Source organism: Candoia aspera, chromosome 3 (assembly GCF_035149785.1).
Source record: "Candoia aspera isolate rCanAsp1 chromosome 3, rCanAsp1.hap2, whole genome shotgun sequence".
Classification (NCBI taxonomy): domain Eukaryota; kingdom Metazoa; phylum Chordata; class Lepidosauria; order Squamata; family Boidae; genus Candoia; species Candoia aspera.
In genome coordinates, this window is record NC_086155.1 from 80,120,223 (window position 1) to 80,339,480 (window position 219,258).

At 38.5% G+C, this 219,258-nt stretch overlaps 4 protein-coding genes across 6 annotated transcripts; 1 reads left to right on the forward strand and 3 right to left on the reverse strand.

Moving 5' to 3' along the window:
• Positions 1 to 19,788: 19,788 nt before the first annotated feature.
• Positions 19,789 to 23,935, reverse strand: C3H1orf52 (chromosome 3 C1orf52 homolog). The gene is made up of 3 exons (XM_063298206.1): positions 23,612 to 23,935; positions 21,506 to 21,713; positions 19,789 to 20,369 (listed from the first exon to the last, which is right to left on the reverse strand). The coding sequence occupies exons 1-3, from the start codon at positions 23,885 to 23,887 to the stop codon at positions 20,290 to 20,292; spliced, it is 564 nt and encodes a 187-aa protein (XP_063154276.1). The 5' UTR covers positions 23,888 to 23,935; the 3' UTR covers positions 19,789 to 20,289.
• Positions 23,936 to 29,088: 5,153 nt separating this feature from the next.
• BCL10 (BCL10 immune signaling adaptor) lies at positions 29,089 to 37,469 on the reverse strand. The gene is made up of 3 exons (XM_063298208.1): positions 37,227 to 37,469; positions 30,216 to 30,504; positions 29,089 to 29,829 (listed from the first exon to the last, which is right to left on the reverse strand). The coding sequence occupies exons 1-3, from the start codon at positions 37,296 to 37,298 to the stop codon at positions 29,474 to 29,476; spliced, it is 717 nt and encodes a 238-aa protein (XP_063154278.1). The 5' UTR covers positions 37,299 to 37,469; the 3' UTR covers positions 29,089 to 29,473.
• A 21,076-nt stretch (positions 37,470 to 58,545) lies between these two features.
• DDAH1 (dimethylarginine dimethylaminohydrolase 1) lies at positions 58,546 to 152,598 on the reverse strand. Of its 3 annotated transcripts, none has more exons than XM_063298211.1 (6): positions 152,539 to 152,598; positions 81,346 to 81,445; positions 79,610 to 79,683; positions 74,995 to 75,114; positions 61,322 to 61,465; positions 58,546 to 58,897 (listed from the first exon to the last, which is right to left on the reverse strand). In XM_063298211.1, exons 2-6 carry the CDS (start codon positions 81,434 to 81,436, stop codon positions 58,781 to 58,783), a joined length of 546 nt encoding a protein of 181 aa, XP_063154281.1. In that variant the 5' UTR covers positions 81,437 to 81,445; positions 152,539 to 152,598; the 3' UTR covers positions 58,546 to 58,780. The 3 variants fall into 3 exon arrangements, with proteins under 3 accessions (XP_063154281.1, XP_063154279.1, XP_063154280.1); XM_063298209.1 differs by lacking the exon at positions 152,539 to 152,598 and adding an exon at positions 124,685 to 125,116; XM_063298210.1 differs by lacking the exon at positions 152,539 to 152,598 and adding an exon at positions 124,366 to 124,778.
• Positions 152,599 to 207,492: 54,894 nt separating this feature from the next.
• Positions 207,493 to 210,461, forward strand: CCN1 (cellular communication network factor 1). Its single transcript, XM_063298212.1, has 5 exons — positions 207,493 to 207,827; positions 208,186 to 208,402; positions 208,762 to 209,103; positions 209,250 to 209,452; positions 209,556 to 210,461. Exons 1-5 carry the CDS (start codon positions 207,765 to 207,767, stop codon positions 209,853 to 209,855), a joined length of 1,125 nt encoding a protein of 374 aa, XP_063154282.1. The 5' UTR covers positions 207,493 to 207,764; the 3' UTR covers positions 209,856 to 210,461.
• Positions 210,462 to 219,258: the final 8,797 nt, after the last annotated feature.

The window sequence follows — 219,258 nt, forward strand, 5'->3', positions numbered from 1 at the left end:
TTACATTTGCTGAGCTCACTTCTATCCTTGCCCAAAACCTGAGAGAAGAGGCAGGTCTTCACAGCCCTCCAAAAGGCTGGGCAGGGGGGCTCTGAGCCTTAGGGGGAGAGGCTCTGCCAAAGGCTAGGGCAGCCACAGGAAAGGTGTGTCCCAAGCTTGTCCTCAAGGCTCTTCACATTGTCCTCATAGGACGTTTTGTGCTGGGAGAAGAAGAAAAACATTATTTCCAAACTGGAACAACTAAAAATGACTCTAGGCTGCCTCAAGTAAATGGAAACTTAGATTTTTTACATTGACAGAGTACAAGGAATCGCTGTCTGTAAAAAAGAAATTAAGAACACGATCCAGGTAAAGTTAAGTGTTTTCGCTTAATTCCAATGAGAAAGTTCAGCACATGTTTAAATTATCTCTAAGAGGTTTCCCTTGACATTAAGCCCAGTTGTGTCCGACTCTAGGGGGCAGTGCTCATCTCCGTTTCAAAGCTGAAGAGCCGGCGTTTGTCCATAGACACTTCCTCCGTGGTCATGTGGCCAGCATGACTACACGGAACGCCGTTACCTGCCCGCCAAAGCGGTACCTATTAATCTACTCACATTTGCATGTTTTCGAACTGCTATCCTCAAAGGCACACTGGGAAGAATGTTTGGATGCTGCACGATACTGCAGGAGCTCGGACTGAATTCATTCATACATTAACAGAGCAGTGCTAAAAATCTAAATGCATATTCAGTCACATATTTTTCTAATAAGTTGCAGATGGAGCTTTGCTAGATTCAACCAGATTCTCTGCTTGCATTTTTTGGGTGCCTCAGCTAATCAAGTGGGAATACTAATGACTGCCCATGGGCAAGAAATTCAAGACATGCGAGTGATAAAATTCTCTGGTAAGGCAAAACTCAGTGGTACAGGAACAACCCAAAACTGTGCATGCAAATTGTAGTCTGTAGTTTCAGCTCAATCACTTTGGAATGATTCTTTGGGATTACTCTACAGTAACCATTTTTTCAGGCCTGCAGCCAGTATTCAGTATCCTGAGAATATTAGCTGAAGGATTTCAATTAAGAGGAGGCAGTATTTGTGACAAACCAAAGGCAAAAGAATCAAAACCACCTGTATCAGCAAAAATTGAACTGATGTATGGAAAAAATTTAGTGGTTTGTTAAGAAAAACTGACAAATTACTCTAAATGACCTTGTTTCTACACCCAGGATCAGTTTGTGTCAGTATATCATTTTATGCCAATTGAGACAGTTCAGACTCGTATTTCTTGATGCACCAACATTTTAATTACATTGATTTTTTTAAAAAAAATATTGCTTAAATTTGCAATTGTGCTTTATTTAGCTTCCATCAGCCTATTACATTCACAAAAAAATCTATTCTCTCTCCACCACTGAAAGTTGTTAAATTGCAGCAAGATACATTCACTTAGGGACGCGGTGGCGCTGTGGGTTAAACCGCTGAGCTGTCGATCGGAAGGTCGGCGGTTCGAAACCGCGCGGCGGGGTGAGCTCCCGTTGCTAGTCCCAGCTCCTGCTCACCTAGCAGTTCGAAAACATGCAAATGTGAGTAGATCAATAGGTACCGCTTCGGCGGGAAGGTAACGGCGTTCCGTGTCGTCATGCTGGCCACATGACCCGGAAGTGTCTACGGACAACGCCAGCTCTAAGGCTTAGAAACGGAGATGAGCACTGCCCCCTAGAGTCGGACACGACTGGACTTTACGTCAAGGGAAACCTTTACCTTTACCTTTACTATACATTCACTTAAAAAAAAATCAATTTGGATTTGGAAATTTAGGTAGCAGCCTTACATTATGTCAGTCTTCTGGCTCACCTACAATAAATCTGTGTTGTCCATTTCATATGTGGGCAGACTTCAGTTTTGTAGAAAGCCTTTCATGAATTAGCACCAAGTTTCCAGTCTCAGATAGGAATCTGTACTGTACCAGTTTTCCAAAAAATGCCAAGGACTGAAAAGGTGACCTTTTTCAATGTACACATGTCCCATTGGGCTACTAATCCTGTAAAAGTCAAGTTGAACTTTAAAATCATTGTCTCAAAGAGGTGTGGTGGTGGTGGTGGTTGTAATCAGACTAACATTTCTTCCTGGGGTAGTGAGGAAGTGAAGGCTGGGGTAATTTACCCTACATTAAGATGCAGCAAAAGGAAAAAAATGCCTACACTAATCAAAGCGAATATTTGTAGCTCAGGGTTGAACTGTGGAGTCCTTGGTGCTCTCTGAGCCTTGCTGTTTTCTTGCAGACATTTCATTGCCAGACTAGGCAACATCTTCAGTGCGAAAAGGGAGTGGGCCTTGCTCTCAGTTTATATACCGTGGCTTGCCCTGCTTGCGCTGGTAGGGGTGTTGTTCTCTCCTTGGGAGTTCTTTGATTGGGCTGTTGTTTGCTGCTTGGTTGATTGCCTGAGTTAATAGTTGGCTGATGGCTCAACAGACACACAGAGGTAAACAACATTTACATACCATTCAAAAGAGACAATAGAAAAGCGAAAAAACCAGTATACTCCCTTGCCAGCAATCAACACCCAGATATGCAAAAATCAACACTAGGATTAACACCAGATGAACCATCAAACAGCACAATACACCCTAATCAAGGAACAATTAACTCAGGCAATCAACCAAGCAGCAAACAACAGCCCAATCAAAGAACTCCCAAGGAGAGAACAACACCCCCACCAACACAAGCAGGGCAAGCCACAGTATATAAACTGAGAGCAAGGCCCACTCCCTCTTTGCACTGAAGATGTTGCCTAGTCTGGCAATGAAACGTCTGCAAGAAATCAAGGCTCAGAGAGCACCAAGGACTCCACAGCCTACACTAATGTCTTAAGGGGTTCCTAATGACATGATCACTAGTATGTCTCCCATTCAAAAATTGTTGCACCTAACTCTTGAGCAGTCTCACAAATACAAAGGGCAATGCAACCACAACTGATGGCTGAAGTACAGACTGGGGAAAAACTTGACCATGGGCATTTCTGATTGCTTGCTTCCAATGTTAATATAGGCATCCACATGGGGGACAAGAGGGCAATTGACATGACATAATCTTGCAATAATTTCATGAAGGTTTGACATATGTGGCATCATCATGGCTTTTACGACATCTATGATTGATAATATGCTTTTTTTCTCATAATCTCTCTAGAGTTGGGCATTTCTACCATTCTGTGCCTTTTGCAGTCAGGAGGTATCTATATATAATTAGTGATATGAACTCCAAAGAAATGAATAAGACTAAACGAGGATTCCCTAGTGGAACATCAGAGAAATGCTCCACAATTGATTGCCCAAGATACATGGTAATGCCCTTGAACCTTGACTGACCAGCAAATGGGAGGACCAAATATTAGAACTCAGTACCCATGCAGCTATTTTACAGTTCCCAAAGCAGGGTCTCTACTGTTTTAGTGCTGATCAGTATCCTAACACATACTATCATCTGATTCAAACGGTAAAAATAAAATACGCTGCAGTCTAAGATAACTAAAGAATGGTTAGTCAGACTAATAGGCCTGTTTGGGATGAAAAAACAGAAGGAAAACAACCATACCCAGGGCTCACTTTTGAGACATGAAGCTTTTTAAATGCTACAGAACTGCCCAATTCTATTAAATTAAGTTTCATCTAAAAACAGAGCAAATTCTTCAATCCTGCAAACTATGTTTAAATTGCAGTTGAGCACTGTAAACATTCATTTAGAATGGAAGGTTGATAGTGTTACACACTACCAGCTACTCTAAGCAGTGAGAAATTTCAGGGGCGGCATGCACTGAGTTCAGTTTTTTAGAAGGACGGGTTACTAGTGATTTCCTTTATTTCTAGGCTTTTTGGTGTGGCATCATTTCCATTTCCTGGTTTCTGTAAGATATTTTAAAGCTGACTGTATAGTAAGCATCTTCATCCTGAAGCCTCAGGATGGAGGGGACAGGGAGGCAATGCCATTAGCCAGTCGGAGTTTCCTCTTTCGCTGTTTAATAGGTTAGTACAAAAAAGTCATTCAGTCAGTACTCCCTCCAAAGGCGCTGCAGGTCCTGGAAGCAACAAAAATCACACCCCCTCCCATGCAAAATAAATAATCAAACAAACAAACATATGGCACATTTCCAGAACGTATTGTGTGCATTTCTCTGACCTTTTGCAAAAAACAAACAAAAGCATTTGCTATAAAAGGGTAGCTACAAAGTCCACAAGCCACCATTTCTCTCTTGCATTTAAAAGCCAGAAAGCTACTGTTTTTCTGGGGGAGACAGTCCCGAAGCAATAAACATCCCTTCCTTCTTCCCTGCCACGCACACAAGAGACAAGGAAAAGATACTGCTAACCTTCCGGACTTCGCACAGTCACTGAACTAACCCAACCAGGAGCCTGCTGTTTTGCAGCCAGATGGCCACTGCAGAAAGGCCGCTGCAGACTTCTGACCAGTTTCACCCTAGCCCCTCTTGAGAATAGTTGCGGGAATCTGCACAGTGGAAACAAGCCAGATCAATCCCTATGGTATTTTGCAATGGAATTAACATGTGGAGGTATGCAAAAACTCCTCTAATTGATTGTTGGGGGGAGACAGTTGGGGGGGGGGGATGGACAGACCGTGAAGCTCTCAAAAGTTGGGAAGGCCATCTAAAGGCCTGGGAAGGGAATGCTTCAGAGGCAGAAGCCCAGGAAGCTTCCCACCAATGAGAACATGAAACAGACTAGGTACCCAAAGCCCTGCAGAGCTTCATTGCTGCAAAGGGAAAGGTTGATTTGGGAGGGATCCTGGATATAGTGGAGCAGAGCTAGAAATGAGCTGAGCTGCTGAAGAAAAAAGAGGTCCAGAACTGATTTTGGAGCACTGCAGGGCTTGTAGTGGTCTCTGTTGACCATAGAGATGGGTGCCTTCAGCTTTACACTCCAAGAAAGCAAATAGGCTGACTGGCAGCGGCTTTCCAGAGAGTTGCTTCTATGTCCTTGAATATTGATGCACAACATACACTTAACATACATCTACTTCACACATTGTGCTAACCAGTAGTTGGGTTAATGATGGCTGACTGAATCAGCTACAATTGGCTGGGTTCAACAAATCAAATTCTAAACTATGGCTGATAAAAAATAATGGCTGGATTCCTAAAGCATGCTGAGCCACAAGCCAAGATTGCACTGTGGTTTAATCCACTCTTGTTTCTTTTCTGCTGGGCCAAGATAGAGTGTTCAAGAATGACTGACTCTGCATGTCAATATGTAGGAGCCTGGAATTGGGAATTAAAACAAATTGCAGAATAATCCAGCTACAAACCTTTGACTATTTCTTAGGTTTGCTTAATTAACCAGAGCTTGTCTTACCCATAATTCCTGATGTAAGCCTGGCAATATCAAGACTGAATCCCAGTTAAGTATTTCTTCCATGCATGCAACTGTATTCATCATTGCAGAAACTCATCCACTCAGTGCTAAATTCTGGTTTAGCATTTCATGGCTTCTCTTCCGCCCTTGTGGCATACATCATCCTTAGGAATTTTGGGAGTGGGAGGTGAGCAGGAGAAGATATACCAAAGTAGCTCTCACCTTCTAGCAGTGCCCACTTCTCCTATTCTGTAGCTGAGTTTGCCCAACTCTACGCTAAATGTGATTGGCCCAATGTGTTGTATGAACCTGTCTCCTGTGGTCCCTTTGAGCCAGCTTATGTGTGAATACAGACAGCTGGATTAACTCAGCAAACCAGTTAGTCACATTTTAGCACTGCCATTGTAGGTTCTTTGTTTGTAATTTCTTTAACAAAAAGGTGTAGCTGACAACTTGATCTGCTGAACTTTGATGACTTTTACTGTTACTTATTTTAATCCCTCTTGTCCAAATCTTAAAACAGTTATTCAGCATTTTAGCATCATTACCAAGACAAAGGTTCTTCCGTGCTTACTGAGCGAGCCCATACATGTTCGGCCCAAATTCTCATTCAGTGGAATTCATTCCAGCACAGATGAGTTTAACAGTGTAGGTTCCATAATATGTAGTGATAGACCATTAAGGATTGCCACAAAATATTGCAGCATGGAGTACCCCCCCTTTTTTTTAGTGTGCCAGCCAAACAACCATGCCTTCTCTTGGATTCTGTTCCCCATGCCTAACAAGTGTTCAGTGTTCTGCAAGTACCAAGCATATTCAGCCCTAATTTGGGGGATTCCCTTCCTATTGTTTTGTTCTGTTGTTTTATTATTTTGTGTGCTGCCCAGGGTTGTTGTTATAATATGGGCAGCTATATACATCTTAAGTAAAATAAAATAAAAATACTGATCTTCTGGGGTTTTTTTCTTTTTTTATGTGGATGGTGGTATTCTTGGTATATAAAGATTAGCATCTGGGGAATGAGTTTGTTATTAGTAAATAAGGCAATAATTTTTGTTGGGGATCCTATGGGATATTGAACTCTGACCCTTTTCGCTGGAACTGAAAGTAATCCTAGAGTTCCCTAGACCATAAATGAATTGCAGAACAAACAAACAAGCAAAAAACAAATCTAATTTTAGTAGAAGAGGCCTAGAACAAAGATCTGGTCTAGAACAAAGATCTGGTCTAGTGTTGTAAATTTTCAGAAGGCAGGACCTTAATGTATTAATGCCTTAATCTGAGCTTGATCCAACAAAAGTGCTGCTGTTTGGGATATGAGAGAAACACTTTGTAAATGGCCCTTCAAAAGGCCTTATTCATAAAAACAAATCTCTGCTGTGGTTGAGAGGTGACATAGGTCAGGCACCTTGTTATGTTTAATATGTAATTGCCCTGGGAAGTCTTTGGGAACTGAAGCCAATTTAGGGATCAATGTGGTATTATAATAGCCTGCTCCTTTCTTTTCCTTCTCCCCACCCTTGTTTATGTTAAAAGTGGTCAGCTGGGACTTCTAAAATGGCCAACAGCTCGGATTAAGCTGACACCTGAAGCATCTAGTGCCTCTTTCACAATGTTTTTGTTTCTATATTTTACTATTTTTCTAAGTAGGGAATGTCTTCACTCAAGGCTGGTGCAGAGACAATTTCAGCAACCCACATGTAAGGACGGTAAACCAGACAGAGAAGTAAAAAGCCAAATAGCAAAGTCCAAACCTTCAACTTAGTCTGCCTGGAGGCATGTGGAATTCTAGGTCTGTTTACTCTGCTGTGCAATTAAACAAATGAAATATTTTACATGTGAGTCACCCCTAAGTTAGACACACACATGCAGTTTCTTTTTTTAAAAGACTATTCTTTCACCAAATCCAGGAGAAGATTTCATCCATTCCTTGAATTTAGGCATTGCTGCTTCTGTGTAAAAGCAAAGAACTGCAAAAAAAAAATTCTGGCCATTTACATACTGTATGATAATGTCAAATGTCTTCTGTGTGTTCCACAATGGACCTCTCAAGGGCAACTAGGATATGGCTAGAAGGTTAGTATTAAGAATGTGTGATGATGATGATGATGATCATCATCATCATCATCATCAAGCTAGGTGAGGTTAGTAGAATAATTAATTGGAGAGATCACCAGGAAATACTACTGCTGTAAGCTAGGCTGGGAAGACAAAAAGTATCCCAGAAGGGAATGGCAAATCACTTCCATCCTGTTCCCAACAAAATTGTATGGATGTCTTCTTGAAGTCATGAAAGTTTATTTTTTCCTCTGGGGGCTCAACCATAGTAATAGGGATTGAAACACAGCATATGAAAGACTCTTTCAGCTGTTCATTTCTACATAGACTGTGCAAGAAGGTTTCCAATTTATATTTTAATAAATGCAACAGAAAATTGTCCTTGAAATGAGCTCTTTTGTTACTTTGATTTACTTTTCCACATAATCACTACCTTTTGCTACACACTTCTGCCAATGATACATAAGCTTCTTAAAGCTGTCATGAAAGAACTCCACATTATGTCTGTTCAACCAAGTCCTGACAATCCTTCCCACCTTTTCATTTGAGTTACAAACAGATGCCCATGATTCTTTCAATTTTGGGAAGGTGCAAGTCACATGGCACCAAGTCTGTACTGTAAGGTGGATGGGGTAAGATCATGAGATTCAATTTTGCAGTTGCCTCCTGGATGGCTTGTAAGGTGCAAAGCTTAATTTCGTCATGTTGCAGCAAAATTTTCTTGTGGTTCTAAACTCTGCTTAATTGTTTTTTCAAAGTTTTCAAAGTTGCAATGTAGCACTCTGAACTGATAGTGGTGCCAGATTCAGGAAAAGACATTTGAACAACTCTACTTATGTCTCAGAAAATTAACCATGAGTTTTCCTCCTGAAGCCTGGGTTTTGAATTTTGTTTTGCAGGAAAAGCTTTGTGATAATATTCCATGGACTGACACTTCATTTCTGGGTCATAATGATGAGCCTGTGTTTCATTAGCTGTCACAATCCTTACCTTCATTTTCATAGCATGACAACAGTTACTGGCAAATTTCAACTTCTGAAGCTTTCATGTCTGCTGTCAGTTTGCAACAAACCAATCTTGCTCAAACCTTCCGATATGGAAGAACATCAGTGTAACCCACATGTTCCTGTGAGATCTCAAGCTTGATAGCAATTTCCCTTTGAATGATCCACTAATTGTCTTTAATCAATTCATCAACCTTCCTTGTGTGAAACTCATCGGTTGCTATCATAGACTGTCCATTTCATTCTTGATCACACAAATCAGCTCTGCCTAGTTCACCATCTTTATATTTTTTTGGCCCAATGACACACAGTACACATGCCAACAGCATCACCATAAATAACTTGCATTCTCTGGTAAATTTCAACTGGAAAGATTCCGACAGTCTAAAATTCAATCATGGCATGTTGCTTAAAGCATAGTGACATGTTATTGCAGGCTTCCATATCACAAACAATAGCAACACAATCTTTCCTCACAACAACTTCTCATGAACTCAAGTGAAAGAACAGATGCTAAAGAACGTGTCAGAGTTTTTAGCACATCACTGCTGCCATCTGTTGGCAATTTACAACATTTGAGGCATTACTTTTCATTCAGCCCTCACAAAATATTTACACAGGGAGAATGTCATTTGGATTATCATTATTTTAGCCCAAACATGTATTCACACACACAGAGGCATATATAGAAAATCAAGTGTGTGAAGAATTCCCTACTTGCCACCCCTTAGGATCGTCACAGTAAACCTGCTCTTTAGATGTGGATTCAGGTTTTAAAGGTCAAAGATATTCAAAATATTTTTATTTCCCCCTGATGGACAGAAACACTTTATTCTAAAGTTGTTTCTAGCAGAGTTTGATTTCACAGCCCACTTTCAGCATAGTCTTTCCTATTCATTCCTAAAGAAACTGCAGCACTTCAGTATAATTTTTTAAAAGGGGCTGTGCTGTGTAGGTGGGGCTATGTAGTGATTTGCTGTTTATAAACTAATGTGCCATTTTAAGGTTTATGGCTGCAATCCAAAAACCACTAACTACAAATAATCCAGATGGCCTCACTGGTGAATAGCTTGTTTCAAGCTTGCATATTTGTAGAACTGCTGTTAAGCCAAATAATTAAAACCTGTTTCATAAGTAAAATGCACAGAGATGTCTTGGAATGGCTCAGGAAATACTATACATTTGAAATGGGTTGAAATGGTTTACTAATATATCACAAATCTGACTTGAGCAACATACTGAGGGTTGCATTCCAATAAATGGGTGGGGCAAAGACAAAGAAATAGGTAGGGGTTGGTCAAAAACTTGATTTAATTTAATTTAAATTAAAGCAAAAAGGCCAATATGTGAATATAGTTAATATGATATATTCCTCATATATTTAATGTTTTTCCTTCTGTGGCATCAATAATACTTATTGATTATACAGCAACTTTTAGAGGTGGTTGGAAACCATACCCAAGGCTTTGGATGCCATATGTGATATGGGGTGTTGTTAGGGTGCGCATAATGAGTTACACACTTCTGACTTTTTTCAATTGACTCAGAATACAGGATTCTGTACAAAAGATTTATTATATGGCCATTTTGGGAGGGAAGGGGTTAAATAAAATGAACTGCTTATTTTAAAAACAAAGTGTAAAACCAAAGACATGGTAAAAAAGAGAATCAGAATTCAGAATAGAGGGTGTTCTCTAATTGAATATGGTGGGACTGTAGAAGCAAGGAGTCAAACACTCTACTCAAAGCAACAGCAAAACAGAAATAATTCTAATTCTACCCATTGGCCAAGAACGGGGCAGTTATAGGTTGCTTATTTCCCCTGACCTGTAAGAAAAAAAGTAACATCCAACTGCTAAAAAGTCCTGCCACTGCAGAGCTGAAAAAAACTTGGTCCCACAACATATTCATTTATTGTCTTGCATGGTATTCCTAGGATTCAGTCTGGTACCTTCTAGATTCCTTGGGATTCACCTCCCAGAAGTTCCCTTTCTTCTTTCTGTTTGAATAGTTATCTTCGTACAATCATCTGTATGTTTGCTATAAACAGACCTTGGGTGGGAAAGGATAGCAAGAATCGATTTCTAAATTTGATCATGGGACATGAACATGAGAAAGCTACTTTCCATAATGTGATTGGGAGGAAGGGCTATAGAAGGTAGTCTCAGCCAGAAAGATCTGTAGCAAGGGGGATCAATTATTTGCTTTGGAGGTTCATCCATAATCCCCCCTCCCAGGAACATCCAGCAACTTAGTTCTCCAGAAGGACTAACCTTACACATTTAAGCATGCAGGAGTAGGGTGGGCTCAAATGCGTACCTTAAATGCATGTCAAATATAACCAGTTTTCATCCAGGAGGGAAATTGGCTGGAGCTAGGATTTTTATTTACAGCCATATATACAGAGATCCATTAGACATCTTTAAAAAGAGGCTGGGCAGGCATCTGTTTCTGTTTGGTTTGGGTTTTTTTGCATTGTGCCAGAGGTTAGCCCAGAAAGCTACACAACCCTCACCCTCCATCTTTGCAGTTTGAAAGTAATTTGGCTTCAGGAACAGTTGACTTCAAGAACACAATCCCATGAAGGAAAGACCTTGATTGCACTCCAAGCATGCAGGTAGCATCCTCTTCAAAGCAACATGGCAGGTTTAAATGGATTACAAATAGCTTAAGAAGTGTGAGAATTCCCTGCCATCCAAAGACATGTAAGAAAACCATGCCTCTTACTGCTTCACCCTGGCTAGCCTTCATTCCATTCAGTTTCACACCTATGACGCTCTAGTCTACTTGTAGGCAAAACTATGTGATAAGGGACAAGCTCTGCATTGCAGTTTTTCTGATTTGATACGGTTGCATACCTATGTGACTGATGGGCCCCTGTTTGGGCACCTTTTAGCAGGTCAAAGCCTGCAGGTCTTGAAAGGAAGAATCCTGGAGACACACACACACACAAATGCGTACTCCGTCTTAGACAGCTTAAACCTGTTCAACCTGTTCTGTAGCTACTACTCACTGTTAAAGCAGGCAGGTAAAATTCCAAATGAGGAGTCAGGACTCTTCCATATACCCAGACATTTGATCGGCCAAGTCTAATTTCACAATTAAAATGCAGCAGAGATAGAATGGGCTCTTCTCTCCATTTTAACTATCAGGATGCAACAGACATTTCTGTAGTACACGCCTATAGTACTGGCTCAGCATCCAATCAGAATATGCCCTTCCTAGATGTCTCAGCCACTCAGTGCTCAGCGATAGAGAATAACTGAGTGTTTCACCTTACCTGTTTAGTTCGCGTATAAAAATAAATTCCTTCCCTCTCCACAATCAAGCAGGAAAGGAGTATAAATTGGAAGTAATGAAGGGGAAGTAGTGTTTCCTATATTTTTGACCCTTTATCCGGCCCTGCCAACCTGACATCATACTAAGAGAATATGAGCTGAGAGATGGGCCAGGCAAGTAGCCACACCCTTAGACATCTTGACTATCCTCTACAAATGATTGAAGTGAAATGCAGGCATTTCTATGGCTGCAAATTGGTTCCCCATTTAGCCCTGCAGGTAATGTTGCAGTAGAAGGGAGACAGCAATGGCATCCTCATGCTGGCTGGGGAATTCTGGGAGTTGAAATCTATATCTTATGGATTTCATAACATATCTTAACATTGTCAAGTTTGAGAAACACTGGATTAGAACTTCCAAGGGCAGCATAAAGGGGAAAGCTGTATTAGTTAAATCCCTACAATGTCTTTCTTAATAAAGCTTCATAAATAGGAGAAGGTATGCTAAGAATTCAATGGTTAAAATATTAACCATTCAGAATATTCAAATATGACATTTGTAAGATTCTGGGTGCATGCTTGGAAAAAACATACCCATCCACAAAATCACTGTGGAACACACACACACTCAGAAAACTTTCAGAGCAGCTTCACAAGCCTTTCAAAGGATATGGCTGCTTTAATGCTTTGGAGGAAGATGCCTCATACACACATACCTGCTTTGCAAAGCATTGCTTTCAGATGCTTTGCACAGTACTGAATTCAGTCTACAATTTCCATCTTGACCCTGATTTTGAACTGTCTCAGAAATCTAGCCCACTGTTTGGAATTTCTCACTTCCTACTGCTTCCCTGCTTTTTGTAACATTTTGATTGTTGAAAAATTCTTTGTGTGAACATCTGAATATTCTGGTAAGGCAGTTTTAGAACAAAGATATTTAATCAGCTAGGGATTATGGTTTGTTTGCATTGAACAAAATGACTAGTATCATTTTTAATTCATACAGATATCTACCCCAAATAATTCCTTTATGGAGTGAAACAATAACTTTATTCTGTGTCTTCTTCTAAGTAAGCCCACTTGTTCCAATGTGATTCATTTTTTTCTTAAGAATAGGCCTCCATGTTCCATGGTGTGACTTTCAAATCACCAAAGAGATTTTTTCCAACTCTGAAAAATGGATACTTACAAACTCTTGTCCTTAGGATGACTTAAGAAGCCAAAATGTATACCATGTTTTGTAGGTGTGTAATGGCTCCTGCAATGAATTACATCAAAGATAGAAATAGATTCCATTAATAGTTTCCATCAAATTATTTTGTTTATGACTCTTTATAGAATCTCTTAATCAGCTAAAATCAATTAAAATGCACTCATTACTTTTAAGGCTAAATTAGATGCATTATTATTCACATTTGTAATCATACTTTAAAAAAAAGCTGATGTGAAAAGGCTGAGACAGGCTGTAGTATGGATGGCTTAACACCCACATGCCCCAATCTCAATCAGGGGCCTTGTTATCTACAATGAGAAAAAAGCTCCCATTGGTGTTTAAATTCTACTGACTTCAATGTGAATCACTACAACTAATATAATTTGAATCCATCCCAACCATTTATTTATTCTGAGGTTTGCTTTAGGAGTTTAAGCCACATGACCTGTCATTATAGACTTAAGTTATGAATCTGTTGAAGAATTCATCACTGCAATTTTGCAGTAGTACCCTAGCACATCTCTTCCACACTCCCAGCTATAATTTCTGCTGAACATCTCTCCCAACTTGATGGTTCTATTCCCTCAAGAGGGATGATGCCACTGGGAAGTCTGTAACTACCTTCCTGCTTATTCTTGGGTTTTTCATAAAGACTCAGTTGGTCCTCCATTTAAGAGACAAGGCTCTAGAAGCCTCATCCCCTGCAAGCATTGCCAATATTCAAGGATGGTAAGAGTTCTAGTTCAACAGATCTGGAAGGCTACAGATTGTCCATACTTGGCAATGCTTAGAATACACAAAGAGCAACCAGAAGGAAGGAAATGAGACCTGCAGTGGGAGGGAAAGGGATCTCACATATACTAGAGACAGATGTTTGTACCATATTATGCTTATTGTGTTTCAATGGCTTGAGTCCCACATCTGCTGCTTCAGTTTGGAATATTAGTCAAGTGAAAGGAGTAGGAGTTGTCTCCTCCCATCATGTTCCAATTCTCTCCATTTTTTGGTTATTTTCCCACATTCCTTTCCTACAGATCTCCAACCAGAGAAGAGGGTTGAGCTGCTTGCTATGTTTACCTTGTTTCAAGGCTGCCCAAACAGCCAAATAGTGAATTCTTTGCAAGGACCATAAACATACATTCAACTGATAAACCAGAAGTTTTGCTCACATGTTCACCTGCAGAACAGATGTAAAAGGAACATAATTTGTTATCAAAGAAGTGTTTGACAGGGGCATTTAATATCAGCCTTCCAACCCCATAATATCCCTTCTCTTCTTTTGGGGAAAAGAATGAGGGTAGCACATAGCAGATGGATCAGATAAAGGTGGGAAATGCAGACCCAAGTAACTGCTAGAACTGGTTTAAGTGGACCAGTTTGGCCTACACTGAAATTTGGTTCATGTTTTATCTTACCACAGAAGAAAAGCCCAAAGTTCAGGAGGCAATTTTCCATGTCTTTTAGCATCTACCACCTGAAGCCATACCTTACTCTCTTTCCTGATACAGCTTCCCTCTTCTTGGATATCAGCATATTTTCCCAAATATGTGTGTATTTGCTGCTTATGTTACATTTAGCCTTGGCACTTTCCTCACTGAAGAAATTTCTCTCACACATGGAAGAAGAGTATTTTTCTCCAGGTTTTCTTAGGTTAAAAAAACCTCCAAAGGATTATGCTAAGTACATGGCCTACAAAACCAAAGAAAAAGCATATCCCCAGCAAATAAAGTTTGAATTAAATGCTTTGATGCCACAAAGAAAATGTAATTCAAAACCATTTGCAAATTTGACAGAGGTAGATGGTGTGTATCCTTCAAATAACTACATGTTCCAAGGTTTGGTGCTCTGTGAAGGAAAATGGTGCAGCATGGATCATTCTCACTTGTCATTTATGAATTCTTTTTTAAAATTAGTATTGGTTTTGTAAATGTTTGGTACTTGCCTTTTAAATTGTGACCAGATTATTTGATGGACTGTCTATACCCATATGAATACACTTGATTTCTTAATGGATAGATATTTCCTCTTCTGTGGTAGGATATGAAAGACAGGATGTTAAAGATCTGAACATTTGGATTTTTAATTTAAACCTACATTATACAAGTGTGTGTGTGTGCACACGCATGCACACGCTGAAACAAAAAGCTTATGCTTCCTTAGTTGATTACTTTTCTTCTATTTTATGCTTCCAACTTTATAGACTGCCTTGATAAGGTTTCTCCTTGGAAAGGGAGTATAAAAAGGTGTTGTATATATAAATGATAAAATGTAAATAAAGAACTAAGGTTTGAACAGACCTGAATCCCAAATACCCTTTTTACCTCCACAAATAACTGAAACCTAAAACTTAGATCACTATCTACACATATTTCTTCAGTTTAGAAATGCAAACATGGCTATTTGAAATACACAAAAGACATCTCAAATGTCTGGCTAGAACAAATAAAATAACATTAGTGAAGATTTTAAGCAGAAGCAAAAGTTCTGGGTCGTACTTGCATTCAAGACAACAGCAGAAGACTGTCCAGCAAAAGTAGTATACTGGCCTTATGAAGACTTTCTACCTAATGGAAAAGTACTAATACAGTAATCAGCACCCCCTGGTGGAATTTCAGAGCTCAGAATGAAATTTTCCTCCTATCCTGCTCCTAACAGTTTTGGCAGTAATATTTAATACATTTATTCATTTATCATCTTTAATTTGCTTATTCATTTATCATACTGTACTTTATGTAGTGATCCAGGCTGTTGCCTGCAACAGTACTCAAAGTGGCTATAGCTTCAGAAGCCAGGTGCAAGCTGCTGCTGAGCAAGGAAGAGGAATTTAAGACATGTTTTCTGCAAGGTTATGTAGTTGATAGCTTGTCTAGCTCAGCTGGTCATCTAACTCCAGGCTTTAAGATACAACTCTTTCCCAGCCCTACCTAGAGATGCAGAATATTGAACTTGACATTTTCTGCATGCAAAGATGTGGACTGATCAACTCCTAGCTCAACAATGTTATCCAGAGCTTAATTTTTGTGTTTTGTGAGGGGAGGGATGAGAAGTCCATTTTCCAAGATGAGTGGTAGATTCTCATTGATGCCTGAAAGAACACAACAGTCCAGGTTATTTACTACATTTATTGTTCTCTAAGAACACAGACTGTTCTAGGAGAACATCTGTCACTTACAAATGGACCAAATGCGAGCAGTTGGCATTTTTGTGTAAGCCAGGTTCCCAAAGTTGGAATGCTTTCATCTAGCTTCCTTTTAGCAAAGGCATATGCTACATGAATAAGCACTGCTTTTACAGACAGATTAGCATTTCTATTTACTCTTGTTTATCAGCTCCAGATGGAGAAGGAATTGGGCATTCATGCAGGAAGATGTGCTTGCAGCAGGAAAGAGAGAATTGTTGCTCAAACCCAGCACTGTAAAGTGATAGTATCACAGGTACAAATTTTAAGTGTATTTAGAATAGTTGCTGCAGTCTTTTTAAAAAGGCAAACGTGTGGCACATCTTCCCCACCTTCTATTTAAATCAATGCCACAAGAATATACCATGGGTGTGTTTAAAGGTTTCTTTTCCTCCCAGTAATTACATCTGTATATAGTCCCAGATATAGTAAACTCTGAAATAGCTACCTTAAACATTTCGTCCTTAAAATATGAATGAAGCAAAGTTAATAGCTAGCTAAGTGAAACATGTAGTTCAATCTTTGAGTTTTTAAAATAAACTTTAGAAAAATCTCATTCTTATTTTTGTACTGTAGTCCAACATAGAAATATCCTATTAAATACAATTTACCTTACCTTCCTCATTTTTAGATTGTAACTCAGAAAATACCCAGTTGTCTGTTAGAAATCTGGGTCATTTTTTAAACCATTAACACATTTAACTAGTTTGTTTTCAGTCAAATAACATTAGCAAGACAGGAATAGATTACCACTGGCAGAGGGAGGCAACAGATTTGGTGACTCCATTATAAGATAGCCACCTGTCCATAAAAAAAAATTACAAGTGTTTTCCCTTTAGTAGATCATCTGTCATCTGTCCTTCTGTCTCTCTATCTCTAATCTATCATCTACTGTACCTAGAGAGAGAGAGAGAGAGAGAGAGAGAAACATCAGAATGGAAGTGTTATTTGGACTTTATTCCTAACAGAGATTGTGTGGTATCATGCTAACAGAAATGAAAAGGCTCACATGCAACCACTAATTTTTGTCTACTACTGGTAGTGCTGTAACATGGGATTGTGAATCCATGGCTTGGTTCTCTTGGAAGAGTTCATAGAGTAAAGCCATGGTTCACTTTTAGTTTCATCAGCGACTTCATTTTTTGGTTTCTTTCAAAAAGATAAAACCCACATTAATAAATCACACTAAGCTTGTTTAACCAACTCATGGATGGCTTATTACTCATACCCACTTGTAAGCAGAATCAGAATTCACTAAGGCATTTTTATAATTCAGAATAAAATTTACTGAAAGTTGACTTTTTAGGATACAAATTAAAAAGCAGCAGAATATGTGAGAAAGCACGTGGGGTTATATGTGTATGAATATAGTTACATTTTTCTTTTTTCTTTTTAAATTAAGCACATTTAAGAACAGGAGAAAGAAGAAAAGGGAAAGAAGAAAGGACACACAATAAAGAAACTAAGAAAAAAAAGAAAAAGAAAACACAAAGTTGATAAACAGGGAATTTACAAGCAGCATTGAATTAGGTTAAAATTTTCACTATTTCATTAATTAAAGTAATTGAATCTACTTGTTGTTTTAAAAATTACCAAACATTATTAAATTACAAGTAATATATGAATATCAGCAACAATAATCAACACACTATCAATCATAACATGAGATTAAGAATGACAGTAATTTCTGTCCGAGCTATATAAAAACTTTATGTTAAGAGAAACCCAAATTTCAGATGTGGTACAAGCCCATGTATAGAGTTAGGGTTCAAAACATTTCCAAGCTGAGTTAAATTCAGATTTACTTTTGAAATACGGTATTATTTTAGACATCAAGGTGTACTCCCAGATCTTAGCCATTCTTCTGCAGTTACATTTTTTTATTTAAAAATACAAAACATCACTTTAAAACATCTATTATATTATCTGAAAGCACTTGTATTAACATTAACACTGAACACTGATTGCTGTCACTGCTCTTGTACACCATCTAGAATCCTTGAAATTGAGGCAGTTTACTGAATAAATGAACAAGCAAACTACAATCTCGTGTGAAGATCCATATAGATAATTTTAACTTATTTAAAAACAATTCAGTTCAGAAAGTATAGAGGTACAATATATATAAAAACACACACCAAAACTACAGAAAAATTAATCCCAATAATGCTATGTATCCGTGTACTTTTCTTTTATCAATCAACAATTACAGCAGCTTAATCCCACTTCTATATCTAATTCTATTTCATAAACCACCAAAATGGGAGCAAACTTTATTTTATATTGGTGTATAAAAAGGGAGAAAACTCAAAACATTTTTTTCTAATTATTTGAACTGTGCCCATAAACGTTGTTACTAATTGCTTAATTTGTCCTTAATATGGTTTAAACAGAAAAAAAAGCTTTTAAGACCTGTCATACTAAAAATAGAGTTGGAAATAAAACAAGATAAACTGTAACATCAAAATCAGAGCTTGGAAATATTTTGCAGAGCAAGTAAACTAAATATGAACTGGAAAAAAAAATCAGTACAAAGCCCTGAGTACATCATAGTATGTCCCATAGAATTAACTCATACTACAGGAATAGTCCTGAAATTACTGAAGTATAAATAAGTGGCAGTCACTTTTCTTTATACAGTAGATATACAAAGAAACACTATTTCAGCACTTTATCAAAATTGCCTAGACAATCTTGGGATTTTATTTGATAATACTTCATACCAAGTCAATTTGTAATATAAAACCAAAAGAACAGTATATAAAACAAATAGGTTCATAACAAGAAATTCTGTGTAAACATCAAAGATTTGATCCATGTTTGCTAGCCAAGTTAAGTCTCAAGGGAAAAAGCAAGTGCTGTAGAGGAAGCTCTAACTCAAATCCCCATCAACTTAGTATGAGAGTATTTTATATCTTCCTAAAATCATACTTTTATTTATACAGCTGCCAGACTGTTTCTAGATTAAGTGGGTTGAACTGAGTTCCCTTGAAAACTATGAAGTGAAGTATTTGTGATTTTGGTCTCAAAGTTACCAATAAATTCAACTTATACTAGACAAACCTGTGATCCGTTGGGTCATCCTTTCAAAGAAAGATAGTGTAGTCTGATGTGACCAGAATGAACATTAAATTTTAGGCTGACCATTTTTTAACCCCAATGCTGGACAGTCCCATCATTATGTAAGAAAGGTATTTATTATAAATAGAAAAATAATTGTAGTGGCAAATGAACTTCAATAATAAGTCAATATTTACTTAGCTAAACAGATAAACAGAATGACCACAGGTGGGCAAAAAAGCGGTGGGAGAGGGAGTGACTTCTGACTTCCTGCCGGCTTCCTCATTGACTTTGCTTGTTGGAAGCTGGCACGGAGCATTAGAAATCATGATCACATGAGCACAAAGACCCTGCAACGGACACAACTTTGCCAAATAAAACTGGTCTGAACATTGTGGAAATTTCAATTCCACAGGAATAATGGGTCCTGGATTTTTTACACATTCTTTAAGTTAGCAGATTTTAGGTAACTTGATTCAAAAATTTGTGCGGTATAATGCACTGTTTGGGCTAACTTGAGGGTACGAACAGACAAACAGATAAGCACTATGAGAGTTTTAGTCATATATAGACACTTGTTTGTCTAATACTACAGAGAAGTAAATACAGTTTTCAATTATTGGACTTCAGTGAAATGTGTAATAATGGAATCTTTGAAACATACAGCTTTATTTTAGTAAGCTACTTACAAACATTTCAAAACAATCTCATTTTGACCACAATGCAGTTAAATACTCTCCCTTCCCCCCCAAAATCGCATTTTATTAAGAAAAAAACTATCACAATAGTAGTTCAGTAAACAATTATTACATTTACGTTTCACATATCATCATTGTTCATATGTAATATTTTTCATAATACTTGCTTATTGCTCCAAAAATTAAACTCCTGTAGCATATTAAAGGCCAAAAAATTTATGCCACATGTTAAAGATTACAATGTCACAAGATTCTTTCTTAAGTGTGAAGAAGATATGAACTTACAAAGTCTATATGAGCACAAATATTTACCACAACATGTTTTAAAAGTTGTGTTGTAATTAAAAGGTTTCCACTAGAAACATTTGCATTAATAGGCTTGACATTTACAACAAACATCAATCAAATCAGAACTTCGACATTGATAAATTCATCAGTCTTTGTTCAATTCATCATTGCCTTTTCTTCTTTGTCTGCTCATCAGGATTTAATTTGCGTTTCTTAAATGAGCTGGGTTCATCTTTTTCACCATCTTCAAATAAAAGACAATGTTTGTAAGCTAAAGATTTCAAGAGCCACATGTAAAAAAATGGTCAATAGTATCAGCTTGTGATGACTACATGGACATGGATCTATCCATTCAGCCTTATTGGCATCAATGCAAAGGCAGTTTGAAGCTGCCATTTCCTGGACTTTTTTCCCCAAATCTAGACTATAGCCCTGGGATTTTATAATAATCAACCATCCAAATACTAATCAAGTCCAATCCTGCTTAGCCTCTTCATCACTGAATTGCTCCTATGGTTAAGAAGTAACAGGAAAGGAGATTAAGGGAAACTTCCTTAACCATAACAGCAGTCCAATGATGAATTCAGTGATTTAGGGCTTTCCATCACTGGTGATGTTTGAAAAGAGGCTATGTAGGTCCTTCTTGTGGATGCTCTAGCTCAGCTCTCTATAACCTGGCTTACTACCTGGTGCTTTCCAGATGTGTTAGACCAGTGTTTCTCAAACTCATCAACTTTAAGACATGTGGACTTCAGCTCCCAGAATTCCCCAGCTGGCTGGAGAATTCTGGGAGATGAGGTCCACATGTCTTAAAGTTGATGAGTTTGAGAAACACTGTTAGACTTTAACCACAGCCAGTGTTAACCATAGCCTTTGAGCTTCCTCCTTCTCTATGAATTTTGTTTAATTTGGTCTTTAAATACTGTTCCTGTTTATTAAAAGAATTGTTCAATTTCAAATCATTAGTCATCTTTAGACACAGGTAGAAAAGGCTATTCTTAGACATTAAGCCAGCATGACTCTGTGGCCAGCAAGAAATATTATTAGTTGTTAGTAAACATTCCACAGACATACAGGAATTTCATGTAGGTGTTGATGTATAAAGTTGAATGTATTAATCATGCTAATCAAAACATGCACGGTAAGAATATGCAAAGAAAGATTAGCACTTTAGAGTCATCTACATTTCATAGGAAACAACGAAAAGCTGCTCTCAAGTGTAGGATTAAGTTGTCTTTAATATTCTAATATAATGACTGGATTCAAAACTCTTCTGCATAGTTCAAGTAAGAAATGCCAATCTTCAAACAGAGAAATATTCCCACTCATACACACAAAAAGCAAACATTGTTTCTTTTGAATGAAATTGAATACTATTACCTGATTCAAGGTATTCTTGCTCTTCTTCTGGTAAGAACTGTACATTGTTTACATGCCGTGGAGCATCATCACCATTATCTTCATAGATATTTGACCATTTGATTGCCATATCACGCTCAGGAGGAGGCGGAGGCTTTTTTTCTTTGACAATGTAAGTCTCAGGGGGAGGCACAGCATTTGTGGTCCATGCCTTGAATTCCTTAGGAGGCTGTTGAAAGAAATATGAAAAGACCGGTACAGGGAATACAATATTTGAAAGGCAGGACTATAACAGATACAAATTACTCATATATCTGAAAATCTAGCCAAGTTGTAATAAACATTTAACATCAGTGCTATGGCCATTTAGGCATACAAACAGCTTAAACAAACTATTCGTTGTAAAAGGTAACAGTGAAAACAATAAGAAAAATTGATGTAAATAATAATAATAATAAATTCTGATCATGTAGCAGCTGACTAAGGCCAGCAGAATGGAAGGCTGATGGTGCCAAGCCTCATTTCCTAGAAGCCTGGTCCTGCCACATGCTTTGGAGCAGTGGTTTGGTAGTTCCTGTGTTGACCACCCTTCTTCCTGGGGGCACCTTACTTGACATCTACCTCCTATCCCTAGGGTTTGAGAGAGAGTGGCACAAAAAACACAGAAATGTGCTACTTTTCTAACAATTAAAGTGTCAACATGCAAAAAATGGAAATAATTTCAATAGCACCACATCCTCATTATGTCGCATGGAGGTTGGTAACTAAAGGGTTTTAGGCCTTCCTTTCCCCTTTGGGTGATAAATCACTCTCAAAAGAGATAAGCAAAATCAAACTTTATTTTAAAAAAGAAAAGATAATTTTTTTAAAAATCCTCTTAACTTTAAATATTAAAATGCAAACATGCAATGTCAAAATCGCAGAAATTAATATAATATAAATTAATATTAATATAAATTAATATAAATATAAATTAATATAAATATAAATTAATTAAATTAATATTAATATTAATTAATTAATATAATAAACAAATATAATAAATAAATAATATAATAGATATAAATTAATATGATATAATGTAATTAATTAATTAATCAATATAATCAATATAATAATTTTGTAACTTCTGGCCTATATTTGAGCTTGAATGTGCAGGAGTTCCCTGAGGCCTGAAAAATATTTCATTATTTCCTCAAAAGGTTGAGAAAGGCTGCTATATACAATCGGCAAGTTTCATGTCCAGAGTACAAACTTCAGCAGCAATACATTATGGAAGATACCTTCTTCTTCAATTACACACACACACACACAACGTCATACCCCTGGACCATTGTGTTTAGCAGGCTTTATAAAAACAAATGCTAACCATATCTCAGAAACTTAGTCTGTCTACTCTTGGCCCATATTCCACACAAGGTAATATTTGAATGGAAAAATCATTCCAAATTATTAAAACTTTGAACCATTTAAAAATTGTGTACTACAGGGACCCTTTTTTTTTAGCATGTGCTGGGCCTTCAAGAGAGAGCCAGTTTGGTGTAGTGGTTAAGGCATCAGGATAGAAACTGGGAGACCCTGAGTTCTAGTGCTGCCTTAGGTACAAAGCCTAAGTAGGCCAGTCATGCCAAGAAAACTGCAGGGACTTGGTGTACACGCACACACAGGTCCTTCAAGACAGAGACATGCTAAAATCAAACATTTAACCATCAGCTGCAATATTCAGGAGAGAGAGAGAGAGAGAGAAATCCATAACATAAATGGATTGAAAAGTCTAAACAACCTTTCAGGTCAAAAGTTCCAGTTCCTACATACACCATATAACCCAGAAAAGAAGGGTGTTGTGTGCAGAGGGCAGAGACAGAAATTAAGTCTGAGCAATATACACAATGGGCACAACATACTATGTGTTTCATGTATCCATTCAACGGAGTTGTATGAAAACCTATCCCATATTATACAGGTTAGCCTAGCGAATTAAGCCAAATCACCTTTGGCTTTTCTGCTGCAATTGACTAGAACGGGCACCCCTCTAAATCCTGCCCAATCTTCCTTAACCACGGGAGAGCCACACGCCTTCCCTGCCAGGAGAAATACGCCCAGAGGAATAGGAGAACTGTTGCTAACCTCTTCAGGAGCTCGCACGACCCGACTCTCCCAGTCTATCTCCTTATGCAGCGGGTTATAGAGGAAAGCCGGTCGATTGACGCTGCGGAAGAGCTCCTCGGGCCCGGGCAAGCGCAATTTCCCCTCGGGGACGCCATTCGGCGGCTGCTGTGAAGACGCCTTGGCCTCTCGGCTCGAGCCTTCCTCGTCCTCAGCATCCGAACCGGCACTCGAGCTGTTATCGCTAGCGTACGCCGCGAAGAAGCCTAGCGGGTCCTTCCCCTCCGCTGCTGCCATGGCAGGGACTCGTGCAACAGAAACACCCGTCCTCGGGAACCGGCGCACGGAAGACGAAAGTTCCGAGCTCGTGGTGTACGCGTGAAGTCTCTCTGGAGCCTTTCAGCTTGGAATAGGTGCCGGGAGGGGGAGCCCGGCCGGATGCGCGCCTCCGCTCGGAAGAATTCTCTTCTTCTCAGCGAGAATTCTTGCTGAGTTTAGTACGGGCTTAGTTTTATTAAACTCTGAGTTGCAGTTGCTCTTTCTAATCCATTTCTCTTTTAATTCTAAAGAAAGATAATGAGCAACATTTTATCTCCTTTCCTCAACCCTCAGTTCTTACGATTTGGAACGTGAGTTTACCAGTTCTAAACGTAATGCATTAAGACAGGGCTGCTGCATATAGGGGACAAAAATCCGGAGAACTAAAGGGAAGAAAAGAATTAAAGTTCCCCGTCACTCCTTGTGGTCGCAAGTATTTCTGCAGTCCAGATGACAGCCCTAATGACAGCCCTAAGTCAGTTACGTTTTTGTATACGTATCTGTAAACCGTGGAATAAAAAGTTCCTACTTTGTAGCCATTCGTTTGAATTGAGCTGGAGAAGTCTCTTTCACGCCCTTATTCCTTTACAGTGTTTACCAGTGCGATCCTTCCGTGCATGTTTACTCAGAAGTTGTGTTGTGATTAAATGCCTAAACTTAACTACCTTGCGTAGTTGTTAACGATAAAATACAGAGAGCACAGAAATATACAGTATTCGAGCTCCGTAACCTGATTAGAAGGCAGAATATAAATGTAATACTCTCAAGACTATCTATAGAATTACAATATAATATTGTTTTAATCTTACTGTGAAGCTGATGAAGAAATACAAAGGAATATAGAAGCAGCAGGGGATGGTAAATAATCCATCATTGTGGAAGATGAAATTGGACAGCAAGCTATAAGAAATGAAAACAGAATAAGTCTATGGTGTCGAATTTATTGCACTATGGAACAAGCAAGGAATAATCATTTGCCAGTTTATGTGGATATAGCAATAAGAAAAACTTCAGAAACTTTCAGAAAAGGTATAATCCTAGAACAAACTATTTTTTATTTTGTTGCTTGCTTGCCTGATTAAGTGCCATAAAGTCAGTGCCAACTCTTAGTGACCACAGCTTCACACAGTGATAATGTCATAGCCAGTGAGGTTTATCCAAGGCACAACTATTACTACAGTAATTGAAAACTTTCCTCAATACCTTACCTTAGCAACCACATTGTTTGATTTTCTCTAGGATGATCTGTCCCCAACTTGTTCCTTCAGATCTTCCAACAGTGCACCGACTGCTGCTGTAATTGAATTCATCTGCCTTGCTGCTGTTATCCTCTTCTCTTCCCTTCCATTTTTCCCTGCAATGATAGACTTCTCTAGAGCACTAGGTCTTTGCATATGTCCAAAGTATAATAATTTGAGCCTGGTCATTTGTTTCATACAGAACAAGTAGAAGAAGTCAAAAACACATAGAATTGAGTAAGGCATATATACATAAACCTGAACAGTTAAAAAAAAGTGATATGCAATAAGGCAATAGCTTATCTTAGAAAACTACCATCATAATCCCCTAAATGATAGCTGGCCAGTGCAGGATAGGATGAGTTGTCCATTGAGCAGAACCTTGTGGCTCACATAGACTTTTCTGTGGAAAATATCTGCTAGTAAAAACTATAGTGTTGAACATGGTCCCCTGCACCTAGCAAGGAATGGGTGTAGGAATATAGATTGCCAGTCCTGATATAGTGGGCAGTGCAATAGGACATGGGCTATTGTTTTGATGGTTGCATCTGGGCATAGGCAGTGATGATCTGTTGACCCATCCCCTCAGCAGGTTCAAGAGTAGAAAATGGAACCTAGTTAATATAAACACCTTTCTGAGATGGAAAGTATCTTTAAGATAGTTTAGACCAGGGTTTCTCAACAGGGTTCTGCGAAACATCACTAGGGGTTCCCTGGAAGATCACAATTTATTAAAAAAATATATTTCCAATTCAGGCAACTTCACATTAAAGAGGTTTTGTTCTTATTTTTAGTTTAAGAACACTGTTAATACATATATACAGGCCCACCCATGAAATGAATATGATAATTTTGTAACTTCTGGCCTATATTTGAGCCTGAATGTGCAGGGGTTCCCTGAGGGCTGAAAAATATTTCAAGAGTTCCTTCAGCGTCAAAAGGTTGAGAAAGGCTGGCTTAGAATAAGGGAGTGTCTTATAAATTATAGCCATAGTCTGGACATTTGGCAACATTTTAAAAAAAATCCATTCCTTTTACAGTACTTCCTTATCAGTATGCCTTTTTCTTATTCAGGTTTACCATTTCATTTTAGACTTGTGGGTTTCCTCCAACTGCCGCCTCCTGCCAATTTGGCTTTGCTGAAAAGGAACACAGCCTGCACAAAGCCATGTAACAAAAAGGAAAAAAATTGCAGCATCAGCATCAGCATTTATTATGGAAGGCTTACGAACTGGCTCAGTTATCTTATAGCCTCTTTTCTATTCAGTGCCTCTTGGTCATCATACAATAGATGCAGACTTTGACATCTCTGTATTTTCTGATATATTTTCTATCAGAAACTATAATACATTGATGATAAACTGGGAGGTGTTTCCCACACAATTTCCTACTATAGAAAGTTTTATTAACAATGACTTCTAGTTAGGACAAATCAGGGGTGCAAAATTTCATATTAACATCTGTTTTATAATACATTTAAAGTCAACATTGTACAGCTGGTTTTTGTTACTAACATTCTACTTTATTAGTGACTTAAACAAATCCTTAGATACTGTATCTTCATAGATGTTTGTAAATATGCAAGGCCATTTCTAAAATGAAGTTACCAGAAAATAATAATGATGGAAACCATTAAATGGAATCAAGGTATCCAGTTTTTGTTTTGTTTTTCCTAAGGGGAGGGAGAGTTTCTCATTTAGGCACTAAAATATACCTGTTTTATTGAATGATATCACATAGTTGAGTATCCTGTTTCCAACAAATAACCAACAAGATATTTTTCAAGACCCCTATAAAAGCAATAGAAGGCAATTCAATTTTGCGGGGTATGTTCCTAGCATATAATGAGTACACTGTATCTGACATAGAATTTAATTGTAATATAATGAGGTTTCCTGGGCTGCAGATCATTGTGTTTCAAATTACAAGGTACAACCTGTAACAGAGGACCTGTTCCGAATATATCCGTAAAGTACCGATTCTTGAGAAAACATCTGCTTCCTAATAGCATAAGTACACAACTATTAGTGAGGAGAAGCCAAGATAGGACATGAAATACACTGAGAAAACTATTTTTAAAAAATCAGTTAAGTTTATTATACAAATGAATTGGTTAAGTTTATTACACAAATGCTTCATAGATTGCCTATGGGAAATACTTGTAAAGCATTAAACAGTAAGCACATAGTTCCAAATACTTTTCAATTCAACATTGCTTTATACAAAAGCATCCTTTTTAAAAAGTATGATTTAAGGATACAATAATTTCCAAATGTGTTAATTTAATAGAGCAGTATTTGATATTTTTCTCTACTGTAGTACTTATCATAATCAAAATTGGCCTTTGTAACTGTATTACCTACAGTAATTCACACGGGTTTTGGCATATATGAAATGAAGCACAATGCAGAGAAAAATCCCTGATTTAATTTCAATACTAAGGAAGCTATAAAACTTTTTAAAGAAAATATGACAAGAGTAATAGGGATAATCAGTCCATGAGTATGCAAATACAGCATTTTCTTATAAATTTGGCAATATCTGTAGTTGGTAGCCAAACAAGGAAGTTCATGCTCTGTAAAACAACATCATGGAAGTTTAAGCTGAGGTAGCATTTGAGTCAAAAAGCTGTTAATAGAAATGGTCAGATTATCAGGAGACCCAAAAGCCAATTAGATTAGATTGAGGCTTGAGACTGTGTTCTGAAGCAGGGAACCAGCGCATTGTATAATACAACCTAGTACCAACTTGAGTTCATATAAAGTCTTCTTAAAATACTGGACTGTAATCTGATGCACGTCTATCTGGGAACAGGTTCTACCGAACTTATATTTCTGAATAACATGTGGAACACAAGGCCATTCATTTAATTAAACTAGGTAACTGGCTGCAGTTTAATTAAAGTGGGTAGCTGGCTTGCAGCATCCAAGAAGTTGTAAAAGAACAGTTATTTATAAACTTTTGTTATCTCAGAAGCCTCGCTGAAAATCATTTTGCTTTTGGCTAGATAAAATTTGAATTTAATCTAAATAATTGTTTCCTAATGGTCAAGAAACAAATATGGCAAAAGCTAAAGATGAAGACAAACATTTTATGCTACCCAGAAAATAAATATGCCCTTTAAATGCAGAAAATGAATCCCTCCTTTACACTGTTGCACCTTGATCAAGCCATGAGAAAAACTTTTGAGATATGAGATGATCTTACACTCCCTGAGATGGCATAGTAGAAATTATGTGTCCAACACAACGTTGTTTCACCTTGAGAAATAAGCACTGAACTGAGGGTGTTTTAGAAATATACCCAACATTGTAAAAGTGCAAACTTAACTACATCCACTCAGAAATAATAATAATAACGTGACTGTGGGACACTGCAATGGTTGGAAATCCGGGCCAACTGCTGAGCACCTGGATTGAGATCATGTGACTGTGGGGTATGTGACAACTGGAACTTCAAGGAACACTGTCACTGAACAAGTGTTTGCTGAATAAGTGGTCATTAAATGAGGACAACCTGTATAAGATGGGACTGATCAATCTTATACAGTATAAGATATATAGTCAATAGATACAGTCATAATACTGTAATTCAGAAGGTATTTTTCCCTCTTTGCTGAGGTCTTCATTACTTCTTGATTATACCGTTCAAGCAGAATTCAGTGTTTTCTGGATATTAACCAGAATTGCTCAGTTGAAAGTTTTATTCCAATGTAACAACTGTGAGAGATAATAACCCCAACCATAAATTTCCCCTGTGCCATAATTATCCTCGTGACTGTGGTTTGCATATTTAGATAAATCTTTTAGCACATTAGTTATCAGGAATCAATATATATGACATAATCCTAGAAAGTCCTAGTTGAAATAGTTGCCACTAAGAAGAAAATGAAGTTATGTCTGTCATTATGAACTGAACAAACATAGTACCCTTTTACAAAAATTTATAAATATTAAATCTTTTTAATTATTCATTTTCCTGTATTGTTTTTCAATAGAGCAAGATTTGTTTTAAATGCCTCTGTTCACTTACCTGTAAATCCCACTGAAATCAGTGGGGCTTACTTCTGAATATACAAGTACAGGACTGTATTATAATTTGCACAATTCAATACAAGCAGCTTGATGATTAGTGAAATATGAACATTTATGGAAAACACTTTCAGTTTTAAAAAGTAATGCAATCAGGAATAATAAGCAATTTTTAAAATGAATTACTCAGCATTCTCTTAGTAAACTGGCTACTTAGAAACATTTTTTTGCAAAACTACATAAGGCAACATCCAACATAATATTACCCTTTTAAAATTAATCAATAAAAACAACCACTATGGAAGAAGTGAGCGGGATCGTAATGGTAGAAAGGGATTGTCACTGGAAGTGGTAGATATTTCCTCTTGTTCATTCTGCAATTCTGTTGGAATAGGAGGCGCTCCAGGATCTCCAGGTCCCGGAAGAGTAGAGAAAACTGAATTTTCCATATTTCCAACCTCTGTAATAGGCAAATTCATTGAACAAAGAGAAGAGGCAGATACAAAAGCAGCTGTACTGTATTCTTCTGGATGAAGGTAGGTGTTTTCTCTGTCTCTTTGTTTTTCAGAGAGATTAGATTCGTTTGACTGCGACCTAGAGAGATTGTTTGGTTGCTCACATACTGAAGCCATGCAGTTGTTACAGCCTGTTCCTGTAAAAATACATATTATATTACTTACAGATAAGTTACTTGTAAAAGGTATATTAACTATTGCTAACTACTGCCATAACTTGGATCATTTTGCCACAATTTTATCTATTCAACTTCATTCTTTTTTGTGAAATCTTAAATTTATATGGAACTTTTATCCCAGAATTCAACTTAAGAAATACCCTGTATTGTTGTTTCTTGAAGAACAGAGATGGTTTGGAAAGAAAATGTCTAGAAACCCTAACTGTGATTCAGATTATCTATACAGAATTCATAGGAGCATACTCAAAAGTAAATATGCATAGGAGCAGGTTATGTAACTACATATTTTTATAAGCCCTTTTTTAATACACTAGCAGACATAATATACAGTTATTAAATAGTACCTTTAAGGCTTTCAAGTTTTTCATTTTTTGCTTTCAAGACAGCATCAGTTATTTTTTCTAACAGGAAGTTCTGTGTTTTTTCACATTTTATAGATTCTATCAATGCATCTAGTCCTTTTGGATGTTCTGCTAAATAATCCAGCAGTTTCCCGGCCTTTTTTCTACTTGAGGTTCGACAAGAGATTTCTTCAGTGTCCTCTCTACTCAGTATTTTCTTTGAACGTAGATAGTCAAAGTGTCTTTCTGCAATTATTTTGTCACACAGATACCGACGTAATCGTTCTAAAACCTAGCATAAAAATAAGACCATGTTAATAAAGGTTTAACTTTATCAATGTATAAATTATTTTATGTGCTACTATGAAGGAGCAATGAATCATAAATAATCCCTGACAAAGAAGTTTAAGTTAGAATTTGTTATCAAAAACAAGGAGTAGGTCTTGGATTCAAATTTCAACTCCTTTTCATGAGATAATCTTTTTCATAGCACTGATCTAAGGATTACTGAATTAGCAATCAAATCAAATGAAGTATTAAGCATTAGCTATAAGTATTTAATACCAGAATGGAATGGAATTTCACAATCTTTGGTAGAAGACTACTAAAATACTATATATTATACTTTAATATTGTCACAGTGATCTATCACTTCAGTTATAGGTGAAGGAGGAAGAAAAAATGAAGCAATAATAACTGTAATGCACAAGATATTACTTTATTAAACATGGAAAAGGGAGAGGATATTCAATTGGATGGCCCTGACTTTTCAGTTATACCTTCATGCAAACACTGTCCCTATGTACAATGACAGTAAAACAGCTTTAAAAATATGCCTTCTTTACCATGTGAATTTGCTAAAGAAAAAAATCAGAGAAGATATGCATAGGCTTATTTAAGTACATAGCTTAAATTTTATACTTCTGTAATATGACACATTTAGTTTGCTACTTTAAATATACAAAATGCAATCAAGTTGTGTTTATGATTTTTTTTTCCTGGTTTGGGTCCTGTCCAAGCATCTGACCAATCCTAAGTAGAGAATCTGACCAATCCTGAGTAGAGAAAACCATCCAATTACTGGCCAGAAAAGCAACAGCTAGTCATTCATCTGCAAGACTCAATCCTATTTGATAATAAATCATGGTTAAAAAAAAACATAGCTAAAAAAAAAATACTACCAGTGCATGAATGCTACCAATGAATGTTGCAGATTAGACTGATATTGTGCTATCAAGTTATTGTTGACTCTTAGCCACTACGTAGATAGATTTTCTCCATGAAGATCTGTTCCTAACCTGGTCTTTTGGGTTTTCTAATGTAACTGAGTTTATCCACCTTGCTGCTGGTCATCCTCTTCTCTTTTCTTCCACTTCCTCAGCATTAGAGCTTTCTCCAGAGAGCTAGGTCTTCCCATAATGTGTCCCAGCAGGATAATTTGAGCCTGCTCATTTCTGACTTGAGAGAGAACTCTGGGTTGATTTATTTGATAATCCATTTGTTTGTTTTCTTGGCTGTCCATTGTATTCTCAAGAACTTTCTCCAACACCAAAGTTCAAAAGCATCAATACTCTTCCAATCCTCCTTCAAAGTCCAACTTTTGCTTTCATAGAGTATCACAGGGAGTACCACCTCCCCCTTTTGGGGGGAGATGGGCGGTGATAGAAATCTGAATAAATAAATAAATAAATAAATAAACAAACCCATTGCTTGCACTATTCTGATCTTTGTACATATAGACAAATCATGGCATTTGAGTATCCTTTCCAAGGCCTTCACGGCTGGTCTGCCAAGTTCTAAACTGCAGCGTATTTCTTGACTGCTTGTTCCTTTTATGTCAACCTTACCAGGTAGACCTAACAAGAAACACAGCCAGATATGCTAATTCTACTTTATTGCAAAGCTACATTAACAGAATCTTGCAAGTCGGAAAGTGAATTCTCCCACCATCACCTTTACATCCCGATAATGTAGGAAGTGTCCCTCTTGAGCCTCTTGTTCCACCCACTGTGCAGCTCTGGGCTCTGTTCTTTCTTATCTGACCATTCCCTAGGCAGCATCTCTTTGCCTGGTCTCTCAAGGTCATTCCCACATACCATTACATCTTACTTCTGATGGTTGATCCTGAAAAGCAGAAGCTATCTATAACTTCAAATCTTCATTCTCAATTCTAAAGCTGGTTGTAGTAGTATCTGTTGTCATTATGTTCAATTTTAATCCCATTTTCCCACTATGCTCGACTTTTATTACTAGAGCTTGCAGATTCTTTGCATTTTCAACTATCAGAGTAGTGTCATCAACATAGTGCAGGTTACTGATGTTTCTTTTTTCAATTTTAAAACCACACTCTTTTCTTCCAGTCAAGTTTCCCTTTATATATATTCATATACACTGAATAAAAAGGGGGGGAGGATATAGTCTTGTCTCACACTTTTGCCAACTTGGAGCCAGTCTTTTCAACATGTTGTATCCATACTGTGGCTTCCTGACCTGTATATAGGTTTTGCATAAGGAGATGTGTATCAGCAATAATATCTCATGTTCCTCAGCCTTTTCTAAAGCCTACTTGAACATCCTTTCCACATAGGGCTCTAATCTGCATTGGATGATCCTAAGCATTATTTTGCTAGTGTGTGAAATTAAGAATATTGTACAATAATTTGCACACTCAGGTAAGTCTTCCTTTTTTAAGCTAAGTCTTCTTCATCCTCCAGATTTGCTGGCATAGTTTGGTTAGAACCTCTATTGATTCTTCTTCTGTTGTTGCCATACTTCCATAGGTATTCCATCAGTTCCTGTAGCAGGAAGGCTTCCTAGATGGTAATGACTGGTATGCTGCTCTAACTTCATCTTCTAGTACTAGAGGCTCTTGTAAGCATGAAAGCCAGCTGGGTGACCTTGGGCTGGTCACTCTCTCTCAGCCCAACTCACCTCACAGGTTTGTTGTTGGGAAAATAGGAGGAGGAAGGAGTATTAGGTATGTTCGCCACCTTGAGTTATTTATAAAAATAATAAAGGTTGGATAAAATTTAAAAAAATAAAAAAATAAAATATCTTCTAAGATATCTTGGATGTTGATATCTCTATTGTATAATATTTCAGTATACTTCCATATTTGTTTGATCTTGTTGTATCAGTTACTATCTGTCCATTGGCATCCTTTAGCATATCAATTCAATGTTGGAATCTCCTTCTGAGTTCAGAGATCCTTTGAAAGACTTCCCTTGTTTTTCCATGTCTGTTTCCAGCTTCAGTGTCTTTACAGAAGTTGTTGTAATACTGCTTCTTGTCTCTTCTAAAAGCTCTTTGAAGCTTCCATTAAATTCCTTCCTGACATTTTTGTCTTTCTTGGCTTTGACTTCTCTTTTCTTCTTGGAAATTTCCACAGTTTGCTTTGACATCCAGTTTGCTTTCTTCTGTTTCTTCATCTTTGGAGGTCTCTTTTCACATTAATCCTTAATTATTTCTTTAAGTTCATTCCACAGTTCCTCTGCTTCTCTGTCAATTAGGTTCAGGGCTTCAAAGCAATTCCTGAGGTTCTCTTTGAAAATAGGCATATGCTCAAGATCATATTGCAGAAACTGGTTGGTTTTCTTCTTTTTCTTCAGCTTAACTTACAACTTGCATACAGGCAGCTGGAGGGGCAGAAATTGTTAAGTCATTTTCCTGCTTCATTTCAATGTCCTAAGCCATGCAACCCAACTACATTTTCCTCCTTAATATTTCCAACTTTGGCATTCCAGTCTCCAGTCACAAGCAGCACATCTTGCTTGCATGTTCTGTCAATTTCAAACTGAACTTGATCATAAGACTCATCAATCTCTACTTCTTCTGCATTAGTGGTTGGAGCATAAATTTGGATGATGGATATTAAAGGTTGTCCACAAAGCCTAACTGACTGCATTGTAGCCATGTACTGTTCTTGCTATACCCTTCCTAACTATAAAAGCAACACTACAGGTAGACCTCCACTTACGACCACAATCCTTGCAGTCCTGGTTGTTGTCATTAACTAAATCCCATAGTTGTTAGGTGAGGCCCAAGGTCAGTGGGGAAGATGACAGGAAATCACAAATGCCAGGCTCACAAGCAGATAAGTGGCTGTTGCTGGGTGGGGGAGGGAGCAAGGGGGTGCAGCGGAGGGAGCAAGGGGATATGCGAGAGTCACCGTGCGGGTCAGGGAGGGTGCACAGGGGTGCAGCATGGGTGGGGTGCATGGGATTGTGTGAGTGGCCAGCACAAGTTAAGAGGAGCAGGGGAGGGTGTGCAGGTGGGGAAGACTTACCCCAGCGATTGTGACCTTCCCTGCCGGCTTCCCCACTGACTTTCACATGATCGCAGGGTGCTTGGCAACCGGTTGTAAGCATGAACACGTTGCCAAGCATCCAGATTATGATCACATGACCAGGGGTGCTGGGACAGCCAGAACTCAGAAGACCAGTCTTAACCACCGTTCATTCAGTGCCGTTGTAACTTGGAACAGTTGTCAAGGTCAACCTGTATTCCTTGTTTTTTATGTCCTGAGTAATAAACCGTGTGATCTTCTGACTGAAAGTGTCCAATCCCAGTCAACTCAATTTGCTGATGCCTAAGATGTCAATTTGTAGTCTTTTCATTTCATCTTATGCTGTGTTGAGCTTTCCTGTAATCATCCTTCTTACGTTCCATGTTCACACTGTGATTCTCTGCAGCTTCAACAGGTAGTCCTCAGGTAACAATGACAATTGGGCCTGGAATTTCCATCGCTAAGTGATGTGGTCATGAAGCATGATGTCACATTGCTTAACAATGGCAATCCTGGCACTCTCCACTGCCATTGTGAAGTGAGGATTGCGGGTCATTAACCGAGGACCTCCCCTCAACTTCCTGCCAGCTTCCAACAAGTAAAGTGAATAGGGAAGCCAGCAGGAAGTTGTTGTTGTTGTTATTATTATTCAAATTTTGCTACCACCCATCTCCCTGAAGAAGGGGACTCTGGGCGGTTTACAACAAAATCAAGCAGGCCAGCGGGGAGGTAAGTGGCTGCTGTGGGGTGGGGAGGGGTATGTGAGTGGCCAGCACTGTGTGAGTGAGGGTGTGCGGGTGGCTGGCATGCATGCAGCAGGGCCGGGGGTGGCTGCTGTGCGTGTGTGGGTGGCTGTTGAGATGCAGCGTGAGTGTGGCAGGGGTGGCTGCAGCCAAATGAGGGAGTGTGTGCAAAGGTGCATGCGGGCACCACGGTGTAGCGTGAGTGCAGCAGGGCCGGGGATGGCTGCTGCCAGATGGTGGAGGGTGCATGAGGGTGCATGGCTGGCTGCTGCTGGGTGCACAAGAGTGTGCAGATGGCTGTTGAAAGCAGCGCAAGTAGCTGCTGCTGGGTGTGCAAGGGCACGCGGGTGGCTGTCAAGGTGCGGTACAAGTGTGGCAGGGCCAGGGGTGGCTACTGCCAGGTAGGGAAGGGTGCACGGGTGGCTACCAGGGTGCAGCACAAGTGGCTGCTGCTGGGTGAGAGTGTGTTGGTGGCTGGCAAGGCTTGGCGCAAACACAGTGGGGGTGGCTACTGTTGGGGGGAGGGTGTGCTGGTGTTTAATGTATTATTTAATGCATTTAATGTTTATTTAAAGTTTAATGTATTATTCTTTGACTACTGCTCCAATATAAAATAATAAATACAATCTAAAAGATCACAAAGAGAAATTGACCTATGATCTTGAACAAAAAGTGACTACTCTGTATATTGTAGATGTATACTGTATAGCCGGAAAAACAGAAGAAAGGCAAAACCAACTTCCACTGACTCACTCATGTGTAGCATTCAGATATTAGGGAGGGGAATTCCTATAAACACTCCAGGAGAAACTGCTACAGAGAAAAGTGCAATTTGGTGCAGAATTCTATCTAGGAAGGGAAGGTGGGGAAAACAAAGCAGCGTGGAAGAACAAGGAGGATGAATGGAATATGGAAAGGAAAATTAGTATGGTGTAGCGGTTAAGATGTTAAATTAAGACTGAGGAGACCAACAGTCAAAATCATCCTCTGCCACAGAAGTTCCCTGGATGAGTTTGGACTAGTTGTTACCTCTTTACCCAACCATCTCAGGAGGACTCAATTGTTGGATGAAAAACTGAGGAGGAAGTGCTATAGGCACCACTTTGAACTTCTAGGGCAGGGTTTCCAGAACTGTGAGGTGTATCTCCCTTTTAGTTCTACATCGTTACAATAAATCCACCTTTCCCAAAATACTAGCCTCAAGTGAGTAACGCTGTGGTAGAGGAGGCACAATCTTTGCTTTTTTATGTCTTTATTAGAAACAAAGTTTCATTGTACTGGTTTTTATTGTTCATTTTGGTGTTTGGATTTTTATGGGAGATGTGTACATTTGGATTACACTAAAGGGAGTTGTGATGCCAAGAAGTTTGTGACCTCCTGAAACCCAACAAGTCCATCCAGCAACTCCTGGATGTTCTCTTTGGCTGTTAACTGATGCTTTTAATTAAAAGATGCTGGGAATTTAAACTGGAGGCTTTGGGCATCCAAAGCATGTGCTCTTGGCCCCTTGAGGAGGAAGGGGACAAAAAGCCTCCCTCCCCAAATTGTACAATTTTCACCCCTCCGCTGCTGGCAAATGGAGACAAAGCCAGCAGCCCACCACGCGATGCTTGAAACTTTCCAGCTGAGCAGAACGGAGGCTGCCTTAAGGGAGTCCCACGCAAGGCAGGATTGACGTCCCAGCGGCAGGAAAAGCCACACCTGGCGGAATTCCCCGCGGCGATGACTCTCGCACAGCGACCGCCAATCCGCCGCGACACGGAAACTTGACGCGCCGACGACACAGCAACCGCTGCTCTTCCACCCCCTCAATACCGACGTTTTAAGGACGCTCTTCGGACCCCCAAGTTTATACCGCCCCCTATCACCACGGGGAAGCGTCCCCTTTCTACCCAACACGAAGCTCCGGGACCCCGCGCCAAGCGCGCGCCCGCCCCACTCTCGCGCCCGCCGCCGTCACGGCAGCACCGCGCCTCGCTCTCTTACTTCCTTCTTCACCTCCGCCATTTCGTCTTCAGTGAGCGACCGCCCGGCCGCCGTCAGCTCAGCGTCCGCCATGGCGGAAACGGCAGCGCGCGGTCGCGCAGAAAAAGGCCACAGGGGAGAAGCGACCCTCCCGCGAAGCGAGAAATGCTTGGCCGGAAGCGGACTCTCTCGGGAGGAACTCCACTTCCTCTCCCGGAGGTGAGCGACGCCACGCCCCTATGAGCAGGCCGGCGCGGAGGAGGCGCGCCTATCATTGCGCATGCGCCTTGTTCGGGCAAAGTCTGCCTTATTTAGTCGAGCGGGTTGTTGTCTGTCCCGGTTTGACGTTCAGCACGGTTAAATGGGCTAAGTTTAAGATTAGGTTAGTAGTATTTCAGTGCTTAGTGTCAAAGTGGGCCTCTCTGTCGAGTCTCGGAGGCTGAGGACATGGAGGATTATTATTACCGTTGATAACTTTGGTGTTAGCTCATAGTTCGTTTTATAATATTTGAATAGCTTGGCTGGCATAGAATTGGTTTTAATTAACTACGTGTAAATTGTTTATTTGTTGTTTATTCGTTTAGTCGCTTCCGACTCTTCGTGACTTCATGGACCAGCCCACGCCAGAGCTTCCTGTCGGTCGTCAACACCCCCAGCTCCCCCAGGGACGAGTCCGTCACCTCTAGAATATCATCCATCCATCTTGCCCTTGGTCGGCCCCTCTTCCTTTTGCCTTCCACTCTCCCTAGCATCAGCATCTTCTCCAGGGTGTCCTGTCTTCTCATTATGTGGCCAAAGTATTTCAGTTTTGCCTTTAATATCATTCCCTCAAGTGAGCAGTCTGGCTTTATTTCCTGGAGGATGGACTGGTTGGATCTTCTTGCAGTCCAAGGCACTCTCAGAATTTTCCTCCAACACCACAGTTCAAAAGCATCGATCTTCCTTCGCTCAGCCTTCCTTATGGTCCAGCTCTCGCAGCCATATGTTACTACAGGGAACACCATTGCTTTAACTATGCGGGCCTTTGTTGTCAGTGTGATGTCTCTGCTCTTAACTATTTTATCAAGATTTGTCATTGCTCTTCTTCCAAGGATTAAGCGTCTTCTGATTTCCTGACTGCAGTCAGCATCTGCAGTAATCTTTGCACCTAGGAATACAAAGTCTTTCACTGCTTCTACATTTTCTCCCTCTATTTGCCAGTTATCAATCAAGCTGGTTGCCATAATCTTGGTTTTTTTGAGGTTTAGCTGCAAACCAGCTTTTGCACTTTCTTCTTTCACCTTCATCATAAGGCTCCTCAGTTCCTCTTCGCTTTCAGCCATCAAAGTGGTATCATCTGCATATCTGAGATTGTTAATGTTTCTTCCAGAGATTTTAACTCCAGCCTTGGATTCCTCAAGGCCAGCTTGTCACATGATGTGTTCTGCATACAAGTTGAATAGGTAGGGTGAGAGTATACAGCCCTGCCGTACTCCTTTCCCAATCTTAAACCAGTCTGTTGTTCCGTGGTCTGTTCTTACTGTTGCTACTTGGTCGTTATACAGATTCTTCAGGAGGCATACAAGATGACTTGGAATCCCCATACCACTAAGAACGTGCCACAATTTGTTATGGTCCACACAGTCAAAGGCTTTAGAATAGTCAATAAAACAGAAATAGATGTTTTTCTGAAACTCCCTGGCTTTTTCCATTATCCAGCGGATATTGGCAATTTGGTCTCTAGTTCCTCTGCCTTTTCTAAACCCAGCTTGTACATCTGGCAATTCTCGCTCCATGAACTGCTGAAGTCTACCTTGCAGGATCTTGAGCATTACTTTACTGGCATGTGAAATGAGTGCCACTGTTCGATAGTTTGAACATTCTTTAGTGTTTCCCTTTTTTGGTATGGGGATATAAGTTGATTTTTTCCAGTCTGATGGCCATTCTTGTGTTTTCCAAATTTGCTGGCATATAGCATGCATTACCTTGACAGCATCATCTTGCAAGATTTTGAACAGTTCAGCTGGGATGCCGTCGTCTCCTGTTGCCTTGTTATTAGCAATGCTTCTTAAGGCCCACTCAACCTCACTCTTCAGGACGTCTGGCTCTAGCTCACCGACCACACTGTCAAAGCTATCCCCAATATTGTTATCCTTCCTATACAGGTCTTCTGTATATTCTTGCCACCTTTTCTTGATCTCTTCTTCTTCTGTTAGGTCCTTGCCATCTTTGTTTTTGATCATACCCATTTTGGCCTGGAATTTACCTCCAATGTTTCTAATTTTCTGGAAGAGGTCTCTTGTCCTTCCTATTCTATTGTCTTCTTCCACTTCCACGCATTGCTTGTTTAAAAATAATTCCTTATCTCTTCTGGCTAACCTCTGGAATTTTGCATTTAATTGGGCATATCTCCCCCTATCACTGTTGCCTTTTGCTTTCCTTCTTTCTTGGGCTACTTCTAGTGTCTCAGCAGACAGCCATTTTGCCTTCTTGGTTTTCTCTTTCTTTGGGATGTATTTTGTTGCCGCCTCCTGAACAATGCTGCCAACTTCTGTCCAGAGTTCTTCCGGGACCCTATCTACTAAGTCCAGTCCCTTAAATCTATTCTTCACCTCCACTGCATATTCCTTAGGAATATTAGTGAGCTCATATCTAGCTGATCTGTGGGTCTTCCTTAATCTCTTTAGTCTGATCCTAAATTGTGCAAGAAGAAGTTCGTGATCTGAACTACAGTCAGCTCCAGGCCTTGTTTTTACCGACTGTACAGATGTCCGCCACCTTTGGCTGCAAAGGATGTAATCAATCTGATTTCGGTGTTGTCCATCTGGTGAAGTCCATGTATAAAGCCGTCTCTTAGGTTGTTGGAAGAGAGTGTTTGTTATGCAGAGTGAATTGTCTTGGCAAAATTCTATCAGCCTGTGTCCTGCTTCGTTTTGTTCTCCCAGGCCATACTTACCTGTAATTCGAGGTGTCATTTGACTGCCCACCTTAGCATTCCAGTCTCATGTGATGAAAATAACATCTCTTTTAGGCGTGTTGTCCAGTAGGTGCTGCAGATCCTCATAGAACTGCTCTACTTCAGCTTCTTCAGCATTTGTGGTTGGGGCGTATATTTGGATCACTGTGATGTTAGATGGCTTGCCCTGAATTCGAATTGAGATCATTCTGTCGTTTTTTGGGTTGTATCCAAGCACTGCTTTAGCCACTTTACTATTAATTATGAAGGCTACTCCATTTCTTCTGTGGTCCTCTTGTCCGCAGTAGTAGATCTGGTGGTCATTTGATGTGAAGTGGCCCATTCCAGTCCATTTCAGTTCACTGACGCCCAGAATGTCTATCTTTAATCTTGACATCTCACCAATAACCACATCCAATTTGCCCTGGCTCATAGATCTTACATTCCAGGTTCCAATGGTGTGTTGATCCTTAGAACATCGGATTCGCCGTTCACCACCAGCACCGTCGGCCGCTAGCCATCCTTTCGGCTTTGAGCTAGCTGCGTCATCACGTCTGGGGCTAGTTGAGCTCATCCTCTGTTCCTCCCCAGTAGCATTTTGACCATCTTCCAACCTGGGGGTCTCATTTCCGATGGTATACCGACATATCTCTGGTTGTACTGATCCATTTAGTTTTCATGGCAAGAATACTGAGGTGGGTTGCCATTACCTTCCCCAGGGATCGCATTTAGTCTGACCTCTCTGTCATGACCTTCCCGTCTTGGGTGGCCCTTCACGGTTTAGCTATAGCTTCTGCACAGTTTGCTTTAGTATCTATTTTTTGTCTCCTTTGTTCTGCAAAAAGATGACACCTTTGAATTGTATTTGGGGTGACTAGGTGGATGTATCCATCTAGTTGTCTCAGCAACAAGATTTATTTATTCATTTGTTAGATTTCTATGGCTGCCAATTAGAGACTCAAGGCAGTGTACATTTAAAAACAATCAAAATGCAAAAGGTATAAAAATTAAAGGATGCTGTGAAGAAGTACACAAAGAAAAGGTTTCAGCCATCCTTCTTCACTCATTAGCGTCAGAAAACACTTCATGGACTGTTTGAAAATGAAAAACAGTTCATGGCCTGTTTGAAAAGCTAAGTGTTGATGTCTTTCCACAGCAGAGAGGGATGAATCCAAATGGACCTCTGGGGAAATAATATTCCAGGAATGACAACAGAGAAGGCACATCTCTGGGATCCCACAAGGTAGCATTGTTTAACTGAAGGGACCCTGCCAGATCTTATAGGATGGGCAGAGACAATTGGAGAAAGGCAGTGTTGTAGATAACCAGACTCCAAACCATGTTGGACTTGCTGGATGACAACCACCAATTTGAATTGTACCTGGATCCTCACTTATAACCAGTGGACCCTGCAGAGCAGAGGTGTCACACAGATATACTGATGTGCACGCATAACTGCTTGCCTGGCCACATTCTGGAGGAGCTGTAATGCCTTATTATTCTGTTACTTTCACAAGATGAAAGTGGTTATTCATTGTCTTCTAGGTTGCTCTTTCAGCACCCTAATCGTGCTTAACTTCCAAACTGAGACGGGAGTTAACTGCTGCCAGCTGTTAAAACTTGTTTTGCAAGCCCACAATTGGGAATATTAGTTCCAAAAAAATAATTTAAAGCAGGGATAGGGAAACTGTACTCCCTGATAGTTCATTAGTGGCCATACTGGTTGTAGATATTGGCAGCCAACCTGTCTGGTGTCATAGGCTCCTCTTTCCAATGTAAAGGCCCTTAAACGAAATGTGTGTTTTAATTACTAACCCTACAGATATGGGCAATAAGAACAACCTAAGAAAATGATTATGGCTTATATATAAATCTTGGCTCAGCATTAGGTAGAATAAGTCTGATAAGGATTGGTCCCATGTGTTTGTCAGTTTATATATAGAGAAAGAGCCTTTAAAAGAATTAGAGTCTTTTGGCATAATAAAAACGTGTGAACAGATTGCTGTTCTTGGATTGCTTTGCCCTCAAGGCTTCCAAAAGCCCTTCCAAAAGTTGCCATTTAAATAAATAATTAGTTGGTTAGTTAGTTAGGTAAAGGTAAAGGTTTCCCTTGACATTAAGTCCAGTCGTGTCCGATTCTAGGGGGCGATGCTCATCTCCGTTTCAAAGCCAAAGAGCCAGCGTTTGTCCGTAGACACTTCTGTGGTCATGTGGCCGGCATGACTAAATGGAACGCTGTTACCTTAGTTAGTTAGTTACATTTATATCCTTACTTTTGTACAGGAGCTCAAGGCAGCATACACAATGCTTCCTCCTCCCATTTTTCTCCCACAACAAAAACTCTTTGAGGTAGGTTGAAAAAGAATGATGGGCTCAAAGTCACCTAGTGAGCAACCATGGCTGAGGGTGGACTCAAACCTGAGTCTCCCCTGTGCTTCTGGAATTTGTTTAAATACATGGGGAGTAATTCCTTTTGGTAAGCTGGCACTGGAAAATAGTAATTGTTTGGGAGGGAATAGTGAAAATGAAGGAAGATGGAGTTTTGTCACTGGTGGAATTTGGGAATGTTAAATTTAATACTGTATGCTCTTTTGGTGAAGAGTGGAGAAGTTGTTGCGAGGGAAAGCGGAAAAGGACAGAGGAAGAACAGAGAGTGTGCATTGGAGAAATGAATGGGAATGCCAGTAGGAGATGTCTGATCAGCAGATTTGAAGGTGTCCAATCAGCCGATTTGTAGAGTGAAAGAACAGTGGCTGTGAGAGAATTGGTGAGCTGGAAGGCTAGTTAAGAAAGCTTCAGATGCTTTTGGCAGTGTTGTGCCACAGTAGGACAGTATAGGCAGTGAGAGTGGGGTCACTTACATTAGACTGAGTTTTGCCACTTGAGTGAGCCTCATGGCTGCCATAGCTGCCATTTGATTGCCTGTGACTTTCCAGGAAGAAGGGTAGAGCAAGAAGATGGCCACTCTGGGATCTACTCTGGGAAAAAGTACTCCATCCAATTAAGGAGTGATATTGGAAGCATGGTGGAGAGTGCTCCAAGGACTGTTGATGGGAACTGAACTGTTTGAGAACAGTGGGAAGAAAAGTTGTGCTTTGGAGAAAACAGAAGAGCTGAAGTGGAGTTTTGAGAAGAATATACTTTGTGGTGATAAGGACGAAGAGTGACATCTCTCTCCAGGAAGAACAGAGTTCCTGGAGTGAGAGACCAGGAATGGTCCCCTAGTAGATCCAGGTGAGAGCGGGGTTTGGTGGAGCACTTTTGGGGCTATTTGGGAAGATGGCAGAGATATGCCTTGTGAGGTAATTGGAAGGAGTTTGAGCCTGTTGGCCATGAGAAAGTAAACAGGGTTCTTGCTGCTCTTCTCCTTTTGACATTATACCCCCTGAGTTCAAAATGGGCCCAATGAATCTGGGATTTCGGAAACATCCTTAAACCACAGATGTTCCATAGAACCTTTCTGGAATGAGATGAATCAGTCAGTTCTGGATAAGACTGTTGTTGGCTTACCTTAGTGCTTTTCTAAAATATCATTTTGCATAATTGTGTGTTAAAAGCTTCTAATTTTATCCTGCATCTTGGAATTGTAATGAAACCAAATTTAGTTTTTGTCCTGATTTCATCTACTTTTTGAATTGGGATCCCACATATGTCACTCAATGCTCCGGTGCTATCTTGTCCTCAGAAAGATTATACAGGTTCCTTGTCTTAAAGATTAACCCTTTTATTGGGGCATATGGTCTGGAGAAGGGCAAAATTAAAGTAACTAGTATTAAAATAATGAAATGGCAATGTTGTTTTGAAGTGCTGACAATTATACTAAGATATTAGAAGTATCTTTCTCTTTAAACCACTGCTAAATGTTGGCTTGCCACTAGAGGTCTCTGCAGTTGTGTATATGAAGATTTTTTTGCCCTGCAGTCCCTTTTTTCATGTTATTTCCTCAGCAGCAGGGCTGTGCAGTGGTCCAGATTAAAATAATGTTCATGCGCACACAAGTAACACCTACTGTATTAGCAGCTCTTTTTTAAAAAGCTGTTTTTTTTTCATGGGAAGGCACATTTGGTTTAAGGAGTTGCGAACAGGTGCTACGTGCACACTTAATTATGATAGCAATGAGTTCCTCTTCCTGTATTATACTAATTTTAGTTACTGAATTTTAGCATAAGGTTAAAATATTTGTGAGATACAAATAAGGGGGAACGTAAGGGAAAGAATTTGTGGGAAAGATGCTTTACTTAGGGTGTGTTTTGCATCTTAAAAGGTATATTCACCTTGACTCTTGGTACAGCCACACAGTTTTCTTGGCAGCAGGATGGAAGTGATTTCCTATTATCACCTTCTGGGATGATTATTGACCTCCCAACTAGCCAATAATCCTCATGTGCAAGTGATACTAGATACAAGAGGTGTAATAATTGAAACTATAGGTTGGGGATTTGCAGTGGTGTTTTATTTTTGGACAAAAGTAATATATGACAGGGTGAGCTCCCATTGCTAGTCCCAGCTCCTGCCAACCTAGCAGTTCGAAAACATGCAAATGTGAGTAGATTAATAGGTACCACTTTGGCGGGCAGGTAATGGCATTCCATTTAGTCATGCCGGCCACATGACCACGGAAGTGTCTATGGACAAACGCCGGCTCTTCGGCACCGCCCCCTAGGGTTGAACACAACTGGACTTAATGTCAAGGGAAACCTTTACCTTTAATATATAAATATATAAAAGTAATATATAAATGGTAGGAAGATTAGATATGCATGAAACTGCATTATTATTTGCCATAATATATTCTGTTCATTTAAGCATAGCCGCCTATGGTTTTAAACACTAGACTTTGGCCATTCTGTGCAGATTGGCAGCACCCTGCAGTGTTTACATAATGTTCTGCTCCTTGGGCAGCTGAGCTGAAGTGTTCATCTTCCCATTAAGGTGCTGCAAACCTCAAACAGGAGTGCTCCTGATTTTTAGTTTAAAAGAACAAACTCTGCTTTTTGCAGCCAACCAGTTTTTTTTTAATCCAATGAGGCATGAATGGGGGAGGGGAACATTGCAAAAATAATAAAAGGAAAAAATGGCCAAACACCCCCAATTTTAAATAATAATAATTAATAATTTAAATCAATGTATAAATTTAATTATTAAATTATCAAATAATTATGACAACAATATAGTATTAAGAAGAAGAGGAGGAAGAGTTGTGGAAAAAATAATCCAAAACAAAAGAAAAAGCTTATGAGAGATAGGAATATTTTAAATATCTATATTCAATATTTCTATGCAAAACAGATTTTTACATGAGAGAAATTCATTAGGAAAAATATTAATGTAGCTAATACGTTGTGTTCAAATTTGATGAAATCTGTCCCCTGTTGTAGCATTTTTAATACCAAATAGTTTTCTTATGCAGCAACAATTTGTATGCATTAGGACACAGACCCTACACCAATTTCAGGATTTGTTGTGAAAGATTGTGATATTTTTTTTGTCTCAACTTCTTCAAAAACTTTCAACCAAAGCTGCTGACCTAGTGGGCATTGCCACCAAAGACAGTCTCCAGTTTGTTTATATTCCCATTAACACAGTCTAGAGAGGTTGCCATTGATGGAGCACAATTTTAGCAGAAAGCTGATTTCTATACTCTCACAATGTTTTATTGGAGGGAATGCAGCTTGGCTGTGGCCATTCCCACAGTTGTTGGGACGAAGACAGTCAAGTGGCCATTTCATGGAAAGTTCAGAAGGTTTTGAGTTTGCCCATTGTATTTGAAGTCACTCCTTTGGGATTTTCACTTCTGGTTCCAACGTATACTTAGTCACCTTTGCTTACTAGTATTTGCTATCCAAGTGGAAATCCAAACACATGTCCAGATCAGGAATAGGTAAAAAAGCAGATTATGATCTATAATTTGTAGTAGGCTCATATCCCCATTAATCAACAACAGTTGGAACGAAATTACCTTTTTTATCTAAATTAGCCTAGCAAAATGAAGAATGTTTATGATAACCAAGAACAGACTTTTGTGTGAAAAGATTGTTAGGTAAGCTCTGCTACTGAAAACAAATTTTTAGATTCAGAGGTATCTTATTTCTTAATTTGTGGCACTGGTTGGTAGATTTGGGCATTCTTGGAGAAAAAATACCAAAGATCCAATAAGCGTTTTTCCCCACTTATGCCAGGAGTTCCCAACCTTTGGAGATTGGGTTGTACATTGAGAGTTTTGAGAACAGGTTGTAGGCACTCTGCAGTTTCTCAGAAGTCTTGGGGAGGGGGGTTGGCCATTCACAAAATACTGTGTGACACATAACCAGTTACAAAGCATTGATTTAACAGAATGCTACCTACTATCCCCTCTAGTCACCCTCCTGTAGGACATCTGTATTACCCTGTGAGCATGCTTCCAAGCAAAGCACTAGCTGTAGTCACTTACTGTTTTTGTTTTCTAAGAAAACTCATGGGGTGTGATCCAAAGGCATACTTGGAGGGTAAAATGATGTTGGAGACTGATGCATTGCTTTTCAGCATGCCAATTTTCCATTTTTACAACCAAACCCGTCAGTTTTTAAAGGAAGTCAAATGGAGCTGAAAGGATTTTATAAATGAAGCAATACATAATCCCCATTATGTATTGGTTCCTATAGGATGCAAAGACAGAATAATTATTTTTATAATAACAAATTAATACAATCCCACCACCTATGAGATGTTCGACATTTGTATCTCTCCCAAAGCTTCATCTGTGCACCCTCAAACACGATGCTTTTCAACAGTAATTGTTAATATACTTAAGAATAAGGAGCCAAAGACTTTTGCACTTGAAGAAAATATGTTGGACTACCCCAAACTCCAAGCAGTCAGTACATTGTCCACACAAGATGCCCTAGTAGTGTGTCTGGTTATAGCTATGATTCTGTGCAAATCACTTTCAAGGATGATGAGCCAAATTTTATTTAGGAGTACAATAAATTTTATTTAGGAGTATAAACCTGAGTTTCTTATTCATGGCACTTCTTCTGGTTTAACCTTTGTACATCACCAGAGTCACCTCAGTGAGATGGCTATATAAGTTGTTTAAATAAATAAATAAATAGTGTGTGTGCAAACACATTGGGACTCTTCTTCATTTTATAAGACCATGTAGTACCGCAGTGTCAGAGAAACTGGTTCTTCAGATGCTGAACTGTATCATTCAGCATCCTGCACAACTGGTTACTCTCAGAGTGCCTGAAGGAGTCCTGACTCTTCCCCACCCCTTGTTTAAACCTAAGTCCATGTTACTTTTCTTCTACAGGCCATTGCATGCCAAATAGTTTTCATTCCCAGAAGAATGGTTTTTATTTTCCACTAACACTAATGCTGAGAGTACCTCTTAAACTGAATTGTTCATCATGAGTATTATATACATGCCATATCCATGAACCACTCTTCACTGTAACTTTCTTCACATTTTCCCTGGCAGCTCAAGATTTATTACCACTCCATTGCATTACAGTAACTCGATTGCTTCCGGACAAGCTGTGCTTTCAGTTCATCATGTTGCTTTTGAATATAGGCAGGAGTTTTAAGGAAAATCACATCGTGCATGCAAATGTCTGTCTAAATATATGTCACATTTTTGACCTTTGACTGTTCTGCCAAAGATATTTTCTTGGAAATGTGGTAACAGTGGTAATAGCTTTCATCTCTGTGAATGTCATTTCTGCCACATTAAATTTGATTCTGCAACATAAATGAACCATCTGTTTTTTATTTCCTTTCTGATGCAAAACTCATATTTGTACAATATGACCAACTCAATAATATACCCTTTTACAGTCATGTATCCAAAATGGAAATGCAGAAAGTACATTCATAAGAGCAACCTTCCCCAACACTTTATTTGCTGCTTCCATCAGACCCCAGCTAGCACACCAAATCTGGAGTTTCTTGGCATCCCATTTTTCTTTTGAGGTGTTACTGAATATTCAGTGGAGATCTTCTGTGAGTTACAACCTAACTACTGTATTAAGCCCGTTTAAGTATAGTTCAGAGGAACGAACTTCAGGGCACTAAGTCTAGTGTATGGCGGAATGAATGACACAGAACAGGAAAGGTCCAAGACCGCATATGCTGCAATGACTGCAGCTTCCTTTTTGGTATTTAAATGTTATTATCTTCTTAGAAACTCCCATACACAAAGTGCTTAAATTAACATTCTGAAAACAAATAATATTATTTTTAATATATATTCCATCTTTTTGCCAAATAATAGCATTCAATAATAAAAATACAAAAATTGTAAAACAAACGTGACCACAGAAAATTCACATCAGTAAAATAGATCGCCTGCAACCAATTAAGCCCAACGCAGCAGTTAGCCAAATGGACACATCAGTACATGGAGTGCCAGCAAAAGAACAACTAAGAAGCCAAGGAAGCACATTTAATATTTTAGTTACATTTAATTACCACACATATTTCCCACATATGTGTTATAAAACGTATTACCACACATATGGTAATCTTTCGTAGGTGTCTAAAACAGAGCTAGCCTTATGAGTGTCTCTTGAATGCAATTTCTGTAATGGTGAACCCATAGCAAATAAGTATTTATGGTGCCTGCAGATAAAAATTTAATATATTCATAACAGGGGTTCCTGCACAGACTTGAATAGCCGGACATTTCCTTGGGGGTGTGCATTCACCAATGTATATGGTGTTTAGTTACAGAGAATAAAGTATGAAACGGTACCTTAATACAGTCCTAGGAATATCTTAGGAGCCAAGGTAAAGGGGCCAGACTTAATTAATATGATTCCTATCCATAATATGCACCATTATAAAGAAAGACACATTCTGGGTCAGTTAAAGAAGCTCTCTTTAACTTGTGATCCAGATATCTATTACAAGATTCATAGAACTTGAACTGAAGTTTCTAAGACTTTCCCCCCTACAAACAGCCCTTCAAAGTAAGCATCATTCAAATCCCCCTGCATCTCCACCCCCCACCCCCCTACGGAATCAGGAGCAGGCAAAGGCAACCATCAATAGCTCCAGATTTCCCTTCAGTTTATATGCTGTTGCCCAGTCCTTCATATCCAGGATCGTATTCAGAACTGAAAGTGCAGAGAGTACAACTGAAAATAGATCTGGGTGTCATTGGCACTCTTCAGGAGAGTCGATCCAGTAACGGTCATTTTCTGTACAAAGCAAATAATTCAGTCAGAAAAGCCACCCAAAATTTGAGTGACAGATTCTTCCCGATGTGATACATTGCTCTGAAAGTGAGCAAACAAAGCTTTTTAAGCACTTACTATAAAAGATAATAACTCCTTGGCTTAGGCAGGTGCATTCTTACCATGCATGTCCAGGAAGACTAGAGTATGCCTCTCAGTCCAATGTTGCCCATTTTGTAATTTTCAGAAGAAAGTGAACTTTGCTTTCCCAGCATATTGTGTAATATTTAAATGTTTCTAGCCAATCATATTTTTACTGGTATATTTGTTGGAAGCCAATTATTTTTAGCAGCCATATCCCATTATCTTATAATTTATTGTGCAATTTTAATTTGGTACTCTGACAAGAATCCTCCCTTTCTTATATTTTTCACCATGATGTAGCTGTTTTTAATTCCTTCATTCTAAGCTTTCTAAAAATATGTGTTTAGGTTGGCTACTGACATTTTGCCATTAAAAGAACAAAAGACAGTTCAGCTTTGCAAAAGATGTGCATATGCCAGTGCATAGAAAGGGAGTACATACAAATCAATCACGCTTTCCTTCTGGAATAAGCAAATTTCAGACTGGAAGTAAGAATTAGTATGCCAAATAAATTAAGGACCTAAGAAAAAGAAAAGGAAACAGCTGAAATGAGTTTATACCAAGAGCATTTGCTATAGCTCTACAATTCTGTCCTTGCAAACCATCCTTGCTTTCACCATGTCCATACCCCAGTTAATAGCCTTTGGCCTTCAAACTTCTCACCTCTCTTCTCCAGGATCTCATCAGCTCCATCCAATTACAATTCTATCCATCTTTCCCTTCCTGCCAACCCATTCACTCTTCCTTCAAATACTAGTTTTGAAACTTAATCCTAATTCATTTTCTCTATATGACTAAACATATTTAACATATTTCTTATACTGGTCACTCACTTTTGTATTCAAATCATAATTATATCCATTCACTCTTGACACTATCTCTTATTTAATACACATTCTTCTTGCACCTTTCCCATTGTATAACAAAGTGGGCAGAAGCACACTCTAATACACAGCCATTTTCACTGCTTTTGATAAACATGCATTCCTCATCACCAACCTCATACTACTCACTACCTTTTCACCAGCATTTTCACATCTTAAAAGTTCTCAACTTTCCCATCTTTAGTGCACATTCCACCAAGGCAAACCAATTCATCTAGGTTTTTGTCATTTATATATAACTTGCAATTATATAACATACAATTCCTCCTGTCAAGCACAGCTACCTTGGTCTTTGATTTCATTAATTTTCAGTTCTATACTCCTTGGTGTATCATATAGTCTATCTAACTTTTGCTGCAAATCACTCAGGTTCTCCGCTAATAACACAGCCTCATCTGTGTACAAACTAACAGGAATGTTCATATTCCCAATCAATACTCTTCTGTAATCACCATATGCATTCCTTACACATTTATGCATAAGTACCTTAAAATAACCAAGGGAATATCACACATCCTTGTCCTACTCTCTGCTCATTGTTGAACCATTTATTAAGAATTAAATTTATCTTCAAGCATGCTATATTTCCATCATGTATTATTCTTAACCACAAACAAATTTCAATTCCATATTCACACAAAACGTTCCATAATTAAAATCTATAGTATTCCACTCTTACCATTACCAAAAAAAGTCTCATACTCAGAACTCTCATCACCCTTGTATGGATTTTTGCTTAAACCATGTTTTCAGTTTTTTGCAAATAATTTTATTAAGGATTATAAATGAAAAGTATAAAAGCCAATACAAAAAATACAAGAGTGTAAAAAAGAAAAAAAGAGGGAAAAGAGAGAAAAGAAAGAAAGAAAGAAAGCTTCCCCCTTCATCCCAGCTTATCACTATCTTTAAATGCAACATAATCTCTCTTTACTCCAAATCTCATCTATTGAAAAAAAATAAAAAAGCAAAATCCAAATGCTTCGTCAGTCATTCTTTATCAGCAAAAGTCCAGTAAGGGCAATCAGATGTAACTATTTTTCTCCTTTAGCCCTGGTCGAATAAGCCAACCTTGCATTCCTTCCCTGAGTTTTTAAAAATATCCTTTAACCTCTTCAAAGAGTCCCAGAGCTAATTTTCTGTTCATCTGTGTTTCAAGCCAAAAATGTTCCAGAACTTTAACAGATTTCTTTTGTATATCCAATAAGTAAAGTTTGTCCTTTTGTTTGTCACTTCTAATAAAGTCCTTCAAAACCTCTTTGTATATTCAATTAAAAAAGGTTATCCAAGTCAGTTTCTTGCTTCAATATTTGTACATCTCCTTTTGGGAATAGGTCATCCATCAGTTCCAGATTTGTGCCCATATCTTTCTCTACTTGTTACATTTAAGTCCCCCTTCAAAGTAATTTCAAAACCATCCATTGCAACTTGTTTTTGTTCTGTAATTCCATTGCAACATGCTTTGTCAATTTTGTCAAGCAATTTATTTCGTCAAAGAACTTAGCAGACAAATATTCCCAGGTTTGTATTATAGATTTCTGCTCCATTTTCTTCATCCTTTATCCTCTGGTTCTCTCTGTTGTCCAACCTTCAAAGTTCCCTTATCATAAAAAAGCTCAAAGCAATCACCATTTTCCCAAGGAAAAATTTCTTCCTATTAATTCAAAGTTCTTTGTGGACATTTAAAATTATAATTCCAAGTTCATCTGAGCCCTTAATCCATTGTTAATCTTTCTAAATCCATATTCTAAGCACCCTTTTGCTGTTTAATCCAAAATGTATATTATTTCAAAAGCTTTAAAAATTCAAAAGCTTTAAAAAATGCATTAAAAAATTCTTTCTCTAAGGAGAAGGTGATTTACCTAGCAAATACAGTATAACTTGCAATTCTGAAGGATTTTAATCCTTTTAAGGCAGCAGAAAAAAAACCAGAACAAATCCAAAGTGATTAAGAAGTGAGGCTTGGTGGAGCTTATTGTCTTTAAAAGGCTGCAGCCTCTCCACCTATAGGCAAACTGCAAAATGACAATTCCTGTGGTTTACTCATGAGGAGTGGCTGTACAGAGTCATGTGGGCTATCTCAAAGACTTCTTCTGAATCCCGAGAGCATTTCGGCAGCCGAGATCCTACATCCTGCACTTATCTTCATCCTAATGCCGTCCCACTGCAAAAAGGGACATTCAGCTTGCCATGGCTCTCAACCAGAAGTCCACTTAAACCATGTTTTCAAAACCTTTTTCTAAATACATACACAGCAGTCACCATTCTTATTTATTCTTGGGTCTCCAAATGGCCCAATCATTTTTTCTGTAGTTTCTTCTCTTGTTCCCCACCCATCCATTAATGTTACCTAACAGAATAATATTGTCCCCTGGATTGCATTCATTCAGAATGTCACACATTTCTTCTCAAAACTCACCTCTAGCTCTTCCATTCTCATCATTCATTGGAGAGTAACATGCAACTACTACCAATATATAGCTTTCTACAACCCACCCAAATGTATGTACCCACAACCACATAAATAACACCAGGTCATACTTTCTGACATACAGTACATTTAAGCCCTTTCATCATTAAACCTAATTAAAGTTCCTTGAACTTATTTATCAATTCTACTCCACAAGATCAGACCATTTTCATTCAAATCACATTTGTCCTTTTTCTCTTAATGTTACAGACACAAAACATATCTCTGTTCTCCCTTTGTTAATCATGTTTTTAACTATTTATTCCTCCAACATTAAAAGTTACTGTCTTCCAGATACCATGTTCATCACCATATGGACCCATAGATGCTGACTTCTGCCCATGGCTTTGGTCAACTGAGATTTTATATAACACTTTTTAGTAATAGAGAGAAGGTATAGAGTAGGTTACCAATCTCAACAATGTGAAAAAAACATAATTGCTTGATAGTTCTATTTTATTTGCAATTCTTGTATGGTTTACTAAGATCCCACATTGAAAAAAGAAAAAAGAATTAGTCACCTGCCTTTTCCAGGCAAAAATGGGTATGATCAAAAACAAAGATGGCAAGGACCTAACAGAAGAAGAAGAGATCAAGAAAAGGTGGCAAGAATATACAGAAGACCTGTATAGGAAGGATAACAATATCGGGGATAGCTTTGATGGTGTGGTCAGTGAGCTAGAGCTCACTGAAGAGTGAGGTTGAGTGGACCTTAAGAAGCATTGCTAATAACAAGGCAGCAGGAGACGACGGCATCCCAGCTGAACTGTTCAAAATCTTGCAAGATGATGCTGTCAAGGTAATGCATGCTATATGCCAGCAAATTTGGAAAACACAAGAATGGCCATCAGATTGGAAAAAAGCAACTTCTATCCCCATACCAAAAAAGGGGAACACTAAAGAATGTCCAGACTATCGAACAGTGGCACTCATTTCACATGCCAGTAAGGTAATGCTCAAGATCCTGCAAGGTAGACTTCAGCAATTCATGGAGCAAGAATTGCCAGATGTACAAGCTGGGTTTAGAAAAGGCAGAGGAACTAGGGACCAAATTGCCAATATCCGCTGGATAATGGAAAAAGCCAGGGAGTTTCAGAAAAACGTCTATTTCTGTTTTATTGACTATTCTAAAGCCTTTGACTGTGTGGACCATAACAAATTGTGGCAAGTTCTTAGTGGTATGGGGATACCAAATCATCTTGTATGCCTCCTGAAGAATCTGTATAACGACCAAGTAGCAACAGTAAGAACAGACCACGGAACAACGGACTGGTTTAAGATTGGGAAAGGAGTACGGCAGGGCTGTATACTCTCACCCTACCTATTCAACCTGTATGCAGAACACATCATGCAACAAGCTGGGCTTGAGGAATCCAAGGCTGGAGTTAAAATCGCTGGAAGAAACATTAACAATCTCAGATATGCAGATGATACCACTTTGATGGCTGAAAGCGAAGAGGAACTGAGGAGCCTTATGATGAAGGTGAAAGAAGAAAGTGCAAGAGCTGGCTTGCAGCTAAACCTCAAAAAAACCAAGATTAGGGCAACCAGCTTGATTGATAACTGGCAAATAGAGGGAGAAAATGTAGAAGCAGTGAAAGACTTTGTATTTCTAGGTGCGAAGATTACTGTGGATGCTGACTGCAGTCAGGAAATCAGAAGACGCTTAATCCTTGGGAGAAGAGCAATGACAAATCTCGATCAAATAGTCAAGAGCAGAGACATCACACTGACAACAAAGGTCCGCATAGTTAAAGCAATGGTGTTCCCCGTAGTAACATATGGCTGCGAGAGCTGGACCATAAGGAAGGCTGAGAGAAGGAAGATCGATGCTTTTGAACTGTGGTGTTGGAGGAAAATTCTGAGAGTGCCTTGGACTGCAAGAAGATCAAACCAGTCCATCCTCCAGGAAGTCAAGCCAGACTGCTCACTTGAGGGAATTATATTAAAGGCAAAACTGAAATACTTTGGCCACATAATGAAAAGACAGGACACCCTGGAGAAGATGTTGATGCTAGGGAGAGTGGAAGGCAAAAGGAAGAGGGGCCGACCAAGGGCAAGATGGATGGATGATATTCTAGAGGTGATGGATTTTTCCTGGGGGAGCTGGGGGTGTTGACGACCGACAGGAAGCTCTGGCGTGGGCTGGTCCATGAAGTCATGAAGAGTCGGAAGCGACTAAACGACTAAACGACAAACACCTGCCTTTTCTGTCTTTTGTAGCTGCCAGTATAAACCGAAAGTCCTAATTCACAAGGGGTAGTTCTCTTTTTGGAGGACTGACTGATTAGTCCAATTCCATCTTAAAGAACCATAAGAAGAGAGAGTGGGATCTAAAGTTGCCTATTGCCCATCAACAGTATCTGAGCCAGCAGGCATGCAGAAGTCTTCTTGTTTGCTCATATAGTGATCTTTAAAGAAATGTTTATGCACTCATACATGCTTCCTGTATCAGTGCACCTCATGTTCCTCCTATTTGGTGAGTTGCAGGCAATAGTACAGCTTGTAAGGTAGTCTCTGGATTTGAGATTCTAGCTTGCATACAAGAGTGTGAGTATGCTGGGATAAAGCTGGGTTGTTACACTTCTGGATTACTAGGCAAAATATGCCAACACTGGTATCGTCCTTGCATGTGGTATGCTGCATGTGGCAGAAGTACAAGAACACACAATAAAAATGCCAGCTATGTTTTATACTCACATAGCTTGTAATATTAATATTTATATCAATGATCACTAGATGGCAACAGTTACCAAAAACATCTCTTTCAAACATATTGTGTTATTTTTCATATTTTAACAGCAATTATTGTTGCTCTTTTTGTGCTCATACCACAAACCTGAGTAAATTTTACTGGACTTTGTGGGATTTCACTCCAAGTACACATTTATAGGACTGGATTGAAAAGCTCCAGTGGCATGTATGCTTGTTGTTGTTGTTTATTCGTTTAGTCGCTTCCGACTCTTCGTGACTTCATGGACCAGCCCACGCCAGAGCTTCCTGTCGGTCGTCAACACCCCCAGCTCCCCCAGGGACGAGTCTGTCACCTCTAGAATACCTTCCATCCACCTTGCCCTTGGTCGGCCCCTCTTCCTTTTGCCCTCCACTCTCCCTAGCATCAGCATCTTCTCCAGGGTGTCCTGTCTTCTCATTATGTGGCCAAAGTATTTCAGTTTTGCCTTTAATATCATTCCCTCAAGTGAGCAGTCTGGCTGTATTTCCTGGAGGATGGACTGGTTGGATCTTCTTGCAGTCCAAGGCACTCTCAGAATTTTCCTCTAACACCACAGTTCAAAAGCATCGATCTTCCTTTGCTCAGCCTTCCTTATGGTCCAGCTCTCGCAGCCATATGTTACTACGGGGAACACCATTGCTTTAACTATGCGGGCCTTTGTTGTCAGTGTGATGTCTCTGCTCTTAACTATTTGATCGAGATTTGTCATTGCTCTTCTCCCAAGGATTAAGTGTCTTCTGATTTCCTGACTGCAGTCAGCATCTGCAGTAATCTTTGCACCTAGAAATACAAAGTCTTTCACTGCTTCTACATTTCCCCCCTCTATTTGCCAGTTATCAATCAAGCTGGTTGCCATAATCTTGGTTTTTTTGAGGTTTAGCTGCAAGCCAGCTTTTGCACTTTCTTCTTTCACCTTCATCATAAGGCTCCTCAGTTCATGTATGCTTACTTTTAAGTAAATGCAAATTCTCTCTTCCAAGTATGTCATGCAGAGTTACATATGCAAAAGCAAATGCTCATAAAATGTAATGGTTTTGTTTTCAAATGTTACCTATGTTTTAATTTAAATATATTTTATTAATCTGACCATAAACTGCCTTGAAAAAGCATATTTTTGAAAGGTAGCTGTAAAGATTCTTATATTAAATACCTTATACTGTATATACAATATGTCCTTAGGTTCTTTTTGTACATATCCTTAGAATCTTTTCTCAACAATTCCAAATAGCCATCTTTCTATTTTAATGCCCTCTTTCTCAAAAGCTCCATTTGCACTGGGAAATGTCTGGTGATTGCTGCTTATATGGAAGCAAACTTACCTTCAGAGAGGAAGCTTCCTTGCATGAAAGAGAAATTGCAGGTCATCTTATAATTGGCTTGATTCTGTCTAAACTTATCACAGAAAAATGGTGGTGGGTTTTGTTCTTGTTGTGTTTCTTTAAAACCTTCCTTCCTTTGGGTCACAAAAAAATTAGCAACTAAAGTGCACTAAAAGGAAGATCCAGACGTGAAACCATAGTGAAGTTCTTCATATGTTGTGCATCTTCAGTAAAGTCCTCCTAATTCAGTCTTTCCCTACTGAAGTAAGAAGTCTGTAAAGCACTGAAGTAGGCTGCAGGCAGTGAGTCTCTGTGTTAGCAAAAGGAGTGAATTATGAGTAAACATCTCTAGGTGCCAAGATGATAGTTTAGCACTCATCATTTAGAGATGGGGGAATCAAACGACGCAATGCCTGGTTCACACAGTACATTATGGTATTAGTTTTAATCTTGAGTTTGATGAACAAGCCATAATGAACTAGCTCATATGTATAATAAAGCATAAATTGCAATAGATATGAATAAAGGTATTTCATGAGTCTTTGAAAAAGCAGCCATGGAGCCTGATTAGATTTAAAACCACAGTATGCCTTAAGGAGAAATGAAACCTTTTGCTCTACATGCAATGCTAGCTTTGTTCTCAGCTCCAACAGAAGGTTTCCAGTTTCATATGTCTCAAGAGGGGGTGGGGGGGGTGTTGGGATGGAGTTCCAATTTTTATTTGACTGATTCTATGAGAAAAATCCTGCTTCCTGGTTCCAGTCCACCTGCCATGTATATAAAATGCATTTACACTTTTATCACTTCTGCATGGCTCATCAGTAAATTTCTAATTTGAAATTCATCTTTGTCATTTACTAAATGACCTTTGGGAAGCTCTTAGCTTCCATCACCACCACCCTAAAACAATGTGGAGATAATGGATTTTATTGTATTTGTAGATTGGCCAATAGCTGAAATAAATGATGTTGTAGGAATATGGAAATAATGACTCCTATTTTGACAGGAAGTTTGTAAGGAGTGTACCAAGATAATAAATATAAATCATTATGAACATTTCCACATGTTATATACATATTATACTATTCATATTAACTTGCATTATTTTAAATAGTTTGGGACTCAAAACTATTACGCTACATTGATTCTTTTAATCATGGATTGAATCCAGATGGGCATGGCAGTCGTACCCTTCTTGGACAGCTATTAGACGGAAGTAAAGATAGGGTGGAAGTGTCCTCGGGCCAGCAGAGAGGAATCCTACCATTTGGGCAGGATGCCTCCAGTAGATTTATGGAAAACTCTGTGGCTACTTATCAATATCAGTCTTGGAAGGTAGGCAGATCAGTGGAAAAGGAGTGGATAAACCCTCCTAGGAACATTATAAAGTTCCTGTGACAAAATCACTAGCAACATAAAAGCAAGTATTTTACTCTTTACATTGGGATGGAAGGTATTTGTTGATGACAAATTCACAAAACTGGCTGTGAAGAGGCCCAATGTTACATTTCGTATGGCATTTGGCCATGTCTTCAATGACCTGCTTTCAAACTCAAGTCCTAGGAACTTAAGGTAAGTTATAGGAACGTTCAACAAAGTAGATATGCATCTAAGTGTTGTTATTTTGCCCCAGACAAAAGTGATGCTAGAAGCAACCTCTACTTCTGCTTCTGAGATCATTTTACATCAACTACATAAACCATTAATTTTCATAACATTTTGTTTTGGAAATCCAGATAAACATGCTGCAAAGTCTTTATATGTCAGGAAAAAACATATACACACACCTTAATTACGAGTGAAGGGGCACCATTGTAAACAAAGGTCAGTAGCACAGTGGTACAGTAGATTGTCAAGAAAACCAATACAAGTGAAATACAGATTCATCTGCCTTGCATGTACGTTATTGCCAGATACAAGGAAGGAAGTCTGTAAACTCATAATTGTGAAGATTTATTAATAAGAACAGAACAACAAGTGAGTGCCCCATCTACTTTTTCTAGCTCGGTGTTAGCTATAGGGATCAACATGTGGTCCTTCAGTTTTTCAAACACCTATTAGGAAAGAAAATGAGAAGTTGTTACATTTATGAATCTTTTTTACTGAATCTTTATCACTGGTTTTAAAAATTTCAGTCAGAATTTTTTATTTCTTAGTAGAAAAACCTTCAGCAAGTCGTGGCATCTGACTGACCTTCTTTGGGCTTGGAAACTAAGCAAGACTAGGCCTGAACAGTCTTTGGATGTAATAGCACCAGGGAATCCCAGGCTGTAAGCTAGACAGAGAAGCTAGAAAAACATCCTGGAAGAAGGCAATGGGAAACCACTCCCATTCTGTTGCTAAGACGACTATATGAATGTATCCATGCAATCAGTAGGAGTCAAGCTCAACTTGAAAGGAACTTTACTTTTTTCCCCTTAGTAGAACAATTCAGCCTCAGATTGGATACTCTCAATCAAAATTATAACTTGGCACGCAAGTTAGGATGCTAATGCACTAACCCATATTAAACATTTTTATATGGATCCCAGGAATATCCTTTAGGGGAAGGGGGAGCAAAAGATGGATAAATCTGCTATTATGTCATATTTTAGTTCACAAGCCATGGATATGTCATATGCAATGAATAATTCTGATTTTGATTTTAATAAAATTATTCCCCAAGTGATGGGAAATGTGTGACAACTGGTTTCATGATTTAATATGTAGTAACAGTCTGCATAAAGTTTATCCAGTGCTTACCTGCTTAAGATTTTATTAGTGGAGATGGGGAACAGAGTGCTTTATGTGGTCACTCCACAACTGTGTATCCTATGAGCTGCAGCACTGCTTCAAACCCAACGTGTTGGGCAATAAATATTGTCAACATAATGTTGCATTTTCAGTAATATCAAGATTACGTACAAATCAATAAAGACTTGTGGATATGCACCCCAAAGTAAGCTGTGAGCTCAGCCCAAATTATAAAGCCAAAGCTTAGGAGAGATGTCACAAATTCACATTTATCATGTTTGTTGGGGTCCTAAAGAATGACACTAAGTCAATGCTATCTATACATACTGTATGGGGGAGAGAGATATAGAATTATATAACTTGGTATGAGACCTTATAGTAAGATTTTGACTACCTATACAATTTACTCAGATATCCAAGAAATGCCCCCTAGAAACTGACATAATATGACATCAGATCAAATGCTTCACTTGGGCACAAGACACTTCCAAGCATATTACCTTCATGTCAATAATACTCAGTGGATTAATAACAAATAAGGAACAAGGGCATGTTCAGCTTAAAACTATGTTCTCGTCTATTTGAAATAATATACCTAAAACTCAGAGAGTGACTCCTCTGATGTGCCACAGCATCACATCCAGACCAACAGGCTACTGGGGTGTATGGCATTCCTAAGCGAAGAATAGCACACAGGCACACACAGATGTCTCTTTGGAATAATTTGCTGAATGTCTGGAAAAGCCCTTTTCATCTCAAGAAAGTCTAAATCAAAGGATCAAAGTGAGAAAATAATATGGGAAGCCAAAGAGTGAGAGACCAGGTTGTAAATAAAGAATTTTTTTTCTTCCTAGCATTTTCCTGCAGGGTCCACTTTCTGGATCAACCGAATGTTGATCTATTTATAGTAACAGGAATTGACTGACTGGCTTGTTGCCTGAGCCTGACACCATGGGCTGAGAGAGAGTGACTGGCCCAAAGTCACCCAGTCGGCTTTCATGCCTAAGGCGGGATTAGAACTCACAGTCTCCTGGTTTCTAGCCTGGAGCCTTAACCACTAGACCAAACTGGCTCTCTTGTAAATAAAGAATAACCAACAAAAATCTGCTAACAGAAATGGAATTGTTTTTAATTCTAGATCAATCCAGAATCTGATATGAGCAATGAAGAGTTGCAATTTACAATAGGAATCCCTTATCCCAGGTAAAAGACCAAAGTGATAGATGGCTTAAATAATTGTAAGCTCCTTTTAACAAGGAGCAAGGACTTGTTCAGATCTCTTGCACCCCTGTGCATGAAGAGATAAAATATACAAATATATTTTGAACCACAACATGTTATTGAGAATAGCTGTTTTGGTATCTTTATCCAGACTAAGTCTGGATTTGCAGCATACATTCCTAACAGTAGTGTCCATGGTGAAACGGGGGTGGGGGGGCACAAAGGGGCAAAAAGGCAAGATGATGGAAGCCCCACCCATTTTTTAAGTCCCTGTAACAACACTTCTACCATCTTATCTTTTTTGACACTGCTGGTTTCTACTTATCAAATTCTATTTAGTACCATGCAATCTTAAACTCCACCAGTATTTTTTTGCTCTTTCCCTTTTATTGGTGGAAGTAGCGTTTGAAAAAATTTGATAGTCCTTGGAGACTAAATTAAAGATTCAATGCTTCTCTCCCAAGCAAACTTAATTTACAACTGATCAGCATTTTATAAGAACAGGTCTATTCTTTTTGCTTTACCTTTGCGCTTTCTGGATACTCCTCAGGGGCTCGATGCAACAAAGTATGACCTTTGCCAGGAATGTTTAAATACACACAGTTTGCTGCTGCGTCATCAGGAACTGTAAGTTTGTCATAGCGATGGTCACTCATCTGCTGCATAGTCTGTTATAAAAAGACAATTCAGGATCATATAAAACAGGGGTTCATTACTCTTCAGAAGTGGGGGAGAGAAATGGTTTTATTTAAAAAATCATACCAAAAGTGTTACAGTATAGCCTGACAGTTCCCAGCAAGAAACTCAGTTTATACAGGTTACAAGAGTTTTGTTGGATGGTAAAAAGAAACCAGTGATATAAACAGAAGGGCTTCTTAACCCAAATTTCAAGATGCTCAACATTTCTGAAAGGCAAGCATGTTACTATCTGGAATATATTAAGCATGTATTCAAACTCAGAGTTGTCACAACTAATATACATTTGTGCTTTCTTTGAAATATTTACCTATAAAATTAAGGTAACATCAGACATAGTGAATAATTCACAGTATTCTGCTTTTTACAGCCACAATTGGTAACACAACCAAATAGCAATACTACTAACAAATCCCATTTTTCTTCATTGATGAAGGGCAGGATACCTGTCCCTAACAAATGTTTTTGCTTTGTCCTATTTTGTTCTTTGATACTTTTAAACATTTTAACCTATACTACATTTGTCATGCTGGAAATTTCAGGAATACATCCCCTAAGGAAAAAGTTGGACATGAAATAAAGGAATCCATAAAATGTCTTCCTAGCTTTATTTTCTAATTAAAGTTTTAAAGAATATACTACTGAAACAAAATACTTAGTAGGTTGAAATTTTGGCTAAGGTTAGTTTTCATTAAAACTAAATACTACAGCTACCTAGCTGCCTTGAACTTACAGAAAAAAAGCTCATGAAAGGCATGCATTGACCTAGATTTAAAATTCTATGGCTTATCAGCTCAACACTTGATTTCATTTGCTCCTGAGACAGCTTGGTTAAAGCTAAAGCAACAGGCTCCTGACAATGATATTCAGTATGACTTAAGTACAGTCCTCCATCTTGTACAGGTCAGGCCTATTTGGAAGACCTATCTCCCACACCAAATATCTAGCTAATATTCTTTGCCAAACTCACAAGATAGCCCTTACACACAATTTAATATTGTTCTGTCCTTGCTGTTGGAAGATTTAACAACTTTCTCATGCAACAGTAAATTTACACTATCCACTGGGAGAAACAAATCAGCTTTCTACACGGTTGCCTGCCTTTTGTATAGTTTGGTGAGAGGGAGAATGTTCTTTCTTCTCTCAGCTGACAGGTTATCTGAGATATCAAGCTCAATTTTTTTCTTCAATTTCCATTGATATTCAAAATTTAATAGTGTAGTAATTCTGTTAATTGTACTAAAATATTTGTATTTTTAGTACATTCTCTTAGCGTACAATGTTTTGGTTAAGTGTAAGTTTTTTTTTTGTTTTTTTTTTAACTTTTAACCATAAATCAATAAAACTAAAAACAAAAGCCCTAAACCTCCAGTGCAATATTTAAATGGAGAGACAAATTAACAATACATGTCAAGAATTCAGGCAAAAGAGAAAAAAAAATGCCAGAAAGAAGACTTGCAGTACCATGGACAGATCCCTGGGTGCAAGAGACTTGGTGCAATCTACTGTGCCAAGAAAAACCTCCTATTTCATATTCCATATTTTATTTTATATCCTGCCTTTATTATTTTTATAGGGAAGGGGTATTTAAGGGCAGGAGATATTTTCAGAGAGGACTATCACAACTAGTAATTTGCTGCCTTTAATACACCCAACATCTGCTGTCTGAGGTAGGTGCCTCACTCTGCCAAATAGTAAGGCTAATTCTGCTTGTACTTTTTTTCATAAAGGCAATATACAAATTTAATAAAAAATATATATGATAATGATGTGCAGCTTAATTCATTGGATGAGAGTGTTTAATTTGTATGCCTTTTGCATACTGTGTGTATGTTTGTTTGTACATGTCTGTATGGGTGTATATGTGTATATATTACACAATCAGCCACTGGAAATATCTGTAACAGAATGAAAAATGAGATGTACATCTTTGAACAGTTCCATGGAATTTCTAAATACAAGAGTCTCATTAGCCACACTGCAGGCTGATATATAAATATCCTGTGGTGAATCTTAAGCAATGTCTTACATTCCTGAGGAAATGTCATCCCTGTAATAGAATTTCATGTTTCTTCACCAGCTAAAATGCTTGTGTGGTTTTCCTACCATTGCATTTTGGTAATATCTATCTCAAGTAATATAAACGTAAAAATTACAAACCTCTTTTACACTGACTTCCCAAGGCATGTCCTGGAAATCTCAGATTGTTCATATGTGTTAACCTTAATCATATAAACAACCCATTTTATTCCCAGGCAGAAAAATCTTAAGAGGAGATAATTTTTCCAGTGTAACATGCACTTGTTCCTTTACAGTGTGCCAAATCTGAAGATAGATAATTACTGGTACAATGACCACCTTTAAAACAGAGCAGGCTTTCAGTCTCAATAGCACTCTGCTCCTTTTCAAATTTAGACAAAGCAAACCAGCACCATCTTTTTTCAGATCTTCCTCTTGCAATTCTACTCTTCAGCTCAAGCCTTAAACATATTTGATCTTTCAAATGGGGAACAGAGGAAGAAGGCTATTCAAGCAAAAAAGTGGCATGCAAGCGAAGGATTTGTCACTCAAATGTTGCCTCTAATTCTCTGCATTACAGAAGCAGTAGTTAAGTTTCCCAGTCTTGAGATTGGTGGCAAAGGTGATTTTCAGTACTGAAGAAGAAAAAAGGTACAACAAAGGCATTGTGTATTGCAGTCTTTGGCCTGCTGTGCACTTTGGTTTCTTAGCAATGAAGAGATAATTCAAATATGAAATGATCAGTGTGATACTATGTATAATGTCTTTGGAATAAATTCAGTTGAACTCACTGGGGTTTGCTTCTGAGTATGTATATAAAAGGTCAAGTTGCAAGTCCTGAAAATATATACCCTTCAATTATTATAACTTCTAAATTTGTTCTAATAATAATGTGGTATCTATAATATTATGTAATTACACGATACCTGCAATAATTACATAATGGCCATGAGATCTGGATAAAGGGATTTCCCTATTTATACTTTTGGGAGAATACATTCTCTGTCTGCAAAAGCTATTCAGTTTTCTGGATGGAAGACAAAAGTATCTGCTGGGGTCAGAGGGAGGGAGGGATTAGAATGGCCAAATACTGTAGCAACGCATCAGAAATATGAGTCTATAAGACTATGTAAATTTCAAGCATGTGCAACAATGCTTCAGGTTTTGAGCACCTGGCATACTCAAATGCACAAAAGCTGACATACAAACTTGGCATACAGTATATAGTTTACATTATCAAAAGTGCAAGTGGACTTGCACACACTTATGCAAGTAATTATGGGAGCAATTGGGTGAAAATGTAGTACTGTAATGCCCTACAACTGCAAACAAGTAAGACTTCTTTCTAGAGCTATTATGGTACATAAGTCTTCTTTTGCCATTGTGGGCACAAATCAATTTTCCTTATAATGCCACCAAAAAGATTCCAACAGGAAATGGAATCCATCTCTCTCCAAATCTTTCTTTCAATCAACTAAAGAATAGTTGTGACAGATTGAAATCTTGTTACAGAAATGCCTTGGGATAGATGTTGATCACAAGTGCTTAATTCAGATAAATGTTGATCACAAGTGCTTAATTCAATGCAAATGTCCACAGAACAGAAACAATGAACGTTCATTTTGCCAGATCATGCTGTTTGTAAGCAGTACTATGGGGAAAACTTCCTTGTTTGTAAAGATTATAAGAATCACAAATTCATTTGATGTGAGTCTGGTTTCCTGCCCAGAAAAATCTTTGCATGACCAGTTATACTAGCAGCCTGGCATTTCCTTTCTGGGAATTCTATCTTTCTATAAAGAATAATTTTGCTTTACATTCCCTAAAGCCCGAGTCATGCTTTTCTGATGTCAAGCAAATTAATCTGCAAACCCCACAATCTAATTTTTCCTATTGTGTTTTACGAAGTATATTTTGCCAGGATATTTGGAAACAAGTAAATGCTTTAAAATGTGATTGGGTAAGTCCCTAAAACAAGCATAATATTCTTTTATCAGATTGCCATCCCAGCTTTCAGTGTGAGTTGAGACCCATATAAGTAAGATTACTGAGCAATATTTTAATTGAGAAATGAAATACAACCACAAATGAACTTACCTGAACTGCTTTTTTTCCAACAAAAGGAGGAACACATATGACAAATTTGCCATGGGGAAAAATATGGGGAAATTTTACAATTTGACAAGACTCCAAGCTTGGTCAGATAGATTAAATCATCTTTTCATTAATATGAAAGATAGAATCAAGCATGTATTGCTTGGGACATGTCTGTATTATTAAAAAATATGTATAATGAATCACTAAATGACAAATTGGACTTTACCTAACTACACCAAACATTCAAAATCATCACTGATTTTTAAAAATTGGCAGATCTATATTAGCATAAAACAAATTGTATCACAGAATACAAAAAATGAAAAGCTGACATAACAAACCAGGTGCATTAAAATGCAAATCTTATGAAATCATGGAAAACCAAAAGATTTGGTCTAGTGCTCAAAAAGCCTTGTTTCTCTGCTGTTCTTGTTACTATTCAATCTTGGGCACCAAGCATCAAATAAACAAGGATGGGATGCAATGTCCAATAGCACTGTCCACATCCTATGAGAGAGGAGTTGGAGAAAAAGAAAGCTGGATATTCAAATGGATAACAGCCTGGACCAAGAAGAATCTCTTAAGGCAAAGATGCTGATGCATGAAGGCAGGTTAATGAAGTTTTAGCCTATAGGCCAACATCACATCAAAGAGACCCTCTTTCCAAGACCTGCTAGCTCCCTCTCATAGCATCTTCCCCCTTAGGACTTGGGATGGCTCAGTTTTTGAACACTGAGAGGTTTTCCTCCTCAGCACTCAGAAATAGAACACTATGAAGCACTGAAAGAGACTCCTGCCTCCAGTCCTTACAGAAGAAAATAGGGAACAAGATTTTGGGAGATGTTAGAAAACTACATTCCTGCTGATTCCTTTGGATCTTTTCAATGATTTTCAAAAGCACTATGGTATATTTCTGATCCACTTTCCTGACTCATCTGTAGGCAAGGCGACTTGGTAATCTGCTTTTACTGGGACAGCCAATTCCAGAATGTGAAGTAGGGAGATTACTACTCAATCCTGGGTATCTTAAATTTGGGATCTGCAAGGCAGCTTCACATGATGGATGGCACCCTGCCCCACAGTCAAAACCAAAACTAAGGGGGTGACACTTAGCCCACATTTCTTTCTTTATATTAGACCCCTGTGCATAATGTTTAAATATTTTTCATTAGGTCCTGAATATAGGAAGAGTTTCTTCTTCAGAACAGACATCAAGCTTGCTGGTTTTGACTTCCACCAGAATAATAGGTAACCTGCTGCTCAATTTCATGCTCTGAAGCTGAAAATGTATTTCCAAAATGAAGAGTTCTCCAGGAAATATGATTTTGTGCTCTTTTGCCCAAAGCATCTCTTCAGACAGAGAATTAACAAGGCTACTATATCTTTTTTAAAGTATAAACTTCTCATCTCCTTCCTTTTCTCCTTAGATTTGCAGAAATAGGTATTTTTCTGGTGACACAGTTTTGCAATACTCTTAATGTGCATTGAGCCATTCAGCCTCATTTAAATAACCTTGAGCCAAGGTCACAGTGATAACTCAGCATTACCCACTTCATAAGAAGTCCTGCAAAAAGAAAAAGCCTATCCAGGAAAAGATTCAAGGAAATGGCTAAACTGTTGTTGTGCGAACAAAATTTTTGAGGATGAACATCCTGTCTCTTGGAACATGCACAAGGGAAGAAATAGGAAACTGATCCTCAGAAAAGCAAAGCGAACATGAACAAGAGAAACAAATTTCCTATTTACGTAAGTCAAGCTGACAGCTTCCTCCTCTCTTACTCTAGATGCTTAAAGCTGCATAATTAAGAGGGTTCCCGAATTCTTTACATTCCCACAATAGTTTTATTTTGAAGGGGGGAAATGCCTGTATCAAATTTTTATTGCAGTTATAGATCAACATAAGGAGGGTGGGGCACATTCATTAAAATAGCATAAAGGATACATCAAGAATAGATATATGATATAAAAGAGATATAAATTAAAAACTACAAGAATATATAAAAAGTGAGAATCTAAAAGACTCTAAAAGAAGGGGTAGGAGCATTAGATGGATATAGGGGAACATATGTGGAAGACTATATCAAGTTACAAAACACTCTAATATTTTGTAGCAAACTAGATGCTCATTAAATCTAGTTTATAAAGTGGAGCCCCAAGCACAGATCATCATCCAATGAATGGGAAGCTTATATTGATTACCATATTTGGGGTGTTGGTTTACAATTCTATGTAGTATATGTGTAAAGAAAATGGGTTAACTCAATGATTGAATTAAATATGTTGTGGTAACACATCCATTATTTCTCTTACTCATTACTTGAGCCTAAGATTTATTAGAATTCTAAATGGCTGCTTAAGACAGAGTACCCCAATCCCAGTACCCATAACAGATATGTCGAAGAATATACACATTTTGATTGTGCTACATAGTAATAAAAATATTCAGCATTCATAAATTACAGCATGACATGTATCTACCCTTCCAGAACTTTCACATTGGATATAAGCTTAATCACAATAATTTTCAACTGAGATAACTCATGTGTGTAGCTGGCCAAATATTTCTCTGCAAGTCTGAAACCTAACCCATGTACATATCCCCGGAATTTAACAACCTTGCATCAAAATCATAGGAATAGCACTGTTGGACCAGGCGAAGGCTTATCTTAGTCCAAGATTTTGTTTTCCATAGTAGCCATCCAAATGGCTCCAGAATGCTCACAAGTAGGCAATGTAAAAATACACGTCTCCCACTATTGTCCCTGTGCAACTGGTAGTTGGAAGTGTGCTATCCTCAGCTCAGAGGTAACCCTGAGTCCTCAAGATCTGTATCCCTTGTTCCCCATGCATTGTTTACTTTTATCAAGCTTTATTATATACATAAAGTCAATTACAACCAAGATCAAGTCCAGTTAAGGAACAATGATTCGTGTAGAGAACAATTAATATGTTGGATGAAAACAATACTTCTGAGAAAGAGTTCAGGAAGGGGAAAAGAAACAGCTGCTTCATGGAAAATTATTCAGAAGCAATTAGTCATGTCTTTTACACTTTTACCTCATCCTTCATAATTAAGTCTTAGGAGAAATCAGTAATTTCCTGCACTTTCTGTTTATTTCCTGTTTATTTTTCCTTTCAACTTGATAATACAGTATCTATACAATGTCACAACAAGCTACCATAACATTTTAAACTAAATGTCACAACTTTAGGCAAGGAGTAGAAGAATCAAAATAATTTATTAAGGATTATGAATTCCTATTACCAGTTACACAAAAATTTTATTGTGAGAATGAGAAGAAAAAGAGGGGAAAACACTATCAAATAGAGATAGACAGACAGACAGACAACAGATAATTCTCACTCTTGAATGACTATATGATATGGATACCTCTACGGTAGCAGTGTAGTCTTTGTGCGTACAGTGTATACTTTTTTTTTTTTTACACTTGCATATATTGTGCCTGGATAAATCATGAGAGGAACTGTTTAGGTCTGCCTGGAGTCATACATTTTAAAGAAGTGACACATCTTAACTATAGTTCCATGATTTGCAACTTAAAATTATGTTAAGTACTCTGCCTCATTAGCAGTTTCACCCCAGTCATGGAAGGAATTGTTAGGTGTTAAACCACGTTTAAGCAGCTTCAAGGAGGGCTATTATATAATTTACTCCGATGTTTCCATATCATATCATCCATCTTTATCCTATCCTACTTGTACTGTCCAAGACGTTTCTTATACTGCTCAGTTTCCACTCATTAACAAGTCTCTACTTAAATCCTACTCCATCTCTCCTGCCAAATATCTGATGATAAATGGAAGACAATGTTATCTGAATCCTGCATAAAGGTCTGTAAAGGAGGTAATTAAAAACTCCTGTGGAATAACACTCAAGTTATGCCCAACATAATATAATCTCTGTTATAATAGTTTTATTACTTTTATTGTATGTATTTATTTTGTTGTAAGCTGCCTGGAGATGTTTAATGAGGCAGCTAAAATATGGAAAGTAAGTAAAGTAATACGAAAGAACAGTTCAGTAGCAGAAAACCTAGTGATCTGCACCAACCAAACATTTCAGGTGTAAAATGTGTCACTGTTCAGTTCTCATAATCACAGCTGGTGAAATAGAAAATGTCTGCTAGAAAGTATTCCAGCAAAAAGGCATGAAGATGTTAATTTTATTTGCTGGTATGTATACAATAGTACTTAAGCCTTATTGGCAATATAGGTTGCCATATACAAAACCCTAAGTGTCTGAAAATGACAGGTAGCTTGCAGCATAAAGAGATTGTTCTTTAGTATGGACTCAGTACTGAATGTGTCTATAACAAGCAGCACAGACATACAGTATGTTGTCTAATAAAGTTGATACAAGCCCTTCAGGATTATATTGAACCTAGTAGGTGAATGTTTATGTGTGTCCAGCCAACCAAGTAAGCAAGAACATCTTGAGATTGACAAGGGAAGTAAGAGATGAGAAGGAACACATAAGGGAAATAAAGCGAGGTTTTGTTCTTTCAGTTATTCTTGATGGTAATTTTGTCTAGCCAGTGTCCCCAGGACTAATTAAACTGAGTGATATCAGAAATAGGCATCATTTCAACTATTGCCTCAGCGGGGCTCTACAAACTGCTAAAAATGACTCTAAGAGCAAAACACAGGATAGTGCGACCATGTTAAAGTGTAAGACTGATGCAGGGATCTATTGACTATCATGAAATCTGTGTTTAGATACTTTGGTGGGAGGAGGGGAGGAGGGATTTCTAAGTTACAGAGAATGAGGACGATTCAATGTTTGTGTGCAAAAGAGAGAGTGGTGTGAAGAGAATATTAGTCCACTATAACATAGGGTCTTCAGGAGTAAAAAAATTGCTTACTCCTGGCCTACTAAAATAAAAAAATGAACATTACTTCATTTTTTCACAATGCCAATAAAACACAAGCAGTCAGGGCACCATAACTGATCTGGGATCAAAATCTCTCCTTTATAGTCTCTGCAGATATTGACTGGATGTTTATCCTTTCTCTCTCCATTCCATCTTTCTTCCTTAACTAAAAATGGTATATGCAATCATCTCAGTTCACAACTGAGCAGAAATAGCACCATTAAGGCTGAATATTCAATGAGGCTAACACATTTTAAAGAATTCTTCTACATCCTTCCCCAACCTAGCACTCTATATAGTTGGAACTGCAGCTCCCAGAACTGCCAACTAAGACCAACCTATCTGGAGGAGTTCAAGTTGGGGAAAGTGTGCCTTACTGAGAACTGTGAACATTACAACTTTGGATTTCAGGTGTAGGTCATATTTTAATGCTCTGCCTTGCTACACAGTAAGCCTGTTCTAGAGTACCATATCAAGGAATAAACATGAATTATGGAACATTTCACTGACTATGAACAGAAGGAAAAGGTAAAGGAAATGCTTGTGTGCATGTGTGCATCTGTGTAAGAGTCAGTATTCAGAAGAACTTTATTCAATCTGTCATGTTTAGGAGCATTTGTTCAACTTAACAGAAAAACACTTTCAAAAACAGCAAGAGAAGAACACTGTGAGACATTCTATGCTGGTAAGTCACTAGATGAAACCATACATATTAGTCTTGTGAAACCTGAATGCACTCTTTGCATTCCTAGATCTAAATTCTTTTCAGTCAAAGGAGGCATTATTCAGACCCTTAAGGCACTATTCCTGCCACACAATTTGTTTCCACATTTTGTAGATGGCACTTTCATCCAAAAATCACCACCACCACCACAGGGCAGTATATTTAATTGTATACCCCTAACAAACAATAAAATGCTGGTGCCAGCCATGCTTTCCTTAGGAAGGTATTTCAAGTTGGGATGTTGCTTCAGGGAACAGTCCACTTCTTTTTTGTTGATGAAAAGATTTCTTCTGCTCCATCTGTAATATGGAGAAGGCTTTCATCTCATATCCAGATAAATGCAGACTGATGTTAGAGGTTGCATTATTTCAAATATTTCAATTCCGAGCCATTTAGAGCTCTCAAAATAAGCATCATACTTTGAAATGGCAGCCAATTAAAATCCTTCAGAACTGATAAAACGTGACTCCAACTGTAACAGTACTATTATTTCCTGCGATCTTGACACTCTACCTCTATTGATGCAGCCCAAAACTGCATTAGCTTTTTTGGCAGCTACAGCACATTGTGGGCTCACCCTTAATCTGTGGTCTACCAAGACCTCCAGATCTTTCTCACAAGTACCGTTGCTAAGTACCACCTATCTTGTACCTGTGCATCTGCCAGGATGCAGTTTTGATTTAATGGAGTTTCATCCAACTTATTACTGAATCCAGGCAGCTCTACATTCTGATGATAATGAAATATAATGCTGGATGTCATTTCAGTCCACACTCCAAGAGGGTTTCACCCAGCAGCTTCATATGTAAGTTAAAAAACCATGAGTGATAAGACAGAAGCTTGTGAGATTCCATAAACTCAGATGCCATAAGGGAGGGAGAAATCTCTCAACACAATTTTATGAAACTAATTCCACAGGAAGGAAAAAGAAATTAATAATAATAATAATAATAATTAGTTTTTGCATGTGTGCATAAGTAGTCCTATAGGCATCACTGTTATTTCAGTAGAACAAACTGAACTTTTGTTACTGTATTAACTCCAAATGACTTTAAATGTCACTCTTGATAAGCAACCAAGACAAGTATAGCCAGGAAACTGGTTTATCAACATTCTTTTCAGTATTGTCTAGCCTAATGTGTCCATACTGAATAAAAATATATTTAAGAATATATTTAATTAAGGCAATAGTTTCTGCATACAAAAATCTGTAGACACTGTTTAAAGAACTGTTTTTGTCAATTCTTTTTGCAGTCTCGTACATTGCATATGTTGGTCTGATGGGAGTAGACTGTGCATGCTTTGAAAATTATTCAGAAAACATTCTTCAGACCTCATGCAAACACAGCACCTTTCTGTTATTCATTATAGCATGCAGATCTAAGCCTGAAAAAAAATGCTACCTTAATGAAGAACAGAGGAGACATAGTGTGCTTGACCTTGCATGAGGTCCAAAACACTTCTTCCAAATCAGTTTTGAAGTGCACAGAAACCTAGCTGAAAGACCCCAGAACAATGAGAGAACATTGGGCCAGAGAAAGGCGGGATATTTGTGAAGATCATTGCTTTCTCTTTCCACCAGCGAATGCACTGTGAGCAAACTGCTATTTTTACAGCAACAGTTTAAACAATGTTAAGCCCAAGGCTTACAATTCTTTCAAAGGATTTTCACAGAGTAGCTGAACTTTTAAATAATTTGTATTTTAGAATACATAAATAAACATAATATTCACAGTGGGGATCTATACACCAAACCAGTAATTCTGAGATCATCAGTTTCCAAAGAAGTTGGATTAGTCTGCAGCCTCCCAACATCAATATAAGCTTTTGGTCATAATCAACTTTACTTTCCTTAAAGTTCAGAGGCCAGTGTCAGAGGACTGGGAATATCTCTAGGGATTCTTGATGATGACTGAACTTGAGTCATGGCTATTCAAACACTAAGATGAGTTCTTGTTTTAATATAAACTCTATTTCTCCTTCACCAGTAATGCCCTCTGTCACCTAAAAGTCTGAGGCAAGATTGATAAAAACACGATAAGCATCCAAAGAATAGAAGGTAACCTTCTCTAAACTGTCATATTCTCTTTAATGAACTAGTCTGCTGGAGAAGATGCACTGAGATTAGGGACTGAAATTATATTCCAGGAATTCATCAGATTTAGGAGGGAAGGACAAAGAGCTACCCAGACAGCCAAAAGGGGAGTAAGAATACTGGCACTCCAGCAAGTACTTCAACCCCTTCACTGTATTTCCTTTCATAGCAAGAGAAAAAAAAATGGTGATAGTGGGACAGAAAGCCACCTTGTGATTGTATATCCAAAATAGGGAGTTGGTGGCAAGGTACCAGCTACAGTGCCTTGACACTTGGCAGAAGTTCTAGTAGGTGACAAGCAAGAATTCTTGATAATGAGAAACAACACTGCAGCTCCAGAGGAAATGCAACAAGTGTCTTTACGTTACTTCCTCTGGGTTAACTGACTCAGCTTCCCAACACCAAATCACATGGTAGCATATGAGGATAGGAGGGAGGCATCCATCTCAAATCAGCACCATCCCTGAACATGGAGAGGGCCTATTATCGGGGGTGGGGGTGGGGGGGAGAGTATGAGAGGACGTTTTTGTAACCAGTATGTTCATATTGTTGGCCTCAGTCCATGGAATATACTGCATGACTGCATAAAACAGGAAAAAGCTCGTTCATTTGAACAACAGTAACATTCCAAAGATTCCTGACAAGGAGGCTAATATCCTTTTTGTTGGCCTTCCAAAGTGGTAACAACATCCTGACAGATACTTAGATGATGTCCATGGGGGATTTGCTAAATAACTCCACTTTATAGTTCATCCAAGTTCTGAGTATGTCTCCATTACTCCCTAACCCTATCAGAATGTGGGGAACAGGCAGATGAACACAGATTCTGCAGTTCAAATAAGAAGTTGAACAAAACTGTATAATACAAAACATAATTTTTCATTTATCACTTCCTATTCCTAATTTCTGCTCCACTGCTAGGATATACAATATTTTGTTGCAATGAGAAGCCAACCATGTTATTCCCTTCTCCTGCTTTTTCTATTGCATGCCCCAACATATTAGGGTGGGCACACCTTGGGTCTCTTCCCTGAAACAATGCCATCTGATGGGACCTAGGAGGTGTGTTTTTTCTGTTGTAGAGCCTGCCTGAAATATGGCTGGGCCAATCCTGTTGGCCTTCAGAAAGGCAGTAAAAACCTGGCTTTTCCTTGGGCTTTGGGCCCGGGATGAGTGGAGATTCTCAACTGTAGAGGGAACGCAATTTTCTGGTCACCTGTTGATGCTTTGGATTTCAACTGAACTAGTTTATTTTGCTTTTTAAAAAAAAAAAAAATTATTGTAGTCCACCCAGAGTTCAATGTTCAAGTCGGGCAGCTGTAGAAATTTTGTAAGTAAGTCAGGATTTGATTTCACCCCAAAGCAATACTGTAGTGTCAGAGGAAATTTTTTTCCTTATGACTGCAACCAGGGAGATTAGATTTACTCTCTATGTCTGCTGCTATTCTAATAATTAACAACTCTCTCCCCCCATTTTGATGACTTTATTTATATTTTTAGAAACCTGCAGGTTAGTATGTTTTTAATCATATCATATTAGGCTGAATTTGGCCCTTCATTTCAGTTTTGGGAGACCAGATTGTTTATACTTGCAGCCTGCATAGGCTGTCTTTGTTTTTTAATTGAAAATGCTGTCTCTAAAAGCAACACACAGACAATGTTCATCATGTTTACCTTGAGGGCTCTCTGCGCAACTTCACTTGAACCAATAGCAATGAGGTTTGGTCCAGCCATGCTGCAAAAACTTTTCAAATGCAAGGAGTCAGCAACAGGGACTGTAGAAACAGCATAATCCTGTATATAAATGAGGTATTTGCAAGGGAGTTATTTAGATTAATCATCGTATAAATTAAGCCAGTTATAAATTGTACTTTTGAGTGTCTAAATTATCTGCATATCTTATAGAGATAAATAGACTCACTTCTAGAAACACAGCTGGACAGTTTTGATTTCCCTTTGTATACCATCATTATTTCAGGAAACAAGTAAAAAATGAATAATTTTTCAGAGAAATAAACTGTACATTTACAATTTATATTAATATTACTAACATCAGCTAAAGTAAGTGTAGCACAATATTGGAAAGCATTGGAAGCACCTATTCTTATGGACAGGGCCTGGAAAATAAAGAAATCAGCATGATTTGTAAAATAAATGTTTGACTCTGTAAGTTAAAACTTTTTGTTGCTGTTCATTATTCATTCTATGAACTTCCTGTGAAAATAAGCTATGCTAAATTCAGAAAATTAAATTGTTACAATGAGTTTAGAATGACAATATGCTAAAGAATCCTTGGTAATTTCAGATTATTGTTATTACATTTATTTTTAAAAGACTTCTTAGCATATGGCTTCCGGGTATCTTTATCTACATCTATAATGGAATCTTATGCAAAAATCAAACTAGCTTATGGCATCATATATCACTTTCCTCATCTTTTATCCTCCTGATAATTCTTAGGATGGAATATTGGCCTTGTTCACAAATCAAGTAATTCCTAATGTGTTTTGCTTGGCTTTGGTTTAATGTGAACCCAATCACTACTGTTTGTAACCATAGTATATGGTTTATTGTCATGTGTGAATCAGTCCTCTATGGTTTAATATATCAGAGTTGGTTAAAATAAATCATATGACAGTCTGGCTTAGTCTTTGACTGGTACAAAATCAACCAATTAGATTCATAATCTCCACCAGACCTCACCAATAAAGTTAGCTATTATTAATAGTTTGTGGCTCAGCAACATTTTATTTTACAACACATTAAAATAGATTCATAGTAATAAGTGATCAACTCTTCCCATCTCACCCTAGATCTTTCTTGTTTTCAAAATGATGCCACAACAGGTTAAGACAGATAAATACCCATTATTATAATAAGAACTTTCAATTGTCTCAGCTCTGTGCAATGTGTTGCTGTCTTGACATTACTGCAAAACACCTCTAATGGCCAGCTTAGTTTGGGGCTCCTTATTTGCATTTGTACAAATTCCCATGTCTTGTATTTGCATTTCCATCCTCAGAAAGTAAATGATCATTACCTTCAGCAAAGGATCGTTACCTTGTCATGGTGCTGGAGCTTGAGGACCTCAATGATGCTATGAGCTAAACCGTGAAGGGCCACCCAAGATGGGAAGGTCATGACAGAGAGGTCAGACTAAATGCGATCCCTGGGGAAGGTAATGGCAACCCACCCCAGTATTCTTGCCATGAAAACTAAATGGATCAGTACAACCAGAGATATGTCGGTATACCATCGGAAGATGAGACCCCCAGGTCGGAAGATGGTCAAAATGCTACTGGGGAGGAACAGAGGATGAGTTCAACTAGCCCCAGATGTGATGACGCGGCTAGCTCAAAGCCGAAAGGACGGCTAGCGGCCGACGGTGCTGGTGGTGAACAGCGAATTCGATGTTCTAAGGATCAACACACCATTGGAACCTGGAATGTAAGATCTATGAGCCAGGGCAAATTGGATGTGGTTATTGGTGAGATGTCAAGATTAAAGATAGACATTTGGGGCGTCAGTGAACTGAAATGGACTGGAATGGGCCACTTCACATCAAATGACCACCAGATCTACTACTGTGGACAAGAGGACCACAGAGGAAATGGAGTAGCCTTCATAATTAATAGTAAAGTGGCTAAAGCAGTGCTTCGATACAATCCAAAAAACGATAGAATGATCTCAATTCATATTCAGGGCAAGCCATCTAACATCACAGTGATCCAAATATACGCCCCAACCACAGATGCTGAAGAAGCTGAAGTAGAGCAGTTCTACGAGGATCTGCAGCACCTACTGGACAACACGCCTAAAAGAGATGTTATTTTCATCACGGGAGACTGGAATGCTAAGGTGGGCAGTCAAATGACACCTGGAATTACAGGTAAGCATGGCCTGGGAGAACAAAATGAAGCAGGACATAGGCTGATAGAATTTTGCCGAGACAACTCACTCTGCATAACGAACACTCTCTTCCAACAACCTAAGAGACGGCTTTATACATGGACTTCACCAGATGGACAACACTAAAATCAGATTGACTACATCCTTTGCAGCCAAAGGTGGCAGACATCTATACAGTCGGTAAAAACAAGACCTGGAGCTGACTGTAGTTCCGATCACAAACTTCTTATTGCACAATTTAGGATCAGACTAAAGAGATTAGGGAAGACCCACAGTTCAGCTAGATATGAGCTCACTAATATTCCTAAGGAATATGCAGTGGAGGTGAAGAATAGATTTAAGGGACTGGACTTAGTATATAGGATCCCGGAAGAACTATGGACAGAAGTTCACAACATTGTTCAGGAGGCGGCAACAAAATACATCCCAAAGAAAGAGAAAACCAAGAAGGCAAAATGGCTGTCCACTGAGACACTAAAAGTAGCCCAAGAAAGAAGGAAAGCAAAAGGCAACAGTGATAGGGGAGATATGCCCAATTAAATGCAAAATTCCAGAGGGTAGCCAGAAGAGATAAGGAATTATTTTAAAACAAACACTGCGTGGAAGTGGAAGAAGACAATAGAATAGGAAGGACAAGAGACCTCTTCCAGAAAATTAGAAACATGGGAGGTAAATTCCAGGCAAAAATGGGTATGGTCAAAAACAAAGATGGCAAGGACCTAACAGAAGAAGAAGAGATCAAGAAAAGGTGGCAAGAATATACAGAAGACCTGTATAGGAAGGATAATAATATCGGGGATAGCTTTGATGGTGTGGTCAGCGAGCTAGAGCCAGACATCCTGAAGAGTGAGGTTGAATGGGCCTTAAGAAGCATTGCTAATAACAAGGCAGCAGGAGACGACGGCATCCCAGCTGAACTGTTCAAAATCTTGCAAGATGATGCTGTCAAGGTAATGCATGCTATATGCCAGCAAATTTGGAAAACACAAGAATGGCCATCAGATTGGAAAAAATCAACTTATATCCCCATACCAAAAAAGGGGAACACTAAAGAATGTTCAAACTATCGAACAGTGGCACTCCTTTCACATGCCAGTAAGGTAATGCTCAAGATCCTGCAAGGTAGACTTCAGCAATTCATGGGGCGAGAATTGCCAGATGTACAAGCTGGGTTTAGGAAAGGCAGAGGAACTAGGGACCAAATTGCCAATATCCGCTGGATAATGGAAAAAGCCAGGGAGTTTCAGAAAAACACCTATTTCTGTTTTATTGACTATTCTAAAGCCTTTGACTGTGTGGACCATAACAAATTGTGGCAAGTTCTTAGCAGTATGGGGATACCAAATCATCTTGTCTGCCTCCTGAAGAATCTGTATAACGACCAAGTAGCAACAGTAAGAACAGACCATGGAACAACGGACTGGTTTAAGATTGGGAAAGGAGTACAGCAGGGCTGTATACTCTCACCTTACCTATTCAACTTGTACGCAGAACACATCATGCGACATGCTGGGCTTGAGGAATTCAAGGCTGAAGTTAAAATCTCTGGAAGAAATATTAACAATCTCAGATATGCAGATGATACCACTTTGATGGCTGAAAGCAAAGAGGAAATGAGGAGCCTGATGATGAAGGTGAAAGAAGAAAGTGCAAAAGCTGGCTTGCAGCTAAACCTCAAAAAAACCAAGATTATGGCAACCAGCTTGATTGATAACTGGCAAATAGAGGGAGAAAATGTAGAAGCAGTGAAAGACTTTGTATTTCTAGGTGCAAAGATTACTGCAGATGCTGACTGCAGTCAGGAAATCAGAAGACGCTTAATCCTTGGGAGAAGAGCAATGACAAATCTCGATAAAATAGTTAAGAGCAGAGACATCACACTGACAACAAAGGTCCGCATCGTTAAAGCAATGGTGTTCCCCGTAGTAACACATGGCTGCGAGAGCTGGACCATAAGGAAGGGTGAGAGAAGGAAGATAGATGCTTTGGAACTGTGGTGTTGGAGGAAAATTCTGAGAGTGCCTTGGACTGCAAGAAGATCAAACCAGTCCACACTCCAGGAAATAAAGCCAGACTGCTCACTTGAGGGAATGATATTAAAGGCAAAACTGAAATACTTTGGCCACATAATGAGAAGACAGGACACCCTGGAGAAGATGCTGATGCTAGGGAGAGTGGAGGGCAAAAGGAAGAGGGGCCGACCAAGGGCAAGGTGGATGGATGATATTCTAGAGGTGACGGACTCGTCCCTGGGGGAGCTGGGGGTGCTGACGACCGACAGGAAGCTCTGGCGTGGGCTGGTCCATGAAGTCACAAAGAGTCGGAAGCAACTAAACGAATAAACAACAACCTCAGGAAGTACACCTGTAAATCTGCTAACCTTAAAGGTGTCTGCCAGAATTTCGGCACCACGATGGTTGGTCCGTTTTGAAAGACCCACAAAAAATTCCCGACCTTAAAAGCAGAGAAGATACATTGATGTTTAAACTCAAATGCAATAAATAAATAAATAAATAATCTAGCAATTCTTTTCAACTTAAGATAATAAACTTAGAATAATTAAGAGATGTTATTTGAAACTCTGCCTCAAATATACAAATCAAGTTTCATCATAGCTTCAGATATTTAGAATATGTTATAAATAGAACAACAGTGGCGATCTTCTTTTAAAATTCTATCGCAGCCTCAGCTTAGATAGATTACAGCAACAGTAAAGAGAAAAAGCAGCATGGACTGGAAGATCCAAGAATTATCAAAAGTCTTCCAGTAGGTAGTAAATCTTGGTAGCTGCTCAACAATACAGCTTCTAACACTAACTAAACTATTCTTCCTAACAAGTATATGGTAAATCAGACAGGTTTTGACACAGGTCCTTAACTTTATTCTCATTTACACATATATGTTAGCATATGTAACACCTAAGATTACTTCCAGTTTTGGGGAGTTTCTGATGCTATTGTTGGAAATACCAAAGCCAACTAGGAAACTCATAAATTAGCCTTTGTATGTATTAATGTTGTGATGTGAAAGGGACAATTCACATTATATAAATAATAATAATGGGGCTACTGGCAAACATTCTTTCATTATCCTTTATCAACACCACTTTCCTTTTCAGGCTATGATTTTGCTACCACTTTCCTGTTCAGGCTACAATTTTAATACTTTTTAAACATTTTACATATTATCAAAAATGGAACTGTTTTTGTCTTTTCCCTGCTTGCTCCCTCAGGGCACATCATGCAGTTATACAGTAAACTATATATGTCATGAGCACTGATGGTGAGCAGGAGTGGGGGGGGGGCTATCCAGGGGGGAAAACGCATGTGTAGTAGTGAGGAGTTGAGCAGCCATTCAAAGAGACACAGAACAGACCCGCCTTAACTTTTGGGGTTTATCTGTCTGGGTTTTTCCCACGCTTCTTCAGTTTGTTAGGATTTTCTGTCTAATGTAGCAGTAATAAACACTAGAGACCTACTCCTCATCTCAGCGTGGTTCCTGACTGTTAGGACAATATAAGAACTAAAATTTATCTACAATGTACAAAGAAAACTGTCTGCAATTACAATGTATGTGTCATGAGTGAGGATGGCAAGCAGGGGGCTCCCATCCAGGCTGTAAAGCGCATGCGTAGTACTGAGGAATTAGGTGGCCATTCAAAGAGACACAGATCAGACCCACCTTAGTATTTGGGGTTTATATGTCTGGGTTTTCCCACGCTTCTTCAGTTTGTTAGGATTCTCTGTTATGTATCAGTAATAAACACTAGAGACCTACTCCTTGTCTCAGCGTGGTTCCTGGCTGTATGTGACAACTAAGTATGTGACAACTAAGAAGGTTAATGTCAGAGGAAACTTTTTTATACCTAACACAACACATAATACCAGTAATACTTACTATATTTGTTCTCCTTCACTTGTTATTATAACTTGAAATAATTTTATCTTAGAAAAAGATTTCCTGTACTGCAAGTCTAATATCACTGATAGTAAAGCAAATTTACTAATGTAATGTTATGCTAGGAGAATTTGCACATCCTGTAGTTAGTCATGAGTATGCTATAAGTAACCTCTCTGTGGAATTCAAACATTAAAAAGATTTTTAAACTTACTATACCTGTAAATAAAACATCTCCTCCATCTAAGGTTGCCTGTTCATCTGTCATCTCTATAATATTCAAGCTAAGACTGTCAAGTGCTGTCTTCATTGCTTCAATCTGTTTGGGAAAACAAAACAAAACAAAATAAAACTTAGAATTTGATTTAATGATGCAAACCTAGAGTATCTGCACACAGATGGACTTCAGATCTACTCTAACTGAACCAGACCTCTTCCAATAAGGCAGCTTTATTAAACTTTAAAATGAGTATTGCCACTGCTGCTAATCCAAAATGTTACTTCATTTATTCCGGTTACAGTAGATTCAAGGGAAAGACAAATCCAATAAATTGTTTAGGAAAACTTTTTTTTTAAATAAGGATTCACTGTAAAACATACAATGACTTTGTCTGAATTAGAATACTACCTTGAAGAATAATGATCATAGCACATTTTGATGACAATAGTTTCACTGCATATCTGTCATATGTAGCTTGACAATTTAAGTTTCCAGAGAAAATGTAAATAGTATACAGTACAATATTCTTGGTATCCACATTAAAGCACTGCAGATATTCTCACTCAGTTATACCTTTACCCCAGTTTTGAACTAGAATATTTCTATGCCAAGTCATCTTGGAACTTGCTGTTAAAAAAATACCAACTATGTTAATGTATGGAGATATAAACAAGAGCAGTACATGCAGTAAGTAACTAAAGTATTCCAAGCTGCCCATTCATCAATAAACACAGAACTGTTTGCTATAAATCTTGTATCAGGTCAAGCTAATTATTTCTTGAACTACAATTAGATATTTAATATGGTCAATCTTAGATGCTTTGCTGTGATTGCCTAGGACAGTAAAACAATATCAATTCACTTGACAAATATTAAATGTTTTTCAACTGCAATATTCTTCAGTGATCACGGATGTTGTTGCAGCTGTATTATTTGTTTTCTAGTACACTCACAGTTCATATGAACTAAAAGGTAAAATGAGAAATGGTATCCAAAAGGACAGTGTAAATATGCATTTCCACCCCCAGCCCCAGGAGAAGGAAATTAAATGGCTATGTGATCCTAGCAACAGAGATATGAGCATTGAACACATGGAATAAGTTTTCAAAAATCTTTATTGGTGATATATAACAAACAACTACCACAACAATTTACAATAGTGATTATACAACATAAAAAACCTACATACAATATAGTTATTAAAATAAGCTATCTTTAAAAGGAAAAAAACTATCAAATATTAAAAATATCCACATAGTATCAATTCAGCATTACTATGGGATTAATTCAATCCTTAAATTTGTCATTAAATCAAGGCCATACAGATAGCTATTGCTCCATCTTCTGGTTTCTGGAATATAAAGACGTTACAAAAATAGATAACAAACACATTATCTTGAATCCATTCCTTAACAGCAGGAAGATAAGAACACATGGAATAAGTGAGGAAGATTGGTGTTGAGCACTGAGCCAGAACCCTAATACTGAGCCAAATCCAAGCCCACTTAAGCCTGATACTTTTGAGCTCAAGACTGAAGTCCTCAAGCCTAACTGCACCCATCCATCACCAGTGGAATCAATGTATCTACTAAGAAGTCATGAAGAGGGATATGCCAGGTTTCAAACCATAGGGCCACCCTTTTAATGCAGTGCCTCATCAGCAAACAGGTAGAGCCTGAAAGGAATAATCAGGCCTAGGAAATAAAAAATGGCTAAAATGAAAAGTTACTCTGTGGAGGCTGTGGAAGTTAAAGTTGTAAGTGTGCTGTAGTTGGGGCATGTCTTTGTTTTTGGAATTTCAACAAGTGATTGAATTTGCCTCCTCTCTGTCTTGTGATGCTGGCATTGTAGGCACCTTAAATAAAAATGCACTCTTTACGGTTCATCTCATTTTCTTGTGTTTAAAAATCATCCTTGGTTAGAGTACAATTAGACTTTTGACTTGCAAAATAAAAGCTACCTACTGTATGTCTATATTCGACTGAAAATAAACATTACGGTTTGGATGCAAACTCTGTCACTGATTAAATGAAATTGATGAAACTTGTGAATAGCTTTTCCATTGATACCAATAGCTTGACTCTACGTTTCATTAAGTATGGATGGGTCTATAACATTGCAGCTTTCAAAAAACAGATGATTTTCACTTGATGGACTTTTCCCACTGAAATATCACGTCAACCCCCCCCCCCCATCTTTTTAGAGTCCTCCCTTGGAAACAAAAATGCACATTCATAGGAGCAGAGAAACTGTGCCTACCGTTCTCTGAGTGGTACATCTATACATATCCTTTATATGAAAGCTGCATATAGTCTCAACTTTAGTTTTAGTACATAAATTACAAATATCTTATAATGAACATTACTCACTGATATGCCAGGCATTTGAACGGTTCAGCCTTTATTGCTTTGTTCCCTATTTCCCCCCCTCCCTAATAAGCACATTCCTGTTGTGAGATGGAATGTAGCTAATCCATAATAAATCTGGTTGAGAGACTCTGGGTTTAAGCCAGCTGAGCTCTGTTTGAAGGGAAAGAATATTAAATGTATTTGATGGCATTTGTAAGAATCTGGTTTCCTCAACCCCTGTATTTTAAAAATGGAGCTCATTAGTCACTGCACAGATGCAGTTCATTAGTTGCTTCAACTGCTGCATGTAAAATACCTATCTCCTCTATATTTGTGCCAACATACTTTAAATGCAAGACATTTCTTAGAAGTTTTTTCCTAGTGCTCAGTTATCACAGCTCTGGCAACTAAACAAATGTTTTTCAACTGAGGAAATATGACAGGTTGACAAGCAGGAGGAGGAGAGAAAAACTAATACAGAGGCAGCTCTTCGTTGCAAATAGCATGCAACAATTTACAAAACAGGCTTGTAGCTAGTAATGATTATAAATATATTTATGAAATCTGGATCTATAATTAAGATATTCTACTTTACTTTATATGTATTCTTTGATATGGTTAGCGCAACAACTCTATGTAATCTAAACTCATAAAGAATCTGAAATGCCATTAAATGGGGACTGAATTTTTCAGCACATAAATGTTTTAGTTACTGATGCACTGCAGACTTGGGAAAAGTATGTGAAAATCATCCTCAACCCCCAAATCCTTTTCCAACAAAGGACAATCCATGCTAGCTTATTAACAAGAAAGAAAAAAAGCTGAGATGACTAGTAAAGCAAATAGACATACAAGCTTTAAAATACATTTTTTTTTCATCATTAAAGTCTAAAATTTTATCACTACCCCCAAGTATGCTCCTTCCTCAGTGATCTTATTCAAATGGATTTCAGAACAGATCTATAGGTTATGAATTTAAGCTCTCTATATTTCTGGTGTTCTGAATTTTCTCATTTTTAATTAAAAGTTTCATTTTTCTGTATTTATGCACATATATCCATGCACAAACATGGGTCTGAATATTACCCATATGTGCTGTCTAGTTTAAACTATCACGTAGTACACAATGCAGCACTCTGGACTCAGTTACCAAAAGATGTTTCAGAGCACGTACACACACAACACAGCGCCTGTCCATAAATCCTCAAACAGCTATGCGTACTGAAACACCTTCCTGGAATCAAATCTAAAGTGCTTCACGGCCCTATTACACACCTGCTTTTTCCAAGAAGCCAATACAGACAGGTGGAATTGTGCCATCTGGCTTCTTCAGGAGGCACATCACACATGCCCAATCAGTCCTCCTGGAGCTACATTTCTTCAGTAATCCATTTTTTCCATACTGCTATTATGCATGTCCTAGTACAATAGGCCTCAGCCTTGTAGTACAGGTAGTCCTCACATAACGACTCTAATTGGGACTGGCAACTCCGTTGCTAAGCAAGGCACTCATTAAGTAAAACATCACGTGACCACCCCACTTAGCAATGGCAGTTCCATCAGTCCTGGTTGTGGTTGTTAAGAGAATCAGCAGTGGTCGTTAAGTGAGACATCATGTGACCGTGACTTGAGATCTCCTGCCAGCTTCTCCGTTGACTTCGCTTGTCGCAAATGGTGATCACACAACCGCAAGATGCTGCAACTGTCGTAAATGTGTGACATTTGCCAAGTGCCCAAATCACAAACATGTGACTGCAAGGACTGTGCAAGGACTGATCATAAGTCACTTTTTGCAGCACTCTTGTAACTTCAAACAGTGGCTAAACAAATGGTCATTAAGCAAGGACAACCTGGTATTATCATTCTTACTGATGGGAATCATTTCAAGGTCCAGCAGTACAGAAAAGTGAAAAAAGAAAGTCTGCCTCTTTGTTGGAAGGGATGAAGTGGCATCAAAGCTGAATGCATAATTACTCAGAGGGAAAAAAAATAACAATAAAATGAGTTAATATCTAACATAAAAGTTGCTAAAAGTCTCTTCTAAAGGGTCCAGGATGCTATAAATTAGTATTTTTTTTTAAGTATGCTTGTAAAGGGCCAAAGTTGTGAACTACAGACACAGAGATTCAGATGCAATTAACAAAGTTATTTTTTAACTTTGTTAATTGCACCTGAACTGGTAGAAAATGGTAGCAGTTGTGACCTGCAATGCTCTATATGCAGTTATGACACATCCCTAACACACTAATCTGTGTACTGCATTGTGTTCCTCGTCGTATGTCCCCGAGCAGCAGCTGAATTTGGAACAAATACTGGCATAGCCTTGGCACACATCAAAGAAGATACTACCCAAGTACCAAGAATGAAATCAAAGGGTCCACTGATCACAGCCAAGCCAGTCATGTCAGTTTTATTTTCAACTGTTTTATTTTCTTCTTCTTTAGTCATTCCTAAATTCCTTCCAGACTACAAAGGGTTGTTACAAGAGCTGTAAAACAGTGATTTGATATTTGAAACAGCAGCACTCAGTTGCACGACATACTGTCTTTAGTTTGAGTGCATACTGCATTGATGGACTGCAGATGTAAACATGCACAGTCCTGGCCTGCATTTGAATGACTGTCAGAAGGCACTGCTCTGTCTGAAGAGGCTCTCTATTTGAAGGATTGATCTGTCCAAATCCAATCTGAAGAAAAAGAAGCTAAAAAGGGGACAACCAGAGCCCTGAAGCTGTTAATTAAGGCAGCAGTTTGAGTTAGGCATGCAGATAAGCTAGAAATAATATTTTCTTCATCACCATCATCATCATCTTTTTCTTATCCCACCTTTCATACAGTCTGTATACACATACACACACATGTGTGTGTGTGTGTGTGTACAACTCAAGGAGGCAGACATACCTAATACTCCTGCCTATTTCCCCTACAACAAGAGTCACTTGTTGAGATGGGCAACTATAGAAATCAAATAAATAAACAAACAAACAACAACCCTGTGAGGTGGGTTGGGCTAAGAGGGAGTGACTGGCCCAAAGTCACCCAGCTGGCTTTTGTGACGGGACTAGAACTCAGTCTCCTGGTTTCTAGCCTGGAGCCTTAACCAAACTGGCTCTCTTATGGTGAATTATACTCCATTTCTATTTAAATTATAGTGTTTATTTTAAAATTTGCATCTAATCATGTAATTTAGCATACAGATATTTTACACATACTTTCTTCCTCTTTTGGGTGATGTGCCTAAGTCTATAGCTATATCTGTGTGTTTGCAGTGAGAGAGAAAATTCTTTTTAAAAATTGTAATGAATAAGAAAAAGTTGTAGAAGAGTAAGAAAGTTAGAACTCTTGTCAAAGAGTATCAAGATAAGTTATGGAGATAAATTATGAAAGTATAGAAACACTTCATGAGAGTTACATATCATGCTGCAAAAACACCAGTAGAAAATTGATTGGATAAAAATGAACAAAACAAAACAAAAATTAAGTCAGACGCATGTATACTGACAAAGCAGTATTTTGAATACCTTTCTCTGTACACAGTAACAATTGGCTATTTTGTTGGATGTTGAACTAGAGAGGCATAATCTATTTTGCCTGGACGTGCACGGCAGGCCAAGAATGCACCTGCATAAGCCAAGCATTCATTATCTTTGAGACACCTTGTATCCCATAATACTAGAGTGACTGCTAGTTCCAAGCCCACCATTGACCACATGCCATGTGCCCCCCCCCCCCCGCTTTTTTGGGCAATGAAAAGTATTTAAAATTCATGAAGCTTGCTGAAAGCTCAGCTATCGCATTCTACTCATTCCAAAGTGCATGGGAAAGAGAGAGCATAATGGACATTTCAACTGGAGCTATTATTGTCCATGAATAACCAATATTCCATTAAACTGCTAATAGACCCGCTTGAAGATGTTGATAACAATCAAGCCATGTAAGAACATTCCTTTCCCCTAACACTGAGATGTTCTACAATTCTGTTGTTTGTGTTATTTGTTCAGAGCTTGACACAAAGTATTCAGAACACTTATTCCATTCCAGGGAGCACTTGCAACTCTATTTTAAACGGGCTGAACTGTTTGCTATTCCTGCTCCTAGTAGCTATTTAGTATTGAGTTCTTCCTTTTAATTATCATTCTTATTTATAAAAGTACCTCTATAACATAAATAATAAATAAGAATTCTTATATTTAAAGCCAAATAGTAGGCATCTAGTACAGCCATTTATCAAAAGGAAAACTTTTTCTAACAGTTCAGCAAAAATAAAAAATAAAAGACCAACATGTTGCCTGAATTTGGGGTTAAAATGGTAAAAGGAAGAATATGGTCCAAAAATATTCTTCACATCTTAAAGATTTCAAAGCTCTTTCTGTACTCTGTATTTCATATCGAAGCTGTGATTCACAGGAATGCATAACACTTGTCTAAAATTGAATGAATTCTCTGTGTAGATTAAACAGTGACTTAACTCTTACCACTGGATTATTGCCTGAGGTCATGAAAATGATTCATGTTGACTGAACAAGTGATAATTAATAGTTGTCAAAGACAGAAAAGGAAAATCTCCTAATGTTAAATACCTCTTCTACTTTGATGAGAATTGAACAGAATTAACTTTTAGTATCAAAAACTATGAAGTTCACAGTGACATATATTTGGATATATGCAAATACTATGGAATATGTACTAAGACACCATCCTTAATTAGCTGTCCTCCAGATGCACATTGGACTACAGTTCCCAATGTAGTCAGAATAAATGTACATGGAAGGTGCAGTCTGTGTGTTCAGCTTGTTTTTCCAGCATCAGCATACATTTACTGCCTCATTTGGTTGACTATCTACATGGGCCCCAGCTACTAAATCTGCTCCAACATTTCTGTAGCACCAGTGTTAACAGCATGACGTATGATACTGGTCTGATTAAGAGACACGTGCTTCTGATCTCATCCACATTTGCCTTACATTCCCAGCTATCTGATTTTTAAATAGGCATCTTGAACATGCATAAAACTGATTCAATGAGATATTCTAAATGGGTAGGTTTTCTCTATATGGAGGGCATATAGTGTACTGTATTCAGTGGACTTTTAGCAGGGGGAAATAGGTGAAAGGAATTTTATGAGGGTCTAGACAAATGAGGGATGATTATATTAAACATACCTTATTTGAGAGCCTTTCCCACGGCTCAATTAAAGTGCTACTCATCCTTAAACCAGTAGAAAATTATACTGGCATAACATTTGGGGTTCCCACTGACAATCGCTATCCTGCCTCTACAGCCTCTGTTCTGGCTTGCCACCAAATAAAGGAGTTCTGATTTGGGGTATCATGCAAAGTATGTCATGCAGATCACTCTTTAAGCCCTCTGGCCTTGTTACCCTTCCCCTTACAGGAGTCACCAGCTAGTGAGAAGCAATCCACCAATCAAAGCAGTGTTGTGACTGGAAAGGGTTTTGATATATGAGTAGACCTGCAAGTTTAAACATCTGTCAAACTCACTTCTCCTTTATTCAGAAAAAGGAAGATAAGTTTAAGTGCTAAATCTGTGTTTCACCACTGTCTGGAGAAGTGTAAGTGTAACCATCCTGTCTGCTTGGGGTATCAGCCTTGCGAGGTAGTCTAGACAAGAAGCACATCCAGAAGTACTAGCTCTACTTTATTGTAAGGTTACGTTAACAGAATCTTGCAAGTCTGAAAGTACATTTCTCCCCGTCACTTCACAGCTCAAAGAACTAGGGAGGGTCCCTTCTGAGATGTTTGTCATGCCCACGTTCCTTCTGCAGGCTAAGCCGCCTCTTATCTGAACTTTGTCCTGGCTGCGGCTCTTGCCCCTGTCTCCCAAGGTCATTCCCACATACCATTACAGGAGGAAAGGAGGTTTGGCACTCTCTTTGCCAATGGATCCAAAGGGAAGTACTGCAAATGACTAAAACCATCTCTCCCCTTTGCCTGGGCAAGCATGGATTTGTTATCTGCCAAATCTTGTCTTCCCTTTGCCTGCACAGAGCAACACAGGTCGAGTCATCTGGGCTTGCCTGCCCAGTACCTAATCTGTGGGGTGGGATGTGAGCTGTCAATAAAACAGAAAGCCCCTTCTACTTTACCGTGCAGCTCCCCTACCCAATGGATCAGCTGCAGGCCTGTCAGATTTGGGGAGGGGGATGACGATAGAGTATTAGAGCTAATTAAGAGGCTATCATGGATTTCTTTCTTTGGTGTTTTTCCCTCTTCTTTGACCATCCACATTCTGATTGTTCTTTTCTGGCTCTGAAGGCAAAATAAAAAATAAAAATAATGTAGAAGACTTTCTATAAAATAAATCACTAGCCAAGAGTAACCCCAAGGAATATTGTCAGAAGATTAATAAGTACAGTATTTAAGATTAATATTACTTAACATTAATAAGGACAGTATTTCCACAGAATCCTTAGGTTCACTGAATCCTGTGTATTAGTGGAACAAAATATTCTGAAGCTTACTTGGAATGCTGAATGAACAACATCCTTAATTCAGCACAGATAAAAGCCAATGCAAAATCCAACATTATGCTGTATGCATATATACTGTATAGGTGGTGGTGGGGAGACAGAGTCATTGGAGTTGGACAGCATATGAATGTAAAGAATTATTATGATGGATATATTTCCTATTAATATATTTCAACAACTTGTTTAGGAGCATAATTTGATCCCACCCACCCCCAAAACAAAACATGTTAGAAAGTAGCTCTTGCTACTCTATGTAAATCCCATATAGTAAGGCTTCGTAGATTTTTCTCTGGGGATTGTGGTGACCCTCTTGATTTTAATTAATGAAAGCCAAGTTCAGGCTCAAATAGCTTATTGCTAGTTTAAATATGTAGAAGCACCAAGACTGCCAAAATGTGGCTCAAGAGAGGAAGGAAGGAGAAACAGCATGAAGTGAAACACTTTTTCTTTCCAAGTGATATAAAGGCAAAATAGTATATTTCCTTTAACCTTGATTAAAGAAAATAGGGCACATTATATAGACTATAGAAAGAATTTGTTTCTGTTAGCAGCTCAAAGTTTTAACAGTGCAATTCCACACATTTATTCAACAGTAAATCTTACTGAATTACATGAAACTTGTCTGGTAGTGTGATTAGGATTACAAATCAATTTTCTATGTGTATGTGTTGCTACAGAGGATTTTCCTAATTATTGTAAAATTCGTACATGCTCTTAGTCTTTTCAGAAAATAATGTTTTCTTCTTCCTTTTTTAAATAACAGGGTGGAAGAGATATTTGGAACAGGTTAAGATAAATGCTGCCTTGATTCCCACTATATACTATGATTCCCACTATGTATTTTATGGAATACATGCCTCCTGTTGTCTATGGGTACTTCAACTACACCACTCTTTTCAAATCCTCAATCCCTCCCAAGTACTTTGAAGTTGGCTATATAATACGGAATAGAAAATTGTTACAACTTGAAGGTCATGAGTTAAGATTTGGATGGCATGCCTACCTGTGGTATGACAAAGTTAAGGCAGATAAGGAGTTTAAAAATCATTACATTAGGATTGTGAAACTGAGTAAATATTGACTAGAAGAAAAGATTGGATTCAAAGACAAGGTTGTCTTTGAATTGGAACTAGATTCCAAGCCTGTGGAATCTCCAAGTTCAGGTGGCAGAAGATGCAGTGAGGTAAAAGCCTTCATGAAAGGGGAAGCAGCCTACCCCCAAGTCATATGGACCTCCAGCATCCCAGATTGAAATACCAAAGTGATAGGATGGGAGATGTGTTGCAGCAAAACAATAGGCTTAGCTGCCCAGGTAGTCCTTGACTTACGACCATCCGTTTAGCAACCATTAGAAATTATGACAGCACTGAAAAAAGTGACTTACAATCTGTCCTCACACTTATGACTGTCACAGCATACCCATGGTCACATGATCAAAATTCGGACTCTTGGCAACCAGCATATATTTACAACAGCTGCAGCATCCCAGGGTCACATGATCACCATTTGCAACCTTCTCAGCCAGCTTCTGACAAGCAAAATCAATGGGGAACTGCATGATTCACTTAATGACTGCAACGAAAAGGTTATAAAATCAATTGTGGTCACATGATGCCTTACTTAACGACCACACCGCTTAATAACGGATTTTCCAGTCCCTACTGTGGTCATAAGTCAATCATTACCTGTAAATGACATTGTGGCAACAGAGCAATAGACACTCAGGTCAGACGGGGTAAATGCTATGTGTGGAAGAACCCTGAAACTGCTCATAATAAATGGAGGTAAATGGAACCAGCCCGAGAGAAGGATTCTCTTGGATCAGAATCAGCCAGACAAAAAGGGCTCAGTGAAAGGAAAAAAAGAACAAGCCTCTTGGTTTGTTGGTTTTCAGGAGGTAATTATTTCAAGGTGTTTTTAGGAGCACTAAAAGAAACTTTAAAAATTAAATTAAAAACCACATTTTACTATTTCTTTGCTTCTATGATAAACATAATGCCCAAATGTTTTCCTATAGAAGAGCAGCATCAGGCCATCTTTCTAAGGAAAATCTAATTTAGGTGCAGACTTTCTGAGCCAATGTGCATATCTGAAATTTTAATAAAATGTCATTGTCAGTCTTACAAATTGACTTTCAAGGTAGGGAGGAAGTATCTGTCAATCTAAAGAAAAGCTGCAATGCTGGGCCTAGCCAGGCAGAAAACACTGAATCTCCAGAAGGCAAACTGATAGTTGTTCTCCTTCCATCTCTTTCCTACCCACCACAGGATGCTCTTTATCACCACAATTTGTCTTTTTCTGGGTAGGTAGAGAAATTCTTATACAAGGGACTGAGTTAAAGCCACCCCTATTTTATTTATTATAATGCCTATTCTTGGAGGTATTTATTTTAAACAAATGCTAGCAGCTGGTGTTTTTGTCTGCCATATATCAGCTTCATTTTTAAAAATTACATACAGACACACACACACAGTGTGTATACACACACACTCACACACAATGTGTGTGTATACATACACACACACAGTACATCAATCAATCAATCAATCAATCCAGGTTGGTGGTACCATTTGAAACATCCCTTGGCATCCTTATCTATTCCAATAGGAAACTCGAAAAAGTGTTGTCCTAAATGAAATAATTGTTTTAGTTGCATTTCTGTATAACATGATTTGCAGTGATTTATCCTTACTGATGCATGTTCAAGGATAGCTCCAGGCTGTTTGTAGGCAGGTAAAATGTTTCTAAATTTGTTTTCTCCCTAGGAAATTAACACTATAAAATGAGCCATCACTCCAGTTTCTGTTTCATTTGCTAATTCCGTTCCCAGAAATTTACCTCACAACCGAATTGTCAATCTTTGCTTAGAAAATAGAAACATGTTGTTTCAAATTAATATTGTTTTCTTCTCAAAAGAGGGCAGAACTAAAACTTCTGTGAATATTTTATAATGCCTTAGCAATTAGCCATTAGAATGGAGTCAAATGACAATGGATGATTTATAATTTTAGCTTGAAGTGCACAGAATTCTCTGCCAAATGATCATAATGAACTCATATTGCTACACATTATGGTAAAATGTACCCTTAATTCCTTTCAACTCTTATGCAATAGAAAAAAGCTGAACTCTAAATACTTCAGCAACTCAGTCAATGCCAGAAAATACATCTCTAAATCTTGATTTTATGAAAAATAGTGTTCCTGGTGATAATATATTTCTATTCTTTTGAAAAACTGCATTTCTATCTCAGAGTATCACTCTGCAAACTGTGGAGAAAGGAAAGGTTTTGAAAATAGATTAAAAGTAGATAGATTCCACAGGGGCAGTTTTATGGCCCTGCTTACATAACTCTGAATCATGAGAAAGACAAAACTACAGTAAACATACAATGAGATTGCCAAGTCAATGCTAATACCAAATGTAAAGTCAGTAATTATTTTCTTTTCTCTTTTGCATGCCATTGTGAGCACGTGTAAAATCAGTTCTCAAAGCAGCATTTAGAAAGCAGAACCTTACCTTGGTTTGTCAATGGCACCAGCATGAACATGAGATCCTCCGTATTTGGCATCTGAATGTACAAGGACTCAAAATGGGCTGGTACACTTTAAGAGGGCTGCAAGTATCAAAGCTTCCCCAACTAATTTTGCAAATGGGCTATCACATCAGATCTCAAGATGAATTCTCCCTAAATTCAGATGATCTTGTTGGAATTCATGGAAGATGCATATTTTCAAGCCAGCAACAAGTCTGCATATGTGTATGTAACTTAGCTCATACACTGTGGTAATCTAGGTTTGTTGAACCATAGTTTATTGAACAACTCACAAATTGGCTCAGATTACTCAAATTACTAAATCAGACAACAAAGTGCCCCTGTTGACGTTCCTAAAAAGCCTAAAAACCCAATGCTGCAGTTGAACCCCAAATTTAAATACTTTTTAAAAAAAATATTGGATTTAAAAACAACTCTGGATCTCTGCATCTATATCAACACATAAGACAGTGACAGAGGAGATAAACATTGTTTCTGACTTCATAAACCATGCTAAATAGCAACATTACATCTAAACTGCACTCTTGACCAAAACTCAACTTTTCACAGATCATCTATAATATGAACAAGTCATACTGAAAACAAAAGAAGTTACAACATTCTTTCTTAACAATTACAATTTTCATGCTGCTGATATACTGACCTTTTTACATATTCTTCCAAAATGGCTCACATAAATGCTGATGGAAAAGCAGAAATGGGGCCTGAAGAAGCAGCCCTCCTTCCTTCCTTTTAAGGAGCACTGGAGGATAATTTTATGAACCAGTCTCTTCCTTTCTATTTTTTGTAGCTATAGGAGATTACTTAATAACTAAACTCTGAATATAAATTGCAACATATTGTGATGATCAGCTGGGGTTTGGAAAATCCTTCAAGAAATTCAAAGTATTCTGGCATTCAAAGCTTAAAAAAAACCTCCAAGTTTAACATCTGGAATCAACATATTTCATGGAAGCTGAGGCTTGAAAAGCACAGAACATTTTCTCCTGCAGTAACTTCTAGTCTAATTAATATAATTAATCTTAAAGGATAAAACTAGGGCTGCATATATACAGATGCTGAAATGTGTCAACTAAAATAATTACGCAACATGGGAGTTCAAATCCTGTTTAATAATCTGAATCATGGTCACCAATGGAAGGCTTGTTTTCTGCACGCATACCTCAATCTCATTTCTTCAGGCATTTCTTTTACATTAGAAGTTGGCATTCAAATGATTGGCTAGTTAATATGTTGATGAGCCTGTCAGCGGGAAAACCTCCCAAAAGAATTCCAATCAACTAGGTTCGATGGTTCAAAGAAAAGGATTTATTTGTAACGCGTTTGCAAAGGCGGGTTCCTCCATGTAAGAAGAAGGAACCCTGAACAAACTCAGCTCAAGACTTTTATACCCTTTCTGCCGCCCCCTCCTTAGAGGGCTTGGCTTACAATCTTGCTAAATTTCTTCTTTTGTCTGTTGAGACCCATGTTCGACCCCATGAATTTGAAACATTTACCCTTCATATGAATTCGAAACATTTACCCTTTTTATTTCACCCCCAGCTCACAAGCCTTTTAGGCCAATGCAACTAGAGTCAGCTAGAATTCATTGCTGCAAGCACAGTACAAGATAGATATTTCCTTACTGAGACCTATCTGAATTACTGTAACAAATAGGGCCTGAATATAAACTGATCTAAAAAACAAACAGTGGATACATTCTCTTGGATCAATACAGTTAATTGTGATTAATGAATCTCATTAATTTCAAAGGAATTTATATACTGCTCCTGGTTTCAATAAAATTGAATCAGGTCAATTCAACTTGGAATTCATCCAAATGCAATGCATACTCCAATTTAACATGTAGAGTAAATCAAAACAGAAAAATACAAGAAGCTGAGACCTGGATAAATATTTAGATTTACATGAAGTACAGAATATTTTCGTATTTGCACAAAACCTCCATTTGACAACTGAAAGTGCAAATATATACTGTAGGATATGCATACGTCCATGTTCACATGTTATTGATTTAATGAAGGGGGGTATAGTATGATTTAGTCAGGAGCCTGCATGCAGTAACAATGTGTGGTTTGCAAAACAGGATGTGCATGTTGAAAATGTGCAGAGTTCTCCATCACTATAGAAGAAGTTGCATGCATAATCTCACTCTTTCACATAGCCACAGTTGCAAGGCGTTAAACAATATTTTCTTTTGATGCCAAAGCAGGTGGCCATTAACAAATTCTGATCCATAATAGTCTGACTCCCATATATTCCTGAAGAAATCACGGTACTCCCTGAGCAAACTAACATTTTCTAAACATCACTGAAGGGAGATGTATGTTACAAATCATAATCTCCCTTTCCTTTGGTGGAAAGTCTAGGAAGTTTTCCTTTCCTTGTACCTGTGATACAGTGATACCTTAATATCTCTCCTTGGACAGTACTATCACAGTCATCTCTGTATAACTGTTGACAATAGTAATCTAATCTTTCTGAAGCCAGAAATAAGATTTTAATCATAATTGATTTCTAGTAATACTTTATTACACAGCCCATCCAGATTAGAATGTGCTGAAAGAGAACAGAGCAGGAAGAATCATAATGTAACAGGAATAAAGTACTCAGAGGATAAGTAGGGGCAAGTTCAGTGAAGCATAATGGATGGCTCAACATCAGCAAACTGTGCCACTTGCTGTATGGCAAAGCAAAAGCACAAGGTCCATTTCCTTAAATATGCAAAATAACACAATGCCCTGTTACCTGCTGCTTTTTACATTTCCAGATTTGCTGCATTCAACTACATTCTTTGCTCTCTAATAACCAATAACAGGCAAGCCTCAGAGCTAGCTGGCAATCTCAGAAAGACAGGATCTCACAAGAATTTCCTGCTTCTAGTTGGGCCAGACAAGAGCAGACACTCTTGTGGTATTTTGGCACTTTTGTTCTGCCCTTATTTGTTCAGACCAAAGCTTTTCAATGGAAAATTAAATAACTTAATTTATGATATTAGACTTTCCTTTCCGTCCTACTTATTGGTTTACAATTCTATTAAAAGCTACTGTGTTGTGAAGCTGTGTTGTGAAATTTATAGCTTCTGTTTATTATTAAAGACTAAGGGGGTGTGTCATCCAGAAAGCAGTTCAACAGTGTGTTTCATAACCCTTATTCACAATGAAGCTGCTCTAGCACCATGATCTTTAAATGCTAGATTCTTTAGCATGTAGCTTAATTTAAACATACTGTATAACCCATTGTAATTATTTAGCCATTACAGAGTTAATTTCCATCATCTTCAATGGAGCAGTGACTATTTTTAATTAGACAGAGACTTAATGTATTGGTATCATACAAAGAATGGATAATGAGTCTGTTTCAAAGAAGTGCAAACTCTTTACAGGCAAGAAAGAGGCTCTGCACATATTTATATTTTTGGAGGCAACCAGAACATTAGTTAACAACCAAAACCACAGTTACTAACATATTTATTTACAATGCCTACAACTCTTCTTGGATAAGGGACAGGATACATTCAGAATATTTCCTACCTATGGATGTGTCAAGGCAATGCCATAACTACCTTCCACCAAAAGAGATACAATGCAGCACATCACGAATTGGATCCTTTTAGAGTCTCAAATATGGGGGGCATATGAGTGCATGAAAGGTTAAAAATGAACATTTCTCTGCACATCTGGATGAACAGGAAAATATATATACAGGATTCTTTTCCCTCAGGGTATTTGGTTCCTTAACTATATATTGCATATTGTAACTTAACATGTAATCTGTTATTAGTTTATTGCATTCATTGGAGTTCTGGAGCAAGCATTCACCAATTATCCTTGGAGACTAATCTTAACCTTTGATTTATCTACCTATCCAATAGACCAATAAAGTTTAGCACATCTAAATATTGGATTATTTCATAATATACTATATATATATTAAGCCTGTCCAGCACTTTGGATTTGAAGGCAAAAAGATGCTTCAGAGTTCACAGGGTACTCATTTTGCACCTATCTGTGTCTTCTTAAAACAGCTACATTTTCTCCCAGGATCAAAAAATCTCTCCTTCACAGCTTCAGCACAATCCTGAGAAAAGGTGCATCTGGTTTAAAAAGTTGCAGACAGGTGGTAAGTGCATGCTCTCCCTCATACCCTGAAGCACCTTTCTGCATCTGAATCTGTAGCATGGACATCTCCATTGCATATCCTACTTCCAGCCAACAACTAGTGGTCCCATCATTCATACAAATCCATCACACTATTCTCTTTCAGGTAAGCATACTATGCAAAGTTCAGGAAAAAAGTAAGAATTAGCAAACAAAAGAAATTAAAGATTGAGAGGCATACAATCCATTCTGTAATTATGTCAAACATTTGCGAAGATTAAAATCTGCAACATAGAACATAAGCAAATTAATTGAAAGGTATTTCTAAAGTAAGTTAGAAAGTAACCCTATATATAAAATATATAGGGTTATAAGTAACCCAATATATTTGCAATTCATCTATTATTTTTTACTTGTTAGCTTTTCTCTCCTAACCCTACTCTTTTTTTTAATAATTAGTCTTAAATGTGAAAAGGGAGAAAGAGACAGTCTGAGACTATTGGTAATGATTTGTCTCCTTTCTGGAAGCAGAACAGTAAGAGGGCTTTTTTGGGCCATGATTTGCCTGCTCATCATCTGTATATATCAATCTTTGCAGAAGCTATGTCCCAGAGCCTTACAATATAGGAATCGGTGCAAGAAACAACTTCCCTACACCAAGAAGGAGAAGTTAAAGTAAATATCCATTAATCAAGTATTTTCCCATAGGTTTTTCATCAGTTTCAAAAATGGGCTTTGCTTGCAAAATTTTGGGAATAAAATTAGGGGAGCCCCCTGCCCCCATGTAAACTGCTTTGTTCTTAAAAAAAAAAAGTAGGACATAAATGCAATAAATAAAGACATCACAGTATCTTCCAGACTGGTTGGATAGCTTTGATATTCCCTGCTGGCTAGGGAGGATAGAAGCTGTACTGTAGTCCATTTTAATTTCTTTCTTGTCTCTGAATTAGATTTTGCAGAGAACTGTAGAAAATCACAGTGGCAGATGGATGTGATTGAAGAGATTAGAGTACAAGATATTGGTAGAGACGGGCAATTATCAAGAGTCAAGCCATATTTGATGGCATCTACCTAATTAATCATGGCAATTCCAAGCCAAGTGATGCTGCTGCAGCCACTCCTGCCAAATAATCTTGAGTAGATGGGGACTGCGGTGGCTCAGTGGTTAAGATGCTGAGTCAGAGGACCATTAAGGTTGGCAGCTCGGCAGTTCAAAACCCGAGAGCGCAAGCTGTGTGACAGAGTGAGCTCCTGTCAACCTTGTCCCAGCTCCTGCTAACCTAGCAGTTCGAAAACATGCAAATGCAAGTAGATAAATAGTTACCACTTTGGTGAGAAAATAACAGGAACATGAAAGGAGCCCCCTGGGGTGTCCCCCAGGCAACGGTGATGTCACCGGCAAATCCTTTCAGTACAGAAGCACCTTAGTAGGTGCTTCTGACACGAAAAAAAAAATCTTGAGTAGATCCACCAATTTAATTGTGAGATATGGCCAGCAAGCAGCTTTAAATCAAACTATTTTGTGATAACAACAATGCAGACCTTCACAGCTCCTCCTACCCCAAAGCTTGAGACTCAACCAGTTATGCCATCTTGGTCAGAAAAAGACACACAAAAACTGAACTTTGCTTCTGCTAAATAGGGCTTATCTTTTGCTCACGGTAGTTGCTGGATTTCTTCTTTAATGGCTTTTTTAGTTCTTGCAATAAACATATTTATTAAAGAGTTGTGTCCTTGAATTATTGCCAGGGAGGCTTCTAGTTCCAGTATCAGCTGGACAAAAATGGTGGGAGGGGGCAGAGGCCCTTTGTTCATGTCTCCCTCTAACAGTTTTTAAGTTCATATTGACTGGTTCAGGTAATTCTGGCAGCCTGGTTCAAGGGTTCCACTTGTTTACCAGGACTGGAATTTAGCTGGCTTCTCCATAGGCCAAGATACAAGGTTACAGGGATTCAGAGACCTCGCCTTAAGTTAATATTCTGACCATGCTTGATAATAGAACTTGTACAATTACAGTTCCTTAGGCTGTGGCAGAATTCCACAAAATGTGTAGCTTCTCAATGCTTTCTTCTGATTTTTGTTTTTATACAATGCCAGAGAACATTTATTTATGTTTTCATTTGCAGGCACTGAAGCAACTTTAGAGAAAGGGAGACTTGACAACAGAAAAGCAACATTATGTTCCATTCCTTCCACATGCTGGGCTTCTGCTCAAGCCACAGACTCAGCAATCTGATATTTTACGTTCTGTAACATTTGAAAATACACTGCCAGTATCAAGCCATAAAACGTGTTGCTTGTTTCAAATGCAATAGTGAAGTTATCACTTACATTACTATATTTGAATCCAACAGTTTAGCAGTGAATAATATGAACTGGATAAAAATATTATCATCTAAATTACTGCTTTAAGGCATATTTCACATATAATCATAATGCCAAAATATTTCATTTCTTTTTCAGTTCTTTCCCTATTTGATTTATATTCCACCTTTCTATTCAATTTGAGCAGTAAAAGTGACAAACAATAATATAAATATATTTTTAAAAAAATTAGAGTTATATTCAAAATACATTTTAATGTAATAATCAGTTGTTTCTCTGGCACATTTATGTAGCAGTCAAATGACACCTGGAATTACAGGTAAGTATGGCCTGGGAGAACAAAATGAAGCAGGACATAGGCTGATAGAATTTTGCCAAGACAACTCAATGTGCATAACAAACACTCTCTTCCAACAACCTAAGAGACGGCTTTATACATGGACTTCACCAGATGGACAACACCGAAATCAGATTGACTACATCCTTTGCAGCCAAAGGTGGCGGACATCTGTACAGTCGGTAAAAACAAGACCTAGAGCTGACTGTAGTTCCGATCACGAACTTCTTATTGCACAATTTAGGATCAGACTAAAGAGATTAGGGAAGACCCACAGATCAGCTAGATATGAGCTCACTAATATTCCTAAGGAATATGCAGTGGAGGTGAAGAACAGATTTAAGGGACTGGACTTAGTAGATAGGGTCCCGGAAGAACTATGGACAGAAGTTCACCACATTGTTCAGGAGGCGGCAACAAAATACATCCCAAAGAAAGAGAAAACCAAGAAGGCAAAATGGCTGTCTGCTGAGACACTAGAAGTAGCCCAAGAAAGAAGGACAGCAAAAGGCAACAGTGATAGGGGGAGATATGCCCAATTAAATGCAAAATTCCAGAGGTTAGCCAGAAGAGATAAGGAATTATTTTTAAACAAGCAATGCGTGGAAGTGGAAGAAGACAATAGAATAGGAAGGACAAGAGACCTCTTCCAGAAAATTAGAACCATCAGAGGTAAATTCCAGGCAAAAATGGGTATGGTCAAAAACGAAGATGGCAAGGACCTAACAGAAGAAGAAGAGATCAAGAAAAGGTGGCAAGAATATACAGAAGACCTTTATAGGAAGGATAACAATATCAGGGATAGCTTTGACGGTGTGGTCAGTGAGCTAGAGCCAGACATCCTGAAGAGTGAGGTTGAGTGGGCCTTAAGCAGCTAATAACAAGGCAGCAGGAGATGACGGCATCCCAGCTGAACTGTTCAAAATCTTGCAAGATGATGCTGTCAAGGTAATGCATGCTATATGCCAGCAAATTTGGAAAACACAAGAATGGCCATCAGAGTGGAAAAAATCAACTTATATCCCCATACCAAAAAAGGGGAACACTAAAGAATGTTCAAACTATCGAACAGTGGCACTCCTTTCACATGCCAGTAAGATAATGCTCAAGATCCTGCAAGGTAGACTTCAGCAGTTCATGGAGTGAGAATTGCCAGATGTACAAGCTGGGTTTAGAAAAGGCAGAGGAACTAGGGACCAAACTGCCAATATCCGATGGATAACAGAAAAAGCCAGGGAGTTTCAGAAAAACATCTCTTTCTGTTTTATTGACTATTCTAAAGCCTTTGACTGTGTGGACCATAACAAATTGTGACAAGTTCTTAGAGGTATGGGGATACCAAGTCATCTTGTATGCCTCCTGAAGAATCTGTATAACGACCAAGTAGCAACAGTAAGAACAGACCACGGAACAACAGACTGGTTTAAGATTGGGAAAGGAGTACGGCAGGGCTGTATACTCTCACCCTACCTATTCAACTTGTATGCAGAACACATCATGCGACAAGCTGGGCTTGAGGAATCCAAGGCTGGAGTTAAAATTGCTGGAAGAAACATTAACAATCTCAGATATGCAGATGATACCACTTTGATGGCTGAAAGTGAAGAGGAACTGAGGAGCCTTATGATGAAGGTGAAAGAAGAAAGTGCAAAACCAGTCCATCCTCCAGGAAATAAAGCCAGACTGCTCACTTGAGGGAATGATATTCAAGGCAAAACTGAAATACTTTGGCCACATAATGAGAAGACAGGACACCCTGGAGAAGATGCTGATGCTAGGGAGAGTGGAGGGCAAAAGGAAGAGGGGCCGACCAAGGGCAAGGTGGATGGATGATATTCTAGAGGTGACGGACTCGTCCCTGGGGGAGCTGGGGGTGTTGATGACCGACAGGAAGCTCTGGCATGGGCTGGTCCATGAAGTCACGAAGAGTCGGAAGCAACTAAACGAATAAACAACAACAAATACTACTCAATATCATCAGTATCCATAATGCTGTCACTATGAGGTAAGTCTTCCTGAATGTGGTTTCTACAGCAGTTTATAGAACAGAGATGAGAATCTAAAAGGACTATGTGCAACCTCCAGCCCCTTTTTTGATTCTCCTTGCTATACAATCAATTTTTTATTACGTAACTACCAAAAATTGGTGCTTGCCATTTTGAGCTAGGGAACATGTAAAAGTCTAGATAAATTAGACTCAACAGTTTTAAGAAACAAAAATCCCTGACACTCCACCCCTGAAAATATCAATCAACCAACCAACCAATCAATCCCTTTCTCTCCATGGAAAATCCCACTTCACATCATTTTGGAGGTCTTCAGACTCCCAAATACTAAATACAGTCCTTGTATCACAAAAAGCTGATCACCACTTGTATTAAGTAATGTGTTAGGCTCTTTTGGTTTACGGGAGAGGGACTCTCACACAGGAACTGCTGGTAGAGAGAGAATAGAAATCTGAAGCAAAAAACATTTGTTTAATTTAGACAATTTTAAAAACTATTTTTCTTTTTTCAAATGTGGAATACAAAAGAAAAAAATGTACATTGTATAGTGATAATTTTATCACTATACAATAAATACATTGTAATGCTAAAAAACTAAACATAACAAAAAACAGAGTAAAAATCCATAGTTTGTTGTTTATTCGTTTAGTCGCTTCCGACTCGTGACTTCATGGACCAGCCCATGCCAGAGCTTCCTGTCGGTCATCAACACCCCCAGCTCCCCCAGGGATGAGTCTGTCACCTCTGGAATATCATCCATCCACCTTGCCCTTGGTCGGCCCCTCTTCCTTTTGCCCTCCACTCTCCCTAGCATCAGCATCTTCTCCAGGGTGTCCTGTCTTATCATTATGTGGCCAAAGTATTTCAGTTTTGCCTTGAATATCATTCCCTCAAGTGAGCAGTCTGGCTTTATTTCCTGGAGGATGGACTGGTTTGATCTTCTTGCAGTCCAAGGCACTCTCAGAATTTTCCTCCAACACCACAGTTCCAAAGCATCGATCTTCCTTCTCTCAGCCTTCCTTAAGGTCCAGCTCTCGCAGCCATATGTTACTACGGGGAACACCATTGCTTTAACTACGCGGACCTTTGTTGTCAGTGTGATGTCTCTGCTCTTAACTATTTGATCGAGATTTGTCATTGCTCTTCTCCCAAGGATTAAGCGTCTTCTGATTTCCTGACTGCAGTCAGCATCTGCAGTAATCTTCGCACCTAGAAATACAAAGTCTTTCACTGCTTCTACATTTTCTCCCTCTATTCGCCAGTTATCAATCAAGCTGGTTGCCATAATCTTGGGTTTTTTTGAGGTTTAGCTGCAAGCCAGCTTTTGCACTTTCTTCTTTCACCTTCATCATAAGGCTCCTCAGTTCCTCTTCGCTTTCAGCCATCAAAGTGGTATCATCTGCATATCTGAGATTGTTAATGTTTCTTCCAGAGATTTTAACTCCAGCCTTGGATTCCTCAAGCCCAGCATGTCACATGATGTGTTCTGCGTACAAATTGAATAGGTAGGGTGAGAGTATACAGCCCTGCCGTACTCCTTTCCCAATCTTAAACCAGTCCGTTGTTCCGTGGTCTGTTCTTACTGTTGCTACTTGGTCGTTATACAGATTCTTCAGGAGGCAGACAAGATGACTTGGTATCCCCATACCGCTAAGAACTTGCCACAATTTGTTATGGTCCACACAAAGGCTTTAGAATAGTCAATAAAACAGAAAGAGATGTTTTTCTGAAACTCCCTGGCTTTTTCCATTATCCAGCGGATATTGGCAATTTGGTCCCTAGTTCCTCTGCCTTTTCTAAACCCAGCTTGTACATCTGGCAATTCTTGCTCCATGAATTGCTGAAGTCTACCTTGCAGGATCTTGAGCATTACCTTACTGGCATGTGAAAGGAGTGCCACTGTTCGATAGTTTGAACATTCTTTAGTGTTCCCCTTTTTTGGTATGGGGATAGAAGTTGCTTTTTTCCACTCTGATGGCCATTCTTGTGTTTTCCAAATTTGCTGGCATATAGCATGCATTACCTTGACAGCATCATCTTGCAAGATTTTGAACAGTTCAGCTGGGATGCCGTCGTCTCCTGCTGCCTTGTTATTAGCAATGCTTCTTAAGGCCCACTCAACCTCACTCTTCAGGATGTCTAGCTCTAGCTCACTGACCACACCGTCAAAGCTATCCCCGATATTGTTATCCTTCCTATACAGGTCTTCTGTATATTCTTGCCACCTTTTCTTGATCTCTTCTTCTTCTGTTAGGTCCTTGCCATCTTTGTTTTTGATCATACCCATTTTTGCCTGGAATTTACCTCTGATGGTTCTAATTTTCTGGAAGAGGTCTCTTGTCCTTCCTATTCTATTGTCTTCTTCCACTTCCGTGCATTGCTTGTTTAAAAATAATTCCTTATCTCTTCTGGCTAACCTCTGGAATTTTGCATTTAATTAAAAATCCATAGAATAAATATAAATATAAATATCTATATTAAATTAATTTAATCATTAAACTTATCAAATCTGGACCATATAACAATCTAATATGTCATCTTCTCATTTTTAGAGCACAGAGACTTTTCAGAATTAGATAATGAATTCATGCTCTGGATCCGTTCCTTAAAATCAGGAGAATGACTCTTTCCAGTTATGTAAAATTATCTTCTTCACTATACCTCAAGCTCAATAAAGTCAAAGCTCCTTATTCCTTATTTTAGGAATAGAATTCAACATCACATTTAGATCTTTAAATAATGTATTTCTTTGGTTTATATCTCACCTTTATATTGTACAACTGAAGATAGTGTACATTATCTTTCTTCTACTATTTGCACAACAATAACCCTGCAAGGTGGGTTGGGCTGAGAGACAGACTGATACCAAGTCACACAGTCAGTTTCCTTGCCTAAGAACTAGAACTCACGGTCTCCTAGTTTCTAGCCCAGCACCATAATTACTACACCAAAGTGGCTCTTCTATCTCTTCCCTAAATTACATTAACGTCCATATAAATTTGAAGCCAACACAAAGCTATGACCAAAAAAAAAAAAAAAAAAAGACCAAATTTGCTCATGATTTGTTAAATTGAAATAATGTAGCTAAATGTAATCAGCAACAATATTTAGGATGTGGCATCTATGCAGATCCAATTATTTAGATATGGAGGACAGAATTTCATTAGAAGAAGAAAAGAGCTTTACTGTGCCAAACAAAAGGCCTTTTTAGGATTTGTTCCAACTATTTGATCATTTGACTTTTCTTTTCAGCATTATTTCCAGCTGTATAGCATTATTTCTTGAGGTGTAGCGATCAGAAGCCTTCCAAATATGGTTGCATCATGGGTTTGTATAAAATGATTACAACAGATTCAATTTTATGGGAGTGGGGGTTGTATTTTTCTTTTCATTTTTATGTTTAGAAGTTTTGATCTAATTATAATGAATTATTTTCTTACATGTATTATTCTTTTTGTTGACTACAGTATATAACTTTGAAAGATACCATCTGCACTAGTGTTGCCACAGAACTTAATAATAGTAATTATATGAACTTGATTGCTTTATTGCCTACTGGTGCTTATTTTTTATTGTTATTGCAAATGTGAAATCACTGTCCTGCATGTCTTGATCTTGCAAACTTCAGTTAATGGTGTGCAATCTCAGAAGCTTGATTTTACCAACCCTGGCAATTAACGAAGTACAAGATAGCTAGCTGTTTGAACTTTGACACTACTTTCAAGATGCATAGCTTTCAAAATTCAATTTTTTTTTGTAACATGGTAGATCTATTTGACAATTTAACTACCTGTCCAGAAAATTTTCGAACAAAGAAACAGCTACAAATAAATACTCCTCAGAATCAAGGAGGAGGGAGTAGGAAGGTGATGATTCCAGAAAGGGATCTAGAAGGTTTGTATTACATATTTTTAATAGACAACCCTGCCACACACTAGTTGAATGTATTCATCATCAAATATCTTAGTGAGCAGGAGACTCAGTCTTGGCACAGGCATGTCATGGCTGCTGCATGCCCATGCATGTGTGTAGCTTAGAGGAACATTGGTTACCATCAATGTCAATGATACTTGGCTCAGTATGGCCATCTCTGACTCAGCTGGAGATGCTGTCAAAGTCTTGACCTGGTGTTTAGAAACTGATAAGGTCTGGATAGGACAAAATAAACTGAAACTGAACCCTAACAAGATAGTTTATGATGATTCATTGCAGTTTCACTGCCATATCAAGTTGCTTTTCAATGGGGTGGGACTGCTCCTCTGGGAACAGGTCTATGACTTGCAGCTATCGTTGCATGGTAGGTGGAGGCCATTATCAGAACAGTCTTTAACCAACATCAACTGGTATCCCAGTTACAGCTTTTCCTGGAGAAAGAGGACATGGCTAGTTACTCATGCCCATATCACCACCAATTTCTTCGATGTACTCTACCTGAGGCTGCCTTTGAAGACCATCTGGAAACTACAGTTGGTCCAAAATAAAATGGTCCACAGTTTGACTGGAGCTAGTTACTGAGGTCCTTTTACATATTTTCTACAGGGCCTGCACTGGTTACCAGTAGGTTTCTGGGTTGCAATTCAAAGTGCTAGTTTTGACTTATAAAGCTTTACATGGCTTGGTACCTACATAACTTCATGATTGGGTATTCTAATCAGAGTTGAGTGTGGTATGTCCAATGGTACTAGTGACTGTGAAGTAACTACCAGTTATGTGTCTACTTCAGGAGCAGGTTTTATTGGTTGCCTATTCAACTGTCAGTTGCAAGTATGCCTTTCTGTACCTGTTTTCTTCTGTACATCTTGTTAATGTATCATCTTAATATATCAGGCTATCAGGAGTGATCCCTATAGTATAAGTTTGGTTCTTCCTTTGATCTTTCAGATTGTCCACTTACTGTAGTACAATTAGTTCAAAAGAGATGTTTCAGCATGAGATGATTGCTCAACTTGTAAACAACACAGTGCTGTTCACATTTGCATGATTGTATCTCCTCTGAAGTTCTATTTATGTATTCCAGATTCTGCCCCCAGTTTCCAATAGGGCAAAATATACTATTGGAAACTATGGGCAGAATCCGGAATACATACTTTAAATCATTTATTTTATAATTAATATTTTAAAGATTTCTTATATCCCCATACCAAAAAACGGAAACACTAAAGTATGTTCAAACTATCGAACAGTGGCACTCATTTCACATGCCAGTAAGGTAATGCTCAAGATCCTGCAAGGTAGACTTCAGCAATTCATGGAGCAAGAATTGCCAGATGTACAAGCTGGGTTTAGAAAAGGCAGAGGAACTAGGGACCAAACTGCCAATATCCGCTGGATAATGGAAAAAGCCAGGGAGTTTCAGAAAAACATCTATTTCTGTTTTATCGACTATTCTAAAGCCTTTGACTGTGTGGACCATAACAAATGGTGGCAAGTTCTTAGCAGTATGGGGATACCAAGTCATCTTGTCTGCCTCCTGAAGAATCTGTATAACGACCAAGTAGCAACAGTAAGAACAGACCACGGAACAACAGACTGGTTTAAGATTGGGAAAGGAGTACGGCAGGGCTGTATACTCTCACCCTACCTATTCAACTTGTACGCAGAACACATCATGCGACATGCTGGGCTTGAGGAATCCAAGGCTGGAGTTAAAATCGCTGGAAGAAACATTAACAATCTCAGATATGCAGATGATACCACTTCGATGGCTGAAAGGGAAGAGGAACTGAGGAGCCTTATGATGAAGGTGAAAGAAGAAAGTGCAAAAGCTGGCTTGCAGCTAAACCTCAAAAAAACCAAGATTATGGCAACCAGCTTGACAACTGGCAAATAGAGGGAGAAAATGTAGAAGCAGTGAAAAACTTTGTATTCCTAGGTGCAAAGATTACTGCAGATGCTGACTTCAGTCAGGAAATCAGAAGACGCTTAATCCTTGGGAGAAGAGCAATGACAAATCTCGATCAAATAGTTAAGAGCAGAGACATCACACTGACAACAAAGGTCCGCATCGTTAAAGAAATGGTGTTCCCCGTAGTAACATATGGCTGCGAGAGCTGGACCATAAGGAAGGCTGAGAGAAGGAAGATCGATGCTTTTGAACTGTGGTGTTAGAGGAAAATTCTGAGAGTGCCTTGGACTGCAAGAAGATCAAACCAGTCCATCCTCCAGGAAATAAAGCCAGACTGCTCACTTGAGGGAACGATATTAAAGGCAAAACTGAAATACTTTGGCCACATAATGAGAAGACAGGACACCCTGGAGAAGATGCTGATGCTAGGGAGAGTGGAGGGCAAAAGGAAGAGGGGCTGACCAAGGGCAAGGTGGATGGATGATATTCTAGAGGTGACGGACTGGTCCCTGGGGGAGCTGGGGGTGTTGACGACCGACAGGAAGCCCTGGCGTGAGCTGGTCCATGAAGTCACGAAGAGTCGGAAGCGACTAAACGAATAAACAACAACAGACAATTGTGGTAATATAATCAACTCAAGGATGTTTTAACAGCTCAGTATGAACTGGATAATTTGGCTATGTCTGAGAAACCTAAATACGTGATGGAGTCAACCTCTGAAACTAAACCCACATTATTTTTCTATCAAAAATTAAAGAATATTTTTAAAGTTGACATTAAGGACATTTATGGTTCATGGATTAAAGAACTGGAACACCTGGTAAGAGAACATTACTGGACAGAGGTCTTTTAAAAATCGTTAAATTTGCTTTAACATTAAAACTGATTCATCAAAACATCTTGAGTCTACTAGACACCCCAAAGAATTTATTTCAAAGAATGTTGATAATGGCAATGTAAAACATTTGAAGGCTCCTTGACTCATATAATTTGGTCTTGTGAATCACTGACACCTTTTTGAAATAATATCTCAATGCATATAAGCAGGTTTATGGAGAATTTTTTTAATGTTGAAGATGTTAATGTTATGTTAAAATACGTCCCAAAACTTTAGAATCTGATAGTTTGTTAGGAGTTATGGTTATATTGGTCCTGGGGTGTTACCAAGAGAATTATTTTGAAAAATTGGAAAAGCAATAGTATTCCTGATGTTAAGAATTGGATTCAAGAGACATGTAACTTATATTTTTGAAAAGGCAATTTTATCAGTGAATAAAAAAATGACTGAATATGTTCTTTGGTACAGATTTGGTGACATTTTGCAATGTTAGAAAACCATCTTCTTCAAAAAATATAGATTTAGAAACTGACTTAACATTTGATATGTGATATATATTTGGATAGTTCTCTCCTTTCTTGTTGTTTTTGTTAAACTGGATGTTGTTGTTTTGTTCTTTTCCATATATTTCCGTTTTTGGTATTTCTTTTCTTTTTGTACCTGTTTCTATACAATTTGTTAAAACAAACAAACCCAAAATAAAACATATTTTGCATCTGTGCCCTTGAAGGAACAAATTTCAATGCTGCATTCACGGAGCTACTGTTACTAAATCCCACTGACAGCAATGGCTGATTAGTAATGAGTAAAAACTCCCTTCTGTACAAATACTGGTTGAAACATTTGGCTCCCCAAACCAAACTCAAAGCTCTCCTGTCCATTTGTGCATAATTCTTTTATGCAACTGTGAGACTGTGATGCAAAAGCTATAGTGAGTTCATGGCTGTCTATAGGCCATGCTGATACCCTACTATGAATCATCACATGCCAATTTCACTGGAAAGTACAGGTTATAAAGTGTGAATGCTATGTTGGATGTCACTGTTCTGTTTCTGCAACTGCTACGCTCGCTCCATTTATAACAAAGTGTTTAAGGAGTGCAGCGCAGAGGCTAAATTTGGCAGGAGTCTGTTATAATGATTAACAAATCCTAAAAAAGAAACATAACTGTGGTAAGACTTTTGATCTTGAGACATTTACAATTGCTTGAATATTCTGCACCTATGGAGGCCCTGTTACTACAATATGTAATACTAGATTAAAATCTCACATTTGTCATGCCATGTCTTAAGGCAAGAGTCCACCAATCTCTGCCATACTTTCTTGAGGTTCTATAGATGCACCTCATTTTCTTCATTGCCAGGGATGTCATCCATACGGTACTGGGTGCTTAGACAACTTTACACACCTGGTCCACAGCTCTCGGCCAAAGCATTGGTGCAGAAGCTACTCCAGAAACAAGCAAGTTACAAGGGCATGACCGTTTGTGTGAATTTTGGTGCAGAACATCTTGGAATTTCCATCCATAAATAAGCCTCTGCCTAGGAGAGGTTACAAAAATATCCTTGAATCTAGGCAAAAGGTATCGCTCAGCCTGTAATAGTGGATTAAAGGTAACTTTAAAATTACTACACAACCCTGATAGCTGTAATGATTGCCTATTCCAATAAAAGGAGTCTCATCAGTAATTACTAGAGAAAACTAATTTATTGAATGAATAGTATGCAAAGTACGAAGAAAGCTGAGAATGAGCAAAAGCGCGCCAATTACAAACTTAAAAAGCCTTGCTCCCGTTGCGAACCCTCCCCTCAGGCTAGCATAGCAACCACCCACTCCAGATGCTAGCAACCGTTAGAATCGGCCTGAGAAAGTAACCTTGAACAGCAGAGATAACCCAAACATACATTCCAGAAGATCACAAGTCAGCACAAAGGAAATGTACCAGCGTGGCCAGGCAGGCACGCAACTGCAGATATGACATGTGAAACGTTACGAGGAACCATAAACATCGGAACGGGAACATGACATACCGCCCCCCCACAAAGAAAAAAACTTAATTGTTAAGGCGCAGGTTTATCAGGGTAAGCAGCATGAAACTGAGCAACCAAGTGGGGAGAGCGCACATGTTGTGCAGGGACCCACTCTGGATGAGAGAAATGCTTCCAGCGAATCAGATATTGCAGAGTGGAATGGAAACGTCTAGAGTCTAGTATTTCCTTGACTTCGAAATGTTGTTGACCATCAATCATTATGGGGGGAGGTGCAGGCGGCTCAGGATGCCAATGGGTAGACTCCACGAATGGTTTAAGCAAACTGCAATGAAAAACAGGGTGTAAGCGCTTGAGATTGTGAGGTAAGTCCAACTTAAAGGTAACAGGATTAATCTGAGCAACAATAGGAAATGGACCTATGAACTTGGGCGCCAGTTTTTTGGATGGTTGAGGGGATTTGATGTATTTGGTGGAAAGGTATACTCTATCCCCTATTTGAAAAAGAGGTTGTGGTGCCCTTTTTTCGTTGGCATGTCGTTGATAAGTGGCTTGAGCATCGGCTAAAGCTTGCTGTAGTTTTGGCCAGGAATCTGCCAGTTGTGAGGCCCAATCGGTCGGGGAGGTGGGCGAAGTAGACGGTGGAGGCAATTCAGGAATAGGGACAAAGTCATGGCCAAATACAGTACGAAAGGGCACCGCCCCAGTACTTTGATGCACAGCATTATTGTAAGCAACTTCAGCAAATGGCAGGAGGTCTACCCAGTTGTCTTGTTGATAATTAACAAAAGCACGTAAATATTGCTCCAACGTGGCATTAACCGCCTCAGTATTCCCATCTGTTTGGGGATGAAAAGCCGTGGATAGCGCCTGTTTAGTGCCCAATAGTTTCATAAATTCCCGCCAAAAGCGTGAAGTAAATTGTGTTCCTCTGTCGGTCACCAAGCGGGCGGGGCTACCGTGTAATCTGTACACGTGAACTAGAAAGAGGCGTGCCAGCTGTTGTGCAGATGGTAGAGACGCACAAGGGACGAAATGAGCTTGCTTCGAGAAAAAATCCTTAACAACCCAAATGACAGTCTTTCTCTGGCTAGGAGGTAGATCCACAATAAAATCCATAGAGATTTCCTCCCAGGGGTGGGAGGGATTGGCCACTGGCTGCACAAAGCCCTGGGGTTTCCCCCCTTTTCGTTTTGCAGTAGCACAGACAGGGCAAGACTTGACATAGGCTTTTACATCTCGCCAGAGGGTTGGCCACCAGAACTGTCGACGCACTAGATGAATAGTTTTTGTAAAGCCAAAATGCCCAGCTGTTTTATCGTCATGAGACCTGAATAGCACGGTTTTGCGCAAGGTTACAGGCACATAGAGGCGATCATCTTTCCATGCCAAACCTTGCTTCAAAGTAACCGCGCTCTGATTGTTTTGCAACCAAGTATCCGATTTCAACTCTGCCAGAAACCTTTGTTGCAAATCTGCAGGAACGGATACATGTATCGCGCTAGGACCGGCAGGGGTGTCAGGTTGCTGCGCTCGCGTCTGACTGCGAGTGACTGCTGCTAGTGCCATTTGGGAATCTGTCCAGAGGGTTCCCACCACATCTGGGGCTGTTCCTGAATCCTGGGGTTGGCGCGACAGTGCATCAGCTAAGAAGTTTTTCTTTCCCGGAATGAATCTGAGTTTAAAATCAAAGCGGCTGAAGTACTGAGCCCATCGCACTTGCTTAGGGCTGAGCTTACGAGAGGCAGTAAGGGACTCCAAGTTTTTATGATCAGTCCACACTTCAAAAGGGTGTGCCGCCCCCTCCAATAGATGCCTCCAATTCTCCAAAGCGGCTTTCACCGCAAAAGCCTCCTTCTCCCAAACATGCCAGTGTCTCTCTGTCTCAGAGAATTTACGTGACAGATAAGCACAAGGCTTTAATTGTCCTTGCTCATTGCCTTGCAATAAGAGGGCACCAATAGAAAAGTCTGAGGCATCGACTTGCACCACAAATGGTTTGTCAGGATCAGGGTGTTGCAAGATTGGTTCAGAGGTAAACAGTCGCTTGAGTTGGTCAAACGCCTGTTGACAAGCAGGCGTCCATTTTAGGAGTGCCCCTGGATTCTTTGATTTGTGGGTGTCTCCCACACCCTTTGTTTTGAGTAATTCGGTTAGGGGTAAGGCAATCTCAGCAAATTTTTCCAAAAATGGACGATAAAAATTCGCAAATCCGAGAAACGATTGCAGCTGTTTGCGTGTGCGTGGGGGCTCCCATACTAAAATAGCCTCAATTTTGGCAGGATCCATTTCAATGCCTTTATCCTATACCCCAAATAATCAATTTGTGTTTGATGAAATGCACATTTGGATAGCTTGGCATACAAGTCAGCCTTTCTCAATTTGGTTAACACTTGCCTAACCAATTGCACATGTTCCCTCATGGTTTTTGAATATATTAACACATCATCTAAATAAACCAAAACCCCATTGAACAAGTGGTCGTGCAAGACCTCATTTATCAACTGCATAAAAACCCCAGGTGCCCCAGCCAATCCAAACGGTAACACTTTATACTGAAAAGCCCCAAATGCACAATTAAAAGCTGTTTTCCATTCATCCCCCTCCCGAATGCGAATGCGATAATACGCCTCCCTTAAGTCCAATTTAGAGAAGATTTTCCCCCCCGCCAAGTGGGCTAACATTTCCTTGATGACCGGGAGGGGAGATTTGTTTAATAGGGAGACTGCGTTTAACCCACGGAAATCCGTGCATAGTCTTAAAGTTCCGTCTTTCTTTGATCTAAAGAGTACTGGAGCACCCACTGGTGAATTGGCTGGTTCTATGAAGCCCCGCTGTAAGTTTTTGTCTATGAATTCACGAAGAGTAGCCAATTCCTTTGGGGTCATTGCATATACCCTTGGTTTGGGCAACTTGGCATTGGGAAGAATTTCAATGGCACAGTCAGTTTTCCAATGAGGCGGCAGCCGATCTGCCTCCTTCTCCCCAAACACATCGGCAAAGTCCTGGTATTGGTCCGGTAGCCCTTCCAATGGTACAGCGAGGGTATGCAGCGTTGACAGTGCTGCCCTCCCCACATTGGTATCCTCCTCATCATCCCCAGGAGGGGCTTTATAGAACCCATCTGCAAAAGTAACAGTTCGGTGTACCCAGTTTATACTAGGGTTCTGTTGAACAAACCAAGGCATCCCCAGAATGACCAAGGGACCACCCACCGGTGCAACTACAAAGGGCAACTTTTCCCAGTGGCTACCCAGTTGCAAAGCCACTAATGCTGTAGACTGGGTGACTGGTTTTCCCCCCGATATAGATCCATCCAATTGGGTGAAAATCATGGGACGTTTCAATGGGAAGGTGGGTAACTCCAAAGCAGCTACTACATCAGGATGCATTAAGGAACGTGAGCATCCAGAATCAATCATAGCCCATAGTTCCACAGTTTTTGTAGGGGAACCGAGCTTAAGTCTCACGGTTAACGTTGGGAAATTTCCACTCACCGAGACATGATCGCGCCCCTCTTCTTCCACCTGCTCTTTGGCGCTTTTTAGAGCAGGTGGCTGGAGTTTTCCGCCGGTTGGGAGGCTTCTTTTTCGTCTTGCCCACCATAAAACAAGTCTGCATCCTCCACCAGCTCTGCTACTGTCGCTTTCAGCTTCCTCGGTGCCACTGGTGATTTCCCCCCCCGATCTGTCTCTCCGTTCCTCTGGCTTCCTGCGGGGACATGCAGCTGCCAGGTGCCCCTCCTTACCACACCGCAGGCACAATCCTTTGGCAAAACGGCTTTCTTTTTCTTGCCACGACCGTCTCACTGGTTTGCTAGCAGTAGCTGCTGGCCTTGTAGGTTTCCCCATCGCTTGTTGTTTGGGACCTCTTTTAGTTTGAGTATACTTAGCTTGGGCTTGCTCAACCTTCGCAGCCAATTGTATCCACTCATACAGCGTTGCTGGGTCGTCCCGTACAACCGCCCATCGTAGTATATCTGGTCTTAGTCCATCTTTGAACATCTCTACAAGGGTGGTGGCAGACCAATCCTGTACTTTGCCGGAGAGTGCTTGAAACTCCAGCGCATAATCCGAGACTGATCTGGAGCCTTGAACCAACTCCCTTAGGGCTACCTTTGCTTTTTCCTCAGCTAGAGGATCACCAAAATGCATTTTCATTGCCCACATGAAATCATCAAAGCAATCCAACTCCAAAGCGTCCATGTCAACCAGTCTCACGAACCAGTCTGCTGCCCTTTCCTCTAATTGGGTCGCGACAGCATTAATCTTAGCCCACTCAGAACGAAACACGCTCCCAAACTCTTCCATATAGCTGTGTGCATTCGTCAAAAAAAATGACAGCTTTGTGGGATCCCCATTAAACTTCACATTAAAGTCTCGATATCGGACCCGGGTTGGGCTATCGTGTCTCTTTTTGTGCTTAGCCCTTCGTGGCTGTGGTGGCTCTTCCTCCTGCCCCTCTGGCGCTATTTCTTGAGCCTCTGCCAGTCGAAGTTTCACACGTCTCCCCCCCTCCCGGCTCCGTCCTCTCTCCTTCTGCTCCCTACTTGGGGAAGGTAAGGAGGCTTTCTTTGGAGGCCTGCTCGGCGGGGGCCCTCCCCCCCAATATTTCCGTTGCTTTCCCTGTTTGTCTACGGGGGGAGGGGGGGTTGGGGATGCGGAGGTGTCAGGAGAGTCACTACCTTCTTTACCTCCCATCTTTTCCTTTTTCTGAGTGTCCCTGGTAAAGGTTAACTTTGCCAACAAATCCTCTATGGATTTCATCCTCGCCTCCAGCTGCTGGGATTTCTCCGTCTCCATCTCCGTTGGTGTCACTGCTCTTGTCCTTTTGGTGATCTGCACGGTCGGAAACAGCGAGGAATACACCGGCTTGGCTGGGGCTGGTGGCGACCCATACAAGGGTCCCTCCGTCTTCTTGACTACCACTGACTTCACTGCCTTCTCCGTATCGCAACTGGAATCCGTTGCCTCGGAGAGGTCATCCGACCCTGGCGTGAGAGTCCCCTCTCTCCGCGGTCCCATGGGCTCTTGTTCCCCACCTCTGGAGAGCTGACTTTCCCCCGAGCCGGTGGTTGAGGTTGGGGCAGTTTCAGTCATCGCTAATTAAACTCCTCACAGGAAACTGGATGGATGCTAGCAGACTGATATTAAAGATTCTCAGCTTTATGTAATGATTGCCTATTCCAATAAAAGGAGTCTCATCAGTAATTACTAGAGAAAACTAATTTATTGAATGAATAGTATGCAAAGTACGAAGAAAGCTGAGAATGAGCAAAAGCGTTCCAATTACAAACTTAAAAAGCCTTGCTCCCGTTGCGAACCCTCCCCTCAGGCTAGCATAGCAACCACCCACTCCAGATGCTAGCAACCGTTAGAATCGGCTTGAGAAAGTAACCTTGAACAGCAGAGATAACCCAAACATACATTCCAGAAGATCACAAGTCAGCACAAAGGAAATGTACCAGCGTGGCCAGGCAGGCACGCAACTGCAGATATGACATGTGAAACATTACGAGGAACCATAAACATCGGAACGGGAACATGACAATAGCTCATTCTTTTTAGCAACAGGTACCACAGGTATAGCCTATGGGCTCCAGTAATCTTTTGGAAAAAAAAAATTCAGCGCCTCTCAGATCTAATTCAAGGGGAGCAAGGGGGTGTGTGGGAGGCTGGGAAGGGTGTGCAAGTGGCCGGGAAGGGTGCAGAGGGGGTGCGTGGGTGGCCAGAGACGGTGCACAGACAGCATGGGGGAGGGCGCATGAGGGGGCGAGACCCGAGCATCTTGCTACCTTCCCTTCTGGCTTCCCCATTGACTTTGCTTGTGGGAAGCTGGCAGGGAAGGTCACAAATTGCAATCATGAGACTGTGGGACACTGCAACTGTCATAAGTGCAAGCCAGTTGTCAAGTGCTCAGGTCACAATCACTTGACCTCAGGGTGCTGGGATGGCTAGAGAACTGGTTGTAACCACCCCTTGTTCAGCACCGTCATAATTTCTAACAGTTCCTGAACAAGTGGTCGTTAACCAAGGACTACCTGTACATGACCCTGAAAATAAATCCCAGGGCTTATTTACCCTAACTCAATAGTTTTTCAGTTTCAGAGCTGAGTTTGGAAAAGGTGACTCTGTTAGGAAGAAAAATCTGAACACCTACTTCTTGCCTCCCCACTGTCCCCTACCCCAAGTGTTTCAGAGAATCAGAGCATGGAGACACGCTACATTTTCTCCATTCTGCTACTACTAAACCAGCAAGCAAGATAGAAGTGGGTGATAGGGAGTCTGAATATGTAATTTAGGGTTGGAGAGAGGAGGAGAGAACTTCTGAGTAGGTGCTATCCAAATGCACATTTTATGTAAATAATATGGTGAGTTAGATGTAAAAAAACCCACTGCAGTCAACAAGATTCATATTAGATTTGGAACTGAGTTGTTTTCCAATCTTTTTTTTTAAGTTTTCCAAAGTTAAGTGTGAAAGTTAATTGTGTTCACAACTGTTTTTCAAATTAACTGTTGCAAATGGAAAAACATTTATAGCTTCATTCTGAAGATGAATTTAGTACTGATAGTACAAGTAGTCCTTGTTTAGCAATTGCCTCAGACAGTGACCGTTCGCACTTATGATGGTGATGAAAAGGTAACTTTGTGACCAGTTCTCATACTTACAATCTTCACGTCTGTAAAGCAAAAGAAAGCTGAAGATTGTAAGCACAGTCATGGTTTCACTTAGCAACCACTTTGCTTAATGACAGAGTTGCTGGTCCTAATTGTGGTCGCTAAATGAGGACTACCTGTATATAATAACAGTAAAACAATAATCCTCAACCTTATTTTTCATCTTTACTTTCCCAGTCCAAGTGCTAATTCTCCATAGAAATGCATAGAACACAAAAGGTCTATTTTAAATCATCAGCAAGTGTAATGAAAGATATTATAGTACAAATGTAATACTTTAAAAGACCATTATTTTCATTAATGTCAGTGAAATACCATATGGTCAACACTTTCATTAGTTTTTCTTATTAACAACCATATTGTTAATCAGCTCTTAGCATGGACCTTTCAGGAAATATAATGAACTCCTTCCTGTGGCATTTCAAATATCCTAGTATCCCAGGCCAGGATAACCCTCCTAGTCTTTTGCAAGGCAATAAAGATCTGGCTGTTTCCTCTAGGCATTTTGGCTGGGAGGTTAAGCAAGCTTTGCTGGTTCATTGGCTTTATTGTTGTTTTTCTGTTGTAAGTTGGAGGGCCGTGGATGTGTGTTATCTGGATCATTTGTTTAGTTTTTGTACACTGCCCAGAAACTTTGCTTTGAGATGGGTGGACAAATAAATTGTTTAAATAAATAAGTGGAGAGGCAAAAAACTACACTGAAGTACAGACAGCATACACCTTTAATGTTATATAAAGGTTTAAATTAAAAAGCTAATCTTCAGAGTTATCCACCAGTGATGACTGTACCCATTTCCATCACTACCCAACTACTTCTATTTTTCTTGGGAAATGTAAGATGACTCCTCTTTTCTCCCAATTACAGGTAATTATGGGAGGGGAATCTAATATTTTGTGTGGTACATCGTAATGGCATGTGGGAATGACCTTGGGAGGCAGGGCAACAAGATGCAGCCAAGGGAACAGTCAGAAAAAAGGCAGCTTAGCCTGCAGCAGGAATGTGGGTGGAGCAAGAGGCCCTCCCTAGTTTCTTGGGCTGTAAAGGAGATGGTGGGGAGAGAAGTACTTTCAGGCTTGCAAGATTCTGTTAATGTAACCTTACAACAAAGTAGAATTAGCTAATCTGGTCGTGTTTCTCGTCTGGTCTACCCCATAAGGCTGACATACGTGTACACAATGTCTGTAATTTATCCTACATTTTATTGGACCTATGTGATATTGAATTGACAGTGCCCTTATACATACCCTAAGCATGACAGAGACATAATTCATTGAGTTCACCAATCTCTTAAAAGTTTGAAATGTATTTAAAATTAATTACTTATTGAATCTGCAATATGATCATTAGAACTACATAAAATTAATCTGAATTGGGGTACATTGCTATTCAAATCTAATCAAACAATTATCTGATGTAACTCAAGAATTATTCCTCATTATTGATTTATTTTAAACATTTATATTCTGCCTACTGATCAACCACGGTGGCAGCAAATGAAAAGAAGTAAGTTTAATGGGCAACAGTATATAGATAGATAAGAGTTTTAGATATAGGGATATAGATATATGGATATAGATATATAGATATATATTGATATATATTCAATATAGAGCCAGTTTGGTCTAGAAACCAGGAGACTGTGAATTCTAGTCCTGCCTGAGGCATGAAAGCCGGCTGGGTGACTGCACCAGTCGCTCTCTCTTAGTCAACTCACCTCACAGGGTTGTTGTTGTGGGGAAAATAGGAGGAGGAAGGAATACTAGGTATGTTGCCCGCCTTGATTTATTTATAAAAATAGTAAAGGCGGGATAAAATATCTAAAAAAAAAAACAATCAAACCCTTTAATTTACATCGCCTAGGAGCAGATTATCATCGTACGGTCTAAGTGGCATACCCTTTTTGCTTCCATGATCTGATGTAACTATTTATTTTCCTTAAGCCTGCCTAAATTTTCTGTATATCCACTGCTCAAGTGAATTACATCCCTAGTTTTCTCCAAATATACTTATAATAAGGGAACACAAGTATAGTTGGATACTTACTACAGCTGAGTGATCAATTATACTGTCACTGTTATGCCAGTATTAAACTGTAAAAAAAAAATAGTTGGTTTACTTCAGCCTGAGACAAATAGATATTTATCATACAATTTCATGCATGCTTACACATCCTTGCATTCAATATGGCTTAATAAATAAATGCTCTGACTCATTCAGTATCCTAGAACTCTACAGGATTAACTTTTCTGAGTACTTCGTTGCTGAATCCCTGAATACCATACATGATATTCAAGTATTTTACTGACAATGTTTATATTCCACTCTTCCTCTCAAAGGTAAGAGCGAATACCAGGGATTACATTTTATCTTTGGAGCAACTTCTCCATCCAACTAAATTACTGAGCTGAATGAGGAAAAATCCAATTACCAACCCTGTATTCTCCACACATGCTGTTCTAAACCTTTCCAAAGTAGGTTTCACCAGTCAACTAGATGCAGTCTAGTTACATCTGAATCACTCTGCTGGTATCACATGCTATAATAAATTGTTTGAGTAGCCTTAGGGAATGGAGTTAGGATCTTGCTTTCTTTTTGAATATATGACAACGTTGTCAGTATTGCACTACATGTATCTTGGCGTCTGGCTAAGCTCAATTATAGTACAAGCACAAATTGAAATTCAACACACCTTCTACTTGTAGAGCAAATTGTTATCATGCATTTTACAGATGAGAAAGCAAACAGGAGATAATGATTTTGTCAAGTTTCCTTGTTTCAAAACAATCTTAACAGGAATTGGAGCAAAGTCCTTCTAGGTCCAAGTCCAGCTCTTTTTAGTCAGCAGTATTATTCCATTAATGCATTACCCAAAGTTAGACTTTAAAAAAATGCTTCAAATAAGGCTTTATTGCACATTGTAACTACGTAGTTTATGCTAATTACTCACCATCTCTTTCTCATCTCACCTCTGGCATCCAGAAGAGCAAATGGAAAAATTCAAAAGTGAAAGATCAGAGATAAGTTACTGCCCAGCGAGTTTAATGAAAGATCTTGTATTAGAGTTTCAGCAAAACCCAGCATGTTCTGAACATGAGGATTTGTAGAAATAAACTACTGTAGTCACTTATACCTGTTTATTAAATATTGATTTACATTCCTTAGGCATTTGAAAAAATCTTGGTAGATTCCATTGTGCAACAATTTGACATGTGCAACAAGCAAAGAATGTCAACTACAGATATTTAGGTTTATGCTTGAAGTTTATAGGATGACATTTGTATACAGTATGTTCTGATTAGTACAATTACGTTATTTCAACACATAGCTAAATCCATTTGTATTTATGTTTGCTAATTCATAAAATATATGCTGCAATCATACACAAAAAGCAGATTACTTTATCACTCATTTAATTTCTTCCATTTCATGTTGCTTTTCATTTTTTCTTCACCACTGCTTATGGCAATATTAGCTGAGGAGACAAAACCATTAATACATGAGCAAGCAGTGCCACATTTGCTATTGAAATTAAATTATAGCATTGTGCAGAGATCTGGGTTCAAAGGGCAAAATATGATTCAGAGTTTGGATAGGTACAAATGTAGCGCTTGCTGGAATCACTTTAAACCAAATATATCTTTTTTAAGGATTATACAGCAAACCCAGGAAAAGATGCAGCTACTTTAATGATCCCAACAGGTGCTTTATATGCTACCCGGGTTTTATATTTTACTCTTCAAAGCGGGATTGCAATTTAACTCTTCTTAAATACAATAATATGACTAAAAAAATAAAGAATAATCCTTTCCCCTTTTTATTTCAATAAAAATGCAATCCAGTGGCCACTTGGAAGATCTCTAGCAGCTACATATTGCCTTTCATCTCTGGTTGGGCTCACTCTTCTGCTTTTAGAAATTAAATCCAATCTAGAAGCATAACAGGTATCTACCCCAAGCTAAGATACAATTCTGTTTTATAACTGAGACCTACATTCTGATCTAAAAATAGATGCATTTAATTCATTCTTGAAGCAGAAACTGTTTACTTTCAGCATCTTTTGAAGTAAACATTTCCAACCCTGAGTGCAGGCACTGAAGTATTGCTCTACGTATACCTACTGACAGGAAGCCAAATCAAAACCTTAGCTGATTGAGATGCAGCCCCAACTCTGTATCTGAAGTGACTGAATGGATAAATTACAGCATTTGCTATAATTGCCAAAATTATGACCAAAAATTATCCCAATTTTTATTAAAAATATGACAAAATTATCACCACAGATATTGATTAGAGATCTTGAAGCTAATTTATTTATTTATCTAATTTATCCCTGCCCATCTCCTCCCATCGGGGGACTCTGGGTGGTTTACAACAATCAATTAAAAACCATAACCATAAATACACAGAATAAAATACAGTAATAAATAATATAAATAGAGGTAAAAATAAAAATAATTGAATTTACTTTGCATGTGAAAGTGAATAAAATAAGTATGCATGTGTGTGCCCACACAAGCACACTTTGGACTCAAGAGTCTTTAATATGTTTGTTTTAGCATCCAAGCCTCTTGTAACACACTATCACATCCAAAGCACAGAATATGCACCAAGAGAAGCAGCATACCATAAAGAACTTCAGCTAATATTTGAAGCAGTATTTTTCCATTAATGAATTACCCAAAGTTAGTCTTTAACAAAAATGCTTCAAATAAGGCTTGACAATTCAGTGAGACCTAAGTCCATTTAAGCTTTCTAGGTTGTATTTATAAGCTTGTTTTTCTTGTTCTGATGTCCAACTGTATTTCATTTATTTTGCTGTTGAATCATTAGGCAGCTTATTTTTACTTAGCTATTAATCTGTTTTGGCTATGTCCAAAAATCAGAGAGTGATGACTGCTTTTATTTCATTTTCCAGCTCACTGAGCTTATCCTTGTATGTCTGAACCAATTACAGAATAGGTTCTGACATGGCCATCTTTTGTCTTAAAAGCAGTTATAGCCCATTCAGTATATCAGCAAGCTGAAATAAGTGGGAAAAAAATGAAACTTGTATTTAGAAATAAAGTGATTTATTATTAACAAAATACTGACTGCAAAAGCAAACTTGGAAACGTGTATTACAACACACAGTAAGATTGAAGTACTCAGGTTGTTGCCCACTTCAATGTATCACAGAGATAAAGGAAAATATCCATGATTTCCACAAAAATACTAGAGTGGGAAGGAGAGAATTCTCACCAGGTATCTTCTTGCTTACAAAAATAAATGACAGGAACTCTGAATTTATGTAAGGCAATCAATGGAATAAGAAATTAAAGAACCTCCTGTATATGCAGTAAAGCAACGACTATGCATAGCTAATTATGATTTAATTAAGTAATTCAACCATTATTAATATTTACATTTGGAACACATAGTTGATCATGATGGGTAAAATCTATTTCTGTTGTAACAAAAAAGGTATGCAAAAGCTTTTAAAACTGTGCAAGGCCTGATATTTTAGGTTTATAATTCTACAAATGCTTACCTGAGAACTCCCTTGGGCATAACTTCTGAGCATTCATACATTAATTTGACCTAAGTCTCCTTATTTGTAGTAATGTAAAAGCAGTTTAGTATGTTAAAAATGTTTAACAAAATCCTAAAAAGAAATCTGTAATAGCCTGAATATTTTTAGGCTAAGCACCATTAAAACTTATAACTTTTATGCAACAAATATACATCCATGCAACATAAGAACCATCTACCTGAATGCATATGCTTTTAAGGCATATAGTCTTCAATTTATTCCTTCTTTAAGACTATACCTGTATAGTACCCACTATTCTTTCAAAGGCACTTGTATTTGAGAACATACTCCGAATTTGAAATATGATTTCAACAAAATCCATGCCTAGTTTTCTCACTGTGTGTGTGAAGTGCATTTACTTACTACTCTTGTAAAGATTCCTAGAGTTTGTAATAATGTCTGATCCCACTTCATTAAAAAAAGAATTTACTGGACTTTAATTTGAATCAACTTCTTCCTAAAAGCATAAGTGAGCCTGCAAATGAATAAGGATAATAGTATGGAGGGAGGAGGATGCAAACAAGAGAGGAGTTAGGCCAACTGGACCGAACATTTCTAAAACAGACACAATTCATCTAGGCTCAGCATTCTCTCCGTGGATGAAATCTGGTTCAGGTACAGAAGAGGCTAATGCAGACAGACTTCTTTTTTTCATCCCCATTTGTCCAGAGTGCGCTAACTTGATGAAGGATGAGTAATAGGCGGCGGCTGCTGAGTTCAAGGCAGAGAGGTTGCATTTTCTCTGAGCATCTTCACTTCCCATCATCTCTTCTGCTTGCTCTCCCCCCGCGCCTCCTTCCACCGTCTTCTAGCACAGGCTGCCACGCCTTACAGTACCGCACTCCACACCCAACGAACCCATCGAAGTCGGTTTTCAAGAGACAGCGGCCTCGACGCTACATATCCCTATAATACTGGGCGTGTCGCGCTTCCAATCCCTACCTTCGCGTGTTTTCGCAGGTTCCAGCCTTCCATTCAAACCACCCGTGTCAGTGGAGGAAACAGAGCAGGCGGGTTTGTTCTGCGAGGTCACCGACCCATCCCAAGATGCAGCAGGAGGTCCTGCTGCCGCGGCGTTCCCCATCCAACCTGCACCCCCCGCCCCCGCGCGCGCATACCCTTCTGCTACGGCGGGAAGTTGTTCAGAACACCTTCCCCAACTGCGTGAAGGACGGAGGCAGAGAGAAGGGCGGACCCCTCCTCCTGTCAACCAACCTCAGAGGCGCCCACCCGCTCCAGACCACCGCCGGCCCGGCGCTACCTCTTTCCTCCTGCTGGGCGCCCCCGGGCGCGTGAGAAGAGCGGTCTCTTCGCACACGACGACCACATCTTCCACAAAGACACAGTCGGGCAAGCTCTCGTCGCCGGGCAGCTCCAACACCTGCAGCCCCAGTTTATTCTTTAGCACCCCCACGTAGAGCTGGTGCTCCCGTTCGGCGCGTGCGAAATCCACCTCTTTCGCCTTCTCCCGCCTCAGCGCCTGCTGGCACAGCGACTCCGGTAGCGCCCGCACCACGGCGTGGCTGCACCGCCCGAAGCTGAAGGTGCCGCCGCTCAGCCCTGCCATGTTCGCAGAGGGATGGCGAAGAACAGAAGCCGAAGAGGAGAAACCACAGCCCGCCTTTGCGTCTGGCTTCGCGCGCTGCACAGCACTGTAGGAGGCGAAGCTGCTGCCAAGCTTTCCCCCCTCCCCCTCCCCCTCCCCCTCCCCCAGAGCCAGATGAAATGGCCTCTTTCCTCCCAATAGGAGGAGGTGGACGCGAGCGCGCTAGAAGCCGGAGCCTCTGTGGATTGGCCACGCCTCACGGTAGTAGCTACCTCACGCTTCCTATTCAAAGAAGCCCCACTTGGCCGGTTATTTGGGTTAAGATGCCTGGTTGGTTCGAAGTGGCCAAAATTACCTTGCACCGATTTACAGCCTTGAGGAACCTTGGAGAAACGCGCTAATTGCATCCTGTTCAGTGGCCCATCTGCACATCAGTGGCAGATGTGGAGGCTGAACCTGATGGATGTACAAGAAGTATAGCTTTCAAATACATGTAAATTCTTTATCAGAATAACATTTTAGGCTAACTCTTCTCCCCCCTTAGTACTGAAGATAGTTTGAAGGAGAGAGAGTGTACAAATACCACCTTTCCCTTCCTGTAATCACACTTTACAGATTGTACTTTGTTGGTTTTTTTAATTGGAAAAAAAATCTGCTAAAATTGAAGCAAAATTTGTACAGATTGTCTTAAGAACTTGTGAAGAATAAAAATAATTTAACATCTGCTACCTTTGGGTATAGAATGGGCAAAAGCAGCCTTTTAATCAATTTAACCAATGTTGTAAATATTTAAACCTAGTGGCCTGGGGCACATGCTGTTTGGTTTCATTTTGTCTTTTATTAATATATTGTTATACCCTGTTTTGCACTGAAGTTGCTCATGAACCATTAAGCTTTAACAGACTTTTCTTTGTTATTTAAAGATTTCCTTTCCTTTCCTAGCACTGTAACAATTCAGTCTTTTACCCACCTATATCCACATGTAAGACCCATTAAATTCAATAGTTCAATTTCCAAATAATTAATTGTGGAATTTCAGCCTTAATCTGGGTTTGGAAATTCTGGATTTTAGATTTAAATTTGAAAGTTGAAAACTGCCATTCCAGAGAGGTTTGTTATTCTAGTTTTCTGGAAGCAAACATAGAACATCTTTACTTCTAGATCAGTATATTCTAGAGAAAAATAGACCATAGAGTTTTGCACTTCCCTGCTTCCATTTACTGGAAGGCAACACAGGTTGTTTCTTATTGCCCATTCTTCCAGAATACTCTCCACCTCTTCAGATTAACTCTGTCTTTTCTGGGGACAACTGGGCATACTTCAAAAGAGAACATGAGGTTAACTCTCCCCCCATCCCATAATTATTTGGATTTCTTGGAATGTCTCCAGAGTAAAAGTGAAGCCCAGAATAATTCCTGGAAGTAAAACTGATGCTTAAAATTGGAAGAATCTAAAAATGAATAAAATCAAGTAGTCTGCAGGGCACCGAAAAGTATATCTCTGGATGACATGTTGGAGATCAGTCCATTGTATTCATGTGCTTCAAATAGTAATTGAGTTGAGTTGCTTTTCTTGTATAATGCAAATCTAATTAACATAAAACCAAACTATTTTCTTATCACAGTCTCCTATTACTTATCTGTAATTGGAGCAGTTGTAGAAGAGTCCCTTAGCTAGAAAATAAGGATGTTTCCATATGGTAGACTCCTTAACAATGGCAGGAAACACATAAAAAGTGAAGTGTAAACCCTAAAATAGATGTAACATGGTTTAAACGTTCCTTTCAAAAGAAAGAAGTGGAGCAAATACAGGGCTCAGCCACAAGGTGATGAAGCTCTACTGCATAAGGACTGCATCATCTTGTGGGTGAGCCCCGTATTTTCTCCACTTCTTTCATTTGAAAGGAACGTTTAAGCCATGTTAAATCCTATATATACATGGGAGGATTGTATAAGGTTGGGGGGGTTGTTGATGGTCTTCAACAACGCCCCCAACCTTAATTGCAGTCCTCCCATCAAAAGATTGCCCATTCCCTGTTTATAACAAATGTGATGCATGAAAGCCACATGATTTTGATCTCCTCAAGAAAAGACTAAGGAGGAACATACATTCTTTCATTGCAAGGTTAGATCTAATGGATCAAAGTTACAGGACTGGGATTGTCACCTGGCCTGAGACAACGGCAGAAATGAGAAGGAATTTCATTTCTTTCTTTCTAGGTGAGTTCTGAGGTACTGTACAACAGCATAGTCATTAATATTGTTCAGCTTCATTGACAGCAAAGATACATAGCTGCTAAATTTATCTTGGCTCCGTAAATAGAAATTAAGAAGGTTTTATGTTGTGGTAAGAAAAACAGAGGCAAGCATCTATAAAGGAGCACATCACATATATTTTAGGCAATACTTATCTACCTCAAACGGTAGTAAAAACACTTATTGATGCATTCTTGTTTCTAAAATAGTGCCATTGTTGGCTTTCCTTTCAAATTTAGCAAATTTTAAATCATTCTGCCAAAAGATTGTATCTAAACAAGTATAATAAACATTGTTCCTAACCTCCCCCCCTTAATTTATATGGGCCTGCTGGATGTTGACTGGCCTCCTCCCCACCCCCCACCCCCCTAATTCTCAGAACATGGACACTTGAGGGTAGAGGAAACAAGGCTTAGTTAAACCTTAAGACAGAGATCTTGTAGGATTACGGCAATTAGCAGTGCCTGGGCCCAGAAGAGATTCCCTCATTACAGTATTTAACCTTGTGCCTGGCAGTCTTTCAGTAAACACCTTGTTATTTTCCCCTTTCAGCTTTCCCAACCAATACTGAAATTACAGCACAAATGATATTAGATCAGAAGTGATAGTAACATTCTGGGATAGCACATAAAATAACACAGATAAGATTCCTATTCAGGAACATGTTTAAGGTAGAAACCTTAACTTTCGATATACTATCTCTCTTTGAATTATAATTATTTACAAATGTGAATCTATACCAAAAAAAGGATATGCACATTTTATGCAAATATGCATCTTTTATTTGGTTGTTGGCAAAAGGAAGAGGGGCCGACCAAGGGCAAGATGGATGGATGATATTCTAGAGGTGACGGACTCGTCCCTGGGGGAGCTGGGGGTGTTGACGACCGACAGGAAGCTCTGGCGTGGGCTGGTCCATGAAGTCACGAAGAGTCGGAAGCGACTAAACAAATAAACAACATTTGGTTGTTGGTTTTGGTGATGCATTTCTTCTTTTCTTTTTTTTCTGATGTCCAAATACCATTCTACAACTAATGCTGGTCTTCCGAACAATGTATTCCTGGCTGTCTAATCAAATTGAGTGGATTAACAAACTTTGAATTAGCATGGAGAAATGTATAAATTACTATTGTGATATTAGTATCTTAAAAAAAATTAAATTGTTACATCTTACAACTTGGTTCCATACTTAATTCAATAAATCAAATTCAATTCAGTAATTTTGATAAGCTTAGGTTGAACAAAAGTATTATTTCAACCTTTTTAATAAGAAATCTCCCTTTAATGTGCTTTTTGCTAGAGTTATGTCACTTTGCAATTTCATATTGTTACAAAACATTAAGTTTTTAAAATTAAAATAGTATAATACAAAAACCAAAACCAAAAAAAGTATAGTGTTTATACAACGAAGAAAACCTAAATATATTATAGTGACTAAGATAAATTGAACATGACAAAAAACCCTAATTAACAGAAAAAAGATCCATATAAAAAGTGCAGATAACAATAAAAATTAATTGAATTCTTAAGCTTATCTAGACCACATAGAAGCAAATTGTATTATCTTATTTTTAGAATACAAAGACCTTTCAAAAATAGATAAACTCATTTTCTGCATCCATTCCTTAAAATCAGGAAATTAAGTTTCTTTCCCATTACGTAAAATTATCGTCTTCGCTGTGCCCCAGGCTCAATAGAATGAAAGCTTTTCATGTAATGACATTTCCACATTTCAGAAAAATACCTCAGTACTGCATTAGCCCAACAGGACCAGTCTGCTCTACCTAAGAACATTTTTCTGAGCAGTCAAGCCGTTTTACTGTACCCTCTGTAAGGATCCTAGGACCCTATAACTCCTTACCTGGTAAAATACCTGGGAAATTATTTTTTATATACGGTTGTTGTTATCAGATCAGTATGATTCAATTTCCTTGAACATAGACAAATTTTGCTCTACTGCTTGTAAAATCAGACAGACTTTGATTGCTCATTGATGAAAGCACCACCAACTGTAATATGTTTTTATCCTGTTTTTATTTATTTATGTTTATGTTTATGTTTATGTTTTATGTTTATACTTTTATCTGTAATTCTGGTCTGTGATGTAATAAATTTTTTTCTTCATAAATTGTATTGATATATGTAGTGATCTGAAACCAAAACAGGTTCGAGCTGGACAAGGCCAGATCATATGAGCTAAATAATCTATTTATTATGATGCCAACATTAACAAAATCTAATGTCCATCTTTTTTAAAATATTCCTTGAGGGGTCCAATTAACACGTAGTATTTTCTGATAAATGAATTTTATTTTTAAATCAGAAGTATATTTCCCGTTTCTTAACAACTGGACCTATTGACTACCCAAAACTGGATATTCTAATTCTTCATTCCCAAATTGAGATATATAACTAACACTAAGTTTTATTTTATTGTAAACTGCCCAGAGTTCCCTGATGGGAGGAGATGGTTGGGGACAAATTAAATAAATAAATAAACTTTCCTTTTTAATTCCTTATAACAGTTAATTGTTGGTGTCCAGTATATATAATTGAAGTCCTCCCATTTTTTAGAAAAAGTAAAACAGTTTTTTGAAGCACTCCTGACTAATTGAAAATCTTGAATTAAATTAAAATCTCTAATACAAATTATATGTTGATGGTCTGCAGAATATAGTTTAGAGAAACCGCTTTGGAATATTTCAGGAATGTTTTTAATAGGGCCATAAAAGTTAATTAGCACTATAGTGACAGTAGCTATCTTTACTATCAAAAAAATATGTCTTTCCCTGTTGCAGTATTCATATTATTGTAATGGGCTGTAGGAATAACCTTGAGGAGCAGGAGAAAGCATTGCAACCAAGATGACATTCAGATAAAAGAAATTTGAGTCCAAGGCAGAAATGTAATTTGAGAAAGTGTCTCAGGCTTGACCCTCCCTAGTTCTCTTGATGATAAAGGGAGGGAGGGGGGAGGCACGTTCAGACTTGCAAGATTCTTTACTGTAACCTTATAATAAAAGTAGTATTAGTATTCATAACTTTGGTTTCCTAGTCTGGTCTACCTTAAAGGGCTGACAATTCCACATCAGTTTTAAAATTGTTGATAAACACAATGGCTATTGCACCTGCCATATTTGAGTATTCACTAATATAGATTTCTCCTATTCTAGGCCTCAAAGATAGAATATATATTGTTTGCAACATAATGATAGCTGTAATTTTTCCAACTTGTTGCAAATTTTTCTCTTCATTTATTATTTTTGAAGTCCATTTACATTCCAACTGACTATCTGAAGTACCAGATTTCCATGTAGACAAAATATTTCAAGGCCAGTTTCCAGCGTGAGAGACATCTTGTACTGTAGTAAGCATATTAAATAGCAAATACATAAAGGAAAAAATATAAATGGTAAATATGGATCTAAGTTGATAAAAAAATAAGATGGAAAAACTACCCATCCCAACTGTGTAAAAATTCCATAGCAGCAAAAGGGCTTGTATCTTATCTTCAAGAGTGAGGCAGAAGATACATTTAAATGTCTAATTTCTTGCAAGTATAGGTGCCAAATCAAAATCTTTCCATGAATGAAGTTCTTGTAAAGGAAGATATGGGTGGATCATTATTTTATATTCATACAGTTTCAATGAGGTAGCATGTCTTGAAGATTGTAAAAGATGATCTCTAATACTAGACTTCAGAAATTTAACAATTATTGGTGCAGATCTCTGTGGGAGATTGCCTCTTGCTTCTAACCTGTAAGCATCGTTTTTCAAGTTTAAAATCTGCTGGCAATGAGAAGATTTCCTGAATGTATTCTTTCATGTACTTTAAAAAAAATGCTTCTGCTGCTCAGCATACCATGTAGGTTAATTATTTATAAATTATTTCTGGTGAGTCCTCTTGTACTTTAAGTAATTCAGTTTGTAAATTTGTAATGAGTTTTATCAAGAGACTGATCTTTTTCTTCTAAGGTTTTAATTCTAGTTTCATGCAAAATAACATTATTTATGCACCATGCTTTGAAATCTTTGTTAAATGTAAGAATTTGAACTGACATGCTTTTTAAAAGATCTCCATGGAGCCCATATATGCCAGTGTCCATACTTGTACATTGATTATCCATCTGCTTAGAAATGGACTGATCATTAATTCAACACTTGTTGTCTGGTCTTGCTGAGACAGCAATACCTCAGGAGTTAATAGAGCTCTGTCTAATCCCTTTCTCCTTACTCTGTATCCGGTATTTCAGTAGAGTGAGTAAGTTCATCCAGCCTTTCTCCTTGGCTCAAAATGTCTGAAGAGGAGTCATCTTCTTCATTCCAAGAGGCATATCATAAAAATAGCATTATATCCAAGTTACTTAAGACAAGCTGAGAAAGTGTGGGCATAAATCACTCACCATTCAATTAACTATATAAGCAATCACATCTACAGGGCCAGAGTGGGACAAAGAGAGGCAACTGCCTAAAAGTCATCATGAAATTATTCAGTAACTGAACTGGATCTAATATTAGTGTTTGCCTAATATATTTTACAATACACCTTACTTTTTCTTTGAAGGCTAAAAGCATGAGAAGTTTTTAATTGAAGAAATCAGATGTCAATTTCTTTTTTTTTAATGTCAACATATATTGTATGCATAATTCTTTCTTAAGAAGGTACAGATTCTCATTGTATGTTGCTGATTGCCAATGAAAGCTGAACCAAGCAGCTCCCTGTTTTGTGCTGCTGCCAATTACACACACATGGCCAACTTCTGATACAAACTCAAGGTATTTATTGCAGTCATAAATCCTTAACACCAACACATTGCAAACTGCAAAATTTCTGCTTGGGAAATGAAAACATGAAAGCATACTTTTCAATAGGCCAGAGTGACAAAATGCCACTTCAGAAATGATCCAAGAGTGGTCAGGTTTTAGTCCAAAATTCTGCCAGGTAATCCGAGAATTCAAAAGCAGCATACAAATAGGTTTGCAGGCATGTGTGTGTGTGAAAGGCTGATAAACGTTCTAATCAAGCAGCTTGACTCAATATGGAGTCATGCTTCTTTCATGTAGATGGCTTGACTTCCTCTGCTGTTCTTAATTTGCTGTGTGTTGCTCGGCTCCAGACCTTGCCTAACTCAGGCTCTGGATCAACTCGCAGGTGTGTTCTCATCACCTAATTTGTGCAGGTTGAAGTTCAGACCAGTCAGGCTCTTCAGCTTCTGAATCAAAAGACTCAGCCTGACCCTTAACACTCACTCTCCACACACAATCACTTCCCCACAAAACTATCATTTATAAGTAAACACTGCAAACAAAACTGGTTGTTGTTGTTGTTGTTGTTGTTGTTGTTATTCACAAAGCTACCAGAAAGCAGTTCAGTTTCATTTAACAACTAGAATTCTACTGTTTTAAAAAGAAAATAATTCATCTTTATTTGCTCCTTCTCCACTGTTCATAATTTTAAAAAAATTAATTCAATCTCCCAATAACCTTTTTATATCTGCTAAACTACTCCCTCTCTACTTTGAAAATCTGTCTTCAGAAGATAGTTCCTTCAATTTTGGTAATTTTGTTTTCAGTTCTGCTTCCAAGATTTCCAAATGTTGTGAATGTAATTTTGGCAATAGCTTTGTAAATATTTCCAGACATTTCTTTAATGGCACAATAATTTGCCCGATCAACTCAGCTGTCCCAAGGAAAGTTGTTGATAGCACCCCACTTCATGGGAATGGAGGGGGGGCTGATGCACTGCCTTTCTCTGGGAGCACCTGTTCTTGGTTGAAGTCAAGCCGGCCTCTCAATATGCTGACTTTAGAAGATGCTGAAGAAAGTTCTTCTGAACAGTTTTGGTGGATTCACTCAGCTCTTCTGTGTCTTTTACTGTTGTTGGATTTGTGGTTCGGTTGGGAAATTCATATTGATTTATTGGCATTCTATTTATCAGGGACATTTTATGGGATATACATTTGTCTGTCAACAAATGTAGCCAATTACAACAGTTACAAGATGAATACATACAGAGAGATGAGTCCCTCTTTTGAGGGAGATAGGCAGTAACAAAATTTGAATAATAAATAAATAAATGCATACATACATACAATCTTGTATTTTTAGTCTTTTAGAGTTTGCTGACTTGGTGCTATTGGCGGGTTTTCTGCTATAACTCTTTTAAAATGGTTCAACTGATACTTAAGGAAAAGGTAATATTTACTTATTTGAAATGTTCACCATGGAAAAAGTTGATTTCCTGAACTTTTCCAATGACGAATCCCAACAAAATATACTAAGTAAAACTAAGCTTTTCTTCAAGGGAAAGACCTAATTAACTGGATTATGGCAGCCAATTCTGAACACTGCTTTGTTTGTGTTTGCTTGCCATGACAAATAGAAATGTCAAATGATTAATATAGGCAGGTTTCATTACTTGGTAATATGTAGAATCAAAAGTCAGTCTATCTACCTATCTATTTCCTACTTTATCCTACTTTATTGTACAGCTTGAAGTTAATCATTAAATCACAGCAACTACTATTAATAAAAACAAAGTAACAAGCAGGAGTGTCTGCAGGGTGTGGTCAAAAAAGTCAAGATGGTGGCTGCCAGGGTGTGAACAAACGTCTGCCTGAAATTTCCTGAAATGTCTGTATACAGAGGTTTGGTTAAAATCAGCTGTGGTTACTTTAAGTATGCCTCTTTCAGAAACTACAGTTTGGAGCTTGCTGTTCTGAAACTCATCGTACATAGTTCATGTGAGCCATGACTTAATGGGCTTGGATGAGATGTAACTGTACAGGATCCCTTGGGTTGAGCTCAGCTCTTTGGGATTATTGAAACTCTTCTATGCAGTTTTCCTTTCAGCATTATGGAAGTGATTTGCCACTGCCTTCTTCTGAGTTTTTTTATTCCTTTCCAGCCTACCCAACAATCCTGGAATTCTCAAGTGATCCCCCATCCAAGTATTAATGAGGTTTGATACTACTGACCTTTTTCAAGATCATGTAGTTGCTCCTATCCATTGAAGGCAATCCATCGTTATTAACCAAAAGCAGAAGTGAAAATGTTCAAACTTATCCTTGTGCCACACACATCAAGAAGTCAGAGGGGAATGCAGAATTTGAAAAGAGGATCAACTCATTCATTTTGTAAAATGACTCTATTGGCCCTATCTGTTTTTCTATCAAAATAATGTTTAACCAAAAAAAGTATGCATGTATTTTAATCAAAGCCTTGAATAATGTTTTACACACATCATGTGATTGAACATGATTGGATAAGGATAATTCTGAAAGATCTGGAGTGAAAGTAGCTATTCTTCTGTGTCTGTATGGAAAGAAAGGAGAAAAATGTCTTATCTCCTTAAATTTAATTAACAGTTTGTGAGATAATTAAAGATAATAGTAGCGTTGTTCTTTATTTGCACCATGAAACATCTGACATATTAGCATGTTTTTCTGCTATTGTGGAACACTTTGCCACGTTTCTGACATGCTTGAGATATGTAGTATTTTCTGGGTTTGGTTCCATATTCCTATAGGATACGTTTTTTGAAAGACAAAAGGTATCTGCTGTATTAGGTAAATGACTGTTTTTCTGATTTTTAAAAAGCCTAATTTATGTTAATTGGACCAATTAATCTATTACAACTGAATCCCTTCTTCTGTGAAAATGACATGTTTTTCTTTTAGTAAACAAAGAAAAACTTTATTATGGCCAAAGACCAGCATAACTCTATACAATATAAAATAGGTATAGCAATATAAAACTATAATATGAAAAGCAAAGGATGATAAAATGTGGGGGAAACAAGCAAACAGGACCCATTGTAGGGAGTCCAGGCCCAAATAATAATAAAATTAAAATATTAAAATTTATATTTTTTAAAAAATTATTTATTTATATATAAACACACACACACACACACGAAAAGTAATATATAAGGCAGTAAATATATAAATACATAAAACAAGAAATTATAAAAGTTGCTGAAGGTGCAAGGAAAGAAACATATAAGGAAATGAAGAACAAAAACTGAGGAAACTATTTTGCTAACTTGTCATGGGCACCAGCATCTTTTTGGTTTTACATGCTGCCACACAGAACTTTGGCACATTATATGTTACAGTAGAAGCAGCGTATAGAAATGCCTGGGTCAACCTGGAAAATCTACTAGCAAGTTGTTGTTTATTTGTTTAGTCGCTTCCGACTCTTCGTGACTTCATGGACCAGCCCAGCCAGAGCTTCCTGTCGGTTGTCAACACCCCCAGCTCCCCCAGGGACCAGTCCGTCACCTCTAGAATATCATCCATCCACCTTGCCCTTGGTCGGCCCCTCTTCCTTTTGCCTTCCACTCTCCCTAGCATCAGCATCTTCTCCAGGGTGTCCTGTCTTTTCATTATGTGGCCAAAGTATTTCAGTTTTGCCTTTAATATCATTCCCTCAAGTGAGCAGTCTGGCTTTATTTCCTGGAGGATGGACTGGTTGGATCTTCTTGCCGTCCAAGGCACTCTCAGAATTTTCCTCCAACACCACAGTTCCAAAGCATCGATCTTCCTTCTCTCAGCCTTCCTTATAGTACAGCTCTCGCAGCCATATGTTACTACAGGGAACACCATTGCTTTAACTATGCGGACCTTTGTTGTCAGTGTGATGTCTCTGCTCTTAACTATTTGATCGAGATTTGTCATTGCTCTTCTCCCAAGGAATAAGCGTCTTCTGATTTCCTGACTGCAGTCAGCATCTGCAGTAATCTTCACACCTAGAAATACAAAGTCTTTCACTGCTTCTACATTTTCTCCCTCTATTTGCCAGTTATCAATCAAGCTGGTTGCCATAACCTTGGTTTTTTTGAGGTTTAGCTGCAAGCCAGCTTTTGCACTTTCTTCTTTCACCTTCATCATAAGGCTCCTCAGTTCCTCTTCGCTTTCAGCCATCAAAGTGGTATCATCTGCATATCTGAGATTGTTAATGTTTCTTCCAGCGATTTTAACTCCAGCCTTGGATTCCTCAAGGCCAGCATGTTGCATGATGTGTTCTGCATACAAGTTGAATAGGTAGGGTGAGAGTATACAGCCCTGCCGTACACCTTTCCCAATCTTAAACCAGTCCGTTGTTCCGTGGTCTGTTCTTACTGTTGCTACTTGGTCGTTATACAGATTCTTCAGGAGGCAGACAAGATGACTTGGTATCCCCATACCTCTAAGAACTTGCCACAATTTGTTATGGTCCACACAGTCAAAGGCTTTAGAATAGTCAATAAAACAGAAATAGATGCTTTTCTGGAACTCCCTGGCTTTTTCCATTATCCAGCGGATATTGGCAATTTGGTCTCTAGTTCCTCTGCCTTTTCTAAACCCAGCTTGTACATCTGGCAATTCTTGCTCCATGAATTGCTGAAGTCTACCTTGCAGGATCTTGAGCATTACCTTACTGGCATGTGAAAGGAGTGCCACTGTTCGATAGTTTGAACATTCTTTAGTGTTCCCCTTTTTTGGTATGGGGATATAAGTTGCTTTTTTCCAGTCTGATGGCCATTCTTGTGTTTTCCAAATTTGCTGGCATATAGCATGCATTACCTTGACAGCATCATCTTGCAAGATTTTGAACAGTTCAGCTGGGATGCCGTCGTCTCCTGCTGCCTTGTTATTAGCAATGCTTCTTAAGGCCCATTCAGCCTCACTCTTCAGGATGTCTGGCTCTAATATAAATGCTGCAAACATAGCTATAATACTGACAAACCAGTAGTATGTGTTCAGTTGTTTCTACTGTATCTCCCCATCCCCACAAGGGCACAATCATTCGGAATAGGGTCTTTTTTTTATATTTCCCCTCTAGCACTGCTGAGGTTCTCTTGCTATGTTTTGATAATTCAAGGAGAGCCTCAGGAATCACTTTGAAATCCTCAACCTCATTGATAGAGAATCAGAAGAACTGTGGAATGAACTTAAAGAAGTAATTAGAGATGAATGTGAAAGGAGACTGCCAAAGATGAAGAAGCAGACAAAATCAAACTGGATGTCAGAATAAACTGTGGAAATTGCCATGAAGAGAAGAGAAATCAAAGCCAAGAAAGACAAAAATGTCAGGAAGGAACTTAAGAAAGAGTTTCAGGGAGCTATTAGAAGAGATAAGCAACAGTTTTACAACAGCTATAAAGATATTGAGGACCTAAACAGACATTGAAAAACAAGGAAACTCTTCCAAAACATCTCTGAACTCAAAAGGAGATTCTAACCTCAAATTGGTATGCTAGAGGATGACCAGGAGCAAGGTGGACAGATTCAGTTACAGTTGCAATGGATGCACCATTGAAAGACTTGAAGGACCAGGTTAGAGACAGATCATAATGGAGAAAAATGCAATTGCTAAGAGTCAACACTGACTTGATAGCATGCGGTCGATCAAAAATCAGGTTAAAAAGCTGCACAGAATCATATCCGATTAAGTCTGGATCAGATCCAATGCCTTTAAGTAGGTTGGATATTCTTTTTTTTTTAATAAGAATTTTATTAAGTTTCAGGCAAAGATAAAAGCTACAGAAAAACAAAAATCTACAAAGAAAAAAAAGAGAAAAAACTAAAAAAGTGTAGAAACACAAGAGAAAAATTTTCAAAATTACAAAAAGAGGTGACTTCCAACTTTTAAGAGCAAGGATATACAAAGATTTTCTGTAATCTATCTCTTACTCTATATTAAACAAAAATCACATTATTTCTATACATTATTTCATTGGCACATTATAAAAATCACTTGCTCCCTCCCCTTATATTAAAAGTGTGTGCGTGTGTGTGTGTGTGTATATATATATATATCTCCTAATCAACTTCCCCCAAAGATAACATTTATTTATTTCCTTCCTACTACTATTCTATACATTCCTGTCTACTATAATAAAGATCAAACTAAAAAACATAAATTGTCTGCCATTGTACTTGATAATATAACAATTTTAATAATCTCAATCATTTTAAACCCAAAACCATCCAGATAGACATTTATTATTTTTTTATTATACTTAATAATCTTAATCCAAATTGTTAAAGATAAATGAAATCAGCCAAACCCTAAAAGCAATCCAGATAAATATCCTTAAACCCTTATCCCACTTCAAAACAAACCAGAGCATTTACATATCCCCAAAATATGCACAGAGCTTTCTTCCTTAAAAAATCGAACAGCTCAACTGCCCCCCTCAAAAACTCCAACTTCTCTTCAGGAGGCCTCCCATACATAATAACCCCTTCTTTTCCATGGCATTACAGCAGAAGATCAGTTTCACTTATGGCTTGCAACTCATTCTCTCCCTTAAATTTCTCCAACTCAGCTATCTGATCTTTATCCAGTATTTCAACAGAAGTCCCGATCTCACTCTTAGAAGAGACCTTTCTGTCGCTGTTAAATTCCTCAGTTTCATCCATGACATCCCCAACCAGATGACACATTCTAGACCTCATATCTTCCACAATGTCCTGAATGCCTTGCATAAAAACTTGGTAGGAATCAGAAAGAATCTGTTTAAAATCTTGGTAGAAGTCAGAGAAAGTCTGTTTAAAATCCTCCATGTCTCACACAGTAGATTATGGTGGCCTCTAGGAGCTTAACCAGTGAAAGTTGAAGATATGAAAGAATTCCAAAATGTGTTTACATATGGAAGTGAGATATGCAGATAGTTCCCCAGGGAAAGAAGAAGCAGAAAACTGAAAGTTCTAAAAAGCCGATTCAACATGTAGGAAAATGCTAATATCTTCAAATTTAGTACAAAAATATAACAGGGAGACAATTATTTACTGTCAATCCTCCTTAATATTTGGAGGGAAAACAAAGTCCAAAACTTAAAAAGAATTTTTTTTAAAAGTTGATCCCCCAAATAATGATAAACACCAAGAGACCCTGCTTCTCCTTTCTGTAGAAAGCCTCTCTTAGGGTACGTGTACTTAAAAGAAATATAAATTGGGTGATTTAGAAATGGGGTGGCTGGTCTTAGTGTCCCTTTAAGGCTGCAGCATGGCTTGGAAATGATGACGTCCCTGCCTCCTGGCTAGCTCTTACCAGTTGAACACGAACACTGTTTGCAATCTTCTGGCTGCAAGTAGCTGTCTGGATGACAGATGGGATGATTCCAGGTGTTTTCCTTTCTCTGGAAAAACACTCCTAGGCTTCAGGAAAAACCTGCCTGTGTCCAAAAAAACTGCCGTGTTGTCAGTTCTGCCCACTGTGCCCGCAGGCACAGCTGTTCAGTCCGCCATGTTCCCAACAGAAGTCTCAAGTAGGTGGGATATTTTTGTGTTAAAGCAAGTAAGTTAGGCTCTTATGTTAAAAGTGATATTCTGTTGTAAACAGAATGCAAAGTAAATCTTTGCAATAAATTATGCCAGTTCCTGCAGGTTTGCAAAACTTGCATAGGTGGACAAGTTGATCAAGGTCCAAGTAATTAAATAATACAAAGTTATTATTTATTTAAGTAAAATAAACTTGTTCTGAATAAAAATGAAAAGGATAGGCTACACTTTTTTCCTTGTTACATCCTCTTTATTAATGTTTACTTTTCTATCATATGAAATGGGTTCATTTTAGATTTTGGATTGAATAGCAACTTACGAACCAATTTGAGCCCTTTTCTGTGCCTATGGGCTGTTAGTTTTTCTCATTGCCTTATCTCCATCTTTAACTGCCCTTTGCTTTTTTCATTCTTCAGGTATGTTGTCATATTTGAGACTGCATAAGTGAGATCTGCATTTCTTTTAGTCTGGGCTCAGTTTCCTGGATGATACTTTATCAGCTATATTGGAGAATATGGAGGTAGGGGGTTAGTGTACTAGCTGCCATACACTAAGATACGAATAGGACATAAAACAGAGGGAAATATTTTCCATTGTATGGGTTTTGGTGTTATGGTCCCCTAGACGAAAAGTTACTTCAAACCCAGTATTTCTAACCTTGGATTCTGATGGTATAATGAAAGAAAATGCCCATCAGATATTTGGAGAACCTTGACTGCTTGACTAGCACGTTCACCTAAAAGATCATCAGGATTTAGTTCAAGGAAATAATCTGAACATTCAGGTTACCACTCATTTGCTTCAACAGATCCTCTCTGATGATTCCTTATTCCCTGTGACTTGTATTGATCTCCCAGTCTTCAAAAATTCAAGAAGTGAGGTGATACCTGGGACATCCAGAACATGATTAGACAGCAAAATAATTTTAAAAACTGGAAAACAAAGGTTGGAAAGCTGCATTTTTATACCCCATAAGAAAGATGTGGGTTCCTTCATCTAGCTGGTTGCGACACTGGTGCAGAAGATAGACAGAGAGTTCTATTCCTCCACAATTGGCGGTAGCATACCATTCCTATTATGCCTATGGTCACTAGGGTCATTGTTATATACAAGGCTGGATTTTCTGTTAATCAGTGAATTTTACATATTATTAAAAGCTACTGTGGTAGTTTGTGCTAAAAAGTAATATATAAATCTTCTAAAATATATACTTGCTCATATCCAATCCATACTAAGCTGAAAATATAGGTAGTCAATGTAGTTAAGATGTGTGTTTTATTTCTGTGCTTTCCATAATTTGTATAGTTTTACAAATAAAGTGAAAGCTAAGCCAGTGTTGGCAGACATGCTATACATATTCTGTTTGGTTTTTTTCTACCTGATAGAATGGCTCACTCTAAGGCTTTCTGCGATTAGAAAATTCAGATTTGTTATCTGGATTGTTTTCCTCACCTTCCTTGTTTCTGATCATTTTGTTCCTATTATATTCCTATTCCTTCACACATATCACAACTTATGTCTGAAAATCAGACAATTCATGAAAAAAAAAATAAAGAGCTTTTGGAATTGTAATGAGCTATCAAATTTGCATGGCTGTGTGCTTTAAATTATTCATCAATAAATGTGTTGTATTTTGCTTTGCACACGTATTAGCCATTTTTAAGCATAAAAAATAACTCTTCTGCATTTTATAGACTGGGTCTGGACCTCTTATACACAGACTATTGCTTATTCCATTATGTGAAACTTCTGTTTTGGCAACATTCCCTGGAAGAGATTGAGTACTGTGCCCTCTAAATACAATACTTGAGAAGCAGCCAAAAGCATATTATCCTAGCAAAACTTTTTTTTTAAATCGTTCAATCATGTCCGATTCTTGGAGACTGCCTGAACAAGTCCCTGCAGTTTTCTTGGCAAGGTTTTTCAGAAGTGGTTTGCCATTGCCTCCTTCCTAGGGCTGAGAGAGAGTGACTGGCCCAAGGTCACCCAGCTGGCTTTGTGCCAGAGGCAGGACTAGAACTCACAGCATCTCAGCTTCTAGCCTGATGCCTGAACCACTACACAAAACTAGCATTATTTATGTATTTATTTATTCATCATATGGCATATTCACATCACAGTTCAATAGAATAAAAACACAGGAGATAAAATACAAGATATAAAATATAGAGTATAAAATTATAGACATATGTCTAGATTACAAATACCATTTTTTGCTTCATTTGTCACAGCCAGGAAATTGGCGAAATCTCCATTATAGGCTCTATTTTGGCACTCTGTCACTGTATGTTGGATAGTTTGTTTTTCAGCCCCACAGTCACAGTTTGGTGATGTCATTTTGCCCCACCTATAAAGGACATCAGCACATCTGCCATGGCCCATGCAGATTCTGTGCAATGTTGTCCATATCGCATGGGGCTGATCAAATCCAGATGGTTTCTCTGAGATGCAGGGTAAGCTTCGACATTGTGGAGGACAATTTTCTAGCCAATACTCTTTCCACATATTGTGGATGTTGAAGTCATCTTCTACAAGTGATTTAGCAGTTGAATGGCTGGATGTCTAGATCTGAGCCTATTTCATTCAGGCAGATTACGTCACTCAATATTGGCAGCTGGGGGTTATCAATAATCTTCCAGTATTCTTGAAGGAGGGCATTTTTCTGTCTTACATCCAGGGGTGGTATATGACTCAGAACAGGCAGTCAGTATGTGGGAGTAGATCGTATTGTCCCACTGACAATGCGCATTGACTCATGCAACTGTGCATCAATCCTACTTGTGTGCAGACTGTTAAGCCACACTGGGTTACCCTGCCTGCTGAGTACACCAAGCTGAGTGCAGACATTCACAGCATGTCCGCTGCCGAACCCCAACTAGTGCCACATAATTTATGTAAGATGTTATTTCTGCTTCTCAGTTTGGCGGCAGTCTTCATCAGATGTTCTTTATAGGAAAGTGTCCTATCTAAAGTAACCCCAAGGTACTTGGGGTGCATGGTGTGATTAAGTCGATTTCCCTTAAATCTTACATTAAGCTCTCTGCCTGCTGATCTATTACAGAGATGGAAGCATGTTACTTCCATCTTGGTTGGGTCAGGCTGTAACCTCCACTTACAGAAATATCTATCCAATATTTCTAAGTCAGTAGTAAGAACATCTTCAGTTGTCTCAAAAGATTTATGTTGGGTGGCTATAGCCCAGTCATCCGCATAGCCAAACTTCCTGGACGTTGCATAAGGTATGTCAGCTATGTATAGGTTAAAGAAAAGGGGTGCAAGAACTGAGCCTTGTGGTAAGCTGTTATTTAGTATTTTAGGGACATAATATCCTTTCCCATTGCTACAAAAAATGTTCTTCCAGCAAGGATATTATCAATAAGTCAAATAGTTTATCGACACGGGATTACCCACACTGTGTCATACGCTGCACTCAGATCTATAAAGGCAACTGATTTTTTTGCTTCACCTGATATCCCGCTTCTGTATAGGTTGTTAGTGAAAGCACTTGGTCAACGCAACTTCAGGCAGGTTGGAATCCAGCTTGTTCAACTGGGATCATCTGGAAGATCTTCTGGTTAATTCTATTATATAAAAGTCTTTCAAGGAGCTTATAGATTGTGCTTAGCAGTGCTACTGGCTGATAATTTATTTTTCCCAGTTTAAGTATTATAATAATTTTTGATTGCTTCATCTTATGTGGTATTATACCTGTTTCCATAATATCTGAAAAGAATGCTGCTAGCCATCTTTTCGCATATTTTCCACAGTGTAGAAGGAATTCAGGGCGTATACCATCATATTCAGGTGCCTTACCAGCTTTTATATCCTTAAGTGCATTTATGATTTCAAAAATGGAAAAAGGGCATGAATATTCAAATTGTTCAGTACTAACCTTCTTAAGTGCACTAAGTTTATGTCTAATTTGTCTTGTATGAACTTTGTCCCTTGGTGTTCTAGATGTAGACAATATATGTATCGCAATCTTATTGACTGGGATATGTGTCTTACTATTTATTTCCTTCTTACTTCCCCCTAATTTCCATAATAAACTGGCAAAAGTTACAAAACAGAAAATGCATTGTTTCAGGAACGTGAAAGATACAGATATACCCCAGGTATATAAGGTTGTTCATGATATATTCCTATATAAAATATCTTCTCAATAAGAAAGGAAGCTAAATGAACTTCATTATTTACTAACATGACAATGGGCTCTTTAGCTCGTTTAAATAAACATATAATTATCCTGAGTCTTCTTGAAGAAAAACAGGCTGCAAGGGAAGGTGGTGGCAGCATAAGCTATTATCCATAGAAAGAAATTTCATCTTCAACTGGTACATTGTATATCAAATTGTATGGATACACCCACAGAAAAAATGTAAACAGTGAAATTCAAAGGTCATAAAATGCAAACAGTAGCAGTATATTTATGATATTTCTGAGTAGTATGTAAATATAAATGGCCCAAATCAATAATTAAAATCCCCAATCCTACAAATGCTGCTCTAATATAAAGTATACAATTGAAATGGCTTCCTTAAAATCTATCTAATAGAAACGTATATTTCAGAAATTGTTTGAATAGTAATAGTAATTTTCAGCTGAGTAATATGTGGAAATAATTTTTACTTTTTTAAAGAGCGTGTAAATCATATCTCTCAGGGCAGTGTGATATTAAATGCAAGGGTGATTTCCTTAAATATAAATCTGAAGTTTTCCTTTTTAAAAAGGGTTTCTTTTTTTCCAAGTAATTTTTTCCAATAATTCTAATCTCCATGAGATTTAAATAATTCTGATCGTTCAGTAGCCTTAATCTTCAGAAAGGTTTGGCAAATTAACTACTTTACAAAAGGCATAGAGCTATTCAAAATGGTATTTCCTATTTGGCCAAAATAATTATAATAGCATAACTGGAAGTGATTAACAACAGCTGACAAGAGACCATACTTTATATTCTTTTTCTACCCAAAAAACTGTGGAACAAACATGCCCTTCATACTATTCTGTTTCAGGATAAGCAGGGTCAAGCAAAGTACGGGAAAGGAGTATGAACTAATACACAAAAATAAAGGTATAAGTTAAGTTAAAAGAAAATATAACTAATTTTGGTTTACACCAACACAACTTACTGTATCTTTCTATACTTTTCTGTCCTTATAAACATCCTTGATTCCACCACATCCGTGCGTTAATTATATTGTCTTTTGCTCTTTAAAGGTCTCACACATTTCTTTTTCAAAATCCACCCAAATCCACCCAACTATGACTTTTTCATTTTCCCTTACTCCTCAAGCCATTCCCTCTTACTTTGTATGTTTCTTTTGCAATTGAATTTTAAGAAGAGAAGAGAATAACTATAGATCAGGGTTGAACTGGGGAGTCCTTGGTGCTCTCTGAGCTTGGTTGTTTCCTTGCAGATGTTTCATTGCCTGACTAGGCAACACCTTCACTGCTAGCATCCTAGCATTGAAGATCCTAGCATTGAAGATGTTGCCTAGTCGGGCAACGAAAAATCTCCAAGGAAACAATCAAGCTCAGAGAGCACCAAGGACTCTACAATTCAGTATTCATTAATTCATTAATTCATTCATTCATTAATTCATTCTCTCTATATGACCAAGTCACCTGAACTTTCTTCTTTTAGACTTTCATCTATATTCATTTATCAACTATTCCTTCTTTTCTTGCTTTACTCCACGTATTTCTTAGGTTCTCCCTGTTCTCACTGAATTCAACTTTAGGTTTCTCCTGTAAGTAGATGTATTTTTGCCTGCATCCCACCACCCAGGAGACACATGCAGTGTACTGACAGCTACTCAGGATACTTGGTAGTTCAAGAGTTTACATAATACCTTGATTTCAGTGAAACTGACTTCTGCATTATACTCTGTGAGTTTGGGATATGAGGCTTCCACAAACCTGTTACCATTTATGACTATAGCAGTTTATTTTGTTTTATGTATTTATTTGAAAAATGTATATGGCTATCTATATTGTGTAAAACAATCCTAGGCAGCTAACAAAATCACAAATAATAAAAACACAAGATTAAAACTGTAACACCCCAGCAGTGCTAAAACAGTGCCCTCTCAAAACACACTAAAAATGCTGGGCTCACCTCCCATCCTGGCTCAATACTTGAGGGAAGAGCCAGTCTCAACAGCCTTCTGGAAGACAAGGAAAGTAGGGGCCCTCTGTAACTCAGGGAAAAGGTTGTTCCATTGGGTAGATGCAGCTATGGAAAAGGCCCTTCCTAGACCCTACTGGATGACCACATTTAATAGAGAGGACCTGGACTGAGCCCACTCTATCTGACCTGGTGGGACAGACAGATATCCGCAGGAAGAGATGGTCGCTCAGATAGCCTGATCTCATGCCATACAGTTAGAATTGCTGGAATTCTACAGATTTAATTATGCTGCACAATATAACCGCTAGACAACTGAATTAAATATTACTGAACCTTGAATTAAATAATATTGCTTTGTAATTGTATTAGAGGACAGACAAACTTTCTCTAAATTTATTTAGGCATATTTGATCATTTGTTTCTGGCTTGATTTGCTGCTATGTTCCCAGCACCATCATAAATATAGCAGCCCAGTTGAGCCCTGTTATATCAGGACATAAACCTCAGTTCAGTGGAAATTCTATAGCTATATTAGGGGGAAAAAACCTTCTGCAGCTCATAAATTCTCCTAGGGCCAGGAAATTGTCCCGCTATTTAAAAGCACACCCTGCAAATAGAAAAGTAGACATCATTAAAAGCAAGTTAAGGCAGAATTTGTTTTCCTTTATGCCTAGGGATAAGAAATCTTGTCACCTAATTTTGTTGCCTATGTACAGTAGCTGAAGATAAAGACATCATCTTCCTTCTCTGTGCTGGCTGAGTTGTTGCAAACAAGCAGCATATACTGAATTATCTAAACCCAAGATTTAAGTCTTTAGTTAAGAATACTGAGACTAATCCAGAAGATTCTAAAGATCAGTATACAACTGCAACCAGAGACATTTCTTTTGGGACTGTTGGATAAACAATTGGAAAAATCTCATGGAACTTTGTTTCTATATATGATAACTGCAGCGAGACTTTTATACGCTCAAAGGTGGAAAGATTTGATATTACCTACAATGGAAGAATGGATGGTAAAGTTGATGGAGTTGACTGAGATGGTGAAATTGTCAGCTTTGATTAGAGAAAAGACATTGACTAATTTTATGCTAATAGGAAGCCCTGTTTGGACTTTTTGTGTGAAACAGAAAATAATGAAATTTGATGATTTGTAATATTAATTGATAATAGAAAAAATGGATATGTTGTAACCCTAACCCTAACCCTAACCCTAACCCTAACCTCAGAGTAAGAGTTTAAGGTAAGTTTTACCTATATCTGTTGTAAAAGAAGCTGGAAGTCTTCTTTTTTTTTGTATTTCTGTTTCTTTTCTTTTTCTTTCTGCACTTCTGTTCTCTCTTTCCTTCTTTATTCTTTTTTCTTTTCTATTCTTTTTCTATATTATTAGTTTCTGTTAGATTTTATCCCTTTGTTTTAAAACTTAATAAAGGTATTATAAAAAAAAGGATACTGAGGAAATGTCCAGAATTTTAAATATATCATTGAAAGAAAAAACAGATCAAACAACTTATGTTGCAGACTATAGTAGGACTGTTAAAGAATTATCATCTTGAGGGGTCAGAGGAAAGTAGGTTTCTAGGGCTTCCTATATGGCAAAGGTTCTTACAATTCCCAAACTTTCACAGCTGTTCTCATCCTCATCTTATTCTTTGCTGATAGATTCTAAATTGAAAAATTTACGTATACATTTACCAGTGCAAAAGATGTCAATATAAAGATATTGGTATTCAAATATACATCAACTCTTGTATAAAACAACTTACAGTAGCAGGAAACCCTAATAGGAAATAACTGGTTGAGTTGGTCTGAGGCACAGAAAATTTATTATAGGAAAACTTTATTTTACTCATTACTCATAAATCTAAAGTTATTATTGACTGCCCTTGAATTTTAAAACTAAGCTGTTAGTACTCTGTTAGTACTCTGAAAGATCCTCAGCTCTTCCTCAGAACCATGTTGAGTGCCATCTGACCTGAGAGGTCCATTATCCAGCCCTGCATGGCCCTTACTCATCTTCTGAACTGTCAGTAATTAAACCTATATATTCTGATGCTTTTTGTCCCCAGAACATGGTAAGAGATTGGGGGAAGTCAAAGAAACTAGGGTAGTTCAGAATCTGTCTCTCTAAGAACTTACTTCCAAAGAGTGTCTCAGAAACAGGATAAACAATTGCCATTGGCTCTTCAATAAACTTTGACAGTATCTGCAAGAGACAACTGTGTGATCTTCACCAAAAAAGAATAGGCAAACATTGTTCTTGTCTGGGAGAGGAGGAAATTGCTTTTGCTTTTGAAGACAGAAGGCTAGCAAAGAAGAACAACTATTATATCTTGTCCTAAATTATCTGAAACCAGGATAAACAAATTAGAAGACAAAGTAAGTCCACTCTCAACACTAATTTCGATCTTGATCTTCAAAATGGAATGAAATCAGCCTGCTCTATTTAGCATTAAGAGATTCCAACACAGCTTCACCCTAGAACAAACCATTATTACAGTGAGAAAATAACATAGAACCCATAGGGCGATTATAGGAGGTAACTTTAATGCCATAAGAAGATCTAATAATATGGCCTTTTCCCTTAAATTCTAGCAGCAACCTGAGAAAAGAGAGCCGTCCTCTATTGTAGTGCACCAAGCTAAGGATGCATGTAATAATTTGCAGTCTTGTAGTAATTTAGATTTAAATATTCTAAATGGGGCAATCAGTAGGAGCTATCCTGGAGAATTTACGAACTGGTTGGAAGCTACTCTGAGTACCATCAACACTGAGCAATCCCTTCTAGCTTGCTACAGTTCTTTCGCAGCTTCAGGATTGATTACTGTTCTGATAATGATAATCTACCAATAGTTTTAAATCTTTTTTAAAAAAAATTTTGGGAGCTATTTGTAGAGAATCTATTCCAGTTCAGTTTAGGCACAGATATTACATCCTCCTCGGTAAAGTGGTCAAGGAAAAAAAATCAATTTTTCTCTTATAGAAACTGTGAACTGCAACTGTGTCTTGCAGTTTAGAACATCCATTATTGCAAACCAGCCAGGCTAGGTTACTCTGAGTAATGGCAAGCAATCTTTAAACAACTGTACTGCAAGTTGCATCCCCTTTTATAATTCAAAACCCTGCTTTGACCATGAGTGCATTAAATCTTCCCCCATCAGGTCATACAAATTATAAAAATAATAAAGGCGAGATACAACATAAATAAATAATTTTAAAAAGCAATATAAACAACTGATAGCAACAAAAAAGAGGAGTGCATTTTATGAAGCAAGGAAGCAATTAATTTTAGCTGCCAAATCCAGTTATTCTACCTCCTGTCTCATCTAGAAAGCCATGTGCCAGCAGTAATGTGGGAGGTGAACTTCTATAATCTATATGTGCATAACTTTGCCTGCCCAGTAAAGAGTCTATGGCTCCAACCAGTTTCAGGGGGGCTTAACTGGTCAGCCAGCTGAAACTTACTAAGGTATCCAGAGCAGACTCTGACACTCCTGTCGATAAAAAAAGCTATCTTGAGTGGTGGGCTACAATTCTGGCTTTACATTGAAATGTTCAGCCTGAATTCCAAATTATTGGGTACTAACAATAATCTCTATTTTTAAGAAGGGTAACTAAGAGCACCCTATGAAGTATAATCAATCAGACTACTAAGTAAAATTAATAATATATATGGTAGACATCTCTATTTAAAGCTGCAAGACTGGTTGGACATAGTAAACACACTATCAGAGAAACAAGTCAACATTATACCCTGTTGCAGTACAATTAATCAGTTCCCAGTATATTTAACTCATATAATAGAAAATATATCAAAAAGCCAAACTCAGCTCTATGTGCTGCTTTTAAACAAGACTTTGATCTCATTCTCATATACAGAATATGGAATAAACCTAACAACTGATTGCCACTTATTCACTGTCATTTACACGCAAATCATTTGTCATTAAACATGTCCTGTATGAAATGGGTTAAAGAGGGATGTATCCTTAGCCTACCTCCGTATAACTTTTATATTAACTTGATGGTTGAATGTTTTATCAAAAATGAAACTTCACCTAAAATCACACATCGGGCACACAATGTTACTCTAGATGTTAATGATGCAGTAACTCTTTCTTAGTTACCGGCAGGGCAAAGGAAGGCATAACAGATTCTAATTCTTTATATAGAGAATAATAACTGGTGATTTTAATGTTCTCTAAAGGGTTAAAAACATTATTTAGATAGTTAATAAATAGTGCAAGCTTTAAACATTGAATGATTTTATTCACTAGGTACATGTAAAGCTTTATCACCTAGGATGCTCAGAATGTCCCAAACAGAATTATAGCTTTCAAGTCACTAAAGCAGAGACTGGTAGAGATTAACAGTCAGGCAGAATTTTGGTCACAGATTATGCATAGTTAATAACCACATATTAAAGCCTCATACTTATAGGGCCTTTTATTGACAGTTTTAATGTAAATTATGAGTACCATTCAGTTGCTTCTTCATATTTTAGTCTGTTGTAAAGTTTTATCTATCTAAATATATTTATCAAGGCACTAAATGGGACTTAATTGGTGGCTGTATATGCATAGCATTCAAAATAGTTAAGACAATATTGGACCAATTTTGTTCCTGTTTAGAATGTAACTGCTTGAAGACACAATATTTTGCTATTTTCATACATAAAATTCCTGTATTACCATTAAGCAATTGGGTCATTTTGAAGTGCTTTGCGAAAAGTGTATTTAAAGAACCTGAAGATTTCCATTAATTCTCAGATTTGTTGTAGAAAACGTGTGGGATACAATTTAATACACTTTTTACACAAATAACCTCAGTAGCTCTTTCTACCAAAAGGTGTCTGTAAAGGGAAAAAAAAATACCCTGCAAGCTCCTTAGGATTCTGTTTTGGTTATGCAGTTTTCCAAAAGGAAGTAGTTTGGTGCCCACTGTGATGGTGATTTGTGCTTCTTGGATATTTTCCGCTCAGGACATCGGACAAAAAAAGCAGCAATAAATCTATTATAAGTTACTCAAAAGCTAGACTGGTCCAAAGAACAAACAGAAAGCAAGAAAGAGGCTTTGGTTTCTAAATCCTTAAGATGTTGTGCCAACTGCTGTGCCCATGAATGACCATCATCCTGTCCTTCCACAGAATGGACAGGATTTTCTCGAGGTTGCTGCTAGGTTGCTGGGCAAGAAAAGGAAAGTGAACTAGCTGATGGCTTGTTTACTAACAACCAATACAGCTATAGAGATGTCATCCATCTGCATTGCTAGGTAAGGCCACTGAGAGTTTGCTTATGGTTGACCTCTTTGTGATTTCTGCTCCTGCCACAAAATGTTAGCACTGAATGATCATCACAATGGCATTACCGGTGTAGGACTGAAATATCAAATACGCAGTATAATCAAGCATAAATTCTTCTATGATCTGAAATTGTATTACTTCTCTGCTCATCAGATTGCTGTTGATTTAGCCATTGTTCCAAAATTCCAGCTTTCAGACAGCCTTCCTGACCTGGGGATGTGCAAATGTATGAGGTTTTAACTTTCAGCAAGGCAGGCTTATTTGGCAGGGGGCAGGTGGGAAAAAGAGTGAAGCTGCTGTTTTATCTTCCTTAGTTAAGTTTGTCCCTTTTCGTTGTTTTAAAAGTAACTATCAGTGTTGCTTTTAAAATACTGTACAAGTTTATGAACTTGGAGGAGAAATTACAGCTTTTCTGAGGATTAATTATCACTGTTATTGGCTGCTTAGCATATATTCTATAAAATGCCATTTCAACTTGATGACTCACAGCCCCACTCCCAAAGCCTTACTGAGTGTAATGGCAGTGCATTGCAGGTGAATAATTATCCTAATTATAGGACTCCAAAGAAAACAAATGACAATAAATCTCTTAAGTGTTTGCAGATTTACACTGCTTTCTTTTTACCATGCCAGTTGGGAGGAAACAGAGTTAATTCAATCATTTTGTTCTGTGTTCATGAGAGGAGGTTCCACAGTGCAAAAGTAATCAAAGCTGGTTATAATGGGCTCTTGAAACCACTTCTGCTTCTGGCATGAGTGACTTATATATTCTGTTAGTAATTCAAGTCATTTTGAGAAAACTAAATCCAGATTCCCTTTTTTTCAGAAGAGAATACTTAAATTTACAACTTATATTTTCTTAAACTACCCACTGTGGATGGATGAGGTAAGGCTTTATTTTAAATTATGTATGATTTCTATCTGAAAAGCAATGTAACGTGTTATTTCACATACAGATTTGCCTTTACTTATGGAAGGAATAAAATAAGAGGTATAGATTTTTGTTCCTTTTCTGAACAATATAAAGTTTAGCAATGGGACCAAAACTGGATTCTGAAGGCTCCTGGGCAAGAAATCAGCAGAAGATACCCTTAATAAGAGATAAAGAGAATACAGAAGACAGCAACATGTTTTTTAAAATCTTCTTCTGAAGGCCACCTGACAATTTTCAAAAAGCCATATTCTAACCAGATATGGAATAACTTCAGGAAAGTTTCTTTGATTTTCATGGACATGTAGCTCAGGAAAAGTATTGCCAATTACTCCATCAAAATGTACTGGATAATTCACACAAAATCACATATATATTGATCAAGAACAGACTTCACCAACTCCCCTCCAGATGGGTTGTTTTACAATTCCAAGAATTCCCAGTGAGAGATTTTAGGATTTGTTATTGTTATTGTTATTATTTGAGGTAGAACAAGTGAATTATTTCCCTCCAATCTATCTCACTTGTATAATTTCATAGTCCATTACAAAGAATATAACATACAAAACACCCTCTCCCTTGAAAAAGAGTCAAATGTCAAAAAGGGTTTTTTTTCTCCCAGAGAGAAAACTCCAAAAGTTGGGGCTGAAATAATTGAAAAGTTGCTGAAACAAGATACTTACAGTTAATCCTGAGGATGGGTATCATCTTCCTGGAAAAGCTCCTACACTTGGTATTCTGTACTGTGGTAAACCAAAATATTCAAGGATCATTACTAGTTACCATAACATCCCACCACTTAATGTGTCATAAGGACAACTTATTCAACAAAAGCCACACATAAGACTGAATGTTGATTTTTAAGTAGTTTAAAATGTATTTTTCCAACCAACAGATCATCATGACTTCTTTTTCCACTAACTTCCTTCGAGGCCAACACCTCAAAAATAAATTTTGTCTTAAAGAAATTTAGAATGGGTAAGAAAGGATCTGTATATTTAGACTAACAACCCCTGCTAAATATGTTTTTAAAATGAGGTATTTCCTTCAGTCTGCTACTTCCCTATCTAAGGATATATCCTGCAGTTTACTTTTTACGGTGTTTATTTTCTCTGACCTTTCAAACATCTTTCGGGACAAGATAGAAGTGTCAAGCTAAAAAAAAAGTAGGGGCTTCCAGATAGATACTCTCTATCTCTTCCAACAAAAATATATTGCATAGCTATACTGTCTTTCCCTCTTTAGACAGTTATTATAGGTATGTAAAATAATTATAGAAGCAGAGTTAATAAAATACAAAAAACTTACAAATACAAGATTATATCATCTGGAATGGGACAGGATGCTGCACAAGAAAAGTTTCACCTAGAAGCACCCAATATTGGCTAGCTAAAGGTAAAGGTAAAGGTTTCCCTTGACGTAAAGTCCAGTCGTGTCCGACTCTAGGGGGCGGTGCTCATCTCCGTTTCTAAGCCTTGGAGCCGGCGTTGTCATAGACACTTCCGGGTCATGTGGCCAGCATGACTCACGGAACGCCGTTACCTTCCCGCCGAAGCGGTACCAATTAATCTACTCACATTTGCATGTTTTCGAACTGCTAGGTGAGCAGGAGCTGGGACGAGCAACGGGAGCTCACCCCGCCGCGTGGTTTCGAACCGCCGACCTTCCGATCGACAGCTCAGCGGTTTAACCCGCAGCGCCACCGCTAGCTACTCACCCAATAATTAGTTACAACCTACAGTAGTAACTTCTGGCTGACCAGCTGTGTGATGTAACATCTCTGCATCAGAAAGCTTCTCAGGCATACAAACTCTGACTTTCGTATACTTGGAAATCCATTTTATGGTATGGTGACATCAGAGATGAACATTGCACATATACCATGACAAAAACCTATTAGAGGCCCAGAGACACCTGTTCTGTTATGGCCCTTAGGCATAATAAAAATTAAAATGAGACACTTGAAATCAAAATACACCTTGAATTTGGGCTGGGGGAACAATAATTTCTATATTATTGTTCCCCCAGCCCAAATTCAAGGTGTAGTTAAAAAGCCAAGTGTCTAAATTTGAAAAGCTCTTTGACTTTGAAGTCCAGGCCAAATGGCCCTCCTCCTATCTGCAGATGAATACATCTGCATGCAGTTGTGATTAATTCCTGCAGTACCTCAGTACAGGGATGAAACAGAGGAATTAGGCAAATATGTACAAGACTGTATGTGTATCTGCTTCACAACATGCTATATTGTACATGTACTAGAAATAAGCTAGTACTACTAGTTTCAGTAGTTTGTTCAAATGTTCAGTATCAAATGTTTCAGTATCTTTGCAAGGTCCAATTCAGTATCAGTGTGAACTATCCCAATGAAGTTCTATTATGCAAACTCTTATTCTATGTGAGCCTTGGCATTTCTATGTGAGCCTCTACCATAGAGCAAATTCAAGGCAGGAGTACTTCTGCTTTCAAAATCAAGCCATGTATACAGTAACTCCTTTGCAGTGAAGTTGTTGGAATTTCATGCAGAGAGGCACAGTATGAGCACTTTGATTATATGTGTGGCAGGCCTCCAGAAGGTTTGGACTGAAATATTCTCCTCCATTGCACAGCACTGTATGTATAAACAGAGAAATGAATCAGCCTTTTATTGAGCCAGAACATTGGTCCAGCCAATGTTTTCACACTGACTGGTAGTGACTCTTCAAAGTTTGAGGCAGCTTCATTGCTAGAGATCCTGTTTAACTGGAGATCTAGAGGACATCTGCAGTTCTACAGTCTTCATTGTAGAGGAGAGAGCTAATGTCTGGACCACACATTGTTTCCACTATCACTATGTGCACCTGTAGAATGAGTATCCATTACATAATTCAGATATTCCCCAGGTCCTAGGTGCTAAGTGGAAAAAGAGCAAGTATTTACTGTGACAGGGTGTTGCAAGTATAGCCTACACACCTTGATTCGGAGAAAACAGATGGGATATCACCCTGTTCAGATATTTAATCTGTGAAGACATATATGTTATATATGGTGCTGCAATACTACCAACGGACTATGATTTTTTATGCCTGACTGACATGCATTTGAAGTCCATTCTCTACCATATGAATACAAATGTGCAGCTTCTATATGAAAAAATTGTATTTTCCACTTTTGTAGGATTCAAATTGCATGTGTATTCAAATATGGATACAGCAAGAAGGTGGGACCAGTGGGCAGTATCCTGACATCTCCCACCATGTTAATCGTCTCCATATGTCTGTATACTCCTCATACTCCAATTGTAATAGGAAGGCATCACTCTGGGCATCAATAATTAATGGTAACAGTGGCAAAGAAATGGGAAATACCAACTGATGAAAAATTACTATTCTATTCTGGGAGACAGCATCTAAAAGTGCATTAGTGATAAAAATACCAATAAAATATGCTAATAAAAATATGTCCTGAAAGGGTGTTATAAGAAAGCATACTATGTACAAAAGTAGCAAAAAAATTGTACAAGAACTTGTGTGTACTTTATAAAAAGAACAGATTGTCTCAATCAAGAAATGGCAGACAAATTGTGAAACAGTATAAACTAAATTGTAGCAGAACTAAACTATTTCCAGGCGTGTAACATCAATGAACAGTTAGCATAGCTCAACTAAAAAATCAAAGTTGAATCTTGACATACATAAAAATGTACATAGCTTGAAAATCTACCTCCATATCTATTTACTATAAACAAGGTCTTTATAATGAGTCTAATATAAAGTAAGATAATAAGATATAAACTTTATGTTTATATATTTATATCTTTTGTTCTTGATCAATGTACCTTTATTCCTAATCATATCATTATCTAATAATTTGGTGTGCAGTTACCTGAACTTTCTTTGCTCTAATCCAAGGTAGGCAATTTGGTGCCTGTGAATCCCAGGGAATCCGTGGAGGCCTATCAGCCCTTTGAGGTAGTCCAGACAGGAAACCAAACCATGAGTACTAACACTACCTTTATTGTAAGGTTACAGTAAGAGAATCTTGCAAAGCACTTCTCCCCTCCCCTGCCTTTTATTTTCCATAAAACTAGGGAGGGTCCCTTCTGAGACATTTTCTCCATCCCCATCCCTCCTTTGGGCTCAGATTTCTCTTGTCAGACTGTTATGTAGGCTGTGGCCCTTCCTCCTGTCTCTCAAGGTTATTCCCACAGCCCATTACAAGGCTTTTCTTTGAGCCCGTCAAACTCCCTCCATAATTTTAATTAGATTCTTTTAATTAAACATTCTAAAACAAGAAATTAGCATGCTGGAAAACAATGTATAATCTTTACAACAATGCCTTTGGGTCTCACATAGAAATAAAAATGGTAGATGGCTGTAACTTGAAGCCTGGTTTGGAAATGTATTCAAGACATGCATTTCTTTTCCTTGCTTGATATCATATTTAGGTGGCATTAATCAGTGGTAAGAGAATGTTGAAACTACACAGTAGCTTTATTAAGTAAATGTCATGTCTTGTTTTTCCTGAGACTGTTTTCTAAAAAGAACATAAAAAAGGCCACCTGGATTAGGCCAAAAGATTATTTAGTCCACTGTTCAGTTGCTATACTGCTAAACCAAATGCCTATGAGAAAAAGAGTTGTATCAGTATCATACATATTCAACTGTTAATGCATTCTGTCAAAGTTCTTCATTACTCTACTTTTTAAAAAAGTAAGAAAATCTTTTTTTAAAAAACAATTTCCTGTAACATACTAATTTTTAGTATTTCCTAAATATATGCATTTCTGTTCAACATTTTCCAAATATCCACATTTTAAACACATTTGAGACACCAGTGGATTCCATAAATTATGGACATTATGAACCCTGTAAATGCCAAATGGATTGTTTTAGCAGATCACACTTTTTCTGCAGGGGAGAAAAATCAAAGAGAGATTTCTCTACATTCTTATCATGAAGTCCCAGAAATGATATCATCTCTGATTCTCTAGCAATGCTTTCTCGTTAAACTGCTGCTTATAAGCTTCTCTCATTCTACCATCTCTGCACTGGAACCCACTGGGGGAGAGGGGACAAAGGGGCCAGAATGACAAAAGCATTATTGCATCATTGTGATGCAAATCCCACTCCTTTTGTACAGCATCATGACATTCCATGCATGTATGAAAGGGGCAGAACTTGATATAATTAGCAATAACTAAGATTCTCTGCCCTTTTAACCTAACGTCCCCTAATATTTAGAACTAGCACCCAGAGCTTCTAAATTTCATCTCTCTATCTTCATATTCCTTCTCAAACCCAACTATGAAGGATGTGATCTGTGCTTTGAATCCTTTGTTGAAGTGAAATGAAGTACAAGTAACTTTAGGCCAGAAAATATCCTAAACCAGCCTTTCTCAACCTTTTGACCCTGGAGGAAACTTGAAATATTTTTCAGGCCTCAGGCTCAAATATAGGCCAGAAGTTACAAAATTATTATATTCATTTCATGTGTAGGTGTGTATATATGCATTAACTGTGTCCTTAAACTAAAAATAAAGAATGAAACATACCTCTTTAATGTGAACTTGCCCAAATTTGAAATAATTTTTTTAAATAAATCATGATCTCCCAGGAAACCACTAGTGACCTCTTGGGGAATCCTAGGGTTCCACGGAACCCTGGTTGAGAAACCCCGTCCTAAAGCTAAAGTACTTTTAAAAAGATCAGTTCCTGAAACAATTGTGCCTATTTTTGGAAACTTTAATGTTCAGTGCTTTTGCTTGCTGAGATGATTCCTATTTTAAGAACACAGCTAACAGGCCAGGGTGAGCTACAGTGAAAAGATTAAAACATTGCACCATGCAACTTGAATTAGCAGTCAGTAATTTTGACTGCTTTTTTTTTTTAAACTGGCATTTGTCATCGGTGGTATCTTTGCAAGCATAATCTGGTTCCGGTCAGCTGTAAGTCTCAAAACCATAATGAGTAAATTAATCCTAATTAGGGAAACATACTTGGTGTCTCATTACCACTAATGTGGCATTTTGCCATGATACCTGAGTTTTTCTTATATTACATTTGCTTAATCCCATTCTCAGTTTATTTCAAAAGTATCTGTCATAGTATTTTTCTACATATCTGATATATTCCATATCAATATATTTTTCAGATGTTACTGAAAAATTTCATTTGATTGGATCCAAACTTAAGCATATCAATAAAACAGTGCTATCTGTAAATAAGAACATTCTGATACTGAAATAGTCTGATGTCTTCAAAGTCCTGCTTGATGTAGGCTAAAAATAATGTCTATTGCAATACAAACACCTGGTATAAATCTTTCTTGGACTGAGAACTTGGCTGAGAGTTCTCCCTTCCACACCCATGCCGAACCACTGTAATTCCCCCTTTGGGTGATTTCTGAAGTTGAGGCTCCACAGCCTCTGAAAGCATTAATCATGGCAGAGGAAGAGGGGATTCAAAGTCCCTTGAAATCAGTGGGACTTAAGCCATGATTGATATAAACTCTATTGATTTAGATAAATAAAATAAATAAAATGGGTATTTATGACAAAAAAAAGAGAGATTCATTTGCTTAAGAGAGGGAAAGTGGGTGGAAAACATAGCCACATTCTTACATAATATTACAACCCAATAGAGAAAACCAATAAGAAGTTAAATGTCTGCTAAACAAAATATATGTCACTTCTGCTAACCAGGATATGTCAGGTCGACATCAGTGGATTCCATAAATTATGGACATTATGAACCCTGTAAATGCCACAATGGATTGTTTTAGCAGATCACACTATTTCTGCTGGGGAGAAAAATCAAAGAGAGATTTCTCTACATTCTTATCATGAAGTCCCAAGGTAGACATGAAGGCAATAGCACTCTCCTTTTCACTGCTTAATTAACCTCTGCTCTCTGGGTTTGATACTGGTATGGATGTGAATTCTTTGTTTTTACAATGAAAAATGTTCTTCATAAAACATTTTTCAGTATTTCAGTTTTTTTAAAAAAATCAAACCATATTTGCAATTTAAAAAAATACGAGATGAGATTATTAACAAAAAGAAAAATCCTAATAAAAGGAAGAAGAAAAAACTTTCAAAGACTTTCTGAACATTCCTAAGAATGTTACTTTATACATATAAATATTTCTTTCTTCAATTAACTTTCTTAGTTGTCACAAAAAGACACAACTGGGAAGAGCTTTTCTGACCAAAGATCCAGGAAGATTCTTGTGAAAGAACCAGCCTGCTGTTTCAATTTCCTCTTATTTATTCATTAAATACTATTCGTTTATAGAAATGAAAAACTGGAAAAAAAAATTATCTCTGATCACTCATAAAAAATTAACTGTCTGAAGTTCAAGCAGTATTTAAAAATAACATTTACAATCTACAGATAGCATGAACTTTTTACTAAGTTTCAAAATAAAATACAAATGCAAGTCTTTAGGTCACCTCTGAGTTTCCTACTTGGTTCCCCTGCATTGCTTGATGCCCCCAAAAAATTCAAGTTAGCATGTAACAAATTTAATATTAGTGAGATTACCTGCCACATCCACAAGCTGTTTTCAAAATCACAGGTACATGGAAAGGTAAACAAATATTTAATAAAATTTATGAACATTGATTAGTTTAGTGAAGATGGAGTTAAGAGGAAAAAAATGGAGTGAAAAATGCACAGGGGAGAGTTTATTTATATTAAACATGGTGGCATCCACAGGGGTCAGTGTATGGAGCATCACAACCCAAGCACAAGGCTTGGATTGCAACACAACATCCACCATCTTCCCTGTTTTTACCTTTCTCCATGGGTGCTACCCATCAAACTTACTGTGAGAATGAAATCTAATATGGTCACCCTTTCTGCTCTTGTTCTACAAGATCATAGGCAATGATCTACTCAGGGATCAGTGTAGATCACTAGCAATTTGCAAATATCTTTTCAAATTAAGTGAGAGTCAGCAGATGATGCAAAAGTCAGAGGCAAACATTTTTTTTCTAATATCAAGAACATTTATATAAGATTTTGTCAATCCAGAGGCTTTCTACTACCAGCCTATCACAAGGACAAATGTTACATCCTCCTTCCCATTCTACACTTGAGAGGGCTTAGGGGACTAAGGGGCTCAGTGCCCAGTCTCCAAAAGATTACCGGAGGCAAGCTATGAGATGTATGGTCTCAACTGGTAGCAGCACCATCTAACTGGAGCACTTCATCATCTTCCTGATAGAGTATCCCAGCAGAAGCCCTGAACAAGCATTCAGAACATAGCAGTCAGTTATGTTCTATTAATAGTCTCACACACACACAAATGACTAATAAAGCCTCACTTCATCTTTTCAGTATTTTAAGCAATTTAAAAATTTATGGTGACAGCAGCAACTGTGGGTCAGGGTAACCATTCTTAACCAGGTTTTATTATTACAGCTTGCAGTACTTGACCCAAGGCCTTAGCCAAGAGATACACCCGATATAGTGAGAATTCCTTTCAAGACCTTGAATCAAGTTCTTGTGTTACTTGAGAAGATGCTGTTCTTGGCTGATTTCATCGGATGGGAGGTGAAGGTGTAGAGGGGAAAGATCGCAGACATGTTAGCTGGCCACTTCTGCTCCAGCCATGAAATGCTCAGTATGTGAAAAGCTTCAGCTGTAAACGAAAGGGGTTTGACTTCCTGTTCCTCAGGAAGAAATGGTGTCAGTATGTGCCAGGACCATTTCCTTTCCTTTAACATACCGCAATTTGTGGTGACAATTTTCTTCTCTAGGTAGCATAACATTATCAATTCTGGGTTGTTATTTTTTGTCTGCATATTTTATGCATAATTTAAAGAAAGAGAAAACTTTCTTTTAGCTTTCATACAATATACAGCATCTACAAAAAACCTGAAACTATCAACAAAGGCTGACAGTATTGTTCCTAGACTACTCATATGATCTATTCGAGATTAATTGAGGAGTAAAAGAGTGTGCATTTAAAAAGTTTCAAGCCGCATAATAATAAAGTACTTCTAAGGAATAATCTCATATGATCTTGAATATTAGACAGGAACAACCTAAATGTCCTACGTGCATTATGGGAACCTCAGTTTAAGAACTGTGTCTTTTTCTTCTGGTTCTGTTCCAGTTTATTTGAAATTGGAGCAAGTCTGACCTTATATCCTTCAGTACTGGAGCCCTGCAAAGCTTGTGGGTAGCACCAGCTCAGGGGTATATGGTGCTACCTCCCCCCAATGCAAAGATTTGCATTTTCAAAATAATTCAGGAGGAGGAGCAGTGTTGACACCTCCTAAGCTTTGACACCCTAGACCAGTAGCCACTCAGCCTCAGCTTGAAGTTGACTCTGTGGGTATTTCAGGAACTTTAGCCTTACCCCACCTCCTAGCCTTGAACTTAATTGTCCCAATACCAGTGTGTATGCATTACTTAGAATGTTTCCCCCTGACTCCAGCTACCATAGAAGCATGAAGTCATGGTTAGAGATACTGGGAGTTACTGAGAAAAGTCTCTGGCAGCAAATATGCAACCATGCTATTATTTCATGACCACAGTTTGCAACAGGATTGTAAATGCAAGATGAAATGAAGTTTGGCAGCTAACAGCTCTTTCTTATGCTCAAGCTGTATGCACAGGCCAAGAAAAATACATACAGTGTAACTGAAAATGTGGATGGCATGGAAATAAAGAGATTTTTGTGCTCCAGGGTCTGCAGTAGCTCAGGAAGCAGGAAGCTGGTTGGATTATGTTTTTTGCACTCTCATATTGGTTAGCTAGAGGTAAACACTGATTCACTCATGGTGTTCCCTTCATATTCAAGTTTAGTGGAAATGAATATGAACATTGGCTTCAAACTACTTTATGAAAGATTGAGGAATAGGAAAGGTATGGTGTGGTAACACTCTTAAATAACACTCCTGGTACTGAGAAAAAGCTCACCCCTTCTCTTATATTTTTAGTATAACTATCCTGCAGGGTCAGGATAGGCATATGAATTATTCAGTCAAACCCAAACCAAAATCAATATACTACATCTTTACCCAGATACTCTTTTAATACTGGCCACCAAAGACTACTATTTTTTAAAAATAATCTTAATTTCATTGATTATTGCTAATGTTAATTGTTGTTGCTAAAAAAAAATATCTTAACATGCTTCTGAATGATCAATCTGGAATAGTCCTGGAGTATTATTTGAAAAACCTATTCTGCCTGTAACTTTTATGAACATTTATGAGAGTTAAACATGAGAAATGTCTAAATTTTCCCCAAAGGTATGAGAAATATTTCCTTTAAGAAACAAAAACACCTCTCTGTTACTGTTTTTTTCCTGTTAGATATCAGTGTTGACCCAAAATGCTCTAGAAATCTCAGATTTGTTTACAGCTTCGTCCTTGACAAGCATTTTTAAAAGCCTGTAATCAGCACAACAAGCCATTTGATCTGTTCTTTGGCACCCTCCAGCTGCTACTTGGAATTTCAACACTGTTTTATTGCAGTTCTTGTCCTCTCAAAATTGCAACTTCATATGGGTTTCTTTTATCTCAGAAGAGATTACATGAATGGAGAAGCACTGTGGCTGACCAGTGATATTTCCCACAAACATTTCAGGCCTAATGCCCTAAGATGGAAGGTGGGGGAGTCTTCCATGGAATAAAAAATAAGTATTAAGTCCTGCCTTTGAACTGGAAGATGTGGAGTTAACCCTTTTCTCTCAGCTCCATCTCAGGTGACAATAACTTGTTCTGCATGGTCAGCATAGAAATTTTAAAAACACAGATAAAATCATGTCACATGCCATTCATTAGAAAGGAATTTGTGACAAAGGTCATATCAGCTCTTCTACTTTGAAGAGACCACCAGCTCAGATTTCACCAACATTATGTTCACCAAAACTAAATATGAATCATACTTAGTATCAAAGTTTATTTCATCCTTCTGAATGAAAAAAAAAGTGGGATTAAATCATATTATAGACTACTGTAATGAGTTTAAACATTTTTTTTCTATTTGTGTGTGTGTGCTTCAGGTAGAAATAATATTGAATGGAAAATTAGCACATGAGAGATGTTCAACATTTCTTTTGCCATCATTTCCCTGTTCAAAAGAATCTCCTATGGGTTAGGACTAAGCACACTTTGAAGCCCACAATACATGTATGGAGTGTGGGGAAGGGATTTGGAGGCAGAAATGCCAACCAAAGAATTAAATCCTCTCTGTAAATTGTTTACTGCTATTATTAGTATTAGTATTATTATTACGATCACCACCACCACCATTATCATTCAAATTTTGAAGAGTTCACATCCATAAATATAGATATGATCTTTACAGCAATCCCGTAAAGGAAGTCAATATTTTTATCTCCCATAATGCAGATGGAAGGACTTACATTGAGATACAGCCCACCTACTGAGTTTATGGCTCAGTTATATAAGAACAAATGAGCCTCCCTATAACTCTACAACTTGTACAATTTATAAAGCACAGATAGACAGCTTTAGGGTTTTTGGGTTGTGCCACACATTGGGTAAGGTACAATGAGATATGATAGTAGAACAGGATTTGTAAGAAGAGTTTTGAAGTTTTCCTTGCTTTCCTAACTACAGTTTGCCTATCTGAGGGTTTATGCTACGGTTTTTCACATTTTCCCATTTCCTGCCCTCTCTGTGTCTTTTTAAAAATGAATAATAAAAAAGACCAAAGACGAAAACTATAGCTACAGAGCTACTGTAGAAAGGAAAATAAATTAGTGACTTAAAGCATCTTCATAGCATCACCTAGCCATTAGTGAAATGATATAAAGCTTGACCTCATTACTGTTATTTTGGTACAACAGTTGTTGGATTATTCTAGAAGACATAATTCACTTGGGAAAAAATGATGCAAGAACAAAAACAAAAGCAGGAAAAGTAAAGAAACAAAAGACACTTGGATAATATTTGATTTTAAGGATCTATATATTTATATTCATAAATATGTATATTCCATATCTATATGGAACGTTTATACAGATGAAGCTGCTCTATTAAGAAAAAAATAGTTCATCTAACTAAGAAATTATGAGCAGAAAGGAACAAATATATCCTTAATTTTAGGATTTTTCAAAGCTTTTTGTCCTATTTAATTTTTTTTACTGCAGCAATTTTTTACTCTTTTAAAAACCACCATCTCAAAGTTGCAGGAATCAGAGTGGGCTTTGAAGCCTAGAAAAGAAGGTTTAAGGATTACAATATAAAGTATAGGTAATCCCTGAAAAATCTTATCATTCTAATATATAAAGGAACATTTGCTTCATCTCTAACTCACATTCTGCAGTAAATAATCCCCAGCTATCCTTAAATGGTTCCAATCTGATTATAAAATCAGATGTAGTTTACAGATGAACCAAATCTCAAAATTTTTCTTTTTAGAAACAAATTGTCTTGCTTTTGACAACAGGAATAAAATATATATAGATGTATTACTAGTAATCAAGTGTCAGAATTGTTCTATCCATGATCTATATTCCAGCCAAGGCCTCACTAATCCTATGGCATCAATTCTTTGCATGAAATAGGCCACAATTTGGTTTTGGTCCAATATTTTCTCTTTGTGAGGTCCATCATTACTACCATCCATATATAGGATTTGCCAGATCTGTAATTTTTCCTAAAATCAGAGCATCTGAACAGTCATTTGTTCTTGTGTTTTATTTCTAATGTGCAAATTCTAATGACTACTTAAGGCATGGGCATGATTACTATGGAAAAGATTTAGTGGGAACCCAAGATGGATCAGAATGGGGCAGATTCATGGGACTTGATGAACTCTTTTTTTCTTTTTTTGGAGTTAAATTTTATAGAAGAATAGGATAGGAATGCAGACACAGCAACTGAGAGACAAGTTCATACAGGAGAGGATGGCCTAAAGGTATTCCCAGCTGGTATTGATTTAGTTACATTCTTTACATCTTGAGAAATATGTTTAATTGCCATTGTTTACTTACTGCTTAACCTATATAGGCCACAGGTATGTAGCAGTTAAAATAACTATGGGGAAAAAAAACTGCTTTATCTGAATTTGGGCCAATTCCAAATACTGAGATTTCACACTCCTGCTTTTTTCCTTCTTTTCTGTTCTTTTTCTGTTTGTCTTTCATTTTCCTCTTCTAGTGATAATTCAGTGTATTTCTTATTGTATGATATTCATGTATCTGTCAAAAAACAAACAAAAAGCTCCCAGGCTTTGTCATTTGAAAAGATGAATGCCACTCTGTTACAGAAATATGAAAAGTGATTTTGAAAACAGTTTGTTTATGAAAGATCCTGTTCATTAAACATGCTTTTGTCCTCATTTAAAAAGATTATAAGACCAAGTTTTATTTTTAAGAAGGCTACATCATAGTGGCCCTCTACCCAATAAAGCCCTATCTTTAGGGGGGACAAGTGCTCCACTGATGCTCCATAGCAGTTAACAGAAGGTGGGAATCAGGTTGAACATGATTGTCTGAAGAAGCTCAAAGAATGATTCAAGCCAAAAGTATCCTGTCTGTAACATAAGGGAGTTGTCAAATTCCTTCTTGTGATTGCTGCACGATCACAATAAATCAAGCCTCACTAATATGGCTTACTACTTACAGTATGTAATTGCATTGTTTGGAAATGTGCACAATATGATCACTTTTGTGTGTATTTTAAGATGATACATAAATACAGAAACAGTTTAGAATTTGATACAAGACATCAATATCATAATCCTAGGAAGCTTTGCTTGTATTCTTGCTTTTTAAAGCTAAAACAAGCCAGTATTGCTAGATAAGATCTCTGAAACTTGGAAATGTTTGCACATGTACCTGAATTTCTATTCTGCATGACAAGAAGATTAGGAATAAATTATACAAGTATGGGAAAAACCTATACATTTGCATTAGTTATACTTGAATAGGAACAGAATATGGGTGGCTCAGAATTGCTCCCCCATGCTTCTAATCTTCCTGGACACAAGCTGCTGTAGTTTTTCAAAATATATGGCAAGAGACAACCACTGCAATCACCAAGGACTAGCCCTACCATTAGGAAAAGTGAGAATATTGCTACAGATAGCAGATTCTGGAACATCATTGTACTGAAAAAAAGAACTGAGTACTACATGGCCTATCTTGCATCTTTAAAATGGCTCATTGCCTTCAGATGCAATGAAAGGGATCTCCAGTGATGAAGACGACATTACCACCAATTCCTTTTGTTATTGGAATGGGAGATGATGCCACCTTGTTCTTCATCTCAAGCACAAAATATTTTGAGCCAGTCTTACTTACCCCCAGCCAGCATGGAAAGGGGTGTGCCGGAAGCGGGGATGGGAGTAGTTATCTAAACCACCAGGTGGGCAGTTGTAGAATAGGTTGGGGAATAGAAAGGTTGTAGAATAGGAAGCCACTGTGTAGGAGAGTACATGAAACTGCAGCTAACCATCAGAAAATAACTAATGCTGCTGCAAAAATATTAACTGTTTCCATGTTTCTTGAATAATAATTAAGCCCTTAAGCCTTTGTATCAGCTGCTCAAGGATATAGAATTTCAGTTGTCCTCAGCTCCCAGGTTATGGCTGCGCTGGCATGTGACAGCCTACAACATTTAGGCTGCCAGTCAGCTGAGAAACTGCTGTAGTTAGGCAGAAGGAAAGAATTTCAGAAGCTAATAGCAGCCCTTAAAATTATATTGGTTCTCTGCAAGGAGCTTGTCTCATCATTTGAAAGTTGCAGTTTAGATTTCATAAGGAATTATCCCCACCCCATGTCTCAACCTTCTAAAATATAACTGCAGGTTATTTACTAGTTAAAAGCAGATTAACGTCAGAATTAGCATTTATTGTTATCAAAATATTTCTGCAGGCAGGAATGGGTATTGCATACTGTCTTTACAAATCTTAGTGTGCTATTTACAATTCAATATCATTTTCTTTTCTTCATCACCAGTGTCTATTATCGGTTACATTTGCATATATTAGTATGCTAAAGACCAGGGTTATGCAAGACAAGACATTTACAGGCAACATGAACAGAAGACACCGTACAAAATTATGTCAAGCCTGATATCATGCAATACACTTTAGCCTCATATGAATTGGCTAAAATTGAAGCAATTAGCTGATGATATTTCTGGAGAAAAACCACAATATTCTTTTATTACCAAAAGTTTTGAAATATTGGGAAGTCCTTGGAATGAGCTTAGGTATTGTAGGAAGGATTGCAGAGTAATACACAGTATATGGATTTATATACACACTTCGTTAAGTGCATTTATTGCCCTAAACTGATTGCTGCCTTCCGTAAAGCTTGTGGGAAGATGTTGTCAGAGCAGGTTAGTGATTGGCAGATGGCAACACATCTGGCATGGCATTGCTTATTCTATTATTGTTGGTGTTATTTTATTTTCAACTATATTTCTGGGAACATATAAAATTGCAGTTCCCTTATACTGATACAAGTTTGAGCATAGCATTGGCCATTTTAAATGGTCTATAGGATTAGCTGGTTGTTGAATAAAAGTTATAGTAGATATACAGTATAGCATATTGTAACATAACCTTCCTCCAGATATTATTGCTTACCATTTTCATCATACCTGTCATGAGCACTGATGGTGAGCAGGAGGGGGCCCCTATCCAGAGGGGAAAACGCAGGCGTAGTAGCGAGAATTTGAGCTGTCATTCAAAGAGACACAGAACAGACCCACCTTGACTTTTGGGGTTTATCTGTATGGGTTTTCTCACACTTCTTCAGTTTGTTAGGATTTTCTGTCTAAGGTAGCAGTAATAAAACACTAGAGACCTATTCCTCGTCTCGGCGTGGTTCCTGCTTGTTAGGACAATACCAAGCTATAATTACTCATTAGGTTGGGAAAGACTACAAGATTATACATTTTACTCTTCAGAGCTATTACCAGTGAAGCCATTTTGACATTGAATGCAGATATTTTTATTATTGTTATCTCCATTATTTGATGCTTTTCGATATAGCAGAATTCTATTATAAGTCATTATCTGGAAAGGATCGTATACAATGCTTCCCCACCTTTCATTTCTACCTTACTCTATCAGCAGTTTATACATCTCTTAAGGATAGGATACGAGTAAGAGAAGCAGAGGATGGAATTGCTTGGAGAAGTGGTTGCAATGCCCACAAAGCCTGACATCTACTTAAATATCTAACCTGCCATTAAGCTTGGTAGCACAAAAGGAGAAATTGCAGGTACAATTAAACAGATTAACATCTGAATTCAGGATGCACTGTTGTTCTTCCTGTCAATTAATCCCAACATGACCACTTGGCATTTGTTTTCTGGGTACCATCTGAAAGTATATATTTATTTCAATTATTTAACAATGTGTAAAATTACAAACATGTTCAGTGGCACTGTATTCCTCTTGCATAACCCTCTCTACTTGGGCAGATGCATAATGAAAACCCTGTTGAGTCCATAATAAAATCCAGAGATTTTTCAGGTCTCAGAACTGAATGTTCAAATGCTGTTGCTTGCTTTCTTTTCTAACCAGACAGAGGAAGCTGCCAAGAGACTTTCTGGGCGTGCAGCCCCTTTCCATATTAATGTAGGAGTGTACGTATTTATAGCATTTTACCAGAGTAGCTGAAGATTAGATCATGTGCTGATTGTTTTTACCCTAATTAAGTTACAGCATTAAGTATATGTAATTTTCTCTTCTCATACATGCATAGTTTATGAAAAAATTAAAGCTTTAAGCAGAGGAAGGAGAAATGAAAAGCAGAGCTTTCTCCACAATAATGGAGTCTTCCGGTTTCACTCTTATAAAAAATTTACAGGGGCCATCTTGTATATCTCCTAAGCAGGTCTTCCTAGAAGTTTTCCAATATGAGAATGCATGCAGTTGGCAAATGAAAAATCCACCATGTTATTCCGATGGTTGGCTGAACTCAGCAAGCTAGGAAAATGCATGTTCTTAGCATTTATTTATTTGATTGATTGATTGATTTATTGATTTCAGTGTTAAAAGTATTTATGACTTCTAGATTAGTGATTAGTAAAGTTACCAGGAAATTAATACCAAAAGTAATTGAACTGTGTCTCTATTTTACCTTCTTGGCTGTCCATGTGGCAAAAAGATGCAAATCTGTTGAATTTAGAAGACAAGGAATAAGTTAGTAATGGATCTGAGCTTATACTAGCATTTATGCCATGGCAAGGTAGGTATTTCTGTGCATGCACATGTTTAGTGTGTGTATGTAGCCATATGTGTTGTGTCAGTGAGCATATGAGAAACAGAGATAATTGTATGTGTTTTGTCTTCTCTTGAGGTTTGTGGCATATTCCCTAGCTCTAAAATGTACAAATATTTCCTACAAGCTTTTCTTGGTGCTTAATTTCTTGCTTACGTAGTACATTCTTTATGCGGTTTAGTTCCTCTGTGTGTAAATTATTATCTACGCTCTGATTGTGAAATAGAGCCAGTAGCACCACAGCGTGGTAGCAAGATCCTTATAAATACACATATTAGCTTTATACATCAGTAGGTAAGGTGATGCCCTCTAGATGTTTACAAATTTCTTAATTCCTAGATAGCATCACTGATAATTAGGGATTATGGTACTTAGAATCCAAAATATTTGGAGGGCAGTCCTACAACTTTGGGTGTACCTTACAGTCTTCCCAAAAGTTGGTACTAATATATAAATATGTAATGTTTAATGCGATAGAATGTAATTAAACGCATAGGGAGTAATCATATTAACTCTATTAAACTTTATGTTCTGCTCTTGCCTTTATAATGTCTCCCCCAGGACCAAAATAATTATATCTCTCTGCTTTAGATGAACAGACTTTATTCTGTACACATCACCTCTTGATGGTCAACCTGCCAGATAATTGTTAAGAACAATTACATAGATTTATGCCAATTTACAAGGGACAGAACTTTAACTACAAACATTATGTGTGATTCAGTTATGTTGATAACATTACTATATTTCCAAAGACTGGATAAAATATGTGTTCTTGAAATGTAGTGCTTTTGATTTTCTAATTTGATGTTAAGATATCCATGACTTGGGGGGGGAAAAAAAACGCCTCACACAAGCTGAAATTGTAAAGGCATTTGTAAGCAGTCAGTTGAGCCTGAAATATAGGCCCTCTGACTTGGAAACCCATTTTTTTTCCACTGTGGTAGTGTGTACCACATGGACATGAACACCAATATCAATTCATCCTCAGAAGAAAACAAAGCCTTACAAATGCTATCTAGTTCATTAAAAATCAAAAAGCTTATTTGTGCTCACACATTTCGAACTAAAGCCCTAAATCTCTACAGCCATTTCAAACTTAAATGAATACATTACGGAGCCTGACTCTTAGTGTTCTTCATTTGTTCTGTCTGCATTTTAATTCTAAATGTACTATAACGAAATAGATTTGACACATGCTAGAGCAAAACATTGTGAATAAAAAACTGAGCTGTGTCCAAATAAAGGGAATTGGGAAATAGTTCAGGATTCAGTGTAAGATTTAAAAAAAAACATGTTCAATTTAAAGGATTTTTCCAATATGTCACTCAGTGCATCACCAAGGAACCCTCAATGAACCTTTCTCTATCTATTCATATGCCAGTGGGACTGGAAATGGCATGCCCTGTGATGACTGGTGGTAGAACTGTCAATGCATGGCAACATTGGGCACCCCCTCACAGGTTATATTCCAGCAGGAGGCCAGAACTGGGGAGAGGGATTTGGGTAGTAAATGGAAGGACAGGTCCAAGGGAGGCTCAGAGTTGAAGCCCAGAACTACTTCCCCCTGTCAGGGTTAGGAGTAATTTTAGGTCTGGGGTATGCTAGTATTGACCAGATATAAATATTTTGTAGAAGTAAGTTGAACCAGTTTAAAAAACACTTTAGGTATTTAATAAAAGTAAACTTATTCCTTTATTTCTGTGTTAACCAAGTGTTGGTCGTATTGCATATCTGCATAACCGCCCAGAGTTGTAATATGAGATGGGCGGTAAAGAAATATGATGAACGAATAAATAAATGAATAAATAAAATATCTTCCCCGTGTTAACCCCAACCATGTTACCTTAGAGACCTAAACAATTTCTAATCCAGAAAAGGAGGTTAGCAATAGGAAAAAGATAATAAAGGAAAAGATTCTGCTCCCCCTCCCCCCCCCAACAAACAACAATACATGATATGTGCCAGCAGTGCTGGCATTCTAGCTGATATACTCAGCCAGCCTTTTTCAACCTTTTACCCTGGAGGAACCAGTTATGAGCACTGATGGTGAGCAGGAGGGGGCGCCTATCCAGGGGGGAAAACACGTGCGTAGTAGTGAGGAGTTGAGCAGCCATTCAAAGAGACACAGAACAGACCCACCTTGACTTTTGGCGTTTATCTGTATGGGTTTTCTCACGCTTCTTCAGTTTGTTAGGATTTTCTGTCTAATGTAGCAGTAGTAAAACACTAGAGACTTATTCCTTGTCTCAGCGTGGTTCCTGACTGTTAGGACATAACCCTTGAAATATTTTTCAGGCCTCGGGGAACCCATGCACATTCAGCTCAAATATAGGCCAGAAGTTGCAAAATTATGATATTCGTTTCATGGGTAGGCCTGTATATATGCATTAACAGTGTTCTTAAACTAAAACTAAAGAATGAAACTTACCTCTTCAATGTGAAGGTGCCCAAATTTGAAATCATTCTTTAAATAAATTGTGATCGCCCAGGGAACCCCTGGTGACCTCTCGCAGAACCCTAGGGTTCAACAGAACCTGGTTGAGGAACACTGCACCTCACAGTAGTGAGCAAGAAGGGTAGTTCAGTGGAGAGACAGGTGCTGACAATAGTATCAAGAAGTATGTGAGGATAAAGTTCTCAGAAAGCGCATAGCTGGCAACCAGAAGTGCAAGAGAAGAGTACAGAAACAAAAGCTAACAAACCAGCAACTAGGTTTGCCACATTTTGGTCAGTGAACAAGGCAGTTCCAGTAAATGAACCTGAGGAGAGAGATTTTACTTATGAAAGCATGAGGTTAGATGAGGCTTCTCCTCACAGAGCAGACTACTTTACATGGCAGAAAAGTATAGAGGAAGAGGCAGGTGAACAGATTCAACGAAGCAGGGAGTACTTCAAATATTTGAAAGAAAAACTAGAGAGTGAGGAGAGATACTGACAGCTGGAATTCGAAACGTTTGGGATAAAGAGCAGGAAGTGCTCTGATTATGGAACAACAGCTTATTAAAGTCACTCCTAAAGTCTTTAATTCACATATTCCTTGGGAGGATGCCTACAGACTTCTGAATAGTTTTGAAAGGGCTGCCAAGGAATGGAAAGTTCAAGAGGAGTTTATGAAATTTATTCCCAGACTTATACAAGAAGAGTTAGCAGATATCTGTAATAGAACTCCATAATACTTCATAAGACTGGCTCTTATGAAGAATTCAGACAGGCTTTCAAGTGGCCAGGATTTTTTTAAAAGTAAATTTAAGACTTTACAACCAAAAGCAAGAGAGAGAGAAACAGAGACAGAGAGAGAACCTAACAGCTCAGTCAGCTGTTCAAGAAATGAATAGAAGGGACTAAGATAAATTTCCCCAAAAATATGATAGAATTGGTAAGGCTAAACCAGTTTTACCTCCAGACACTATTTTAAAAGTGGGAAAAAATGGCAGATCAATTAGCTTTGAAGAGAAGAATACCTGTACCTAACAAACTGATCAGAAGTGAGGAAAAGACATACTAAAAATTAAAGGCAGCCCCTTAAAGCTTATCATAGATGAGTAAAGAACTTTAATAGGTGTTTTCCAAAAATGAGTGGTGCTACGGCTTAAGACTCTCTAGAAGTCTATTCCAAGCTGGGTAGAAAAAGGTATCTGGTATGTTTCCCTGATAAGATGTTAAATATCTTGCTATTTGTTGATGTCCCATAGTAATAATCTACTTGTGAACAGTTTTGTTCTCTTTTGTTATATAGGAGCAAGGCATCAACAAAATATATCTGGATAATGTAAGTGAAATAAATCAGAAGCATGAACAGACAGTAAGAAAAAGAATTACAGTGAGAAAGACAAATAATGGGAATCTCAAGCAAAAGATTAACTGTTGGGAAATGGGAAATAGTACAGTGGCATCAGGATGGTACAAATTGCTGAAAAACCAAAGCAATAACAACTTCTATTTCTTTGCTCCTTTTAAGTACAATCTAATAGAGGGAGGTTTTAAAAGCTTGGCCCTCCCTTGCCACACGAACATTTGTGACTTGCTGGATTTTAGCAGAACGCACAGGAAGACCCATTAAACTTTCTATGTGATTAAAGGATGAAATGGAAGGAAGTTGGTAAGAAACAGAAGCAGGATTTATAATGTAATGAAATGTGATCCTAACTGATGAACAGAAGAAGGAAGAGCTAATATTTTTTTAGTGCAAGGAAGAACCCAGAATGGAAGCAGGATTTAGCTAAGAATATATATTAAGAAGAGCACAGCAAGGACTGGAAGTAGTTTACTTATTGTAAATAAATCTGTTTATCGTTGTTTAACAAAAAGCCTCAGACCCATTTCATGAGGAACAAATTTTATGGGGGTGGAGTCAGAAATTCAGTGCAAAACCAAATTGCAGTTCAGATGAGAAATATCTAGCCTTTTGCTTCTTTTAAATAAACCATGGCCTGACTCAATATAAAATTAAAAGAATAAGCAAATGCTGTGTTATGGGTTAATTAAGATGGCCAATAGTGTATTTGTTTAGATGCAATTTCTGGCAGTAAGAGAAAAGAGAGAGACTTCGTAAAAAAAAGGGGGGGGAGTTGCCATTAACATATGGCAGCTTCTCAGGAGAACAATAGGCTTGGCTCCTGCATTCAGGATGGGGAACTATTGTCCATATGCTGCAATTCAGAAAAGCAGAACATTCAAAACTGAAAATGGCATCACTAGGAGCATTTTTAAAAAGAGAGGAGGGGGGGAGGGTGTGAACTTTCAGCTAAAAGGAAAATGGGATTGAGGAAGCGCCTGACTCCAGCTGCCAAATTCTTTGCCATCCCAACTTCCGAGTCCTAGAAATACAGTTGACCTCAACTAATAAATTCTCCTAAAACCTAGACGTACTCTTGGCCTTATTCCCAAATTCACATAAGAACCCATTTTATACTCAAGGGTCTTATTCATACTTACTCTACTCCTATAATTTTTTATCTGAGGTGGCACTTTTAACACCCCCCCTCTATTGGATTAACTGCCTCTTTGCTTTAAAAGTTTCTAGCTAATCTAGTAAAATCCCATAAATATCAGGAGGCTTTAGTTCCCTAGAGTCAGATAGGAAAAAGGCTGAGGAGAAACCACATTACCATTAAAATCATGGTAACATCCAGACAGAGGCACTCATTTTTACATCTTCTGTCAATGTGCCAGCTGTCCCTGACTCCAGTGAAGTGCAGAGCTTTCAAAATAGAGCAAGGATTCAGGAAAGAGAAAATTGCTAGCATTGAAGATGGTACGAAATAGCAATGTTCAATTTGTTCTGCCATTTCAGTAGACGATGTCCTGATATCTACCCGTGCTGTCTTCTGACCTTCATCAATGCAACGCTTACCATACAATTGTCATATTTCCTCTCCATCCATTATACACTCACAAACACACACACACACACATACATACACACACACACACACACACACATACACATACACATACGGATATACAGAGAGAGAGAAATACACCCAGCTTATTTTAATTCTTACCATGAACAGAAAGGTTGCTAGGCTATCTTAAAAGGTAAACAAAAGCAAGGCATTTTTCCCCCTGATTGCATTGGAACCAGTGCCTCTTTAACCATGGGGTATTAAATAAATCACAATTGGGTAACAATTGCACAACAAAGTAAGCTTTGATGATAGTTTACAAAGAACATTGACTGGGATCACATACCTTACAAATCAATACAAGTGTGTATGTTTCTAATCCAAATAGAAATAAGGAACACACACGTAGTAAAGACCAAGAGTCCACATAAAATAGCCATTCCTAATTATAACCATTGGGAAAGCTTAGAGCCTAAACACCGGTCTCTGGATCCATTCCCAAAACCAGTTTCCTTAGTTTCTTACTTTTTTTCAGTATCTTTCTTACTTGGGTCAATTTTTCAGTTATTTTACCATCATTGGAGGAAATAAGAGGTGCAGCACTCAAGCCAATGAGACTGTAAACCTCTCCTTGTTCAGCTAGAATATAGTCCAAAGCTGAACTGTTCTGTAAGACCATGGTGCAGAGAACAACCTGGATTTCAGAAAGCAGAGAGATAAAATCAGCAGTATCACTGGCCAGTTTTTCTAACAAATGAGTGGGCTGATTGATTTCATGAGCAGTAAAAAGAGAACCTACTCTTGGACTATACCAGGATTCCCGAGTGGTCAATATCGACCTCCAAGGGTTGATGGGACTATGCAAGGAATCGATAAATGGCTGGGGGTCAAAAAGGGGTCAGTAAATGGCTGGGGGTCAATAGGTGGTAGATTAATGACAGAAGGTTGGTTGGGGTCAATTAATCTTTTAGGGTCTCTGTAGAACTCCACACCAGTCCCTAGTCCTGAAGGTGAGGTGGCTAGCGGTGAGATAGCATTACCCAGGTTTGGATGGTCAGCTGCCAGCAAGAGTGGCCTTGAGTTTATTGTTATTATTTGTAATACTATTAAAGTAGTATTTATTAAATTATTTTCATATTATAAATGTTTGCGAGTTAATGAACAATCTGAAACTTCACGAAGGGGTTGATGAGTTGATGCGTTTGGGGACCCCTGGACTGGACAGTCAAAGAATAGTCCACCATACTCTTTGTACTTGAATGAGGCAAGTGGAAACTGAAGGGTGAATGGTAGCCCAAGGATACACTTGACCTAGATAACAAGTGCTAGTTCAGTTTTTAGTAAGAAAGCTCAGTAGTTTCCTAGGCACACTAAACTAGAGACTCCTTGACATTTTTCATCAGTCATGTGAGTGTTTATAATACCCATAATTACCATTAATGGCAAAGCATTATCTGTGAGGTCACACGGATGGAAATATTTTTGAGTTTGAAGCAAGAGTCAGGAAACACAGTTTCATGCTGGTCCAGTTGGACCTGCATTGGGGGTATGCTTCACAATCAGAGATATTCAGAAAGGAAACACATCTTGGACATTTTATTGTTATTTTTATAGTAAATTTTATTGGGTTTCAAGAGAAGAATAAAAACTCCAAAAAAAGCACACAAAAAACTACAAAGAAAAAAAAAATAAAAAAGTAGAGAAACCCAGAAGAAAAAAATTTTCAAATTTACAAGAAGATGTGGCTTCCAACTTTTAACAGCAAGGATATACAGAAATTTCCATAATCAATCTCTTACTCTATATTAAACCAAAACACCATATTATTTCTATAAGTCGTTCTACTTTAACACATAATAAAAATCACTAAGTACAGTTACTCCTCCCCCATATATTAAAATAAAGGAAAAAAGTATAATAAGAATAAGAATAGTATAATAAAAATAAGAATAGGAATATAATAAGAATCAAATTTAAAAGCACATAAGTTGTCTGCTATTATACTTAATATAATGGAGAGAGATGGCTTATGGAATCGCCAAGGGTCGGATACGACTGAATGGATAATTTGATTCGATTCAATTATACTTAATAGTACAACAATTTTAATAATCCCAATGTTAATAAACCCAAAAAACAAAGACAATTCAAAAGAGTAATTCCATATCTTTAAAAGGGAATAACATCAATCAAATCAAATCCTTAAAGCAAACTGGATGAACATTCTTCAACCCTTATCCCACTTCAAAATAAACCAAAGCAGTTACATATCCCCACAATATGCACAGAGCTTTCCTCTTGAAAATATCAAGCAGCCCAACTGCCCCATTCAAAGACTCCAAGTTCTTTTCATGGCATTCCACCATCAATTTTACTTATGGCTTGCAGATCACTCTCTCCCTCAGATTTCTCCAACTCCAATATCCAAGCTTCACCCAGCATCTCGATAAAAATCCCAATCTCAGTCTTAAATTCTATCGCTCTTAAATTCCTCAATTTCATTCACCACATCCCCAACCTGATGGCACATTTTAGATCTCATATTTTCCACATTGTCCTGAATATCTTGCATAAAAGCTTGACAGAAGTCAGAAGAAATCTGTTTAAAATCCTGGTGAAAGAAAGAATCTGTTTGAAATCCTCCATGTCTCACAAAGTAGATTATGGCACCCCCTAGGAGCCAGAGAAAGTCAAAGATGTGGAAGAGTTCCAAAGTGTGTTTACATAAAGTGAGAATGAGATAGCAGACAGTTCTCAAGGGAAAGTGAAAACAGAAAGCTGAAGGTTCAAATCAGCCAATTCAATGTGTAGGAAAATGCTAATATCTTCAAATTTAATACAAAATAATAACAGAAAAACAATTGTTTCCTCTCAATCTTTGGAATTTCCTTTGGAAGGAAAATGAAATCTGAAACTTAAAAGATTTTTTTTAAAAAAAAGTAATTCCCAAAATAACATTAAGCACCAAGAGAACCAGCTTCTCCTTGCTCTTGGGGTACACATACTTAAAAAAAATACAAATTGGTGATTTAGAAATGGGGTGGCTGGTCTTAGTGTCCCTTTAAGGCTACAGCACAGCTTGGAAAGTGATGACGTCCCCGCCTCCCAGCTGGCTCTTACCAGTCCAACACAAAACACTGTTTGTAATCTTCTGCAAGCAGCCATCTGGAGGACAGATGGGATGATTCCAGGTATTCTCCTTGATCCGGAGAACGTTTCTGGGCTTCAGGAAAACCTGCCTGGGCCCAAAAAAAGTTACCGCATTGTCAGCTCTGCCTGCTGAACCAGCAGGCACAACCATTCAGTCCGCCATTCCCACTGGAAGCCACATCTTGGAAATTTTAGAAGCAGCATTGTAAGACACAATCTGATTAAATACATTGTCAGCCATATAATTAATGAAGTATCATCAAATAGATCAGGTCTGAATAGCCAAGGAAATGCTGTGATGGAGGGGACACAGACTCAAGAATTGGTTCCATTTAACTGACCTGGATAGTTAGCATAGTTAGATTAGCACCACAAGTTACAGGTGACTTCAACAAACAAAACAGTTCAAAAATTCCAGAAATGGAAAAACAGTTTCCTACTTATTCCTCACTTATTCCTCAATCTGTCTTGGAAGCAGTGGTACCTGTTTGATTTGCTTGGGAACCACAAGTCTCTCTTACATAATAAACTTTTAGCTAGAGGTGACGGACTTGTCCCTGGGGGAGCTGGGGGTGTTGATGACTGACAGGAAGCTCTGGCGTGGGCTGGTCCATGAAGTCACGAAGAGTCGGAAGCGACTAAACGAATAAACAACAACAAAATTCAAAAACAAGGCTAGCATAGGTGTACTTACCACAGCTGTGCTAGACCGGATAAGATGTTGTCAACCCTTAGTGAGGGTTAAGAACTCAGTTCCTCAGTGTGATATGAGTGGCACCAGAGGAAGGCAGAATTTTCAACTGAGGTGGAGGATTGAATAAAACAGCTGTTAGCTATCTCATGGGACTTCTCATTTGTCCAAGAAAAAAAAAAATCGAGTTGTATTTGTAGCAGCAAGATAAATATTTATTTAAGCTCCTAAATGGAAGGCAGGGTTGCAGCTCTGGTCTCTGGGTATACCTCCCTTGATTGTGAGTTGGTTACAGATCATACAGTGTCTACAAAATGCAGCTGCAGCTATGTCTCAAACAAAGAAGTACAAAAAAGGAAGACAAGTCTGAGGTCAGAGGGTCATTGATAAGATAATAGCACAAGATGTAACCAAAAAAATGGCACAGGATATTCAGAATACCCAGCAAATTTTATTTATTTATGTATTTATTTTCTATAGCCACCCATCTCAACAAGTGACTCTGGGCAGCTTATAATCATAAAAATTATAAAACAGTTGAAATAAATAAAACAATTAAAAATACAAAATAAATATACATGGCCACCAAGTAAGCAATGCATGGATGTTAATATAGCCAAGCAACAGGGCCATTAACACTCTCAGGGCACCAGGCCTGGGCACATAACCAGGTCTTCACGGCCTTACAAAAGGCCAACAGGGTCAGGGACATCCTGATCTCTGAAGGGAATATGTTCCAGAGGGCAGGCACTACGGCAGACAAGGCACACCTTCTAGCCCCCACCAGCTGACATTCCTTGGCTGATGGGACCCATAGCATACCCAACCTACCAGACTGAATTGGATGGGTAAAAACAACTGGGAGAAGACGGTCCCTTAGGTAACCCGGTCCCAAGCCATGAAGGGCTTTAAAGGTGACAACCAGCACCTTGAATTGCACCTGGAAGCACACTGGCAACCAATGTAGCTCATGTAGTAGTGGTGTTATATGTGTTGAATATCCAACACCATTTACTACCTGTGCAGCCACATTCTGTACTAGTTGAAGCTTCTGAATGTTCTTCAAGGGTAGCCCCATGTAGAGCGCATTGCAGTAGTCCAGACAGGTCACGAGGGCATGAGTCACTGAGAGCAAAGCCTCTCGGTCCATATAATTGTAACAGCTCTCTGCATGTTTTAATTATGGCATCTTCCGTATTGGGTAACAAGAAGCAATAAACAGTCACAAAACAGAAAGGGTTAAAACAAATATGCTGCTAGTTTTTGTTGAGTCTATTGTAGCATTTGAAAAGTAAATTCTAAAAGGTATTTGAGACTTTACTAGGCATTCCTGCCCCTGTGAAGCAGCCAATAAATTACTAGGACTGACCTATAATATACTGAACTGTGCTTTCTGAAACTGACAGGAGCGCTTGAGGTAACATAGGATGGAAAGTGTACTTTGGAAGTGGAGCAGAAAAACATACCTTGAGGCCACTTTTATGGTGATTGAGGGATTAATAGAGAGTGATGTTGTCTGTTTCTGGTGAGGGGTCAACCAGACAGTATGGATAGGCTCAAAGAATCTACCCAACACAGTCATAGCCCATAGGTAGGAGGTGCTCTGGTGAACTTCATATGACAGCTGTTTCCTTCATCTAGCACAACTGAAAATTGACACTACTGTAAATAGCCAGTCCAGTAGCTAAGCTTAGATAATCAAAGTTTTCCAACCTTCAGCAATCCAGCTACCAAGAGAAGAGTTATATTGGACACTCATTTAGGTGCTTAAAAGAGGGATTTCAGAAATGTAGATTCCATACTTGTGAGTGTGACAAAACTAGAATATGGCTGTAGCTGAGCCTCAGTGACTTTGATGCAAATACTTTTATAGCTGCAGGTACAAAGTCCCCTTGCTTAGAGTAAGAACATTCAGAATAGTTACTGCAGTCCTTCAGGCCAACAAGATTGTACGACTGACCTGAATCTTCTTTCTTCATGAGGCATGAAATACCACATTAGGTATTTAAAGTAACTGATCTTTTTGGTACCCTTACCAACAATATTCCACTTATATATACCTAGTGTTTTAGCAAGGTGCCTAAGCTAACAGAATGGAATCTTACTGGGGATTATGGTGGGAAGTAACTGTTAGTTTTTCTTAAGCTGCATTTTTGCTACTATTTGGAGTATTTTTATTATGTAGGTTCATATGAATCACTACTAGTTTGTTAAACATTAACTGTATATTTATTACTTTAATTTTGTTGAATATTACTATTTGTAGTTTATTATATAGCAGCTTTGAGCATTGTTTCCCATAGAAAATCAGCTTACAAACACAATGGCAATGAAATTATTAGGGCCATGATGATGACAGGTTTGAAATAGAAGAATATTCAAGACTTTCAGAATTCAGAATGGTCAGGGTATGGTCAGGGTAATTTGAATATGACAACTAAAAAAATGTGTCTGGTTATCATAAAGGGCAAATTTAGGTGATACTCCTTGTTGGTTACTTGATTTCAAGAAACCACAAGCTATCTAATTTGTAGATGTTGCTTTCAATTAATTTAGAGAAGGATAACAGAAACTTTAAAGTAATTGAATAATCAAAGGCTAATACTTCCACTTTAGTTACAACTCTATTGTGTGGGAGCAACAGATAACAAACAGGGTTTTCCAGAGACAGCCAAACATCAGTCAAAGTTACTATCTTGCTTTCTCCTTTTTCCTGTTCTCCTAAAGCATGCTTTATACTTGTAGTCTACTTATTTAAGGGTTACTAATCTGACTGCTTCCTGGACAGAGCCTGGTAGAGCCATTTTTTCTGTTTTTACATTCCCTTTCCTATGAATACTATGATACCAAATCTAGAAACATGCTAGTGCCTTCTCTTGTGTCAACATGACACAACTCAAATATAGTTCTGAGTTGTTGTTTTTCTTAGAAGGAAGCTTTTCCACCAGTTAGTATTTACAGCACATTTTCCTGATCTAAAGAAGAACAAGTCAATGGAAGTTTTAAATATTTTTAGAACATTCTCCTTTGAGACCACAAGCCAAACAGTATAGCATTGTGCTAGTACATGGAGCTGATTGTAAACAGACTACCTTCACTGCAGAGAAAAATCAGCATAAAATATTTATATATTCTACATTCAGAATCTTTTTAAAAAATACCCAGATTCAACATTTTAAAAACATTACCGATAAAATAAGGAAGCTACATTTTAAAATGTGGGATTATTCCCTTTCTAGTACAAACTCAATATATGATTATATTATACACACACACATACATACTGAACATGCAAACCCTTGAACTATGTTGATCAACTTCAGATACAAATAGCACAAAAGTTGCTTTTTATATTCTTCGGAAAACTTTATGTTCTCCATACTTACTGAATTAGCAAAAAGTCTGTGCCTGAATACAGACTGCTGCTAGATCAGGAGTAAAGTAAGTTCCCAGCAGTCAAAGCAATGCTCATATGTGCTAAATAGAAAGGACATTAAGTTACCTAGCAAAAAGAAAGGTCAAAAGTGTAATGGTATATAAAAGTGAATTGCTTTGAAAAATGATAGCTTTGAGTCAATTAATGTTTTTATTTATATGCAGGAGACACATCTTTCATATCTGTTGGAAGAAAGGGTCACCATAGTAATTTAATATTATAACACAATATTAATAACACATGTAGGATCCCATCTCTAACTGTACGCACTAACTATATTGAAAATGTAATATTGAAAAATTCTTCAGGTGCAGTCTTTCTTTATGTTTTGCTAATAAATAGGAGTAAACACAACATCTGTAATAAAACAACATTATTCTGACCTAGGAAATTGAAACAAACAAACAAAAAAGAGGCTTATTGGAAATGGAAGGAATAATTATCAGAGCTTCAGGTCAGAAATGTAGGAATGATATGAGGAAGACAAAGGTGGAAAACAAGCTAAGGATTGCAAAAAAGACAAAATACCTCAAGGGTTTCTTCAAATATTTATTTTTATTTTTTTATTTTCTATCCTGCCTTTATTATTATTATTTTTTTATAAATAACTCAAGGCGGTAAACATACCTAGTACTCCCTCCTCCTCCTCCTTTCCCCACAACAGCAACCCTGTGAGATGAGTTGGGCTGAGAGAGAGTGACTGGCCCAAGGTCACCCAGCCGGCTTATGTTATTATTATATGTTATTTAGATGGCCAAACCAGCTGGAAGTATAGGTTAAATGACAGCTTGCCACCAGGTTCTGTGCTGGCCCCACTACTCTTTAATGTTTATACATTAGATTTACCAGGCACTGTTGCAAAAAAGTTTACATACGCTGATGATATTGCATTGATTAAATGATCTGAAGACTTCAACACCTCAGAAAAAGCCCTCAAAAATGACATAAAGGAATTGGATAAGTTTTTTGAAATTTGGAGGCTAAAACCCAACATCAAGAAAACCGAGGTCGCTTGTTTTCATTTGAACAACTGACAAGCCAATTATATACCAAAAGTGGAATTTAGGAATCAGCTGCTGAAGTTCAGTCACAACCCAAAATATTTAGGAGTGACCCTTGATCGGTCTTTAACTTCTAGGGAACACCTAAAGAAAACCACAGATAAAATAAAAACTAGGAACAATATTCTACGCAAACTTTCTGGCACCAGCTGCAGAGCAAGTGCCACAGTTCTTAGGACATCAGCTCTTGCTTTGGTATATTCGGCGGCTGAGTATTGTAGTCCTGTGTGGTTAAACAGCGCCCACATAAAAGCAGTGGACACCCAGCTTAATCCCACTATGAGGCTAATATCAGGAACCATTAAATTGATGCCTTCCAAATGGCTACCGGTACTATCCAACATACCACCCCCACATTTTAGAAGACAACTTGCCTTAAAAAGGGAATGGCAGAAATGTGAGGCAAATCGATTATTACCTATACACAAGGATTGCCATGATCAAATATTTAGACTCAAATCTTGGAACCCGCTGCGGAAACTTGGACAGCAATTAGTCAGAGAAGACTTTGACAGTGAGAGTGCATGGCACCAGGAGTGGGCAACTTCTAACCTAGATCTGTTTAATTTAGTGTCTGATCCAGCACAACGCCCTTATGGCTTTGATCTCCCAAGGAAAAACTGGACTGCACTTAATCGGATTTGAACTAATCGTGGCAGGTGCCGATATTGAAAACATAAATGGAGGCTGGTTGATAATCCTAACTGCGACTGTGGGAATATCCTGCAAACTTTACATCACATCACAATGGAATGTCCCCTCAGAAGGTTTCCTGGCTCCCTGCAAGAACTACATCATCTTGAGGGTACTGATGTCCAATGGCTAAACAATCTAGATCTTCAGCCATAGGCTTAGTTACTTTAGTAACTGCTCATACATGACTTAATTTATTTATAATTTGATTCATCATTTGTATTGCATGTTTTTAAAATAATGTATTGTCCTAATGCCCTATCTTTGATACACTTTTATATATTGTTTTTGTGATTTTTATGCAACAATGCTGCATTCTGCTATGCCATACGAAATAAACAAACAAACAAACAAACAAACCCAGCCAGCTTTCATGCCTAAGGCGGGACTAGAACTCTCAGTCCCCTGGTTTCTAGCCCATTGCCACAAAAGCAAGAAGAAGACAAAGGAGGGAGTAACTCACCACTTATTTAAAATAGAGAAATATTATCAGATGATGAAAAGCAAAGCTTCTGATAAGGTTTCATGTGACATTCTCATCAGCAAGCTGTTAATGTGTCGCTTGAATGGCACTACCATAAGGTGGTTCATAACTGGCTAGCTAACCACACTCAGTATTAATGGCTCTCCATTCAATATTTTTATTAATGACCTAGCTAATGGCTTGTAACACTTACGGATAACATAAAATTGGAATGTTTCTAGACACGTTGGACTGTGAGGAACAAAATGTAATTCAATAGAAAATATATAAGATATTACACATGAGCCAGCAGTGTAAGAAAATTGCTAGAAGATCTTAATGCAGTTCTGGGCTGTATTAGAAGCATTGCATCAAAAGTGCATGAAGTCTTTATTCTACTCTGCACTGTGTACAAATCTGGGCACCTCATTTCCAGAAGTATATTGATAGGTTAAAACAGGTTTAGGGAGGGGCAAACTAGATGAGGACATGGCCGTCAAGAGATTAGGCTGTTCAGTATGGAAAAAAGAAGACAGAAAAGGAGACATGATGTCAGTGTTCAGGTACATAGAAGGATCCCATAGAGAAGATGGTCAGTATTCCGTTGCCATAGAAACCGGGACTAGAAATAATAGGTACAAGCTGTAGCTACTTAGATTTTGCTTAAAAGTAAAGAAAAACTTCCTGACTGCAAGAGCTGTACAATAGTGGAAGAATCTGCCTAAGATAGTGGGTTCTCCAGATCTGAAAGTTTTTAAGAAGAGGCTGGACAGCCATGTCTCAAGTAGGGTCTCCCTGCATATTGCAGAGACTAGATGATCCTTGTTATCCCTTCCAATTCCACAAGGCTATGATTTTTTAATATGAAATGCCAGCAGAGTATTACCATATTTTCTTCCAATTACTAGTTGTGATGGCATATATACCTACAGATATTTCAACCACAATCATATTTCCTGCTTGTGGCTCTTGGAGCAGGTATAAAAATGTCTGGACTTGCTCAAATACAGTACATAGCATTCAGTCTCCCTGCCGTGGTTCTAGGGAATGTTTAAGGCTCTAGGGAACCATGTAGGAACTCAGCTGTGAATAGAACATCTTCAAAGGGAAAAAAAGCATCACACTACTACCATAAAATAAAAATAAATACTGTATGTACATGACAATCCGATATCTATTTATCTGGATTGAAGGTTAATTAAACTTAGTGGGACTCCTTTTGGAGTAAATATATTGGGATGTACTGCTAAACAACTACCATAATACACATCTGGACTAAAATAGAATTGCCACAATTAACATTATAGTTAATGTTTCAAGAAGCAACGAAAATACATATATTCAGCCTTTTAAAACGTTGGCTAACTCAAAGGGACATCTTTTGTACATATATACCTTTCTAATCCAGTCTTTCCCAATGTGGCACCATACAGAAGTATTGGAATTACAGTGTGCTTGGAATTCTGGGAGTCACAACACATCTGAAGAACAGCAATTAATGCAAACTGGATTAGATTATTACATGAATGTTGTTGTTGTTTATTCGTTTAGTCGCTTCCGACTCTTTGTGACTTCATGGACCAGCCCACGCCAGAGCTTCCTGTCGGTTGTCAACACCCCCAGCTCCCCCAGGGACGAGTCCGTCACCTCTAGAATATCATCCATCCACCTTGCCCTTGGTCGGCCCCTCTTCCTTTTGCCTTCCACTCTCCCTAGCATCAGCATCTTCTCCAGGGTGTCCTGTCTTCTCATTATGTGGCCAAAGTACTTCGGTTTTGCCTTTAATATCATTCCCTCAAGTGAGCAGTCTGGCTTTATTTCCTGGAGTGTGGACTGGTTTGATCTTCTTGCAGTCCAAGGCACTCTCAGAATTTTCCTCCAACACCACAGTTCAAAGGCATCAATCTTCTTTCTCTCAGCCTTCCTTATGGTCCAGCTCTCGCAGCCATATGTTACTACGGGGAACACCATTGCTTTAACTATGCGGACCTTTGTTGTCAGTGTGATGTCTCTGCTCTTAACTATTTGATCGAGATTTGTCATTGCTCTTCTCCCAAGGATTAAGCGTCTTCTGATTTCCTGACTGCAGTCAGCATCTGCAGTAATCTTCGCACCTAGAAATACAAAGTCTTTCACTGCTTCTACATTTTCTCCCTCTATTTGCCAGTTATCAATCAAGCTGGTTGCCATAATCTTGGTTTTTTTGAGGTTTAGCTGCAAGCCAGCTTTTGCACTTTCTTCTTTCACCTTCATCATAAGGCTCCTCAGTTCCTCTTCACTTTCAGCAATCAAAGTGGTATCATCTGCATATCTGAGATTGTTAATGTTTCTTCCAGAGATTTTAACTCCAGCCTTGGATTCCTCAAGCCCAGCATGTCGCATGATGTGTTCTGCATACAAGTTGAATAGGTAGGGTGAGAGTATACAGCCCTGCCGTACTCCTTTCCCAATCTTAAACCAGTCCGTTGTTCCGTGGTCTGTTCTTACTGTTGCTACTTGGTCGTTATACAGATTCCTCAGGAGGCAGACAAGATGACTTGGTATCTCCATACCACTAAGAACTTGCCACAATTTGTTATGGTCCACACAGTCAAAGGCTTTAGAATAGTCAATAAAACAGAAAGAGATGTTTTTCTGAAACTCCCTGGCTTTTTCCATTATCCAGCGGATATTGGCAATTTGGTCCCGAGTTCCTCTGCCTTTTCTAAACCCAGCTTGTACATCTGGCAATTCTCGCTCCATGAATTGCTGAAGTGTACCTTGCAGGAGCTTGAGCATTACCTTACTGGCATGTGAAAGGAGTGCCACTGTTCGATAGTTTGAACATTCTTTAGTGTTCCCCTTTTTTGGTATGGGGATATAAGTTGATTTTTTCCAGTCTGATGGCCATTCTTGTGTTTTCCAAATTTGCTGGCATATAGCATGCATTACCTTGACAGCATCATCTTGCAAGATTTTGAACAGTTCAGCTTGGATGCCGTCATCTCCTGCTGCCTTGTTATTAGCAATGCTTCTTAAGGCCCATTCAACCTCACTCTTCAGGATGTCTGGCTCTAGCTCACTGACCACACCGTCAAAGCTATCCCCGATATTGTTATCCTTCCTATACAGGTCTTCTGTATATTCTTGCCACCTTTTCTTGATCTCTTCTTCTTCTCTTAGGTCCTTGCCATCTTTCTTTTTGATCATACCCATTTTTGCCTGGAATTTACCTCCGATGGTTCTAATTTTCTGGAAGAGGTCTCTTGTCCTTCCTATTCTATTGTCTTCTTCCACTTCCGTGCATTGCTTGTTTAAAAATAATTCCTTATCTCTTCTGGCTAACCTCTGGAATTTTGCATTTAATTGGGCATTAAATGCTCCCCCTATCACTGTTGGCTTTTGCTTTCCTTCTTTCTTGGGCTACTTCTAGTGTCTCAGCAGACAGCCATTTTGCTTTCTTAGTTTTCTCTTTCTTTGGGATGTATTTTGTTGCTACCTCTTGAACAATGTTGCAGACTTCTGTCCATAGTTCTTCCGGGACCCTATCTACTAAGTCCAGTCCCTTAAATCTATTCTTCACCTCCACTGCATATTCCTTAGGAATATTAGTGAGCTCATATCTAGCTGATCTGTGGGTCTTCCCTAATCTCTTTAGTCTGATCCTAAATTGTGCAAGAAGAAGTTCGTGATCTGAACTACAGTCAGCTCCAGGTCTTGTTTTTACCAACTGTATAGATGTCCGCCACCTTTGGCTGCAAAGGATGTAGTCAATCTGATTTTGGTGTTGTCCATCTGGTGAAGTCCATGTATAAAGCCGTCTCTTAGGTTGCTGGAAGAGAGTGTTTGTTATGAACATTGAGTTATCTTGGCAAAATTCTATCAGCCTATGTCCTGCTTCGTTTTGTTCTCCCAGGCCATGCTTACCTGTAATTCCAGGTGTCATTTGACTGCCTTCCTTAGCATTCCAGTCTCCCGTGATGAAAATAACATCTCTTTTAGGCGTGTTGTCCAGTAGGTGCTGCAGATCCTCATAGAACTGCTCTATTTCAGCTTCTTCAGCATCTGTGGTTGGGGCGTATATTTGGATCACTGTGATGTTAGATGGCTTGCCCTGAATTCAAATTGAGATCACTCTATCGTTTTTTGGATTGTATCCAAGCACTGCTTTAGCCACTTTACGATTAATTATGAAGGCTACTCCATTTCTTCTGTGGTCCTCTTGTCCACAGTAGTAGATCTGGTGGTCATTTGATGTGAAGTGGCCCATTCCAGTCCATTTCAGTTCACTGACGCCCAAAATGTCTATCTTTAATCTTGACATCTCACCAATAACCACATCCAATTTGCCCTGGCTCATAGATCTTACATTCCAGGTTCCAATGGTGTGTTGATCCTTAGAACATTGGATTTGCCATTCACCACCAGCACCGTCGGCCGCTAGCCATCCTTTCGGCTTTGAGCTAGCCGCGTCATCACATCTGGGGCTAGTTGAACTCATCCTCTGTTCCTCCCCAGTAGCATTTTGACCATCTTCCAACCTGGGGGTCTCATCTTCCGATGGTATACCGACATATCTCTGGTTGTACTGATCCATTTAGTTTTCACGGCAAGAATACTGGGGTGGGTTGCCATTACCTTCCCCAGGGATCGCATTTAGTCTGACCTCTGTCATGACCTTCCCGTCTTGGGTGGCCCTTCACGGTTTAGCTCATGGCATCATTGAGGTGCTCAAGCTCCAGCACCACAACAAGGTAACGATCCTTTGCTGAAGTAAATGAATGTATCAAAGTAAAGATTTTGCCCTGTATAGTCAGATTGTTTAATTTGAATGAGAAAATATCATTTCATAATTTGACATAATCTTTCCTATGCAAAACTCAACTTTTAGACAGTTATAAAATTTATCTTCTCCCCAATCCTCCCAAAACTCAACTTCCTAATTTCAACTGTATTTAGGTAAGCCAAAATACTTCCCTCAGGTATGAAATACCATTAAGAATTGGAAACCAGTCAAGAGAAAAGGTTAGCCTAACAGGTTACCGCTCATTTAATTTATAGATAAATAGTACTGGGAAGACCAGTTGCATGCGCATTCCTGAACAGAACACCTGCATCAACAATAGTTCTTAAAGCACATATATTATTTTTTGGCCGCCAGCATGTCTTCCCTATCTTATCAGAGAGGGTGAAATGGTGTCTGTTTACATTTCTCCTTTTGAGAAACTGTCAAGTTCCTTCCCAAGAACACAAACCCACCTAAAACTGGAGACCACTGACACTGCAAATACTCATTCTTTCACAAGAAGGCCTTACAGTATTTCCAAGAGGAACACCATGATAGGATTCCTCAAATCAACTTCAGGAAAATAAGTCTGATGCAACAAAGAACCAAAGGCTTTGTGGCACCTTAAAATCTAATAAATGTATTAAGGCATACAAGTAGTCTTCATTTAACTATGGTAATTGGGACCAGAATTTCCAACCCTAAGCAATCCGGTTGTAAAGCAAAATGTTATATGACTGCATCACTTAGTGATGGCAATCCTGGGAATTTCTCTTGCTGTTGTTAAGTGAATTTTACTGGTCTTTAGCTGAGTTCCCACCCCAATCCAAGCCATTCCAGGCTTGGTCCCTCCCAGCCCCAAATTTCAGGTAAGCAACTGCCTTCAACTCCCCCCCCCCGCCTATCTCCCCCCCATCTCTGTCCATTCGGCTGCCTGGCATCCTGCGTTGCATCCTGCCCCTAACCAGCAGCTGATAAAAATAATAGGCATTTCCAGATAAAGAGCCTCTCCATTTCTCACACCTTCTAATTCCAGTGGTACAAAATGCACCTGACTTGATAAAAGCTGAATTAATTATCTGACTTCTTTCCCTCTCTTCCTGTGCATGCAGTAGATCAGCTGAAGCAAGCAGGAGTGAAATTGATCACAGTTAATTAGCAATAGACAGCAAGAAATGTCTGTTTGTTTGGAGTGGCTTAGAGAGAAAAAGACTGGTCAACTTTAGTACAAATAACAGCAAAATTGAAGTTCCCCCTCCACGGAAATGACAGGGACATATCAAAATTTTGCACAATTGCAGATGACTAGTCATGATGTTGCCTGATTGTAGAGTGTTCATCTCACACCAAAGACATGACTACACTTTTATTTAATATGTGCCAATCGTGTTCTTAACCCCACAAGCTTTAAAATAGCTCCACTTTTAGTTCATGGGACCTATTCTAAAACTAAATGAGAGGTGGGTACACTCTCTCCTGCCCAATATATAAACCTCTTCTTGAACAAGTGCCCCCCACATATTGCAAAGAGACTTAAAAATAGCTTTCATTGATATCAAAGGAGGCTATTTTAAAACACTACTGCCATGCAGGGAAGTATTATGTGCATGTGAATGAATGGTATGCATGTGTGTCTGGCAGTGAAAGAAGAGCATGCATGGGAAATAATGTTGGGGCTGTCTGCTCAGCCCACTGTGGGATGTCTCTGTCCATTTTGGTCTGTGGCCATGGCCACTGCTGGCACGCAATCCCAACACATTTGCTAAGAATCTAGTCAGTATTCAGGCCAAAGTAAGGTTCCCCACTCTTACATTTAATGTGCATATTTATTATCTCAGTTAAAATGCCCAATCTAAAACAAACCACTCTATGCAAATAAAACAATATGAAACCATCCTCTATATATTCTATTATTGTTTCTCTTGAATTTACAAGAGCTTAGCATTATACATCCCTATAAATTAGCCTTTCTCAACCTTTTGACCCTGGAGGAACCCTTGAAATATTTTTCAGGCCTCAGGGAATTCCTGGCCATTCAGCTCAAATATAGGCCAGAAGTTACAAAATTATTGTATTTGTTTCATGTGTAGGCTTGTATATATGCATTAACCGTGTTCTTAAACTAAAAATAAAGAATGAAACTTACCCCTTTAATATAAAGTTGCCTGAATTTGAAATAATTTTTTAAAATAAATTGTGATCTCCCAGGGAACCCCTAGGGATCTCTCATGGAACCCTAGGGTTCCACAGAAACCTGGTTGAGAAACCCTGCTGTAAATATTAGATTCAGAAGTGCTTGGGGGAAACTTTTAAATCCAACCATAGATGTTAGCAGCAATATGTGTAACTTTCAGGTAATAGCAAAGCATAGTCACTTGAGTGACTTGCTGAGATGGGCGGCTATAGAAATCAATCAAATAAATAAATAAATAAATAAATAAATAAATAGAGGAGATGAAGTTAAAGCACAGATTCTTGCTTGCCCTAGGATATAAAGCAAATATTTGGAGAAGTGAATATGAAAATTATTTCATGCATTCTGGGAAGGAAAACTTAAGAACAGTGCATACTTACTTCAGAAAAAGTACCACTAATCTCAGTGGGACTTAGAAATAAGAAACAGTGGAAAGAGTTCTTTCAAACTCTGTAAAATAGGTTATAAGACTAAAGAAATGGAGATACCTTTCTTCCTAATGCATGCAAGAAGGTATCTATCTATCTATCTATCTATCATCTATCTATCTATCATCTATCTACTGTATCTATCTCACAAGATGATAAAATTTACCATTTAACAAACCACAGAGTCCTATGAATCAGTTCCTAGAAGTTCTATTTAATTGGCTTTTTTTAAAAAGGGCACAAAATCCAAGAGAGGAAAATGAACAAATGTTGAAAAATATATTGTCATTTGTTTGGAGCCTTTTCTCTACCTTGCTTATTGCTACTGCACCACTTTCTAATAGTGAAATCAGAGTGGGGGCGGGTGGCAAATTGTAGTTTGTTTATTTTTATTTATTTATTTTACAAATTTATTCACCGCCCATCTCACCCCTACGGGGGGACTCTGGGCGGCTTACAATAAAACAGGATTAAAATATAAAACCATTACATTACAAAATACCATAAAAGTACAAATATAATAAAATCTACATGGCGAAAAGATCTTAATCAGTCCTTGAGTGTAATAGGCCCCTCATAATCACTTTATGGTGCTAGCCATCCCCAGGTGTAATTATTCCCCCTCCCATTCCAAGCCTGCAGACAGAACCAGGTCTTTAATCTTTTGCGAAAGTCCAGGAGCGAGGGGGCTTGTCTCACTTCTGGGGGAAGGATGTTCCAAAGGGTGGGAGCTACAGAAGAGAAGGCACGCTTCCGAGACCCCGCTAGATGGAATTCTTTTATAGATGGGGTCCGTAACATGCCCTCCCTGCATGACCGGATGGGGCGGGTCGATGTAATAGGGATGAGACGGTCCCTCAGATATCCTGGTCCTATGCAATATAGGGCTTTAAAAGTGATGACCAACACCTTGAATTGGACCCGGAAGCAAACTGGCACCCAGTGCAGCTCACGCAACAAAGGTGTTATGTGTGCAAATCTTGGGGCACCCAAGATTGTTTGCACCCAAGATTGTTTGCACGGCTGCATTCTGGACCAGCTGTAGCTTCTGGATATTCTTCAAGGGTACCGCATTACAGTAGTCTATATGGGAGATGACCAGGGCATGAGTGACTGTTCGGAGGGCCTCTCGGTCCAGGAAAGGGCGTAACTGGCGCACAACACAAAGTTGCACAAAGGCCCTCCTGGCCACGACTGCCACCTGCTCTTCGAGCAGGAGTCGTAAGTCCAAGAGGACCCCCAAGTTACGCACCGGGTCTGTCTGGGGCAGTGCAAGCCCATCCAGCACTGAAGATGACAAGTTCCTGGCACGCGGGGTGCCATTAATCCACAGCCACTCTGTCTTACTAGGGTTCAGTCGAAGCCTGCTGTTCGCCATCCAGGCCCCCACAGCCCCCAGGCACTCAGAATGGGTGGTCATGGCATCACTTAATTCACTCGGGATGGAGATATACAATTGAGTATCATCAGCATACTAATGATACCTCATCCCATGGTGATGGATGATCTCGCCCAGCGGTTTCATGTAGATGTTAAATAGGAGAGGAGAGAGAACCGAACCCTGTGGCACCCCACAAAGAAGGGGCCGTGGGGCCAATCTCTCCTCCCCTATCAACACCGATTGGGACCGGCCCTGGAGGAAGGAGGTGAACCAGTGCAAGACTACGCCGCCCACCCCCAACTCCCTGAGCCGACCCAAAAGGATACCATGGTTGATGGTATCGAAAGCCGCCGAGAGATCAAGGAGAGCGAGGATGAATGCACTGCCTCCATCCCGCTCCTGCCAGAGATCATCCATAAGTGCAACCAATGTCATTTCCATCCCATAACCGGGCCTGAAACCTGACTGAAAGGGGTCTAGATAATCCATTTCATCCAGGATCCTCTGGAGCTGCAACGCCAGCACCTTCTCGACCACCTTCCCCAAAAAGGGGAGGTGGGAGACTGGGCAAAAATTGTCCAGTATGCTGGGATCCAGTGATGGTTTCTTGAGGAGGGGGAGCACCAGCGCCTCTTTGAAGGCTGCTGGAAATACCCCCTCACTCAAGGATGCATTTACCATCTCCTGGACCCAACCACATATCCCCTCCCAAGCTGCCTTACCTGAAAAAAGGCCAGTAAAAAACAAGCAGTATAATGGCATACTTAGCAGACACAGAACAAAACTGAAAAGGGGTGGGGAGGTTAAAAAAATGTTCAGTAAGGACTGAGAAGCTATGGAATGTTGAGCATCAGTTGGGGAAAAAAAGGGGAAAGAAGAGAGAGAATTTTGAATGATTTGCTTAAGCTTTTTATAGATTAAGCCTTATTACTGAATCTGGGAAGAGGACATTGATGATTATAACCTAGATCTCTGAACTGCAGCACACTTACTAAAGAATGAGGATGAATTGCTTTGTTAAATGTTCCACTTGCTTATTATTTATGCAACACCATCACCTATCACTATACCAGAGTGCCATAAAAATTACAATTATGTAGCAAAGTGCGGCATCAGCCCTTACATCCAACAATGCAACAAAAAAGACCTATATAGGTTATTTGTACATGGGTAATATTTCCAGTAAAATAAAATTGAAAGGCATAGTTGAAATGCCCAGAGATTTATTTATTTATTTGTATTCTTATACCTATTTATGGAAGCCTCTTATCAACAAGCACAAGCCCATGGCTTCCTGAAATGAAATGATTCCTTATATGTTAATAGTGACACATCTCTTCACTCAAGTCCTGTTCACAAATCGGCCAAGCCCTACGGTGCTGGGAGATTTTTCTGAAGTTTGACAGAAGAAACTCACTCACAGACTATGTTTGTTCAGTCCCTCCCTGTATGACCAAAGTCTATTCATAGTCAAAGTATGAGTATGACAGTGAAAGCTATGCTGGTTTAGGTGATATCTGTGTCAGTGGAATCTTTTTTTGTTCCTCAGTGGAACTCACGGGGCTTGATTAGAAACTAAATTCTAGAGTATGAGGTTAGTAAAAAAAAATCTTCTCTAAAGATATATGTCCCTCCATATTAAGAAGCACTATGACTTGGGAAATTCTGGAGAGCAACAACAGTTGAAGACTGTGGCCTCAGTGCTCTACTTTTGGTCTTTGTAGGAAAGAGGGTAATGGGTTTGTTTATTTGCTTAGCTTATATACTGCTCCATTACCAGAAACTCTGATAGAAAACTATTTATTGTGGAATTACCGACAATCTTAGTCATTCACATTTTAGGTGGATCCACATACATTGTTGTCATCTAGCTATGGCTCTTGTATATTATCCTGGTTCTGCTTTGAAATTTCTTCAACTTTTTGAGTAGTATAATACAGTGTTTGAGACATAGTTTTGACATGGGTGGTGGCCAACTTGACAGCTGAACCTTTAGCATACTGCCATTATATATTCATTTAATTACACTTTGTAATGCAAACATGATAATACTACTCAATTTTTTTAAAAAAAGTTTTATGGGCTCTTTTATGTTAGAACACGCACTATTTTACACATTCTATAAATAATTACTACTATTATTTTTATATTTATATTGTAAACAATAACTGGTAGACTCTGTAAACCTTTCCATGAATAAGGAAAGTAAAATCTTTAAATAAAATAGAAATTAGGCAGAATTATATAATTATTTTCTAGCTTTTGGTTTTAAAGTATGGAAATGGTTTAAAATATGTAAATCATTCATATCTGCTATTATAAATTTATTCAGCACAAGAAAATGTTAATATTACTTTTGGTGTGTACGTGAAGAAACAGTCACCTAAGTTACATGGTGATATTTTGTGCTTTGAAAGGATGATTGAAGTTTACCTAATATGCTCTGTCTTTGGTCCTTTTTCATTTTATCTCTCCTATTGTTTGTCCTGGCCTTGCAGTCCTGTCATGTGTAAAATTAGATTCTCTGCTTGTTGGAGAAAGAACAGCACCTTATTCTTTTATTCTCAAAAGACCTCAATTGATTTTGGATTATGTAGGAAAATTATTAACATAAGTGTTATATACTACAGGAAATGAAGAAAAGGTATTTAAATATATTACAATGAAGGAATCCTTGAGGAAAAATACTCTCAAAAGAGAATTGAAACTAGCAAAATAAATGTTTGCCAGACTAAAGACTAAAAGGGACTGTAGTAACTGAGTATCTCCTTTAGTTCAAAATAGTTAATTTCTACAGAAAGTGCCCTGGATCAATTCAAAATGTCATGAGCATATTCATAGTCCATTACTTGCCTTTTCTATCAGGGTGTATAGCATTTAGATTCACTATATTCAGTGATGTTATGGACATTAAACTGGGACAATAAGCATTGAGATGTGTTCATATTTCTTCTAATATTTATTTCTTATTTCTTTAAACATTTGTATACCACTTCCCATTAAAATATGTATATCTCACAGTAAAGATGTTAGTCTTAAAGCTGTGCAAATACAGGTTTCCATCCAAAAAGCATAGCTAGAACTCTGTGTGCATAAGTGGACATGTCCAGCCAAGTTTTCCAAAAGCTTAAGGACTGGGATAGGCACGTAGTACATTGGATTGTGGTAAGAGAAGACAATCAATAAGAACCGTTGGAACAGAAAGGCCTTTGACTCAGGCAAGAGTGGCTACAGTACAGGTCGAAACTAGTTATCCTCAATCATGTTGAATATAGTATGTGGGAAAAAGGGATGGAAGAATTCAGTTAGATTGTAGAACAGCGTTCTCCAAAGTGGTCTATATTGACCCCCAAGGGTCAATGGGACTATCCATTATTGTTGTGGTTATTATTATTATTCATAGTACTATTAGTTAAAGTAGTAGTTATTATGTTATTTTTATATAATAAATGTTTGGGGGTCAATGAACAATCTGAAACTTCATAAAGGGGTCAATGAGCTGAAGAGTTTGGGGCCCCCTGTTATAGAAGATGGCTTGCAGAAAAGGGAGTAAGTCCTTATGACAATGCAATTGTCACAGAAATATCTGTTACTCATAGTAACGTACAATGTCCCTCTCCATCTCCTTCATGGCAGCTTGCTATTTTAACACTACAGAATTTTAAGATAAATTGTACTGAGATTATTATTACAATTTAATAAACATAATATATATTCATACCGTGTCTAGTTTACATTTCCTTACTCTCCATTCTCATCTCAACCAATACTTGTGAAAAGTCACAAATGCTTATTTTTAGGTTTCCCTGACTGAATGTCTGATGGAGGTATTAAACCTCCAATCTCCAATGAGCTCTGGCACTGGAATATCTACAGTCTAAAACATTCAGACTCCCAATTTAGAATAATCTGAAAACTGGACATTTGTATATCTGTCATAGAAAGTACAGGATGGAAAGTTCATTCCAAAATGGTTGATACTTCCTGACAATTGAGAAGCTGAAATGTTGGAACTCAAAAGGTTTGACAAGGAGAACTTTATAACATTAGCTTAGAAAAGGGGTCTAGAGAATACGCCACATTGCTAATGTGATTCTTAGAGTCCAAGAGAGCTGAAATTGTATCTCTCTCTCCCTCTCTCTCACACACACTCACACTCACAACACATATGATTAGAACCCCAGAAAAAAATGCATGACTCAAACTGCTAACAGAGGCCATTGTGCCAGTAGAAACCAAACCAAACCAAACAGAGTAGAAAGTTGTGGTTTGAGGCTGTGTTGCTTCTTTAAACATCAATTTTAGGAGTGTTCAATTCCATCATAGCCTGGAAATTTTACTTATTTTTGTACCATATGGACTTTGAGCTTTTCCTTTTTTTTTTAGCCTAACCCAACCCAACCCAACCTTTACCATGGCAATAGCATTGACATAATGACATATTGTCATCTTTCCACTGTTTCATATATTTTGCAGAGAACAGGTGCTTTGCAGCAAAGAACAGTAGGATAAGGCTACATAAATCATGGATTCAGGATGAGAGAAGGCCAGATTCAAGGAGGTAGAGAGAACATTGGGTTGCTAGGGCATTTTGATGGTGATATGGATAACTAATGATGAACCTATCTGAATCTATGCTACTAAATATACCTCACACACTTCCAGAGCTGTTGAAATACAAGTACTCCCCCCTGCCCCAAGTCCTAAAATTTATCACTCACAGAGTCCAAGATGCATTTATGTCTCATGAAGTCTGAAGGGAGAGAATTATACTCTTCCTCAAACTAGAGGACTCAAGGTATATCTCAAATGGCTGAGGGACTTCCAGGTCACTTTGTAATCTGAAAATAAATATATATACAGCCCAACACAAATTGATTAGTCAAAATAGTCTCTATTAATGTAAGGTCTTCCCAGTTGTGTTGTAGATATAAACCTGAGAATTAACAGCATACCTGGTGGGCACCAGGTTTGAAAATCTGACAAGAGGAATTTGTACATTCAGCAGTCAAAACCTGAAAATGAAGTTTACTTCAGAACCAAAGTCAGTATTGCAAAGAGCAAGTCAAGGTACGCGTGAAAGAGATTCCTGGTGTAGAGTAGCTTGGTTGTATGTTGCTTTTTTATGTATAGCAATTTGACTACAGTTTGAGGAAAGGAAACAGTTGTAATGAATTGACCGCTAGCTTCCATTAGTAATATACTGTATGTCAATAAGAAATATGGTGGCGCTTTCTAGAAAAATACTCATAACAAATGTAATTGCTCAGAGATCCTGTCATTATATTAAAAGGTTAAATTTTTACTAAATATTTAATAATTTTAAAAATTATTTTTAAATGGATTAAGTTTAAATTATTAAATGATCTCACAGGTTCCCCTGAGATCTGGATGCCCCCCCCCTCTGCTGTTGTTTAGAAGAACCATGAAGACCTGGCCCTTCACCCAGGTCTTCAGAGAGGGAGAGGGAGACCCCTAGCTTCATCACACTTACCATTTTTTATCTTTATTTTTTATCTTTTGATTTTATTGTAATTTCTTTGATTGTTCTGAGTCACCCAGAGTTGCTGAGAGTCAGGTGGCATACAAGTCTGATTTATTATTACTATTACTATTACTATTACTATTATTATTATTATTATCCTCCTCCTCCTCCTCCTCCTCCTCCTCTAGTTCCATTCTTATGATTCAAGAACAGCAGAGAGTTCCAGAAGTGAGTTTTGCAAAGGATAGAAGTTTAATGTAGGGATGACCTAAAAAGAGCAACCAAAAAGAACCTCTAAAACATTTTTAATGAGTCCTGTTTATACAGTTGTTGCACAGAGAATATAGATTTATATATTTGCTCCAAAAGAATACTGTATTAACTTTATGCAGATCAAAGAAGTGAAAACCTGAAACCACTTTAACATTAAACATTTAGGTCATACTTCAGTTCCACTGTCCTTCCTATGCATTTCCATGTTTAACCATCCTTCTTCCCAGCTTTTCACCTCCCCAGTGAGTCATGGAACCAAGGCATTTTTTTTACTAAAGGAATGATTTAAGGCTGCTGGAACCAGTGGTCTGGCAAAAGCAGTAGGAGAGGCCTATTCTAAGGTAAGCAGAAAGTTATGTGCAGAAAAATTGAAAAGGGGGGAGGTGAGAAATGAACAAGGAGAAAATAGAATATTAGGGCATTGAGAATATTGTTTTGTTTTGTTTCATTTTAAATAAACATTTTCTACCAGCATGTTTGTCCATCATATGCCATCCATATTCTTTCTGGATATACTTTCAGGGTGTTCATGCAGAATAAAACATAGGGTCTGAAAGAGACTCCATGGAATTAGTAAAAACAAAGAGAAGGAACTCAGGTGATGTAACAGGGTAGAAGACTAAATGCAGTTCTGAGAAAGGGACATTAAATTGAACTAGTATAAAAGCCCTACACTGCTTCAGCAGAGGTACTGGCGGAGACAGAGCTGTTATTATCTACCTCTGATTACAAATGATTGATAACTGAACTCTTATCTTTTGTAAATCTGAGTCCCAGGTATGAGACTGGTTATTCTTCTGATATTTTCAGTACCCAATACAGTAACAAATCCTGGGGATAAATTGTAAAGCTGGAATTTTCCCTTTAATGTTCTTTTCCATATACTGTAGATTTAAATTTGTCTTCCAGAATTAAAGGAGCTAAGCCAGCCAACTTGAAAAAAAAAAGTGAAATGGAGGAGGAGGAGGACTTCAAAATCCATACTTCTATCAAAACTAATCCTATCTCTAAGTGCAGCACAGTGCTACACTTGACATATATCTGGAAACTGTAAAACAGAAAACAGGAATCTAGACTGCCTCAAGTCTACCCATGCTCTCCATAGGAGTGTGTTTAGACTCCATACAGCAGCTGGGGAAGCATCTTTTCCCCACAGTCCTTTAAGCACAGATATAGCAACCCCAGCTGGTTTAACATTTTTTGTAATGACAGGCACCACATGCTCAGATGTGGACATGCCTCAAACATTTAGACAATTTCGAAGAGCCAGATCATGAGATTTCCCAGGTTAGAAGGCTGGTCCATGAGTAAATCTGAAAGTGGTAACATGGGCAACCAAAGCCACAAGGAAGTCTGGTCACCAATGGGGCCAGTATTGAAAGAGGAATTCCTTATTTTACAAAGACACAACAGGAACATGGAATACAAGAAATATGAACCAAGGAAAACTTGTCAAAGTAGAAATGAAACTCAGTAAATTAGATGTTTTAAGAATAAGTGAATTTAAAGGGACCAGAATAGACCACTTTAATTCAGTTTATGTGACATACTATTCAGGAAATGAGATCATATGAAAGAAAAGAGTGGCATTGATACTGAAAATGGATAGAGCTAAGTATGTGCTTGGCTATAATCTAATAAGTGATAGGATTCTATTAGAATTAGTGGTTATCTAGTAAATATCAAGAATCCAGGTTATACAACTTTCTGCCTCTGCTACAAACTCAGTGATGTAAGACAATGAAAAATTGTATGGCAAATTGCAACAGCCAATAAATATGACATCTACAAAGGACATAGTCACACTAATAGATTACTGGAATGCAAACCTTGGAGAAATAGAGGAACCTGGAATTGCAGAACAGATTTAGATTGGGTAAATGCAATAATGCTGGGGGTTGCTAGGTAGAATTTTGTGAAGAAAATTGATTGTTAATTCTTAACATCTGCTTCAAGCAATATAAATGCAGACTGTACACTTGAACAACATCAAGTGGACAACATCCAATCAAATTGACTACACAATAGGAGAAAGAATATAGAGATGTGAAATCCAGTTAGTCAGGACACTTCTGTGTAGAGGTTGTGGAACAATCTATGAATTATTGATATGAAATATAAGTGTTAAATTTAGAAAATTAAAGAGAATAGGAAAATAACCCTAAAACCAAGATTATGGCAACCAGCTTGATTGAGAACTGGCAAATAGAGGGAGAAAACATAGAGACAGTGAAAGACTTTGTATTTCTAGGTGCAAAGATTACTGCAGATGCTGACTGCAGTCAGGAAATCAGAGCAATCCGAGTTTAATCCTTGGGAGAAGAGCAATGACAAATCTCGATAAAATAGTTAAGAGCAGAGACATCACACTGACAACAAAGGTCCGCATAGTTAAAGCAATGGTGTTCCCTGTAGTAACATATGGCTGCAAGAGCTGGACTATAAGGAAGGCTGAGAGAAGGAAGATCGATGCTTTGGAACTGTGGTGTTGGAGGAAAATTCTGAGAGTGCCTTGGACTGCAAGAAGATCAAACCAGTCCACACTCCAGGAAATAAAGCCAGACTGCTCACTTGAGGGAGTGATATTAAAGGCAAAACTGAAGTACTTTGGCCACATAATGAGAAGACAGGACACCCTGGAGGAGATGCTGATGCTAGGGAGAGTGGAAGGCAAAAGGAAGAGGGGCCGACCAAGGGCAAGATGGATGGATGATATTCTAGAGGTGACAGACTCATCCCTGGGGGAGCGGGGTTGGTGATGACCGACAGGAAGCTCTGGCGTGGGCTGGTCCATGAAGTCACGAAGAGTCAGAAGCGACTGAACGAATAAACAACAAACAGGAAAATAAGGTTGTTTTAAGAAGATTATGAAGGATTATGAAATGATATATTTCTAGAAAGAGAATGTATTCACAAACTGACTCCACTAGGGAGACATGAGACACATGGGCATCTGGAGGGAAGGGCAAGGGAATCAAATGACATGTGCATGACAGTGCCATTACTTAAAAGCCACAATTTACAAAACTGCATCAGATATCAGAACACAAGTATGTAATGCAAGCATTTGTGTAACGATGTCATTGCTTACATGTCATCTTTTTGGTATCATTGCAGTTTGCTGTGGACAACATTATTTAAGAAGACATAAATGAGATATCAACTGTAAAAGCATAAAAAAATGACATAGCGTTTGAACTGTTTCAAACTGCAGAAGAAGCAGTTAAAGTGCTAACAGCATGATGTCAACAAATAAGGAATGAAACTATGTAACCTAGAGTTTGGAAAAGATAGTTGTACACCTGCATAGAAGGAACAAGATGAAAGAGAATGTGCAGATTACCAAATTGATTGATTATATACCATCAAGTCTGCATTGACTCTTAGCAAACACATAGATAGATTTTCTCCATAATGATCTGTCCCTAAACTGGTCTTTTAGGTCTTCCAATGGTGCACTCATGGCTACTGTAACTGAGTCCATCCCTCTTGCTGCTGGTTGTCCTCTTCTCTTTCCTTCCACCTTTCCCAGCATTAGAGCCTTCTCCAGAGAGCTAGGTCTTTGCATAATGTGTCCAAAGTAGGATACAGTAATTTCAGCCTGGTCATTTGTGCCTTGAGTGAGAAAGTTGGATTGATTTGTTCAATGATCCATTTGTTAGTTTTCTTGGCTGTCCACAATATTCTCAGGAGTCTTCTCCAACACCAAAGTTCAAAGGTGTCAATACACTATATGATTTCACTCTATTAATTAAAAGTAAAGAAGACTAAGAAGAACTCATCAAGAAAGTAAGACTAGAATATGAAGAATCTGAAAATCTTAAACATTAAAAAAGACAAAAGTAATGTAAACCAGCATGTTTGACATTGAGAATTGTTGGTAAAGAAGTGCAGGTGGTATTTAGATTTATTTCATTGGGCTCAAGCATAGTGTTGAACAGGGTAGAAGGCAATGTCAGGCTTAGACAAAACCATAAATGTTAAGGAAATGTCTATGACAACGAATATTAGAATAGTTAAAGCAATGGTTTCCCCAACTGTAATGTATAGATATGAAAACTGACCATTGAGAATGAGTGGGAGAAAGAACACTTCTGAATTATGGATTTGGAGATAAGATTATATGGGTTACAAAAAGAACCAATCAATCAATCCTGAAAAAAAATAAAGACTGACTGCTCCCTTGAAGCAAAGTTTAGGTAACAAAAAGTTATATACTTTGGACATATGATGTGAATGGATGACTAGGAAAAAAATACGGTTATGCTTGGCAAGATTGAGGGAAGGAGAAGAAAAAAGACAACAAATTAGATTGATGGATAGGATTGTGGAAAAGTTACAGCTTGTCACTGAAAAAAAGAGGGCCCATACAGTCACTAGGAGCTGGGCTAATTAGATGGGATCTAACTCTCCCACTTGGTTGATGCTTGAAGAATACCCCCAAGTACCTAAAGTAGCTTATTTGTTTGATTAGATTACAATATAATTGCCACCATTTTCTTTGTGGAAAAGAATTACTTTGCTTCTGGTAATTTACACTAGATATCAACCTTGCAACAACTATGGCATTTTCATTCCCCCTGATGTCACAGAGAGAATGCCTGCATTGTCTGCATTCAGTATAGAGCTTGTATCATTCAGGATGCGAGGATGGTGAACTGGATCATTAAGACAGATATTTAATGAGTTAATGTAAAAATGTCAGGGTGTTAAAATGCATCCTTACTTCATGTAGGAATGGCTTCTGACAGATGTTCCTGAGGTTTGGAGCTGACTCTTAAGTATTTTCATAGAGCTAGAGAGTCAAGTTTTCCCATTGTTTCAAGAATAATTTAGGTGCACTTCTCAGATTATTTAGTGCTTGACTGATGATTCTGCAGAGATGTTCCCAGTCAAACTCCTCTGATTACTTGGTCAACTAGGGCAGAGATGACTAGAGTCAAATGCAACTTTCTTCAGAACTGAAGCTGTTGAACTAGCACAGAGCAGGCCAGGTTTGTTTGTTTGTTTATTAGCAAATGTAAATGGCTGCCTATCTACCAATGGAATTTTGGGTGGTGAACAAAAGAAGCAAAATACAAAAATACATTTAAAAAGCCATGTCAAGGCACTATAACGAACACCTCATCTGTATATATCCCACACACCCTTGCTGGGTTCCATTAGTAGACTGGCCCCAGTACCTGAGGGAAAAGCTAGGTCCACACAGCCTTTCAGAAGGCCAACAAGGTCAGGGCCATCTGAATCTCCAGGAAGAGGGTGTTCCATAAGGCAGGTACCATGACAGAGAAGGCACACTTCCTGGGCCCCACCAAATGGCACTGCTTCACAGAGGGGACCTGGAGCCAGGTCAGGCCCACCTAGAGCCATGGAAGCTTGCTGGGTGACTTTTCCCAGTCATTTTCTTTCAGGCCAACACAGCACCCAGGATTGTTGCTGAGTGAGGAAAATGGAGGAAAAATTATACTGCTCCTACCTCCCTGGCTGCAGAGGCACCCAACCCCTTTTCCCAAAGAGAAAAGAAGAAGAAGAAAATCCGATTCTAACGTTCAACAAAACTGCTCTCTCCTTGTGTAAACTGCCTTGAGCTCCAGAAGGAAAGATGGGATATAAGTCTAACAAACAAACAAATAAACCGATCAGTGCTGCCAAATACCCATAAAATTTCTTCCACAAAACGTCACCCATTTCCCACTCTTTGGCTTGGTTTAACTCATGAACCTTGAAACAATCTAGATAGGACTCATTAGGCAGGAAATGGCTGCCTCTTCCACCAGGAGAGGAAGCAAAATCCCTTCCAGTTCCTAACACTCCAGGGAAATATTAAACATCTTCCTAGAGATTCTCAAGTGACATGCATCTTTGGTATGCAATCCAAGATCCTTATGAGTTCTTCTGGCTGAACTCCATTCATCTACGCCATCATCTTAGTAGATTGCCGATGACGAGGTCCTCTAAGCTTTCACCAAATATGGCTGGAGCTTGGAAACCTCGAGTTTGTTCAGCCGAAGCCGGAAATCTCTTTGACCACAGCGTCGCCCTCCACTCTGCATCCCATTCCCCATCTTCTCCTCCTTGGATCTCGGAGCCAGACCAGAGAGGAGGGCGGGGGAAGCAGATTCGCTCTTCCCCCTCTCCCCCATCGGCAGGGGGCAGCCGCAACAACGCGGGCAGCTGAAGAGGCGGCTCCGCCTCGACCATTTCTCAGCGAGCTCCTGCTCTAGGAAGCCTCTTCGCGGCTAATGTCTGGGGGAGCTAAACAGCTTTTTCCCTTGCGGGGGGAGGGTATTCGTTCTGGACAAGGGGGAGGGCGAAGGAATTGTGGAACAACAAGAGCAGTTATTTTATCCTGAGCCCCGCTCCTTTTCTGGCAGCCTCGCGGACCAGATGGTTTCCTCATGTTGCCTTCAGCAGGGCAGAAATAGATGGAGAATGGGGAATTTCCTCCCGAAGACGGACCCTTATCCATCAGCCTCATGTCTGATCTTTGGCAGAGGGAAGGAGACGTGTGCGGGGTGGGGGGGGGGGGGACGGGAGACAGAGGGATGACTAGAACCAACTTGAAAATATGCTTATGTCTGAGATCAAACCTAGTCTGTTTGTGGAAACGCCACTAGATTCGCGTCAGACTGGTGCTTCGAGCCTCCACCTCTGGAAGACACTGGCTCTATTATACTGCTCCTACCTCCCTGGCTGCAGAGGCACCCAACCCCTTTTCCCAAAGAGAAAAGAAGAAGAAGAAAATCCGATTCTAACGTTCAACAAAACTGCTCTCCTTCCTTCCTTCCCTCCCTCCCTCCCTTTCTTTGCCACACTATCTAAAAGACACATACAGTCCTGTACATCTCTCCACCCCTTGAATTAGGACTCAGGAGCAACACTTACCCCAACACACATTCACAGTCCCTGTGGCATGTCTCCTTCTGTGCGCTACACCTCCTTGAGCTCTGGGAAGGAGCAGGCGACTTGGGCTTTCCTCCTCCAGAGCAGCAGTAGGGCTGGCGAGGGGTGAGCTCCCCTCCCCTCAATGGCCACCCCCCTGTGACTGAGGAGCACATGTAAGACACTGACTAGGCAGCCAGGTCAATCCCACTGCTTCCCCTTCACATCGCCTTCCTCTTCCCCCTCCTGTTAATCACTTGATTTTTACAAGTGGGGGACTTTCTGCATGTTGCTCTTGTCTGTTTTAATTGTCAAAATAAACATCTCATAAGACCTCTGTAGGTTCTTCATTTGAAGTATATTGATATAAAATTGTACATAGCTACCAACTCTATTGGGATTCCTATATTTCACATAAAAGAAGGAACAGGATTGCCCCCCACCCCAGATCAGCAAACCACAATTGTTATTTCCAATGCGGTTTCTCCTAAACCATAATAGGCAGACTGCTGAAGAAGGGGGGTGGGAGGTGGAAATACACCCCATCAGGAATACCAAAGAATTTCCTGCCCTGGGAACAAAAGTGAAGTCTATATTTAACAGCATCTGAAGCTGTCAGGAATGCTTTGTGGTTGGATAACAGAGTAGAAAAATGTGCAAAATGCAGGCTACTGCTCTACCAAATATGGAAATATTGTTACGTCTAGTGTCTGAATCACCATCTGGAAATACTTACAGCCATGAAGTCAAATGGTAATAACAAAAGCTAGGAACACCCCTAACCCAGCCTCAAACAAGATAAAAATTGTTAACAAAGAGCATTAATTATAGGTAAATATTAATATATTAAGTATTAAGAGGAGAAATATTCTGAAGACCTACTGTTGCTTTACATTACTGACAGGCCTAAAAAACTGTTAATGGCCTCAACAAAATGAAGGATTCTGAAGAATTTTAAATCTAGCAGCTTTGGAGTTTTGCATTTTGAATGTAATGCAATACAGACATGTGTTAAAACACCAAGATATCAAGTTTGTAAAGTAGGCATAGTTAAACAATGTATGTCATAATTTTAAAACCATTGCTTTTGATTACTAATGTCTAAATTGGAGCATGCTGTTTAGGTGTTGTTTATTTTAATTGCTTAGGGTTGGAGTAAAGGTCACTGTGAGTTCAACTGTTCCACTGGCACAACTTTTAAGCTTTCCATTTGCTTTTATTGAAGCATATTATCGCTCCTCCCCCGCCCCCCGCCATAACTTGAATCCTTCAAACATACCAAGAAACAAGAAAAGAGTATTTTTTAAACGTTTATTTCCAAAGTGTATTACAGTGAAACTGGAAAACTAATCGAAAACATTTTCACCTTTTCTGGGCATGAATGCAAATACATTCATATGGAAAGACACTCAGATCCATTAGAGCACCTCAGAATGTTTGCTTGGTAACCCACCAAAATGGGGAGGCACGATGAGAATAAATGTATAAACGCTCCTTGAGATGACCTGGAATAGCGGGAACAGGGCTTTAACGAGCAGAGTGACTGGATTGTAACTATATCCCCAAATGTAGGGGGGGAGAGAAACAATTATTTCCCACCTCTCTTCAAATGGCTACAAAAAACGGGCCGACCAGGGTAGTTTCTTCGCACAACCCCATTCATAAAGCTTAAACTACGCCACCTGGGTTTGGGATACACCCTTTCATTGCAGCCCTGGATGACACCCGAACGTCGAACAGATTTGCATGGCCGTTCTGCCCCGTACCCTCCCCTTCTCCCGTTTCCCCCCGCCTGCACTTCTCTCCTCAACGCTTCCATAGCATATAAGCTATTAAGCCAACACGCCACCGGGACAATCTGCTAAAGACCCTGGTTTCCCAGGCTGCAAGTGGTCGAAATGTAACGCGAAGGGGCGGCAAATCACATCGATGTATATGATTGTTTAATACGTTGAAGCTAAGGAGGAAAAAAGCAAGAAAGCAAGAAAGCCAGCCTTGCTGTAAACTCTCCCTCCCCCCCCTCCCTAAAAAGCATAAAGACCTTAGACAGGGCGGAGCTTGGATGGAAACCGCGCCAAGGAAACATTCCTCAGATGCTTTAGAATTCCTGATGCTTTAGAATTCTGGCTCGACGTCAGCGGAGCTGCAGCACGCGGCGGCAGCGGCACAGTATATAAGGCAGCTCCCACTCCGCGTCTGCTCAGACAGGCAAAGGGGTTCTGAGAAACGTCAGGCGGAAGAGCAGAAAGCCGAGAAAGGAGCCGGTGCCTTCTCTGGCTTTCTCAGAAAAAAGGAACTACAGCAGCCGCGAGGACTCAGCTGTCTTTGAAAAACGCAGCCCGAGCAGAACGAACCCAAGTCCTGCTATTTTGCTCGGTTTTATCCCTTTTTTTTAAACCTTCGGTTTGAGCTAAGAAAAAGGACCGTATATCCTGCGCCTGAAAACAAGCGAAGATGAACTCGCAGACAACCAGCTGTTTGATCTTGGCTTTTGCTGTCCTTCAGTTAGTAAACAGGGTAGGCGTGGATTTTAATTTTAAATTGGTATGGGGTTTTTTCCCCCTTATTTCCCCTGTCTTTTAAATAAGGTTGCATGTGGCATAGAGTTTGGTGGCATATGTTAAGCAAGAAAACTTAAAATACAGCCTGTGTGAATGTGTGTTAGAAAGAATTCAGATTTAAGAAACAACTCCGAAGTAAGCCTATTCAGTAAATTAAGACTTACTTCCAGATAAAGAATGTGTTGAATGGCTATGACTGAGCAAACTTGCTGAATGTTTTGCTTAACCTAGGGCAGGAAAGCTGGTGGTTTTGCTATCCTGTTTACAGTAGCAGTTATATCTCATAGACATATTCATTTGTTTCTCCTCCTCAGGGGTTTTCTTCTTCCTGCCCAGCCACTTGTGAATGTCCTCTGGAGGTTCCCAGATGTGCTCCAGGAGTTGGTCTGGTTCTGGATGGTTGCGGATGCTGTAAAGTCTGTGCTAAACAGCTCAATGAGGACTGTAGCAAGACACAGCCTTGCGATCACACCAAGGGGCTGGAATGCAACTTTGGCGCCAGTTCCACAGCTCCGAAGGGGATCTGCAGAGGTAAGAAGCTTGTAGCTTGGCTCTTTTAATGTCTCGTTCATGTATATACATACTAATCCATTCTCATAGTGGTGAAGTTTAGCAATTTTCAGTCCATGTATGGTTACACTTTGTTGTTGGTAGATTGGCAGAAGGGCATATTACTTCAGCAGTCTGGAATGCAATTCACTATGTCTGGACTGCAGTAACAGCACATAAGGAAAAGTGATTCCTGACTAACTTATTGTTCTAGCCTAGAGCTCTGGGGGATTGTAGGGCACTTTACCATAAACTGGATTTAACTGAGCAAGGGGGAAACCACTCCGCTAGAGCAGACTTGAGCCTGACTTAGTTTTCTCCCTCTTTTTTAACTTTTGCAGCACGGTCAGAAGGAAGACCCTGTGAATACAACTCCAAAATTTATCAGAATGGAGAAAGTTTTCAGCCCAACTGCAAACACCAGTGTACATGCATTGATGGAGCTGTTGGCTGTATCCCACTGTGCCCACAAGAACTCTCCCTTCCAAATTTGGGCTGTCCTAACCCAAGACTAGTGAAAGTCCCTGGCCAGTGCTGTGAGGAATGGGTCTGTGATGATTCCAAAGATACCTTGGAAGAGCTGGAAGGATTCTTTGGCAAAGATGTGGATGCTTCCGAAGGAGAATTGACCAGAACCAATGAATTAATATCCATTGTAAAAGGAAAACTGAAAATGTTACCTGGTGAGTTACAATTATTGGTAATACTTTCCTGTGCTAGCAAGGTGGGGGTTATCTGTTGCTGTCTACAGGATTTTGCTATGCATGCTGATAAGATAAAGAGTTCATAAGTATGAAAAACTTACGTTCTTTTCTTCTATTTTTTTTAGTCTTTGAAACTGAGATTCGCAGCCACTCATTTGAGAATCCAAAATGCATTGTTCAAACAACTTCATGGTCTCAGTGTTCAAAGACCTGTGGAACTGGGGTCTCTACTCGAGTCACAAATGATAATCCTGACTGTAGACTAGTTAAAGAGACCAGGATATGTGAAGTGAGACCATGTGGGCAGCCTAGTTACGACTCCTTGAAGGTAAATGGGACTTCCTTATCTTCACAGAGTTCTTGTGTCATTTCTAGTTAGATTCTGTCTTTCAGTCAGCATTTTGACTAACCACCTAATCTCTTTCTTCCAGAAGGGAAAGAAATGCACAAAGACCAAAAAGTCCCAAACTCCAGTCAAGTTCACTTATGCAGGATGCTCTAGTGTGAAGAAGTACCGCCCCAAGTACTGTGGCTCATGTGTGGATGGCCGATGCTGCACTCCTCAACAGACCAGGACTGTCAAGGTCCGGTTCCACTGTGATGATGGAGAGACCTTCACTAAGAATGCCATGATGATCCAATCTTGCAGATGCAGCTATAATTGCCCCTATGGAAACGAGGCGTACCCTAATTACCAGCTATTCAATGACATCCACAAATTTAGGGACTAAGTTGTGATGTGTGCAGGCTTGAGGAGGCGGCTTGTAATTAATATATGGCTTGTTTTTGAAGTACCAGTGGAAAAAATGAACTCTTATCGAAGTGATGCCTTTACCCAGCAGAGGGCAACACAGACACAAGAATGCACTGTGTGACTGGATACTATTGCAACAGTTTCAGCATACTTAAAGCTTCATAGTACTGGAGCAGACTTATTGCTTCAATTTGGAGCACTCTTATGATTACTGATTTCTGTTTGTATCTATCCGTTTATACAAAGTTTTTTCTGTTTTGGCAGTGAAAACCTTCTGTTTTTACTGTTTAACATATTTTTGTTATTTCAAAATCATGTTGGAAGTTACTCTCTCTTTCCCAAGGTGGGCACTTTTGGAGTTCCCATCTATGGCAGCTATAAGTACCAGCTACATATTTCATATCTACAAACAGAAATTGGTTGTTTTTAAAGCTGAATATTTTATTTATCAAAATGTAGCTTTGTTTTTGGAGGAAAAAAAACTTAATACTGGAATAAGTTGTAAATAATTTAATTTTATATTCAATGAATTAAGAAAATTTATTTATAGAATTAATCATTTAATAAAGAAATATTTACCTAATTTCAGTTAATATTATTCAAACTGGGGTAGCAGGACCACATCTGTATCTACTGTGTAGCCCTTTTAACATATAAACATAAATTAGTCTTGCTTTCAAATAAACATGCTCATGATAAATTTAAAAGCTCTGCCATTTTACCAGGGTCCTGGAACTAATTATTCTTTCAGATCTGAAATGTTGAGTGAGAGTTAGGAAGTCTTCCTTCATAATAACAAACTCTTTATCTGTAATCTTTAAGCAGGCCACTGTTGTTGCCCAGATCAGTTCTTGAACCTGAATCAAATATGCCTTCTTAAGAAAATGATCAAGATCAACTACTGTTTTTCAGTAGAGACACTTAACCTAAAATGTGTTCTACTCATGATTCAGTGAAGTAGACAGCAGCAGCTAGGCAGGCCAGTGCTTCCAATGATTTCTACTCTTACTTCCTGCCAGTGAATGAGCTCTTTGTTTTCCTACTGTCTGCAGGAGGTGGTTTCACTAAATTCAAATTTAAATGAGGTTGAAGCAATCACTGGTCTTACTAAAAGTAAACATGTTATTAAAGAAAAGAATGCCAGGAATTCATCACACTTCTTCCTGCAGGCAAAGAGCTAGCCTCTCCTTTCGCCTTTGATTTTTTCCCTTTACCTGCAGAAATATGAACCTTTGATCAAACAAAAGATGAAAGAAATGGGCACAGAAGGAACTATTAGTCTTAACCATTTCTGTCCTATTTATACTGTGCAAAGTTATTCTCATTAATTTCCATAATAATTGAGCAGCAAATCTCATTAATATTTAAGTTTCAGTTAGAAGGATTAGGTCTGATGGATTTGGAATGCTTCTACATTATCTAATGAGGTTTAATGGCTTGGTGAATAAGCCATCCAGTCTAAACTGGAGCTCACTAACTAGTTGCCTCATTTAGTTGAATGTTGATAAGGAGGTATTATCAGTGTTTTATTTTGCAAAAAGGCTTGTATGGCCAGTCATGCAGAAAGTGTTGGCACCAGTTGGAGGGAGGTTGGAGATCAGTGAAAGTATAAGCAGTTTAGTATTTAAAAAGAAATCCTGGGAGGTACCTCTCTCCCCACATACCCAGACTGGGTATGCTTACTGGTGATAGATTGCTGGTAGCCCAGTGGGGAAAATTAGATGATAGCTGGAATGGAATACAAAATATCTAACATGGCTGGCTGAATGGAATGCAGAATTGTACTTCACCCTACAGTATTTTCTTCAAATTCTATCCACTACTGCTGTTACAGAGGACATAGAAAAAACTGATTCCCAAGACACCTCTGGGAAAGCAGTCATGTTAAGATTAAGATATGGACCCACCAAATACCCATTACTCCATTGTTAGCTTGGAGTGGAAATGTGGGAGCCAGTGGCCTTAATGGTAAGCTTTAATGGCTTTCAAGAAGGATTAGGCAAATCCACAGAAACAGATCTATTACAGTTAACCATCATGTTAGTCAGGGGGATCCTCCCTGATTAACGGCAGGGTACCTTTGAATAATTAGTTTTTAAGGCAATCTAGAAGGACATTGTTTGATATCTACTTTATGGCCTTTAGAGGCATTTGACTGGCCTCTGTTGGAAGCCAGTGTATGAACAGAGTGAAAGGTTATGCTAAGCCTGGTTTATTAAACAAGCTTAAATGACTGAGTGCAATCAGACCACTAAGTCAAAAAGCAGCAAAATAGACAAGTTTGAAGAGATGTGGGAGGCTTTATTGGGCATTTGAAAGTATAGATCTCTTGCTCAGCCCTTTCTCATTAATGCTACCTCTTTACTCACTTCTCTCAAAAAGAGCAAGTAGGAGCTACAATAACTGCCTGCCCTGTCCTTTCTCCTGGGTAGTGGATTAAGACATAATCCCCAAAGCAAGGTACAATATGGGCAGCAGGAATAGCAGGAATTAGGCAAATGTAGGCACATTCAGGTAGGGGGCTCACTAACAACATCTTGTCTAAGGATTCTGCAAACCTAGAATAATCACTGAAAGTATCCTCTTTTAAAAACAATGAATGCACCTCCCATGGTGAGAAATAATTCTTACAGGAAAGCAAATAAATATAATTCATTCCAGCCTTAAAAATACTACAAAGTATTCCCATGAAGCTTTGTGTGCAGTATACACTGTTTAAAAAAAATCACTCCAATGTGACAAACTTGGACTGAACAACAAGAGAATTTCTTTAAGCCCCCTTTCCCCAAGGCTCTGCATAGCTCAATAGGTATTTAAACTCATCCAACCTAACATTCTGCATTGCATCATATCAGTTACTACATATAGGGACATATGATCCTACCAATTCAAAATGTTATTGTCATAAGGCACCATCTATCATTTCTAATACTGCACATGATATTTACAGTGATTTTCTTTTAAGATGAATGCATTCCTGATATACCGTATGCTAGCCTAATAGATATAATACCTTATAATCAAACTACAAACCAAGGTGCCCATAAAGTCAACTATTACCTTACTTTCACAACAACGAAATTGAATTCAGTTATCAAGGTTACTTGGCCTTGCAAGGCATTAAAAGTTTGAGCAATTCTGGAATTTAAGCTAATATTAAATTAGCTTGTAAGAGGCAGTTTGGTCTAGTGGTTAAGGTGCTGGGCTAGACACCAGGAGTCTGTGAGTTCTAGTCCCACCTTAGGCATGAAAGCCGGCTGGGTGACCTTGGGCCAGTCCCTCTCTCTCAGCCCAACTCACCTCACAGGGTTGCTCTTGTGGGGGAAAGAGGAGGAGGAAGGAGTGTTAGGTATGTTTGCCGCCTTGAGTTATTTATAAAAATAATAAAGGTGGGATATAAATAAATAAATAAATAATCTGGCCCTGAGTCTTAATTGCATCTGAAACTGTCTATACAACATTTTGCTAACAAGGTAAGTATGAAATTCACTAGAGCATATTATGCTGGGTTTCCATTTAATCCTGAGAATGACAAGGCAACATGTCTGCCTTTTAATCTTTCTGTGAGTTGGTTTCTTGTGACAACATGGATGCATTTGGTGGCTCAGTTTCTGCAATTTGTTAATTCACAGAACTTCACTGTGAATTTCTGGTCCACATTTAATCTGACTCACATTTCAGATTCAATTAAAACTCTTCTCATTCAGGGATACCTGGCAGGAATGATCTTTTTGTCCTCCTCTTCCATAGCTGAATGTTATCTGCAGTCAATGTATGGTTAACAGAAATTAAATTATGTACAGGAGGCTGGATTTGGAATCCTTCTGCACATTTTAAGGGCTACAATAATCCGTTTATTCAAACCAGCAGTTGGTCTATGGCCCAATATACTGATTTAGACTGCAAATGGTTCCCCAAGGTTTTCAGCAGAAGCATTTCCTAGATCTGCTATCAGCAATGTTATTAAACCTGAGATACAAGAGGCTAAACTTAAAGGACCCTCTACTGGACTATGAATTCTCCCATTTTATGAGATTGTCTTCTGAAAAGTCTGTATGGATGATAACATTTTTCAGATCTCACCATAGGGATTGTTCTAAAAACAATATATTAGAAAAGGCAGCCTGCTTGTGGATAAGCTGGGATTTTCAGTATAGCGATTCAGTCTGCTGGAATGTGATTGTTTAACCTTGCTGGGCTTTTGTAACCAGTCTGTCAGAAAAATTATTATACCGTTCTTGATGTCCTTTTAGACAAAGCCAAAGTCCTAATAATTCCAATGCTCTCAGTGCCTCCCACAGGCAAAAAGGTAGGTTGCAAATCTCAAGTAACACAGTTAAAATGGGCATTTTCTTATCTTTCACGCTTTGATAAAATTCATGTTGCATCACAGTCTCTCTCCAATCCTAGCAAAGTAACCCAGGAGATAAAGAACTGAAAGATGCTATCTGCTGGGCAAAACAACCCCAATTAGTCTTCCATCTAGCAGGAAGAACCAATTGTAAAATCCTACTGCTCATATTAAATCTGCAAAGAGTTCAGCAACAAAATCCACCCTCAGTTGTAACAGCACCTTTAAAAATGCACTACATTTAATAACATTATTTTTGCCGTATTATTCACATTTTATAAATGGGGAACTGAAAAATAATGACCTGTCCAAGGTCACAGAATGTTTCATTATAAGTATTGGCATTTTGCAGAGTTCTGTTCTGATACCTTTAATTAATCTTGCATACAGTAGTATACACTTAAGTGTATATTGTATACAGGATTGTAGTGAACAAATAACACCCTCCAAGAGCCTGTAACAAAATACACAAAATCAGTTTATCAGAGATGCAGCATAATGTAGAGAATAGTACAGAAAACCCAAACCAACCCATTGCATGCTCCTGAAAACTCCCACATTTTCTCAACTTAATCTGCTTTTCACAGGCATTGTGACAATGACACACTGTGGAATGTGGCAGAGGAACAAGATAAAAATAAGATCATTAAAAAATATATTTTTCTTGAATGCCAGATTTTCCAAGATTGTAAAGTTTGAAAGTAGAGTTGGTTCAAGCTATCTTGCTGGCCTAGTCAAAAATTTATTTTGTGGACTCTTTCCCTTTTCCATCCTTTTGTTTATTAGCAACTGTATGATGAAACTGGATAATTTTTACACTTGCAGCTCTTCTATGTTGGAGGAGGTAACCTGAAGTCACCAGGGTATTTGATGAAGACTGTGTATCTACAACTATTTCTACACTTGACTGACCCTCTGACATTTCAGCCATTTCTTGAAAAACACCATTTATACAATGCCAAGCAATTGTACTTGTGCAGAATGCAAAAATCCAACATCGTGGGTTCTATATTGAGAGAGCACATCACTGTGTTTGCAAGGAGCATGATCTTTCAAGAAACTGCTCTTCTTGAAAGGCTGATAGCCATAGCACCCTGTTGCCTCTGCACTGATTCTATGGCTCCTGGCCCTTGAAGAAACAAGGGCATCCAGATAAATCAGACCCAGTTCTAACATTGGTAAATCAGGGGGGTAAACCTAGAGGGGGGATGGATAGAGGCATGGAAGGGAGGGGCTTTAACTTTCCTTCCCATTCTTAGCTACAGTATGTAGTTGCACGCTCAGCTCTCATGCCAAAGGGTTGATCATCATTAGTCTACCCCAAAGTGACTGTAAGAAGTAGAAGCAACAGCCCAAACTGTCACAAGATATAGGGTGTCCCTGTTCCACACCCATTTGAAACAAGGTTTGCAAGGGCAGAGGTCATCCTTTTGAGGTTTCAGAAATAACCCAGTGCCTCTCCAACCGTGGCACACCAAATGACTATGTTTATCATCCTACTGGGTTGTGCCAGGTCACCAAGACCCATTTGCTAATATCAGCATGCTACTGTAGCTTTAGCTGGCAAGAGTTATTTTTACTTTACTATGTTTCTATATAGATCCCATAAATCAATCTCTCCCAGAATTTTAGCAAGCATGGTTTGCTCTTTCACTCCTAAAATCAAAAGCAGATTCACAGGCAACACATTCTGGATATTATGGACTTTAAGGGGAAAAAAAATCACTGAGTTTACAATGCCAACCAGCATTCCTGGAAAATATGCAGTTTCCTCCTATTATTTGTGTCCCATTCCTCTTGTCCCAACACTCACATATCCGTCTCCTTACATTTTTCTCTCTTTTGATCACCCTGACTGCAATTCTTTCTCTGCTGCCCTGGAGCCATAGCAAGTATTTACTCTGGAAATGTTTTAACTGTCACTTCCTAACTGCAGAGAACACTGGGAATTGTAGTTCTATGAGAGATTAAAGTAATAACATTATCACTATCCTCACCAAATTGCAATTCCCAAGAGTCTTTGGAGGGAAAGCAATTTCAATTATTAAATATTTAATGTACACTTCTAACATTGCGTGGGGCCTATTTAGTTCCTGTATGCGTGGCTGAATGAAGGGAAACACCAGGAGTAAGAATGGATCTGGATTTCAGCTGCAAGGCTAAATGGGAAATAACAGTTTCCTTGTGGGCTTCTATTCAACATATTGAGTTGGCTGGGAGCCACAAGGGGCCACCCTTGTTCTGCAACAAAGCAAGCGAGTAGAGAAGTCTTCATTAAGGCAATGTGCTAGATCGTGTCAGTTGAAGCAACACAGTGATTTACTGCTGGGTGTTAATGTGATATCATTAAATAGCAGGGACTTCCCTCCTCCCTCCGTTCTTTCCTCCCAAGATTACAAATTACATGAAGAATTTTATGTTGTCATTGTAGCGGCTAAACAGGAAAAAACACACAATACCAGAACACCCAAGCCTTCACCCACTCGTTTCATCCATTCTGTAAAACAATCATATCCATTCACATTGCTTGCATTGTCTCCAACATTTTAGCCACAACAGAATAAATCTCTCAATGTGAGCATATTAAAACTCTGCAATACACTTCACCTTTTGACATGCTTTCAAGAAAATAAAACACCAGGTAGTGTTGAATTGTTCAGATTGGTTAACAGGGCAAGTATATTGATTTATGTAAGATTCTCAGAGGGAAGAGGCTGGTGAGGAACAATTTTTGGCAATTCAATATCCCCTCCCCACCATGAACAACTAAGAGCTAAAACAATCTAGCTGCAAGAGGTAGTTGAGGGTCTGTGAAGGCCAAGCTCATCTCCAGAATCTTTGCCTTGAGGCTGAAGCAAAGGCACCAACAATAACTCTACATAACCAGGACCCAAACTCAGTAGTAGTTAAGGTGGTAGACTGAGGAGATCTAGATTCAGGTCCACCTTCACCAGGGAAGTTCACTGGGTAACTTTGAGCTAATCCATCAGTTCCAACCTACCTCACTAAGTTGTTTTTATGGGAATAAAATAAATGAGGGTAGATCCTAGCATAAACCACTTTGAGCTCCTAAAGAACTTGAACTGCATTATATATTCACACAATCATTTAATTGTATAACCATTTAGAAGCAATGGCCTAACATTACCCAAGGCTGCCCCAAATCATTTGGCCATCTGAAGCCAAGAATAAGATGGCAGTCCTGCCATAATCCATACAGAAAGGAAACTGCCCTGGTAGATATACCTTACTTCAGTCTGGCAGTAAGAAAGCTTGTCATAGGAAAATACCATTGTGTCATGGTCCCTGTTCCAATGTTCCTGGAAAACATCGTAATGGGTTCCCATGCCATGGTGCTGACACGTGTTGCTGTACGGGAGGGGGCTGCTCCTGTTCCTTGTACCAGGTTGCAATGTGAGGAGTGAAAAATGTGGAATGCATGTTTGGGTTATCTCGCCTTGTCAAGGACGTTTCCCGCAGACCAGCAGGAACCGTTAGGGGCACCTGCAGGGCATGGAATTGTGCTGACTTTGGGGGGAGGGACTGGAAGCCGTTTGGGGTTTTATTGGGAGACATCCCGCACTTTTGCTATTCTCAGCTTTGCTTGTGATCCTGCATACTATTCATTATTAAATCAGATATCCATGAAAGCCTTGTGTGAGTCTGATAGTGATTTTGAATAGGCAATCATTACGCATTGCATGTAATGGACAATGTCATGAAATGGCTGCCTTGGTTGAGTTTGCACCTTACCTTTCCCAACTCAGATGCCGACTAGACATGCAGACTACAATTCCCAGAAGTCCCCAACCAGCATGGCTATTGGTAAGAATTCTAAGTTCACACATCTGGAGGATACCAAGGCTGGGGAAGGGAAGGCTATTATTTCTTCACACTGGGCACTCTACGTACCTATGAGGAATACAGAAATCTTGTTGTGATCACTTTGTAAAACATAGGCAAAGTGGCATCAGGCTCCTTGGCCACAGCCTAAAACTGAAAGTGGTTTGTTCTAAACATGATTCATACAGAGCTCTCTTTAACAAGATTTATGGAGAAAAGAATGGGGTTACAAAAATTCCAGCAACAGAACTATTTCTCATTTAGAACCAAGACGCCCCTGTACACATTAAAGCAGATATGGAGACTTCTTCATTTTCCATCTTACAAACATTCCTATGATCTAGCGAACAGGCAGGTCTTTTCACCGTTAATGGAGAAGTTTGTATTTGGCTATTTATACAACAATTGTTATCAGTTTGAATTTAGGAATGTATTTATTTAGAAAATTTATCTATTTAGGCTGCCCATCTTAAATATATAACTCCGGATGACCAACAACCACTTTACAGAAAAAAAATATATAGAAAGGACCCCCATAATTAAAGTTAAAATAATCCACTATAAGAGAAAACTGAGGCACCATATAACAAATTCCCCAAACCACACACATGTATATTGGGCTCCTTTCAACTATTACACATGGTTTGCATCTCTTAAGCTTCCTGTTCTTTATAAAGTATACCACGGATGATTAAGTTTCTATTTATGTATTTCAGTTTCTTCTACCTGAAGATGTAGATGGAATTCTTCATGGGGTACAACTGATTACACGCTTGCTTGATGTGTGCATACCTTGTTGATCAAGCAAAGCTGGGAATGATTGGTAATTGAACGCATCAATAAGAGAAGGCCACATTCATTATGCAAATGTTTTGATGGTTTTGTGCCTCCAGCTGAAAAAGTAATCTTTAGACATCAAATCTTTGAGGGTTTTTTTTTTTAACTCTTAGACAAAATGCTAAACAATATTCTGTGATCCAGCATTAATTTTATTTAGATTTTGGAGGGTTTCGTTCAGTCTGTTTTAGCCAAGTTTTGGGAATGAATGTCTGATCTGATTCAAATTGTTGATTCATATTGTTCATTTGATCTGACCCAAACTGATTTGTAAAATGTGATTGATTTAATTACTTTATTTTCCAATTTAATGTCAGCTTGATTTGGGGATTGGATGAAGTTGGCTCTG

What these genes read in the sequence shown, in the direction of transcription:
- DDAH1 (XM_063298209.1), bottom strand. Translation starts at nt 124,990, where the DNA reads ATGGCAGGGCTGAGCGGCGGCACCTTCAGCTTCGGGCGGTGCAGCCAC. An exon ending in CGCCCAGCAGGAGGAAAGAG is followed by an intron (nt 81,446 to 124,684) that starts GTAGCGCCGGGC and finishes TTTCCCAAACAG; the next exon opens with ATTGAAGCAATGAAGACAGC. An exon ending in AGGAGATGTTTTATTTACAG is followed by an intron (nt 79,684 to 81,345) that starts GTATAGTAAGTT and finishes TCTGCTTTTAAG; the next exon opens with GTCGGGAATTTTTTGTGGGT.
- C3H1orf52 (XM_063298206.1), bottom strand. Translation starts at nt 23,887, where the DNA reads ATGGCAGCAGCGGAGGGGAAGGACCCGCTAGGCTTCTTCGCGGCGTAC. An exon ending in TCGTGCGAGCTCCTGAAGAG is followed by an intron (nt 21,714 to 23,611) that starts GTTAGCAACAGT and finishes TTCTTTCAACAG; the next exon opens with CCTCCTAAGGAATTCAAGGC. An exon ending in GCAAGAATACCTTGAATCAG is followed by an intron (nt 20,370 to 21,505) that starts GTAATAGTATTC and finishes TTTTATTTGAAG; the next exon opens with ATGGTGAAAAAGATGAACCC.
- CCN1 (XM_063298212.1), top strand. Translation starts at nt 207,765, where the DNA reads ATGAACTCGCAGACAACCAGCTGTTTGATCTTGGCTTTTGCTGTCCTT. An exon ending in TCCGAAGGGGATCTGCAGAG is followed by an intron (nt 208,403 to 208,761) that starts GTAAGAAGCTTG and finishes TAACTTTTGCAG; the next exon opens with CACGGTCAGAAGGAAGACCC. An exon ending in AAAACTGAAAATGTTACCTG is followed by an intron (nt 209,104 to 209,249) that starts GTGAGTTACAAT and finishes TATTTTTTTTAG; the next exon opens with TCTTTGAAACTGAGATTCGC.
- BCL10 (XM_063298208.1), bottom strand. Translation starts at nt 37,298, where the DNA reads ATGGCGGACGCTGAGCTGACGGCGGCCGGGCGGTCGCTCACTGAAGAC. An exon ending in TGGCGGAGGTGAAGAAGGAA is followed by an intron (nt 30,505 to 37,226) that starts GTAAGAGAGCGA and finishes TTTTTATGCTAG; the next exon opens with GTTTTAGAACGATTACGTCG. An exon ending in AAAACTTGAAAGCCTTAAAG is followed by an intron (nt 29,830 to 30,215) that starts GTACTATTTAAT and finishes GTATTTTTACAG; the next exon opens with GAACAGGCTGTAACAACTGC.